At 38.0% G+C, this 288,358-nt stretch overlaps 3 protein-coding genes, 1 long non-coding RNA gene, 1 other non-coding gene and 3 pseudogenes across 12 annotated transcripts; 2 read left to right on the forward strand and 6 right to left on the reverse strand.

The window, feature by feature from the left end:
- Positions 1–59,381: 59,381 nt before the first annotated feature.
- On the reverse strand, positions 59,382–85,716 carry NXPE2 (neurexophilin and PC-esterase domain family member 2). The gene is made up of 5 exons (XM_009187331.4): positions 82,656–85,716; positions 67,626–68,359; positions 62,425–62,486; positions 60,479–60,694; positions 59,382–60,091 (listed from the first exon to the last, which is right to left on the reverse strand). The coding sequence occupies exons 1-5, from the start codon at positions 82,713–82,715 to the stop codon at positions 59,556–59,558; spliced, it is 1,608 nt and encodes a 535-aa protein (XP_009185595.1). The 5' UTR covers positions 82,716–85,716; the 3' UTR covers positions 59,382–59,555.
- Positions 85,717–95,431: 9,715 nt separating this feature from the next.
- On the forward strand, positions 95,432–199,181 carry LOC101026151 (NXPE family member 4). 6 transcript variants are annotated; one of them, XM_021926576.2, is made up of 6 exons: positions 136,354–136,685; positions 137,519–137,624; positions 186,207–186,940; positions 189,222–189,283; positions 194,031–194,243; positions 194,623–199,181. In XM_021926576.2, the coding sequence occupies exons 2-6, from the start codon at positions 137,529–137,531 to the stop codon at positions 195,156–195,158; spliced, it is 1,641 nt and encodes a 546-aa protein (XP_021782268.1). In that variant the 5' UTR covers positions 136,354–136,685; positions 137,519–137,528; the 3' UTR covers positions 195,159–199,181. The 6 variants fall into 6 exon arrangements, with proteins under 6 accessions (XP_009185592.2, XP_021782269.1, XP_021782268.1 ...); XM_003910735.5 differs by lacking the exons at positions 186,207–186,940; positions 189,222–189,283; positions 194,031–194,243; positions 194,623–199,181 and adding exons at positions 149,259–149,992; positions 150,494–150,555; positions 151,952–152,158; positions 160,754–161,634 and having other exon boundaries at positions 136,398–136,685; XM_009187328.4 differs by lacking the exons at positions 136,354–136,685; positions 137,519–137,624; positions 186,207–186,940; ... (1 more) ...; positions 194,031–194,243; positions 194,623–199,181 and adding exons at positions 95,432–95,477; positions 149,259–149,992; positions 150,494–150,555; positions 151,952–152,158; positions 160,754–161,634.
- LOC101026865 lies at positions 146,785–149,263 on the reverse strand (annotated as a pseudogene).
- On the reverse strand, positions 176,744–186,686 carry LOC110741286. 2 transcript variants are annotated; one of them, XR_002517225.2, is made up of 5 exons: positions 186,600–186,686; positions 184,482–184,593; positions 183,793–183,940; positions 182,502–182,624; positions 176,744–177,407 (listed from the first exon to the last, which is right to left on the reverse strand). It is a non-coding gene; the product is annotated as an uncharacterized LOC110741286 (long non-coding RNA). The 2 variants fall into 2 exon arrangements; XR_002517224.2 differs by lacking the exon at positions 184,482–184,593 and having other exon boundaries at positions 186,600–186,683.
- LOC116269921 lies at positions 189,888–189,991 on the reverse strand. The gene has a single exon (XR_004177730.1). It is a non-coding gene; the product is annotated as a small nucleolar RNA U13 (small nucleolar RNA).
- A 2,177-nt stretch (positions 199,182–201,358) lies between the features above and the next one.
- LOC116269815 lies at positions 201,359–205,625 on the forward strand (annotated as a pseudogene).
- A 50,529-nt stretch (positions 205,626–256,154) lies between these two features.
- LOC100997873 lies at positions 256,155–258,370 on the reverse strand (annotated as a pseudogene).
- A 2,314-nt stretch (positions 258,371–260,684) lies between these two features.
- Positions 260,685–271,832, reverse strand: REXO2 (RNA exonuclease 2). 2 transcript variants are annotated; one of them, XM_003910733.2, is made up of 7 exons: positions 271,548–271,832; positions 270,486–270,569; positions 266,642–266,719; positions 265,924–266,035; positions 264,562–264,670; positions 263,085–263,138; positions 260,685–261,125 (listed from the first exon to the last, which is right to left on the reverse strand). In XM_003910733.2, exons 1-7 carry the CDS (start codon positions 271,692–271,694, stop codon positions 260,996–260,998), a joined length of 714 nt encoding a protein of 237 aa, XP_003910782.1. In that variant the 5' UTR covers positions 271,695–271,832; the 3' UTR covers positions 260,685–260,995. The 2 variants fall into 2 exon arrangements, with proteins under 2 accessions (XP_003910782.1, XP_009185591.1); XM_009187327.1 differs by lacking the exon at positions 263,085–263,138.
- Between the last annotated feature and the right edge of the window lie 16,526 nt (positions 271,833–288,358).

The raw sequence follows: 288,358 nt of genomic DNA on the forward strand, positions 1-288,358 counted from the left end.
GGGGTTGTTTTTTTCTTTCAAATTTGTTTAAGTTCTTAGTAGATTCTGAATATTAGCCTTTTGTCAGATGGATAGATTGCAAAATTTTCTCCTGTTCTGTAGGTTGCCTGTTCACTCTGATGGTAGTTTCTTTTGCTGTGCAGAAGCTCTTTAGTTTAATTAGATCCCATTTGTCAGTTTTGGCTTTTGTGGCCATTGCTTTTGGTGTTTTAGTCATGAAGTCTTTGCCCATGCCTATGTCCTGAATGGTATTGCCTAGGTTTTCTTCTAGGGTTTTTATGGTTTTAGGTTGTATATTTAGAAAACCCCATCATCTCAGCCCCAAATTTCCTTAAGCTGATAAGCAAATTCAGCAAAGTCTCAGGATACAAAATCAATGTGCAAAAATCACAAGCATTGCTATATACCAATAATAGACAAACAGAGATCCAAATCATGAGTGAACTCCCATTCACAATTGCTACAAAGAGAATAAAATACTGAGGAATACAACTTGCAAGGGATGTGAAGAACCTCTTCAAGGAGAACTACACACCACTGCTCAAGGAAATAAGAGAGTACACAAACAAGTGGAAAAACATTCCATGCTCATGGATAAGAATAATCAATATTGTGAAAATGGCCATATTGCCCAAAGTAATTTATAGATTCAATGCTATCCCCATCAAGCTACCATTACTTTCTTCACAGAATTAGAAAAAACTACTTTAAATTTCATATGGAACCAAACAAGAGCTGTATATCCGAGACAATCCTAAACAAAAAGAACAAAGCTGGAGGCATCATGCTATCTGACTTCAAACTATACTACAAGGCTACAGTAACCAAAACAGCATGGTACTGGTACCAAAACAGAGATATAGACCAATGGGACAGAACAGAGACCTCAGAAATAACGCCACACATCTATAACCATCTGATCTTTGACAAACCTGACAAAAACAAGAAATGGGGAAAGGGTTCCCTATTTAATAAATAGTGTTGGGGAAACTGGCTAGCCATATGCGGAAAACTGAAACTGGACCCCTTCCTTACACCTTATACAAAAATTAACTCAAGATGGATTAAAGACTTAAATGTTCCATGTTCTTTGCTAGGGACTTCAAATAAATTCAGGCATTGAATTCTCACCACTCCATGATTTTTTACTATTATTATGTCCACTTTGCTGAGAACATTGACACTTAGGAGATTATTCACAGCCAGTCAGATAGCTAATAATCAGCGAAAGAAAGATGTAAACCTAAGTCTGTCTAAGCTGTAACCACTACACTAGATCATAGACATCAGTGGAATGTGTGTTTTTGAGGACACTGGAGAAGGAGATAGGTAAGGAGATTTAAGAGAAAGGAAGTTTTAGATTTTCTTACAATCATGTACAATGTACCATGGAGAGCACACCATATGTGTGGAGTCTGTGCTAAGTTCTCTATGAGGTGGACAGGACAAGTCATAATACTCTCCCTTTCATTTATTCACTGATGTCTTAATTCAGGCAGTCACTAAACATGTCACTTGCTATTAAATAAAAAATAAAATCTGGTCTCTACACTCAGTAAACTCACAGTTTTGCTATTGGATAGACATATTTGTAAATTTAGGATTGTGCTGCCATGTAATAAATTATTTGGTGAATGGAATCTGCAAGCCCAGGGGAAGGCCATGTGGATCAGAATGGACTTAAAGTGATGGAAGGAGCAAAGGGCTTTGAATCAATTTAACAAAAACAAAACTGGATTGAGTTCCTATTTGTATGATCTTGAGCCAATGGAAGTTCTCTGAGCTCCACTGTCAGTTTTGCAGGATAACAATTATACCAATGTAGTGATATTATCGGCCCTAAAAGAATTGTGCAGAGGATTAAATGAGTTAAAGTAAATGAAAGCACTATTATTTATAAAGTGCTATTATTCATAAAGTGTAAAGGCAAAGATGGAAATTAAGGGAACAGCAAGTACAAAAAGACATAAAGACAATGTAACAATTGATATAATATAAGTTAACTGTGTCATAATACAGATGTAGATATTCCAAGGGAATGGGTTGGCCTGGGACTTTAATATCACCAGCTGCTCTTTCTGGGACCAAATTTCTCCATATGGAATTAAAGAGGAAAAAATATGCATTTTTTTCAGAAATTTGAAGGTGTAATTCTTCCTAGGGTAAGAGAATAAAAAACAACTAATAATTTTCATTAGATCTTGGAGAAATCAACTAATCAACTCTGAAGTTTCTGCTGACCACAGTCATGTGCCCAGCACTGTAGTAGTTTCCATGCAGCACTTCAAAGAGATCATGAGTTAATTGGAAAGACAAGAATAATATATATTAAATAATTCATTACTAGACTGTTCGAGACTAACTCTAGTCACGGTGAGAGAAGGAAAAATTCAGCATAAACCTGAACACTGAGAGACACTTTCATGGAGAAGGTAAGAACTGAATAAGGTCTTAAAGGCTAAAGAAATGCAGGAAAAAAAGAAGAAAAGAGGATAAGAAGAAGAGTGAAGGGGAAAGAAGGAACAGAGAAGGGAGAGGGGAGAAAAACTTCAGAACAAATAATGAAGGAAAAAGGGAAGGCACGGGAATAAAGCAAGGAGAGGAATGAAGAGAAAGAAAAAAGCCAGAACAAAAGAATTAGAGCACTTCTAGAGAAAGAGGCTGGAATTAACCTAAGATGGCTTAGCTAGAAGGCTGTAGAGTCAGTGAGTAGTTGGATGAAGCCAAATTATATTCAAAGCTAGGGAGTCTAGCTATGATGCTTCTGTCAGCTGGTTCCTAATAGGGGATTGTCATGGAAGAAATTTTGATTTATAGCAGTTTGAAGGGCAGCTTGGAGGGAATCAAGAACAGGAAGCACAAAGCACGAGTCAGAGCTCTCTATGATCTCAGCTATATTCATAACAGCCTGTACCGCAAAGTGAACAAGGAGAGGGTTCATTTGAGAGAAAAATCATAGAACCTTGGAATATTAGAAATGAAAACGGGGAATGAAGAAGAATAAAATATCAAAGAATCTGATAAGATTCTATCAGTCTAGGAAACTGGAAGAAAAAATGGTGTCTTGAGGGAGAAACATGAAGTGTTTGGAAAAAGGAAGTGTGATGATTTTAAGTTCGAATGAGTTCATTGGAGGTGATGGCATGTCACTCAAATGGGAAAATCATATAAGCAGTGGTGATGATGAGGTGGAAATAGAAAGGACAAGGCCAGGGCTGGAGAGATGTACTGGAGGTGACAATCAACAAGCTCTCAGAAGAACTGGGCAGAGAGGCACAGGGAGAAGTGCCAAAGAAAAGTCCTTGGAGAATCCTCACAAGTAGGAAGGCAGGAGAGAAACGAAGCATTAAGGAAGACAGATAAAGTGTAATCTCAGAGGATAGGAGGAGAACCCCCCCAAATCGGGTATACACAGATGAAAGTAGGAAAGAATGTCAAGAGTAGGGAATTATCCATAGTGCCATACTGCAGAGATCAAGGATAATGGAGTGGAGAACTCAAATGGCTATAGGCATACCTCAGAGATATTGTGAATTTTGTTCCAGACCATCCCAATAAAACAAAAAATCACAATAAAGCAACTTACACTTTGTTTTGGTTCCCCAGTATATACAAAAGTTACGTTTATACTATACTGTAGTCTATTAAATGTGCAACAGCATTATGTCTAAGAAATGTACATACCTTAGTTGAAAAATACTTTATAGCTGAAAAATATCAACACAGAGACTTGGAGTGAGCACGTGCTGTTGGAACAGTGGCACTTGTAGACTGGCTACACACAGTATTGCCACACACTTTTATTTTGTAAAAAACACAGTATCTGCAAAGCACAATGAAGTGAAGTGCCACAAAAAAGGTATGCCTGTATTTGTTGGAACAAATGTCAGCTTGTATGAAAACCGAGATTGGGATTGTCAGAGGTGGAGACATTAGCAAAGGCCATCAGTTTAAAGAGTTCACTAGGAAATAGGAAGAGATGAAATTAGGAGTTATAATAGGATCAAAGATAGGACTTTCTGAGATACAGAGATTGGAGTATATGGAGAGAAGGAGGCTGAAGCTGTAAGAGATGGAGGAATGAGGTACACCTTGTGGAAGCAAAATCCCAGAAGGAGCAGGGGTCCAGAGTTCACGTGAAGCAGTTATCTTTAAATGAGAGAAAAGAAACCTCTTTCTTTGAAAATAATGGAAAAAAGTCCACTTCAGACACAAGGTTTTCATGAGATGAGAATGAGGTACATGAGATGTTCACAAAGATGGCTTTAATCTCCCACTGATCTGAAATGGCCACGTAGCATGAGTGAGATAGAAACTTTTGATGGTTTAAGTTACTGAGATTTTCAGATTGTTATTGCATCATAACTCAACCCATCCTGACTGAGTACAAGGAGAAAGTTGCCTCCTGAGGTTAGTACAGCAGGGAGGGATTGGGATTTTAAGGAAAGAAGAGGTTTGAAATAAAACCTGAGTAACATCGAAGTGATTCAAAAAATACTTTTCTCAACATGTTCTGAAAACTTTCCAACCTACAGAAAAGTGTAGAAACTAGTGTAATGACCACCTATAGACTCCTCACCCAGATTCACCAGTTGGTAACATTTTGCCACATTTGCTTTATCTTTCTTTTTGTAATATATATGTAATATATATGTAATATATGTAGACACCCACACACAGAAGCCACTCTTTTCCTTTTTTTTTTTTTTTAAGAAAACTATTTGAAAGTAACAGACATCACGTCAATCCACTCTGAGAATTTCAGCACGTATCTTTAAGAACAAAGACCCTTTCCTTTAGAACTATAATACCACTATCATGCCCAAGAATTTCATATTAACACAATAACTTTAGCATACAGTTCTATATTAACATTTTCCAAATTGTCCTTAAATTTACATCTAGCTATCCCCTAAGGCCCATTTATGATCTCAGCAAGGATCATATGATACATTTGATACATATATGTCAAGAAGGAAAGCAGTAAGGTAGAGGCTGGGAAGAGTTCAAGTAGCCTGACTCTAATGAGCTAGATTTGCACCACAAGGAAATAGGAGTTACCAGGTGTAAAGTGATCTGCCTGCTTGGAGAACAGTGACCTTTACCTGAGATTACTGGTACATATGACATGGTGATGATGGTGATGATGACGTTGATGAAGAAAAGCAAGGTGAATGGTGTATAGCATCAAAGGAAAAATGACACTTTTCAGATATTAATGGACCAATAAAGAAAAGAAAAATTAGAAATATGATTTGGCAACGTAAAAATTAATACTAATTAGACTCTTCATACCCTACCAAAAATGTTTAATTACCATGCATTAAATAATCAATCATTAAATCTATGTGAAATTAATTTGTTCTAAGTTCTCTACACATACATGCTCAATTTGCAAGTAGCGTGGTCAACTCCTCCCAACTTCAATTAATTAGAGCTGGCATTGGCGATGGAATATTTATTTATGGACCAGGTGCAATTAAAAAGGAATGAGCCAGGTTCACTCTAGAAATGCTGAGAGGAATTTAAGATATGAATGCTTGAGACACCTAGAATCTCAGAGCCAGATGTGACTTTCGTGGTCATTTATTTCAGTTGATCCCTTTTTATCACGGGGATCTGACTGTTATAATGTGAGGTCATGTGCTATTTTCAGTATTTCAAAATAGCAACAGAAATGTAGATTTCTTCGTGATAAGGCTGCACAGGCTAGATAAAACAGGGTGTTTTGTTTTGCTTTTGGCTGGAATTATATTAACTCCTTGTGATAACAGCAGTTATCCTCTAATCAAATACTCCAATTAGCAGTTAAATGTGTCTTCTATGAAAAAAAGAACAACAAATTAATTTTACTTTAATCAAAGAGCTTATTTGTTAGAAGAGGGATTTTTTTCAAAACAAGGGGAAAGGACAGGATGCTGAGGGAACCAATAGTAGAAGTCCTTCTAGTAAAAAGATAGAAAGGCACGATTCTTGCCCCATAGCTTCATTTTGTAGAAGATTGCCCATATGACACAGCCAAGTTTATGCAGCTACTTAATAGAAGCAACTAACAGCAATCCTAGCATATCAAGGGCTAGTTGAGGAATAAATGTAATGAACTAAAAGTAGAATGTCCCCAGTGACAACAAATTTGAAGCAGGAAAGCCAGTCAGGAGGCTGCTGTGGCATCCCAGAGCCATGATGTTGTCCTAATTTCAAGCAGTAGACATTGGAGTCACAATCAATAGGCCTCAGTGAGTGACGGACACTGGCTTGGGGGGGGTGCGGTGTGAGAATGGAGGGGAAGGGAAGGAAGCATCGCAAATGACAGTCGGGTTTCTGATTGGCAGCTTCTGAAAGTGCCATTTGTTGAGGCATAGGAGAAATATCACAGAAAACAAATATTGGGAAATGACCTCAGAAGGCCTGAGAAGGCTGAGATTCAAAGACTGGCTTCTGTTTCAAAGGTGTCCAGGGAGTCTTCCCAGCCTGCTCTCTAGTGGTGTGCCAGCAGGGAGAAGCCTCTGCGGAAGGCAGACGCCAGGGGTCAGTGCAAGCCCAACTTCCCCATCTGGAGTGCTGAAGTCCCTTTCCTTCAGCGTCTGTTCATTACCAAGAGAATTTAGGAGAACTCTAAACAGCAGATTCGTTTATGATAGCAGCATTTACAAGCAGTTGTAATTATGGTGTATGGAAAACAATTATTCCCTACTAAAATTGCTCTTTTAATTTTCTCTTATTTGTCCCACAGTGAATGTTAAATAAACCTCACTGCCTCACAGACTGCCTCGGATATGTGCACGGATGTTCTTAAATATCAGGCTGTGAAAGACACAACATGCTCTAACCTGTGCATGCACACTCCCACACTCACACACATACACTCACATCACATATTACACTGAAAAGCTCTGGCACAAGCATGCAAAGGTACCCCATGCCGCTTCCCAACCGAGGCCCATCCCTTGCAGCCTCCTCCCCAACCACCTGGAAAGCACCTGCTCATCTTCCTCAAGAGTCACCTCCTCTGTGAGCCCTTTCCCTCCAGAGCCCCCAAACAGACCTGGCTACTCCATCGTTTACGCTACCATGCCCCCTGAGCAGGTATTTCCCCCTCTGAAATGTCCATTTACTTCTTAGTTTACACGTCAGTCTTTACACATGAGATCTTAAGTACCTTGAAGGCACGGGCCTTATCTTAGGTGTTACCATTCCCCAAAGCTCAGCACACGTAAAAACCTAATAAATCAGTCTTCAGTTAAATAAGTGAATGGTTTAGCATAAAGAGGACTGGCTAGGGACAAGGAAAAGGGCAAGGATAAAAACACAAATGAAGACATTTGGCGTGCTGGAAAATCACAAGCAGGGCCTGCCTCAGACTTACTCAAGGTTCCCTAGTGAAGTCGTGGGTGTGATGCTGGGAAGCCTGTGTCAGACTGAATCATGGGGTGCCCCAGATGTCAGGCTCGGTGGACAAATACTAAAAGACCATCGTAGGTTCTTGTTCTGGTAGTTATGAAAATAACTGATTGCTTTCTCTTTCAGCTCATAGCTGAACGCACTGCTCTCCTAATAAAGGCTACAAAATTGCCTGCTTTCCCAAAATGTTGGTTTGCAAATAGCTGAGTTTTCATATTTTCCACCTCTACCTAGAAAGGCAGGAAAGGCAGTAGGTGTCAAGAGTGGAATTTGCCTGCTTTCTGAGGACTCCTGTGGTAATAAAGCACATTTGCAGAAGTGCATTCCATTTCAAAGTATCTGGGATCTTAGTGTGGATGCAAAGACACGGTGCACGGTAGGAGTCTCTAACTGTGCTTGACAAGAAAATAGGTGTCCTCAGAATCAGACCCTCAGACAGATGGGTGGGGACGAGAAACAAAACACATCTTCGCAATCAGGAGCAGTGACATTTAATAAAGTGATTAGGCAGTGACATTAAATAAGTTCTCAGGCCATCTTGGAGTGATTCATTTGGGTGGATGGAGGCCAGGATCTATTAGAGGAGGGATGTGGAAAGCTGTTCTTTTGATTAAAATGTGTGTTTGGGGGGTTGAAATTTCAGGGAAGTGTTGTTATTAATTGATTGTCCTTGGCCTTAAAATGGTCTTGATTATTAAGCAGCTCTCTTTTCACTTTGGGAGAAGGAGTGGGAAAAGTCTCTCTTTTCACATATGAGGGACAGGAGGAAGGTGCTGGTGCCAAGAGTCCTTTGTTGGAACTGAACACCTTGCTGTTCACAGGCACTTTGGACTCTTCTCTACCCACAGACTCTCCCTTGGTCTTGGCTAAATGCTTAAGGAGCTTCTGAATTCCTTTATTTGCCCTCTTAACACCAGTGGATAGAGCAGTATGGAAAATCCCTGCAGCTTCATATATAAGTTTTTGTTGTTGTTGTTGTTGTTTTACCTGTAACCCTGTGTTTTAGTCCATTCAGGCAGCTATAACAAAATATCATAGGCTAGATGCCTTACGAACAACAGAAATTTATTTCTCCCAGTCCTGGAAGCTGGGAAGTCTAACACTGGGGCACCAGCATATTCATGCCTGGTGAAGGCCTGTTCCTCGTAGACAGTGCTGCGTTTTTGTTGTGTCCTCACATGGTGAAAGAGGCCAGCAAGGTGTCTAGGGTCTCTTTGATAAGGGCACTGATCCCATTTATGAAGGTTCTACCCTCATGATGGAATCACCTCCCAACAGTGCCACATCCTAACACCATTACGTTGATGATTAGGTTTCAACATGTGAATCTGGTGGGAGACACAAACATTCAGACCATAGCACCCAATGCTAATGAGCATGGAGAAAAAAGGCCTGAGTTGTCTTTCTCCATCTGCCTTTAGAAGCTCCATGAAAAAAAAAATCAAGGGTGTTAAAGGAAGATGGGTGCAAGGTTTTGTTAAGCATAGACCCCAGTCCCCAAGTACCTTGTTGAAGCAGTGACCCTTAGAAAAATACTTTTGTCCATAGAACTTGAGAATTGAAAGGAGAATTAAAATCTTCTGGACCAGTGGTTCCTAGCATTTTGGATTTCATGAACTAATAAAAAAATTTTCTTAAGGCAAGATCTTTTTTGTACATTGGTAAATAAAGCAATTAAAGATAAATTACTATCTACCACTGACAAAATTACATAAAATATAAAAATAGAACATAATCTCTAAAGGACTAAAGGATTTCAAAATGTAATACAGTTTACTCTTTGAAAAACTTATTCTGTATTCTAATTTTCCTCATTTTATAGCTTATAATTTAATTAAACAAATACTATATAACTGGCAGAAGGTTTAAGGTAAATACAATCTCCGACACTCCAGCAGAAACTGATGAAATAAGGAGAATATTAATGACCAACACTCAATGAGCATTTACAAGGTGTTAGTTAAAAGGATATAATAAAGCTTACCATGGTTTATTTTATGTGTATTTTATGTGTTAATTCATTTCATCTTCACAACACCCTAGAGGTGAATATTATTATTATTCCCATTTTACAGAGAAGAGACTAAGGTACAAAGACATGAAACAGCTTCCCCACGGACTCACAGTAGAAGGTGGTGGAGACAGATTTCAAACCCAGATGGCCTGGATCTGAAGTATGTGCTCCTGAGCCCTAAAGGAGGCGCCGAGGACCCCCGTGGGTTAACTGGCTGTAGTGGAAACAGCCCAAGACTTCTGTGTGGGTGAAATCGAGCAATCAGCTTGAATCCTAGCTGACAATTGAAAAGGAGAGAGAGAGAGAGAAAGAGAGTATGTATGCGTGTGTGTGTGTGCATGCGTGTGCGTTCACATGTGCGTGTTTGTGCACGTGCGTGTGTGTGCGCTGTGGAGTGTGGGTGTGAGTGTAGGATGTGAGCACACACACATGTGTTCTTTGGATGATTTAAACAGAAATTGGGGTAAAATTGGGGGTAGAAAGAGCCTTCAGTCTTACTCATTGCAGTTTTTATATATATACATATAGTAAAAATATATGAAAGTATATAAATTTATATCTTTAAAATATTAAATATGTGTTATATATTTGTCTAGGTATACATAATATAATATATATAGAAAATATAAATTACATATAAAATATAAATATGTATATAAAAACATGAAAATATATTACATAAATATATATTTTACTAAACTATATGACTATGTACACACACACTGCTAGGATCCCTCTCAGAGCCTTAGAAGGAGTCTATGCAAGTGAAGGGCCCTGAATTAAGTTTTCTCCTCTGATTCTTCTCTGATTCTAGCCCAGGTCTCCAAAGCCCAAGCTCTTGACCACTCATCAGTGAGAGAATTAGGACTAGAACTTAAGTATGAAAAATGCTCTCAGCTCTTTGTGAAAAATCGCCATATATCCCAGTCTTCTCCTGTGATCAAACTAGTCTATCAACATATCTCAATGAGTTCATTCATATTTGTCAAAGAATGTATCCTTTTTGCTCAAGAAAAATGTAAACATTCCAATTTCCCAGTCCCAATGTTAAAGGAGAAGCAAATGAACATTTGAAGAGAAGCTGAGTTGCAAATCCTTCTTTAGGTAGGAAGCTGGGCCAGATAATACCCTATTGCCTTCCAAAAGGGTCATTCCGCTCCATTGTCCCTCGTTTCCATGCTTTCTAGAGGCCATGTTTCTAGCATGAAGAAACAATACTCTTGGGTCAGTGAAATTCACCTAGGAAATAGGACTGGTTAGTGGATAGAGAAGTCATAGTGCCTGTGAACAACTCCAGCATCAACCAAGAATCTGCTCACAAATATTTCAATTTATCCATAGACTTTACCCTTTCTACTCCTGTGGAGGCTGGGAAGAAAAGGCTATTAAAATAGTCAATGCCATTTAATGCCAAAGACAATCAAACAAAACTTCCTGTGAAATTTTTACCACCATTACTTGCTATTTTTAATCAAGAAAAACAGCCCTATCTTTCTTCCCCAATGAATCCTGGCCTCCATCCACTCACATTAATCACTTAAAAATGGCCTGAGAACTTATTTAATATCACTGCTCAACCACTTTATTAAATGTCACTGCTCCTGAATGTGAATATTTGTTTTTATCTCATCTCTGACACCTTCCATAGAGTTCTAGTCTAAGAACCCCAACTATTTTTCAAGATAAAATGAGTATCCCATTTGCCACTCTTCCCCATGAAGACCAAATAACACAACTGGAGATGCAACAGAAAAGCAGCTCTTTCCTGCGTATTTCCCCTTTGGTTTTACTCACTGAAATCTTATCACAGGAAGTTATTGCTATAGATCAAGGCTGGCCTTTCCAAATCTCTCACTCATAGGGGTAACAATATTGTATCCTATACATTTTTAGTTTTAATTATTCCTTATTCTGAGGAGAGAAAGAGGCATGACAATTCTGAAAACTTCAGAAATGAGAAGCCACTGAGAGAAAGAGGTAAGAAACAGGAAGAAAGAGCTTCTGTCACCAATAGAAATGTCACCAAAACAGAGTTTTTGCTCCTCTCACTAAAACCAAAATGTCACATGACCAGGGTAATGATTGTCTTGCCCACTCTCAGCAGAGAAAGTTATAAGTATCAAAGGATGGACAAATGCATAATTAGTACAGGAAGAATCTGCTCTGGAGGGAGATGCTTTTCACCTTAGTTGATATAGTCTTGGAATATAAAAGAAAATGAAATTCTACTGAGTGCTTCCTGTATGTTATGAGGATACATTTTCTGTAACAAATATTTTTATTCCAAGAATAGAAAATCGATTTATATTTGCATGCTAACACCAATTGATTGGTAATGGCTTGCTGCAACACTGTTGAGAAGAATGCTGAGACTTTATCAAGTGCAGAAGGAAAGAGGCCTGTGATAAATTAACAAGGACTACTGTGGACAGAAGAGAGAAACGTCATGACTGCCAAGTCTACTAATCCTGCAGTGACATATTGGTTAATCCATCCAATGCTGTCATGAAAACAAGAGGAACATAGGCAGCGAACAGCCACCAAGGCCCCAGCTTCATTTCATCAACCATTAAATCTCCTTCCTCACAGAAATTTGAAACTGATATTATTGGTTGCATATGTCCGAAAAGGATCTTAGAGATCCTCTGCACCTATCCCTTCACTTTATGAATATGGAAACTAGAAATAAAACAAGTAATCTACCTACTATTACTTTGAGGTATAGGTTTTTTTAATGTACATTTTTGCAGGTAGGGTTATCTCCCTGCATAAAACTGAATTCTGAGAGGGCCACAACAAAAAACATTTCAGAATGTTAGACCTTTCTAGCAACATCAATTAGATTAGTAAAGAAAGCTTTCTTCATGGAGAAAAATTCTTGGCCATTGAGGGAATTATACCTATGCATAAGGATTTAGAAATATAGGAAGAAATCACATTTTAGGATGTCAAAATTAAGTATGATACTCATAATAAAGTAGAACTATTTTACTGTAGAATGAAAACAAGGACTTTTTAAAAAGCTAATAATTTTACTTTTTTTCTTCATTTGATCCTCACAACAACCTTAATAAAATGTGTTCAATTTTGTCCCTATTTTTCAGGGAACATGTCTCATAGAGCTAATCAGTGGCAAGGCTGGGACCTGTGCCCAGGCCTGGCTTATACAATAGTTTGGGCTCTTAATCTATTGTCTCCTCCTGTGGCCTTTGGAAAAGAAGCAGTATCTCATTCTCCATGGAATAATAAAGTGAATTCAAAGGCATAACAGAGTAGGAGAAAACCACTTAACGGGCCCAGGAAGAAAGAGGTAACTATCCTTGAGAAAAAAAAAAAATGAAAGAAATATTATACAGTGGATGTGAGATATCAAGAGGGGCCTGTCTCTGATGTGCTGGAATCCAGAATGTGATGGACACTAATGAGACTTATCACTCTTTTCATCCCTACCATTTTGACTTATTCCTGAAGGAGTTGGGGAGTGGGGAGTGGCGAATGGAGGAGTACTCTAGAGAAGAATACCTTGTCATAAAAGTATAAAACTTGAGGTTCGGGTAGGTAGTGTTCTTCATTTCAACTAAGGTTGGGATTGGAGGAGAGAAATCTAATCCATAGTCAGCCAGAGTGGTTTAATCTCTTTCTAGAACAAGATCGATAAGATGGAGGTGGGGGCGGGGAGAGAGAGAGAGAGAAAGATGGGTAGAGATAGAGATAGATGGATAGATAAATAGATGGATACATTAGATAGATGATAAATACATGATAGATAGATAGATAGATAGACAGACAGACAGATAAGAGATAGATGATGGATGGACAGACAGATTAATAGATGGGTTGATAGGTAGGTAGATGGATAAATAGATATGTGGATAGATAAAGCAAGCAATCTATCTGCAAAACTGGTACTACAGAATGGTATTTGGTTTTCCAGCTATGCTTTAAGATACTAATGTCTTGGTCTCCTGGCAGAGAAAAGAGCACACATCCAGGATATGCAGGCTACATGGATGCTTATTGATTTATCAAGCAGACTTTACACTAAAAATAGAGGCAGAAAAAGAAAAACATCCAGAAATGAATCAGAATAGCATCTATAGCAAGAGAAGAAAAAATATCAGTGGAAGGGATGTCTGGTAGTTCATAGAGGAAGCAGTTCATAGTGGAAATGGAAGAAAACTTGCAAATAATAAGAGTAGCCTTAGTACATTCCACACACAGCCTATGGGTAATAAATGAAGGCATCGTCTAGTCCACAGGAGCTTTCTCATCAACATACAAACATGCTGTTAATTCGATTTTAGGAAAATCTTTTGATCCTCCAATCTCCAACCCCATTTTTCTGCTCCTCTTCATAGCAAAATACCCTGATAGAGTTGCCAATTGTCCTTGCATTTTCCCCTGAACCCTTCAGTCAGGCTCATACTTTCATCAGCTCACTGAAACATCAGTGACCTCCACACTGCAAAAATCTCATAGATCGCGACTTGCTTAAACTAACAGTAGAGCAAATATCAAGCCATATGCACTGTTGCAGCCATGCTGGTTGTTTAATATTAAAATATTTCCAAATCATTGATAAATAGACACATTTCCAAACCTCTGAGTGCCTCCACCAACCACTGCTATTCCCTGGGACCCATTTCTTACTACCCCAGGATCCAGAAATCAAAGAGTTAATCCAGGCATTGCAGAAAGCCTCCAGGTCCTTGCTCCCACACTAAGGCCAGTTTCTATTTCCATCGGTCAATAGCATATGTGCCAGTTATACCCCTTGGAGCACTCACTCCCTGGCACTGCCATACCCACCACCAGCCCAAGGGCCTGCCCACCCTCCACACACAGCCCTGAGGACCTCTGAGTGGGGCCTTCTCTGACACAGCCTTCTGGAAAGCTTCTCTGGCATCCACTGTGCTCCTGGAATGCCAGCCAGTCCGCCATAGCTCTCACGACCCAACCTTAGATCCTGGTTCTAGTAGGCTCAGACATTTGTAGAAAGTGCCCCTGATGACACCGGTATTCAAGGGAGCAGATGTCTAGGGCTCATTTAGCCTCTAAAACTGTGACCTGGTGCTTCTGGTACCCGTATGGTGTCACTTTCACATGGCTGCACAGTACCGTAGCCTCCATGGGACTTTACCTCTGAGAGGGTCTGGGAGAGGCAGAGAACACAGGTGGTAAGGAAAACAAAGGATAGGGACCTTGGGGGCAGTTTGAGGTCAGGAATGCCCAGAGTGTGGGTCACTGTTGAATTTTACCTCCATTTAACTGCACAGGATCACCCAAACCCACCAAACACTTGCCCATCACCAGAATTAGCAACAATAATTTCATTAATAAAAACGAGAACAATTATAGTATTTTCTCTATTCGGTAAATATTAATTTGTTTGAGTACCATAATCATCATTATCATTTTTATTTCTACAGATAAGACAACCGAGGCACAAAGTAGTGATTTAAAACCTAAATGGCAGAATTAACATTCAAACCCAGTCAATCCAGCACATGGACAAATGCCCTTCACTGCTACAGTACTTTGAGTCTTGTTTGGCTCAAAGGATCATATTTCACCCAATTAAGTATGATATTCCAAAATGATTTTCTTGATTTAGTTGATAATAAGAGCACTTTAATATACAAAATCTCAGCAACATCTGGCCTGAAAGATTTGGTGAGGATACAATGTTTTTAATGTGAGTGCTTTTCAATAGAAGCTGAAAGAATTTGGCACCATGATCAATACTATTTAATTTGGCACACTATGTCACCAATGACTACTAACAGGGAACTTTTTCTGTGCTTGAGTCTGTTCTCTTTATCTATGCATGGCTCAGACAGCAGCATCATTTATCTAGTGAGAGCCTCCTCAAATAAACAATTTCTAAAAATTAATAAATGATTTGGAATTTATTACAGTGATTTGATGAATAATTTATACTATGTTACATGACAGAATTATAACATATTCAGCTTAACTTTTTTAAAGGATAAAAGGGAATTTCTTTCAGGCTGTGATATATACACTTTCACATTAATATTTTACTATGCTGATTGTTAAATATTTTGAGTATCACTTCATTTTTTTTTTTTCTAAGACAAGGTCTTGCTCTGTCACCCAGGCTGGAGTGCAGTGGAGCAATCACGGCTCACTGCAGCCTAGACTTTCTGGGCTCAAGGGATCCTCCCTGGTCAGCCTTCTGAGTAGCTGGGTCTACAGGTACATGCCACCACACCCAGCTAACTTCTTGCATTTTTTGTAGAGATGGAGTTTCGCCATGTTGCCTAGGCTAGTCTCAAACTCATAGACCCAAGGGCCTCTGGAAGTGCCGGGACCGCAGGTGCTAGCCACTGCACCCAGCCCCCTTTACCTGTCACTAGCATTGGACACTCCTTCCTCCTTAAAACATGTATTCAATTGGCTTTTATGCAACACACTCTTGTTTTCTTTCTTGGTCACCATTGCGAATTCTCAGTTTCCTTTGCTAATTATTCCATATCTCCCTGATCTCCAAATCTTAGTGTGTTCAAGGCTCAGTCTTGTGACCTCTTCTCTCTTTTGTCTTCCTTGGTCTTCTTATCCAGTATCATGGCTTTAAATATCCTGGATACTTGTAAATGTGTACCTCCAGGCTTGCCTCTTTCTTGTACACCAGACTAGCATATCCAACTGGTTACCAGACGTCTCTACTTGGGTGTCCAAAAGGCATCTTAAATTTAATATATCTAAAACTCTTAAACTTTGCCAAACTCCCACAGTCCTTCCTTTCTTGGTCAATGGCAGCTCTGTCCATCTAGTTGTTCTAGCCCCAAACCTCAGTCATTCTGTATTCACATCTCATGCCCAATCCATCAGTAAGTCTCCTAGGATCTATTTTCAGAATAGATCCTTAACCTGACTGCCCTTTACCACCTCTCTTTTATCACCCTGGACCATGCTATGATCATTTTTCATATGGACTATTTATATTTGCTCAATGATCTCCCTGATTCCACCCTTGCTCTCCTACTCTCTGTTGATAGTGATAAAGGAATCACTAAGTAGTGATTACTTTTAAGTGTAAGGCAATTGATGTGGCTTTGCAATTTAAAATCCTCCAATGGCTTCCATCTAATTCAAAATGAAAACCAAATCATTGTAGTGACCTGCAGACCGCTGCATGAACTGACAGTGCACTGCCTCTAACTCATCTCCCAGAAGCCTCTTCCTCCATTTGACTTCAGCCATACTGACTTCCTTTCTGTTCCCTGTATGTGACAAACCCACTCCTGTCTCAGGGGCTTCATATTTGTTCTACCTGCCCAGGAAGTTCTTCCCTGAAATATCCACATGGTTCTTTTCCTTACCTCCCTCAGAGCTTCCTTCAAATGCTATTGTTCTTGTAACAAATTAACACAAATGTAGTGTCTTAAAACAGCACAAATTTATTATCTCACAGTCCTGTAGGCCAGAAGTCTAGAGGTCAAAATGTCAACAGGGCTATTGCCTTGTCTTTTCCATATTCTAAAGGCTGCCATATTTCTTGGCTCCAGGACCCATTCTCCATCTTCAAAGCCATTGTCATAGCATCTTCAAATCGCTTTCTTTCTCTGCTTTCATCATCACATTGCTTTCTCTGACTCTAACCCCCCTGCCATCTTGTAAAGACCCTCATGATTATGTTGGGCCCGCCTGAAAAATTTAGGATGATCTCCCCATCTCATGATCAAGTGATCAAGATTTAGTCACTGATTCAAAGTCCCTTTTGCCATGTAAGGTCACATATTTGCAGGTTCCAGGGATTAGGACATGGACATTTTGGGGAGCATTATTCAGCTTACCACAATGACTATTGTAGTAGGCTTTCCCTGCTGAAATATTAAAGCTTTTAAATCTCATCCCCCCCACCAGAAAGCCCTAGCCTCCTTTTCTGCTTTAATTTTCCCTAATGACACCTAGCAGCTAAAAATTCATCTGTCAATCCCATTAAAAATGAGGGTAGGTAGGTTTTGTCACTTTTGTGTACTGATATATCACTGAACTGATATATCTGTGTATAGATATACCCAGGGTCTAAAGGAGTACTCGGACACCATAGGAACTCAATAAATGTCTGTTGAATTAGTGTAAAAGACATCTCATAAATAATAACACGCCAGAATGAGACTCACCACTGGAATCAACCAATGAATGGTGTATTGTAGAAGATACTACAACTGTTTGCCAATATTTTGTTCTCTCCTTTTTTGGTACATAGCAGGCTGCACATTCTGCTCCTTTGCAGTTGGCTGGGACCACATAACTAATTCTGGCCACTGAAATGTGACCATAAGTAATGTATATCAAGTTTGATATGAGGCAATAGAAAGCCCATGCATGATTCTTCAGCCTCTATCCCCTGCTGAAGCAACTAGAGAGTGGTCATTTCAGATAGTGTAGACGCAGAATGGTAGGACCTTTGACAGTCTGAGTCCCTGAGTGACTATGCAAAGCAGGACCTTCACTCCACCCTACCCCCAACCAGAGTAGGACATAAAATGCCATCAAGAAATCAACATTTGTTGTGTTAAGGCACTGAAACGTTGAATCATTTGTTATCAAAACACAACTAGTCTACTCTGATTAATACACACTTCCATATCAAAAGTTGGAAGGCTTTGTAAAAAGCAACCCAAATATGCGGCACTGACTTCACAGTTAGATGGCCTTTGGCAAGACAACGAATAGAGGCTACAAAGGTTGTGATTCATGTTTTATTGTGACTAAATATTTAGTAGAACTGTCACCTATGTAACTTGGGAAGTAGATCATATTTAAGTGAACCTGGCGCTCAAGGGGAAAACATAATGTTGGAGTGTTTGTTTAGTGATGTTTGTCGTGTTTGGCTAGATACTATAAGAAATAAGCCCAGGGAAGAATTTCCCAGTTTGAAAGCTGAAATGAAAGGAAATGGGGAAATTTAAGAATTGGAACTTTGCAGGATTGAAAAGCCAATTGCTTCTGGACACCAAATAGTAAAACTTAAGAGTCAAAAAGCAATTTTAGGATAGATGCCAATAAAATCTTTCAACAAATTATATTACCTAAAGGCAAGGATCAAATTAAGGATATATTGCTCAGTAAATCTTTTTCAATTGTATAAAACTACTCATGGCAGATATTAAGGGTAAAACTTGTCCGCAGACATGTGATAGCCTGGAGGAGGAGAACTTGGGGAGCAAAAATGGAAAGAAACATACCAGATATGACAAATTTGTCTCAAAAGAAACTGAGATCTTTTACTTCTCTTTCCTTCCCTTATTGAAGAGTTTGATTCTAACACCTTTAGGTAGACAGAGCAGGATGGACCTCTGTACCTGATGCAGAGGTGGAGGGAGCCTCAGTAGTGCAGTGGAAGGCATTGAACTGAGCTAAGAGAGCACCTGTCTAGGAGGGCTGCCTGGGTCTGAGCCTGGGTGGGTGAGAAGAATGGCCTCTCGGAGGAAGGCAGGGAGCATCTTGGCGAGTGCTCAGAGCCTGAGGAGGGAGAGGAGAGAGTCCACATGGAGGGTGGGCAGGCATGGATATCAGAGGACATTCATGTGGGAGACACAGATGGGGTGGGTGGGGTATCAGGCACAGCCTGAGCAGGGTGGCAAAGCCTGAGCAGGGTGAAGAAGACATCCACGTGGAAGGAGGTTTACAGTGAGTTTCAAAGCCTGAGCAGAGTGGAAAGGGCATTCCCACAGAGGTGATGGCCAGTGTGAGTGTTAGACACAAAGAAGGTGTTCACATGAAGAAGGGATGGTAGCAATGAATGCTTGGTCATGTACTGGGGATTGATGAAATAAGGATAATGAGAGGCAGTTTTATCATTGTCAGAGAAAGGCATTACAAAAATGAAAAGGGAGAATACCAGAATAAGCCCTGTGGTGCATCTTTGTGAACTTTTGGAGATTATATGGGTACAGTTGGCCCTCCTTTTCTGTGGGTTTCACATCAGCAGATGGATACGGGAGGCCAATTGTACAAATTTTCCATCCACAATTGCTTGAATCTGCAGGTGCGGAACCTGCAGATAGAGTGCTGACCCCAATTTATATAAGGGATTTGAACACCTGTGGATTTTGGTATCTGTGGTGGGTCCTGGAATCAGTTCCGTGCTGATACAGAGGGCTGACTGTATACATTATATACATATACATGTATGTATCTATGCATAATGGATTAGATATATGTGAATGAATTTAGATGTAAATATATATACATACATACATATATTCCCTAACTCTCCCCTGATAGAGCCTAGGAACAGTAACACAAATAGCAATGCACATACCAGGTGCCTAGATCGTGACTTCCAAATACGTATGCTCTACTAAAAGGAACCAGGACTCTTTGGAGAAATGGTAGTTCCAGTGCTGAGGCAAGAAAAGTACAAGATGAATTTGGAATATCTTGTCCTAGAAAACAAGGAATAGCTCAAAGAATGATAAACGTGTGTCAAAAGGACAGAGAAGCCTAGCTGAAGAGGCCCTCACTGGTCAAATCTAGCACAATTTTATTATCAAAATAAACAATGATGGCAACAAATTATAATCCATTGAATAAAATGGAAACCATATGTATTCCTGACACAAATTAATCAATGAATAAATTGAAAGTTTGATCATGGATATATATATATGTAGTTCCAAAGTAACTTCCCACAATGCTTATTAAATACAAATGGAAAAAGAAAGACTTTGTTGTGGAGAAGCATGGCAGATACCATCTCATTCAAGTAACAAAAGTGAAAAAATCAGAATCTGTGTCATCTAATGGCATGCGACAAGAAGAACACAGGATTGCTTATGTGATATTGCTGCCAAAATGTACAACTTGAATCTAATAAAGGGGAAACATGAAAGAAATGCAAATTGAAAAACACAGTAAAAAGTAACCAGTCTGTAGTCTTCAAAAGTGTCAAGGTAATGCAAGTCAAGGAAAGACTGAGAATTGGGCCAGAGTGAGGGACTCTGGGAAGACAAGACAGTGAAAAGCAACTCATGGTTCCAAATTGGATTCTTTTGCTGTAAACAACACTTTTGAGGCATCTGGCAAAATTTGAGTGTGTCTGAAGATTAAATGATAGTGATGTATCAATGTTAATTTCTTGATTTTGCAGGTTCTGTTTTGGTTTATAGGAGAGAGTCCTTATTAGTAGGAAATGCACATACTAGGGGACAATGGAGCAACACACAGGCAATTTATTCCCAGACATCTCAGGAAAAATAAACTGCTTTGTATCATACCTGCAACTTTTCTGTAAGTTTAAAATTGTTTCAAAACAAAATAGTAATAAAAAAGAAAGAAAATGAAAAAAGAATGTAAGTATGGTACATAAAGACGAGTGGATCAAAAAGCAAGATGCTTAGTGAAATAAGCCAGGCACAGAAAGACAAATACCACATGACCTCACTCATCTGTGGCATCTAATAAAGGTGATCTCGCGAAAGTAGAGAGTAGAATGATGGTGACCAAGGGCTGGGGAGAACTGGAGCAATGTTGGTCAAAGGCCACAACATGTCAGTTAAATAGGAGGAATACAGTCAAGCAATCTATTGTACAGCGTGGCAACTGTACTTAATAATATATCATATTCTTGAAAAATGCTAAGAGAGTAGATATAAATTCTTTCCCACCACAAAAATGATGAGTATATGAGGTGATATGGTTTGGTGCTGTGTCCTCACCCAACTCTCATCTCAAATTATAATTCCCATGTGTCAAGGGAAGGACCTGGTGGCAGGTGATTGGATCATGGGAGTGGTTTCCCATGATAGTGAGTGAGTTTTTATGTGATCTGATGGTTTTAAAGTGTTTGGAAGTTCCCCCCTTGCCCTCTCTCTCTCCTGCCACTGTGTGAGACATGTCTTGCTTCCCTTTCTTCACCTTCAGCTATGATTGTAAGTTTCCTGAGGCTTCACCAGCCATGCAGAACTGTGAGTCAATTAAACCTCTTTTGATTATAAATTATGGAGCCTCAGATCATTCTTTATAGCAATGTAAAAATGGAATAATACATGAGGTAATGCATATGTGAGTTATGTAATCAAGTGACATGTATCACTTCTGTGCAGGCAGTGAAAAGTCCAAATACTCTTCTCCAGTATCTGTTTCCCTGCTGTGGTGATTGAAGAAGTCATGTATTCCAGGTGCTAAAGCTATGAGATGTCTGTAGTCCCAGCTCCTCGGGAAGTTGAGGCAAGAGAATTGCTTGAACCCGGGAGGTGGAGGTTGCAGTGAGCAAAGATCAACCCACCATACTACAGCCTGGGCGACAGAGTAAGACTCCATCTCAATAACAAACAAACAAAAACAAATGAACACACACACACACACACACACACCCCTTCCTTTTATATGGCCCTAAGCCTAAAGAAAGCAAACATTTATATGTCTTGTTGCCATGTTAGTGTGTTATTGACAGGAGAAATCCATGTACTCAATCTCTTCGGCTAATTTGTAGTAGTGTCTCTAAAATGTCACTCTTATACCTCTTCTTTGATCCTTAATCAGATACTCATGTCTTCTACCTTCCCTCTATCCAGATTCCTTTCTTTGAATTGAGTGTCTCTGTAGGACAGATTATACTACAGTAATGCACAACCACAAACTTAATGGTTTAATTTTAAAAAGGGGTTTTTTAATCTGCTTACTTAATTTTTATGTTCTATTAGGTGTCTGACTGCGTAGTAACACTCAGGACCCAGGCCGATAGAGACATTGTCTCGCTCTGTCACTCAGGCTGGAGTGCAGTGGCATGATCTCAGCTCACTGCAAGCCCTGCCTCCTGGGTTCACACCATTCTCCTGCCTCAGCCTCCTGAGTAGCTGGGACTACAGGTACCCGCCACCAAGCCCGGCTAATTTTTTGTATTTTTAGTAGAGACATGGTTTCACCATATTAGCCAGGACAGTCTTGATCTCCCGACCTCATGATCCGCCCACCTCGGCCTCCCAAAGTGCTGGGATTATGGGCATGAGTCATAATGCCCAGCCCAGGGATTCCCTTTTGATACCTAGTCCTTTAAAATGCTTGAATTCTTAGCTCCTGAAGTGGATCTCCTACTAATTCTTGGTTCTTTGGATTTAGGTTTTCTCACGCACCTCTGGTTTTATAACAATCCTTGAATAATTTATGTCTCTGGATTTGACATACTGGGTTTCTTATAATACTTGACTCCTAGGAGGTGTTTTAAAAGTCATTGTTTTGTTTTGTTTTGTTTTGTTTTCAGTGTATATGATATCCTTGACAGAAATCCTGGTTCAGCTGACAGAAATAAAATGAGTACCATGATACCCATTACCATAACTAGTTACTCTGCATAGTAGGGATGCCCCTCGATGAGGGTCAATACCTCATTACCCAGAGTACAACATGGCTGCCAAAATTATGAGACAGTTTGTACCAGAAGTTCACCAAAGATAGATTTTGGTCAAACACCAACTGCCCAAGTGTTAAAGTCAACATTCAACTAAAGCCAAGCCAAAGCTAAAAATAACCATCATAAAAGGAAGTTCTGAGACATAAAATATACTATTTTATTTATAGATATATAAAATTTATAGTTATACAAAATGTATGTTATCATAATATATTTAAATATGAGCATTATAATTTTATCACTAAACTTTTATAAATAAAATTGCAAACTTATTAACATGCAGGCATAATACATGTTTAGTAGGGTCAGATAGCTGTTCCATGGTCCCTATACAGTACATTTGTAAGATTATATAATATTAAAATTGGTAAAAGAATAAGAAATTTGGAGACACCCAATTTTTCTCTTGTTTTCTTTTTCCACTCTAGCATACTTTTTCATATCTAGGTTTTCTACCTTATTTTGGAGTTTTCCCTTCTCATGGAATTTAGAAGTCACAGTTGACATTCTGAATTCATACTTACAAGAGGTAAAAAATTCCCCAAAGAAATTTTTCTTGAAAGAACCATAGCTTACCTGGAATTACATTTAACATAAAATTTAAATATTGCTCTTGCTATGGTTTGAATATAGTTTGTTTGGCTCTGTCAAAACTCATGTTGAAGTTTGATCCCCAGTATTGGGGGTGAGCCTGGTAGGAGGTATTTGCATCATGAGGGCAGATTCTTCATGAATGCTCAATACATTTTTGCAACAGTGAATAAGTTCTCACTCTTGGTTCCTGTAAGAGCTGCCTGTTGAAAAAGAACCTGGCATCTCCTCTGCTTTCTTGCTTTTCAATACAGCCATGTGATCTGCATAAGCCAGCTCCCTTTTGCCTTTCACCATGAATGGAAGCAGTCTGAGACCCTCCCCCAAAATAGACGCTGGGCCATGCTTCTTGTACAGCCTGCAGAACCGTGAGCCAAATAAACCTCATTTCTTTATAAATTACCCAGCCTCAGGTATTCCTTTATAGCAAAACAAACAGACTAAGACAGATCTTAAAGCTTATTTTCTCTAATATACATCAAATAATTTTATAAATATTAGAACTATGGCATAATGTTTTTATTATTCTGCTTTGCATTTTTGAAATTCTCATGAATATTTATTTGCTAAGAATAACTTCCTGAAGTTACCCAGCTAACACAGTTTCTCTTAATTTTTTTATTAACTGCTAATTTATATTCTTATTTATTAACTATTTTAAAATTCTAAATTATTTTATACACAAAATGAACAGCTTTCATAGTAATTGTTCTGTTTTATAATTGTAATAGTAAATATGCCTTCATGCTTTTAATATTGTGAGAATTGTTTTTCTTTCTTTTTGCCCGAGATAGGATCTCACTTTGTCACCCAAGCTGGACTGCAGTGGTACAAACACTGCAGCCTCAACCTCCTGGGCTCAAGCGATCTTCCCAGCTCAGGCTCCTGAGTAGCAGGGATCATGGGTGCATGCCACTATGCCTGGCTAATTTTTGTATTTTTTGTAGAGACTGGATTTCACCATGCTGCCCAGGCTGGTCTCAAACTTTTGAGCTCAAGTAACCCACCTGCTGCAGCCTCCCAAAGTGCTGGAATGAAAGGCACGAGCCTCCGTGCCCAGCCAAGAATTTTCATATATAAAATACATAAAGAGATTTTTCACTCTAAGTAACATCCAGAATGCTCACTTGTTTTTAAAAGTATCAACAATAAATCTGAAGAGCATGTCATATTTGTATTCCTTATGTTGTTAAACTGGTTAGATATTACAGTACACCACAGGATGATGTTGTTATTGACTACAAGTTCAAAGGTGTCAGAGGTTATGTTTAAGGATGTCTATGCCACTCTGACCTTCAAAGGCTAAGACTGAAAAATCCACACCTGAGTAACAGATGTTGTGGCCAAATTCTCAGGATGAAGCCAAACTTTGGTGTATCTCTAATTTGTACAAAAGCCACGGTGAAGAAAAAGTCTCTGATATCTGGAATTGAGAAGAAAGTGAATACCAAAGACCACATTCACACCAGGAAGAATTTAATAAGGAAAGCCATCCTACTCTCTTGAGTAAATCAGCTCGTGTATACGGGATTGAGCTGGGTTAACAAAGGACCCCAAGAGCAATGAGAGAGCAGAATCCACAGACACAAAAGAAAGAATAGAGAAACATACCTTTTCCTAGCTTTGGTAAAAAATACACATATACACGCATATGTAAATATACACTTATATATATGTACATGTGTAAATATACATATGTGTGTATATATACACACATGTACACACATATATATACTTGTAGATACACACATGTATATATACACACATATATCTATATATATACACACACACACATATATACATAATATATATGCACTCACTAAAAGTTTATTTAAAACATTAACCATAAAGCAGAATAGAAAGGAGTGGAAAATAGATAAGGCAGAAAAGGACTGGAATCTCTTCCCACTTCTGTTATTTATTGACTGTTCCACCTTAACCAAGACACACAATGCATATAAGCCTGAGTTTTCCCATCTATAAAAAGTAGATAATAGTATCTACATTATTAAACTCAAAAAATAAATGAAAGTTTTGTAAATTCTAAAGCCATACATAAAATAAATATATTTTAAGCATTTTTCTCAAGTAAATTTATTTTAAAATCCTATTCTATTCTAACCATTTCCTTACCTCTCCAGTTTGCTTGATACTGCTTTGCTCATGCTTATGTGTCACATTATAAAAACCAATATTAATAAGTACTATCATAATTTCCATTTTACATTTAAATAAACTGAGACACAGAGCTAAGATTACATGCAACACAACATGCATAATTTACTGAGAACTTACAAAGCTGAATCGAGGCCTTGGTGTACAATTACGTTGCTAAGTTAATGTCTCTGGTGCAAAAACATCAATCCTTGCCTGGTAATTCCCTGAACTCAATATTGAATCTTTCCATTCTATTAATATAAGTTGCCAAAATTTAAAAGACAGTTTGGTTAAATAGTAGAAAATGAAGCCTGTTGCTTAAAATATTTTTATTTAAGTTGCCTGAATATTTATTGCAAAACCAGGGCTATCCCTAAGACAAAACAGATAACCCATTTGCATGCCTCAAAAGGTGCCAAAACTCAGTCTTAACAACCCCAAATAAAAGCAGCCACATTGGGTTCAAAGTGAGCTGACTTACTTGACTCAACAAAAGAAGCCTGCTGGAATTGGTCAAACCCACATAAACATCAGAGATAACTCTCACTACCCCAGAGCCATGCTTGGGACCAACTGGGAGGATGGTTACATTCAAGAATTCACTGCAGAGTGACATTAGCAAAATAGCAGAATAAGAGATTTCTACTATCATCTGCCTACAGAAACATCCATTTTGACCAATACCCATAAACAAAAATACCATCATGGAAGTTTGAGAGTCCAGTAAAGAAGTTCTAGTACAGTGTTAGGGCAAAAAAAAATCCAAGAATAAACACATTGAGGAAAGTAAGAAAAATTTCACTTTACCCGTGTCACCCCTTCTCAAGGAAGCACAGTTCAGTGCCAAAAGAGACCCCGTTGGCCCATAATTTCTCCCAAGTTAGAAAGTGAGAGTGCTATGAGTGAGCACTCAGCTTTCCCAGCCATGTGGGATGCCTCCCAAGAGGCCCACTTCTTTCTCATTTCACCCAGAATACTAATGTGATCTGTGTGGCTGAGTGCTTGGAGAAGCTGGGAACAAGGAAGAAAGGCCACAGACCTTACTAACCACTCCATGGACTCCATCAGGAAGCCTATCCATGAGCTGCTTGGGGCCAGGCTTTACCTGCAGAACAACAACAACTGGCCCAGGAGCACTACAAATGCACTGAGTCCCTCCCCAAATGCTGACTTCCTGCACAACCTCATGGACAACAACTGCTGTGGAATTGAGAGAAGGTACACAAACTTCACCGTTTCAGGGCGCCATCCTAGAGAAAACAAATGGGAGGCTTTCATCACCCAGCCTGGCTTTGCAGAATTGAGAGAAGGCATACAATCTTAGAATTCCCACCAAGAGGGAACAAGAGGTAGGAAGTGGGCACGTCCATAGAAAAAAATCTGAGAGAGTCTGAAAATCTATAGTTGGGCTGATTGTCAAAGGTCTTTCTTTTCCAAAGCCAGTCAGTAAAGACTGTAGGAAGTGACTGCTTCTGCAAAAGTGAAGACAGCAACACTGGACTTCAGGGTACACAAAAATTCAAGAAAACAGGACATCATCAATGGAACCCTAAAATATTCTAGTAAGTGACCCCAAAGAAATTATGATCTATTAATTGCCTAACAAAGAATGAAAAATAATTGCTTCAAGACATCTCGGTGAACTACAAGAGAACACAGACAACTCACCAAATTTAGGAACACAACACGTGAGCAAAACAAGAAGTTTGACAGACTTAGAAATCATAGAAAGAACCAAATAGAAATCCGGGGGCTGAAGAATATAATGAATGAAATGGAAAAATGCAATAGAGAGAGTCAATGGTAGACTTGGTCAAGCAAAAGAAAGAATCTGTGAATTTGAAGACAAATCATTTGAAATGGTCCAGTTACAGAAGAAAATAAAAAGGAGTGAAGAAAGCCTATGGGATTTATAGGACACCACCAAGAGAGCTCACATTAGCATTACAGTGCTCTCAGCAAAAGAAGAGAAAAAGGAGAAGAAAGCTAATTTAAGGTAACAATGACTGAAAACTCCACAAATCTGGAGAGGATATGGACATACAGGCATAGGAAGCTTGAAGTCTTCAAATAGTTTCAACCCAAAGAAGACTTCACAAGGACACATTGTAATCAAACTGTCAAAAATCAAAGACAGAGTACTTTGAAAGCAACAAGAGAAGAGAAGCTCATCAAATACATGAGAATTCCCCATAACTATATCAGCAGATACATCAGCAGAAACCATGTAAGCCAGGAGACAGTAGGATGACATATTTAAAGTGTTGAAAGAAAAAACAAAAAACCTGCCAACCCATAATACTGTACTCAGAAAATCTGTCCTACAGAAATGAGGAAGAGATAAAGACTTTCCCAGACAAACAAAAGCTGAAGAAGTTCATTTCTTCTTCAAGAAATGAAGGAATAAACAAGGAATAGATATATTTATATGAGACAAAATAGACTAAGTTAAAAACTATCACAAGAGACAGCATCATTATTTGATGATTAAGGAGTCATCCATCAAAAGGATATTACAATTCTAAATACATATGCACCCAATATCAGAAAGACTAAATATATCAAGCAAATATTATCAGTTCTGAAGGGAGAACTAGACAGCAATATAATTATAGCAGTGGAGCTGAATACCTTACTATTGACAACGGATAGCTCATCCAGACAGAAAATTGATAAGGAAATAGAACACTTGAACTACTCTTTAGATCAAATGGACCTAACAGGATATGCAAAACAGTTGATTCAACAGCAGCAGAATGCACATTCTTTTTAATCACACATGGAAAGATGGAAACCCTTATACATTGCTAGTGGGAAGGTAAATTGGTATAGTCATTATTTTTTAAAGAAAGTATAGAGAGTGATCAAAAAATTAAAAATAGAAATACAATACGACCCAACAATCCCACTTCTGAGTATATCTACAGAGGAAATGAAAACAGTATGTCGAAGAACTTGCACTTGCATGTCAAAGAACATGCACTTTCCTGTTCATCATATTATTATTCACAATAACCAAGATACAGAAACAACCTACATGTCTGCCAGTGGAAGGCTATATAAAGAAAATGTGATACACACACTATAGTCTCTGCTTACCCCCTCTTATTCACAGCTTTACTTTCTGGGGTTTCAGTTACCCCTAGTCATCCATGCTCTAAAAATAGATGAGTAAAGTACAATAAGATATTTATATATATAGAGAGAAAGACCACATATACCTAACTTTAATTACAGTCTATTGTTATAATTGCTCTATTTTATTCTTATTGTTCTCGATTTCTTACAGGGTCTAATTTATATATTAAACTTTATCATAGGTAATTATGTATAGAAAGAAACATACTGTGTGTGTGGTGTGTGTGTGTGTATATATATATGTATGTATGTGTGTGTGTGTGTGTATATATATATATGGTTTGGTACTATCTGTGGTTTCTGACATCCACTGGAGATCTTGGAACACATCCCCATGGATAAAAGAGGACTACTGTATATATAATGGAATATTATTCAGCCTTAACAAAAGAAAAAATCCTGCCATTTGCAACAACGTGAATGAATCTGAAGAACATTAAGCTAAGTGAAATAATCCAGACACAAAGAGACAAATACTGAATGATCTCACTCATATATGGAATCTTAAAAAACAGAATATAATAGAAACAGAGAGTAGAAGAATGGTTACCTACCAGTGGTCAAGTCGTAGAGGAAATAAGGAGCTGCTGGTCAAAGGGTACAAACCTCCAGTTGTGAGATGAGTCAGTTCTGGAGACCTAATGTACAGGATTGTGATTACAGTTAATAATAATTTTATTAAATACTAAATTTGCTAATAGAGTAAATCTTAAGTATTCTCACTACACACACATACACACAATGGTACCTATGTGAGGTAATGGTTGTGTTAATTAGCTTGATTGGGGTAATCATTTCAGAATGTGTACATACATTAAAACATTGCATTGTATACCTTAAATATATACAAATTTTAGTAGTCAATTTTACTGAAGAAGGAGGAAGGGAAGGAGGAAGGCAGGAAGAAAAGAACAAGGGAGGGAGGGAGGGAGGAAGGAAGAAAAAAAGGAAAGGAAAAGAAAGGAAAGGAAAGGAAGAAAGGAAGGAAGGAAGAAAGGAAAATAATGGCAATAAGCAGTAAAAATAATTAATAAAACAAATTCTAATATGAATTCCTCAGTCCAAGCTAATTAAGAGGTTGCAACCACCATTGGTAAATGGTTTTCCTGCGGCACCTGAGAAGCTATTCAGTGCCATCTGCTGGTGTGGCAGCATCACTGCAGGCTGAGGGCTCACTTCACACCTTTATGAAACACTTTTAATTTTTTAGTAGAGACGGGGTTTCACCATGTTGCCCAAAGTGGTGTCAAACTCCTGAGATCAGGGGATCCGCCCACTTTGGCCTCCCAGAGTGCTGGGATTACAGGTGTGAGCCACTGCGCCTGGCCTCTTCATTCTAACTTAAGTTAGCAAAAGAGCCAGTCTTTTGATCCTGAACCTTCTGACTATTTTGTTTCTCTCAGTTGGTTTAGATTCAAGGGGAGAACCCCCTCAAACCCTAGACTTGTGTCCCGGTTCACTGCTCAATAGATGTCTGTGACCATGAGTCAGTGATTCAATCCAAGTGTCTGTTTTCTCATCCACAAAATGAGGATAATAGCACAAACTACCTCTAGAATTGTTTGGCAGGAAGACATGTTATAGCCTAAGGAATGTTCTTGCTGAGTGACTGGCACACTCTAAGTACTCAAGAAATGTTGCTTATTATATTTATAACTAATATTTTAAATTTGTTTTTATACTTTATTGTTATAATTTTAATCTTTGCTGCAAAAATTGATTGCTTTGTTTCTTTTTTAAACCCATTCTTTCAGCACTGACATGGGCTAATGCCCCAAACCCATCTCTACCCCAATCTCTGTGGAAAGGGATTTGAGGCATTAGCTGATATTGGTAAAGATGGGTTTGGGTATTAGCTGATGTCAGTAGAAATGGGATTGGGGTATTACTGATATCAGTAGAGATGAGTTAGGGGCATTAGCTGATATCAGTGCTGAAAGAACTGGTTTAAAAGGAAAACACAGCACTAAAATTCTAGGGCAAAGATCGAAATTGGACTATTGTCAGAACATAGAAAATAAGAGAAATCCAATTGTATAAAGGAAGAAACAAGTTTTACAATGTGTGTGTGTGTTCTACGAGGGAGTGCAAGAGTCAGGTAAATCAATACCTCGCAAATTGCCAGCACTCAGAGGTTGGCAGGTTATCGCTTCCAGAGAGAGAGGAGAGAATGAGCAGGCTTTAGAAGTGTGCTTTCCAGGAACACCACAGACAGGCACAGATGGTGCCCATGTAGGAACGCTCGGCTACAGGTCTAGTAGACGGAGACAGATATTTGTAACAAAGACCTGTTGGATAGGGTGCCATAGCTACTTTCCTATTATAGATGATCACCCCAAATAGTTCCTGCAAGGTTAAGCTAGAAGTTTTTTACATGAAGTTGAGGAAAAGCAGTTAGCACACGTGAATGATGACGATGATTATGATATCTGACAATACCAACTAATATTTATTGATTCCTATATACTAAGCTAAACAACATACATTCCTTATCTTGTTTTATCTTCATAATGATCTTATGACATGGATACAATCTTAACTCCCCTGTTTTGCAACTGAGACAACTATACTCAGAGAGGTTAAGTGACTTGCCACATTCTCATAGCTAGTGACTTCTAGATTTGAGCTCTCAACCTGGTTTATTGGAGAGGGAGAAAAATTCTTAGATAAGATATAAGAGATTATTCTGTAAAAATACAGTGGTAGAAGGAAACCACTAATAAGTGGATTTTGAAAGGTCTCAACAACAGAGAAAAAGAGAGAAAGCTTTATACTCAGAATTACAGATTGATTTGAAGTGCTTTTGTAGATTATTTTGAACATGCTGAGAAAAGAAAACTATTCCCTGCTTTTAGAAATGCTAAGAAAAATCCCGAACACCACAGGAATAAGAGATGTCCAAGGGTTATTAATATCTCCCTACTATACTCACAGAAATGGCCATGGAGTCGCCTGGGGACATGTGCTTATTTTTCCTTGAGCATGTATCTAAGAGAAGCTGGAGAGTCTACCAAGATTACCAAACCTGCTAATTCACAACAATACAAATAACATATCCAGGAGATATATCATTGTGAAGCTAAGTAAATTAGAAGTCATGCTAATTTTCATTACTTTCTGTTGATAGCCATAGCTTTCAAGATACATGGTGTATAATAAAGCAAATTATTAGCCATACACCTGGTATAGGCAAAAAGTCTTGGTTCTCTGAACCGTAACCAACAGCAGTACAATGAATACTTTCAAAGGGATTACAAAGAAAAGTAAACCAGTATTATAAAAAGCACTGTGCTCACACACTGTAGAGAAAATAATAATAATCATCTTTCCCCTAAAAGTTGTTCATTACACACACACACACACAAATATTTGTAAAATATATTTTCTAAGACATATAGAAAATAGAGCTTTTAAATTATAAGAATTTACTATGCCAAATTTATATCAGATTAAAGTATCTAAATAAAAGGAATGGATTTTTTTTTTAAGCAAAATACAACTGATCAAAATTACCAAGATATAGAAAACCTAGAAAGACTATATTTTATGGAAGAAATGCTATCAGTAGTCAAAATTTACACCTAACTCAAGCCCAGAGGATTTTTTAAAAGATAAGTTCTATTGAAACTTAAAATAATAATTCTGGTGGTATTTAAACTATCCCAAATACTTTTTTAAGAGTTGGAGAATGAACTGAATACAAATTCCTGCTGACTCAAATTCCTGCTGACATTTACTGACTCAACCCCTTAGAAAAGATATTGTTTAAGGAATTATTTCATAAAAGACCTGGAAAGCAAAAGGGCACACTAGTGATCATGAAGAGGTCCATGAAAGAAACATAACATGGGACTGGGTTAACAGAAGAAACCACTGTCTAAAGCACGTGAGAGGACTGTTAGGAAAGGTGCCATGGCTCTGAAGGTGCTTAAAAATTAAAGGTAAGGATATAGGGGGTTAGAAAGACCCCTGGCAAAACATCTAGGTGAGTGGTTAAAGAAATATATTTTAACTGTCCACATGGGTTGACCCCATAAGATGATCACATCCCATGTTCATTTGTATCAAGAAGTAGCCAGCAGAACATCAATCTTCAGGCTAAAATTATGAATATAGGTATTGGGGGAAGCAAGGAAGGGTAATGTATTAGATAACTTACAGCACCCAAGAAGAAGAAGGAAACCCATAGCCTCCAAAATAGCTATACCTCCTTGAAGCAGATTTATGGTTTCAGGACCCCAAATCACCTGAAGCAGGATTGTTTCCCCAAAGAAAACCACATCCACTAAAAATAGAATAAGGAGAGTCTTATATAAAAATGAATGCACAAGCAAGAAACACCCAATATTGTGGAAATTCATTATAAAAAACAGCACTAATTCAACAACCAGAATACTAAAAAACTAGTTAAAAGAGCAAACTGAACAATTAATTAAAATAAATCAAAGTAATAGCCTCAGAGTGTTACGACAGAATATCATGTGAATTAAATAAGAACAGGTTATAAATGAAGAACTAAGAAAGTAGGTTATGCAATTGCTATAGAGACCCAATTGATGGGCCAGATAGTCCATCAATTTGAATCACTGGAAGAGTGAATGAATGAATTTGAAGATCTAGCTGAGGACTTCTCTCAGAATGCAGTGCAAAGGTATAATTAGAGAGTATGAAAGGAGAATTAATGGAAAGGGAAAATTAATGCAGATATTTTGAAATCCATTCAATAGGAGAAAAGAGAGAATTTTTAAAGAAAAATTTAAAGGAAATAGAGAATTAAAAAAAAAAATTTAAGTCCAAGGACTGAACAATGACAAGTCTTTTCAGATTGAATAGGCACAGTGAACACTATCAAGATAAATAAAGATACCATGCCTAGGTACCTAAAAATAAAATTGTCAAAAACCAGTGTCACAGGTTGGGTTTCCAAGGCAGCAAATTCAGAATCTGAGATGTTCAAGTAGTATGTTTTCTGGAGATTGCTCTTAGGGACACTTGTGAGAAGGCAAGGGAAGCAGGACTAAGCAGAGAGAGAAGTTGAACAGAAATGCAGTTGCAAAAGTGGCCTCAGCAGATCTCACAGGGAGCTCTGAAGGTAATAGAAGGCCCTTCAGAAATACAATTACATTTTAACAAAATTATTGGAAAGAAAAAAACTATAGTGTCAGAAAGCAGATTATTTGTTGCAAGGGAGAGAACTGACTACAAAAGAGATAATGGAACATTTTAGGGATGATGGGAATTGTCCTATATTACGATTATATATATTTGCCAAAATGTATTTAATAATATACATTAATTTAATACATTTTATTGTGTGTAAATCACACCTAAATAAAGTTTATTCTAAAAAGAAAATGAGTTCTGAAAAATAAAAATATAAGAACATTGGAGGATCAATCCGGGAGACTCATTATCCAATTAACAGGCATTTCAGAAGGACACAGAAACCCCAAGATGAGAGTTATGCAGTTGGTTTAGAGTGGGTTAGCAGATTACACCAAGATTCACATGCAGTCGTGATAAAGATAAAAAGATCCTGTGTGTTCTTTACCCAGTTTCCCCCAATGGTAACATAATATAAAACTATAGTACACTTTTACAACTAGAATACTGACATTGACATAATCCACCAATCTTAGTTTTATTTGTACTTACTTATGTGTATGTGTGTGTGCATGTGTATTTAGTTCTATAAAATTGTATTATATGTATATGCACTGATTTATGTATCTACCACCACAATCACTTGTCTGTTTTCCATTTCAATAATTTTGTCATCTCATGAGTGCTATATCAATTAAACAACATTGTATGTAAACTTTTAGGATAGGCTTTTTAAAAATCAACATCATCCTCTTGAGATTTATTCAAGTCCTGTGTATCAGCAGCTTTTTCCTTTTTATTGTTGAGTATTATTCCATAGTATGGATGTGCCATGATGTGTTTAACTCTTTATCCACTTAAGAACATCTACATTATTTCCAGTTTGGGTTATTACCAATAAAGCTGCATGAAAACTTTCATGTAGAGGTGTTTGTATAAACATAAGTTTTCATTTTTCTGAGATAATTGCCCAAGCATACAGTTGCTGGTTCATATGGTTAACTGCATGTTTTGTCTCCTAAGAAACTGCCAAACTGTTTTCCAGAGCGTACCTTTTTATATTTCCATTAGCAATGTATAAGTAATCCAATTTCTTTACATCCTCACCAGCATTTGGTGTTATTTCTATTTTTCTAATTTTAAATATTCTGATAGGTGTGTTGGACAGAATTTAAAACAAAAACCTTATGTTCATCTCAATAGATGCAGAAAAAGCTTTTGATAAAATCCAATATGCATTCATGATAAAAGCACTCATCAAATTAGGATTTGAAGAAACATACCTCAAAATAGTAAGAGCCATCTATGACAAACCCACAGCCAACAACATACTAAACAGGCAAAAGCTGACGGAAACATTCTTCTTAAGAACTGGAACAAGGCAAGGATGCCCACTCTCACCACTCTTATCAACATGGTACTGGAAGTCCTAGCCAGAGCAACCAGGCAAGAGAAATAAATAAAAATTATCCAAATAGGAAAATAGGAAGTCAACCTCTCTCTCTTTGCTGATAACATAATTCTATACCTAGAAATCACCAGAGACTCTGCAAGACGGCTCTTGAAACTGATAAATGACTTCGGTAAAGTTTCAGGATACATAATCAACGTACAAAAATCAGTAACGTTTCTATACACCAATAACATTCAAGCTGAGAGCCAAATCAAGAACGCAATTCTATTTGTAATAGCCAAAAAAATGAAATACCTAGGCATACATCTAACAAAGGAAGTGAAAGACCTCTACAAGAAGAACTACAAAACACTAATGAAAGAAATCATAGATGACACAAACAAATAGAAAAACAGTCCATGCTCACAGATTGGAAGAATCAATATTGTTAAAGTGACCGTACTGCCCAAAGCAATCTACATATTCAATGCTATTCCTATCAAGGTACCAACATCATTTCTCACAGAATTAGAAAAAACGATTCTAAATTTTGTATGGAACCAAGAAAGAGCCCAAATAGCCAAAGCAATCCTAAAGAAAAAGAACAAAGCCAGAGCATCACATTACTCGACTTCTAACTATCATATAAGCTACAGTAACCAAAACAACATGGCACTGGTACAAAAATAAACACATAAGCCAACAGAATAGAATACAGAACCCAGAAATAAAGGCATACTCCTACAGTCATGTGATCTTTGACAAAGTCAACAAAAAAAGGAACAGGGAAAAAAACTCCCTATTTAATAAATGGTGCTGGGAGCCACATGCAGAAGAATGAAGCTGGACCCATACCTTTCACCATGTACAAGAATTAAATCAACATGGATTAAGGACTTAAATGTAACACCTCAAACTATAAGAATCCTAGAAGAAAACCTACGAAGCACCATTCTAGATATTGACCTTGGGAAAGAATTTTTGACTAAGTCCTCAAAAGCAATTGCAACAAAAATAAAAACTGACAAGTGGGACCTAGTTAAACTAAATAGCTTCTGCACAGCAAAAGAAACTATCAACAGAGTACACAGATAACCTATAGAATGGCAGAAAATATTTTGCACTATAATCTGACAAAGATGCAATATTGAGAATTTGTTGGAAACTTAAACAATTTAACAAGCAAATATACATAAAACCTCATTAAAAGCTGATAAAAAACATGAACATACACTTCTGTAAAGAAGACATATGCATGGCCAACAAACATAAAAAAATGCTCAACATCACTAATAAGGAAGTGCGAATCAAAACCACAGTGAGATAGCATCTCACACCAGTCAGAGTGACTATTATTAAAAGTCAAAAAGCAACCGATGCTAGAAAGGCTGTGGAGAAAATGGAATGTTTATACACTGTTGGTGGGATTGTAAATTAGTTTAGCCACTGTGGAAAGCAGTTTGGAGATTTCTCAAAGAACTTAAAACAGAACTACCATTTGACCCAGCAATGCCATTACTGGGTATATATCTGAAAGAAAATAAATTATTCTACCAAAAAGACACATGCACTTGTATGTTCATCACAGTACTATTCCCAATAGCAAAGACATGGAATCAACCCATCAATGATAGATTGGACAAAGAAAATGTGGTACATATACACTATGGAATACTATGCAACCATAAAAAAGAATGAAATCATGTCCTTTGCAGCAACATGAATGTAACTGGAGGCCATTACCCTAAGCAACTGAACATAAGAACAGAAAACCAAATACCACATGTTCTCACTTATAAGTGGGAGCTAAACTTTGGGTACTCATGGACATAAAAATGGCAACAATAGTGGGGACTACTAGAATAGGGAGGAAGGGAGGGGGTAAGGGTTGAAAAATTATTGGGTACCATGCTCACTCTGGGTGATGGGATAAGTCATACCCCAAACCTGAGCATCACTTAGTATACCCATGTAACAAATCTGTACATGTACCCCCTGAATCTAAAATAAAAAATGAAAATATTTTAAGATTATAAAAAATTAAAAAATAAATTAGTTGGGCATATTTGTGTAAACCTATTTCTGGGTTTTTTATTGTATCTCATTGATCTATGTGTGTCTCTTTCCAACTATCTTCCTCAATTTACTGGCTTTTGTGAGTAAAGTTTTATTGGAATATAACCTGCCTATTTATTTACATATTTTCCGTGCCTGTTTTTGTATACAAAGGCGGAGTTGAGTAGTTGAGACAGAGACTACCTGTCCCATAAAGCCTGAAGTATTTAATATCTTGTCCTTTACAGAATATCCGTTGGCCTCTGGTTTAAACAACAATTGCACCAAACAGAAGCAGGAGGACAAAGGGTTTTAGGAGAGAAATCTCCAGAAAGAAAATGGACTAACAGTTTAACTGATGTGTTTTGTCATATTAAGAAGAGTTTCATGGTTAGAAGAATTTGTGCAAGTACATAAAAAATTAAGCAAATAACGAAAGTTAACTATTAACACCAACGAAAATGGTATTAGAAATGAAAAACAAATCATAGTATACCATGTGATTCATCTGTGAGAAACATTTATATGATCCTAGTGTGGAAGGCAGAATGATGCTCCTCTTCCTCCAAAGATGTCCATGCCCTAATCCCCAGAATCTGTAAATATGCTACCCTTTGTAGCAAAGGGGATTTGCAGATATAACTAAGAATCTTGAAATGAGAAACTATTCTTGATTATCCAGTTGCGGCTGATGTAATTTCAAGGGCTCTTCTAAAAGAGAGAGGCAGAAGGCTTATAGTGAGAGGTGTGCAATTAAAACAGAAGCCAAATAATCAGAGAGAGATTTGAGGATGTTACATTGCTGACTGAACATAGAAGACAGGGCCACAGCCAAGGAAAACAGAAGACATTTAGAAGTCAAAGGAAACAGATTCTCCCCTACAGTCTCCAGAAGGAACCAGCCTTGCTAACACCTTGACTTTATCCCTATGGACTAATTTTTACTTTTGACCTAAAACTATAAAATAATAAATTTGTGTTAACTGAGCCATTAATTTGTGGTAATTTGTTAATGTAAAACCCTATAATTGACCAAAATTGTGATCTTCCAAATGGAAGAGAAGGGGAAAGATGTGTGAGAGAGAGAGTGTGTGTGTGTGTGTGTGTGTGTGTGTGTGTGTGTGTATACATGGGTGGGGGATAGAGTAAGAGAAATAATCACTTATCTTCCTAAATAGTAAGCCAGTAAATAATTTATGAAATAGAAATATCAAAACAGCTAATAAGTATATCTAAAAGCAAAACTTGAGTAAGGAGAAGAAGGATGTAGGGGATTGCCAATTTTTATTATAAGTTGTGTCAGATTGACATGCCATTAATCTATGTTCCTATATTGTTTTCATTAAAAATATAAAATAAAAGTAACTTCAAAGGTTATTGTTGTAGACTGAATATTTGTGTTGCCCCCATCTTCATATCTTGAAATCCTAATCCCCAATGTGGTGATATTAGGAAGTGAGGCTTTTGAGACATGATCAGATCATGAGGACAGAGCCCTCACGAATGGAATTAATGCTCTTTTTTATAAAAATGAACCCCAGAGACTTTTGCTTTTTCTTACTTGTGAAAAATGAGAGTTCAGCAATCTGTAATGCAGAAGAGGGCTTCACCAAAACCTGACCATGCTGACCCCCTGATCTCAGACTTCTAGCCACCAAAGCAGTGACAGATAGATTTGTTGTTTATAAGCCACCCAGTATATAGCGTTTTGTTACAGCAGTCCAAATTAAGACAAAAATTGGTACCAAGAAGTGAAGGTGTTGCTGTAACAAACATCCAAAAATGTGGATGTGGCTTTGGAACTGAGTAATGAGTGGAGGCTGAAAGAGTTTTTATGTATATGCTAGAAAAAGCCTAGATTATCATGAATGGCCATTTGAAGGCAATTCTGGTGAGATCTCAGAAACCAAAGAGGAGAGCTGTAGAGAAAGCTTCTGTCTTAGACAATACAACGACCAGAATATTGGTAGAAATATGGATGGTAAAGACCATTCGGATTATCTCTCAGATGGAAATGAGGAACATGTTATTGGAAATGGGAAAAAAGGCACTTCTTGTTATAAAGTGGCAAAGAACTTGGATAAACGGTGTTTGAGTTCTAGTGTTTTATGAGAGATAGAACCTCTGAGCAATGAAATCAGATATTTAGCTAAACAGATTCCTAAGCAAAGTGTCGAAAGAGTGGCTTTGTTCCTCCTGACATCTTATAGGAAAATACAAGGGGAAATAAATTAATTGAACATGAAAGTTAAGCAAGCAAAAAGGAGCCAAAATTAAAGATTTTGAAATTCTCAGCCTGTCCATTATACAAAAAATAAGAAAGTATATTTGAGACACAACAATAAAGATGTGACAGACTGAGCACTTAGTAAGGATATCAGGCTGGGTGCAGTGGCTCATTCCTGTAATCCCAATGCTTTTGGAGGCTGAGGTGGGAAGATTATACGAGACCAGGAGTTTGAGACCAGCCTGGGCAACACAGGAAGGAGAGACACAAATTTATAAATTCAAGAACTTCATAGAACCCCAAGCAGGATAAATTTGAAGAAAATTTCCTAAGCACATTATAGTCAAACTACTGAAAACTAAAGATAAACAGAATATCTTGAAAGCAGCCAGGAAAGACTGGCATAGAACATAAAAGAGGAGCATGATTTAAATGGCAGCTGACTTCTTTTTGGAATAATGGAGGCCAGAAAACAGAAGAACAGTATCTTTCAAGTCCTTAAGGAAAATAACTGTCAACACAGAATTCTATATCCAACAAAATAAATTTCAAGAATGAGATAAAATATAGCAGTTTCTGATAAAATAAGTTAAAAGAATTTTTGTCAGTGCATTCACACTGCAAGAAATACTTTGTGATTTTTACTGTTATGGTTTTCTAATTTTGTCTTGAGATCTCTCTGTCCAGATGGGCCATACGCCAAGATAGCCACTCTCTAGGAGAATCTAACTGGGGAAGAAAGTTAGGTTCAGTTGTCTGTGTCAGGGGAGACACAATGAGGATATGAAACCAAAATGCATGAAACCGAAGAGCATTGAACTGAGATTTGATCTCCTTCCCATGAATTTGCAGTTTGAGCTCTATCAAGTAAACTTTATTATTCAGAGGACCGAGAGAGATTAGGGGTGCTGATGAGAGACTGACAAGAAGGCTATAGATATCAAGGATCTCAACCAGAGGTGGGGAGTGAGAGAGAAAGGGTGAGAGAGAACCTGTGGGGCTATGCCATTATTAAGATCCATAGGCATTATCATTTATGCTTTCCTGAGGGGGCTATGGATCGTCTTAAGGAAGGAGACTACTTCTACTCCTGCTGCCCTCCTCCCCCCACCTTGCCTAGTTCACAAGACAGAAGAAAAGAGAGAAAGCAAGAAGTTAGAAAGAAACAAAAGTAAGATAAATAGCCAGACAACCTTGGTACCACCACCCAGCCCTAGGAGTTAAATAATAATGACAACAATAACATCAACCCCTGACCTAAGCTACTTGTGTTATCTGTAAATTCCAGATATTGTATGATAAAGCATTGCAAAACTTTGTTCTGTTAGCTGATGCATGTAGCCCCCAGTCATGTTCCCCACACTTGCTCGATTTATCACTACCCTTTCATGTGGACCCCTTAAAGTTATAAGCCTTTAAAAAGGCCAAGAATTTCTTTTTCAGGGAGCTCGGCTCTTAAGATGCAAGTCTGCCAATGCTCCTGGCCGAATAAACCTCTTCCTTGATTAATCCAGTGTCTGAGGAATTTTTTCTGTGGCTCATCCTGCTACAGTCTAGTTAAAAAAAAAAAAAAAACACTCAGGAAAGGGGGAAACTTATTTATATGACTCTGGTGTTAACCATAGGTTTTATCATGGTCAGCAGCTATGGAGTGTGTTGGGCTTGGGGTCAGTGAGATGAGGAAGGAGGCGGCTATATAATAAACAACCACACAGGGAAAGGAAGCTTTAACTAGGCCAAAGGCAGTGGAGTATGACTGCTTTCAACAACTTCTATCAGGTCTAAACATGGATGTCAAGGCAGCAACTATATAAACAAATTTATGACACACTTGTCAACAAGCCTTTCATGTGATTCTGATACATGCTAATGTTAGGAAACAACTGATATAAAGAGAAATTTAGTACCATATACAACGTTAATATAGAATGTCTTCTCTGTCCTTTTTAACTTAAAGTTCTATAACTGCATGATTTAATGACATGCAAGAAGGAAGTTTGGCTGGCTGAGCTAGACTTCAGCTATTGTTAGTGTGGGAAATATACTTTTATGAACCATGGATACAAATGCTGCTGCTCCTGGGTTCAAGTGAAAAAGCACAGTATAGGGTCTCCAAAAATTCCCAGACTCTACCTAAAGCCTAGCACTATTCTGGCACCCTAAGGATTATTAGGCTTGTTATCATTAAAAAACAATCATTTCTGAAGGCAATGTTAAGTGGAGGGGAAAAAAAAGCCATGGAAGCCACAGCAATGCTCCCTCAAGTAGCTTTGCAAGAATTGCTTGTCAACCAAAGCAGAGAGGCGTGGAAGAGGCAGACACAGTGAGGTCAACAGACTGGTTCGGAGGCATACTTGAGACATCCATTTGGGGATGATTAAATCCAACAGAACCTTTTGGTGTTGGGGGGTTGGTGTGCAATGGAGGATGATTAAGTTCCTGCTTGAGCTACTAGAAAACTTTGGAGTGACTTAAAATATGGCAATAAGGGCAAAAAGTATCTTCATTTAGTGTAGCCAATTGCCATGGAGGTTTAAAAACTCTGCAAAGGACTGGTCTAGTGGTGGGAAAAATAGATGGCAAAAACAATATATAAAGGCTGACAATGTTATTTTTAAAAACAGATGTGGACACACTGGCTACTGGCTATTACATTGCTCATTATAGGACAGAAGTGAATATCATGGTTTCAACGTCAATATGTTGAAGTCCCATGTCTTTATTCATTCTTGTGGAGTACGAGGAAAGAAATTACCCTTCTGCAGTCCACTCAGGGGTGAGGGATAAGAACCTCACTGGAACGTGAGTCACTGTGATGGCAGGAGTGGCAGTTAGAACCCGGTGGAAGAATTGCACAGATCTGGAATTAAGTCTCTGATTACTGGCTCACCCTTCAGGTGACCCTGAGAAATTTACTTATCCTCTTTGGCCTTCAGTTTCCTCATCTGTCCAATGGAGACTATAACGGTCTCCACTGATAGGATATGATTGTTGCTGCTATTCTCTCCAACCAGTTTGACATTTTACTTTCTAAAAGGAAACACAAAGTTTCTTAGTCTGTGATTCTCCTCTTCTCTAGAAGACATTATTGATAAATTCTGAGGTACACAGAGATGACAGCTGGGAAGAACTTGAAGCAAAATAGGAGAGGGTTCGGTTCTGGGCACACAAAAGATTAGTGAAGAGCACCAAGGCGGCCACATTGCTTGTGATTCCATATGTCCTTCCTTCTTCTGTGCTTACCTATCACAGAATTCACACTGCAGTTTTTGTGTTTGAAGGAAAAACATACATCATTTTCAGAATCAGTGCTTGTACTAGTTGCCAGGATCATTTTTGTGACACCAACCCCACCAGGGACTTTGTAAAGCTAAGAAGTGTTTTCTCGCGCACTGCGCTAGTCAAAAGAGTGGTTTCATTTGAAAATCCACCTGTCCAGGCAGGCCAAGGTAAATCTATCTCTTTAGGAAAGTAACTTAGATTTGGGGATACAGCTAGAGCATGCTCAGGGGAATTTGTAGCTGCACACAAATATAAATCTTATCTTGAGGGTCTTTCCTTCTGAATTCCTCAGGAAATTTTGCTTTATGACTTAACCTTCAGTTTTTCTCCTTCTTCCTGCCCAAAATGGATCTTGGTGTTTTTGACATCACTTCTAACTATACTTTCCACACCTTGGATTAATAAAATGTGCTCTTTCCTCCCTTCTCTTCCTTTCATCCTTTCCTTCCTCTCTCCTTCTTTACCTCCCCCTTCTCTTCTAACTTCCTTCCTTCACTCCTTCCTTGTAATTTTGCAGTGTATTGCAAACTTTCAGTATAGTTTGCGAAAAGATGAATTGAACTTCCATGTACTGACTGCTCAGTTTAAGAAATACAATTTTACAAACAAAAATAAGCTCCCTGGTTACCGTCTCCAATCCAGTTCCTCTCCTCCTCCCTACCAGAGGCATCCACTACCCTGAATTTTGATGTTAATCATTATTATGTATGAAATTAAAATTTTATCACATATGTATGTAACCATGCACAACATAGTAATGTTTTGAAGGTTTTCAAACTTTATATGCATAGTTTCATACCGTTTAAATCCTGCAAGTTCCTCTTTTTTCTCAACATTTTGTTTTTGAGAAAGAGCTTTCATTTTTTTGTTTGCTAAATGACATTTTAAAAGCTAGAAGATGCTTCTATCATTTATAAGAAGTGGCACTTCAATACCCCAACTTAGAAATTATCTCACAACAAAGAACAATCCTTTGTTAAACTGTACACATTTATGTTTATAGAAGGTACTGTCTTGGTTTTGTTATTCTATCTAAACTTGGTGAAAATGTCATTCCAAGCCAAAAACAGTGTACAGGACAGCAATGCTCATATGCAGCACTGCTGACCTCTTTAGTGGCATCTCTGAGTCTATGCATTCTTTCAGGGATCTGTGAAGAATCCTTAGCAAGAAAACCAGGATATCTTAGGGTCCTGGCTTTGAGTTAACTTCAAAGGTAACATTTTGTCTCTGCCCACATTTTGTTACCATGTACACATGTACCAAAAACCAAGCTCCCTAACTATATAAGGAAATTAAAATTAAATAGTGTATTAGTTCATTTTCACATTGCTATAAATAAATTCCCTGAGACTGGGTATTTTAAAAAAAAAAAAGAGGTTTAATTGACTCACAGTTCCACATGGCTGGGGAGACCTCAGGATATTTACTGTCATGGTGGAAGGGGAAGCAGGCATGTATTACATGGCAGCAGCCAAGAAAGAGTGAGCAGGGGAAATGCCAGATGCTTATAAAACCATTAGATCTCATGAGAATCCCCTCACTATCATGAGAACAGCATGGGGGAAACTGCTCCCATGATCCAATCACTTCCCATCAGGTCCCTCCCTCGACATGTGGGGATTACAGTTCGAGATGAGATTTGGGTGGGGACACAGAGTCAAACCTTATCAAATAGGAATTTTCTGGTAAATATGAGAATAAGAATCTTCTAGATGTATGAAGAAAAGGTTGAGACTCCATTTTCTTTCCAATTTCCTTTTTACTGCCTCCTCTTTTTAAACTCATCTCCTTCAAGTCAAACATCACAACTTACATTTCTAGTGCACGTTTGTTTTACTCTTTTTCTATTTGTTTTTTCTTTTTGATGGGCCTTTTTCTTTTCCACTTACATTCCCCTGTTCTATCTATGGGTAGAATACAGTAACTAAAGACACGTGCTCCAGACTGAGACCCATGCTCAAATCCTCCTCCTGCCACTGGCCATTGTTATGATTTTGACAGATTATTTATCCTCTCTCTGTTCCAGTTTTTTCATCTATAAAATGGGATAATTTTACTACCTGCCTTGGGGATTACTATGAGAAGTAGATAAAATAATATAAATACTAACACACTGGGCACAGTGCCTGACCCAGAGTCAATTCCCTAAAGCTATTACAATCATCACCATCTCTTTCCTCTGTATTTTCCATTCTCTCTGATTTCTTGTCAGCTAATCCTCCACATGCCTTTATTCACCTCACCTCCTCTAACTCCTTGGATCTCAATGCAGGTGTGCTCAGGCTCCCTTTCTCTAACAGAGAGGATCCAGAAATGGAGTAGAGTCCTGACAAGAATCAGCAGCAGGTTGTATCCATATAGTTACAAACCCACCAACATGGATGATCAGGCAGAAACAGGTTTTGTGATTTGCTCAATCACTAAAGTATGCTCTTTGTCATTCCATTATGGTCCCACTCTAAAGGATCACGTATTGCTCCCTGAGGCGCAAAGAGCAGCAGAGGCTGATTTGAATATCAAAAAACAAAACAAACAAACAAACAAAAAAACGAAAGAAAGAAAACCCGAATAAGCCAAACCAGATGATCCCACATGAACTCAGACCTCAGTACACTCACAACCCTCAACCCCCAGGATGGTCCTCAGAGGGGTCGTCTCAGTCATCTCAATATCCTGCTGAAGATGAGAGAACTCCTGCGGGAAAGGAAAAGGTGTATGTGGGGGCAGGAGAAGGGGATTTACTATAGGCTAGGACTGCAGGCAGGTGCTTGAGTAAGGGTAACCAACTTAACAATGGGATCTATCTCATCAAGTTCACCTGGGTCAAGGCGTCTCTTCTGCTCATCACCCAAGGGAAAAAAGGGGTATCTGCTCTTTAGAGAATAAGAAGCCCTTTATCAGATCCTCCTAAACCATCTCTGAGAGTGACCTCAGTACAAAATCATGAGTTCAACTGTGCCTGGACCGGAATGCATTAAAAATAGAAATGTAACCCAGACAAGTAATTTGAAATTTCCTAGTAAATCTATTTTAAAGGTATAAGGAAATAAATTAAATTAATTTTGATAACATTTTATTTAACTTAATATATTCAACCTATAATCATTTCAACACATCATCAACATAAAGATTATTAATGAGATATTTTATATTCTGGTGTTTTTTGCTTTGAAATGTGGTGATCACTTTACACTTAGAGCACATCTGCACTTGCACCAGCAACATTTCAAGTGTTTAGCAGCCACACATGGCAAGTGGTTACTGAATTGGACAGCGCAGCTTTTGACCCAGAAGCTTTCTAAGGTATGAACCCGAACGTGTGGCCTGTGCTATCCCGAACCATATGAACAGCAGAAACAGCAAAATGTCTGTTGTTAATTTCAGAGGACACATTTGCTTTACAAAGAAGCAGGTCTTCAGATACATCAAGGGATACAGAAGGCTGGGGCTGGACTCAGATGAGACTCTCTCCCCTGTAGTGGGTCTTCCCCTAGCTGAGTCGCCCCTCTGTTAATATGGAGTGTGCTGCTCAGATCCAACAGCTCAGTGCCCTCCATGCCAACTGGTGAGAATATTCATAGGAAATCATTCATTTCTGCTTGCACTGCTCTGGCTTTATTTTCCTGAAGGGGTTCTTAAAAACAGAACACTATAGAAGCAGCCTCTCTAGAAACAAGTGAAACGGTTTCAAGGAGGAGATTGCATTAAATCATTAAATGTTGCTGATAGGTAAGAAAAGAACCGAAACTTGATCATTGTGGAGGTCAGAGACAACCCCAACTGTGCCCCAGCCAGTGCAGCAAACACTGTCCATATTCAGCTGCAGACTGAGGGAGAAACGTCCAAGCACTTGAGCTGGGTTTCAAAGAAGCATGACAGCATGAGAATGGGAAACAAGCAAATGTTAGGAGGCAGCAGGTCTAAGAAAGGCTGATGGAGGAGAATCAGGACAGGGTCTTCGGGGCCCTGTACACTAGCCAAAGTACCATACCCGTTCAGGCCCCACTCACCTCTCAAGGCTCCCAGCCCCCGAGCATGACCAGGAAACTACTTCAGAGGAGCCACACGACACTCACCCTGTGGCCTGACCCTCGTCACTGCAGCCTTTAGAAGCAGGCTGTGTGCCTGGTCCAGGTGAGCGCACGAGGCTGGCAACAGCTGCTTCTGCAGATTGTCCATCAGGCCTAGAGAAGCAAAGTCTGTGACTGTTATAAACTCTTTCTCTACCCATATGCATTCAATGGCTCTAATGATTACCTCTGATTCATATCAGGTGCCCCCAATGACAACCGAACAGGCAAACATCCACCAAGGACAAGGTGATGAGAAACCAAGGCACAATCAAGCAGCTCCCCTGCCCTCCTGAGCCTGTGGCACCCAATCCTCTGCCACATTAGGCTGCTGCCTCCTCATATCCCCCAGGACGAACACTGTTTTCTGACTTTCAGATTGCTCATATTTCTCATCTGGTGTTGTTACTTTCTCTTGTTTCCTAGAATGGTTATTAATTTGTTCTTTAAACATATTATTTCTGTCATTTCCTGGGTTTGGATTAGGAGGCAGGTAAAAGGAAGGAGGAAGTAGTGGAGGGGCACTATTACTTATCTCACATGTTGGCAGTAAAGAGATACCGACTACAGGACGTCTAACATGAAGTAGAGGTTTGAGGATTTACTGAAACTAATTAAAAAAAAAAACAAAAACAAACAAACAAAAAAACCCCGAAGAACTGAAACTAATAATACAAGGAACAGATCTTACAGTGGAGGAGAGAAGCTGGAAGTGATCTAAATTCCTCATCCTTCCCAATGACTCAGTGGATTTCTTCTAATGTTAGTATAATCATTAAGTAGGAGTACAAACTTAAGTTTACGATGGACTAAAACAGAAATGATTAACTCTTTGCAAGGAGAGAGTAGAGCGAGCCCCACTTCTTAATACAATTACTTTGGGGGTTCAGTTTCACCATATGAATTTTAGGGGGACACCAACATCCAGAGCATAGCAGTATGTCTACACTAGCTACCTCCATTGATGATAAATAAGGTCTCCTCCCTCTCTCTGCCTCAAACACACACACATCAAGTATAATTCAATGTGTTTTAAACGCTTACAATCATTCTTTCCTTTTTGGTGCTCAAATTGTCCCATAGTTTAACCCTGGGAGCCTCCTGGAGTTTCTTTTCAGACGCTTCAAGCGTAAGAGAACGTCAGCTTTTATCCCACAATTATTGTAAACTTTGCTCTTTTGGTTTGATGAGCACAAGAGATCAAAAGAATGTAAATATTTAGTTGCAATAAATTTGGTTTATTAAAATTAGGCATTGTGACACATTAGAGTGGTACTCATGTTGTTGCATGTTTTCTCTCCTTGAAATGATTGGATGAATAGATTAAACTAAAAGCATAATGTATAGTAGATATCAATGTGTGTTTGTTGCTAATGTTGACTTTGACGATAATGATAATAATAGTTTATATTATTGGGTACCTGCAATGTGCCAGGCTGATTTTACTAAGTACTTTAACTCCACTCTACGAGGTAGTTGCTAACAGTATTCATTTTACAAGTTAAGAAATCAAAATACAGAGAAGTTAAATAACTTGTCCAAAGATACAGATCTCATAGTAAGGGCTCATGTTGGGATTTGAATCCAGGCTGTTCAGAGCTCAGTTTCCTAATCGCTGGGATGATCATGATTCCATTAAATTATTGCTGATATATTTATTATTCATTCATTCATTCAGCAATTATATATTGAGTTGCTCTATAGACTACACAACTGAGCCTGGCATTGTAGACACAGAAAAAAATAACAGCAGAACTCAGCCCTTAAAATGGAATCAAATGGACATTCTCCCTTGACAAACATCCTCAGGACATGCTATCTAATTTATTCTTCCAAGTTTGTCCTGCTTAGTAGCAGGCCCCAGCTAACTCTCTCAGACCTCAAACTTTTCCTAGGGCCGAAACACTTCTGGTAACCCTCACTCTCCCCCAAAAGACCAACAAGGAAGATTTACTGGGCTCACATCCAGTTGTGGCTTACACAGAGAGCTGTCGAGAAGATGAGGGAGAAGGGAATGAGAAACCATCTCTTGGTCGGGGGAAGTGGGAAGGTGCGTACCAGGAACTGTGTAGTGTATTCAACAGTACGTGCTCTTACTGTTCCCAAACTCTTTTCCCTGAAAGGTATGTGGCATTATCTTAGGTTTGCAAATGTAAAACAAATTCACGAAAGTTAAATGACTTATCAAAGATCATGCAGTTCATTAAGTGGTGAAGATTGGGTTTGAATTTAGGAGTATTTAACCAGTTGCAGATGATGTTCTTTCCACATGTCAGATACTTCAAAACATTTGAGATCAGGCTATGGTGTGCTGGAGATGACTTGTATCATCTAGCAAGATCTGAATGTATGCATCTATTCCCAATTCCATGTTCAGGGGCATAATTTTGGCAGCTTAAAATCAGCCATGGAAGGGAGTATTTACACAACAGAAATTGGCAGATGCTACAAATCAGGACTTTTATGTCCAGAGAGCAGGTTCTGCACACCACTGTTTATCTGCACACCACTGGGATCTGGTAAACTGGAAGACAAATATTAGAACTAGGTCAGAAATGACTCTTAGCTGGTCTTCATGATGGAGCCAAGAAGAGTTAAATTAAGAGGGTCAGCCAGATAGTAACCAGGTACATCAGTCTAAAAGGGCTCTAACTCAGGGATCAGCAAATTTTCCTGTAAAGGGTCAGATAGTAAATAATTTAGGCATTGCAGGCCACATATTAATCTTTGTTTTATTTTTACAAATCTGTAAAAAGATTTTAAAAAAATTATTCTTAGCTCACAGGCTGCAGGCTGGATTTGGCTGGCAGCTGTTAGTTTGCTGACCCCTGCTATAAACTAGCACCAAATATATAGAAAGACAGAAACTACTCATTACAATTGTTCTCAGAGACAGTGTTCTTTGTCACTGGAAAAAAAAAATTGATAAACTGCTTAGAGTATGGGACATTAAAACAGCACCTGCCTGCCCCTTAAAAAACATAATCAAGTGGCAATGGACTGATACCAAACTACCTTCTGCGTAGGGCAGGTCTCCTGATCGCAGAGCTTTTATTTGGCTTAGTGGAACGTGCAACGTTGAGGTCACAGCTACATTGCTCAAGACATTAGGGGCATCGCTGAGCTTTCTCTGCTGTACCACCATACAGTCTTCATCTTGCCCTCTCCATACACACTGACCAAATATTTGAAAACTGGCACACAATAATTTCTCTGCCCAGGTCCCACCATGCAAGAAGGACATATAAATATCTCTGAGATCCAGGTAATTATGACAGAGGTGAGTAAAGGAGGATACAGAAAACATACCCACCTATATTCCAGAGCATTTTTATTTCATGCCTCATCACTCCTCCTGTCTTCCTGGGGTAATCAATGTACAGGAAATGGAATGATCTCCATTGAGCACCAGAATCCCCTTTTTTCATGAAATGTAGAAGAGGCAGAAAGACCTAGTTTCTTTGGATCCAGAGTAGGTGAAGGGAGAAACAAGCTGCCAGGTAATGAGGCTGCTGATGAAACTTCCATAAGGATTACGAGTTGCCTATCTTGGTAGCTGCTTCCCTGCTCTTCCAATAGCACCCTTTGGTAAAAACCCAGCCAGGTGATAGGTTTAAATGAAAACCGAGGGGGTACATGGACAGGGTGAATGGGCATGTGTAAGTTGTTTGACAGTGGGGAAATAGACTGGAAAGAGGATACTCTAGGTTGTGATTCCTAAATTGGTCGTATTCCCAGGTGCCAACATAGATGTATTAGAATTACATTAAAAGACTAAAATATACAGACTCCTGGGCACCACCCAAGAAAAGTCTGATTTGATTGGTTAGAAGCTAGATGTGGAAATGCATGTTTTTAAAAAGCTCCTTCGGCAGTTGTGGTACACGGGCATGTGGAAAAGTTGACTCTGAATATGCTCTGAGAAGCAAAAGAGCCAGTTCTCAGAGTGTGGTCTGAGGTCATCTATGGAAGGCTCAGGAGGTGTTTTGGTAGTTCTCAAAGAAAAGTATTTAAACATTTTGTTTATTTATACTTCATAAATTTAAATTGTACTTTATGATTTTTCCACAGTTCATATTTTTTATAAAAATTGCTTTCTTAAAAATTGTATATGAATCATAAAGTTTATCTGATCAGTTAATCTTGACTAATATTCAGTTAACCTGGAGTACTTTGGTCTTCATAAACATGTTTTTATTTTACATTACTATGGGTTTTTGTTTACAATTTATTGGTTTCTCTTATGTAATTTTATATCTTCACCATAAAATAAATAAATCAAAGGCTTAAGAGTGAATTGTTGAGTGTAAAAGAGTTTGAAAACATTAGTAACAGAAATGCTTCAACTCAAAATAACTTTTTAAACATACAGAGAAGAGCTTCTTTTCAAATTATCTGTGAATGTGTTGATTTTGCACAATTACGTAAAACAAAATGTGCTAAAAAGAAATAAAAGCATGAATCTCTGAAAATTGAATTTTATTGGATCATTAGTCTATTTGCCTCTTGGGTATTATTTTTGATGAAACTTTCTTAAGTAGTGTCTGCAATAGAAGAAAAATATTTTATGTGTATATTCTTTCCTTCACTTCTAGCAATAAAATCTGTCCACACGAGTGGGCATATTGTATAGGCTTGATAATCAAAATAATCTATCCTCAACCAGTGTTATTGATTTCAGCATGGGCATGTACTCCAAACTGGGACAACCAGAGTCTTCCCTATTGATTGATTGATTGATTGATTGATTGAGACAAAGTCGCCCAGGCTGGAGTGCAGTGGCATGATCTCGGCTCACTACAACCTCCGCCTCCCGGGTTCAAGTGATTCTTCTGCCTCAGCCTCCCAAGTAGCTGGGATTACAGGTGTGTGCCACCACGTCCGACTAATTTTTGTATTTTTAGTAGAGATGGGGTTTCACCATATTGGCCAGGCTGGCTTCAAACTCCTGACCTTATGATCTGCCCGCCTCGACCTCCCAAAGTGCTGGGATTCTAGGCATGAGCCACTGCGTCCAGCCTTCCCTATTATTTTTATTTCTATACAAGTGCTAGGAAAGTGTTCTATTACTGTGGGGTCACAAATCACAAGGATCATACAACTTTTCAGCTGCCACATGTGAAGAACCTGCCTGAAAATGAAGCCAATAGAAAAATGCAGAGCCAAGAGGTGGCATGGGAGACACAGAGGCATGGCCATGTCCTTTAAGAATGTGGATACAACATCCCTCAATTATTTTGCACTTTTCCTGCCTTCTCAGTCATGAGTTAATTCAGTGCTTCCCATTCCTCCTTAGGCTACTTTGAGGTAGATTTTTATTACCTGTATAAAAGTCTTAGCTACTATAGAGGACAAAAGCCATCAAAGACTTTTATATAACTGTCAGGCAAAGCACACTCACCTCTCTGCTAAGGCAATCTACTTTTCTCCAGAACAAGAATGAACAAGAACAAGACATTGGTTTCCAGTACCAACTTGATGAGTTTTGTCAATAAAGTAAACAAAAAAAAGACTAGCATTACCAAGGTATCATTTGTCATTGTACTCCTGATAGTAAAAAAGGTACAATGCAAAGCACTGGCAAGAAGCTTATAAAGCCAACCACAAGCTAATGATACATATAGTTGATGCTAAATCAGAAGTAAGTCAGCAAAATTCCTACATCAAATGATACTGTTATACAAACATACTGTCAATAGCACATAATGTGACTGAAAAAGTAGGTACCAGAACACATTTTGCTTTATAGTAGATGGAAATGATTTATATGCGGAGCAAGAATATGTTCTTGGCATCTGTGCAGCATATATAAGAGCCTGAAGCACTTGATGGCTTTTTGCATCTGGTTGTCATTGAAAACTCATGCTGTACAGGAAGAATTTTTATATAAATTATTTTGCGATCCATGGTGTAGACTGGAAAAGAACATTCGGATTATTCCTATGAGAGCAGCAGCTATTCATGCAGCAAGACTTGTACCTGAATGCCAACTCACCTGCTCCTTTATTAACAGATAACTGTTTTAATCATATGCCTCCTAACGTTGATTCAGTATCAAAGGAAATAGAGAATTCAAGTCATTAATGGATGCTGAACAGCTGAGACAACAGTTGACCCTTGAACAACAGGGGTTTGAACTGTGCTGGTCCACCTATATTTGACTTTTTTTTTTTCAATCAAATGTGAATCAAAATATTGAAATAAGTATTTGCAGGATGTTAAACTCATGTATACAGAGGGCCAACTTTTCATATACTCAGGTTCAGGGCTTGAGCATGAGTGAATTTTGATCTACATAGGTGTCCTGCAACCAATTCCCTGCATACATAGAGGGACAATTGTATTTCATTTCAGCAAGTTGGACAAAGAAATGACATACTCTTGATTACCACATTTAAGTTTATTTGCCATGAAAGGAAAAGAACATACATGAGGGTTTTAAAAAATTACTATTGCGGTAACAAAACAACATTAAATTTATCCTCTTAACCATTTTTTCAGTGTACAGTACAGTAGTGTTAAATATATTCACATGGTTGCAACAGATATCTAGAACATTTTTACCTGGGAACACTAAAACTCTATACCACTAAACACTAACTCCCTCTCCTAGCAGCCCTTGATCCCCACCTTTCTACTTTCTGTTTCTGATTTTGACTGCTATGAATACAACAAAGGAGTGGAATCCTACAGTATTTTTCCTTTTGTCACTGGCTTCTTCCATTTAGCATAATGTCCTCAAGGTTCATCCATGTGTGCATGTGACAGGATTTCCTTCCTTTCCTAAGGTTGCATGGTTTTTCACTGTATGTATATGCCACGTTTTCATTATCCATTCACCTGTTGATGGACATTGCTTCACCTCTTGGCTATTGGAAATAATCCTGTGATGAACATGGGTGTGCAAGTATCTCCTTGAATTATTTGGAAATAATTCAATTTGCTTTGTGAATATCTAGCCACAATAGGATTGTTGGATTGTATGGCAATTCTACTTTTAATTTGTGAGGAACCTCCATACTGTTTTCCAGAATGGTGGCACTATTTTACATTCCCACTAACAGTGCACAAAGGTTCCAACTTCTCCACATCCTCACAAACACTTGTTGTTTTGTGTTCTTTTGATAGTGGCCATCCTGATGGGTGTGAGGTGATACCTCACTGTAATTTTGATTTGCAGTTCCCTAATGATTAGTGACATTGAGCATCTTTTTGTGTGTTTATTGGCCATTTGTGTATCTTTTGTGAAGAAATATCTATTCAACTTCTTTGCCCATTTTTAAATCTGTTTGTTTTTTACATTCTGGATATTAACACCTTATCAGATATAATATTTGCAATTATTTCTTCCCATACTGTAGGTTGCCTTTCTATGGCTATGCAGAAGTTTTTAAGTTTGATGTAGTCCCATTTGTTTGCTTTTTAAAAATTTTTTTTGCCTGTGCATTTGGTGTCATAGCCAAAAAATTACTGTCCTAAAGCTTTTCCCTTCTATTTTCTTCTAGAAGTTTAACAGCTTTGGATCTTACATTTAGGTCTTCAGTTTATCTTAGACAAAAGGCCGAGAAGTGATACATTTAGGTTTTTAATCCTTTTTGAGTTAATTTTTGTATATGCTATAAAGTAAGAGTCCAGCTTCATTCTTTTGCATGTGAATATTCAGTTTTCCCAATACTATTTGTTAAAGAGACTGTTCTTTTTTTTTTCCTGACTGTGTAGTTTTGGCACACTTCCTGAAAATCATGTAGCCAGATATGCCAGGGTTTATTTCTGGGTTTTTTGTTCTGTTCCATTGGTCTACATAGCTATCTTTATATTGGTACCACACCATCTTAATTATTGTTGCTTTGAAGTATGTTTTAAAATCAAGGAGTGTGAGGCCTACAACTTTGTTCTTCTCTTTCAATATTATTTAGGCTACTCAACATCCCTTGAGATTCCACATGAATTTTATGATTTTCTAATTCTACAAAAAACGCCATTGGGTTTTGACAGAGATTGCACTGAAGCTGTAGATTGCTTTGGATAGTATGACATTTAAAAAATATTAGGTCTTTCAATCCACAAGCATGGGATATCTTTCCATTTATTTGTATTCTATTTCTTTTAGCAATGTTTTATATTTTTGGGTCTTTCATCTCCTTGATTAAGTATATTGCTAGCTATTTGATCTTTTCTGGTGCTATAAGAAATGGGATTGTTTTCTGAATCTCCTTTTTGAATTGGTTATTGGTATAGAAATGCAACTGATTTTTAAGTGTTGATTTTGTGTGCTGAAACTTTGCTGAATCCATTTCCTAGTTCTAACAGGTTCTGTGTAGAATCTTTAAGATTTTCTAAATATAAGATCATGTCATCTGTGAACAGAGGGAATTTACTTCTGCTTTTCCAATTGTATGTCTCTATTTCTTTTTTGTTTTGTTTTGTCTTAATTGCTCTGGCTGGAAATTTCAGGACTATGTTGAATAGCAGTGGTATGGATGGGCACCTTTACTTTGTTCCTGATCATAGAGGAAAAACAGTTGTTCCTAGTTGCATATGGTATTAACTGTGGGCTTTTCATATGTGGCTTTTATTATGTTGAGATAATTTCCCTATATTCATAGTATATTGAATGTTTTTATCATGAAAGGATGTTAAATTTTGTCAAATGCTTTTTCTGCATCAGTTGAGATGATCATGTGGTTTTTGTTCCTCATTTTGTGAATGTGGCATATTATATTGACTGATTTTCATATGTTGAGCCATCCTTGTATTCTAGGTATAATTGTCATTTGATCATGGCACATGATGCTTTTAATGTGCTATTGAATTTGGTTTGCTGGTATTCCTTCTTTTTAGGGTTTTTGCATCTATGCTTATCAGGGATATTAGCCTGTAGTTTTCTTTTCTTGTCTTTGTCTTGGTGTCAGGGTAATGCTTGCCTCAGAGAATGAGTTTGGGGAATTCCTTTCTCTTATTATTTGGGAGAGTTTGAGGATTGGTGTTAATTCTTCTTTAAATGTTTAGTAGAATTCTCCACGGAAGCCATCTGGGCCTAGGCTTTTTATTGTTGTTGTTATTATTGAAAGGTTTTTGATTACTGTTTCAATGTACTCTCAGTTATAGGTTTGTTCAAATTTCTTATTTCTTTATAAATCAGTCATTGTAGGTTGTATGCTTCTATGAATTTATCAGTTTCTTCTAGGTTATACAATTTGTTAGCATACAATTGTTCATAGCAGTCTCTCGAAATATTTTTTATTTCTGTGACATCCATTGTAATGTCTTATTGTCCATTTACAATTTTAACTATTTTATTCTTCTCTATTTTTTGTTAGTCTAGCTATGAGTTTGTTAAATTTTTGATCTTTTTGAAAAACCAACTCTTAGTTTTATTGATCTTTTCTATGGTTTATGCTTTACTTTATTTCCTTTATCTCTGTTCTAATATTTATTATTCCCTTCCTTGTGCTCACTTTGGGTTTGGTTTGTTCCTCTTTATCTAGTTCCTTGAAGGGCAGAGTTAGGCTGTTGATTTGCAAACATTTTTCTTTTTTCATGTAAGCATTTACTGCTATGAACTTCCCTGTTAGTGTCACTTTTACTGCATCCCGTATGTTTTAATGTGTTGTATCTTTGTTTTCACTTGTCTCCAGATATTTCCTAAATCCCTTTGTGTATTCTTGTTTGACCCATAGGCTGTTTAACAGTGCAATGTTTAATTTCTAAATATTTATGGATTTTCCTATTTTCTTTCTGCTTTCTTTCTTCCTTTCTTTCTTTCTTTTTTTTTTTTCTTTTTTGAGACAGAGTCTCTCTCTGTCACCCAGGCTGGAGTGAAGTGGTGTGATCTTGGCTCACTGCAACCTCTGCCTCCTGGGTTCAAGCAGTTCTCCTGCCTCAGCCTCCCTAGTAGCTGGGACTACAGGCATGTGCCACCATGCCCAGCTATTTTGTATTATTAGTAGAGACAGGGTTTCACCATGTTGGCCAAGCTGGTCTCAAACTCTTGACCTCATGATCTGCCCATCTTGGCTCCCAAAGTGCTGGAATTACAGGTGTGAGCCACTGCGCCTGGCCTCTGATATTGATTTCTAGTTTTGTTTCATTCCATTGTGCAGAAATGGGTTTTTGAAAGAGGTTTGATAATAACAATAGAGAACATTTTGATTATTTCAAATGGCTTTCCAAGTCTTGTATATTAGCAATATAGTCAATATCTGCAATAACCTGAAGCTCTCACTTTAAGGCAAAACATTATGAAATATTTAGATACCACAATTTCTTTAAAAAATAAACAAGAAGTAAATGGCTTAAAAATCAGAGACTTGACACTTACTAACATTTGGTGATTTTTTTTTTTTTTGGTTTTTTACTCACCACGAAAAATTATAAGGCATGATGGAATTTGCTTTTAAAAATATGACCAATTACAATAACAAAACATTAAAAAATACTTTCTAGAGAAGAATGCAAGCAAATATTGTGCCATCTGTACAGTACCACTACCTCCATGTGGCTATTGAACACTTGAAATGTGAATAGTGCAACTGAGGAACTAATTTTTTTCTTAATTTAATTTAAATTTAAATAGCCCTATGCAACTAATGACTGTTGTGTTGTACAGTGCAATTCTAGAACAACAGAAATAATAGACCCTCTTTTATAGGGGTTAATGGATCACATTTAAATTAAAACATTCAATTTGTTGAGGTGAGAGATGGGGGAGAAGGCACATTATAGAGTGAGTTGTAGAGTGATATAGACAAACCAGTACATGTAAAGAGAAGGTAAGAAAACTAGAAACTATCATATCAGAACTAGGTTGAAGGAATTTGAGGTGGTCGTGGTGGGAAAATGATAACTCATTTAAGCAATTAACAGTGCAATGGTTCGAAGAATAATTAAATTTACTTTCAAAGTTTCCTAAAGGAAGAATTAGAACCGATAAGTAGCTTGATACAAGGAAGGAACTTCTAACGTGAGTTCCCTTATTTAGAGGAGTCTAGTGTTAAGATGTATGACCCAGACTTTTCTTTTCTTTTCTTTTCTTTTTTTTGAGATGGAGTCTCGCTCTGTCACCCAGGCTGGAGTATAGTGGTGCGATCTTGGCTCACTGCAACCTCCACCTCCCGATGACCCAGACTTTGTACTGATGTTACAGCATTATAACTTCACTTTTCACTAAGAAACACAGTCCTAACAGGGGAAGTATCCTTGATAACAATATTCCCACTCTTGAGACCTAGAGTGTATTAATAGAAAGGGAGTGTATCTTTCTAATGAGAGGAAGATTTAGAGACAAAATTCATCATTTGAGGCCCTCTAGAGGGGATCCCAAATCATATTTTAGGATATCGAAGAATCAGGGTTTTGGGGTCTGTACATTAACATAATACTAAGTTGGTTTCTCTCAATGAGCCTGTGGGTTTTGGATGGTGACCCACGATTCTTACTGGAATCGAGAGAACAACTGGTTACTAAGTTCCAAATAATTTTCCTAAGCAAGAAAACTGCTATTATGATCCCACTGAGTTTTCCTGTATACATCATACTTTCTCTAAACTTGAATCATTTAATCTATGCATTTCTGGGCTGCACATGTCTTCAAATTATGGGTGATGATCATTTACTATTCAATCATCATGCTCAGCACTGGAGATATGCCTTTAAATTTGGTTTTCTCTTCCTAGTAAGCACTATTTACAGTAGCCAAAAGGGAAAACAACCCAAATGTTGACCAACAGATGAATGGATAAACAAAATGTGGTATATACATACAATGGAATATTATTCAGTCTTAAAAATGAAGGAAAATTCTGACAAATGCTGCAACATGGATGAACCTTAAAGGCATTATGCTAAGTGAAATGAGTCAGACAGAAAAGGACAAATGCTGCATGTTCCCACTTATATGAGCTACCTAAAATAGTCAAATTCAGAAGGACAGAAAATACAATGGCGGTTGCCATGGGCCAAGGACAGGAGCGAATGGGGAGTTATTGTTTAATAGGTACCGAGTTTCTTTTTGGAATGTTAAAAATGTGCCAGAGATGGATCATGATGATGGTTTCATAACATTGTAAATTACTTAATACCACTGAATTGTATGCTTAAAAATGGTTTATAGCCAGGAGTGGTGCTGCACGCTGGTGATCCCAGCTACGTGGGAGGCTGAGTCAGGAGAATCACTTGAACCCGGGAGGCAGAGGTTGCGGTGAGCTGACATTGTGCCACTGCACTCCAGTCTTGGTGACAGAGTGAGACTCTGTCTCAAAAAATTAAAATAATCCCGGGCATGGTGGCTCATGCCTGTAATCCCAGCAGTTTGGGAAGCCGAGGTGGGCAGATCACCTAAGGTCAGGAGTTCGAGACCAGCCTGGCCAACATAGTGAAACCCCATCTCTACTAAAAAATATAAAAATTAGCTGGGCGTGGTGGTGGGCACCTGTAACCCCAGAAACTTGGGAGGCTGAGGCAGGAGAATCACTTGAACCTTGGAGGTGGAGGTTGCAGTGAGCTGAGATCACATCATTGCACTCCAGTGTGGGCAACAAGAGCAAAACTCCATCTCAAAAATAAAATAAAATAATAAAATGGCTTAAATGGTAAATGTTATGTTACATATATTTAACTATAATAAAACTTTTTCAAATTTAGTTTCCTCAAAACTTGGATTGCATTAAACTATCCTCACTGTATGTGCGAGATCATCTATAGAAAGTGGCTAGTGCTATTTTTGTATTTTTCCTCTAACAAATGTAGTTTAAGAACATGCCAATCTGATTTTGAATCACATAATCTGGTGGATGGGCATTGTTGGTGCAATATGCAATTGTCATGTCCCAGGCATCAATAATACCCACATTAAGATCCACAAAAATATCTCTTATGATAATATTCTGAATATAGCCATGAAAGTCACTAAACATCTCTGCATTTTGATGTATCTCTCTGGTGTTTTCAGTTTTAAGTATCACCTTGGTCTCTGGGCTTCGCAAGAATAGACGTTCAATGGCCTTTTGAATATTGATGGCCCTACGGATGAAAATGTTGATGGGAAAAGGTCTGAAGTGTTGGCCGAGGGTAATGACAATGGCTGTGTTTTTGTCTCCTGCTACCCGGTCAATTTCCCGTGGGATATAGTTTTCATCTTTCACTGAGAATAACTTTTTGGTAACAAATGGATGACCATGTTTTTTCCACTGAATCAAAATATGTCTTTCAACATCCAGAAGAACGTGTGTTTTAAAGATCCCAGCTCCATGATGATCAAAATATTTTAGGGCTAATGAAAGACAAATCAATAAATCTTTTAACAAAAGGAAAATGATACAACTCTAAACTGCACACAACATGTACAAAATTCTAACCAAGATCACTTCTAACTAAGCATTGTTGCCTATGTAGGGTGGATAATTTTACCAGGTGCATTACAATCTTAACAAAACCTTGAACTTTTTATGAGAATACATGAAGAGGAAGAAAAATATTAACATTTGTGAATGAAAATATAAAATTTAACTTTTTATTAAAAGCCCAAAGCCAAAAGTTAGGCAAATTAAAAAAAATAATAATAAAATAAATATTAGAAAAGAAAAGCAAATAATTCTAATTATTATTTCAAAACCCTCAAAAGTCAAATAGAATTTCAAAATATAAATTAAATACATACTTTTCACAGCTTTTTGTAAGTAGTAAATCCACTGACGCAGTGTTGAATCTCCCATGAGATAAATAAGTTTTCTTTCCAAGCAGTCATTTATATTTTTTGTTTCATTGAACTTGATCTGCTTACAAAATGCTGTAATCCACATTTTTTTCAAAGTATAACCACTGGGGAAAGGAGTCTTCATTCCAATCTGGCAGTTCTTTTTTATGTTCTCGCTCTCTGGCAATACAAATTTCCAGACTAAGTAATTTTTATTACCACAAATTATTTTGGAAAAATGTTTCTCATTTTTGCCTTCCTTTTCCTCTTTTTCCTCCCCCTTTCTCTTCAGCTCTATTTTGCCCTCCTCTCTTCCACAAATATTTATTTAGTAAGATCATATTAAAAGGGTGAATTACATAGTTTTTCTTGAATAGTTTTTCTTGGAGTGGGGATCTGTTGGCTCTTGTGCATTTGCAATATCTCCCTGGGCTCCACCTTGTCCCCAGAGCCACTCTACTGTGGAACAGTCAGCCAGAGTCAGGAGGAAATGTGGGGCCGTGAAATAGCAGGGTGCAGTGGCCCTGCCAAATATTACACCAATGACATTGGCCTCGCTGAATTTTAAATCTCATCTTCCTCAAACTACTTATCCAGGAAAAGAAGCTTGAACGTGTTTATGAAATGAGTGTCACACATTGTTTATTTTGTGTGTCCCAGAATCATCTTCTCTGGCTAATAATTTTTCTAAAATCCTTAAATCTTAATTGTTGTGTTTAGAACTGAATGTAATATTCTCAGTGTGATCTAACATAAAAAAAAGTAGGATCATGTCCTCCCTCTTCTGAACGCTCTTCTATTAAAATAGCCTAAATTGTATTTACTGACTCCTATTGAGTTTTCCCCCAGGTAAGTGTCTGAGGTCACTTTTATATTCAACACTTAATATGCACATCTTCTTTGTCATTTACCTGCATTGTTGTGGTATGGGGTACATATTTAGCAACTTATATTTATTCGTATTGAATTACATCAGATTTGTAAGTGGCTCCAAAAATTACGGTCTGGTACTATCTTCCAAGAAACTGACTGATTTTACTAGAAATTACTGTTCAGGCAAGAGGGAAACAAAAGAGGTGTTATGAGCATTCAAGTTGCCTCAAGAATCTAAGAACTTTCTTCAGTATAAAAGCTGGGTGTGAATGATAGTTGCCCTAGCAGAGAAGGGATCTGTCTTCTTCATAGATTGTGAGCTTTACATCTGGGTTCATGATTTATTTGTATTTATGTTCTCCACAGGGTTTAGCAAAGTTCTTTGTGTATAGTAGGTCCTCAGTAAACATTTGCTAAATGCATGAAAAAGGGATAATGAGTAACTGTATACCCCGTTGATTGTTAAAATGGAAGTCCCTTGCTTTACTTTAATTTTGAAATTCACTTCATTTCCAGTATAGCACAAACATCACTTCTGTGAGGGAAATGGTTTTGTGTTGACCACTAAAGTTCATGTGATTAAACTGAGAAAAAATTCACAGAAATTTCTAGTTCATAGAACTTAAAATAAGATGGCTTGGCTAAATGAGAAATTAGAAACCACCAAAGAAATGTCCTAACTCTGAATCTGTGCAGCTCACCTGATTCATTTTTCACATGGCACCAGCACCTGATCATTGGCTCTGGAGGAATGAATCTCAAATTTAAATACAAATAGTCTGTACATTTTGAGATGGTGCCACTGAAGTTAACAGTTTCCCTAGCCTTTTATATCTGACTTGGGATGAAAATTGGTTTAAATCAATATGAAAATAATTTCCAAGAATAAAATCCCTTCTAAAACCCAAGGTGGTTGATGTAATTTGGCCCAGGAAATGAGAGATCAAATGGTTAATGTGGAATAAATATCTCTAAGTAAGCATGTCCTTTCCACAGATAAATTGTGATCATGGCAGGCAACAACACTCCAGACTTACTGTTACATGGTACGACCTCAACGGGGGTAAAGTTCTTCATCATTTCAACTCCTATGTTGGACCTGCAAGAAATGGGAAAATAAATTAGCTTAATATCTGCCAAATGCCTTTCCCCCCATTATTTTGATATATTTAAGATATCCTGGGAAAGTAAATGGGTCAGGATTCTAGAAAGCTGTTTCTCTGCTAATAGCAGGGAATCTGGAGATCCAGAAAAGTCACTCACCCTCCATATGCAATCCATCAAATCTATCTAACATCTATCTGTCTATCCTCCTTTTAATTTTACCTTCTAAATGGCTCTCTACCACAAACTACCCTCTCCACCTTTTCCATCTGTAGTAATTCAGGCCTTCATCAACCTTTTCGTAGGCCAGTGCTTCTCAAACTTGAGCTTGCATCAGAATTACCTGTAGTACCTATTACAACTCTGATTGCTAAGCCTCACATCCAGAATTTCTGTTTCAATAGTTATGGGGCAAATTTTCAAGAATTTGGATTTCTATAATAACAAGCTCTTGGGCAAACCCAAAGCCAATGGTCCAATGACATTACTTTGAGAACCCTGTCCTAAATTATTATAATACTATCTTTCTGCCCTTTTGGTTTATCCCACCGAAATACAACCTCTATGCTACCTGTTTTATTCCCCTATGTAAAATGTTCCCATGACTTTCTGTCCTCAACCTACAGGAAAAGCTCCCTAACTGGTATAAAAATCTCCTATGAGTGTCTACATTGTCAGCTTCATCTTCATCTACTCTTCATCTTTTTGAGTTCCCAGGAGTCTATTTTTCATAGTCTGTTATCTCCCTCAGATAGGAATCAAGTCAATATTACTCACTATAATATTTCCAGTGCCCAGCACAGTGAGCTTCATCTTAATGATGCTACATTAAAATTAGGATTAAAACAATGTATTAACCATGTATCAGTCCCAACGACTATGTTGACTACGTCTGGCCAAACTGAATTCACTCTATCAGAATGAAAACTCTCTGGGGGAAGGTAGGCCCTTTCAGAGCCAGAGCCACAGAAACCTTCAAGAGGGATGGAGAAAGCACTTTCTAAGATTGAGAAGAATTGCCTGAATCTCAGGAAATGAGTTTTTGGGTCAAGTGAAGATAATATCCCCTTCATCAAGAAGGCCAGAGGACTGAAGAGAGGTCAGAGTGGCTGGAGGTGATGGCTGCATGGAGTGGTGGAGTCATGGGAGACAGCACTATGGCCCATTGACTTTAGAATAAGATCGACTGGGAATCCTGTTCTGACTCTGTAATTCAACTGGATATGTGACTTTGGCCAACCTATTTAATATGCCTAAATTTCCTCATCTTTAAAATGAGCATAATAATAGTCACTCCAGAGTATATTACTGAGGATTAATGGTATGATATAAGGGAGGAATCTAACATAAAGGTTGACATATAGTAGGTGCTCAACAAGTCATTGCAATTATTATTACTGAGGATCCCATCAGACCTATTTTTGGCACAAGATTAAGATTTGTCTCTAAGAAATTTGAACCTGACCAAACCTCTATTCTCCCATACCCATCTCAGGTAAGCCTGAGGATAACAAAAGAGATCAAGACCTGGCTACCTTGTAAATTTGGTTACCAAAGAAAACTTTGATGCTACATTAAAATTAGGATTAAACCATGTATTAATGTTATAAAGGAATTCATTTTAATGCCTCCTGTTTTTGTAATTGTGTATGTGCATTAAATTTTAAAAAGGGGTCTATAATTAATTAGACCATAATATAAACTAACAGAATAGTGGACAACTGTGTTACCTATGTGATGTCTTCTCCTGTGGTAGCCCCTCATTTATTTTTTTATCACGATTATCCATAAAACTCTTAAATTAAAAAGAAAAAGACTTTTTTAATTTGAAGAAATAAATGTCCTAGGAAGTAACATTTCTGATTCTTCAGCCGGGGTTGGGAGAGAGAACCCAAGTTGGAAAATATATTTACAGTCATCTCTCAGTATATGTGGGAGATTGGTTCCAGGACCCCCACTGCATCTACAAAATTCAGCATATGCTCAAGTCCTGCATTCAGCCCCGTGGAACCCAAGCATGTGAAAAGTCAGCTTTCCTTATATGTAGGTTTTGCATCCTGTGAATGTTATATTTTTGATCCACATTTGGTTGAAAATTCTTTGAACACAGGTGGATTTGTGCAGTCCAAATCTGGGTTGTTCAAGGATTAATGGTACTATGTTACAAATGAAACAGAAACTGGCTTAGTCCCTGTGTTTGTGAGAAGGAAAGATGTCAAAGAACTGGGCTTGGGTCTAAGAAGGGGCCCTAGAGCTTAGCAATAGAATGGTCCATGAGACTTCTTGGATGTGTAATCAGCTGTTCCTTGCATATGCACTACATCACCCATAAGGAGACTGAAATCTCTATTTCCATGCAGCAGGGGAAAAAACTTAATAGCTTGAATAGAGCAGGGCATCTGGGAAGGACTTATGTCCATTTGGAAATAAAGCAGGTTACTATCATGATTACTGTCATGAGCACAGCCCCCTTGAGAAGCCTGATTAGGACCCAAAATGTGTGCCAGTCTGCCAGACTAGGGACTTCGGATTTCCTGAGATACAGCCAGCAACTGTGCAAGGATGGTACCTCCAACCCGGGCTTTCAATGAGGACTAACTCAAGAGGGATCCAGCTGTAGCCAACAGGGAATATAGAGTCAGGCACACGTAGAACATATAGAATATAGAAACTTAAGTCCACCCTTACACTTAAGACATAATTCTGAGACCTTCAAAACAGGAAGAACTTTATGTCTCCATGATCATTTTTCCTTTGCTTCATAAAAATTTATTTTAAAAATCCCAGCTTCTTTTAACTGAGCCAGAGGGGATGAAGAGATTTTTCCATACCTTGATCAGGAAAATGTAAAGAAGTGAAGGTGAAGTAGGGGTGAAAGGGAGAGCCTGAAGTGATGTAGGGTCAGTTGTACCCAACTCTTTGTGTCATCATAATGCTTAAATTGGATTCGAACTTGAATTTCCAGGATATTGTGCTATCCTGGAAATTTGCCCTTCTGAACACATATCAGAAAACTAAAGCCTTTCTATGGCAGCAGCTCCCAAACTGGGGAACCAAAGTCTCTTTAAATTATCCATAAAATAAGTGGTCTGTGACCAAATAAATTTGGGAAATGCTGTGTGCTCTATTCTTGCTTGAAGGGATCCATATTAAAGTTTCTGAGAAGTCCTGCTGCAAAGAAACCAACTTAACTTTAATTATTTCTCCAGATTGTATTATTTCACTTATTTTTTCATTCAACAAATAGTTATTCAGAACTTTCTCAGTGTCAGGCATTGTGCTGGGCGTGTGAGACAAAATACTGGCCCTGACTGACTTCCTGAGAGACACAGATAAGATGATTTCTAAGGCCCTGCCTACCTATCTCATCTTCTGTCTCCCTCACTTCCTGCATTCCAGCCTCACTGCACTCCACCCGCACCATGGTTCCTGGAACATTCCAACATGCTCTTGCCTCAGGTCCTATTCATTCTCTTGAAAAAGCTATTTCCCGAAAATTGACATGGCTTACTCCCTTACTTCACTCAGGTTGCTGCTCAAGACAAGTCTTACCTGACACCATTTTAAAATAGCATCAACCATCACGTTTGAAACCCTTACTCTTATGACCTTCATATTAAAGAGTTTTAATATTAAAAGAGCTTAAATTTCACCCTTAGAGCCGTGGGGTCATCTTAAAGCTTTTAAGGAGGAAATAGTAAAAGAAAAAACTGTTTATTTACTTTTTGTCCTTCTAGCCCACTAGAATGTTAATTCCCAACACCTAGGGCTGTGTCTGGAATACAGAAGGTGCTGACTACTTATAAACTGAAAGAATGGTCTAGGCATGATGGCTTATGCCTATAATTCCAGCACTTTGGGAAGATGAAGTGGGTGGATCACCTGAGGTGGGGAGTTCAAGACTAGCCTGGCCAACATGGTGAAACCCGGTCTCTACTAAAGATACAAAAATTAGCCAGGCGTGGTAACAGGTGCCTGTGGTCCCAGCTACTCTGGAGACTGAGGCAGGAGAATTGCTTGTACCCAGGAGGTGGAGGGTGCAGTGAGTTGAGATCGTGCCATTGCACTCCAGCCTGGGTGACAGAGCGAGACTCAGTCTAAAAAAAAAAAAAAAAAAAGAATGAATGGTGAAAAGTAGTTAACCCTTAATGCTCTGCAGAGCTTACAACTTAACAGAGGATATTAAAAATAAATTGGAAAATTAATAATGTAATAAGAATTATGTTGGGGAAGAACAAAATGCTAAGGAAGAATATAGGACTAGAACTTCACTCAAGGAGATGGAAAGTTTCCTAGAGGAAATGATGTCTAAACCAAAGCCTGTGAAATGCCAGAGGTGAGAGGACATGGTCCATTTGTGAAATAAAAGGAGTCCCACTGACCGACAGAGAGCAAGGCAGCATAAAGGTGAGACAAGAGGCTGCCAAGGGAGAAAAGTCTTTATAAACATATTAAAGAGTTTAAATTTCACCCTTAGAGTCGTGGGGTCATCTTAAAACTTTTAAGGAGGAAATAGTAAAAGATATAACTGCATTTCAAAAACATTAGTCTAGGTGCAGTGTGGAGAATAGATTGGAAGAAACAAGACTAAGGGCAGAGAAATCAGCTCTGGGGATTGTTGCATGATCTGAGGTATGATGGCAGATTATACAAGGATAGAGGCAATCGTGGTAGACAGAAATGGCTGGGTTCAGGAGATAATTGGGAGGTATAATGTATAGAACTTGATGATTCACTGGATGTAAGGGGTAAAGCTTGACTGAACAATGATATCATTCACCACTTTTTTATTGTACAGCATCTATTAATACTCTATAGGATTAGTATTCCATGGAACACATTATAGAAAATACTGGTCTATAAAAATTACTGAACCTGGAAGTACTGCAAACCATGGAGAACTATGGGTCTACATTAAGTGCTTCACTGATTATATTCCTGTCAGCAAATAGTTCTAGAGGTGACTTGTATGGATCCCTGTGAACACACTCCAAGCTGAACGGACTCTGAGGACCTAATTATAATTTAGTCAACATAATTGACATGATACAAAAGTTTGATTAGGCAAAACTACTAGGCAGAGTTTAGTCAAATACCTCATTTTGTCTATTATTGTATTTGGAAGCCTCTTTACCTGTGGAAAAGGCTCCATTCTTCCTTGCTAAGACAGGAAATATTTCTTGTCCTAGTGGTCACGTGGGTCAAGGACTCACAGGGCATATGTTGAGGCCTCACACAGTAGAAGGCTTCATGGTCTCTGTCATCCATGTACTGGCACAGTTCAGCATTTGTGTTTAGGGTCAGGCCACATTCAGTGAAGACATTGGAGGTTCTATTGGCAAACAGGCCAATGAAGATGATCTTATCACATCCTTGGTTCCTTGCCCTCCAGAGAGCTGACACCCCTTCACTGGGATGGATGAGCAGCAGAGACAGGGAGATCTGGCCCTCCCAGAACAAAGTGAAGCTGACGAGGTAGGTGCCGTTGTTGAAGTCAGTCACCTTTCCTGAAGCACCTGCCATTAGGGCTGGGGAGGACATCCTGGCCCTCAGGAAATCCCCACCATATTGCTTCCTGCGTCCCAAGTGGTCCCTCACTTCCAGAAGGATGTCCAGCTTATCCCCCCTGCAGTACGTATCTTGAGGGTTAAGGATGGTGGCTGTGCTGTGTGTGGCACTGGTGGTGGTATTCACATGGGTGAATGGTCTGGGTGGGATCTGCTGGTCTAGTTTCTCCATAATGTCCTTTATTCTAAGTTCAGTCTCTTTTGGTGAAACTGCTGGACACAGTGGTGCTTCGGAGTGTGAAGATTTTTTGAAGATGTTCCCTTGGTTCAGGGTAATATGGTTTTCCAAGCTGAACAAGAACTGAAATATTGAAAGGGAAAAGAAAATATCATCAGCAAATAATAGTGCTTGCTTTTCTATATAAATTATTATGGCTTATTTTACACCTTTCAGTGTGATAAATTAAATATCAAAAATCAATACTAACTGGTTTTCAGTTACGGAATCATCAGAATTGGTTTCCATGTAGTATGACTTCCTCTGCTGCCAGCAGATGGTTTTCTTTAGGAGTCACTGGCTTAAAAATTAACTAGATACAATCAATACATATTATTTCATGATTCAATTTTAGAGTCTTTCCTTTTGCTATCCCCCTCACTTGACTTTTCTTTTTAAAAATCATATTATCATTTTCTATATCAACAATGCAGACAACAGAGCACTATGTGGTACATGTTTCATGTACACTGGGAAAGAATGTATATTCCACTGCTGTTGGAGGAAGTGTTTTATGAAGGTCAATCAGATTTAGTTGAAGGGTTGTGTTCTCTAGTTCTTCTACATTTTTACTGACTATATTAGTTTCATTGGGCTGACATCACAAAGCATCACAAATTTAGTGACTTAAAACAACATAAATTTATTCGCTCATAGTTCTGGAGGCCAGAAGTCTGAGATCAAGGTGTCAACAGGGTTGGTTCCTCATGGAGGCTTTGCGGAGGAATATATTCCATACACCTCTCCTAACCCCTGGTGGTTTCCAGTAATCCTTGGTGTTCCTTGGCTTGTAGATAGTTTACTTCAATCTCTGCCTCCATTTTTATGTAGCCTTCCCCTCTGTGCGTGTTTTCCCCTTTTCTTCTCTTAAAAGGACATTTGTCACTGGATTAGGATCCCCCGTAATCCAGGATGATCTCATCTTGAGCCCTTTCACTTACTTACATCATCAAAGAGTGTTTTTCTAAATATAGCAGCACTTTCTTATTCATGGTTTTAGTTACCCATGGTCAACCACGGTCCAAAAATAGATGGGTATAGTACAATAAGATATTTTGAGAGAGAGAAAGAGACAGAGAGAGAGAGAAACCATATTTATGTAACTTTTATTACAGTATGTTGTTATAATTATTCTATTTTAATATTAGTTACTTTTATTAATGTCTTACTGTGCCTAATTTATAAACTAAACTTCATCATAGGCATCTATGTATAAGAAAAAGCAGCATTTACACTGTATAGGGTTTGGTGCTATCTGCAGTTTCAGGCATCCACTGGGGTCTTGGAATATATATTTAGTAGATTTAAAGAGGACTACTGTAGGTCATATTCAGGGGTTTCAAGTAGACACATTTTTAGGGGGCCATCATTCAACCTGCTCAACTGACTTTCTCTCTACATATTTCATCAATTACTAAGAACAATGTTAATGTTTTTGACTATGATTCCGAATCTTTCTTTTTCTTTTTATTGATATATGCTTTTCTTCAAATATTTTGTAGCTCTGCTATTAGATGTACACACATGTATTGCTTGTTACGTATTTGGGGTGAATTGTCACTTTTATCATTATATAGTGATCTTATTTATTCTTAGTAATTTTCCTGGTTCTGAAATCTACTTTGTCTGATATTAATAAATTCATGCAAGCATTATTTTGGTTAGGTTTTGCATGGTATATCTATTTTTGTCATTTTACTTTTAGCCTACCTATATCTTTATATTTAAAATGGATGTTAGCTTATGGTTGGTTTCTTTTCTTTTCTTTTCTTTTCTTTTTGGATATGGAGTCTCACTCTGTCATCTAGGCTGGATTGCAGTGGCATGATCACAGCTCACTGGATCTTTGATCTACCAGGCTTAGGTGATACTCTCACCTCAGCTTCCCAGGTAGTGTGAGCCACCAGCATCTGGGTAAATTTTGTATTTTTTGTACAAAGTTTTTTGTAAATTTTGTATTTTCACCACGTTGCCCAGGCTGGTCTTAAACTCTTGGGCTCAAGGAATCTGCCAGTCTCAGTCTCCCAAAGTGCTAGGATTATAGATCTGAGCCACTGAGCCCCACCTAGTGTGTATTTCTTCTTCTTCTCCTTCTCCTTCTCATTCTCCTTCTCCTTCCTCCTTCTCCTTCTCTCCTTCTCCATGTAAACCCCTACTCCTTCTCCTTCTTCTTCTTCTTCTTCTTCTTCTCCTCCTCCTCCTCACTCATATACTCCTCCTCCTCCTCTCATATCCTCTCTTCTCCTCCTCCTCCTTCTTCCTTCTTCTTCTTCTTCTTCTTCTTCTTCTTCTTCTTCTTCTTCTTCTTCCTTCTTCCTCTTCCTCTTCTCCTTCTCCTCCTCCTCCTCCTCCTCTTCCTCCTCCTCTTCCTTCTCTTCCTCTTCTTCCTCTTCCCCTTCCCCTTCTCCTTCTCCTTCTTCTTTCTTCTTCTTCTTCTTTCTCCTTCTCCTTCTCCTTCTTCTTCTTTTAAGTTGAGATGGAGTCTCACTCTGTCACCCAGGGGAGTGCAGTGGTGCAATCTCGGCTCACTGCAACCTCCACCTCCTGGGTTCAAGCAATTCTCTTGCCTCAGCCTCCTAAGTAGCTGGGATTACAGGTGTGCCGCACCACACCCGGCAATTTTTTTTTTTTTTTTTTTTGTATTTTAGTAGAGACGTTCTTTCACCATGTTAGTCAGGCTGGTCTTGAATTTCTGACCTAGTGATCCGCCTGCCTTGGCCTCCCAAACTGCTGGGATTACAGGCATGAGCCACCGTGCCTGGCCAATTTCTTCTTTTTATACATTCTGACAGTCACTGTGTTTTCACTGATGTGTTTGGACTATTTATATTTAGTGTTCTTATTGATATGCTTTGATTTAAGTCTACCATTTTAATAATTGTTTTCTCTTTGTTCTCTCTTCTTCTAATTCCAATGCCACTATTTTTAAATGTACCAGAACTCTCTGTTCTCCTTAACAAGGAGAACAAGGGGAACTAGGTTACTAGAGCCTAACCAAGTTGGGTTTTGCCAAAACCTGATCAACCTGGGGTAAGGAAAATACCCAAACCCAGCCCCCATCTGGCCTTCTTATTTCACCTAAGGATTGACGTGGGTATAGGAAAACGGGAAGCTGACAAGCACTTGTGAAGGTCACCATTTAAGGGCATAAGCTCACGAAAATACTGAGAATAAATCACAGTACTACAGAATGCTTCCCCTCCTGCACATCTTACAACCAACTCAATAGGAATTCTGTATAGAAACAGAAGATGATAGCGAAAAGCACTGCAAGTCTCAGACCCTATTTAAAAAGGGGTCCCTAGAAACACCCAAGGATGAAGTCTCTAGGAGAGACATAAAGATGGAAACTGGAGGAAATTGTAGCCTCTGAGACAATATCTACAGTAAACAGTAAACACAGTCTAACTCCTAACCACATAAACATAAAAGCTCACACTAAAGGCCTATCTCAGTTCCAGTTGACCAACTATGTCATATCCAGATTTTGATAAAAATTACAAGGCACACAAGAAGAAAACAAAAATACAGTCTAAAGGGACAATGCAAGCATCAGAACCAAACTTAGTTATAATAGAGATTTTGAAATTATCAGACCGGAAATTTAAAATAACTATGATTGAGGTATTAATACTTAGGGATCTAATAAAAAAAAAAATACACGACAAGTGGAAACAGATGGGTAATGCATGTAGAGATGTGGCAACTCTAAGAAACAATCAAAAGGAAATGCTGAAATAAAAAAAACACTGCATCAGAATAAAGAACATCTTTGATGATCTCATGGACAGACGGAATATAGTCATGTGAAAAATAAGAGAGCTTGAAGGTATGTCAACAGAAACTTCCCAAACTAAAAACAAGAGAAAAAGCATGAAGAAAGACCAGAATATCCAAGAACCGTGGGACAAACACAATAGGCATAAATACACATAATGGGAATACCAAAAGGAGAATAAAGAGAAATAAAGAGAAAGGAACAGAAGAAATATTTGAAGAAATAATGACTGAAATTTTTCCAAAACTAATAACAGAAACCAAGCCATAGATCCATTTTGAGCATTTAAAGACATTGTTTGGCCACTTGGCAGTGGTGACCACAGCAGGCATTTTGGGCTCAGGCCGGAGTTTACAGCATTTGCTCTGGAAAGGCAGAAGGGTACCCACAGTGAGAATTGAGTGGTGAATGCGGAGAGTTCCCCAGCAGTAGGCACTGGAATTAGTCTTTTTCCTGTCACAGGCCTGGAGCAGGAGGAGAGTTTCTGAAACCAGGCTTTCTCCTGGGTGGTGAGGCTTATAGCCAGGGACAGCTTTGCAATCTGGAACCAGTCTGTGTGTGTCAATCCTGGTGTTCCAGCCTGCTCCCTTGGCCATTTAGGGGATAGTGCCCATCAGCTCCAAGAAGTAGAAGGGAGGCAGACCTCACTTTCCCTGGAGATCTAACCCTCAGCACTATCTGCCCCTAAGGGAAGGGGGAGCACAGCTCACCAAAGCCCCCCTTGGGCCAAAGAAAATGCAAGCATGGTACCAGCTGCTGAAGGTGGCATCACCAAAGCCCAGGAGTGCATGTGGAGAGGAGGTCATCGCTCACCCCCACCTTTCTTCTCAGTGTACTGTTGTAGACTTAGCAGCAGCTCTTCCTATCAGGGCATGGGGAGCATGGACTGAAAGAGACAGCTTCCCCAGTGTCTCCACCACCACTGAAGGTGCATGTGTGCTAGGAGAGGGCATGTTTCACACTTCCCAATTTGTCTCTGTCACTGCCCCTAGCTTCCAGCTGTTACTCTTAAATGCCACACACTAAATTGCCACTTGAATTACACCACCAAACAAAATTACATTGCTACAAAAAGCAATATCTGAGAAAGCCACTGCAAGCTATCTGTAACCAATGAGCCCATAAAGAGCCTAGGCACCCTGAAAACACCAAGAAACAAAGCCATTTTATCATACACAACATACACCATAGCCATACCCCCAAGAAAAAAACAAAAGAAAAAATCAAGAATCCCTATCCAAATGATAGCAAATTCAAAGGAAAGAAAAGAAGTGTCAACTTTCTCAGATGAGAAGGAACCAGTGTAAGAACTCTGGCAATACAAAAAACCAGAGCATTTCATCACCTCCAAAGGATGCCATTCACTCACAAACAATGTATATTAACTAGAATGAAATATCTAAAATGACAGGTATAGAATTCAGCATGTGCACGGCAAGGAAACTAACCAAGATTCAAGAGAAATTTGAAGTTCAACACAAGGCGCCAGGAAAAATGATCCAAGATTTGGAAGATGACATAGCTGTACTAAGAAAGAACCAAACAGAACTTCTGGAATTAAAAAATTTACTAAAGGAATTTTAAAATACAGTTGGAAACCTTAACAAAAGACTAAGCAGAAGGAATTTTAGAGATCAAAGACCAGTTTTTTGAATGAACCACTCAGATAAAAATAAAAATGAAGAGACTCCGTCTCAAAAAAAAAAAATGAAAAATGAAAATAATTTTTAAAAATGAACAAAGCCTTTAAGAAATCATAATAATCATAATAATAACTGTTTAAAAACAGAAAAAGGCCTGGACTACATGGATTCACAGCTGAATTCTACCAGACGTACAAAGAAGAGTGGTACCAATCCTACTGAAACTATTCCAAAAAATCGAGGAGAAAGAACTCTTCTCTAACTCATTCTACAAAGCCAGTATCATTCTGATACCAAAATCTGGCAAAGACACAACACCAACAACAAACTTACAGGCCAATATTTCTGATGAATATAGATGCAAAACTCCTTGATAAAACACTAGCAAACTGAATTCAGCAGCACATCAAAAGTTGATTCACCACAATTAAGTGGGCTTTATTCCAGTGATGCAAGGATGGTTTAACATATGCAAATCAATAAATGTGATTCACCACGTAAACAGAATTAAAAACAAAAACTATATCATCATTTCAATAGATGTAGAAAAGGCATTCAATAAAAATGCAACATCCCTTTATGATAAAAACCTTCAACAAACTAGGCATCAAAGGAACACACCTCAGAATAATCATGGCTATCTGTGACAAACTCATAGTCAGTATCATAATGAACAGGCAAAAACTGAAAGCATTGTCCTTAAGAGCTGGAACAAGGATGTCCATTCTCACCACTCCTATTCAACATACTGGAAGTCCTAACCAGAGTAATCAGGCAGGAGAAAAACATAAAAAGCATCAAAATAGGAAAACAGGAAGTCAAATTATCTCTCTTCATTGATGATATTATTCTATACCTAGAAAACCTTAAAGATTATGCCAAAAGACTCCTAGACCTGATAAACAGGTCTTTAGCAAAGTCTCAGAATACAAAACTTACGTACAAAAATTAGTAGCATTTTTATAAACCAATAATGTTCAAGCTAAGAAAATATCAAGAATCCAATCCTATGTACAATAGCTACAAAAAATACCTAGGAATACATCTAACCAAGGAGGTGAAAGATCTCTACAAGGAGAACTACAAAACAATGATGAGAAAAATCATAGACAACACAAATGGAAAAACATCCCATGCTCATGGATTAGAAAAATCTATATCATTTAAATGTCCATACTGCCCAAAGCAATGTACAGATTCAATGCTATTCCAACATCAGTATTCGCCAAATTAGAAAAAACTATTCTAAAATTCATATGGAACCAAAAGAGAGCCCAAATAGTCAAGGCAATCCTAAATGAAAAAGAATGCAGCTAGTGGCATCACATTGTTCAACTTTATACTTCACTACAAGGCTACAGTAAACAAAACACCATGGTACTGGTACAAAAACAGGCACATAGACTAATGGAACAGAATTGAGACCCCTGGAATAAAGCCACACACCTATAACCAACTAATATTCAATATAGTCAACAAAAATAAACACTGGGGAATTCAATAAACGGTGCGGGAAAACTGGTCAACCATGTGCAGAAGAATAAAACTGGACCTCCACCTCTTACTATATAGAAAAATTAACTCAAAATGGGTTAAAGACTTAAATATAAGACCTCAAACTACAAAAATCCTAGAAGAAAACTTGGGAAATACTCTTCTAGACATTGGCCTAGGCAAAGAATTTATAGCTAAGCCCTCAAAAGCAAATGTAACAAAAACAAAAATTGATAATTGGGACAGAATTAAACTAAAGAACTTCTCCACAGCAAAACAAACTATCAACAGAGCAAACAGACAAGCTACAGAATGGTAGAAGATATTTACAAACAATGTATTCAACAAAGGACTACTGTCAAGAATCTATAAGGAGCATAAATCAACAGGAAAAACACAAATAGTCCCAGTAAAAAGTAGGTAAAGGACACAAACAGATACTTCTCAAAAGAAGACATACAGGTGGCCAACAAACATAAAAAATGCTCAACATCACTAATCATCAAAGATATGCAAATCAAAACTCCAGAGAGATACCATCTCACACCAGTCAGAATGACCACTATTAAACAGTCAAAAAATAACACATGTTGGCAGTGTTGCGGAGAAAAATAATTGCTTACACAATGTTGGTGGGACTGTAAATTAGTTCAGGTATTGTGAAAATCAGTTTGAAGATTTCTCAAATAACTAAAAATATAATTGCCATTCAACCCAGCAATCTCATTACTGGGTATGTACCCAATGGAAAAGAAATTGTTCTACCAAAAAGACATTTGTACTTGTATGTTTATTGTAGTGCTATTCACAATAGCAAAGACATAGAATCAACCCAGGTGCCCATCAATGGTGGACTGAATAAAAAAATGTGGTACATATACACCATGGAGTACTACACAGCCAAAACAAAGCACAAAATCATGTCCTTTGTAGCAATATGGATGCAGCTGGGGGCCATTATCCTAAATGAATTAACACAGAAACAGAAAACCAAATACCACATGTTCTCACTTATGAGTGAGAGCTAAACGTTGGGTATATATGGACCCAAGATGAGAACAATAAACACTGGGGATTCCAAAAGCAGGGAGGGAGGATGGTGAGGATTGAAAAACCACCTATTGAGTACTATGTTTGCTACTGGGCAATGGGAGCATTAGAAGCCTAAACCACATCATCATGCAATATAACCATATAAGAAACCTGCACATGTACTCCCTGAATCTAAAATTTTAAAAATTATAAAAGTATTTAGAAAAAAATAAATTATAGAGAAATCTCATGTGCCCTTTACTGAGTTTTTTTCAATGGTAACATCTTGCAAAACTAGTAAAATATTGCTACCAGCATATTGAAACTGATATAGTCGAGATACAGAACATTTCCTCTCCTTCATGTTGCTGTTTTTTTTACCATGCTTACTTTTCCCTCACCCTCTCCCATTCCTTAATCTCTGGCAACCATGTATCTGTTATTTATTTCTATGATTTTTGTCATGTCATGAATATTATGTAGTAGAATTATGCAACATATGAGCCACAAATATGAGCAAGGAAAAACAAAAAGTTTTGTGCTAGACCCTTAAAATTAGGCACAGAAGGAGGAAAGTCTCTTTAAAATAGTAGTAGCAGGGCCAGGATCAGCATTTAGTGCTCAATTTCATGTGAGGCCCAGTTGTTTCATTATTTAATAACCTGTTAAACACACACACACATATGCACACACTAGAATTGCCATAGACTAAATGCTTGCATCTCCCCAAAATTCATGTTGTAACCTAATCTCCAATGTTGCTATAGATAGAATATTTGTGGTTCCCCCAAATTTGTATGTTACAACTGAACTTTCAATATGATGGTATTAAGAGATGGGACTTCTGGAGAGGTGATTAGATCAGGGGATGGAGCCCTCATTAATAAAGTTAGTGACTTTACAAAAAGGACCCCAGAGAGTTCCTTTGCCCATTCTACCATTTGAGTACACATGAAAAGATACCCATCTATGAACAAGCAAGCAGGCCCTCATCAGACACCAAATATGTTGGTGCCTTGATCTTGGACTTTGCAGCTTCCAGAACTGTGAGCAGTAAATTTATATTGCTTGTAAGCCATTCCGTCAGTGGCATTCTTTTAGAACAGCTTGAATGGACTAAAACCAGGGTTTCACACACATATGCACACACATTTCAAATATATAGATATTTCAAAGATTTATATACATTAAGGGATATACATTTTTTCAGAAGACCCTAAGATATCTTGTTCTCCATGGTATGTCTGACCAACTGTCACCAATTACTACCTAATCCTCCTCTTCTCTGTCATTTTTTGACCAACTGGATTCTTTTACTCATTTACAGAAGATCATGAAGAACTTGACTCCTAGTCTTAATCACGAGAAGTCTTGACATCTTCCAGGTAGACTTCAATATCCCCGGAGGCAGTTCCTCCAATACCTAAATTTCTTTGCTCTTGAAGCTTCTTGGCTTTAGAGAACTGTAAGAGTAATCACTTAGCAATTCAACTTCCTGTCACACTGCCAAACATGTGTAATCACACTTTTTCTTTTCTACTTCCTACTTTCTTCTATTAGCCTTTTTCCATATGAATTAAAATGTATTCAAGTATCTCCCACATTACAAAAAGGAAATTTTTTTGAGCCTCTGATTCCCCCTTTAATTGCTATTCTAACCTTCATCAGTTCCTCACCTCTACCAATTAAGTTTCTCAAGGGTCCTCTTCCATCCCATGTGTACCTTCTCCACTAACACTAACTCCTCAGCCCAGTGCTTATTTTGTTTCTCAGGATTATATCACTAGCAACTTTTTCTTCTCATTTTATAACTCATCCAAGGAAATGTCACAGACTACAATGACTTCAGCTGCCATTTGTATTCTGATGTTTCTTAAATCTGTGTTTCTAAGTCAGGTCTTTCCCAGCTTCAGATCTATATTTACAACATCTCCACTTGGTTGACCTAAAATGAACCAAACCTAGACTGTTCATACCTAAATCCATCTTTTGTCGTCCAACTATTTCTCCTACTCTGGTCAATACTTCAGTGAATTATATCACCAGCCATGCAGTTGTACAAACTTGGAATGTAACTCCTGGTTAAACTTGCCTCTTTACCTCCCATAGTCAATCACTATTACTGTCAATTATAGCCCAAATTCATTGACTTTTCTCTATCCTTATTGTTAATAGCTTATTTCAGGCCACCATTACCTCTCACCCAGATAACTGAACAGTCTTTCTTTATTTTGTTATTTACTAGTTATTTATTAAGTATCTACTATGTACCAGAGACTGTTCTAGGCACTTGTGATACCAATAAACACTTATAAAAATCTTTGACTCTTGGGAGGCCAGGGCGGGTGGATCATGAGGTCAAGAGATCAAGACCATCCTGGCCAACATGGTGAAACTCCATCTGTACTAAAAATGCAAAAATTAGCTGGGCATTATGGCATGTGCCTGTAATCCCAGCTACTCAGGAGGCTGAAGCAGGAGAATCACTTGAACCCAGGAGGCAGAGGTTGCAGTGAGCCGAGGTTGCGTCACTGCACTCCAGTCTGGTGACAGAGTGAGACTCCATCTCAAAAAAAAAAAAAAAAAACTTTGACTCTATAAATGTTACTATATACTAGATAAAGATAGACAATAATCAATGAACATAATAAATGAGTAAATCATATATTATTTTAGAAAGTGAAAAGTACTACTACAAAAAATAATTCAAACAAGAAAGAATTGTATGGTAAATTTAGTCCTAGAGTAAAATGATTGGTTGTTAAAGGAAAAGGGATGTTCAGGACAAATCAGAAAGTCCAAGCATGTCATGAACAGCCTGCGTAAGTGACAATAAGAGGATTTATTTTTTAAAACTTGAAAACTTTTAAATGATCTAGTTCTCTATGATTAAAGGGAAAATATGATGGTCTTTCTATAGATCAGGTTTGATGTAAAAAAAACTCACTTATACACTAAAGAATAGAATTGATTAGAACAATGAAACTTTCTTAAGGGTTTATTCACTCTTAATAAATTATAAGATATTTTAATTTTTTAATTTTAACCCAAAGTTCAACTTTTATTGCATCTCACAGGTTTTGGTTTTCTCTCCCCTTTTAAAAGACATGAAATAGTAACACTACCCTTCAACTCATTTTCAGTTCATATAAGGTTCTATTTATTTATTTATTTATTTATTTATTTTCCTGCTCAGGTTCTGTTTCTTGTGGCCTGATGCTAGCAATGTTTTCTTAAAGGTTTAAAGGAAATGTCTTCTTCCACCATAATATTCTATGCACTACAAAAGGTCTTTTCTTTTGCCTTTGGTAACTGGACTAACAGATTTTAAGTTTTATCAAAATAATTCCTATGCCACTATTATTAAGTTTGGTTTGCTCAGGAAAAAATTGAGATCAAAAAAATTTTAATTAATGTTATTGCATCCTTGTATCTTCCTGTATGTGCTTTTAAAGTCCTTGTGACATTGAGTTACAGGGCTTTGACTTCTGGGTCTAAAAAGAACACTAAGTCCCACTAAACTTAAGCTCTGACAGCAATTAAAGCCTCATCTTCAGGCCTGGTAGAAGATGCCAATCAAAATTAACTGCATTCCTGAGACACAGGGCTAGAAATTAAAGCTATTCAACTCCTCAAGGCTCAGAGACTATCTTGGAAGAGGTGGGCATATGAGATTGTAAGGGCCAATTTTAAAAGATAAAATAAGATCAGTTTCTCTATAAATTAATCTTTAATGTCAAAGGCACACTGATGCAAGACCAGCATGTGGGTCCCTATGTCAGATTAACAAGGTTTTCTTGAAGCATTAACCTACTCCTTAATAAAGGTTATAAAGACTTATGGAAGTTATATCTTATGATCAGGATGATAATTTTATAGATTGTTTATAAAATTTTGGAAAATAAATTTAATTGGCTTTCTGCTGTTTTTATTAGGGCTTGTTGTTTGGAAAATTAAGTCTCCTCTCTCAAAGAATGAAGGTTTTGCTTTTTTAAAAAATCCTTGAGTTATCAGTTTGGTAAATGAATGATTTATTTTACAATGACCTGTGATCCTATTTTGTAATATCAAGTGTTTTAAACCTTTGATATTTGACAAACTTTCCAAATTCAAATTATAAATTATGTCTTTTTCTGACCTTATTAATCCTTTAAGATATTACTAATAGGTCCCCTAAAGTCCAAAAATGACATGTTTGTCTTATTTGGTATAAAAATTATACAGGAAGCATTGTCAAATATAAAATGGTGTTTAGTTTTCTTTGCACTGCATTTGTGTAAATATGTTATTAGTACGTATTCCAAAATTATGGGAAACTCCTATAACTCTGATATCACTTAATGTATGTTATCAGTAATAATTATAATTGCCATGTTAAAAAACATTCAGAGTAAGGGGAATGCTAAGAGGTGGGAGTGGAGATGTGTCTGGTGTTAAATCAAGAAGATGAAAAAAACTTGAAGGAAGTAAGAACTATGTGGAAGTTACATGGAAACCTGGAGAAAGGGAAGAAAAAGAAAACAGCCAGTGCAAGGATGTCTTGGACCAGGCCTAGTGAGTTTCTGTGCCCTTTATTTAAATGAGTCCAATAAAACACTGTGCCAAGGAGTTTGGGCCATACACATGCTGCATGAAGAGCCACTGAAGGTAGAGTACCATATTCAAATTTTCATTTTAGAAATAAATTTTCAGATTCTTGAACACAAAGATGATGTCCTGTATTTCTGTATCTTTAATTCCTAGACCAGTGTCTGACACACAATATACACTTAACAAATGTCTGTTGAATGAATGCTTAGAGCAGGCTGAGACTGGAGGCAGGGAAATTAATTGGAAAACTATTTCAACAATTTAGATGAGCAATGATAAAGTATTGGTCTAAAGAAAGACAATGTGGATGGAGAAAAAAAGGACAGACTTGAGAGACATTTTGGAGGTAGGATTGATAAGACTTGATGGCTGATAGCTTGTGGAGGGAGTTTTCGCTTGATTGACTACACAGGCTATGGCAACAATTATTAAGACTGGAGAGATAAAAGTAGAGAATTTGTTTCGATTTGATTTTGTATGCTTGTTTTGTTTTTATTAGGGGATGATGGTGAGACAGATTATAAATTTGGTGTGTGTGTTTTTTGTGTTGGTAGTGCTAGTGGAAGACTTAGGTGGAGATATCCAATGAATAGTATATATTCAAGAGTGGGGCTGGGAAAAGGTTTCAGCCTTGGAAGGACATAGCAGAGATTCTCAAATGTTAGCATGCTTAAGAACAAGCTGAGGAGCTTGTTAATACTTTGTAATCTTAGGCTCAAACTGAGATTACAGTAGTTCTGGAGTATGGCTCAGGAATCTGCATTTTATGCACAGGAATAAACACAGGTGTTCTGGGCAGAAGGCTCCCAGACCTCACTTTGTGAAACACTAATATTGGTAGTGGATAGGACCTGGGCAAATGAACTAAAAGGTACAAGCATAGAAGAGAAGAGGATCAGAGGAAGAAATCTAGAGAATACATATTTATAGAGAGGATCAGAGGAAGAAATCTAGAGAATACATATTTATAGAGAGGCCCCAGGAAAAGAAACCTCCTGCGCTGTGCTCTGAAGCCTTTTTTTTTTTTTTAACCAGTTCATATTACTGGCTGAATGCCCTAGACTGTGGTGCTTCTTGTTTGAAGCTTGGAGGTAAGTCTGCATTAGACAAAGGTTAGAGAGACACTTTTAAAGGTAGCTGGGTTCAAATGTAAACGGGCCTCAAATGGCTAAACAAAGGAGTTTGTTCTTTATATTGTCATTGGTGAAAGCGTTTGATCAGGACCGGGAGATGATGAAAGCAGAATTTCTGAAAGATTATGTTTGTACTAAATGGTCGGGAAGAAAAGAAACTGGAAGCATGGTGAGTTAAGAAAAACTTACAAAGGGAAGAGTCAAAAGACACTAAACTACTTAAAGAATAAGAAAACCCCTGTGAAAAAGGCAGAGGACTGAAACAGAAACTTAATTAGTTTGAAATCTCAGAGGCCAAGGGAGGAGGAGAGAATTTTGAGGCTGGATGCTTACAGTGCCAAGTAGTACAGAGATGGCACAAATCCATCTGCCATTTTCTAAAGAGAAACAATAATAATCTATACATTGCCATTTAAAATAGTAATAATAATTCTTGCCATGATAAAGTATGCATTGCCAAAGGGATTTATGCTGAACAGTGAACCCCCGATCCACGTTCTCCTGCTAAGATGATATGCCTTTAACTTTTATTTCTTGCCATGTCAGGAAGTATACATTACCAAAGTTATACTGAATAGTGAACCCCGATCCACACGTTCTCCTGCCCCTAAGATGATATACGCTAACTTTATTTCTTACCATGATAAAAGAATTATCGATAAATAAAGTCTGTGACCTTCTGTGAAATTCTTAAAAAGGAAACTTCCTACCTTTGTGTGGTCTTTTGAAGCCAAGTAAATGACCCAGAAAATTAAGATAAATATCAACATCAGCAGTAATTTTCGAGCTATGGCATTTGGAAACAAAGTGAGTATCCTATAAGAGAGGACAGGAGAAATAATCACATTAAATCAAATAAGCACGACATAGCTCCATATACTTTGGTTCCTCTTCAGTAATTTCCAGAACAAGGTGATGTTATCCTGGATTTTCCAAAAGTTCCTTTATATCTTCTATTGTCAATCAGAAACAAAGTGTTTCCCTGAGGTAGGGAACAAAAATCCCAGAAGGACTCTTGGTTTCTGATGCTCAGGTTAATTCTTTGGGTTTGGAGTCACATCACATACTGGAACCTGTTTTCTTGTTGAGGTCTCAGCATGGACAGCAAGGTTTTAGATTATTTACCAGAAAAAACAGTACCCCCACCCGCATCCTACCCCCGCCGTGTCCTCTAGTGAATCGTGGTCTCTAAATCTCTCTCTCTGATACACTCACACACACAAGCACACACGTGTTGTCTAGTGTCCTCTCTCCCTGGTCTTATCTGCTTCCAAGAGCTTCATTATAAACCTCCCATTTACTATTTTAGGCAGCTTGTTGCCACCTCAGTTATCTCCTCAAGCCAATGCAGTTGATTAACACTGCCAAAAAGAGTAAAAGTTAGTCTTTAAAAAAGCTCAGTGTTGAGTGGTTAGAATTTTAGTGTTAGCTTTTAAAACCCAGAATCCCAAAAGTATGTGGCAAAGAGCTAAGGTATGGCAATCTTTACCGAACGTTTTTGACCAGGACCCGCAGTAAAAAACCAGAACAAACAACCCCCTCTCCAAAAAAAAAAAAAAAAACACATCATACCAAATCCCAATTTAGGACACATGAATGCATACACACAAACACACACACACACACACACCCCCCGCAAAAAAACTCATAAAACAATACTTATCTACACTGCACACAATGCACTATGATTTTTTTTCTAGTTACTGTTTTATTCCATTTAATTGTATTCTATTTTAAAAGTATTTTTACGTCCAAGTAAAATGATTTTACTATCCTCTAAAGGGTTGCATCACACCATCTGAAAAACACCAAATGGTCTATAGTTCTCCCCTCCCTTCCCTGACGTTAGCTTGCCAGTAAGAGTTGGAAAGTACCACACCTATGGATGAATATTTTCTCCATCATCTTCTCATGTTCTCACACGGATTACAGTTGTCCAGAGACTCTCCTTGATTAAAGCAGTCTTTGCATTTATTTTAGGGTTGGAGTTTCCCTATGAGCTTCATTGATCAAAAGCTGAAATCCTATTTGTGGCCACAGCGTGCCAGCTGGAATCATACACCTCCCTTTTCATGATCTGTTCCTGCCCAACCCACACCACAGAGCCAGAAGAAAAATGCCATGAGGAAGCTCTGAAGTTTGTTTTTAGAGACTGGACATCTAATTGCAGCACTGGGTCACCTCTGGTTGAGGTTTTACTTATTTATAGACAGAGCGCACTTCCCTTGCTCATGCCTTCGTATGGTTTCCACGTGGGATTAGTCACCTCCAAGGTAGCAGGAAAAGTAACTGAAAAATCAGAAAGAAGAAAAACAGAAGCCCCGAGTCCACAGTTCTTGAAGGCCTGAGAATTGATTCAGCTGGGTCCTCTCAATTTTTGGAGTGCTTTCTTTGTAAACTTTCTCTTGCTCTAAACCATTGCATACATCAAGCAGTCCAACAGTGACGATTTAAGTTAAATCTCAGGCCATAAGAGGAACAGCCACAGGTCTAAATCTCACTGCAACTTGAATATGTAACAAGGTAAGAGAATCCAAAAGAGCAAATTCTGCGGATGTGGGTATGACACTGATCTTCAGTGGTCACAGTGCAACTACCGGCCAGGTGGCCCTGGTACCACCATATCACACGAGCCACACTCAGTATGCATTGCTCTGCATGAGAGTGTCTAGATATAGATCTCTATATCCAGATATAGAGAGATGATAGCTATCTAGATATAAATATGGATATATACATGTGTATATTTCATAGATATATATATATATATTTATATACACATAGCATTTGTTTGTTTGCATCTAAGCCAGTGCCTCTAGCCACCACATATCCCTCCATGTCTATATAACAGCATGGATATCAGAACTGTAATCACAGCATATTGGAGATTGGCTCAGAGATTCAGTAGATAACTTTTAAAGAAATTTATTGAAAGAAAAAAGATATAGATCCTGCCAATTATTCCTCACTCCTTATAAGGCATGTTCTTCTCTTCTGCCTTGTGCTGCAGTGCTATAACAGTTATAATAGTGCATCCACAATTTTTTTCAACTTTATTGAGGTACAGTTACAAAGAAAAAATGTATACATTTACAGTGTATAATGTGACGTTTTGATATATGCAGACATTGTGAAGTGACTACTACAATCAAGCTAATTAACATATCCATCACCTCACATACTTATTTTTATTTGTGTGGTGAGAACGCTTGAGATCTACTCTCTGCAATTTTCAAGTATGCAATAAAAAAGTATTAATTATAGACACAATGCTGTACAATAAATCTCTAGAACTTATTCATCCTGTGTAAAGTGAAACTTTGAGTCTTCTGACCAACATCCCCTATTTGCCCCTCTCCCTGACCAGCCCCTCAGCAACCATGATTCTACTCTACTTGTATGAATTTGACATTTTTGATTTCACATGTGAATGAGATAATGCAGTATTTTTCTTTCCGTGTTCTGTGACTGGCCCATTTCACCCAGCATAATGTCCTCCAGGTTCACCCATGTTGTTGCAAATGACAAGATTTCCTTATTTTCTAAGGCTGAACAACACCCAACTGTTTATGTGTATATATGACACAATTTCTTTATCAGTTCATCTGTTGATGCATACTTAACATTGTTTCCATGTCTTGGCTACTGTGAATATTGCTGCAATTAACATGGGATGCAGATATCTTCTTAAATACTGACTTCCTTTCCTTTGGATATATACCTATTAGTGGGATTGCTGGATCACACAGTATTTCCATTTCAAATTTTTTGAGGAATCTCCATACTGTTATCCAAAATGGCTGTACTAACTTACATTCCCATTAACAGTGTACAAGTATTCCCTTTCTCCCCCTCCTTACCATCACTTATCTTTTGTCTTCTTGATGATAATCATACTAACAGGTATGAGGTAAGCTCTCATTATAGTTTTAATTTGCATTTTCATGATGATTAGTGAGGCTGGACATTTTTTTTTGTATACCTCTTGGCCATTAGAATGTCTTCTTTGAGAAATATCTATTCAGCTCCTTTTCCCATTTTCTTTTTTTTTTTTTTTTTTTTTTTTGAGATGGAGTCTTACTCTGTCACCCAGGCTGGAGTGCACTGGCACAAACTCGGCTCACTGCAAGCTCCGCCTCCCGGGTTCACGCCATTCTCCTGCCTCAGCCTCCTGAGTAGTTGGGACTACAGGCGCCCACCACCACACCCGGCTAATTTTTTGTATTTTTAGTAGAGACGGGTTTTCACCGTGTTAGCCAGGATGGTGTCGATCTGGTGACCTCGTGATCTGCCTGCCTCAGCCTCCCAAAGTGCTGGGATTACAGGTGTGAGCCATCACGCCCGGGCCCCATTTCCCATTTTCTAATTGGATTATTTGTTTTCTTACTATTAACTTATTTGAGTTCTTTTAAATTTAATTTAAATATTAATTTCTTATCAGATGTATGGTTCGCAAATTTTTTTCCCATTTCATAGATTGTCTCTTTATTCTGTTGTCACCCTTGCAGTACAGAAGTTTTTAAGTTTGATGTAATCCCATTTTGTCTATTTTTTGTTTTGTTGCCTGTGCTTTTGGGGTCATATCAAGAAAAACCTCAGTGATCATACCAATATCAAAGAGATTTTTCCCTACGTTTTCTTCTAGCAGTTTTACAGTTTCAGGTCCTATGTTTAAGTCTTTAATCCATTTTCAGTTGGATTTTTTTAATATGTTGTGAGATAAGAGTCTAGTTTCATTCTTCCACATGTGGATATGCAGTTCTCTCAGCACCATTTATTGAGAAGCCTGTCTTTTCTCCATTGTGTGTTCTTGGCACCTTTGTTGAAAAATCAGTTGACTGTAAATAAGTGGATTTATTTCTGGGATCTCTATTTGGTTCCATTCTTCTATGTATCTGTTTTTATGTCCTTACCATGCTGTTTTGATTACTAGAGCTTGTAGTAGATTTTGAAATCAGGTAGTTTAATATTTCCAGCTTTGATATTATTGGTCAAGATTAGTGTGGCTATTTGGGGTCTTTTGTGATTCCATGTAAGTTTCAGAATTATTACTTTTATTTCTGCTAGAAAGCCCATTGGAATTTTGATAAAGATGACATTAAATCTGTAGAATGTTTTGGGCAGTATGGACATTTTAACAATATTAATTTTTCAAATCCATGAACACAGGATATTATTCTACAAACAGATCTTTTCCCTACTTCATGAAATTAATTCCTAAGGGTTTTTTATGCTATAGTAAATTGGATTGTTTTCTTGATTTCTTTTTCAGATAGTTTATTGTTAGCATATAGAAAATCTATGTATTTCTGTGGTTAATTTTGTATCCTGCAACTTTACTGAATTTGTTCAACAGTTCTAACAGTTTTTTGGTGGAGTCTTTAGAGTTTTCTACATATAAGCTCCTGTTGCCGGCAAACAGAAACCATTTTACGTCTTCATTTTTTATTTGGATGCCTTTTATTTCCTTCTCTTGCCCAACCATTCTGACTAGGACTTCCAGTACTATGTTGAATGCAATAGCAAGAGTGGATATCCTCTTATTCCTCGTCTTAAAGGAAAAGCCTTTAGATTTTCACCACTGAGTATGATGTTAGTTGTGGGTTTGTCATATATAGTCTTTATTGTGTTGGAGTATAATCCTTCTAATAATCCTTCTATACTCAATTTTTTAGAGACTTTTTCTTCATGAAAAGACATTGAATATTATCAAATGCTTTTTCTTTATCTCTTGAGATGATATGATTTTTGTCCTGCATTCTGTTAATGTGATGGATTACACGTATAGATTTGTGTATGTTGAACAATCCTTGCATCCTAGGGATAAATCTCACTTGATTATGGTGATTCATTCTTTCAGTGTGCTATTGAATTCAGTTTGCTAGTATGTTCTTGTGGATTTTTGCATCTATGTTCATTAGAGATGATAGTCTATAATTATCTTTTCTCCTAGTGTCCTTGTCTGGCTTTGATATTGTAGCAATGCCGGTCATCTAAAATGAATTTGAAAGTATTCCCTTTACTTCAATTGTTTGGAAGAGTTGGCATTATTTCTTCTTTAATGTTTGCTAGAATTCACGAGAGAAGCCATCAGGTGCTGGCTTTTCTTTGTTGAACAGTTTTGTTCATTGTTTTCTAACTGCTTTATAGTTACTTTGTGCCATTCTTTCTCTCTTGTTGTATTCTTTTGTGATTTGATTTTTTTGGGGGGGGTGGTATGTTTCGATTCCTCTTTATCTTTTATGTTATCTACTACAAGTTTTTTCTTTGTGGTTGCCACGAGGTTTGCATAAAACATTCTATGGCTCTAAAATCCATTTTAAAGTGATAACAACTTTGACCACATACAATAGGATTCTCTCCTAATGTGGAATCTAGTCTTTAGGTAGCTAAGTGAAATTCAACTCCATAAACACTTGATGATCAATGTGTGTCTGAGCCACATCATAATTACTGAAGCACATTTTTCCCATTGTGTTATTTTTATTTAATGATTTTTCGAGGGAAAATTAAGGTTATTTGGTTGGCAAATAATTTCAAACATTTTTGTTAGTCTAAACTTCAGCATACCATTCTAGGAAATGCAACATATGCATGAATTTTTAAAATAAAAGACTACCAAGGCATTTTAATCCCTTAGCAGGTTTTGTTTACTTGCTTGTTTGTTTCTTTGTTTGTTTTTAAGCAATGTCCACCAGCCCCTGGAGGCCCCTTCTCTACCTTTGAAATTTTTAATATCATCTAATCCCATCATCATCTTTGGGATGATTTCTAGTCTTGTCTTTATCCTGCACTTGTGAAGATAAGCTGATAAATGACATTGTCAGGGTGAGATTTAACAGAATTCTGGTTTCTGGCTAGTTTATAGGAGGGATATGTATCCTGAAGGATTTAGGAATTCACAAAGAATTTCCTCATGAGCAATTTGAGGGAGGCTATCTGGGGAGATATGTGGCTTCCTATCATTGAGGGAACCCGGTTTATGGATGAGGCTCTCACAGAGAGTTGTGAAATTATAGATCTTTGGGAACAAAAGGAAGGCAGTATTGCATGACTCAGTTCCCAAGCTTAACTTTCTCTTTGGCATAGAGAGTTAGGGGTCCCAAGATTCTATTTTCTTTCACAATAGGGATGTTTTCTCTTTTATTCCTGATTTTAGTAATTTGAGTCTTCTCTTTTATTCTGAGTTTTTCTAGCTAAAGGTTTGTCAATTTTATTGGTCTTTTGAAAGGGCTTCTTTTGGTTTCAACGATTTTTCTGTCCTGTTTTTCTATTCTCTATTTTATTAATTTCTGCTCTGATTTTTATATTTTATTCATTTTGCTTGCTTTATGCTTAGTTTGCTCTACATTTTCCAGTGTCCTTAGGTGAAATGTCAGGTTATTGATTTGAGATCTTTCTTCTTGTTTAATATGGGTGTGAACAGCCACAAATTTCCATCTCATCACTAGTTTATCTTTATCCCATAAGTTTTGGTTTGTTTATACCTTCATTTTCATTCATCTGAAAGTGTATTCTGATTTCCCTTGTGATTTCTTCTTTGACACCTTGATTATTTAGTAGTGTGTTAATTTTATATATTTGTGAATTTTCCAAATTTATTTTCATTACCGATTTCTAATTTCATTTCGTATAGTCATAGAGCATATTTTGCATGATTTCAATTATTTTATATATATATGTGTGTGTGTATATATATATATATAGAGAGAGAGAGAGAGGCTGTTTTATGGCATAGTATATGGTCTATCCCAGAGAATATTCCATGTATACTTGAGAAGAATATGTTTTCTGTTGTTGGGTAGAATGTTATATAGATATCTGTGTGGTCTACTTGGCTTATAATTTTGGAGTCTTCTGTTTTCTTATTATTATTCTGTCTAGTTGTTCTAACCATTATTGAAAGTATGATATTGAAGTCTCTAACTATTATTGTTGAATTGTCTATTCCTTTTTTCATTTCTGTAGGTTTTGGCTTATATATGTTAGGTCTATATTGTTAAATGCTTATATTTTTCTAGGTGTTGTATCTTCCTGATGTATTGACACTTTTATCGTTAGAAAATGTTCCTCATTATCTGTGGTGACGTTATGGGTTTTAAAGTCTATTTTGTCCACTTCATCTTTCTTATTATTACTGTTTGAATGGTATCTTTTATCCATCCTTTTAGTTTGAAACTGCCTGTATCATCAAATGTGAAGTATGTGTCTTGTTGGCAGCATATGCTAGTTGGATCTTGTCACATTAACCAGTCTGGCAATTTCTGCCTTTTGATTGGATTGTTTAATCCATTATTCACATTAAGTATTATCATAAAAATAGTTATTTTACCTTTTGTTTTTAATATGCATCTAGTATCTTTTTTCTCTGTTCTTCCTTTACTGATTTCTTTTGCATTAAGTGAATATTTTCTAGTGTAACATCTTAATTCCTTTAACTATTGCTGTATTTTTTGAAAAAAATTAGGGATTGTTCTAGCAATTAACTTGTACAGTAGATTCTTATTATTCATGGTTTTTATGCTCTATAGTTGCTTTTTGTGTATGATATGGTTTGGTTCTGTGTCCCCACCCAAATTTCATGTTGAATTGTAATTCCCAGTGTTGGAGGAGGAATCTGGTGGGAAGTGATTGAATCATGGGGGTGGACTTCCCCCTTGATGTTCTCATAATAGAGTTCTCATGAGATCTGGTTGTTTCAAAGTATGTAGCACCTCCTCCTTCTCTCTATGTCTTTGCCACCAGCCATGTGAAGATGTGCTTGCTTCGCCTTTGCCTTCACCATGATTGTAAGTTTTCTGAGGTCTCCTCAGAAGTAGAAGCCCATACAGCCTGCAGAAACATAAGCTGATTAAACCTCTTTTATTTATAAATTACCCAGTCTCAGGTATGTCTTTATAGCAGTGTGAGAATGGACTAATACAGTGTGTTTGTCTGTTTGTGTATTCAAATTACTGTCTGTGGTCACTTGCTTTCAAACTGAGGAATTCTCCTTGCTATTTCCTGTAAAACAGATCTGTTGGTTATGGATGCTCTCAATTTTGTTTATCTGAGAATTTCTCTTTTTCCCCTTCACTTTTAAAGACAGTTTTGCTAGATAAAATATTCTGTTGACAGGTTCATTTTATTTTTTTCTCTCAGCACTTTGAATATGTCATCCTACTGCCTTCTGGTTCCACTGTTTCTAAAGAAAAGTCAGTTGTTAATCTTATTGTGGTTACCTGGTATGTGATAAATTATTTTCCTCTTGCTGCTTTCCAAATTTCCACTTTGACTTTGATTTTCATTTTTGCTATGATGTGTCTGGGTGTGGATTTCTTTACACTATCATACTTGTACTTTATTAAGTATCTTGGATATATAGATTAACGTTCTTCATTAAATTGGAGGAATTTTCAGCCATTATTTCTTCAGTTTTTCTGCTCCTTTCTCCCTATACTCTCCTTCTAATTCCTCCATTATGTTTCTACTGCTGTGCTTAAATTTCTACCATATTTCTCTAAGGATCTATTTTTTTTTATTATTTTTCTCTCTAGACTGCATAATCTCTACTGATCTACCTTCAAGTTTGCTGATTTCTTCTTCTGACAGTTCAAATCTACTGCTAAGTATCACTAGTTAACTTTTCATATCAGTTATTATACTTTTCAACTCCAGAATTTCAATTTGATGATGATGTTTACATATATATAATTTATATATATAATTATGTTATATATAAATTATATATAATTATAATATATTATATTATATATATATTTGTCCATATATATATATATTTGTCCTTACTGACAATCTCTCCTTGATGAGATATTGTCATAATAATTTCCTTTCTTTTTTTAAGCAGGCTTTCCTTTAATTCCTTGAACATATTTACATTGACTATTTTGCAGTCTTTATCTGACTTGGTTTGACAGCTTGGCCCTCTCAGAGGCAGTTTCTGTTGCCTGCTTTTTCTCCTGTTTGTGGGTCATTCTCTCCTGTTTCTTTGCATGTCTTATAATTTTTGTTGAAAACTGAATATTTCAGATAAAATATTGTAGCAAATTTATATACTGATCTCCACTCTATGGAACTTGATATTGTTGTTTGCTTGCTTTACATTTATTTATTTATTCATTTATAGAGACAGAGTCTCACTCTGTTTCCCAGGCTAGAGTGTAGTGGTACAGTCATACCTCACTGTAACTTTGAACTCCTGGGTTCAAGTGATCCTTCTGCCTCAGCCTCCTAAGTAGCTAGGACTAGGTGTGCACCACCATGCCTGGCTAATTTTTTAATTTTTTGTAGAGATGAGGTCTTGCTATGTTTCCCAGGCTGATTTCAAACTCCTAGCTTCAAGGGATCCTACCACAAGGGCCACTTTAGTGCTACGATTACAGAATGTGAGCCACTGTGCTTCATCTGCTTGTTTGTTTAGTAATTAGGCTGGACTATTTTAGTAAAGTCTATTTCTCCAGAAGTGCATAGTCTCTGATGTTGCTCCTCAGAAAGTAAAGGCTTGGGCATGCACACAATCATCTTGGAATAACCGTGATTTTATCAAGGCTCTCTTTGACCATGTCTTATTTTGATTTATCTAAGCTCTCTCCATCTGTTGGTATCATACCTAGCTGTTAGCCTCTACTAATTCCTGGCTGATTGCTCCATTGTTTCCCACAAGGTCCTGGGGCATAAACTGCTCCATAGTCTAAATAAATTAAATATAGGCTCCTTTGAGGGGCAGTTTTTGAGACCAGTCTTTGAGGTTTGTTCTAATTTTATAGGGCTCTACCTAGCTATGTCTTTGTGCAGTTTCCTCTGGTAAATTAGTTGGTTTATGGTTTTGCTTGTTGCTCTCAAGGAGCTGCCAGCTTGCTCTTAACCCATTTATGCCTGAGGTTGCAACGTTTTGAATTTTTGCAATCAGACCTTGAGGATGACCTCAAGCAGTAGGATATAAATAACTCCCACATGCTTAGCGTTCCAATAATGGAACACTAGGCATAATTAATTGCCTACAACCAGTATCTCCATTATCTTTGGAAGAGTTTCTTTAGGACTGAAATTCCCTTCAGTCTGCTCCAAATAAAGTCAGTACCCTTGGAAAAATCTGTGGAACATTCTGTTGCTATGACTTGCCTCTCTTCCTGGGCAAAACTTCTGCCAGAACTGAAGTCAGTGACAGTGGCCCATTTCTCAGAATGACACTCTAGCTTTACACATAAGTCTTCTTGGCCTTTCTCTCCCAGCCAGTGAGCTGAAGTGAGAATGACTGGAGCTTCGTGTTCTCAGTCCGTCAAACCTAGAAAAGTGCTTCTGCTCTATAAGTAGGGGCTGGGTAGAGAAAGAGGGTCCAGGACTTCTCAGTCATTCTTGGGTAGAATAGAACCTCTGCAACACAGAATTGGAAGGAATGAGAAATGCTAGTGGACTATCCCTTCAGGTAAGATATTCTTGACTGGCAGGTCAGGTAAGATGAAGTCTTCTTGATTGCACCCGCCAGAGTAGAGCTTTGTCATGCTAACTTGTGGGCTTGGAGGGAGAGAATGGAAGGATTTGGTGGCTCAGTTTCCAGTCTTTTTCTATTCTTACTGAGATATAGATTTTATTTTAAAAATGTTTATTCATTTGCTGTATGCCCTTGGGATAATTTCCAAAGACTTTAAATCATTGTTTGTTTTATAATGTGTATCAGTTTTGATTGTTCCACTGGGGAGAGGGGTCCACAGAGCTTCTCACATTTTGGCTGGAAGTCATCTCTCGATTTCTATTGTTTTTGAAATCATTCCAGAGCATGGGAATTTTCTGTGGCGCTCTAAATCTGATCAGTCTCCTCCACTTGCAGCAGGCTACCATTCCTCACGGAAACCACTCTGTAGAGCTTGGAGTGGAATGGGAGCAGCCCCAAGTTAAAATCACAGAGATTCCATTCTTCTCATCGAAATTCAGTCATTGTTCTTAAATAAGTGTTGTCTGATTTATTGGACACCTTTGGTTCCTTTTCAGAGTTTTGCAATGATTGTTTTTGATGATTTTGTCCAGTTATTTCAGGGAGAGGATTTGCCAAGCTTCTTATTTCACCATTCCAAAAATGCTGTCCTAATACTCGGCTTCTATATTTACAATATTCACTAAAGATTAACAAGCAACTTATTAATATTTTATAAAGAAAATATAAAGATAAGTCATGGTCTCTGCCCACTCCCATTTATCTTCCTAGTTTGTTCCTTTTCCCCACTTGCTCTGCGCAGATCTTAGAATACCATGTGCCCTTACATACCTTATGGCTGTGTTTAGCTGGAGAACTCTAACTGGTACGTTAGCCTATTCACTAGCAGAAATAGGAAACAGACAAGCAGGAGCCTGTCCCTTATCTTCCTCCAGAAGTCTCCCTCTAGTGTCCCTTAATTAACATAGACCCTAATAGGAAAGCAGCTAAAGTTTGCGGAGTCCCAGCCACAGAATCACAAAACAGAGCACAGAAAAGTAGTTTGGAGTTGAGGGCCAATAGCTTAAGAGTAGGCACACTATCCATCTATCTAGAGGTATTCAGTCTTTTCCAAGAACACTTCCTGAACATCCTTTTCCCTAAGAAACGCTGAGGTTCCTTCTGTGTGTGCCTGTAGAACCTCAACCTCACTGTTATAAATAGTGCTTGTCACAATTTTTTGTTTGCTTGTTTCTATATCTTCTGTGTATTAGTTATCTACTGCTGTGTAACTTAGTAATTTAAAACGACAAACATTTATTATCTCATAGTTTGTGTAGTTGAGAATTTAGGAGTGGCTTGTTTGGGTGGTTCTGGCTCAAGACCTCTAATGAGGTCTCTGTCCATATGGCAGCTGGAGATACACTCATCATCTGAAGGCCTGGCGGAGGCTGGAAGATTTACTTCCAAGATGGCTGACTCAGATGGCTGTTGTCAGGAGGCCTCCATTCTTTGCTGTCTGTTAGCAAGGTCTCAGTTATTTGCCACTTTCCACGGACTGTTGAGTGTACTCATGATGTGGCAGCTGGTTTTCCCCAAAGCAAGTAATCCAAGAGAGAAAGCAAGGAGGAAATCACAATGCCATCTGTGACCTACTCTCACATGTCATAACTTCCACCAAATTATATTTGTTAGAAGCAAGACCAATCCATTATTACTCAAGAGGAAGGCAATTGGGTTCCACTTCTTAGAGGGTGGAGTATCCAAGAATTTATGGACCTCTTTGGTGTTGCATGTTTAATTAATGGTAACCTCCAACTGAATTAACATTTAGAAGTCTGTTACTTCAGAATTAAGCTTCAAATGGACATTTTTAGAGAAATTTGTCTAGTTATTAAATACAATTACATTTATTAAAAACACCTTTTTAAATTCACTCTGCTACTCTTTCTCAACTTCCTATTTGTAATGTGAAAAGAATAAATTTAAAAAGTTCAGAAAGATACGTTCTAAAAGAACAAAACCAGTTTTATCACTGTCTGTCAACCAGGACCTGGATCTTCATGTCAACATCTTCGTGTATACAGATAACTCACTGGACCTCATGGCCATCACAGCACAGGTAGAACAACACCTGGCACATGTAAAATGTTGTTGCATGAATGAAAGAAAAATAGAAACATACTTTAAAAGTGAGAAGGTTAGATGTTCATTAATGTTCAAACCTGTGTTTGTGTTTCTGAGGGCTATGGGTATGGATATATGTGTGTGGGTGTGTGCAGGGTTTTTTTTTTTTGTATATATGCTATAGAGAAGTGTGTATATTGTGACTGAAGGGTAATATTTGTTTTACCTTTGGTAGTTCTGTCCATTATGACTGAAATAAAAATTCAGTTCAAATGTTGCAAATACAAGGAAAAGACTAATACTCTAAGAGAGCATTCCAAGACAACCTGATATTCTAGCTTATAAAACTTCTCACGTGCATACGCTAGCAATCTGAGACCCTAATACCTCTTTAAAAATTATTTTGTGAAGCCTTGAATAATATTTCAGATCAAAAAACCAAAGTACTAAGTGCTTATATGATTTAAGGCCATATATCCTATTAAACAACAGATTTAAGATAGAACTGGTCTCTTGACTATCAATCCAGTTAATTTGTTATGCCATTTTACCATTTCTGAAAAAAGGAGAATTATCTTTTGTTTGAAAGTTCATATATAATATTTTAAGACAAATCAATACTGATGTGAGGATACACATTTTATACTTTGATAGTAATAATCAAATTGAATTACCTTTAGGGGAAAAAAATCTTTCACCCCCGAATTGGGGTAATGCTGGATGTGTGGGACTTTTACTTTACTTTAAAGGAGGCCCTGGAAGTGGCCCCAGGCTAGCAAGAAATGTTGTAAAAATGAAAATGCTGCTGTGTGTCCGGGAAGATGATGGTTTAAAGAGGAATGAATCTGCTATAGGGTAGCAAAGGTATGTAGCTTTCAAAAAAGCAAAATGGAGAAAAATGTGAGAGCCTTAGAGAGAGAAGGAGAGGGTCAGTGGGAAGGATAGCATGTCTGTCTAAAGATGTGGAGAGTCATCAGAAGTCTGGGAAAATGTGCGTTAGGGCCAAAGGAACCTGAATACTGGAAGGATTCTCATAAGATGCAGGATAGTTGGAAGTAAAGGCACTGGAATCAGAAACCTGTACATTCAACTCCTAACCCTGTCCCCTACCTCAGTCTCCTCACTTGTAAAACAAGAGTGATAATAACTACACACAGATTTGTCATGGAGACAACTGTTTCAGTGCAAGCAAAGGTCCTAGTGCATTGTAGGTGGTCAATAAATGGCACCTTTAATTAGCTTGAAGTAGTGACAGTAATGTGATAGGAAGGGACAGTTCCAAGAAGAAACTTTTAACCTGAACAGTCTTAGCCCTTCTCCAAGTCCCTGGAATCTGACCTTGACTTTATCTGTGGATGTTTGCCACCTATGCACTGTCTTTCTGACTCCAGATTACAAATTTTAACCTGCTGAACTATCTTCCACCTACATTGACTCTTAGCAGTCTGTTCTAGTTCTTGCTGTCCTGTCCTACTAATATTTGATGTTAACTACGTGGGCTTCAGAGAAGTTGTTGAAATACTTAAAAAGGTACATATCTCTTTGCATGCTTTGAGAACCTCAGGCTTTTCAAACTCCTTCCTTTTTAGAAATGATATATTAAGGACTGGCATATGGATGGTTTTCACAAAGTATGACTGAAAATGGGATTGAAATGAGGTTTGCTATGTTCATAGAATTTTAAAACTTTGGACAAGTTCAGAACATCATTGTTAATAGATCATCAAGATGTGATGGGCTTATAACCACGACATTCTAATTAGAGAGACTGTGGGGGAGAAATTAGCATTTCAAATGACTTAAAGCTGGATGAGAGAATATTTTAGAGACTAGAAAGCATTTTTTGAATTTATCTTAAATAGATATTACTTTCTGTATTTTGCTAAGATAATGGCATCATCATAAAGAAAATGGGAAAGACGTGGCAAGGCTACTTTATATATCTATAATGAAACCCTAATATACGTTTTGTTTGAGAAATGGGAATATAAGATAATAATGATGCTGTGTACAGATGCGCCCCAGCTTACATGGGGTTATGTTCCATTAAACCCATCATAAGTTGAAAATATCATAAGTTGAAGATGCATTTAATACATCTAACCTACTAAATATCATAGTTTAGTCTAGCCCACTTTAAATGTGCTCTGAACACTTACATTAGCCCACAGTTGGGCAAAATCATCTGGCAACTCAGTACTACACTGTAGAATATTGGTTGTTTACCCTTGTGATTGTGTGGTGGACTGGGAGCTGAGGCTCCCTGCTGCTGCGCTGCCTCCCAGGAGAGTATCCTACAGCATATTGCTAGGGAAAAAGATCAAAATTCAAAATTGGAAGTACGGTTTCTATTTAATGTTTATCACTTTTGCACCATTTTATGAGTCAAAAACTCATAAGTCAAACCCTCACAAGTTGGGGACTGTGTCATTAAGTGCACACAAAACATATATATGTCACTTTAAGGAATTTGTACTTTCAAGGAGCTCCTTTTCTTCTGTGTGTGCAGAACAGTCTGACAACGAGCAAATGTGGGAAATGGCACTCTGTCCAGGTTTTTGTAAAGTCAATTTATTGTGGTACAATTTACGTACAGTAAAATTCACTATTTTTTTTGTTTATAGGTGTAAGCTTCTATGATAATGTAACTACCACCACAACCAAGAGAGAGAATAATTCCCCACTACCCAAAACTTTTACTCATACACCTTTGTGTTCAGCCCTTGTCCCTAATCCCAGACCTTTACAAACTCGCCCTTAATTTATTTTCTGCCATTATGGTTTTGCCTTTTCCAGAATGTTATATAAGCCTTTTTAGTCTGTGTTCTTTTTACTTCGCATACTGCATTTGAGATTCATATTATAGTACTTGTGTATCTCGTTGCCACTGAATTACACCATTCAGCAGTATGGATGTATCCCAGCTTGTTTAATTAGTCGAAGGACATTTGAAGTATTTTCCAGTTTTTGGCAATTGTGAATAAAACCTCTCTATAAATAATCACATATAAACTTTTGTGTGAACATAAGTTTTCATTTCTCTGGTGTGGCGTTGCTGTGTGGTAAGTCTGTTTTAACGTTATAAGAAACTGTCAAACTGTTTTGAAGTGTCTGCACCATTTTTGTGCTCCATCAGCAATGTGCCAACGTTGACCTTCTAATAGGTGTGTAGTACAATCTCACTGTGATTTTATTTTTATTTCCCTAATGACAGATGATGCTGAGCATCTTTTTATATGCTCATTTACCATCTCTATATCTTTTTTGGATGAAATGTTTAAATTTTGTCCATTTTTTACTTTGGTTACTTATTATTATTGAATTTGGCAATAGGTAGGTAGATTAGATAGATAGATAGATAGATAGATAGATAGATAGATAGATAGATAGATAGATAGATGATAGATAGAGATGATAGATAGAGATAGACAGGAGATGGTGAAGGGGCCTGGTGACCTTACAGCTCCCAGTTTACAGCCCTACTGAGGGGTGGGACACTCATGCTCTTGGCTTCCATAAGACACCACCATGTCCATCTAAGGCAACCACCATTTTATTTTACATAAACCCACACCCGTTTTTTGTTACCTACAACCATTGAGTCCTAACTCATGAACAGGAAGAGGGCCCGCCAATCCAGAGATTGGCAGGCTACAAGAGCAGCCTAGGCAGAGCATTGAGGCTACAATGGATATTAATGGTTCTATTGTACTGCAGCTAAGTTGGCACTGAAACCACAAGACATAGTCCTCCCCTCTTTTCCCTTCCCCTTTCCAAAGTAAGAGGCACTTCCACCTGTGACTACCATCACAGGCCCACAGGGAGCACTGCCAGACTACCACCAATGTTCCCTTAAGGCCCAAGGGCTCTTCAGTCAGCCTTTGGTGAATGATGCCTGGCCTGGTACTGATGCTTCGGGGCAATGGGCTCCTGTCTGGTGCAGAGCAGGTCCAGAAATGCCATATAAGAGACAAGTACTGGAATCAGGGACCTCAAGAGGCTGCTTGTTGCTCTCCTCCATTGTGGCCGAGCTGGTACTTACAGACAGCAAGTCTCAGGCTCACCCAACGCCCTCAATATAGTTCCCGGATATTGCTGCTGGTTATTCAAGGCCCAAGCGCTCTACAGTTAGCAGGTGATAACTGCTGCCAGGACTGGGTTCTGCCTTCAAGGCAGCAGGTTCCCTTCTGACCCAAGATGTGTCTAGAAATGTCATTCGGGACCTAGGGCCTGGAGCGGCAGCCTCACAGCTCTGACCCATACCCTCTCCTGCTGTGGCTGAGCTGCTATCCTAAATGTAAGACAAAGTCCTCACCACTCTTCCCTCTCCTCCCCTCAAGCAAAGGAAGGGGTTTCTTTTGGAGCTGTGAGCTGTGCAGCCTGGAATTAGGGGAGGGGTGATGCCAGCACTCCCTTAGCCACCCCAGCTGGTGTCTCAGAAAGTTGCGTGCTCCCCAGTCCACCGACTCTGGGCCAAGTTCAGCACTAGTAGCAGCTCATCTAAAAGTTGCAGTCCTTGTGGCCTAGACTGTCTTGGAGTTTACTTGGAGCCCCAGAGCACTTTAGCCTGCAGTGGTGAGGCTTGTGGGAACTCAAGTTCCAATAACCCGGATGGGTAATTCCCCTCTGGCTAGGGCTGGTTTAAATGCTCTCTCTGTGGGGGGGCATCAGCTGAGTTTGGTCCAGTTTTGCTTTCTGCTATAACAGGGCAGCACTGAGTTCAATGCCTCACAGTTGCTGTGCACTCTCTCTGTCTCCCCGCAGTGCACAGAAACACTCTCCACACTATGTCACCACTGCCGGGATTTGAGGCTGGGGTTTTTCCTACCTCTTCAGTGCCTCTCTCAGTGATATGGACTTAAAACGAGGTACTGATTTTTGGTTCTTATAAAGGTGCTTTTTTTGTGTTGATAGTTGTTAAATTGGTGTCCTTGCAGGGGGTGGGTGGAGAGGGTGGTGATTGGTGGAACCTTCTATTCTGCCATCTTGCTCCACCTCCCACAGGTCCTTTTACCAGCATAATTTCTTGAAAAGACAAAATTTCTTCATTGAGTTGCCTTTGCACCTTCATCAAAAACCCATTGACCATATACATGTGGGTATATACAGAGAATCTTTATTTTTTTTCTGTCAACCTATGTGTCTGTCTTTTCACTGACACCATGCTGTCTTAATTACTACAGCTTCCCAGCAAGTCTTGAATTGAAATACTATGTGTTTGTAAGAGGACAAGTCACCAGTGGCCTTGGGCAACGCAGTTCTTCTCCCTCTTGCTTGCATTTCTTGGGAAGAATGTATCGATAATGCAAAATCATGAGATAAAGAGGAAATGTCTGTAACAATCAAGGTTTTGTCCTTGTTCCACCCAGAATGGGATGTTCTACAATGCTCGTACTCAGCAACCCAAGTGGTACGCAGGATGTAAAACTCAGAGGAGAGTACTTTTGAAGTCCATCAGCTGCAGTATGATGACAGTGCAGACAAAACAGGCGTTCCTGAGCTTGCTCACCATGGATCCTGGGCTTCTGTTTACCTTTGTTGCCTATCTGAGTAATAAAGTTGCTTTGCCTGACTTGTGGTACAAGTGTTCTGTCTCACTGGACCAGACCCAGGAACCTTTGCAGAGTCCTCCAATAGTGCTCTTCTTTTGCAAAACCAGTTGATTATTCTATTTCCCTTACCTTTCAACATAAATTTTAAAATCAAATTCTTGATTTATACAAAAAGTACCCCACTGGATTTTTATTTGAATTTTATTGAATATATAGATCAATTTTGGGAGAACTAATATCCTAATCATATTGAACCTGCCCATCCACAAACATGGCCCGTTTATTTATGTCTTCTTTGATTTCTTTCATCATGGTTTATGGTTTGCAGTATACATATCTTGTGTGTTTCATTAGATTTATACCTATTTCCTGTTTTCTGTGCTATTCTTAATCAGGCTGTGTTTTTAATTTCAATTTTAAACTGATGATTGATAGAATAACAATAAAACTTTATATTAAGGAGCAGGCCTGAAGAAAAAACTTTATATTAGCCTTGAACCTTATAGTCTTGCTGACACTAAACAGTTCTGGTAGATTTTATGTAGATTCTTTGGAATTTTCTATTTAGATAATCATATTGGCTGTGAAGATACATAGTTGTATTTTCCTTTATCCAAATTGTATGCCTTTTATTTTATTTCTTTCTAACACCTCCAGTATAGTGCTGAATAAGAACAGCAGGAGTGAACATTATTGACTTTTTTTCGTTATCTTGGGGCAAAGAAGTCTTTCACCATTGAGCATGATATCAATATAGGTTTTCCTAAATGCCTTTGAGTTAAGAAAACTCCTTTCCATTTTTAGTTTACTATAACTTTTCATTATGAAGAATGCTGAATTATGTTAAATAATTTTCCTGCTTATACTGAGATTATCATAGGGTTTTTCTTCTTTAGCCTAATGATACGGTGATTACTTTGATTGATTGATCTTCAAATGTTGAACAAGGCTTTTATTACCAAGATAAGCCTCACTTTGTCAGGATATATTATCCATCTTAAAAATTGCTAAATTCAATGTGCTAATACTTTGTTGAGGATGTTTGCCTCTGTGTTAATTATAGTTTTGAAATTAGGGTTTTGGAATATCTTTTTCTCATAAAATGAGTTGCAAAGTGTCATCAGTGCTTCTATTTTCTGAAAAAAAAAATCAGTAGAATTGTTATTATTTATTCCTTATATTTGGTCAAATTTGCAAATAAAACCATTTAGGCCTGATTTTTCATTAGGAATTATGAAAAATCCTGATGCAGATTTTTCATTAGGAATGTAGTTTCTCCCAAAGCTATAGAATTTTCAGGTTATCTATTTTTCTTAAGTGAATGTTGGTAGTTTGTGTCTCTCAAGGAATATTCTCATTTCCTTTGCGTCGTAGAATTTATAGATATAAGATTATTTTGTATTCCCTTATCAGTCTTCTAATATCTGTTATATCTGTAATAATATTCCCTCTGTCATTTCTAACATTGAAACTTTGTGCCTTCTCTCTTTTTAGTCATCCTGAGCAGTAACATTGATCTTTACAAAGAATTAGCTTTGTTTCATTCATTTACTTTATTTTGTTTCGGTTTTTTAATTTCATTGATTATTTGCTCTTATCTACATTATTATCTTCCTTTGCTTACTTTGGGTTTAATTTGTTTTTCTTTTTCCAGTTTCTTAAGACAAAAGATTAGTTTATTGATTTTAGACCTTTGTTCTTTTCTAATACATGTATTTAATGTTACAACTTATCCTTCAAACACTGCTTTACCTGCATCCCCATATGTTGATATATTGGTTTCATATTCATTTCATTAAAAATATTTTCTAGTATTCTTATGACTTCTTATTTGTCCCTTGAGTTATGCAGAAGTATATTGTTTCTTTCAAAATATTTTGGGGTTTTCCAAACATTTTTTGTTAGACCATTTGATATTATTTCACATCTCTAGGGTAATCTATACTGGTTTTTTTCTTCACTCTTTTTTTTTTAGTAGAATAATTTTCATTGACCTATCTTCATATTCACTGATTCTTTCCTCATGCTTGTCAACTCTACTGATAAGGCCATCAAAAGCATACTTCATCTTGATGACTGTTTCTGCTGATAATACCAACATTTGGTCATCTCTGAGTCTATTGATTGCCTAGCTCTTTACTATGGATTATTTTTCTTCCTTTTCTGTACATCTCATACTTTGTTTATTATTGAAAGGCATAATGTTTAAAACAATATAGATTAACATAAACAGTATTCATGCAAAGAAATGGGTACATATCTTCTCCTGAGCCATGAGGTAGAGAGGAGCATTGACTCAATCTAGTCAGTCCAGCTGTGTTCGAGGTTTTTGTTGCAAATTTTTCTGGTTACTTGGTGCTTAAGGTGGCTATTGTTTTGACAAAGAGCTTTTCTCAGTGTTCCTATTTCACCCTTAGCTTAGTCCTTCCTTGTGTGTCAATGTCCCAGAAAGAGCTTCTCTTCATGCCCTTATCCCTTCTTCCACGATAGATTGCTGTTGCTTTCTACCTGGTGCTGCCTAGCCTACTGGGAGAACAAGTGAGATTCTCTTTTGTTGGGGATCAGCCTCAATCCTAGGTAGGTCTTGTGTTCATGTTATTTTGTAGGGTTAGGGAAAGGCCTTTTCAGTGATCCTGTCCTCTTCTTCATAGTATTAGAAAAATCTCTGATAGTCTGAGCCCAGGACAGTTTCCTGTCTCTCCCCAGGATGATTTTCTGCCCTTCCTCAAGATGTTCACAGTTTATTATTTTTCCATTTTCCCAGCCACAGGGGTCTTCATATGTGTCTTGAAATCACAGAGTTTGCTGCCCTTCTGCCAGTAGCATAACATTTTAGTGTTCTTAGGGGAAGGGCATGAGGGAGCTGTATGTCTTTTCCTTTGAGGCAGCTACCCTCCCCCTCCAGGCCTGCATTAGTGAGGTCTGGTCTCCTGCCCTGACCCATCTTTCTCATGAGTGCCCAGTGGAGGTCCAAAACAAAGAGGTACGAGGTAGGAACAAATTCTCTTTATGTGCAAAGTCCCTTTATGTCTATGCTCCTGAAAGTTCAATACTCTCATACTAGCCCACATTCAGCCTTTAGAAATTCATTTTTATTTATTTATTTTATTTTTTATTATTATTATACTTTAAGAAATTCATTTTTAAAATTTAGCTGAATTCTTCTTACCCATTTATATGGCAGTTCATCCTCTTCCCCTGCTCTCTTTTCAAAAGTGAGTCAGTATTTGTGTTCTTTCTGCTCTGCCTTTCATTAGGTTTTAAGTTAGATAGTTGGCCTGTGACGTTAATTTCTGAGTTAAGTGAAAGTTATTTTGTAGATGATCCAGATTTTTCTTTTTTATGACGGGAGTGATGATGCCTCTTGCAGCTAAGTCTTCCAAGGTTTATTTATTTATTATTATTATTTTTTGAGATGGAGTCTCACTCTGTCGCCCAGGCTGGAGTGCAGTGGCCGGATCTCAGCTCACTGCAAGCTCCACCTCCCAGGTTTATGCCATTCTCCTGCCTCAGCCTCCCAAATAGCTGGGACTACAGGCACCTGCCACCTCGCCCAGCTAGTTTTTTGTATTTTTTAGTAGAGATGGGGTTTCACTGTGTTAGCCAGGATGGTCTCGATCTCCTGACCTCGTGATTCGCCCATCTCGGCCTCCCAAACTGCTGGGATAACAGGCTTGAGCCATTGCGCCCGGCCCCAAGGTTTATTTTAAAGGAAACAAAATTATGTTAGGAAGACAAGGTCCTTAGACCAGGAAATATAACTTAAAGAAAGAAATAAGTTAGTTTGTTCAATAAGCTAACTGATTGGGCATTAATAGTCTATAACTAATGGTAAATAACTGTATTCTATTCCTCTTTTGATTGAGAAGATGATGGTGTTAAATGAATCTATGAGAGATTTTGCTCAGTCTGTAAAATTGGGGATGGAAGCTGATTTGTAAGTGAAAACAGTATATTTAAGTAAATTAATGAAAAATATAATGGTAAGTGCTAAAACAGGGGTTCGTATATCCTTTTATTCTTTGTTCATGGAAGCCTTTTATGATCTATGTACTTTTTCTCAAAACAGTGTTATTAAATGCATGAATTTAAATATAAAAGATTATAAAGAAAACCAATCATATTAAATTACAGTTTTCTAAGTATTTTATTATGATATATAAATATACCTCCTTCCTATTATACAACATTAAATAGCAATATCTAGTGTGGGCCTAATTGCTATAATTTCAAAGTAGTGGTAAGAGTAAATGGCACTTTGTGATACCTGCAACAATTGTAGCATGATACGAAATATTATAATTTCCATTGATAAAAATCTTGGATATCACTAACACTGCTGAGCTTTATTGCCTACATTCAAATTAGAGAAAATGCTGAACTTCAATTAGATGTTAGTGAAAAATAAAGATGTGATCTTTTTCCCATCTAAGTTCACAGACTCCTCTAAATTCTATATTGAGATCTCTCAAGGGGACCCCTGGCTAAGAACCTCTGTGCTAAAAACAGAGAACCATCAACAGCAATCAGAGATAGAGGTAGGAAAAACAGAGAAGGCATCAGGGAAATTCCACATGGATGTCCCAGCATCTGAAAAATTGTACAACTGAGGATGAGTATAGTACAATCCGAGAACTGAAAATAATTTTTTTTGAGACATTGTCTCGCTCTGTCACTCAGGCTGGAGTGCAGTGGCATGATCTCAGCTCACTGCAAGCCCTGCCTCCTGGGTTCACGCCATTCTCCTGCCTCAGCCTCCTGAGTAGCTGGGACTACAGGCTCCCGCCACCATGCCCGGCTAAATTTTGTATTTTTAGTAGAGACAGGGTTTCACTGTGTTAGCCAGGATAGTCTCGATCTCCTGACCTTGTGATCTGCCCATCTCGGCCTCCCAAAGTGCTGGGATTACAGGCAGTAATTTGGTATTTTTAAACAGTACTACTACTAGTTACCATTTTAAGGGTATTTTATAATAAATATCAAGTACTGTATAAAGTATATTATAAATATTTTTCATACAATTAATTTCATGATTTGGCTCTCTGCTTGCCTATTTTTAGTGTAAAGGAGTGCTTGTGATTTTTACACATTGATTTTGGGTCTTGAGACTTTGCTGAAGTTGATTATTAGTACTGTATTAAGTATATTATAAATATTTCTCATGCAATTAACTTATCACAACATTTCTTTGAGGCAACATATTTGATCCCCATTTTAGAGATGAAAAACTTGGGATCTAGGGAGCATGAAGCCTCCAGCTTTGTTCTTTTTGCTTAGAATTGTCTTGGTTATACAGGATCTTCTTTGATTCCATGTGAAATTTAAAATAGTTTTTCCTAATTCTGTGAAGAATGTCAATGGTAATTTTATGGGAATGGCATTGAATCTATAAATTACTTTGGGCAGTATGGCCATTTTCTTGATATTGATTCTTCCTATCCATGAGAATGGAATGCTTTTCCATTTGTTTGTATCCTCTCTTATTTCCTTGAGTAGTGGTTTGTAGTTTCCTTGAAGAGGTCCTTTGCATCCTTTGTTAACTGTATTCCTAGGTATTTTATTCTCTTTGTAGTAATTGTGAATGGGAGTTCATTCATGATTTGGCTCTCTGCTTGCCTTTTGTTGGCGAAAAGGAATACTTATGATTTTTGTGCATTGATTTTGTATACTGAGACTTTGCTGAAGTTTATCAGTTCAAGGAGTTTTTGGGTTGAGATGATGGGGTTTCCTAAATATAAAACCATGTCGTCTGCAAAGAGAGACAATTTGACTTCCTCTCTTCCTATTTGAATACCCTTTATTTCTTTGTCTTGCCTGATTGCCCTGGCCAGAATTTCCAAAACTACGTAGAATAGAAGTGGTGAGAGAGGGCATGCTTATCTTATGCTAGTTTTCAAAGGGAATGCTTACAGCTTTTGCCCATTCAATATTGGCTGTGGATTTGTCATAAATTGCTCTTATTATTTTGAGATGTGTTCCATCAATACCTAGTTTGTTAAGAGGTTTTTCTTAACATGAAGGGATGTTGAATTTTACAAAGCTACAGTAACCAAAACAGCATGGTACTGCCACCAAAACAGATATATAGACCAATGGAGCAGAACAGAGACCTCAGAAATAATACCACACATCTACAACCATCTGATCTTCCTCAAACCTAACAAAAACCAGCAATGGGGAAAGGATCTCCTATTCAGTAAGTGGTGCTGGGAAAACTGGCTAGCCATATGTAGAAAACTAAAACTGGACCCTTTCCTTACACCTTATACAAAAATTGACTCAAGATGGATTAAAGACTTAAATGTAAAACCTCAAACCATAAATACCCTAGAAGAAAACCTGGGCAATACCCTTCAAGACATACGCATGGTCAAAGACTTCATGACTAAAACACCAAAAGCAGTGCCAAAAAAAGCCAAAATTGACAAATGGGATCTAATTAAACTAAAGAACTTCTGCACAGCAAAAGAAACTATCATCAGAGTGAACAGGCAACCTACGGAATGGGAGACAATTTTTGCAATCTAACCATCTGACAAAGGTTTAATATCCAGAATTTACAAGGAACTTAAACATATTTACAAGAAGAAAACAAACGATCTTATCAAAAAGTAGGCAAAAGATATGAACAGACACTTCTCAAAAGAAGGTATTTACGTGGCAAACAAACATATGAAAAAAAAGTTAATCACCACTGGTCATTAGAGAAATGCAAATCAAAACCACAATGAGATACCACCTCACATCACTCAGAATGGTGATTATCAAAACATTAGGAAACAATAGGTGCTGGCAAGGCTGTGGAGAAATAGGAATGCTTTTACACTGTTGGTGGGACTGTAAATTAGTTCAATCATTGTGGAAGACAGTATAGCGACTCCTCAAGCATCTAGAACCAGAAATACCATTTGACCCAGCAATCCCATTACTGGGTATAGACCCAAAGGAATATAAATCATTCTACTATAAAGACACATGCACACGTTTATTGCAGCATTGTTTACAATAGCAAAGACAGAACCAACCCAAATGTCCATCAATGATAGACTGGATATAGAAAATGTGGTACATATACACCATGGAATACTGTGCAGCCATAGAAAGGAATGAGATCATGTCTTTTGCAGGGACATGGATGAAGCTGGAAGCCATCATCCTCAGCAAACTAACACAGGAACAGAGGGCCAAACACTGCATGTTCTCACTCATAAGTAGGAGTTGAACATTGAGAACACATGGACACGGAGAGGGGAACAACACACACCGGGACCTATTGGGGGTTGCTGGGGGTGAGGGAAAGGAACGTAGAAGATGGATCAAGAGGTGCAGCAAACCACCATGGCACACATACCTATGTAATAAACTTGCACGTTTTGCATGTGTATCCCTTTTTTTCTTTTTTAAGAAATAAAAAAAAAGTTGGGATCCCAAGATTTTAAACAACTTTCCTAAGATCCGATAGCTTGAATGTGGCAGAGCATATATTTAACACAGCTCTGTTTCATTCAAAGCTCCTGAGGGGCTTTGGGTGTGTTTTTCTCTGGGTGGAAGGCAGGCATCTCACTCTGGAAATGCTCAGCGATGAAGAGACTTGAATGCCAGGCTAAGGGTTGTAGATTGGATCCTGAAAGCCAATGTGGGGTCTACTTTCCAACCTCATCTCCTGCTTCTTTGTATACACCTTCACCACTTTGTATCATTGTCATTACTTGATTTCCCTACCTTCATGCTTTGCATGTTTTCCCCTCTGCTGGTTATGCCTTCCTTCCAGGTATGCCTCCTTCCTCCTCCTCCTGGCTAACTGGAACTCATGTTTCAAGATACCATGCGAACTTCCTCTCTAGTTCACAAATGCAGATTGCTGTTCCTTGCTTAGGAAAGCCAGAATCTTGAGCTTTCCAGAGGCAGGTAAAAAGGAAAGCAGGACAAGGATAGTCCTAACAAGAAAAGGGAATGAAATACGGAGTACAAACATCCAAGGGTTAAGTATTTTCAAAGCTGCTTTCCAGAGGCAGCAAGAAAAGTAGAGTCACATGAGCAATGAAGAAAAAAAAAATAGATGGTTTATTGTCTATATAACAAAACCGTTGAACTTATAGGGACAATAAAATTAACAAGAGCAGACTGAGATGGCTGCTGCTTTCTTGAACAATATTGTCTGGGCTCAGCCCTTATAGAACGCTTTTATAATGTTTGCTTACATTTCCTTCTGCACTTCCAGTCTTACATTGTTAAATCTAGAAGAATAAATGTTTTGTTTTAAAATCCCTTTCTCCAGATACTTTTATAACTTTGAAACTTACAAAACCAGTCAGTATTGGTATAAATACTTCTTAGAAAACCCTTGTTTTGAAAATTTATACATTCAATGAGTAAAAAGGCACAAGGCACTATGGAACATATAATGATGAGTTCTACATCAGCAGAGCCATCCAGATTTTACACAGAGTTTGCAAATTTTCATCACACAGTTATCTTTTGTTTGCTCCAGATTTTTAAGAATACTAAAACTTCAGATTTTACATAATCATCTGGATTTCTGGCTTGACTTGAAAAAGTGATTGGCACCACTAGGCTTGTAGTACCAAATGGAAAATGCTGTAGCTGAATGCGTTGCCTTTTATAAACTAGACACAGGCATTTCAGTGCCCCATAGGTGCCACCATTCTGCCAACCTCAGAGTCTCAAAACATAGAGTCATTCTTGACTCTGCCGTATCACCCTTCATATTCATTCAGCAAGTCAGGTTCTCTACAATATTCTTTGCTTCAATTTCCTCTTCCTAATTCTAACTTCAAGAATGATTTCAAGACTTTATTACCTCCTGATGACAATTATAACAATAACAATTAACATATGTCGAGCAACACTCACTGTGTTAAGCATTTTACATGGACCATGTCTTTTAATCCTCACAACAGCCCTTAGAGATGAATTCTATCATAATCCTCATTCTATAGCAGAGAACTGTAAGACCCTAGAAGCTTAACACATCTGCCCAAGATCTCAAATCCTGCAAGTGTTGGAATCTCACTCTGGACACTGAATTTTTGACCGTACAAATCGCAGTCTAGGGAGTTTCAAGCTTAGGCACAGGTAGCTTTGGCTCTGGTGCTTTGAAGCCTTTCCAAAGGGGTAGAAAGGAATAGGATCCTTTAAGGGCATCATTTCCCCTTCCATATACTCAACATCCATAAATATTTTTTCATGCGCCAGATTCACCTGCTAACTCAACTGAGGTCTCAGAGCCCCTCTCAGTGTGACCCTTCTCTCCCTGCTTATCTCTCACCCATCCTGAGTCTTATTAGAGTATTTTGACCAGGGTGTGAAACACTCTAGGCAGTAGATTAAAAAAACAATTTGAAGTACTGGTGTAGGTTTTAGAAAAAGTAAATAGCTTTATCAGTTGGGTAACAAATGCTTTGGAGTTCCAATTGAGTTCCAAGTTCCACTTCAACCTGGGATGCAGCAAGCTGGGGTGCCACTGTGAACCTAACAGCACCCCAATAATTTGGTTTGTTTTGTTTATGGTTTTTGTTTTGCTATTATATATGTAATATTATATGTATTATACATTATGCTAGCTATTATATTATTACCTTCAACGTACCACAGACTTCGAATTCTTTGTTGCCTTCTGCTTAGGGTGGGGGCTGAGATGCAGGAGGGTTTTTCCTCAGTGTTCCTGCTTCCTGCTGTGCTCTCAGCCATCTCTGTTAGCCAGTATTACAAGGCTCCCCCTTCACCAGCTGCAGCCTGCTGTTTTTACTGTTGTTTCTTGGGGTAGGGCAGGAGAGAGACTCCATTTTCCTGGTCCAACATCTGTCTTTGGCAAGCACCTGCTCCTCCTTCCCATGGCAGCCACACTCTGCCTTGTATCAATGGTTGGTCTTGGGTGGGAGTTGCCTGCCCTATTCATAGTGGTAGCAGATTTCTGCTTGATATCAGCATGTATCCTGGGTCCAAGACAGCTTCCCGCCCCTAGGGGTAAAGGTCTTATTCTTCCTCCTCCTCCCTTTGCAGCAGATATTTGCTCACCTCCTGGGGAAGGAGAACAATACCTGCCCTTCCTCCATTGATGTAAGGCTCTTGCTTAAGAAGAGGGCTTTATGCCCATCCCCTAGCTGCTGCCAATTACTTCCTTCATGCCTGCACCAAATAGGAGTACCCTCTCCATCTCCTGGTCTTCTCTGAGTCCTTCTCATAAATCTCCTGGTCTTCTATGAGTCCTTCTCATAAATACCAGTGGAGGCTCATGGGTGATTGTGACCTCCTCTTTTCCGGTGGTCCCAGCTATTCTGAATTAGCACACTAGCTCACATTTGGCCTTTAACAATTCATTTTAATTCTGGCAGCATTCTTCTTTTCTTTTTCTATTGCTCTCTTCTCTTTTTCCTGTGCTCTGCCAAAGATGAAATCATTTGTGTATTTCATCTCTCCCTGAAGGGGCTTGTTCCTCTTTAGAATTCCAGCCACTTGGTCATCTTGCTACTTGAGCTCCAGGATGTATTTGAGAAAGTTACATTTTTGTATATTATCTGGATTTTTTTTTTCGTTGTTAGGGTGGAAGCAGTGTTTTTGAAGCTTATTACAATTTATGTAGAAACCGAAATCTTTATTGACCTTTTAAAATATAACTTTATGGGAGGCATATTTACATATGATATAATTCATCCATTTCAGATGTCCAATTGAAGCTTCTTACAAACTGCACGCATTCACCAACCAGCCCTAGAATCCCTGCCTTAGTGAAACATTGTAACTGAAAAGAGTGTCAGAACCCTCAGGTACATATTCCAACATGGGAAATGGTTGGTAAATATTAGCTCAGAGGCAGAAAGTCTATTCTGGAGGCTATTGTGTGAGTCAAAAAAGGCAACTGGATTCATCACCCCACCCAGCCTTGGACTCCTGTGATCATTTCCTCCTACTACCTGTTTCCCCCACCTCCAGTCTCCTTCCAGCTCAACCTACTTTATGTTTCATAGGGGTGTATTACCATCATCGTAAGTTAGAAAATTGTCATCATCCCAAGATGATTTTTACCTAGTTGCCCAGGCAACCACCGATGGGCTTTCTGTCTCTATAGCTTTGCCTTTTCTGGCTATTTCAATTAAGTGGAGTCACAACGTGTGGTCTCTTGTGTCTGGTTTCTTTCACTGAGCATAATAGTTGTGAGGTCCTTCCATATGCTAACATGTACTAGTAGCTCATTCCTTTTCATTGCTGAATATTATTTCATTGTGTTCATATGCCACATTGTGTCTATCCATTCACCAGTTAAAATACATTAGATTTTCTCTAATTTTTTGCTACTAAGAATAATGCTTCTAAGAACGTGTATGTGCAAGTCTTTGTGTGGTTCATTAGTATTACACTGCCCTATGATTAACATCAATGGAAAACTAAAATGACCCAGTTGAGGCAGGATTAATGGTCCAGACCCTTCAAAAGTAAAGGTTTGGGTCATCCCACCAGGTAAAAAAAAAAAAAAAAAACATGACAAGCTGAGGTGCTTGCTGAAGGCAAAAGGCATATGGAATGGTAGTGGAGGATAAATATGTTATAACCATGTGAGCAGTTACATAAACAAGGACTGTAATTGTCATGAGTATTTCCTTCTTATTTTTGTATAAAAATATATTTGTATTGTGTGTATAAAGCAAATATGTTTGTTTTCTTTCCTCTTATCTCCTTATCATATAACATAAGGTGCATTAACATCATATCATAGTATTTAAGTACTGTTCACTTTATATTGTATCATTTTGATTATGGTATACAATTTATAAGATATCAAGTATTCAAGTTACAGAATATGAAGAAGAAGAGTAAACATCACTCAAGGACTTTATCTCCTTTTCTGGAGAAGAGGTTAGTAAGTTTTCAGTTGTATGCAGAATTGTATCATATTTTAGGTGGAATTACGACCTTGTCATTGTCTTCATTTGGAGATTAAGTATGATTTAAGGAGATACATATGGGTGCTAACTTGACAAGGGGTAGACATGATGATTAATTTTATGTATCAACTTGACAGGGCCATGAGGTATACATATTTGATTAATCATTATTCTAGGTGTTTCTATGAGAGTGTTTTTTGGTAGATTAACATTTAAATTAGTAGACTGAGTAAAGCAAATTGTCCTCCCCAATGTAGGCGAGCCTCATCCAATCTGTGAAAGCCTGAATAGAACGAAAGGCTGACCCTCCTCTGAGTAAGAGAGAATTCTTCCGGCCTGAATGCCTTCACACTGAGATATGGGTTTTTGTCCTGTTTTCAGACTAGAACCAAAACATTGGCTCTTCCTGGACCCTCAGTCTACCAGCCTTTGAAACGAACCTACACCATTGGCTCTCCTGGTTCTCATGCCTTCAAATTCAGACTGGTGACTAGCCCCCATCTTAAGGTCATCTCAGGGCCCCTCCTTGAGTCACTTCACTAGCACAAACTCAGATGTGCTCAAAAAGGGCTCATTATAAATAGGCAAAGATACTCCTATCATCAGGAAATTCTAAGGTTTTTTGGAGCTCTGTGTCAGGAACCAGGGGCAAAGACCCATGGGTTTTATATACCACAGGGAATATTAACAAAACCAAAATCTAGTTCTTAAAAAAACGTTAAGTTGACCGGGCATGGTGGCTCACACCTGTAATCCCAGCACTTTGGGAGGCTGAGGCAGGTGGATCACAAGGTCAGGAGTTCAAGACCAGACTGGCCAAGATGGTGAAACCTCGTCTCTACTAAAATTACACAAATTAGCCATGCACGGTGGCAGGCACCTGTAATCCTAACTACTCGGGAGGCTGAGGCAGGAGAATCACTTGAACCTAGTGGGAGGAGGTAGCCGTGAGCCCAGATCATGTCACTGCACTCCAGCCTGGGTGACAGAGTGAGACTCTGTCTCAAAAAAAAAAAAAAAAAAAGGAAATCTCCCAAATGCTGATTGAGAGAAAGAGACAAAATACAGAATGAGATTAAATAACCATATATAATCCAGAAGCTGCAAGAGAGAATGTTAAGAAATTTATTAAACAGCAAATGTAAAACCTAGTAGTACTGATACATTTCCAAAAAATAGAGAATGCCAAAATTGTAGCAGAAAACTTACAGTTAGTGAGCATTAAGGAAATAAAACATGGTAAAGACTTCGCCTCCCTTTAAATAAGCACTAGATTTAAATGGTTTTACAAGTGACAGCTATCAAACTTTTACGGAAGAACTCATTCTATCTTACATAAGTTGTTCTGGAAAGTAAAGGGAACACCCAAAATTCATTTTATAAAACTTTGTACCAAGGCTGATAAACACAGTACAATAAAAGAAAATTACAGGCCCATTTAACTTAGGAACACAAACTCAAAATCTTAAGTGAGGCATTACTTACCCAAATCTACTAATGTAGAAGGTGAATAACATAATAGTGATAAATACCCATTCAGGTAATAAGAATCAGTATAATTAGTGGTTTTATTTAATATTACTATTTCAACTTATGAGGGCTCATGTTTGTTTACAAGGTTCATTCTGGATTTAGGGCACATTGCAAGCAGGTGTGTTTAGGAGATGCGACCCAATCATGGGTAACCTTTGAAGGTGTGCCGTCAGTGTCTCTTCTCCTTTCAGGACACTTGTGCTGGTTTACAGCACTGATATTCTCCACCCTCATGCTTCTTATTTGTCAACTTTTTCATGAGTATAGTATCATTTGCCTTGCTTCTATCAAGTTCCTTTGCTCTGTTTTTTGTTTTTTGGATAAACATTGAGAATCACATATGGTCCTGCTTTGTAACCATAGTCTTAAGCATAAAGTGTATACTAGTTTAAAAAGAAAATTATTTAATGAGAGAAGACAAAACTTATTATATTGTGTAATTAATAAAGAGAAACTATCTTGGCAGGTTGTGTTCTCAAAATAATTTTCAATTATTGAGGTAATTCGGTTTATTTTAATGGTATTTGGTGGTGTTATAGTAAAAATACTTGTTATTTTGATGCTAAGAATGTGTAATATATTTTCCTATTGAAATGACTAGCAACTACATTTGACTTATGATAATTCACTTTTATAATTCAGGCTTTTTAAAAAATTACATTTCTCTAATAAGGTTAAGTGATCTTAACCTCATGATGAAATGAGATTCAGCTCAAAAATGCAAGAATGTTTTCACACAGAAAATTTCTAAATGTAATTCACTGAAATACCACCTAGGGACTTACAGATAAAAATTAACACTTATTGTTTTTTAATTAAACTTTATGTTCTAGGGTACATGTGCACAACATGCAGGTTTGTTACATATGTATACATGTGCCATGTTGGTGTGCTGCACCCATTAACTCGTCATTTACATTAGATATATCTCCTAATGCTATCCCACTCCCCTACATCCACGCCATGACAGGCCCCGGTGTGTGATGTTACCCACCCTGTGTCCAAGTGTTCTCGTTGTTCAGTTCCCACCTATGAGTGAGAACATGTAGTGTTTGGTTTTCTGTTCTTGTGATAGTTTGCTGAGAATGATGGTTTCCAGCTTCATCCATGTCCCTACAAAGGACATGAACTCATCCTTTTTTTATGGCTGCGTAGTATTCCATGGTATATACGTGCCACATTTTCTTAATCCAGTCTGTCATTGATGGACATTTGGGTTGGTTCCAAGTGTTTGCTATTGTGAATAGTGCTGCACTAAATATATGTGTGCATGTGTCTTTAGCAGCATGATTTATAATCCTTTGGGTATATACCCAGTAATGGAATGGTTGGGTCAAATGGTATTTCTAGTTCTAGATCCTTGAGGAATCGCCACACTGTTTTCCACAATGGTTGAACTAGTTTACAGTCCCACCAACAGTGTAAAAGTGTTCCCATTTCTCCACATCCTCTCCAGCACCTGTTGTTTCCTGACTTTTTAATGATTGCCATTCTAACTGGTGTGAGATGGTATCTCATTGTGGTTTCGATTTGCATTTCTCTGATGGCTAGTGATGATGAGCATTTTTTCATGTGTCCATTGGTTGCATAAATGTCTTCTTTTGAGAAGTGTCTGTTCATATGCTTTGCCCACGTCTTGCTGGAGTTGTTTTTTTCTTGTAAATTTGTTTGAGTTCTTTGTAGTTTCCGGATATTAGCCCTTTGTCAGATGAGCAGATTGCAAATATTTTCTCCCATTCTGTAGGTTGCCTGTTCACTCTGATGGTAGTTTATTTTGCTGTGCAGAAGCTCTTTAGTTTAATTAGATCCCATTTGTCAATTTTGACTTTTGTTGCCATTGCTTTTGGTGTTTTAGACATGAAGTCCTTGCCCATGCCTATGTCCTGAATGGTATTGCCTAGGTTTTCTTCTAGGGATTTTATGGTTTTTGGTCTAACATTTAAGTCTCTAATTCATCTTGAATTAATTTTTGTATAAGCTGTAAGGAAGGGATCCAGTTTCAGCTTTCTATTTATGGCTAGCCAGTTTTCCCAGCACCATTTATTAAATAGGGAATCCTTTCCCCATTTCTTGTTTTTGTCAGGTTTGTCAAAGTTCAGATGGTTGTAGATATGTGGTATTATTTCTGAGGGCTCTGTTCTGTTCCATTGGTCTATATCTCTGTTTTGGTACAAGTACCATGCTGTTTTGGTTACTGTAGCCTTGTAGTATAGTTTGCAGTCAGGTAGCATGATGCCTCCAGCTTTGTTCTTTTGGCTTAGGATTGTCTTGGCAGTGCAGGCTCTTCTTTGGTTCTATATGAACTTTAAAGTAGTTTTTTCAATTCTGTGAAGAAAGCCATTGGTAGCTTCATGGGGATGGCATTGAATCTATAAATTACCTTGGGCACTATGGCCATTTTCATGATATTGATTCTTCCTATCCATGAGCATGGCATGTTCTTCCATTTGTTTGTGTCCTCCTTCATTTCATTGTTAGTTTCATTCAGTGGTTTGTAGTTCTCCTTGAAGAGGTTCTTCACATACCTTGTAAGTTGGATTCCTAGGTATCTTATTCTATTTGAAGCAATTGTGAATGGGAGTTCACTCATGATTTGGCTCTCTGTTTCTGTTCTTGGTGTATAAGAATGCTTGTGATTTTTGCACATTGATTTTGTATCCTGAGACTTTGCTGAAGTTGATTATCAGCTAAAGGAGATTTTGGGCTGAGATGATGGGGTTTTCTAAATATACAATCATGGCATCTGCAAACAGGGACAACTTGACTTCCTCTTTTCCTAATTGAACACCCTTTATTTCCTTCTCCTGCCTGATTGTCCTGGCCAGAACTTCCAACACTATGTTGAATAGGAGTGGTGAGAGAGGGCACCCCTGTCTTGTGCCAGTTTTCAAAGGGAATGCTTCCAGTTTTTGCCCATTCAGTATGATATTGGCTGTGGGTTTGTCATAAATAGCTCTTATTATTTTGAGATAAATTCCATCAATACCAAATTTATTGAGAGTTTTTAGCATGAAGGGCTGTTGAATTTTGTCAAAGGCCTTTTCTGCATCTATTGAGTAATCATGTGGTTTTTGTATTTGGTTCTGTTTATATGCTGGATTACATTTATTGATTTGCATATATTGAACCAGCCTTGCATCCCAGGGATGAAGCCCACTTGATCATGGTGGATAAGCTTATTGATGTGCTGCTGGATTCGGTTTGCCATTATTCTATTGAGGATTTTTGCATTGATGTTCATCAGGGATATTGGTCTAAAATTCTCTTTTTTTGTTGTGTCTCTGCCAGGCTTTGGTATCAGGATGATGCTGGCCTCATAAAATGAGTTAGGGAGGATTCTCTCTTTTTCTGTTGATTGGAATAGTTTCAGAAGGAATGGTACCAGCTCCTCCTTGTACCTCTGGTAGAATTCGGCTGTGAATCTGTCTGGTCTTGGACTTTTTTTGGTTGGTAGGCTATTAATTATTGCCTCAATTTCAGAGCCTGTTATTGTCTATTCAGGGATTCAACTTCTTCCTGGTTTAGTCTTGGGAGAGTGTATGTGTCCAGGAATTTATCCATTTCTTCTAGGTTTTCTAGTTTATTTGCATAGAGGTGTTTATAGTATTCTCTGATGGTAGTTTGTATTTCTGTGGGGTCGGTGGTGACACCCCCTTTATCATTTTTTATTGTGTCTATTTGATTCTTCTCTCTTTTCTTCTTTATTAGTCTTGCTAGCAGTCTATCAATATTGTTGATCTTTTCAAAAAACCAGCTCCTGGATTCATTCATTTTTTGAAGGGTTTTTTTGTGCCTCTCTCTCCTTCAGTTCTGCTCTGATCTTAGTTATTTCTTGCCTTCTGCTAGCTTTTGAATGCGTTTGCTCTTGCTTCTCTAGCTCTTTTAATTGTGACGTTAGGGTGTCAATTTTAGATCTTTCCTGCTTTCTCTTGTGGGCATTTAGTGCTATAAATTTCCCTCTACACATTGCTTTAGATGTGTCCCAGAGATTCTGGTATGTTGTATCTTTGTTCTCATGGGTTTCAAAGAACAGCTTTATTTCTGCCTTCATTTCGTTATGTACCCAGTAGTCATTCAGGAGCAGGTTGTTCAGTTTCCATGTTGTTGAGTGGCTTTGATTGAGTTTCTTAATCCTGAGTTCTAGTTTGATTACACCGTGGTCCAAGAGACAGTTTGTTATAATTTCTATTCTTTTACATTTACTGAGGAGTGCTTTACTTCCAACTATGTGGTCAATTTTTGAGTAAGTGCAATGTGGTGCTGAGAAGAATGTATATTCTGTTGATTTGGGGTGGAGAGTTCTGTAGATGTCTATTAGGTCCGCTTGGTGCAGAGCTGAGTTCAATTCCTGGATATCCTTGTTCCTTCTGTCTTGTTGATCTGTCTAATGTTGACAGTGGGGTGTTAAAGTCTCCCATTATTATTGTGTGAGAGTTTAAGTCTCTTTGCAAGTCTCTAAGGACTTGCTTTATGAATCTGGGTGCTCCTGTATTGGGTGCATATATATTTAGGATAGTTAGCTCTTCTTGTTGAATTGATCCCTTTACCACCATGTAATAGCCTTCTTTGTCTCTATTGATCTTTGTTGGTTTAAAGTCTGTTTTATCAGAGACTAGGATTGCAACCCATGCCTTTTTTTTGTTTTCCATTTGCCTGGTAGATCTTCCTCCATCCCTTTATTTTGAGCCTATGTGTGTCTCTGCATGCGAGATGGGTCTCCTGAATACAGCAAACTGATGGGTCTTGACTCTTTATCCAATTTGCCAGTCTGTGCCTTTTAATTGGAGTATTTAGCCCATTTACATTTAAGGTTAATATTGTTATGTTTGAACTTGATCCTGTCATTATGATGTTAGCTGGTTATTTTGCTTATTAGTTGATGCAGTTTCTTCCTAGCATCTATGGTCTTTACATTTTGGCATGTTTTTGCAGTGACTGGTACCAGTTGTTCTTTCCATGTTTAGTGCTTACTTCAGGAGCTCTTGTAGGGCAGGCCTGGTGGTGACAAAAATCTCTCAGCAAGTGCTTGTCTGTAAAGGATTTTATTTCTCCTTCACTTACGAAACTTAGTTTGGCTAGATATGAAAATCTGGGTTGAAAATTCTTTTCTTTAAGAATGTTGAATATTGGCCCCCACTCTCTTCTGGCTTGTAGAGTTTCTGCTGAGAGATCTGCTGTTAGTCTGATGGGCTTCCCTTTGTGGGTAACCCAACCTTTCTCTCTGGCTGCCCTTAACATTTTTTCCTTCATTTAAACTTTGGAGAATCTGACAATTATGTGTCTTGGAGTTGCTCTTCTGGAGGAGTATTTTTGTGGCGTTCTCTGCATATCCTGAATTTGAATATCAGCCTGCCTTGCTAGGTTGGGGAAGTTCTCCTGGATAATATCCTGCAGAGTGCTTTCCAACTTGGTTCCATTCTCCCCGTCACTTTCAGGTACACCAATCAGATGTAGATTTGGTCTTTTCACATAGTCCCATATTTCTTGGAGGCTTTGTTCATTTCTTTTTACTATTTTTTCTCTAAACTTCTCTTCTCGCTTCATTTCATTCATTTGATCTTCAATCACTGATACCCTTTCTTCCAGTTGATCAAATCAGTTACTGAAGCTTGTGCATTTGTCACATAGTTCTCGTGCCAAGGTTTTCAGCTCTATCAGGTCATTTAAGGACTTCTCTACATTGGTTATTCTAGTTAGCCATTTGTCAAATCTTTTTTCAAGGTTTTTAGCTTCTTTGCAATGGGTTCAAACTTCCTTCTTTAGCTCAGAGAAGTTTTATCATCTGAAGCCTTCTTGTCTCGACTCGTCAAAGTCATTCTCCATCCAGCTTTGTTCCATTGCTGGCAAGGAGCTGCATTCCTTTGGAGGGGGAGAGGTGCCCTGATTTTTAGAATTTTCAGCTTTTCTGCTCTGTTTTTTCCCCTTCTTTGTGATTTTATCTACCTTTGGTCTTTGATGATGGTGACGTACAGATGGGGTTTTGGTGTGGATGTCCTTTCTGTTTAATTAACACTTATTTTAACGTATGCAGAAAAGAACTTAAGTTATTTACATTTATTTGTAATATAAATATATGTAATATTTATGAAAAAATTCTTGAAAAACTAGAAGTAGAATGGAGCCCTCATATTTTTAAAAGGCTATCTGCTGAAATTCCATAGCAGTGATTGTACTTAACAGAGAAACTTTAGACATAGCAATTTTAAGATATAGAAATGACAAAGATACTACTATTACCTCAGGCCAGCACATAAAAATAAGAAAATATATTAAGCAATAAAAGAAGTTGAAGGGAAGTCACAAGTTGTCATTTGCAGATCATATCATATCTGCATTTAGCCTAGCAAAATCAAAAGATTTGTCTCTGAAGTACTAACCAATAGAAATAAATGCTGAGTCAAAGGCTATATACATATTTAATTTTACTAGATGTTGCCAAAATGTTCTCCCAAAATGACTCTCATACCAGAAGGGTAGAAGAGCCCCATTACACCAATTACTTACCAAGAAATTATAATTTTTATACTCTCAAATTTGGCCTATCTAATGAACATGACATCTGGCACTGTGATTTGAATTTTCACTTATTTTATAACTAGTAACATTGAACATTTTCACATATATATACTCGTCATTCAAATATCACTGTATATGAATTGTTTATTCATGTCTTTTCCTCATTTTTCTATCAGGTTTTCTTTTCCTTTACTTTGGAGGAGTTCTTTGCTAATTTTGGACACAAATACATTGTTCATTTTATTAATTGGACGTAGCTTATGTCTTGCATTTTTACTTGTTTTAGGGTATCTACTATTGTACTGAATTCAAAAATTTAATATAGTTAAATTTATCAACATTTTCTTCTATCATTCATATTTTTGTTTTTGGTTTTTGTTTGTCTTTCAGAAATCCTTTTATTCTCTAGAAAATACATCCTTTTACATTTTCTCCTGAAATTTTGAAGATCTACCTGGAATTTGCAGAGGCATGCATGACATGGTATAGGGAATCTTTTAGGGATTGGGTTTTTTATTTTTATTTATTTATTTTTGAGATGGAGTCTCACTCTGTCACCCAGGCTGGAGTGCAGTGGCATGATCTCAGCTCACTGCAGCTTCTGCCTCTCAGGTTCAAGCAATTCTCCTGCCTCAGCCTCCGTGTAGCTGGGATTATAAGTGCACGCCATCATGCCCAGCTAATTTTTGTATTTTTAGTAAAGATGGGATTTCACCATGTTGGCCAGGTTGGTTTTGAACTCCTGACCTCAAGGAATCTGCCGGCCTCATCCTCCCAAAGTGCTGGGATTACAGGCATAAAACACCATGCCCGGCCTTTTTTTTTTTTAATAGTGTGAATAATCATTTATTAAGTGTTTATGCTTTTTCATCAACATGTCATGACAATTTCTGTTATTTATCAAGCTTTTTTAATAGATTGAGTTCTGCACTTTTAATTCTATCTTAGTGGTCAATTTGTTTATAGCTGTGCAAATGCTACATTATCTTAATTACAGTTTTTTTTAAATTGATATCTGGCAGGGTGGGCTCCATTATTTTCATCCTCTGCAGATTTACATATGTATTTTTGGCCCTTTGCTCTTCCATATAATGTTTAGAATCAGCTTATAGAGCTATGATAAAATTTGGAGAAGAATTACCATCTTTATGATATTAGAAATTCCAATTCATAAACCTGACATAATATTCCATTTATTCATGCCTTCTTTCATGTCCTTCAATATTGTAATGTCCATAAAAATATTGTATATCTTATTTTAATTTCACATGTTTACATGGAGTAGCAAATAGGATATTTTTCTATTACATTTTTAATAAGTTATTATTACTGCTTAGAAAAGGAATTGATAAAATTCAACACCCTTTTATGCTAAAAACTCTCAATAAACTAGGTATTGATGGAACATATCTCAAAATAATAAGAGCAATTTATGACAAACCCACATCCAATATCATACTGAATGTGCAAAAGTTGGAAGCATTCCCTTTGAAAACCGGCACAAGACAAGAATGCTCTCTCTTACCATTTCTATTCAACATAGTATTGGAAGTTCTGGCCAGGGCAATCAGGCAAGAGAAGGAAATAAAGTGCATTTGAATAGGAAGAGAGGAAGTCAAATTGTCTCTGTTTGCAGATGCCATGATTGTATATTTAGAAAACCCCATCATCTTAGCCCCAAATCTCCTTAAGCTGATAAGCAACTTCAGCAAAGTCTCAGGATACAAAATAAGTGTGCAAAACCCACAAACATTCCTATACACCAGTAATAGAGAGCCAAAACATGAGTGAACTCCCATTCACAATAGCTACAAAGAGAATAAAATGCCTAGCAATACAACTTACAAGGGATGTAGAGGACCTCTTCAAGGAGAACTACAGATCACTGCTTAAGGAAATAAGAGAGGACACAAACAAATGGAAAAACACTCCATGCTCATGAATAGGAAGAATCAATATCATGAAAATGGCCATACTGCCCCTATAGATTCACTGCTATCCTCATCAAGCTACCACTGACTTTCTTCACATAATTATTTAAAAACTACTTTAAATTTCATATGGAACCAAAAAAAAGCCCATATAGCCAAGACAATCCTAAGCAAAAAGATCAAAGCTGGAGGCATCATGCTACCTGACTTTAAACTATACTACAAGGCTACAATAATGAAAACAGCATGGTACTGGTATCCAAAACAGATATCTAGACCAATGGAACAGAATACAGGCCTCAGAAATAATGCCACACATCTATAAGCATCTGATCTTTGACAAATCTGACAAAAACAAGCAATGGGGAAAGGATTCCCTATTTAATAAATGGTGTTGGGAAAACTGGCTAGCCATATACAGAAAACTGAAACTGGACCCCTTCCTTACACCTTATACAAAAATTAACTCAAGTTGGATTAGAGACTTAAAGGTAAGACCTAAAGCCATAAAAACCCTAGAAGAAAACCTAGGCAATATCATTCAGGACATAGGCATGGGCAAAGACTTCATGACTAAAACACCAAAAGCAATGGCAACAAAAGCCAAAAGTGACAAATGGGATCTACTTAAACTAAAGAGCTTCTGCACAGCAAAAGAAACTATCATCAGAGTGAACAGGAAACCTAAAGAATGGGAGAAAATTTTTGCAATCTATCCATCTGACAAAGGGCTAATATCCAGAATCTACAAAGAACTTAAACAAATTTACAAGAAAAAAACAACCCCATCAAAAGGTGGGCAAAGGATATGAATGGATACTTCTCAAAAGAAGACATTTATGCAGCCAACGAACATATGAAAAAATGCTCATCAACACCTGTCATTAGAGAAATGCAAATCAAAACCGCAATGAGATACCATCTCATGCCAGTTAGAATGGTGATCATTAAAAAGTCAGGAAACAACCGATGCTGGAGAGGATGCGGAGAAGTAGGAATGATTTTACACTGTTGGTGGGAGTGTAAATTAGTTCAACCATTGTGGAAGACAGTGTGAGGTTCTTCAAGGGTCTAGAATTAGAAATGCCATTTGACCCAGCAATCCCATTATTGGGTATATACCTAAAGGAATATAAATCATTCTACTATAAAGAGACATGCACACATATGTATATTGCAGTACTATTCACAATAGCAAAGTCTTGGAACCAACCCAATGTCCATCAATGATAGACTGGATAAAGAACATGTGGCACATGTACATCATGGAATACTATGCAGCCATAAAAAGGATGAGTTCATGTCCTTTGCAGGGACATAGATAAAGCTGGAAACCATCATTCTCAGCAAACTAACACAAACCAAATACCACATGTTCTCACTCATAAGTGGGAGTTGAACAATGAGAACACATGGACACAGAGAGGGGAACATCACACGCAGCGGCCTGTCAGGGCCTGCAGGGATAGGGGAGGGATAGCATTAGGAGAAATACCTACTGTAGATGACGGGATGATGAGTGTAGCAAACCACCATGGCACGTGTATATCTATGTAACAAACCTGCACGTTCTGCACATGTGGAGAACTACAAACCACTGCTCATGGTCAGGTATTTTATAAACAGTATCCCTCAACTGGGAATTATCTGGTGTTTTTTTCATTGTTAGACTGGGCTTTTTGGATTGGGGGAGAAGGACCACAGAAGTAAAGTGCCATTTTCATCACATCATATCAAGGGTACATATTACTATAATTTTCACTGCTAGTGTTGACCTTGATCATCTAGCTGAGATAGTGTTTGCCAGGCTTTTCCACTTTGGAAGTTACTCTTTCTCCTTTTCCATGCTGTATTCTTTGGAAAGAAATAACTATGCAGAGAATAATTACTTTTTTATTGGGGTTTTAAAAATTTCTCTTCTCATCAATTGTGTTGTTATATACCACAAAAATTTGTCCTCTGTGTCAAACTTTGCAAATGTGTTGGCATAAAGTTATTCTAGTGTTCTTTCATGACAACACCAATTCAGATGTGTATCCTGTTTTATTCCCCAAATAATCTTTAAAATATCTTCCTGGCGTCAGATGTGATATACCCTTTTTCACTCCCCAAATTAATTGTTTCTGTGTTTTCTTTTCCCCTTGATCAAATTTACTGGAGAGTGGCCCACTTTCAGTTTTGCTCTAAGAGTTAGCTTTTTATTCTGCTGATCATCTCTATTGTTTCTTTGTTTTACTACCTATTAGTACCTTTTCTATTTGTGATTTCCTGACTTCTACTTTTTCCAGGTTTACTTTGCTATTCTCTTCCTTTCCTTGGACATCTAGCACATTTAGTCTTAATTTTCATGGCTATTTAATAGCTTCATGTACAGTTATATATTTCTCTCTCAATATAATTTGGTGGCATTCCCTAATGTTTGATATAAAGTACTTTCATTGTCATTCATTGTCAAATATTTTGCAATTTCATTGCAATTTACATTTAAATAATGAATTTGAAAGTTGCTGAGATTTCCTTTGTGACTCAGTATGTGGTCTATTTTTGGTTTTCACATGTACTTGAAAATAACGTATTGCTTCTCTACTTTTCATTGGATTTTTTACCTTACCTTTCTGGAATTTTTAAAATATAGATAGTGATATTATTATTTCTTTCCCCCATATTTTTAAACTTGTCTTTCGTATTTTTTCAACTCTATATTCCTTCTTGATTATTTCTGGGAGAGTTCTTCAACCTAATCTTTCAGCTTACTTATGTGGTTTTGGTATACATTCTACTTGTGTACCAGACTACTATTTATTTCAGTTATTATACTTTTCAGACCAAGAATCTTCAATGGTTCTTCTTTCTGATGTCTTGTTTCTGTTTTGCATTTTCAATATTTCTACCTTATCATTCTCCAGTGATGTTGATTACACTTAATTCTAATTATTGCTCTATGTGTTCCACTGCCTTTTTCCTTTCTTATATAAGTGCCTATGCTCTTCAAATGTCTCAGTAATTTTTCTGTGAGGTCACATTCCCCTAGGATTATCTGCTACTTTTGATGGTAATGTCTCCCAAAGAAAATAAGCCAAATTTCAAGCCTTGGCTTCTGCCTTTACTGGTGATTTTAGGAAGCTAGAAGGGTTCCTTAATGCTAAGAACCTCTCTTTTAATTTGTCCTCAACCATTTCCCATTCCCTCATTCGCACATATAATGTGACACTGATCTCGGGTGACTTTTCTCTACTTTCACCCAAGCACAACTTCTCCCAGAAGCCATCACTGTATTGGGATCTAATCATCTAGAACAGAAGTTCTCAACCAAAGGTGGCATTTAGAAATGTGTGAGGAAAATTTGGGGATTGCTATAACGATCCTGGGTTACCACAGGCATTTAGTGCAAGAAAAGAGGGTTACTAAATATCCCATAGTGCATGTAAAAGTCCCACACCATGAAGTCCCAAACAAAATTACAATAGTGCCCTCATGTGTAGTAATGGGAAGGAGTTAAAGTTTTTGATTGACTAATTTGTACATGTAGGTTTCTACTATCTCTACTCAGGGTTTTGTAGTGGTCCCCGATGTTACTACACTGCCTCCAGTTGGGCTGAATGATGATGCTATTTTTCTCTCTGACTAGAGAAGGAAGGTGGCAATCAATGTGCTAACCAGGGCATTGTAAGGGACGTAAAAGAATTCAGAATGCTCACTGAGTCCTTTCCCTGTCATGGCTTCTAGTTCTTTTCTCCCTCTGGGTTGGTTTCCGCTTCTTAAACCCTCACTCCATCATATACATCAGAATCCTATCACTAGGACTTTCCAGGGATTTCTTACAGTTTTTATTATTATCTGAAATCTACCATCTCCTTCTTATTCTGTGGCATCTCCAAGATTGGATCAAACTTGGGCACTAGTATCCACTGTTAGTATTCCATCTTGCTACCTTACTAGGAACACTGATTCTTAACAGCATACAAAAAATAAAATAAAATAAATGGATAGCTAATTTTTTTTTAAAAGAGCAACAAAAGGGATTTACCCTTAGAAAGTGAGATACATATAAAGCCAAGTTTTAAAAGAAATACACAATCCAAATATTTACTGCCTTCAAGAAACCCTTGTAACTCATAAAAATTCTTATAGATCAGGCCGAGTGCAGTGACTCATGCCTGTAATCCCAGCACTTTGGGAGGCCAAGGTGGGTGGATCATGAGGTCAGGAATTCAAGACCAGCCTGGCCAATATGGTGAAACCCCGTCCCTACTAAAAAATAAAAAAAAAAAAAAATTAGCTGGGCGTGGTGGCAGGCGCCTATAATCCCAGCTACTTGGGAGGCTGGGGCAGGAGAATCGCTTGAAAACCAGAAAGCAGAGGTTGCAGTGAGCCAAGATCATGCCAGTGCACTCCAGCCTGGGCAACAACAGTGAAACTCTGTCTTAAAAAAAAAAAAAAAATCTTACAGACTCAAGGTAAAGGAGTGAAATAAAAATATTGTACACAAATGGTAACCAAACAGACTTTAAATCAACAACAGTTAAAAAAAAAAAAAAAAAAAAAAAAGCCAGAGAACGTCATTACAAAATGATAAGGGGATCAATTCAACAAGAACATACAACAATTCTAAATGTATATGCACCTAGCCCCAGAGCTCCCAGATTCATAAAACAAATATCACTAAATCTAAGAAAATAGATAGCAAATATAATAACAGCACAGAACTTCAATATTCCACTGATATCACTAGACAGATCATTAAGGCAGAAAGTCAGCAAAGAAACACTGAACTTAAACTAGACTTTAGAACAAATAGACCTAACAAACATTTATTGAACATTCTACCCCCAAAACTTCAGAATATACATTCTTCTCATTGGCACATGGAACATTTTCCAAGATAGGCCATATGATAGGGCACAAAACAAGTCTCAATAAATTTTAAAAAACAGAAATCACATCAGGTATCTTCTCAGACCACACAGCAGAATAAAACTAGAAATCCATTCCAAGAGGAACTCTCAAAACTTGTAAGTACACGGAAATTAAATAATCTGTTCCTGAATGATCTTTGAGTCAATGATAACATCAAGATAGACATCTAATTTTTTTTTTTGAAAAGAATGAAAACAGTGCCACAAGTTATCAGATGTCTGCGCCAGGAGGAAAGTTTATAGTGCTAAATATCTACATCAGAAAGACAGAAACATCAAAAATTGACAATCTAACGTCACATCTCAAGGAACTAGAAAAATAAGAACAAACCAAACTCAAATCTAGCAGAAGAAAAGAAATAGCAAAGACCAGAGCAAAACTAAATGAAATTGAAACAAAGAAAACACAAAGGATCAATGAAACAAAAAGTTGGATTTTTAAAAAGATAAACAAAATTGATAGATCACTAGCTAGATTAACCATGAGAAGAAAAGAGAAGATTCAAATATGTTCAATCAGAAGTGAAAATGGAGATATCACAACTGATGCCACAGAAATAAAAATGATCATCCAACATTACTATGAATACCTGTATGCATAAAAACTAGAAAATTTAGATAAAATGGATAAGGACTTAGAAACAACCCCCCAAGCTTGAATAAGGAAAAAATAGAAATCCTGGACAGACCAATAAGAAGTACTGAGATTTAATCAGTAATTTAAAAAACTCCCAAAAACAAAAGACAAGATCAAATGAATTCACAGCTGAATTCATCAGACATTGAAAGAAAAACTGACACCAACCTTTCTGAAAGTATTTCAAAAGATTGAGAAGGACGGAATCTGTCCTAACTTATTCTGTGAAGTCAGTATCATCCTGATACCAAAGCCAGAAAAGGACACATGCACAAAGAAAACTACAGATCAATATCCCTGATGAAGATAGATGCAAAAATTCTTAACAAAATACTAGTAAACCAAATCCAATAGCACATCACAAAATAATTTGCCACGATCAAGTGGATTTCATCTCAAGGATGCAAGGAGTCAACATATGCAAGTCAATAAATGTAAGTCATCACATAAACAGAATTAAAAATGAAAATCATATGATCACTTCAATAGATGCAGAAAAAAAGCATATGATAAAATCCAACATTGCTTCATGATAAAAGCCTTCAACAAACTAGGCATAAAAGGAAGATATCTGAAATTAATAAAAGCCATCCATGACAAACCCACAGCCAATATCATACTGAATGGAGAAAAGTTGAAAGCATTCTCCCTTAGAACTGAATCAAGAAAATAATGCTCACTTTTACCACTTCTATTCAACACAGTACTTGAAGTCCTAGCTAAAGCAATAAGGTAAGAGAAAGAAAAGAAGAGCACCTAAATTGGAAAAGAGAAAGTAAAACTATCTCTGTTGGCTGATCTTACAACTAGAAAACCCTAAAGACTCCTCTAAAAGACTCCCAGATTTGATAAATTCAGCAAAGTCTCAGGTTACAAAATCAATGTATGCAAATTAGTAGAATAGCGATACACTAATAACAGCCAAGCTGAGAGTCAAATCAAAAACTCAATCCCATTTATAATAGCTGCAAAAAATAAAATAACATACCTAGGAATGTACTTAATGAAGAAGGTGAAAGATCTCTACAAGAAGAACTATAAAACACTGACGAAAGAAATTGTAGAAGACACAAATAAATGGAAAAACATTCCATGCTCATGGATTGGAATAATCAATGTTGTAAAAATGATTATACTACCCAAAGCAATCTACAAATTCAACACAATTCTTGTCAAAACATCAACATCATTTTTCACAGAATTAGCAAAAACAATCCTAAAATAGATATGGAACCAAAAAAGAGCCCAAATAATCAAAGCAATCCTAAGCAAAAAGAACAAATCCGAAGGCATCACATTACCCAACTTCAATTATACTACAAAGCTATAGAAACAAAAACAGCATGGTACTGGTGTAAAAGACACATAGAACAATTGAACAGAATAGGGAACCCAGAAAAAAAGTTAAATACCCAGAACCAACTTATCTTCAACAAAGCAGACAAAACCATACACTTCAGTAAAGGACACTCTATTCAATAAACAGTGCTGGGAAAATTGAATAGCCACATGTAGAAGAATAAAACAGGATCCCCATCTCTCACATTATACAAAAAGTAACTCAAGATGGATTACAGACTTAAACCTAAGATGTGAAACCATAAAAATTCTAGAAGAAAGTCCTGGAATAACTCTTCTGGATATTGGCCTCAGCAAAGAATTTATGACTAAGACCCCAAAGGCAAGTGTAACAACAACAACAAAAAAGTAAATGGGACGTAATTAAACCAAAAAGCTTCTGCACAGCAAAAGAAATAACAGAGAAAATAGAAAACCTACAGAATGAGAGAAAATATTTGTAACCTACACATTTGACAAAGGACTAACATCCAGAATCTACATGAACCTCAAACAAATTAGGAAGAAAAAATAAATAGTTCCATTATAAAGTGGGAAAATTACATGGACAGACATTTTTCAAAAGAAGACATACCAATACCAACAAATGTATAAAAACTACTCAATATCACTAATCTTCAGGGAAATGGAAATTAAAAGCATAATGAGATACCACCTTACCCCAATCAGAATGGCCATTATTAAAAAGTAAAAAACCAACAGATGTTAGTGAGGATGTGGTGAAAAGGGAACACTTACACACTGTAGGTGGGAATGTAAATTAGTACAACCTCTGTGGAAAATAGTATGGAGGTTTCTCGAAGAACTAAAAGTAGATCTACCATTCAATCCAGCAATCCCACTACTTGGTGTCTACCCAAAGGAAAAGAAGTCATATCAAAAGACATCTGCACTTGAATTTATATTGCAGCACAATTCACAACTGACCAACAGATGAGTGCATAAAGAAAAAGTAGCATATATATGCTACATTTATATATATATAAATATATACAATATATAATATAAATATATATGAATTTAAAAAGAACAAAATAACGTCTTTTGCAGCAACATGGATGGAACTGGAGGGTATTATCCTAAGTGACATAACTCAGGAATGAAAAACAAAATACCACATATTCTCACTTATAAGTGGGATTTAAGCTATGAGTACCCTAAAACAGAGAGTAGTATAATGGACTTTGAAGACTCAGAAAGAGGGAGAGTGGGAAGGGACATGGGATGCAAAATTACTTATTGGGTAAAATATATGCTATTTGGGTGACAGGTACACTAAAACTCCAAACTTCACCATTATACAATTCATCCATGTAACCAAAAACCACTTGTACCCCTAAAGTTATTTAAATATAAATAAACAAATAGCAAAACAAAAAACAGCAGTGTGACATTGATAGATTAAAACTAGATTAAAGCATATATAGATGGCAACTTGAAACGTTCAAGTGGCAGCATCAATCTGTTCAAAATGATGAAAAAATTATTTGGCAAATTATTTGGTAAATGATATGAGGAAACAATCATTTCATGGAGAACTATATTATTTTTTCCCATTTGAGAAGGTTTTAAATTTTTTTACTTTTAATACATTTTTGAATTACAGAAAAGTTTCAAAGTAGTATAGAGGATGCTCATATATCCTTCAGCCAGCATCAGTAAATAACATCTTGCATAATTATCACCAAATGTTCAGAATTAAGAAATTAACATTGGTACACTAGCAACTATCAATGAAATTACAGACTTTTTTTGGATTTTACTAGTTTTTCCATTAATATCCTTTTTCTATTTCAGGACCCAATCCAGGATCTCAAAATGCATTTAGTTATCATGTCTCCTTAGTTGGGGACAGTTGCTTAGTCTTACGTGGTTTTTCATGATTGTGACACTTTAGAAAAATTAGTTATTTTGTAGAATGTCAAACCACTTGTATTTTGTAGAATGTCAATTTTTTTTCTATCCAAAATTTTCTCATAATTAGATTGAAGTTATACGTTGTTGTCAAGCATACCATAGACGTGATATGCCCTTCTCAGTATAGCATTTGTGTCTTATTATTAGAAATGATTAACTATTTGGCAGACTATTTGGTAAATGAAGGAATTAGGAAACTGAGTCATTTCATGTATAACTTTTTTTTTCAACTTGAGAAGATTTTTGATTGTTTTGACTTTTAAATGTGTTTTTGAATTATAGAAAAGTCTGGCAGATTATTGCCAACCAATATATGTCTTATTACTGGTTATGTTAACCTTCGTCACTTGGGTAAGCAGATGTTCATTGATTTTCTCCACTCCAATGTCACTATTTTTAACTTTGAAATTACAAATATATTGGTGGAAATAAACTCTTGTTTTTCTTCAAATTTTTCTTCACTGATTTTAGTATTCGTTAGCAGATAATGAGTACAGCAATTATTACTGAAGAGTTCTAATGCTCATTTTGTATTTCCTTCACTTTTGCCATATTTGTTAGTTGGAATTATTCTGTGAGGAACAGCTGTTTCTTCTACCCCATTTATTTATGCTATTATTTACTTTTATAGATATGAACTCATAGATTTTTTTTTAATTCTATGGGTTATATTCTGATATGGCTTGGATCTGTGTCCCTACCCAAATCTCATGTGGAATTGTAATCCCCAGTGTTGGAGCTGAAGCCTGGTAGCAGGTAATTGGATCATGGGGGCAGAGTTCTTATAAATGGTTTAGCACCATCCCCAGCTGGTACTGTATAGTGAGTGAGTTCTCACAAGAGCTTGTTGTTTAAAAGTGTGTAGCCCCTTCCGCAAACTCATGCTCCTACTCTGGCCATGTAAGACACCTGCTCCCACTTTGCCTTCTGCCATGAGTAAAAGCTCCCTGAGGCCTTCCCAGAAGCAGAAGCTACCATGCTCCCTGTACAGCCTGTGGAACCATAAGCCAATTAAATCTCTTTTCTTTATAAATTACCCAGTCTCAAATATTTTTATAGCAGTGTGAGAACAGACTAATACAGAAAATTGGTACTGAGGAGTGGAGCACTGCCAAAAATATACTTGAAAATGTGGAAGCAACTTTAACTGGGTAACAGGCAGAAGGTGGAGGGCCCAGAAGAAGATAAGAATATAAGAGAAACTTTGGAACTTCCTAGAGACTTGTTAAATTGTTGCCACCAAAATACTGGTAGTGATATGGGTAACGAAGTCCAGGCTGAGGAGGTTTCAGATGGAGATAAGGAACTTATTGGGAATTGGAGTAAAGGTCACTTTTATTATGCTTTAGCAAAGAACTTGGAGGCATTGTGCCCCCATCCTAGGGACCTGTGGAACTTTGAACTTCAGAGTGATGATTTAGGGTATCTGGGAGAAGAAATTTCTAAGCAGCAAAGCGTTCAAGAAGCAGCCTGGCTGCTTTAACAACTTATGCTCATATGTATGAGCAAAAAATGATGTAAAACTGGAACTTATATTAAAAAGGAAGCAAAGTATAAAAGTTTGAAAAATTCGCAGCCTGGCTATGTGGTAGAAAGAAATGGCCATTTTCAGGGGAGGAATTCAGGAAGGCTACAGAAATTTGCATAAGTAAAAAGGAGTCAAATGCTAATAGCGGAGACAATGGGGAGAAGGCCTCAAAGGCATTTCAGAAACCTTTGTGGAAGCCTCTCCCATCACAGACCTGTAAGCCTAGAAGGGAAGAATGGTTTTGTGAGCCAGGCCCAGGGCCCTATCACCCTGCACAGCCTCAAGACACTGTTCCCTGCATCCCAGCTGCTCCAGCTCCAGCCCTGGCTCAAAGAGACCCAGGTACAGCTCAAGCCATTGCTTTAGAGAGTGCAAGCCATAAGCCTTGGTGGCTTCCACAGGGTGTTAAGCCTGCAGGTGCACAGAGTGCAAGAGTTGAGGCTTGAGAGACTCTACTTAGATTTAGGAGGATGTATGGAAAAGCCTGGATGTCCAGGCAGAAGTCTGCTGCAGGAGTGGAACCCTCATAGATAACCTCTACTAGGGCAGTGTGGAGGGGAAATGTGAGGCCTGAGCCCCCATACAGAGTCCCCACTGGGGCACTGCCTAGTGGAGCTGTGAGAAAAGGTCCACTATCCTCCAGACCCCAGAATGGTAGATACACTGGCAGCTTGCACTCATCACCTGGAAAAACCAAAGGCACTCAACATCAGCCCTTGAGAGCAGCTGCAGGGATTAAACCCTGCAAAGCCACAGGGGCAGAGCTGCCCAGGTCCTTGGGAACCCACCCCTTGCATCAATGTGCCCTGGATGTGAGACATGGGTTCAAAGGAGATTATTTTGAAGCTTTGAAGTTTAATGACTGCTCTTCTGGGTTTTGAACTTGCATGAAGCCTGTAGCCCCTTTCTTTCTGCCAATTTTTCCCTTTTAGAATGTAAACATTTACCTAACACCCATAGTCCCATTGTATCTTGGAAGTAACTAACTTGAATTTGATTTTACAGGCTCATAGGTGGAAGGGACTTACCTTGTCTCAAATGAGACTTTGGACTTTGGACTTTTGAATTAATGCTGAAATTCACTAAGACTTTGAGGTACTGTTGGGAAGGCATGATTGTATTTTGAAATGTGAGAACAATGATTATATTTTGAAATGTGCGAGTAGACTAATATATATTCCAAAACAATTGTTATTTATTTTGTGGCTCAAATTGTTGCAACTTTGGTCATCAGGAACTCTTTCAGGTTAGTTTCTGGACCATTTTGTCATGTCCCTTCATTTTTTAAAAGACATTTCCTACCACCATGAGATGCTCTAGGCTCATCTCATATCCCCTGACAAAGTGATGGAATCAACCAGCCACTTCTCCAAGAAATTCTGGCTCCCTTTACTGGAGAATAAAGAAACCAAGGTCTAGGCACTAGGTGTCATTGCTTCTAGGGCTTCTCTATGGACAGAGCTTGAAAATATATGTCTGTGTGCATGAACCCATGTATACATACAAATGCATATTTATCCATCAAAAAACTCTGAATGCATACTGATAATTCTAATCCTTGTGAATATCACAAGGTTAATTTTAATATACCCATTACATTTTCTTGTTTATAGTTTCTTTCTCCTAAAATATTTTCTATCTGATTCTTTATAGAAAAAGTTTGTCCACCCCTGTTTTATATCATTCCGATTTCAGATCACTGTTCATATATTTGAATTTAAGAATATATTGACAGAAGTTTTCCATGTTCCACTTCTTTTTTTCCTTCTTTTCCTTCTATTGGGCTAATCAAACATTTTATTATTTCATCTAATCCTCATTGTTGATTTATTATATATACCACTTTTTAAAAGAAATATTTAGTGGTTATACTAGGGTTACAGTATTTTTCTTAATTAATCAGAGTCTATCTTCAAGTAATGTTATCCCAATTCACACATGGTATAAAGACTTCAAAATAGTTTTTCCAACTTCCTACTTTTCATTCTTTGTGCTTATGTTGTCATACATATACACTATAAACACACAGTGTTAGAGATCAAAATGACAGGAATCTTGGATTCAGTCCTGTTTCAAAGTTCATCAGATGACCTGCACAAATCATTCAAACTTTCTTCTGTGCTCTTGGTTCTTTAAGTCAAGCATATCTATTATGCCTACCTCATAAAAAGATCCCAGGTTAACATTAGATTTCAAAATCTATGTGACCAAACCAAATTAAAATCTATAAATCTATATGTCTCAGAGTAGACCGTGAACTTGGGTGGGTGCTGGCATCAGTCCTCTATGGAGCAGCCAAACCAAACCCACTGCAAATACTTTTTCCTTATTACAGGCTCCTCAGTGAAAAATTTGACAATCATAGACCCAGTTTTATAAGGTTAAAACAGCTTTTCCAAAGGTCATCATGTAAAGACATAAAGAAGTATTGTTAAAGCGAATTTGGTAGAACAGGATCAAAGATGTTGGAAGAATTTCAAGATCTGAAACAAGAAGACCAGTTGTGAAATTGGTCTTGATTCCATCTTTTTAAAAACATAAGACTGGAAAGATTGATGGGCATGCTTAAATAAGTTTACCCTCCTGTGTAGGGCAGCAGTAATAAACCCATGGAGGGAGCCACAGGGCCAGCAGTTACTGCTTCCTGTGGGCACTGGTGCAGCTGTCTGGGTGCCTGCTATTTCCAGCACTGTTTTCATCAGATCAAGAATACAAATCCCAGAAGGATTCAAACCCATGACTATAAGCTGTCACTCTGTTAGTCTCAGATGCGATTAATATTATTGTCTTCCCCATGTTATATTTGAGGTTCTTTTAGTTCAATTCAGCAAATTGTATTGCAACCTACTATGTATGAGATAATATGCACTTGAATCCTGCCAACTGGGTCTTGATGATAACGCTCAGATGGAAACTAGAAAGTTTGACTTTCAGTTGATGATTACTCTCCATCATTCAAACTTCTGGCTCTTTTTCTCATCAGTCATTTATTTTAACTATAATATTTATCAAATTGTATTAACTAAATACAATTATTTATCCAACACTCTTTTTCTCGTCAGTTATTTATTGTAACTAGTAGACTCATAAAACTTCAGGAATTTGAAATCATATAGCCTACTATGCAGAACACTTCATTTCTCCTTCCTGCCTCTGCTTGAGCTAATAACTACAGTTTGTGATCCAGGCCCCTCCTTAAGGTGGAGTTGACATAGCTGACGCTTCTGTCTTAGCTGAAACAAGCAAAAGGTTGTGAATCCATGCTAAAGGTAAACAAACTGTAACTTATATCTGCAGTTTATTGTGGTACAAAGGAGAGGTATGCCAGTAGCACACTGGTGGCTTCAGAAGAAATCCTCAACTCCTAGCTCGCCAGAGAGTCTATGGGATTGAACAGTCTTCAAACTAAAGGTATGAAAATATTTGTAAAATTGGGGGGGGGGGTGAGGGAAAAGTGTAACATTTATTTTTGGGTGCAGAAATGTCTAATGCCCATGTATAAACTAGGGACCTGGGGTGAAAGGTGCTTCTACAGGAGGGCAAATTTTGAGGGATGGAAAGTTTTAGAAGGGCAGCATTCAAGCAATCTGATGTTAAAGTTTAAAGTTCCAAGTTAAAAGAGAACTTGGAATTCCAGTGCAAAGAGAAATGTTAAGACAAATCATAGAAAAATACTGATAAGGCCTGAATTGTTTTTTAAGTAAGAAATGTTTTAAAATAATTCTTTTCAAGCTTCAGAGGTGCTAGAAAGCCTGCCAAAACAGAAAACGAGGACGTATTAACAGATTGGCATTAATGAAACAGAAAAACTAATTTATCTTCAACAGGCACTATAATCATGTGGTTCTCGGTGTCAATATTTGCTGGAGTATTTTGTGTCTGCCCTTGAGTTTAAGGGAATAGAACAGGGAACCTGATAGTTAGGTGACAAATAGTCTGGAGACTTCATCTAGACACAAGCAAGCTTGCATACTTCAGGCCCTTAGCTGCTCGATTTCTTAAAGTTCACAGTGGGCTCCATGAAATATTTGTTCTGTAGAATGTACAAGCAGATAGCTAAAAGAGAGCACCTGGGAGATACCAAGTACAGCTTGGAGGGTGAAGGTTTACTTCTGGGAGTTATTTATCTGAGGCTAAAGAGTAATCATGAGTCAAAAAAATTTCAAATGTTTCCAACGTTTGTTTGCTTTTCTGTTTTGTTTTGTTGTATGTTTTTGTGCTTGTTTTTGTATTGTCTCTTGTAGGATCCTAATCATGAAAATAAGTATGATAAATTATAAGTCGCTGTGGGCACTGTTGTTTATATTAGCCTCCTGGATCACTTTTACAGTTTTCCAGAACTCCACAAAGGTAGGAAATGCTTTATTTATGTGGTTTACAAAAGCTTATTTTTGCTTGTTACCTCATCTGTTCTAGGAAAGGCTAAACTACAAGACTTGTAGATCATAGGAGGGGAGTTTCAACAGCTAGATACCAAACAACATACCTGATAATCATTAAGCAATATGTGAGAGGATAAATACTGTGTGTGTGTTGATACATACACATTCTTTCTTTGTCACAAATAAATGCACTGCACTTATCTTCTTGCAATGCTTACCTCATCTTTTTACTTTCTTTAAGGGAACATCTGAAGAACAGAATATCTGTATTTTTGGTTTTTATTTGTTTGTTTTTAATTTTTAATTTTTGTGGGTACAAAGTAGGTGTATGTATTTATGAGGTAGATGAGATATTTTGATACAAGCATACAATACATAGTAATCACATCAGGGTAAATGGGTATTCATTGTCTCAAGAGTTTATCTTTTCTTTGTGCTACAAACAATACAATTATACTCTTTTCACTATTTTTTAAATGTAAAATAAATTATTGGTGATTGTAGTTACCCTGTTATACTATCAAATACTAGATCTTATTCATTCTGTCTAATCATATTTTTGTACTCATTAACTAGCCCCACTTCACCTCCATGCCCCCACTACCCTTCCCAGCCTTTGGTAGCCGTCATTCTACTCTCTATCTCCATGAGTTCAATTGTTTTAATTATTAACTTCCACAAATAAAAAAGAACATGCAAAGTTTGTCTTTTGTGCCTAGCTTATTTCACTTAACATAATGACCTCCAGTTCTATCCATGTTGCTGCAAATGACAGAATCTTGTTCTTTTTATAACAGAATACTACTCCATTATGTATGTATACCATATTTTCTTTGTGTATTTGTCTGTTGATGGACATTTAGGCTGCTTACAAATCATGGCTACTGTAATTAGTACTGTAATAAACACGGGAGTGCAAGTAGCTCTTGGATATACTGATTTCCTTTCTTTTGGGTATATACTTAGCCATGGGATTGCTGGATCATATGGTAGTTCTATTTTTAGTTTTTTAAGGAACCTTCAAACTGTTCTCTATAGTGGTGTACTAATTACTTTCCCACCAACAGTGTACAAGGGTTCCCTTTTCTCCACATCCTCACTAGCATATGTTACTACCTGTCTTTTGGATAAAAGTCATTTTAACAGGAGTGAGATTATATTACATTGTAGTTTTGATTTGTGTTTCTCTAATGATCAATGATGTTGAGCACCTTGTAATATACCTGACTGCCATTTGTATATCTTCTTCTGGTAAGTGTCTATTCAGATCTTTTGCCCATTTTTTAATTGGATTATTAGATTTTTTTTTGCTATAGAGTTGGTTGAGTTCCTTGTATATTCTGGATAGTAATCCCTTGTCAGATGGATAGTTCGCAAATATCTTCTCCCATTCTGGAGGTTAACTCTTCACTCGCTTGATTGCTTCTTTTGCTGTGAAGAAGTTTTTAGTTTTATATAATCCCATTTGTCTATCTTTGCTTTTGTTCTCGGTGCATTTGAGGTCTTATCCAAAAATCCTCTGGCTACTCCAGTGTCCTGAACAGTATTCCCTATGTTTTCTTCTAGTATTTTCATACTTTGGGTCATACACATCAGTATTTAATTCATTTTTAACTGAGTTTTGTATATGGTGAGAGAAAAGGGTCTAATATCATTATTTTGCATATAGATATTCAGTTTCTCCAGCACCATTTATTTTAAATACTTTTGTTCCCCCATTGTATGTTCTTGATGACTTTGTCAAAAATCCAGATGACTGTAAATATGTGGATTCATTTGTGTGTTCTCTATTGTGTTCCATTGGTCTATGTGACTATATTTATGCCAGTATAACACTGTTTTGTTTACTATAACTTTGTAGTATATTTTGAAGTCAGGTAATATAATGCCTTCAGCTTTGTTCTTTTTGCTCAGAAAAGCTTTGGCTATTCTGCATCTTGTTTCCATACAGATTTTAAGATTGTTTTGCTATGTTGACGAAGAATATTATTAGTATTTTGATAGGGTTTGCCTTGAATTTGTAGATTGCTTTTAGTAGTCTGAACATTTTAACATTTATTCTTCTAGCCCATGAACATGGAATATCGTTCTATTTTGTGTGTGTGTATGTGTATATGTGTGTGTGTGTGTGTGTGTGTGTGTTTTCCAGTTTCTTGCATCAATGTTTTGTAGTTTTCACTGTAGAGATCTTTCACCTCTTTAGATCAATTTATTCCTAGGATTTTTTTTTTTTTTTTTTTTTTTTTTTGTAGCTACTGTAAATGAAATTGCTTTCTTGATTTTTTTTCAGGTTGTTTGGTATTGGTGTATAGAAATGTTACTGATTTTTTTATGTTGATTTTGTATCCTGCAGCTTTACTGAGTTTTTAAAATCAGTTCTGACAGTTTTTCATTGAAGTCTATGGGGTTTTCTAAATATAAATTTATGTGGTCTGCAAACAGGGACAATTTAACTTCCTTCCTTCCAATTTGTATGCCCTTTATTTATTTCTCTGACTTAATTTTCTTCTAGTCCTAGCTCTGGCTAGGACTTCCAATACTATGTTGAATGAAACTGGTAAAAAGTGGTCAACACTATCTGTTCCAGATCGCAGAAGGCTTTCAACTTTTCCACATTGAATGTGATGTTAGCTGTGGATTTGTTATACATGGATTTTATTGTTTTGAGGTACATTTCTTCCATACCTAATTTGTTGAGATATTTTTATCTGAAGCAAAGTTGAATGTTATCAAATGCCTTTTCTATTGAGATGATTATATGATTTTTGTTAAATGAGAAGGGTCCACCTGACAAATGGACTTTCAAAAAATTAGGGACATAATATACCCTGGTCAATATCTCAGATAATCCTTGCATCAAAGGCTGTCAGTCCAAACATATCCTGTTCACCCACAGATTTGTAGGTCACTACTTTTAGCAAACATCATACAGGGGTCTGGAATTCCATGAGGAATTTATTGTTTCGAGGTACATTTGGTGAAAGATTTTAAGGACTTTCCATTGGCTGGAGGCTGGCAAGTGGAGTTTGCCATATTCTGACTGTAGTCATCCTGAGAGCTGGAAAGTAAACCCTTGAGAAATGGCCCATTCTATTTCTGCAGGGGAGTACTGAGGCTTAATTTGTTTTATGGAGCCTTTCCAGGTTAGAGGGGCTTCAAGTTGATGCCATGAGGCTTTCTTGCTGCTGACTTGGCTGCCTGATCTGCTAACTTGTTTCCTTCAGCTATTTCTTTTGTTCCCTTCTGATGTCCCTTACAATGCATCACTGCTACCTCTCTCATGGAAGGAAAACTGAGGATAATAATCTGTTAGTTTCCTGGTGGTAATTTATAGTAGATTCATTAGTGGTAAGAAAGTGTCTTTCCTTCCAAATGGTAGCATGAGCATGGAGAACTAAAAACGCATACTTGGAGTCAATGTAAATGTTAGCTACCTTTCACTTGCTTAATTCAAGTGCTCTTGTAAGAGCTATCAGTTCAGCTAGTTGAGCACTTACGCCTGGATAGAGAGGTGCACTTTCAATAATATCATTCAGAGTTGACTACTGGATATTCTGCCTTACGGGCTTCTTGCTCTACAAAGGAACTGCCATCTGTGAAGATGGTCCAGTCTGGATTTTCTAGGGCAGCTTCCCTGAGATTCTCCCTGGCTTCATACATCTGTACAACTTGCTCACAGTCATGTTCAGGTTCCCCAGTTTTCTTGGGGAGGAAAGTGGCTGGGTTTAGGCAAGAACAAGTTTTTAACTGAACTGCTGACCCTTCTAACAGCACAGCCTGATATTTAAGGAGCCAACTGTCTGTTAGCCAAAGGTTCACCATAAAAGACAGCAATCCTGCTACATTATATGGGGCATAAACAGTTAAGCCATTTTCCCAGGGATAGTTTGATGACCTCTAGTACCAGTAGGGCCAACATGGCCATTGCTCAGAGGCATGCTGGCCATCCTTCACCCACCAAATCAAGTTTCTTACTCAGGTAGCCCACTAGTTGTTAGGCTGGTCCTCAGGCCTGAATTAAAATTTCCATTCCCATTCCTTTCCTTTCTGATACATAAAGATTGAAGGTCCTCCCTACAGGATGGCTGAGGGTTGGTACCTTAAGTAAGGCCTGCTTTAGCTGGCTAAAGGCCTTTTGAGCTTTAGGTTTCCAGGTTAGGAGATGAGTTTTATCCACTTGAGTTTCTTTTATGAAGTGATATAGAGGATGACCTATCTCATCATACCCAGTTATCCATAGCCTGCAAAATCCTGTAATGCCCCAAAATCCTGTCAGTTGCTTGAGGATTTTAGGGAGGGAGAAGGAGGAAATGGGCTTAATTCTTTCTTCCCCTAATGCTCTGATCCTTTCAGAAGCACTAAACCAAGGTACTTTACCAAGGTTTTGCAAAGTTGGACCTTAGATTTTTAAATCTTATATGCTCTGTCAGCTAAGAAATTAAGAAGAGCTTTAGTGCCTTCCCAAGAGGTTTCCTCAGTTGGGGCACAGAGCGGTATATCATCCCATATTGCAAGACCCTTACCTGAGGATGGGAAAACTCAGAGAGGTCCTTTGACAATGCTGCTGTCCAAACAAATGAGGGATAATCTCAAAATCCCTGAGGCAGCACCATGCATTTTAACTGGGCAGTTTGGCCAGAGGGATTCTTCAAAGGCAAACAGGTATTGAGAGTCAGGATGTAACAGTATGCAGAAAAAGGCATCCTTTAAATCTAGGACTGTAAACCATTTAGTTCCCGCAGGTATTTGGATTAGCAAGGTATAGGGATTAGGTACTACCAGATGGATTGAGACTATGGCCTTATTAATGAACCTCCATTCTGCATTGGGTTTTTGTGCTCCTAATATTGGGGTGTTGTAGGGACTGTTACAGGGTTTAAGGAAGCCCTGCATCTTCAGGTTATTAATAACGGCTTCTAGCCCTTTCTTAGCTTCTGGCTTTAGGCGATATTGTCTCTGATTAGGAAAAAAAGTGGGATCATTAGGATAGATCCAGACTGAAATAGTGGTTACAGCTCAACCTATTCTTCCTTGAGTTGCTCAGACTTCTGGATTGATATTAGCTTCCACTGGAGGAGAAAAAGAGTTTTTCCTGGGGCTGGCCCCCATGCAAGCTAGAATGTCTCTACCTAATAAAGGAGTGGGACTTTCAGGCATGATTAAAAAGGCACATGTAAATATGTCCCCACAACTGCAACTAAGGGGTTGAGAAAGACATATCAGATTAGAGTTTTTCTGAGACACCCCTCACCTCTCATGCTATGGGAAGAGGGTAGGCCTCGATTATAGAGGGGAAAAGAGAGGCTGGCTCTGGTGTCCAGAAGGAGGTCCACCTTCCTTCCTTCAGTTTCCAGAATTACCTGGACCCCTGTGCTGTAATGGCAGTTTGAGCCACTGGAGCCAGGGCTTGAGCCCCGGGACCCATCAGTCCAGTCCTACTGGACCATCTCTGAGACTGGTTCTGAACCTGTTGACCTCCATCTCTGGGGGCAGTCTGACCACCAGTGGTCCCCGTCACAGGCTAGAGAGGGTTGAGGTGGCTTCTTCTTGCTTCCTGGGCACTCCTTTTTAAAGTGCTCTGACTTCCCACATTGATAGCAACTCGCAGATGCACCTCAGGGATCCCAGACTTTGCAAGCCTGCAAAGCAGCTACCATAGCCTCAGTCCTTCTCTTGTGTTTCCTCTCTTTTTTCTGGGCCTCTTCCTGGTCCCTACTATAAAAGACCAAGGTGGCCACCCTCAGGAGATTCTCCAAAATGGTGTCTGGCCCTATAGCCTACTTCTGTAGTTTCCTTCTAATATTGGGAGCTGCCCATGTAATAAACTTGTCATTTAGAATGAGCTGTCCCTCAAGTGAATCAGGGGACAAGGAGGTGTGTTTTATTAGTGCCTCTTTCAGCCTTTCCATAAAGGCTGTGGGATTCTTTTCTGGATTTTAGTTTACCATGGACAGTTTAGGGTACTTAAGAGGTTTGGCCCTAGTTCTTCATAGGCCCCCCAATATACACATTAAAAGGTATTTCCTTTTCTATTCATCTGTAATGTCACTGGGGTTCCAAACAAGGTGGTCAAGAGGTAGTGCCTCTCTTCCTATTGGGAATGATGCTTCCCCTATTTCTTCACTTTCCCTATTTTCTTTTTTTCCCTTTTGGCCTACTATAGGAGACATATTGTTCATCTTCGAATTTCTCTCCTGCCTGCAGAGCTGCCTGTTTTTCAGCTGCAGTTAGGGTCTGGCTTAGGAGCAGCATAACATCCCTCCATCAGAGGTTAAACACCTGAGTTAAATTTTGGAAAGCTTTTATATACCTATCAGGGTCATCAGAAAATTGGCCTAAGTCTCCCTTTATTTGCCTAAGATCCTGCAATGAGAAGGGAACCCTAGTGACATCACCTCCATTGAGCATATCCTGTAAGGGTAAGAGTGAAGCTGGGGTAGTGGGGAGTTTTGGAAATGGTGGAGCTGAAGGACCTGATGGCACAGCTGGAGGGGGCCTTAGAGAGGGAGGACAAGAAGAGCCTAGACACTCAATAGTTGCCTCAAATAGTTCCCCTGGAGGTTGCTTCTCTAGTTTTGGGGAATCATTCCCATTGGGTCCTCCTGATATGACTGCTGAAAGAGCTGAGCTGATTGTGCAATGCTTGCAAAGTTCTGGGTTGTCTCACAGGGTGAAGAAAGCCTGTACATAAGAGATCTCTGACCATTTGCCATCCCGTCTACAGAAAACATCTAATTGTTGGATAGTATTAAAACCAAGGCTCCCCTCTGTAGGCCAGGCTGGTTGAAGATGGTAAGAGGGCCACACCCTTGTGCAAAAGAAAATGAGCCACTTTTTCTTCAGAGTCTTGGGGTCAAAGGAATCTCAGTGTTTCAGAAAGCACTCCAGAGGAGTGCAGACCAAAGATAGTCTGTTATTCATCTAGAAAGAGAAGCAAGAAAAAAGATGTCCCTTTAGTCACCTTCCTTTCCTTAGGAAAGGCCTAGGGTGGAGGGGAAGACAGTGGAGGGCATCCCCCCAACTGTTTTCCCTCCTTGGCTCCCTGAGCCTTGGCATCCTTTAAAGGTGCCATCCACTGATGCAGGCATAACCCTCAGCAATGAAACCAGAGGAACCAATCAATTGGGATTAGTCATGCTCACCCATGTGATTCTAGTCCTCTGCTGGTGATTTCCCTTTGACTTCCTAGACTTGTGTGATCTGCATGACTCCCAATAAATGGATCTCGAGAGAGACTGTGTTACACTTACATTTGGGCAATGCCCTTTAACGGAGAGAGAATGCAGGTTTGAGCTGTACAATTTGCTATTATGGCCTGTACTAAAATATTTATTCTTAGGCAGTGGCTCTGGTTAACTTCCAGAATTAAATTCCCCTTACTATTTAAGTACCATTTTAAGTGGAGGCAGAATAGGTGCTTTAAAAGAACATAGGAACCAAATGGTGGTTTTCCTGCTGATGGGACCGTGTTGAGACTAAAATTTGGTTTTGGAGGACCTTTTTCTCCTCATTGTTGAAGGCAGAGTTTTCTTGTTCACAGAAGGAGCATAAAGCCTGGTATCTAGTAGAGGGGCACAAAAAGCAAGAATTGGGAAGCTAAGAGTGTTTTGGCAAATGGCCAGTAATATGCCTAATGGGATAGGGTTCCTACTTCACTAGGTGGTGCTGTTGACAATGTGCTCTCCAGACCAAGGGTAAAGAGAAAGATGTTCACAGGGGGTGTGGGGGAGGGAAGGACGCCCTCTCTGCCTAGAAAATCACAAAAACAGTAATCCCATGAGCTATATTCCCAGGTACTATAGCATTTCCTGATCTTGCCTAACAGGATTACTTTACTGAATTGTAAAAATTGTCAAAGTATTGCATATAGAGAGAGGGTAGGAGACATGGAATTTGCAGATAGGAAAGGAGAAAATTTGCAATAGAAAAGGCTTGAAGATCCTGTTGCCATCATCCACCAGGCTGTTGGAGGCTGGAATTAGTCCAGAAGCCTTCGGGTAACACCAAGGTGTCTCCCTGGCCAGGAACCTTCAGTGCCTCTTGACCTCTTCCAGCCCCACATGACAGCTAGGCTCTCTGTAAAAGGAAACCAATTAGAAGCAAAGTCAACATTCCCAGCACCCTGAGGACACGGGGAGATTAGCTAAGTTCTCCCTGGCAAGTCTGTCCCCTGAGTCTTGTAAGGCTGGTAGCCATGCTAACTTTTTAAATGGCTGATTGAGGGCCCAGTATTTGGTTTGATTTTAAAAATGGAGAGCAGACGCCCTTGAAATGAAGGAGTTAGGGTCCACTCCTACACTCACCCTTCCAATGAATCTTCCTCAGATCCCAGGTGGGCCCCCACAATGAAACGGCATTGTTCATCTGGGATAATACCCAAGGTTCGTTGTCTCACATCAAGGACATGGACATACAAGGAATGAGTTTATGAGCAGAGGTTTAATAGGCAAAACAAAGAGAAAAGCTCTCTTCTGTAGAGAGAGGGGTCTTGAGTGGGTCTTTTGGTCCACAGTGAAGTGCAGGAGATTTTATAGATGAGCTTGAGGAGGTAGTGTCTGATTTACATAGGGCAAGAAAGATTGGTCAGACCAGGTGTGCCATTTGCATAGCACGTGAAGAAGTTGGCTGTCCCACTCTAATCTTTTATTATGCAGATGGATTCTCTACCTGGCCAGCTCCATGTTGCCTGCTTTTTTACTGTACACATTGTGACAAAGAAAATGGAAGATGGGGCCTCCATGTTGAACATGCCTGGCCCTCAGTTAGCCCTTTTCTATTGACACAGCTGCCAGCATTCACCATACAAGCTTTCAGCTTGCTTATCTATGTTTGCAGCTTGATTTTCTGGGCTGCTCTTTGTTAGAAAAGAAATGACTTGGGGGCTCCTTTTTGTTAAAAAGGGAAGCCTTGCCAAGGACTCCTTTACCCTCACTGTCTACCTAAATAATTTCTTTCTAGCTCCTGTTTCATTTCCTTTATATATTTAGGTGTTCTGAATGTTAAATGTGTATATATATATATATTTATATATATATTTCTCTTGATGAATTGATCCCTTTATTATTACATAATGACCTTCTTTTTCTCTTTTTACAGTTTTTGACTTAAAGTCCAATGTATCTGATATAAATATAGTGATTCCTGCTCTCTTTTGGTTTCCATTTGCATGGAATATCTTTTTCCATTACTTCACTTTCAGTCTATATGTGTCCTTAAAGATGAAGTGAATCTCCTGCAGAAGGATAGAATTGGGTCTTGTTTTTTTATAATCTACTCAACCATTCTATGTCTTTGGGGCGGGGAGTATAGAAATATACCATTTTATTACAGTCTCACAAAGATAAAAATAGTATCTCAAAACTCCCCGAATTCTGCAGGTGGAGGAGGGCAGGACACTAGCCTACCATCCTCCACCTGCAGAACTGGGGGAAGACAGATAGCAGTCAGCGTGAGTTTTCTGGCTCACTTGAGGCCAGTGAGAAGGTATGGGAATGGAACCAAACTAAAAATGGCTGATGTTACTTTAGGAGCCTGAAAAGAACAGGGCATCCTTGAAGACCCAGCCACCCCTTTTAGAATGCGCAATAAAGGCACCTTTCCAAAGCTACTAAGCAGGCACTTGGCATTTCGGTATTTTGTCTCATGTTTGCACAAAAGTATTCCTTTCACCCAGACCTGGCACCTTTTATGCTTCGGAGTTAAGACCTGCGGAGGGATGGGTGGCAAGGCAGCTCCTAGAAGAGATCACCCAGCACAGCTGCCCTGGGCTCAGGGTCTTGATTTCTGTCTAGTCCCTGGAACTATTTATATTTAATAAATTTTATATGAATACCTGGAGAAATAGAAAACATAAAATCTGAGGGTTTGGGAGAGAAAGATTGGGGACTAGGCAGGAAGCCAGAGCTGGAGAGCTTTCCTCAGGCCAGCTTGACCTGGTCCTTGACCTCGTTGGCTCCTGGCTTCTTCTCCTTTGTTTTTCTCCGCTTCTGTGACTTCTTTCTTCATCTCTGAGTCTCTCTTTTTCATCCTGTTTTAACCCTCTTGGATTTTCTGAAGATGGGAGAGATCTTGCGGCCACCCTCTCCCTCCTCATCAGAACCGAAGAACTCTTCCTCACAGGTAATTCGTCTGTCAGAGAAACAGATGGAGATGCTTGTCAGGGTCTTCTTCATTCTCAATGCCACCCTCTTGAGGGACAGCATCCTCAGGAATCACCTGCATTTGGACTGCAGATGGATGGGGCTGCATTACTAGGTTCTCAAACAGCCATTATTTAATCTTCTCCAGGTACTCATTAGTGTTCTAGTTAGTCATATTGGAAGGACTGATGTAGGGCTTGAAATATGGTCTGAAGTATTCAAACTAGTCATTGTATGAAGGCTCATTAGAAATCTCCATATCCAGAGCCACAGCTATTTCTTATTTCCAGCACTCAGCAACGTTATAAATGGTGTAACCACCTTCTGCCATCAACAGTATAGGCAGGTTGAAGCTCTTGACAAATTCCATACACTTGGCATGCACTTTCATGGTCAGATTAAAGCAATATAACTGATCCCTAAACAAGGCATCTGAGACATGCCATAAGACCACCACACTAGACAGGAGCATCTCTATTACTTTGGACATGACCAGTTTCAAAATGGCCTCACAGGACTCATAATCAATCCCATCTAGGAGCAGACAGTTAACAGCATAATATCTGCCTTGCCAGTCCCAATATCCCATAGGTCCCCATTTCCTGGGAAGTACTCTCCATATTTATGAAAGGACACAGTCCTGACCTGGCCTGTAATATAGAAGGTCTCTTCCATGCCATCATCATGGTGAATATCAACATCAACATACAACGCCCTCTGGTGATACTTCAGCAGTTCCAGGGTGGCCCAGATTGTATCACTGATATAACAGAAGCCAGATGCCTTGAACTTCTTTGCATGGTGCAGGCCCCCAGCCCAATTCACAGCAATGTCCATCTGCTGCTTATTAAGTTTCACAGCACTTGCCACAGAGCCACCAGTAGACAACTGACAGAAGTCAAACAGGCCATCAGATACTGGACAGTCCTCACTAACATTAAATCTCCGCATCTGCTTGCTGTGCTCGGACACGTAATCTGGATAGATGGAGCACAATAATTTAACGCAGTAATCGCTGTGGTACTTGGTCATCTCCTCAGCATTGGCTTTGTGAGGGTGAGGGTTTCCATTTTTCAGTAGAACCCATAGTTGAGCAGCAAACTGTGAGTCATGCAGATTCAGTGAGGCTTCCTTGGGTGGGCTTGTCCATAATAGTAATTTCCAATATCCCTATAATAGTAGTAACAGACTTTCCTCCTGGTGCCCTGCCTTTGCGCCATCTTGTTCACCTCCTGTTCCTCTGTCCCTCCTGTCAGTCATTCTCCATTCTATGTCTTTTTATTGGATAATTTAAATAACATTGATAATAGTATGTAAATAAATATTGAAAATCATAATAAGTAAAAATGACAGGAACAGGAACTAGGAACAGGTTAATTTCATAGCATGTTACACTTCCTCTCATTTCAGCTCAGGTATGCTTTAAATTTATCCATCTCATATCACATTTGCTGTCATTTCAGATTTGGTCTGCTCTAAACTTACCCATCTCCCTCCATCACTGGAACAATTCCATAAAGTCCTTATTCCTTAAAGCACCACTGATACCATTAAAGCCACTAACAGAGACTGAACTCAGAATAAAGGAAATCATAGAGAAACTAGATCAGCAAATCCCACCCAGACCTTTCACCCACATGAACACCACTACCAGTGCCACACACAGCACAGCCACCATCCTCAACCCTCGAGATACGTACTGCAGGGGAGACCAGCTGGACATCCTGCTGGAAATGAGGGACCACTTGGGACACAGGAAGCAATATGGTGGGGATTTCCTGAGGGCCAGGATGTCCTCCCCAGCCCTGATGGCAGGTGCTTCAGGAAAGGTGACTGACTTCAACAATGGTACCTACCTGGTCAGCTTCACTCTATTCTGGGAGGGCCAGGTCTCCCTGTCTCTGCTGCTCATCCACCCCAGTGAAGGGGTGTCAGCACTCTGGAATGCAAGGAACCAAGGCTATGACAGGGTGATCTTCATTGGCCAGTTCGTCAATGGCACTTCCCAAGTCCACTCTGAATGTGGCCTGATCCTAAACACAAATGCTGAATTGTGCCAGTACCTGGACAACAGAGACCAAGAAGCCTTCTACTGTGTGAGGCCTCAACACATGCCCTGTGCTGCACTCACTCATATGCATTCTGAGAACAAGAAAGTTTCTTATCTTAGCAAACAAGAAAAGAGCCTCTTTGAAAGGTAAAAATAATTACTTCTTGAGACTATGTGTGCAAATATTGTGATTTGGCCTATATACTAATCCAAAGAAAAGTCTTGTGAGTGCATCAATTTTGGGTGTCTTTAGTAAGAACCTTTTGGGAAAGGATCTGTGAATTCATTTAGAGACAGAGCCCATTCTCTAGTAATCCACAAACTTTTTGAATATTTAATTCTTATCAATGAGATAAAAATATATACAGAATAAAAACTAAAAGAAAATGAGAAATGCACATTTGTATATGTGTGTGTGCTCTAATACATTTTTTCTGCATCTCAATAAATCCTCTTACATGCCTTCCAGGTAACTGTATCCCATAGCCTAATAGGCAAAGAAATGGAAATTTACTAAATGGCCTGAAACTGTAGGCATAATAATTGACTTATCTCTAAGAAATAACTGAGGCACTGGATAATCTAGTTTCTGTATGTTTCCTGATTTGAGGCCACCTACAGATTAATTTCTGTATTTGTGTCTTTAAGGTCAAATGTGGGTGTAGAGATTATGGAAAAATTCAATACGATTAGTGTCTCCAAATGCAACAGTAAGTACTCCTGTGTTTGGTGGGTGGTGCCTAGTTTTAGACTCATTTAAAGGGTTTCTTCTTTCTACTGGATTTGTTCACTGTTTCAGTCCTATCAGCACTCTGTTCATCTGGCTTATCTAAGGTTGGCCAAGACACCAGTTATCTAGGTGAGTGAATAATTGAATCATCGGGATATCATAAGCCTATTTTAGTAACTGTAACTCTCATCATCAGTCTATTTGTCAGTCAGTGAATTCCCTGCCCAATTTATACAATAACCTTTAAGCGTTAACTCTTTCCCAATTCTGTACCTAGTTCTTTACCTCACCACAACACCCCTCTTCATACCACTGCCATCACCTCTTCCCGCATCACCACTAGCCCATCACCATCTAGAGGTTTCCAACCTGCCATCTGGGTGTCAATTTATTATAATCCTTCCCTCTGGATCTTTGCCACCTTTCAAACAATTGTTAGCATACAAAATAGAACTTCCACACTTACATTTACTAATTACTCTCCAATTTCTTTGAGTCCAAATAGCCTAGGAAACTCCTATCTAAAATGATTCAAGGCAAGAGCTTTTATGTCTCTGCAAGTTCAGCATTAAAACCTTGCTAATCACAAAAAAAAAGAAAGAAAGCCTTGCTAATCACTAATAAACCTATCTACACTGAAGTGTAAATACGTACCTAGATGTAGAAATGTTGTTTTTCACTACACATACACGAGTACACGCATACCAGTTATTAAAATATTAAACTACTTCTCTCGGTTGATTAATAATCACTGCCCCAAATCTGCCATGGGCTCCTCACCATCATGGCTTCCTCATCATCATGCCTACCTCAACACTTGGATTCCAAGACTCTTCTAAACCCCTCCAAGACTGAGGGGTTAATCCCTGGCCCATCTTGAACCTCCAAGACACTGTCCAGCCTATAGCCATATTCATTTGGATTGGCCAGTTCCCAAGTCAAACTAGTTGTTAGTATTTTTTATATCACCTTTATTTAACTCAAAGGATTTGTATTTTGATGGTGGCATTTAAGACACTTACAGTGTGACAAACTTAGGGGTAAAGTGAGCTAAAATGATAGGATAATTGAGCTTCCATTCCTATGCAAGAATTGATGACTTAAATTTTCCCCCAGAAAGCCATTTTTTTCTAGGAGGAAACATATACTCTTATAATGAACATTAATGCACATTATTTAGGAAATTCACATCACAGAAAAATTTTTATTTAAAAAAAAAAATCTGTTCCATTAAGAGAATACTTCAATAAGACTTTTTCCACCATTTCCACCACCCTTACCCCCTCTTAGGATACTTAGAGGATAGAAGGCTCTTAATAAATACTGATGGGTAATTTGATGTCTTAGAAGATCCTATCTTACTGATTCTTTGGCAGAAGAAACAGTTGCAAAGAAAGAGAAATGCAAGGTTGGAATGACATCCACAATCCCCAGTGGGCATGTCTGGAGAAACACATGGAATCCTGTCTCCTGTAGTTTGGCTACAGTCAAAATGAAGGAATGCCTGAGAGGAAAGCTCATATATCTAATGGGAGATTCCACGATCCGCCAGTGGATGGAATACTTCAAAGCCAGTATCAACAGTATGCCTCAGTCTAAGTTATAATTCTTACCCCTTTCAAAAACTTCCTTTCCATTTCAAAGGGGAAAAGGGAATATGGGAAATGCCTCTTTATTTTTCATATTCCTCAGTCACAACACACCAAAATTTTTCACAAGGCATTGTAGGCATTGTTATCTTTCCTTTAAAAAAAAAAAGACAGCTATCTAACTGGAGGGAAACCAGCATAGAAAAAGGTTTACTATATCCCTATCTCTGCAGAATTCACACTTCAGTATGTACCCAGTAGGCTCAGAAAACTATTGATGGAGCCAAAGATAACTTAAGATATTAAATTGTCCAGCTTCTAGAACCAGCATAATGATTAAGGGTATGATTCTAAAACCAGACAGCCTGGGTTCAAAACCTGACTTCCCTACCTCCTATCTGGGTGACTTTGAACAAGTTACATAACCATTCCATCCCTCAGTTTTCTCATCTGTCAACTAAAGATGAAAAGAATTTCTATCTGGTGAAATAAGGTAATCCATACAATGCATTTAGAATATTGCTTCTCACATGGTTAAGTTCTCTTTTGTGTAAGGTATCATTACTGTCATCATTACCTAAGAGAACAGATGTCAGAAGTGAAATAGACTGCATCAGGTAGGCACAAGTAAAGTATGGGTTTGGAGTCTAACAGACCTAGGCTGTGCTATTTAGAAACAATGACTTTGGGCATGTTATTTATTTTCCCTGCCTGGTGTTTCTCATCAATCAACCAGGAATAATAATAGTGATATAGTTTAACTGATCATCCCCTCCAAATCTCATGTTCAAACATGATCTCCAACACCAGAGGTGGGACCTAGTGGGAAGTGTTTGGGTCATGGAGGTGGATCTCTCATGAATGGCTTGGTGCTCTCCCCATGGTAATGAGTGTGTTCTTGCTCCGTCAGTTCATGTGAGAACTGGTTACTTAAAAGAGCCTGGCATCTCTCTTGCTCCCTCTCTCACCATGTGACACACTGGCTCCCCTTCCCTTCTGCCATGACTGAAAGCTTCCTGGGCTCACCAGATGCTGAACAGATGCTGATGCCATGCTTGTACAACCTACAGAACCATCAGCCAAATAAGCCTCCTTTCCTTATAAACTACCCGGCCTCAGGTATTCCTTTATAGCAATGCAAACAGACTAATACAAGTTTGTATAGAAGATTAAGCGAAGTAATGGATATAAAGTATTTAACACATTGCAAGGCGTAGTGGCACATAGAAAGTGCCCAAAAAACCAATAGCCGTTGCAATTGTTATCATTACTTAATTTAAGGGTCAGGAATAGAATCCAATTGCTAAAATCCTAGTTCAGTTGCTCTATTTACTAAACCAAGAGTGCACCAGTAATAACTCCAAATTTGCTAGTAGACCTTAGCAACCTCACCTACAAAACCACTATTGGCTGTCCCTCTATGGCCCGGGATCCTGGCTCTCATCACTGAGAGAAATGCAGTAGCTGTGGCTCCATCCTGGCCTTCCCAAAATGAGGCCACTCATGATCTCAAACTTAGAAGGAAAGTTGATCCAATAAAAGTAGGAAAATTGGTAGGGCCTTAGTTCTAAGTTATAAGAAAAATTCTCAACAGAAGGTTTAAATTGTCAACTCAAAGAGCTTTAAATTGTGATCTCTGGTAAATGACTAAACTCCTAGGGAAACCTCAATTACCTCATCTACAAAATTCAGGGTCTAGTAACAGCCTTTAGCATCATATTCCATAACAGTGATTCTCTTAGGTCATATAAAGGACTGAGTTATGGAGTTACCTACCTCTTCAACTCATCTTTTAATTTGTCATAGAAAAACAACTGCTGTACATTGTGTTAAAAGTTAAATTCTATGGCCAGAGTGTGATTTGGAAAAGAAAACTGAAGTAAGTTGGAAGCAGAGTGAAGAAAATAGCTCTGCCATTTTCCTCCAACTTATCCTAGAGCATCTCTGTTTTCCAGCCTCACTGGGTTAAGTCTTCAAACGTAGCCCTTTGCTTCTAAGACAATCCCGTGTTACAAAGCATCAATAATCCTTCTCTGCACATTTTCCTCAAAAGTTCTAACTACAAAGCAGTTAGCCCTGCTGTTCTGGTAAAAGTCTAATTAATATGATGAAAATGGAAGAACTTCATTTCATTCTATTCATGTGTCAATTAAATATACATGAGGGGATCCTTGAGGTTAATGGATAGATCAGTCCAAATAAATGCTTTGCATATTGTAAAGGGTTCCACAAATGACTAGTAATACTTATTATTATAGTAAGGCACTTAATATTATCCCATGCATATGTGAAGGAAACACAGAAGTACAGAATATAATTTCAGTCTTGAGGGAATTTAAACAGTGGCTGGGGAAATAGGGTTTACATGTTTTTTTATGAAAAGACCATCAATTAGTACTGTTCTCTATCCTCAAATGAGTTTAATCTACAGTCAACAAAATGTACAAAAATAATATCTACAAAACTGACCACATTATCCTCCAAGGAAGTTACTTCACTACCTTTCCATCCCCACTCCACTAGATTCCACATGATTCTATAAGGTAGCATGAACATAATCTCTCACATTTACATACACTTTTTTAATTTTTAATTTTTTTATTTCAGTAGGTTTTTGGGGAGCCAGTGGTGTTTGGTTACATGGACAAGTTCTTTAGTGGTAATTTCTGACATAGTGATGGACCTATCACCCGACCAGTGTACACTGTGCCCAGAGTATAGTCTTTTATCCCTCATCAACCCTGAACCTTTCCTCTGAGTCCCCAAAGTCCACTGTATCATTCTTAGGTCTTTGCATCCTCATAGTTGAGTTCCCACATATGAGTGAGAACATACGATGTTTGGTTTTCCATTCCTGAGTTACTTCACTTAGAATAATAGCCTTCCATTCCATCCAGGTTGCTGCAAATGCCATTATTTCATTCCTTTTCATGGCTGACTAGTACTCCATAGTGTGTGTATGTGTGTGTATAACATTTTATATATATACAACATTTTATATATAATATATATAACATCTTATATTATATATATACAAATAAAACATTTTCTTTATCCTCTCATTGATTGATGGGCATTTGGGCTGGTTCCATATTTTTGCAATTGCAAATTCTGCTGCTATAAACATGAGTGTACAAGTATCTTTTTCGTATAATGATTTTTTTTCTTCTGGGTAGATGCCAAGAAGTCAGATTGCTGTATCAAATGGTAGATCTACTTTTAGTTCTTTAAGTAATCTCCACACTGTTTTTCATAGTGGTTGCACTAGTTTACATTCCCACCAACAGTGTAAAAGTGCTCCCTCATTACTGCATCCATGCCAACATCTATTGATTTTTTGAATATGGCTTTTTTTACAGGAGTGAGGTGGTATCACATTGTGGTTTTGATTTGCATTTCTCTGATAGTGATGTTGAGCATTTTTTCATATGTTTGTTCACCATCTGTGTATCTTCCTTTGAGAATTGTCTATTCATGTCCGTAGCCCACTTTTTGATGGGATTGTTTTTTTCTTGCTGATTTCTTTGAGTTCTTTGTAGATTCTGGATATTAGTCCTTTGTTGAATGTATAAATTGTGAAGATTTTCTCCCACTCTGTGAGTTGTCTGTTAACTCTGCTGATTATATCTTTAGCTATGCAGAAGCTTTATAGTTTAATTAAGTCCCATCCATTTATCTTTGTTTTTGTTGCATTTGCTTTTGGGTTCTTGGTCATGACGTTTTTGCCTAAGTCAATGTCTAGAATGTTTTTTCTAATGTTATCTTCCAGAATCTTTATGGCTTCAGGTCTTAGATTTAAGTCTTTGATCCATCTGGAGTTGATTTTTGTATAAGACAAGAGATGAGGATCCACTTTCATTCTTCTATATATGGCTTGTCAATTATCCCAGCACCATTTGCTGAACAGTTGAATAGGGTATCCTTCCCCAACATTATGTTTTTGTTTGCTTTGTCAAAGACCAGTTGGCTGTAAGTATTGGGCTTTATTTCTGGGTTCTGTATTCTGCTCCATTGGTCTGTGTGCCTATTTTTATGCCCGTACCATACTGTTTCAGTGACTATGGCCTTATAGTATAGTTTGAAGTCAAGGAATGTGATGCCTCCAGATTTGTTCTTTTTGCTTAGTCTTGCTTTGGCTATGAGGGCTCTTTTTTGGTTCCATATGAATTTTAGAATTGTTTTTTCTAGTTCTGTGAAGAATGATAGTGGTATTTTGATGAAAATTGCATTGAATTTGTAGATTGCTTTTGATAGTATGGTCATTTTCACAATATTGATTCTACCCATCCATGAGCATGTGATGTGTTTCCATTTATTTGTGTCATCTATAATTTCTTTCAGCAGTGTTTTGTAGTTTTCCTTGTAGAGGTCTTTCACATCCTTGGCTAGGTATATTCCTAATTATTTTATTTTATTTTATTTTATTTTATTTTATTTTATTTTATTGCAACTATTGTGAAAGGGGTCGAATTCTTGATTTGATTCTCAGCTTGGTTGCTGTTGGTGTAAAGCAGAGCTACTGATTTGTGTATATTAATTTTGTATCCTAAAACTTTGCTGAATTCATTTACCATTTCTAGGAGCTTTTGGGATAAGTCTTTACGGTTTTCTAGGTATACTGTCTTATAATCAGCGACAGGAAGTAAAAAGATTTCCTCTTTACCGATTCAGGTGTCCTTTATTTCTCCAACTGCTCCAGCTGGGACTTCCAGTACTATGTCGAAGAGAGGTGGTGAGAATGGGCATCCTTGTCTTGTTCCAGTTCTCAGAGGGAATGCTTTCAACTTTTACCCATTCAATATTATGTTGGCTAGAGGTTTATTGTAGATGGCTTTTATTACCTTAAGGTATGTCCCTTCTATGCTGATTTTGCTGAGGGTTTTAATCATAATAGATGCTGGATTTTCTCAAATGCTTTTTCTGTGTCTACTGAGATGATCATGTGATTTTTGTTTTTAATTCTGTTTATATGTTGTATCACATTTATTGACTTACGTATGTTAAACCATCCCTGCATCCCTGGTATGAAACCCACTTGATCATGGTGGATTATCTTTTTCATATGCTGTTGGATTTGGTTAGCTAGTGAGGATTTTAGCATCTATGTTCATCAGGGATATTATTGGTCTGTAGTTTCCTTTTTTTGTTGTGTCCTTCCCTGGTTGTGGTATTAGGATGATACTGGCTTTACAGAATGATTTAGGGAGGATTCCCTCTTTCTCTATCTTTTGAGATAGTGTGAATAGGATTTGTATCAATTTTTCTTTGAATGTCTGACAGAATCAGCTGTGAATCTATCCTGAACTTTTTGTATTGGCAATTTTTTTATTACCATTTCAACCTCACTGTTTGTTACTGGTCTGTTCAGAGATTCTGTATCTTCCTGATTTAATCTAGGAGGGTTGTATATTTCCAGGAATTTATCCCCTCTAGGTTTTCTAGTTTATGTGTTTAAAGGTGTTTATAGTAGCCTTGAATAGCCTTTTGTATTTCTGTGGTATCAGTTGTGACATCTCTGATTTTATTTCTAATTGAGCTTATTTGGATCTTCTCTCTTCTTAGTTAATCTTGCTAATGGTCTATCAATTTTATATATCTTTTCAAAGAACCAGCTTTTTGTTTCATTTATTTTTGTATTATTTTTGTTTCAGTTTCATTTACTTCTGCTCTGATCTTCATTATTTATTTTCTTCTGCCAGGTTTGGGTTTGGATTATTCTTGTTTCTCCAGTTCTATGAGATATGACATTAGTTTATCTATTTGTGCTCTTTCAGACTTTTTGATGCAGGCATTTAAGTCTATGAAATTTCCTCTTACCATTACTTTTGCTGTATCCCAGAAGTTTTGATAGCTTACATCACTATTATGGTTCAGTTCAAAGAATTTTTTAATTTCTATCTTGATTTTATTGTTGACTCAATGATCATTCAGGAGCAGGTTATTTAATTCCATGTATTTGCTTGGTTTTGAGGGTTCCTTTTGGAGTTTATTTCCAATTTTATCCCACTGCGGTCTGAGAGAGTACTTGATATACTTTCGATTTTCTTAAATGTACTGAGACTTGTTTTGTGGCCTATCATATGTTCTACTTTGGAGAATGTTCCATGTGCTAATGAATAGAATGTATATTCTTCAGTTGTTGGGTAGAATGTTCTGTAAATATCTGTTAAGTCCATTTGTTGTAGGGTATAGTTTAAGTCCATTATTTCTTGGTTGACTTTCTGTCTTGATGACCAGTCTAGTGCTGTCTGTGGAATGTTAAAGTTCCCCACTATTATTATGTTGCCATCTCTTTCATTTCTTTGGTCTATTAGTAATTGTTTTATAAATTTGGGAGCTCCAGTGTTAGATGCATATATATTTAGAATTGTGGTATTTTCCTGTTGAATTAGTTATTTTATCATTATATAATGTCCCTCTTTGTCTTTTTAATCTGCTGTTGCTTTAAGGTTTGTTTTGTCTGATACAAGAATAGCTGCTACTCCTTGCTTTTGGTGTCCATTTGCATGGAATATCTTTTTCCACCCCTTTACCTTAAGTTTATGTGAGTCCTTATGTGTTATTAACAGGTGACTTTCCTAAAGACAACAGAAACTTGGTTGGTGAATTCTTACCCATTCTTCCATTCCGTATGTTTTAAGTGGAGCATTCAGGCCATTTACATTCAATGTTAGTATTGAGGTATAAGATACTGTTCTATTCATTGTGCTACTTGTTGCCTGAATACCTTGATTTTTTTTTTCATTGTGTTATTGTATATAGGTCCTGCGAGAATTATGCTTTAAGGAGGTTCTATTTTGGTGCATTTTGATAACTTGTTTCAAGATTTAGAGCTCCTTTTAGTAGTTATTGTAGTGCTGGCTGATAGTGGCAAATTCGCTCAGCATTTGTCTGGAAAAGATTATCTTTTCTTAATTCATGAAGCTTAGTTTCACTGGATTCAAAATTCTTGGCTGATAATTTTTTTTGTTTAAGGAGGCTAAAAATAGAACCCCAATCCCTTCTAGCTTGTAGGGTTTCTGCTGAGAAATCGGCTGTTATTCTGATAAGTTTTCTTTTATAGGTTACCTGATGCCTTTGCCTCACAGCTATTAAGATTTTTTCCCTTCCTCTTGACTTTAGATAACCTGATTACCATGTGCCTAGGCAATGATCTTTTTGTGATGAATTTCCCAGGTGTTCTTTGAGCTTCTTGTATTTGGATGTCTAGATCTCTAGCAAGGCCAGGGAAATTTTCCTCGATTAGTCCCTCTAATATATTTTCCAGACTTTTAAATTTCTCTTCTTCCTTGGGAATACCAATTATTCTTAGGTTTGGGCATTTAGTATAGTCCCAAACTTCTTGGTGGATTTGTTCATTTTTTTAAAATCCTTTTTTGTCTTTGATGGATTAATTCAAAAGCCTTGTCTTTTAGCTCTGAAGTTCTTTTTTCTGCTTGTTCAATTATATTGCTGAGACTTTCCAGTGCATTTTGCATTTCTCCAAGTGTATCCTTGATTTCCAGAAGTTGTGATTGTTTTTTATTTATACTATTTCACTGAAGAATTTTCCTTTCATATTCTGTATCATGTTTTTAATTTAAGTTGGACTTCACCTTTCTCTGGTGCCTCTTTGATTAGCTTAATAATTGACATTCTAAATTATTTTTCTTACAATTCAGAGATTTCTTCTTGGTTTAGATCCATTGGTGGTAAACTAGTATGATCTTTTGTGGGAGTTAAAGAATCTTGTTTTGTCGTATTATGAGAATTGGTTTTTGGGTTTCTTCTCATTTGGGTAGACATGTCAGAGGGAAGATCTGGGATTCAAGGGCTGCTATTCAGATTCTTTAGTCCCACAGGGTGCTCCCTTGATGTGGTTTAATCGTCCTTCCCCTAGGAATGGGGCTTCCTGAGAGCCAAACTGTAGTGATTGTTTTTGCTCTTCTGAGTCTCACTACCCAGTGGAGCTACTGGTCTCTGGGTTGGTACTGGAGAATGTCTGCAAAGAATCCTGTGATGTGACCCATCTTCAGGTCTTGCAGCCTTGGATACCAGCACCTGCTCCAGCGGAGTTACCAGGGGGGTGAAGTGGACTCTGTGAGGGTCCTTGGTTGTGTTTTTGTTTAGTGTGCTGGTTTTGTGTTGGTTGGCCTCCAGCCAGGAGGTGGCACTTTCAAGAGCACATCAGCATCCTATAGGCAGGATGCAAACTTGTCCTAGGGACACAGTTTTTCAGCATCTCAGAGAGGCTGCAGTGGTGATCCTGTTCATTCAAAGGGTCTATGGATTCTCCTGACTTTCCTGGTATGTTCCTGTGGTAGTTACTGGAGCAAAAGTTCATGATGTGAGTCTCCACATGCTGCTCCATCTGTCCAAGTGGGAGCTGCAAGCTAGTCGTGCCTCCTATCCACCATCTTAATCCAAGAAACTACGTAACACTTTGACTGTTCAAATAATTTTCAAAAACATCCCCTCATCTAAACCTATAATAAATTAGACATGATTAGCTTATTTAATTATACCAATTAAATCTCTTCTATCTTTATATCTACTCAATCTTGGTAACTATATCCTCATTTTATTTTGGGATTGCCTATTTGTTATCAGCACTGAAGTCAGTGGATCTGCATGAATCTGGAAAATTGCAACACCAGCTTGCTGTGGATTTGGATAGGAACATCAACATCCAGTGGCAAAAACATTGTTATCCCTTGGTAGGATCAATGACCTATTCAGTCAAAGAGATGGAGTACCTCACCCGTGCCATTGACAGAACTGGAGGAGAAAAAAATACTGTCATTGTTATTTCCCTGGGCCAGCATTTCAGACCCTTTCCCATTGATGTTTTTATCCGAAGGGCCCTCAATGTCCACAAAGCCATTAAGCGTCTTCTTCTGAGAAGCCCAGACACTATGGTTATCATCAAAACAGAAAACATCAGGGAGATGTACAATGATGCAGAAAGATTTAGTGACTTTCATGGTTACATTCAGTATCTCATCATAAAGGACATTTTCCAGGATCTTAATGTGAGTATCATTGATGCCTGGGATATAACAATTGCATATGGCACAAATGATGTACACCCACCTCAACATGTAGTAGGAAATCAGATTAATATATTGCTAAACTATATTTGTTAAATAACACAAAAGTCTGAAATTCATTCACTTAAGTAAAAAAATTTATTGACTGTCTACTAGCAGGCCAGATGCTGTTTGGCTCTGAATTCCCACCTAGCAAGAGCAGAGAATCTACATTATGGCTGATCCATAAGCCACCAATTCAGCTAAATGAGATGTTTTTAATCTGGGCTTTCACTTAAAAGTAAAACTAAAAATACTCATGAAAAGAGCCTACCCTTCTTGATCAGAGCCATACTACTCTTCACCAATGGGAAGTCAAGATACCTATGGGTAAAAGTTCTCTCTGATGCATGAAAATTCAGAGTGATAAAGTAATTTTAAAATAAATATTTGGAGAAAGCAGTCCTGTTTGTTTATTTCTATCACTAAAGACAAGCTCTAGATGAATTTCCAAGTCAGAAGAGAAGTCTTGTGAGGCAATTCTCCCATAGTCATAGAGAGGATTCTAAGCAAGGACACGTGGGTCCTGAAAACCTCTAAATTTTGTCTCTCTGTAGGAACTCCTGATACTAGGCTCTAATCTGATTCTATAGTATTTTTCATCCAGGTTTATAGGATAACACAGGTAAAAGCACAGGGCATTAGAATTCAGGAAGTTTGTCTTTAGTCTTGTTGCTGTTGATCATTTGAAGACTTTGGAGGGTTGGGTGCAGTGGCTCACACCTGTAATCCTAGCACTTTGTGTTGCAAGACAATCAACACAAAGACTGGAGAGGCCAAAAAAGGTTCAGAAGAGTTTATTAAATTAAGGTGATCACCGGCTCAGCCAGACATACGTCCAGAAAGTCTGAGCCCTGACCAAAGGGCTTTTCCTACTTTTAAACACCTTCAGGCAGGAACCACGTGAGGCAGGAAGTGAGTTACAGAAGCAAGAAACAAAGGCAGCATTACAACATTTCTTACATCTTGAGAGAAACAGGTCTTTCAACCTAAACTTATCAGTCTTGTGACCCTGCAGCCATACAGGAAGGTAAGCAGGAACTCTCTGGGCCTGTAATAAACTTTGAGGAATGTGCAGTTGGGGAGTATAGATAAGGTCCACTGTCCACAGAGAGAAGACAGGCTGTTAATATTCCCTTTTAACTTGAGTGTGGGGTTGGGGGGGTCACCCTTTGCAGCAGCTTTAAGAGGATTTTAAAATTGCTAATACTACTATTATTAGGTTGTAGTTGATTCCATTAATTCCTTCTTCATTTGGAGGCTGAGGTGGAAGGGTCACTTGAGTCCAGGGGTTTGAGGCTGCAGTGACACACCCCTACACTACAGCCAGAGTGACAGCGTAAGACCCAGCCTCAAAAAACAACAACAAAAGACTGGATAAGTAACTTCAGCTCTCTGGCCTTCATGTGGTACTTTGGGTACTACCTTGAGGGGCAGGAGTCAGGAGAGGTACCCCATGGGGCAGAGTACTAGTTCCAATACTACTGCTTCAGCCAGAATATCAGTCACTCTTACCTATATGTATATGGAATCCTGGGTCAGCTTTTTGTTTGAAAAAATTCCACGGCTTAAAATATGTTTGAGAGCTGCTATTGTCTGAAAACGATTATGTAGATAATCAATAACAATGGTTCCTATAATCTACACATGTAGGTTAACATTTTAATCACTCTCATTTGCGTTTTAATAGGCCTTCCCAAGATTTGATCAAAAAAGAGGGTTGGATATAAGAATTTCAGTTGAAGAGAGCAATGTGATTATTGTCAAGCAGTTTGGTACCATATTGTTCCTTAATTTTGTACTCTTCACCGTGCCCCAGATACTACTGGGCCCCTGACTGAATAGAGAGAATGGCAAGAGTAGCTGCATCTGGAAAAAAACAATTACAATAGGGCAGCTTAAATATGTTTATCCAGGTTTTTTCAGGGGGGCAGGAGACAATACATTTTCTATTTATTTGCCAATAATCACAGTTCATAGTTCAATGCCCCATATACACTCAGATGGTCAAAATTTTTTTAAAAATCCCTACCATATGCTAGGAATTGTTCTAGTCTTTAGGTATACAGTCATCAAAAAGACAAAGATATCTCACCATCGAAGACTTTATATTCCAATAAAGGAAAAAGATAATAAACAAAAAAGACATAAAATGATTCCATAATTCATGATAAAGTCATATGAACAAAGCATATCACATCAGTGATAGTGTAATGGCATGGTGGTGATGGAGGTGACTAGATGTTTAGAAAAGTATCTCAGAAGAGAAGCATTGTAAGCAGGATAAAAAAGATAAAAAAAGGAGGCAGTCACGAGACAAAATGGAGGAAGACAGAGGCTTGAGAAGTTAGAGACATAAGCAGGAGCTAGATCTTATGTGGCCTTATTACCTATGGCAAGGAGTTTAAATTTTATCCTAATTACAATGGGTGGGTAGTTGAGGGAGGAAGGAAAGGGAGACGGAAAATAAGAAAGAGGGAATGAAAGAGAATAAGAGAGTGAAGAAAAGAGGGGGAAATAAAGGGAGGGGGAAGCAGTACCTTAACTCAAGCATCACTAGGGACTACTACAGCTGCTAAGATAAGAATGACCAAGGGTTGTGAAGCTCCAAGAATGGTAAAACAGCACCTGCTTTCTTTTATTAATACAGTGATTTTCCACTACCCCTTTCTACTTGAGGTAAGGATGGATAAAAGGCATTGAAGATCTTGCAAAAGGGGCAGAATGTTTAAAGGGAACATAGAGCACTATAAATTTAGCACAGAAACTGAAATTTGAATGTGACCCAAAGATTTTTTTTAAGAAAAGGAAAAGAAGATATATATTTGTAATATGTGAACTCTAAGAGGGAATGTAAGCTCAGATAGAAAGTTACATTCAGAATGATGATTCTCAGAAGTTAGCACTTTCTAGCAGCAATCCATAAAGGTTTGATGGTTCTTCTGAAAACCAAACCAACATACATACAGAGTTAGCTGTGGCAATGTCTGTGTGATGTTTTGTATGTTTATTTCCTGTCTGAGATGATTGGCCAGTATATATATATGGCAAGTACAAGTTGCTCTTCCAACAGAGGGAAAAAGTAAAAATGACTGACATACAGCCCTTGGAGCTGAATGGATTCTTCAATATTTTGGATAAATACTCCACAAAGAAAAAAAAAATTGTAAAAATGTCCAAGGGAAACTATTAACAAGAGGCAAGCATATTAAAGAATATACTGAAAAGAAACTGACAAGGTGAGGTATTTTTTTTCAAGAGAGGGTATTTAAGAAGATAAAAAGTATATTCTAAGTACCAGTTTGTGTTGAATTCTTGCAGTTATAATCTTTCCCATCATTGTAACTAACAGTCTGGGTCCAATGAGGAGGTAGAAACCACCCAGTGGGCCAAACAGGGGAAGTTTGATATAAAGAATTACTAAACGCTGATAAATGAGTGACTATCAGATAAAAGAAATCTCTATGTGGTATGCCTAAGGCTGAGGGACGGTGTCCAAAAGGAACTTGGAAGAAGGTCCCTCCCCAAGGCTGCGGTTCAGCCTTATTGGGAAATGTATAACAGAGAAGATCGTGGGTTTTCCCAGGCTAGAGCTGGTCTGCAGTTGCTGGACAAGCAGAAGGGAATCCTCCGTAGTCCAGGCAGGGTGCAGGCAACCAGGAACCAGGGGTGTGGACAAGTGGGTGAGGGCCCAGGACAAAGATGAGCTGTGCAGGGGGCCTGCATGGGGAATCGAGTGCCCATGCAAGCAGTAGGCCTTCACAGACAGGGAGTGCTGGGGTGCTGTAGCTAATGTGGAAGGCCAGGAAAGGTTATTGCCAGGCCAGGATAAGGCTGCAAGGTTGCCAAAAGATTGCTTATTCTGGGAACATGGCTGGGGAAGAGCCCCACTGGATGGCCCCATACCAAAAACACTAGCCTACTGCACCGCCACCAGAAACAGCAGAAGAGTTCCTTCTTTCTGCAATGCCCCTCCAAAGTCCACTGCTGAGAAAGGTTAGCAATGTGCTCACTATACAGGAGGGTGCTCAAGGGAATTCTGTCCATGATTGCAGAGAATGTATAGAAGGCCACATTTGGAGTCAAGAGGCAATAAATCATTAACTGACAGAGTCACCAACCCAATCCTTTCTACTGGGTCATTTCTTTAGGAAACAAATAGACTGCTCTCTAATAGTTTGCATCTTAGAAAAGAAAACATAAATTTAAATATATATATGTGTGTGTATAGAGAATATAAATATTCTCCATGTGTGTGCAAATATGCTATATACACAGAGATAGAGAGAGAGACAGAGAGAGAGAGAGAGAGAGAGATCCCCTGATACTGTATGTTTCTCTTGAGGTATGGCCACATATCTTCTCCCCTTTTCATAAAACCTTCTTGAAAACATGGTCTATATGTTTTTGTCCTTGCTACCTCCTATTGTCTGTTACAACACATTCCAGTTGGGCTTACGTTCTAAATCACTCCTGCCAAGGGTACTAATGGCCTTTGTGTTGTCAAATCCAATGGCTACTTCTTTGTCTTCATCTAACTCAGTCTCTCAGTAGTGTTTGACCCAATTGACTGTGCCTTCTTTATTCACTCACTCACTTTCCTCTGTTTCTGTGCCACAAATTTCTCTGTGTTTTCCTCCTGCTTCCTTGGTCACTCCTTCCCATTTTCCTTGGCCAATCCCCACTCTGCTGCTTGGCCTCTAAACTTGGAGTACCCTGGGGTTCATTCCTAGGCATCTACTTTGCTCTATCTATATGCTAATTTGCGGTGATATCCACTCCCTGGCTTAAATACCACCTCTGATTTCCGTAACTTCTAGGTATTTGTCTCCAGCTCTGATTTCTCCATTGCGCTTAAGACTTGAATATCTAATTGCCTACTTAATTTCCCATTTACCTATCTAAGAGACATCTCAAACTCAGTATGATCAACAGCAGAACTCTTGATTTATATTCCAAAATGCATTTGTCCCTAGTTTTCTCCAGTTCAGAAATGTTTCCAAGATTCATACAGGCAGTCATAAATTGTCCTTGATTCATCTACTTCTCTCATTCCTCTCAAAGTTCTGCCATTTTAGAATATATGGCACCCTTTCTCCCTTTCTCTATCACTATTGCTACCATCTTAGTTCAAACTATGCCTGCCCCTTTCCTGTACTCAGGCATAACTGACTGAATATATGTGGAGAATCTTTCTCCTCTTCTCTATCACCATTGCTGATACCATCTTAGTCTAAACTATGTCACCTCTTTCCTGTACTCAGGCAATAACTGATCGAATATATGTGGAGAATCTTTCTCCTCTTCTCTATCACCATTGCTACCATCTTAGTCTAAACTATGTCACCTCTTTCCTGTACTCAGGCAATAACTGATCTTTTGCTCATAATCTTGAAACTTCTACAACCCGTTCTTCACCCAGTAGCCAGACTGAGCTTTTTAAACTGTAAATGAGATCCATTTGACATCCCTAGATAAAATCCTGTAATGGTTTCCAAACTCCTTTCCATGATCTATAAGGATGAGTCTTTCTTGTCACTTAAATTTCAGATAAGTTTTCCTGACCACACAATCTAAAACTAGATCACTCCATCTCCCTATTATTCTTAATTACTTCACTGTTTCCTTTTCATGAGTGTATGTGTCACTATCCAAAAAATCTCATTAATCTAGTTGTATATATTATTTTTACCTGTTCTACTCACAGTAAACTCTAGGTTCTCTAACAGTAAGGACCGTGTATTTGTTCACTAGGTGCCTTGTTCACAGCACCAGGAATTATGTCTAGTATATGTTAAAGATTCAGTCTATAGCTAACAAACAAAATACAATGATTCATTTTACATTTGCCAGGGAGTAAGTGGAATGTAACAAGCACCTATTTAAACAGATGGTTTTGTGTAAAAAGGGCTTTTTTACACAAATAAAGACATGTTCTCTGCTAGGAGAATATATCCAAAATATGACAGAGAGGCCCCAAAGTTCATCAAGCCTGCAAAAGTGCCCCACAAAAAAGAATTCTCAATCACCCACCAGTTCTCTGCATGGTGTCCACTGACAATGTGTTCTCTTGTTTGGAGTTGTCGCGAGACTTCAGATTTTCTGAGGAAAGCCTATCCATAGAGTCACTTGGGGTATTTTTACACTATGACTTCAAGGACCACAGCTGTTTCAGAACTAAGGGGTTTTCCATTCCCAAGGGTCACCAGTAACCCGGAGAGAGAAGGAATCTCAAAGAATACCTGAGAAACACCCAGTTAACAAAGGCTGTGGAATTATCTAATTGTCATCTAACTGTTGCCTCTTCAAATCCACACCCCAAGATAAGCCAATTGACAAGGAAAACAGACTGATGAAAATACATGTGTTCACAGACAAGAAACAAACAAGTTTTACACAGCCACAAGAGCCAGTTAAGAACTCACAGGTACTTTTCCAGCCGCCCAGATAGGAGAGATCATTAAAACAGGTGCAAAAGCAAAACTATGGAGACTGCCCTTCTCTATCTCTAATCTTGCCAGTGATCAGTGGAGGGCAGGGAAGAAGAAAGCAAAAGAAATTAGAAAGGCTGTGTCTGCCGAGGGGTTCTCCCAAGTCAGAGAAAGAGAAGAAAAGGGAGAGAGCTCAGAAGAAAGTGTAGGAAACAAAAAAAAACCTGATAGTGAGAGCCTCTCTTAATGACAAGGATAGGCTGGTTTTGATGGTGAGACAGCATCAAGATAAAATATTTCTCTAATAACCGACCAGCAAAAGTCCCCAGTGCTCTGTGGGAAGCAAGCACGGATACAGTCACTCAACTTAACATCTAGTTGGAGAGAGGAAGAAGGACATCAAAAATACCTGTTTACAGCTGATATTTCTTTGCCTTGTTTTATGTATGACATTGTTTGGGTGGGAAATGTATGAATATGTCACAGGAATTCAAAATATGGGAGAGATCATTGTGGTCTAGAGTCACGCTGGAAAGTTTCCTGTAGAGATTGCCCCTGAGTCGGGGATTCACTGACTATAGAGTCTAGATTGGTGCAGGGGCAGGCCATCCCAGGTGGGCAGCAGGATAAGCCATAAACAAAGCTAGAAAAGCAGGAAGAATTCCTTTTTAATTTGTATCTTTGAATATGTGTGTATCCATGTATTGTGCTTTGTATGTGTATTTTTAATTTACATAAAAATGTTGTGATAAAGATTTATAATGTTTCTTTCTTTCTTCACTTAGAGCTGTTTTAACGAGCCCTTCATGTTACAGATAAATCTAGTGAGTTGCATCTATCTGCTGGATAGTGTCCCACAATACACATCCACTACTTGTTTCTTAACCATTTCATAGTAATACATATTAAAGTCTATTTAATTCCCTACAACTACACCTATATATATAATCAACTGAAGACAAACTTTGTATGTGATTCTTTATGGACCTGACTGAGAAGTCCTCTGTGATGTATCCAGATTGAATTGCTTGGACATAGGGCATAGATAAACACAAACTAACAAAAATATTGTCATTCTGCTTTCAAAATGATCATGTTAATTTGGACTCTTACATAGTACAACAGAGTTATGTATAAATATCCAATCTATATTATCACCTAGTTCAGCTGAAGTCAGTAACAGGAGGATTGTTTAGCTTTAGAAAATATACTAATGTAATGTATCATATTTAAACATAAAAGTTTAAAAATTCATATAATTACCTCAATGAATCAGAAAAGGCCTTTGTCAATAACTCAACTTCCATTAGTAATAGAAACACTTCACAAACTCTTTCTTAAAAGAGAACTTCCTCAATCTAATAAAAGGCATTAAGAAAAGCAAATATCATAAATCCAACATCATATATTTAATCACACGTAGTAAAACGTTGAAACTAGCAATGAAAACAAGGCAAACGTATTCAATATGGCCACTTCTAATCATCTTTGTTCTCTATGTGTGCCTATATAAAAGCACTATTAAAATGAAACACTTATATTTCTACATATCAGCCACAAACATTTGTTTGGAAAATGAAAAAAAATAAAAACATATAGAACGTGCATATATATGTGTGTATATACATACACACATAAACACATATACATAGATGGGTGTATAGTTTATATTTATAATTATAAATACAATTTGTGTTCCCCAAAATAGCAGACTCGCTTATAATCTCCTTTTGAGAGCAACTAGAAAAGCTAGAGAATGTTATATTTGATCTGTTAAGCATCACAGAGCAACTGGGGCAGTGAGAAGTTGAGAGATCTAGAATCTAGAGAGAAAGCAAGAGAGGAACAAAGGGCAGTTAGGGAAATAGAAGGAAAATTAGGTAACATATTCAAAGTGCTGATGCTCTTAACCACCAAAAACAAAAACAAATAAATAACACTTGTCAATCTAGAATTGTATAGCCAGCAAAAGTAACCCTCAAAATGAAAGCAAAATAAGATTTTTTAAAATGTAACCTTGAGAATTTGTCACTAGAAGATGTCTTACAGAATATTAAAGATAGTTCTTGAAGCAGGAGATAAATTCTCCCAAATGACAGTAGAGAAAGGCAAAGAAGAATGAAAAAGAAGGAAACTAAATGTACAAATCTAAATGAACAAGGATTTTATATATATATATACACACACATATATATAATAATATATAATATATTGTGGTGTTTTAAATATTCCTAGAATTAAACCAGTCAGTGGTGAGTGCCTATAGTCCCAGCTACATGGGAGGCTAAGGTAGGAGGATCACTTGAGCCCAGGAGTTCCAGTCCAACCTAGGCAACATATTTCTTTTCCATCTCTAAAAGAAATAAAATAAAATAAAATAAAATAAATAGTTCTAGAACTAAAATGCCTGACAATAGCAAGAAAATGTGAAGGAGTTAAATGTAAATGGAGTACAGTTTTCTAAGGTCCCTCATTTCCTAATGATTAGTAAAAGTACCAATTTATATTAGACTTCATTAAGTCAAAGATGCATATTGAAATTTCCAAAATAGAGTAGAAATTGTTAAAGTAGTTTGTATAACAAGCTAAATGAGAGTGGAAATAGAATAATTTTAGAATTTTTGATTAATACACAAGAAGTCAAAAAGGGGCCGGGCATGGTAGCTCACGCCTGTAATCCCAGAACTTTGGGAGGCCGAGGCACGCAGATTATTTGAGGTCAGGAGTTCGAGACGAGCCTGGCCAACATGGTGAAACCCTAGCTCTACTAAAACTACAAAAAAATTGGCCAGGTATGATGGCTCATGTCTGTAATCCCAGCTACTCAGGAGGCTGAGGCACTATAATCACTTGAACTGGGAGACAGAGGTTGCAGTGAGCCAAGATAGCGCCACTGCACTCCAACTTGGGCAACAGAGTGAGACTCTGTCTCAAAAAAAGTCAAAAAGGGAGAAAATGGAATAGAGAAGTTGGGACAAATAAAAACCAAATAGTAAGATAAAATTACATAGATATATCAATGACAATATGAAATATAAATGGACTAGGAAGTTCCAGCTGCAAAAAAATGGCAGAGTGGCTTAGATGAGACTAATATTTCTCATAGAACAGTATTAAACTCTGGAAAAAATACATTTTAAAAAATGATATGAAAGCACTAGAAAAAGGCCAACAACTGGCAGAAACTGGAGCAAATTTGACACTTAAAAGTAGCAAATTATGCTGCCTGGGAGCCAGCTTTAAGGACTCTTATCCTGACAATATACCTCAGCGTATATTGTGCAAAGCAACTTGAATTCAAGGAGAAAACTGCAGACTTGCAGCCTGGAGATGTCATAGGATGGAGTTCAAGGCAATTGACCAGGGAAATTCCAGGAGAAAGGCCTTAGAAACAGCAGCCCCCAAATCTACTCTCAAATCTTTGACTGATCCCTGAGCTCTGTGTACCCAAGGAAGACTCCACAAAGTGTAGCACAGAACAACAGATGGATGAGTGGAGATTTCATCTGTTGCTCACTGAAGGAGGAAACAGAGTTTGTAGGTTTCGAGTTCCAGTAAAAGAGAGGAGTGTGGTAAAAAGCCCAGGCTTTTCAAGACCCACCCTAAAGTACATAAAACCAAGTCTCCATAAATTCAAACCGAGAGGTATAAACTGTTTTCATGAATTGGAAAACTCAATATTGTTACTACAGCAATTCTCCCCAAATTTACCTACAGATTAAGAGCAATAAATTCCAGTAGGCTTTTTATAGAGTTGTCAAAAGTTAAACATTTACTTACTATATGGCCCTGTTATTCCACCCTTGGGTATTTACCAAAAAGAAATTAAAACATTTGTCCATATGGAGAACCATATATGAATATTCAGAGCAGCTCTGTTCACAATAGCCCCAATCTTGAAACAACCCAAATATTTATCCAATGAGGAATAGATAAAATATTATGAGATATTGCTCAATAATGAAAAGGAACAAACTACTGATTAATGCAACATCGATGAATCTTCAAAAACATAATCCTAAATCCAAGAAGCCAGATACAAAAGAGTGCATTCTACATAGTTCTATTGATGTGAAGCTCTAGAAAAACAAATCTAATCTGTAGTGTCAGAAACTAAATCCGTGATTGTCCAGGGCCAGAAACACGTTAGGCATGGGCAGAAGGGCATGCACAGGAGGAGGACAGAATTGACTAAGAAATGGAACTTTGGGGTGGTAGTAATATTCTACTTATTGATTGTGGTGGGTACACTGGTGTCTACATTTGCCAACATTCATACAACACTGCGCTTAAAACGCATGTATTCTTGGCTGGGTGCGGTGGCTCACGCCTATAATTCCAGCACTTTGGGAGGCCAAGGAGGGCAGATCACAAGGTCAGGAAATTGAGACCATCCTGGCCAACATGGTGAAATCCCGTCTCTACTAAAATACAAAAAATTAGCCGGGCATGGTGACACGTGCCTGGAGTCCCAGCTACTCAGGAGACTGAGGCAGGAGAATCACTTGAACCCGGGAGGCATAGGTTGCAGTGAGCCGAGATCTCACCACTGCACTCCAGCCTGGGCAACAGGGCAAGACTCCATCTCAAAATAATAATAATAATAATAATAATAATAATGTATTCTTATTACATGTAAATTATACCTCAGTAATGCTATAAAAACAAAGCTGAAATAATTCCCAGTTAATGCCCCAGCAATACCTATACCAGACTGCAACAGTGATGACAAAAAAAGAACCACAAATCGAAGAGATACTTAATAGATTAATAGGTAGATGTAGACAGGCTGGACTGCCATCAAAAAAAAAAAAGGACTCCCAAAATGCAATGACTTAAATAAGAAAACAAGATAGGGATTTATGTCTCATGTAACCATCTAGTTAGGGTGTGCACCTTGAAGCCAGACATCAAGCTCTGCTATCCTCTGCCAGTGGTCTTATTCTAGGGTTGGCAGGCCCACAAATGGGCCCATGGACAGAATTTAGGAGGCCTGTGAACCTGAGAGGGAAAAAAATTACATCTTTATTTTCACTAGCTTCTAAATGAAGTTTAGCAATCTCTTCAATGATGAATAGTGACAACAAATCACAGTAGTATTAGCAATGCCTGTGGCTTAGTCAAGCAAGTTGAAATCACAGATATTTTCATATCATAATACAGTTAATAAAGAATCTTGAAATATCACTCATAATTATTGCTTCGAAATTACTGTAACTATAAGACCTGGCTGCTAAATTTTGTTATTTAGTGTGTTAATAAAAAATTGCCATATGACTATATAACACATTAGGTTATTTAAAATGTTGATAATTGTACCTCAGTATAATTGGCCTTAGTTGTAACTCTATACATTTTATTTTATGCATTTGGAAAAGAGGTCATGGGACTGCAAAGGGCCCAAGTCACAAAGAATTTTTAAGAACCCCCTGTTCTGGGATATCGTCATCACCTCTGTGGTCTAAGCTAGGCTGCTGCCCCCTCTATTTTACACAAATAGGAAGAGGAAAGAGAACCTGGAGGAGGTATGACACACATGGCCTCTGCTTACGTACCAGAGAACTCAGTGTCCTGGCCACACTCAAATACAACCGCGGCCAGGAAAGGTTGTGTATCTCAGCTAACATATGCCCAGCTACAAGTTTTATTACAACTGATGAAAGAGACAACTAGCAGGCTCTGTACATGGATTCAATCCTGTCTGAGGATGACCATATAGAAGCTTAAGGAGAGGAGACACAGTGAGTCAAACACAGTGGCCAAGTTTCTGATTTGGGATACCATTCACAAAGACGGGGAGAAGAGGAAGCAGGAGACATTTGGAAGAAGAAAATTGGACAAGTTGACATTCCAATTGGACAAGTTGACTGAGATTCCTACGAGCAGGGGTATACTGACAAACCTGCTCTCCCAGAAAACAAAAACAAACATCCTGTTTACAGCCTTTGATGATTTCCATGACGCAAATGTACCCATCCTGGCCTATTTCAAGCTACCAAGATGATGTCACTGAATAAGCAGTTGGAAAGAAATGTGCATGAACAGGCTTTCATAAGCTAGCAAAGGCTGGGTTCAGCTCACCTCCACCAGTGAGGATTTCCAAGTGGAGACTTCTTAAAGACACTGGGATATGCAGAGCTCAAGCTGAGGAGTAGAATCCAAGTGAGACATTGATTTTGGAATAAATGAGATTATCTGGCCATAGGATTCTAAGAAAAATTCTGATTTGCAGTTACTTATGGCTTAGACAAATGTGATCTTGATTAAGGGTTCCAAGTAGAAAATAGATGCAAAAATAAGTATGGTATAGAGGATGGGGTTAATAAATTTCCAAAACTCTGCCATCAGTAAAATTCCTTCTGACAAAGAAGCTCTCTGGTCACTCTCAAAGGAGCCAACTCTAACCAAAGTTGGTAGTGCATCAGTGGAAATGTCAGACCAGGGATATGAACCACAGAACTGCTTGGCTGTCAGGACTGGAATCTTGTGACATATCAGCAATCCAAAGTAGGTGGATTCAACCTGAGGTGATTCTCCTCTCGAATGAGGGACTCTCTGAAGGAATCTCCTCTAGAATGTCTATCGGTCTAATGAAGGCACAGATGCATAAGGAGATACAACAGTGTAGCACATATTATTACAAAGATACGCATATGAGACTATAAGAGCACAAAGGAATAAATTATCAATGAAAACGATGGAGGAAAGAACAGTTGGCATTACTTTTTCCCTTGTAACATGTTTCTGGGTGTTAAGTCATAGTTGGAAAGTTTTTCCCGCTCAAAGATTATACAGGTATTCATCCACATTTTCTCATTTTTTTACTTGTAAAGTTACATTGTCTATAAATATCTGATCTACTTGGAATTTATCCTGTTGAATGGTATAAGATATCAATCTCATTTAACTTTTTCCATATGGCTCTCCGATTATCCTAATCCTCTTATTAAAAATTCCATCCTATATCCTCACTGATTTTTAGTGCGACCTCCATAGCATACTAAACATGTATATATAATGAGGTCTATTTCTGATTTTCAATTCTGTTACATTGTCTTTTTATTCATGCATCAATACCATCCTACTTTAATTATAAAGATTTTTACAAGTAAGTTTTAATATCTAGTAGAATTAATCCTACCCACACCCAACACTTTTGGCTTTTCTATTCCCCATACATTTTGTAACTATTCTCTCTATCCTTTCAAGTGAGCTTTCTAACTGGCCTGTCTGGCCCAAAAGATAGTTAGGACATTGTTATTGTGATTGTATTAAATGTATAAGTTAACTTTGGAAGACTAAACAAGATCCTTATGATGTTTTTTCTATCCAAGGACATGGTTTTCTTTCTATTCATTCAATTTTGTTTTCTTCAGTAGTGTTTTGTGAGTTTTCCTCATATAAATCTTGGATACTTGTGCTAAATGTACACTTAAGTATTTTATTATCATTTTGCTGCCATATATTGGATTGTCCCTTCCATTTTAGCTTCTCTCTGTTTTTTGTCTATATACACAAAAGCTATTGATTTTTTTATATATTAATTTTATTTTCCACTATTTTACTAAATTATTTTATTATTTGTAGTCATTTCTCCATTGATACTTTGGGGTTTTTCAGATAAATAATAATTGCATCTGAAATTAAAGATTATTTTATTTCCTTTTCAATTCCAGTGTCTCGAATTGCTTTCTCTTCTCTAACTGCATTAGCTAACACCTCCATCCCAATGTTCAATGTAATGACTATCTCATTACATTGGCATCCTTGTCTTGTTCCTGATTTTGGTGACAAAGCCTTTAGTGTTTCCCTTAAGTAAAATGCAAGCTTTTGAGTTAAAGTATATATTTTATGTGTAGAGGAAATCCATAAATTTCTTTTTGTTGTGTTTTTCAACATGAATTAGGACTCCCAGGCTGGAGTGCAGTAGCACTATCTCAGCTCACTGCAACCTCTGCCTCCCAGGTTCAAGTGATCCTCCTGCCTCAGCTTCCCAAGTAGCTGGGATTACAGACATGCACCAGCACACCCGGCTAATTTTTATATTTTTTGGTAGGATGGGGTTTCACCATGTTGACCAGGCTGGTCTCAAACTCCTAACCTCAAGTGATCCGCCTGCCTCAGCCTCCCGAAGTGCTGGGATTACAGGCGTGAGCCACTGCACCCAGCCAACATTACATTTCATTGTTACTTCTCTTTAGGCTTTCCTTGTTTTTGATGACATTGACAGTTTTAAGGAACAGTGGTCTGGTATTTTGTAGACTGTCCTTCCATGTTCGTTTGTCTGTTGTTTATCTCATGTTTAAAAAGAGTTCATGGGTTTAGGAAAGGAAGAGCACAGAGCTAAGTGGTCTTCCACTCATCACATCACATCAAGGATGCATGCCGTCAATATGACATCACTGATGATGTCAATCTTGATCACTTGGCTGAGCTGATGTTCGTCAGGTTTCTCCACAATAAGATTACTCTTCCTTCTGCCCCACCCTGCTCTTTACTGTACTCTTCCGAAAGAGGTCACTAGTTCAATTTCACACTTAAAGATTGGGCAGTTCTGTTCCATCTCCTTGAGTGGGGAGAATCTGCATACATTATCTGGAATTCTTCTGTACAAGAGATTTGCCTATTATCCCTCACATATTTGTTTATTCAATAATTCATTTACATCAGTGTGAATTCATAGATATTTATTTCATACTTTGGGACACAATCCAACAGTACATTATTTTGTTACTCAAACTGTTCTAGTTTGGCCATTAGCTCTTTCCATTGGTTCTTGTGTTCCTTTGTTTGTTTGCTTCTTTTGAGCATTTCTTGCTTTCCGACACTATAAGATGCTTTAGGTTCATCTTGTATATTCCCTACCCCAGCCCTAGAATTAGCCATTTATCCAAGGAGCCCTGATTCCTTTTACTGGAGAATGGTATTGGAAACAAAGATCTAAACACTGGCTTTGTTTGTTACGATTGGGGTGTCTGCTTCTAGGCCCTCTCAGAAGACAGTGCTCAGAAATACTGGCCAGGCATGGTGCCCCATGCCTATAATCCTAGCACTTTGGGGGGTTGAGATGGGAGGACTGTTTGAGACCAGGAATTCGAGATCAGTCTGGTCAACATAACAAGACCCCATCTCTAAAAAAAAGAAAAGAAAAAGAAAAAAAAGAAATATATGTATGATACTAGCCAGTAATACATGCAAATCTATAATTATACATAAAATATCTGTTTCAATCTATATTAAGCCAAACATGGGCTCATACTGATATTTCTCTCATCCATCACTACACAGTTCACACGCTAGTCTTCACCTACCACATCGATAATGAGGAATCTGGTTCCCACCATCTGTCATCTATTTATTTATTTATGTGTTCACCCCCCAGCATACACACACAATGGTTTCAGAACTGTTAACTGAGAGTACAGTGTTTATAAGCAGTTCTTTTTGTCTTTCGTCTTACAGACTCTATTAATTTCCAAAGCAGCTTAGGTCAGCAGCTTTCTCCAGCAAGGTTATGTCATACATTTGTAATACAGTTAAATTTGTAATACAGTTAAAACACTGTGTTCTACCCTTTAGTCCCTCAATCTCCTAATTGATTTTTTTATCTTGCATACATTAAGATTCACTCACCCAGGGACAGTGGCTCACGCCTGCAATCTCAGCACTTTGGGAGGCCAAGGTGGGTAGATCGCGAAGTCAAGATATCGAGACCATCCTGGTCAACATGGTGAAACTCCGTCTCTATTTTAAAAATACAAAAATTAGCTGGCGTGGTGGTGCACCCCTGTAGTCTCAGCTACTTGGGAGAGTGAGGTAGGAGAATTGCTTCAACACAGAAGGCGGAGGTTACAGTGAGCCGAGATCACGCCACTGCTCTCCAGCCTGGCGACAGAGCAAGACTCTGTCTTAAAACAAACAAACAAACAAAAAACGATCCACTCTCTCTGTTATAAGATTCAAAGAACTTCTGCAGTTTCATGTATACACAACAGTATCATACACAGTAATTTCACTGACCTAAAAAGTCCCCCTATTCAACTCTCTCCCCTCCCCAAACTTCTGGCAACCATTGATTAGTTTTTGATCTCTATAGAACCACCTTTTTCCAGAATGTCATAGTAATGCAATCATACAGTGCATAGCCTTTTCAGATGGGCTTCTTTCTCTATTATGCATTTAAGATTCACCTACATTGTTGCATGAATTGATAGCTCATTTTTCTTACTGCTAAATATTATCCCACTATATCAATGTACTACAATTTATCTATATTCACCTACTGAAGACCTCTTGGTTGCTTCCAGTTTTGGGCAACTATGATCAAAGCTGCTATAAACATTCAGGTGCAGGTATTTGTGTGGACATAAGCATTCAAATCGACTGGATACGTACACAGGGAAAAATTGCTATATTGAATGGTAAGACTATGTTTAGCTTTATAAGATATTATCAAAGTGTCTTTCAAAGTAGCTGTGCCATTTTGGATTCCCCCAGCAATGAGTGAGAATCCTACTGCTCTACATTCTCACCAGCAACTGGTATTGTCAGGTTTTTTATTTTTTAGTTTTAGCCATTCTAATTGATATGTAATAGTATTTCATTGCTGTTTTGTCTCCCTGACAAATAAAATTGAGTGTCTTTTTTATATATTTAGTTATAATTTGTGTATCTTCTTTGGTGAGGTGTCCATTCAGATCTTTTGCACATTTTAAAATTGTTTTGTCCTATTGTTGAGTTTTAAGAGTTCTTTGTATATTCTAGATGAAGTCCTTTACCAGATCAGTGCTTTCAAAATATATTCTCACCCTCTATGGCTTATCTCTGCATCCTCTTAACAGTGTCTTTCACAGGGCAGAAGCTTTAATTTTTAGTAAAAGCTAACTTACCAGTATTTCTTTCATGGATTGTGCTTTTTATATTACTTCTAAAACCTCATCAACAGCTCAAGTTCACACAGATTTTCATGCATGTTTTCTTCCAGAAATTTTAGATTTTATATTTAGGTCTGTGATCCATTTAGAGTTAACTTTTCTGTCAATTGTGAGATCTGTGTCTAGGCTCACTTGTTTAGTATGAACATCTAATTGTTCCAGCACTATTTGTTGAAAAGACTCATTTTTCCATTAAATTGCCTTTGTGCCTTTGTCAAAAATCAGTTGATAATATTTGTATATGTTTATTTATCGGCTACTATGTTCACTTGATTAATGTGTTCATTCTTTCACCAATACTGCATTGTCTTGATAACGGCAGCTTTGCAGTAAGCCTTGAAGTGGGACAATGAGATTCTTCCAATTTTGTTCTTCTTTCTCAGAATTGGGTTAGTTATTTTGCTTCCTTTACCTTTCCATATAAAATTTCAGTCAGTTTGTTGATGGCTACAAACAAATTGCTGGGATTTTTATTGAAATGGTATTGAATCAATAAATCAAGTTGGGAAGAACTGACATTTTAACAATATTTAGTCTGTCCAATCCATGAACATGGAATATCTCTCCATTTATTTAGATTTTTTAAAATGTCTTCCATTAATGTTTCATAGCTTTCTACATACAGATCCTGCATATATTTTGTTAGATTTATACTTACGTACTTCACTTTTTTGGTGCTATTGTAAATGGCTTTCTTTTTTGTAATTTCAAATTCCAATTGTTCATTGCTAGTATACAGGAAAACAATTAAATGTTATATATTGACCTTGTTTCCTGAAACCTTGCTATATTTACTTAGGAGTTCCAAGAACTTTCCGTAGATTCTTTGGGTAGATTCCATATAGACAGTCATGTAATTTGTTAATAAAAACAGCTTTACTTTTTCCTTTCCAATATATATGTCTCATTTTTCCTTCTTGTTTTATTGCACTGACTATGACTTCCACTACATTGTTGAATAGGAGTGGTGAAAGAGGACATTCTTGACTGGTCCCAATCTTGGGGAGGTGTTTAATCTCTCATTATTAAGTACCATTCTTCTTTTATGAAAAATCTTTCTGAATCTGTGTTGTAAGTCTGTCTCTTATGTAAGCCACAGTGTTGGATTTGGCTTTGTTAACCAATCTAAAAAAGACTTTTTTTTTTTTTTTTAAATAGGGTCTCACTCTGTACCCCAGGCTGGAGTGCAGTGGCATAAACATGGCTCCCTGGGCTCAAGTCATCTCCCTGCCTCAGCCTCTTAAATGGCTGGGGCTACAGGCACACACCACTACATCTGGCTAATATATAATGTATATAATTACATATAATTAAGAGTCTTGCTCTGTCGCCCAGGCTGGAGTGCATGGAATACAATGGCGCAATCTTGGCTCACTGCAACCTCCGCCTCCCAGGTTCAAGCAATTCTCCTGCCTCAGCCTCCCGAGTAGCTGGGATTACAGCTGCCCGCCATCATGCCCAACTAATTTTTGTATTTTTAGTAGAGACAGAGTTTCATCATGTTGGCCAGGATGTCCTCAAACTCCTGACCTCAAGTGATCTGCCCGCCTCAGCCTCCCAAAGCGAATTATTTATGTATTTTGTATAGACAGAGTCTTGCCATATTGCCCAGGCTAGTCTCAAACTCCTGGCCTTAAGTGATCCTCCTGCCTCAACCTCCCAAAGTGCTGGGATTATAGGCATAAGCCACTGTACCTGACCTGAAAATATACTTTAATTGGTGAGATAAGCTAATTTATATTTATTGATGTGGTAAACATGTTTGGTGTCAGTATGACATATTGTTTTACGTTATAATCATATATATTGATGTCTTTATAGGGTCTAGTTTATTTGCTTGATTTTTTACTGTTATTTAGTGAAATTTATATTTTTGTTCTAATGATTATATCTATTTTAATCCATTTATATAACCCTTCTTTACTTTTTTTCTTGGTAAATGACTATTGCTTCCCTCTAATGAGCAATATTGAAAGTAACTATAAACCTCTTTTGCCCCAACTCTCCCTTTTCCACAATATCTGATTTGAAGTAATGTCCTTTTACTTCGGTTAATAACTATAAGGCAAACAACAAGCTAATTCTACTTTTCATAGCTCTCCCCACTCCCCCACCAATTTTTTATAGTTGTACTATATCTACATTGTCAGAGCACACAACCATTGCATACTATTCTCTATTCCTTGTAAGCATAATTTAGACTTATTTCTGTAAATAAATATATGATTCATTCTTACCATAAATCCTTATATCAAACTTTTCAATTACGTTGGTTGTTTAATGTTCATGCTGTTTAGTAGATTCCTTAGGAAGGATCTGGGCAAAATAGTCCCTGAATTCTAATGTTTTCATTAGAATTTGCCTGTGGCTCTTATAATGAAAGGTCAGTTTGTCTTCTTATAAAATTTCTGGCTCATATTTTCTTTCCTTGATTTTCTTAAACATTTTACTCTACTAAATTTTGACAAAATATTGATGTTAAAAAGTAAAGAAAATAGAATTTAAGAAAAGACATAAATAAGGATAAAGTGAGATGCTACATAAGGAACAATTTACAAAGAGGATATAATAATAATAAATTGTGAATGGCCCTAGCAAAAAATCTCAACATACATAAGGGGGAACAGTCAGAATCACAAGCTAAAATTGATATAGCCACAGCTATAGTGGGAATTTTTATTAGGCCTCTTTCAGAAACTTATAAATCAAAAAGACCTTAACTTAGTAAATGGAGACAAGGTCTAAACACAATTGATAAACATAAACTTGATCTAACAGATAAACACTGAAAAGCAGGGGGACGGTTTAGCGTAGTGAATTAAGAGATATATTTTTATCTCAGATATTGTTTGTTCTTTTGTAAAATTTGTTTGGTTCTTTCTGAGGACTAAGCTCTGATTTTTTTATCTTGCTCAAATTCTTCTATTAATTCCAGGTCTTTAGACAAACTCAACCAATTGTCAATCCGAAAATGATTAAATTTACCTATAGCCTGGAAGCATCATCCCCCCGACTTCAAATTGTCCTGCCTTACTGGAACAAACCAATGTATTTTTCAAATGTATTTGATTGATGTCTCATGCCTCCCCTAAATATATATAACCAAGCTGAACCCCAACCGCCTTGGGCACATGTTCTCAGGACCTCCTGAGGGCTGTGTCACATGGTCACTCAGATTTGGCTCAGAATAAAGCTATTCAAATATTTTACAGAGTTTGACTCTTTTCATCAACATTTCTAAATATTTCTCCATCCTTGCTGAGATTTCTTATCTTCCATTCATTACAACATATTTTCTTTTACCTCATTGAGCATAGTTATAATAGCTGTTTCAAAGTCCTTATCTGATCAGGCCAACATCTATGTTTTCTCAGGGTTGGTTTCCATTAATTGCCTTATCTTTTGCGAAGGACTGCATTTTTCTGGTTCCTCCTATGCTGAGTAATTTTGAATTGTGTCCTGGACATTGTGACTGTTACGTTGTGGAGATCACGGATTCTGTTTTACTCCTCAGAATAGTGTCGATGTTTTTGTTGTGGCAGGCAATCGATTAACTTGGTTCAACTCAAACTGCAAACTGACCCAGCCTGTGGTTATAAGTAACTCACATCTCAGTTGAGTTCTGACTAGCTGCAGACTGCTTTGTGTCTACCCCATAGGTGTGCTTCAGGGGTCAGCTAGAGATCTAAGCAAAGTTCATACTCAGAAATTGGGGCATGACCTTCTCTGTCTCTCTGTGTTCTAGGATTTCCCCCTCCTTCCAGTGACTGTTGCTGCAGACTCTGCTCTCAGGTTGTTGAAGCCAAAAAAAAAAAAAAAAAGATGGCTTTCTATTTCTATTGTGTTTTAGCTACTCTCTTAGTGGACTGCCCTCAGGTTAACACATCAAAAACAGGAAACTTACCTCCTCTTAATGGCACCTTCTTCCAAGTTTCATCTTCCCACCAAAACTTGCCTGCTTTTGTTCACTGTCTTTAGCCTTCAGGTACTTGTTTTTGGCATTTCGTTCAGAGTTGAACATTGCTGTCTGAAAGAGAGCCAGAAGTTACTTGGTCATATATGAAACAGAACTCTTTTGTTACACTTAAACGAACATTATTTCCCACCCATACTCTCCTTCCTCTTTTCCCAATACGTACCTACCATTCCATACTAGTTATTTCTCAGAGTGTTTCAATTCTTATTCAATACGTGTATTTATGTATATATGTGGACTAGGATGATATATAGTTACGAGTTAGTGTTTATATTTATTTTAACTTACATAAATACTTTAATTTTTTCATTCAAAATAGCTTTTTGAAATCTAATCATGTTGCTATATGTAAATGTACTTCATGATGTCTGAGAACTGCATGTATTTCATTCTATGAATATACAAAGTTTAATTTATTCAGTCTCCTAAATAAATTGGATTAATCAGCCGGGTATGGTGGCTCACACCTGTAATCCCAGCACTTTGGGAGGCCGAGGCAGGCAGATCACTTGAGGTCAGGAGTTTGAGGCCAGCCTGGCCAACATGGTGAAACCCTGCCTCTACTAAAAATACAAAAAATTAGTCGGGCATGGTGGCTGGCGTCTGTAATCCCAGCTATTCAGGAGGCTGAGGCAAGAGAATCACTTTGGAGGTCTTATTTAAGAAATACTTGCTGATGTGAGGTCATAAGGAAATTATAAATTTCTTTATATTGAACTTTTAGTTACAATATTCCTATTTAGGCCTTTAATTCATTTGGATCTTTAGTATGTCGTGTGTGATAAGAATCTTTGGGGTTTTTTTCAATATAGTGAAACCAGTTTCTTGATACAATTTATTAAATATAATTTTCTGATTTCTGATGTTACCATTAATCTATAATAAACTTCAAGTCTGCTTCGAAGGTGTCTACTCCTTTTGATTGGTTTATTTGATTGATATTGCACTTTATAATTGTATTTTCTTTCGATAATTTACACTAGGGCTAATATTTTTTAAATAGTTACGATTTATAGACAATTATATTCCCTAAAATTTTAGAATTAATCAGATTCCATCTTCCACCTTAAGAATTTGATTAGAAATAAAGAAAATTTTTAAATTTTTTGAGAGAGAATTAACAACTTTAACAAATTAAGCCTTACTACATTTCAAAGTGCTACATCTTTTCATTCATTCAGGCATTTTAAAAATATCCTTACAAGAGTTTTCAAAATACCTCCATTAAGGACAGAGCTTCTTCAATTGTATTTTCCATAACTGAAATGCTTTTGAGTTTGTGAGTTTGTTTTGCATTCCGCTCCTTGCTGACTATCTTCATGCTAATAATTTGCTAACTCTGGTTTCTTTGTAGACAGTCACAACACCTACAAAAAACAAAGAAAAGAAGGGAAAAAAAGTCGCTTCTCCCCCATCAGTCTCATACCTTGGATTTTTGTTTGTTTGCTTTATTTTATTGTTCAGGACTTCTAACATTATGTTGAACATTAATTGAGTCAATGGTGGCTAACGTCCTTGTCTCCTTGATTTTTAAAATGTTTAAGATTTCCTATTACTGAATTTTAATGCTAAGTAAATGTTGAAATACATCAAATGCTTTTATTGCAACTGCAATCCCAATCAGATAAGCCTGAGAACAGTGAAAAATCATAAGATTTTGTCTTTAGTCTATTAATATATAAATGATACAACAAGATTTTTCACTCTAGAACCATTTTTACAACCCTGAATTCACCCATAATCAACCATGACAAATGCACACACATCTGTATATATTTATCTAATCTACCTATATACTTTTGTATGTATATACATATATGCACATACACACAGAGAGAAAGAGACAGAGAATTTAAAAATCATGTCCATGAATAAAATGGGCCTGTGTTTTTCTTGTATCATACTTACCTAGTTTTAGTATAAAATATATTCCAAGCTCATAAAATTGATTGGATTGTTTTTCCTTGTTATATAAGTTAGGGATATCTGTACTCGCCAATAAAAGCATCTCAGCCTGTGACTTGCGGAGGTGGGAAAAATGGAAAAAAGTTTATCATCATGATGATTATATTCTTATTCATACTGTTATTTATATATTACATGATTATTTTCTATTCTATTTTTAAATTGTATTTTTATCTATTTTATAATGTAAGATTTTTATATTTTCCAGAGATCTACAAAAAGGTTCTTTTGGGGGATTTCATTTATTTGCATCTCTATTTCTTGGTTGGCATTGCCAATGATTTGTCTTTTGGCTTTGCCAAGGTTTTTTTCAAAACTTCAACTTGGGTTCTGTTCATCTTTTTTAAATGATATCTCATTGTCTTGTTTCTCCTCTCCTTTGGCTTATTCTGCCACTTTGTTACTAATCACAAGGGTTTTACTGCCTGATGCAGGGGTGCAGTGCAGCCAGGCCTGAATTTTTTTCAAAGCTTTATATGTGTTCTAAAGTGTGAGAGGGGTTGACAACTACTGGTCTACAATCATTCTTCTCAAATCTATCTGATCCTAAGATTGCTTTTGAGGCTTTTGGAAAACATATACTCCTGGACAACATAATGTAGTGATTATGACTCAGTTGATCTAGACTGAAGCCTAAGAGTTTGTATTTTTTAAAAAAACTTGGCAGGTGTTTCTGACTACCAGCAAGATTTGAAAATCACTGAATTTGAGTGCCTATAAAACACTGTATAGTGCCAAAAGCATAAGTGACCTCTGAGGTTGTAGTGATTTCTAAGGTAGAAGTTAAGAGATGTTTAGGTGGTTTGGGGGAATTCGGGGGTTACTCAGCAATCCAGGAAGAGGAGAAAGTATTAGTAAAGAGCAAGAGCTGAAAAAAAGGAAGGTCAGCTCCTAAAAATAAAAGAAGTCTTATCAAGACATCAAAAGCAAGGAAGAGAGTAGCAAGAACTAGAGTTAAAAATAGGCCACAGACAAAGCCATATTACAAACGGACTTTTACCCAAGAATTACAAGAAGCCATTGAAAGGGTTTAAGCAGGGAGATGATACAAATAGAGTTTTACTTTAAAACGACTGGTTTAGCTACAGAAGAGGAAATTAAATGGAGGGAAAGCAGGACTGTCTTCCTTGAAGTCTGAAGACAGTCATCATCCTTCGGGTGGCCACTATAATCCAGGAGATAAATGACGGTGGCTTGAACTATAATACATTTGGAGAGAAAAGGACTACTAGGCATAACTAAAAGATATAGATGTTACTGGATGTAAGGCATATATGAAAACAAAGAGTAAACTTATCATCACCAGTTTATTGCTCATAATTATTCTCTGAGCTATATATTTTGGATCGAATATATCTACAACTGTTCAGACATTCTCTAAAATATTGAGGTAAAAGTGTAAATGCTTATATGTTATACAAAATTGTCACAGTTTAAATAATATTGATAATAATATATAATACTATATCATCATCATCATCATATCTCATTTCCTTGTTTCTCTTCTCTTTTGGTTTACTCTGCCACTTTGTTACCAAATATTCAATTTGGTAACAAATTGAATTCAATTATACAAATATTCACTGTAAACAAACATTCAAACTCATAATAAGTGAAAATGACTAGACAGATTAATTTCATAGTATATCACAATCCTTGTCATTTCAGCTTTGGTCTACTCTAAACTTATCCATCTCCATCCATTACTGGAACAACTCCACAAAGTCCGTATTCCCTAAAACATCACCGATACCATTAAAGTCACTAACAGAGACTGAACTCAGAATAAAGGAAATCATAGAGAAACTAGATCAGCAGATCCCACCCAGACCTTTCACCCATGTGAACACCACCACCAGCGCCACACACAGCATAGCCACCATCCTCAACCCTCAAGATATGTACTGCAGGGGGGATCAGCTGGACATCCTTCTGGAAGTGAGGGACCACCTGGGACACAGGAAGCAATATGGTGGGGATTTCCTGAGGGCCAGGATGTCCTCCCCAGCCCTGATGGCAGGTGCTTCGGGAAAGGTGACTGACTTCAACAATGGCACCTACCTGGTCAGCTTCACTCTGTTCTGGGAGGGCCAGGTCTCCCTGTCTCTGCTGCTCATCCATCCCAGTGAAGGGGCATCGGCTCTCTGGAGGGCAAGGAACCAAGGCTATAATAAAATTATTTTCAAAGGTAAATTTGTTAATGGCACCTCTCATGTCTTCACTGAATGTGGCCTGACCCTAAACTCAAGTGCTGAACTCTGTGAATATCTGGATAACAGAGACCAAGAAGCCTTCTATTGTGTGAAGCCTCAACACATGCCCTGTGAGGCTCTGACCCACATGACCACCCGGAATAGAGAGATATCTTATCTTACAGACAAGGAAAAGAGCCTTTTCCACAGGTGAGTATACTTTTCATCTATACTGAGAAGTGTTCCCTGAAAAGTGCCCCAGTCAGAGCTACATTGCCCATTGCAACATTAAGCATGACTCAGAGGCCTCCTCTACTCAAGGTAAGACATGTGGTGTCTTCATGGGGCCTCTCCTCACCACTCTACGCCAAAGTTTGCATTTTCACTATATTGTCCATTCAGTCATGTGTTTTGCTATAACTGTTCTTCTGTGTGTTCATAGATGTTCCACTGAAAAAAAGATTCCTTGATAAGTGTATGATAACATCCATGTTCCTTCACCTCCCATATCATATTTTGTTGTTTTTGCTCTTAAATATCTTTGCATTGATCCATTTTCCCCTATGCACAGTGCTGCTATGCAAGTTCAGACCATAATTATCTCATCTAGATTACCTGTACCAGCTTCCCAACTGGTCTCTCTCCCAGCAGTCATACCCTCTCTCATCCATTCTCTACCCTGAGTGATCTTTCTGAAAAGCCAGTTCCTACTGGTTTTCTCCAGTTGATCCCATGATCAGATATTCCTCAGTATATACCTCTCAGGGTGGAGAAGTCCTTCTTACTCCTTATGTTGTGACCTAGTGATTCCTGCAAACCCCTAGTTCAACAGAACACCACAAACCGGGGTGGAAGCATGTTTCTTCTATCAATCATGGCTGCAACAATGCCAAGCTTTTCTCCCCCGACTCACAAACAGATGCTCACTTCCTGGTTTCCCTGTTATCCACTAACCTGAAAACCACTTTGTTGATTAGAATGAACCATCAGGGTTGCTACATGGGCCACTTTGAGGATTTGCAAAGGGTAACTATCTGTTATTACAAATCCCAGAACTGTGAGGCAAGCCCTAAGACATCTATCGGTTCCAGAGACTTCTGCTCATTTGCTAACTTTCCATAAGTCTCACAGGCTCAGTCCATTTCTTTTTCTCTTTCAATTCTGCCAGTACCCTTTTTTTTCTCCCCTATGAAGATTTATTTCTCCTAAGCTTGGTGACAGAGTAGAATGCTAGGTTCACAGCTATCCCCTTCTAGCAGTTTTCAAAGTCAAGTTTAGAGTCTTTTTTCCATAAGCTTTCAAAAAAATATGCTAAGAGTAGGCACCCAACATGACAAAATAACATGCATTCCAGAATCTTATCTCATTATCTAAGTTTTGGCTCCTGATCTAGTCCCTGACTCCCTTCTGAAAAGTAAAAGCACAGTTAAGTTTCTGTTCCTTCCTTTTTATCTCTGATGGTACAGCTCATCAAATCTCTTCCTACCCGTCAACCATCCTTATGCCTAAATCCTACAAAGGATGAAAACATGCTGATCCTTTCCTTCTCAGGATGGCATGTGGAGAGACATCCATAGTAGGGAATCAGGTACCACTTATATCTGTTATACTTGGCACTTAGGTCCCCATTCTCCCCTTAATCCTTTTCTTCCTTCCTCCACTTACATGGCCATATACAGAGGTTTGAAACAAAGTGTGAGTAAGAGCTTTCAAGCAAGAAGAGAGTCATCTTTCATCAGTTGGAGGAAAGAAATGTAAGGTACATTTATCAACACATCAGATTCAACAATACTTTCTGCCAGTCACTTTGATAGATATTAAGGATACAGCAGTGGACCAGACACATGCATTACCTTCCTTCATAAAGCTTATGATCTTCAGAAAGCAAGTTTGTCAGAAAAGTCAAAGGTAATCATAGCAGGAAATGTGAATTAAAAATGAAGAAGAGGCCCTCCGATAGAAGGTCTACCTGCCACCCAAAAAGGCTGGATTCCTTGGGTACATGATGGGGAGACAGTAAAGGGATGTAAGCAGTAGTGCAGTTGGATTTGCAATGAGAAAGGGTGCTCTGGCAGTCGGATTGAAAAATTTAGGTGGGATAAAACTGAGACCTGCATGGCCAATTAGAGGCTCACAGTAATCCAAGGAAACTATTCTGCAAACTTGAACAGGAGATGTGGAAGCAGAAAGAGAGAAGAGAACTTGTAAATTAGATAAATATTTTGAATCTAAAATTCCAAGACACAGTGATTACATGTAGCAGATCGGTAGAGCTGCCCTGGACTTCAGGTGCTCTCAGCAGGGTAGAAAGTCTTTCAAAATCTTCACTCATTTACAATACCCAATATATCTAAAATTTACAACAATAATAATAGCCTCCAGTTATAGAAAATTAAAATTTTTCCTTCACTCACAAGGAGATGATTCACTTTGATGTTACGTGGGCATAGAGCAGGCTAATTTACTGTTCTATTTTTTTTTTTTTTTGAAGGTCCAAAGTGGGAGTTGAAATGATGAAGGATCAGAAACACATTGATGTCGCTAATTGTAACAGTAAGTTGGCTCTGTCCTGAGTTGGGTGATGCTCAGAGGAAATTTTATCAGCATTAACCTAAGTAATTGTAGTTCTCCTGGAGCACAATTCCTAGCAGATGTCTACGATGTCAATTATGCTGGACTTTAAAGGGAGAAATTAACTCAAGGAAATGATTTTCAAAATTTTTATAGGAGATGACATCTTGACATATCCAAAAGGAGAAAGCATTAGTATCCTACATTCATATTTAAACCTGAGAGTTCATCTCCTGGAGTCTAAGGCACTGTGCAAATGTCTTTGAAGGATGGATACCTACAGCTTCAGAGTAGGAACGCTTTCAGTTCTGGTTTCCTAACTCTCCGTTGGCATAACCCCCTAACATTTAGTTGATGCAATTACCAATTTTATATGGAGTTTTCATCTTATTAAATGTTTTAAAGACAAACACAAAGCCATGTTACTTATGAAAGAATATTTATACTACCTTAGCTTTAAGATAACTTTTTATAAAGTCTATCTTAGTTTACTGATAACATCCATCATGATACTTACTTCAACTTATAATAATTTATTGCCATCATTTATTCATTTATTCTGCAAATGTTTATTTATTTTTCCTCACATCATATGGATAATGTGCTGATGTCATAACAAGATTTGAGGGAGACACATCTCACACATGAGCATGAAAACTCAATCATCTTGCTTCTGAACTACTAAAGGATCAGCAAACATTTACTGAGCACTGAATAGATATCAGGCATTATGGACAAATGGAGAAAAATAAATGCTCAGTTAGCTTGCAATGTGAAAGACATTCAACCTACGAACTCTATGAAGACAGTAAAGAGGCAAAGGAGCTTATGTTAAAATTGGTATTTGACTGAGTCCTGAAGGATATGTGTAGTCAGAGAATGAAGAGAAACCTCATAAAGATCATGGGTAGTGTTGCTGGATTTAAGCAAATAATAATACAGGGAATCAAATGAATATGGGTAATTTCTAATTGCCTGTCATATATACATTGAGAAAACGGAAAAATATTGCATGGGCCATACTTACACTAAAAAATTATGACTTGTTAGAAGTCATACAAATTTAATATGGTGTCCTGTATTTTTTATCTAACTCTTTTTATCTGATAATTCCAGTCATGAACTAAGTCATCATGGACTTGTTCAATAGGCCAGTGGGGTGAGCACATTGTGGAATGTAGCAGAGGATAAGCCTAGAAAGAGAAGAAGGACCTAATCATGAAGGTTCTCAAGTGCCATGCTGAGGATTTCAGTGACTATTCAGTAAACTTGAAAGCCACAGAAACCAACTGAGGAAGAAAGTGGTATAATCCACTTTGTGCTTTAAAATGCAAATTCACAATTTAACAAAATGCATGATCTGTAGAAAGACAATTTAAAATGTCACTAAGGAATATAAAACAAAATTCGTATAAATAGAAGCAAAAAACACTGTCTCTGGATGGGATGACTTTATATTTAAAAGAATATCAGTTGTCTATATATCATTTTCTTATTGCTGCTATAATAAAGTGGCTTTTAAAAACAAAAATATATCATCTTATAGTCTGTAGTCCAGAAGACCAGTGTTGGGCTCATTGAGCTAAGCCCAAGGTAGAGCAGGAGCATGTTCCTTACTGGAGGCTCTAGGGGAGAATCTGTTCCTTTGCTTATTCCAGGTTTTTAAGGCTGCCCACATTCCTTGTACCCCTCTTCCTCTATCTTCAAAGCCACAGCAGAGGGTCAAGTTTTCCTGTCACACCTTTGACCCACTCTTCTGCCTCCCTCTTCCACTTCTGAGGACCAGTGACATTAGATTGGGCCTACCCATGTAATCCAGGATAGTCTCTCCATCTGAAAGGCCATACCCTAGTCATATCTGGAAAAGGCAACATTGTTGTAGGAATTAAGGGACAGGAGAGACCAATGGATGGAACAGGAGGATTTTATTTAGGTGACTACCTGTCCAGCAGATTAACATCCAAAGGCTGAGCCCTGAACAAAGACAGGGCTTGACTCTTATACATGTACCTGAAAGGGTATTGGCTAGCTTGAATATACACTTCACTAAATGGTGCAAAACCTACAAGGTGGCCAGCAAGTCTACAGAAGCAGAATAAAGGCAGTTTATCAAACAGTGACAGGTTTTACAACTCAAGCCAGGTGTTGCAACTCAGCCACATGTTGTGACCTTCACTGTGCTGCACAGAAGGGAAAAACAGGAACTTACAAAACTCGCAAAGGTAATTGTGAGAATAGTAAGGGGGGAAGGGGGAAGCTGAATGAGAAAAACTTGTTTTTCCCAACCTTGCTTCGGGATGGGAGGGAGAGACTCTGGAGCCCATCCCTTCTGGGACCTGGCTCTGCAGATAATGCTGCCAAAGCCTCGATAGAGCCCTGCCCTTCCCTGGGTCTTGCAGTGGGTCAGCCTAGTACAGGAAAACTTGGTTTTCTTTTTAAATCTTCTGCTTCAACATATTCACAGGTTTTAAGAATTAGGATATGGATATCTTTGGGGGACTATTAGTTTCCCTATCTAATCAAAAATATAATGGAATCTATTTCTCAGTGGGCAGGTCTGTGCAAACCTACTCCCAAAGTTTGAGGAAGCTGAGAGGCCAAAGAAGAGTCTCACACATCCAGTTTCTCAGAAAGAAACATTTAGTAGGGACTTACAAGCAGAAGCCATGTTTATGTCTCCATTGGTGAGACAAGATGGTGGATCTCCATACCATTACCCCCAGACCCAGGGCTTACAGAGCATAAGGGAAGGATGGTTCAGATGGGATGTACAGGACAACTGAAGTACAATACCACCAAGGCTGTTTGACCTAAGGGCAAGATTTACCATAAGTACCTGCTGTTGTACAAGAAACAATAGATAAACTGGGGTTAATCAGGAGCCAACATAGCAGATTAGCATCTAAAATGGAGTTGCTTTTGCTGATATACAGAATCCTGATATTATTACCCACATACTGTTCAAAATGCTCAAGCCTATTCTAAAATTATTAAGTAAAATAAACATGTAACAGTAATCATGAGTGGATTTGTTACAAGTTTGAGACATGGCAAAATGAATACCTGACATAAAGATTACACAACATAGGATTTACAACAATACACTTAAAGGCTATGTTCTCAGCAAAGTGTGCCAGTACATTATTAGGATAAAGAATACTTACTAACTATGAATCTCAAGTTTCCAGGGTCATGGTATTCAATCATCTAGGGTGCAATGCTACCAAGCCTCATAGAAACCCATCAATATCACACTGTAATTCCAACATAATTATAGGATTATACAAACTCCCTTTAGTAAGCCAAATCACCAGGACTTAAGAGCTATTCCAGGTGCACTTTCCAATTCTGCAACCAGCACCGTTTTACCACTTTGTCCATAGGTTACAAATACAACACAACCATGTAATGATGCACAATTCTGTGGACATAGGCAGCCAGAGACTGCAAGGCCTCTGAGGAACTAAGCAAGGAGGGTAAAGCAGAGACTGCCGATGGTTCTCCAGTATTCACTGCCTCCTCCTTCTTTAGTAATAGAAACCAGTTGGTGGCTAGACCCATGGCCATCCTTCCTTATATCTAGTTGTGGCCATGACTAAGTTTTTTCCAGGAGTGTGAGTGGGAAACTTCTAAGTCATGCTTTAAAAGCAAAAAAACTTGCCCTCCCTATCCATTTCTTCCCTAACTACTAGCTGAACTTTAGATATAATGTGAGAATGGCAAGAGCCAGGTTAGACCATGAGATTGAAGCCACATGGTAAGAATGGTATAGCCACAACATAGAAGAAACAAGAGTCCCTAACACCATGCAATGCCATATTAGCCCTGTCCTTCTCACTCCAGGCCTGTTATGTGAGACAGAAATAAACTTTTATTTTTAAGTCATTATTATCTTGGTCTTTCTTATAGCATTCAAACTGGTTTCCTATCTCATACAGAATGTAGTATCAGTACAGAAGTCCTGATGTAACAAGTCCTAAAATACAAGGCATTGGCTCAGTGATGGGATGGCAGCATAGATAGTGGCAAGGAAACATGACAGGAGAAATTGGATGACCTTTGTTATGCTATAACAAGACATTTGCTGCACTGCTACCTACTCGTAATGGAAGGCAGACCATGTGCAAACAGAGCCTAAAACTCTAGTGAAACTTCCTGGAATATCTCAGAATATTGGTTTGTAATGGATGTCACATGTTGCTTTTAGCAAAGTCTAGTTTTAAAAAAAAAATTGTCAAGCTAGGTGACTAATATACTATTTGAGGTTTTTATTTTTAATGTACCTATTTTAAGCCATTTTTTGAACACGGAAAAATTAAGATTATTCATTCCTTCATTAATGAAACAAAGGTAAAGGATTTTATACAACAGCACCAACTGGCAGACCACTAACATCATTCGGGTAAGAGACAAAGACAGAAGTCACCACAGAATCAGGAAGAAAGGACAGAACGTCAAAGAAAGGATAGAATGTCAAGATTTAGCTAATGACCAAATTTAAGAGAAAAGGAATTAGACAGGAGGCAAGATGACTCAAAATCTCTCAAAAGAATAAGTAGAAATGCCTGAAGCAAAGCTAATGATCAAAGAATAGGACTAGAAAGGGACAGAAAAAGGAAACAGGCATTACAGGAAGAGGAAAAGAGAGCAAGAAAACAAAGGACCAGGAAAGAAGGCTAGATGTCTAACTTACGCCAATAAAATCATTTACAAGTGTCTTTGTTACCAGAGAGTGAAAAAATAGAAGAGAAATGCCAAGTTGGAATGAAGCCTCCTGTCCCTGGTGGTTATACTTTACAAGGAAAATGGATAACAACATTTTGCAACCAGGTTCAGTTAGACACAATTAAGATAAACGGCTGTTTGAAAGGGAAACTCATTTACCTCCTGGGAGATTCTACGCTACGTCAGTGGATCTACTACTTACCCAAAGTTGTAAAAAGTAGGTAGTTACTTTATATTCTCTCAGAAATTCAGGCTGGTTTTAAAGTACTTTTAATGAGGTCTCTATTCTCTGATTTGAGCTACTTTGTTTTTTACTTCATTTAGCTTTCTGGATTTCAGCCTTTAAATTTAAAATGTATTTTATTTCCTCTTTCATAAGAAATGTTGGTCCTCTTGTAAAATTCCAATGAGAACTTTACATTTTTTATTGACATTTTTCATGTATGAACTGTGGGTACTGTACCCTATAGAGTAGAAAGACTCCAGTGAGCAATTATCTAGGTAGGGTGGGTATTTTAAATGATTGATAGGACATTCTTTTTCATGAATATTAACCATTATCTTCTAATTAAAACATCTATTTATTTTTTTATCAGCACTAAAGTTTTTTGATCTTCATGAAACTGGAATTTTTAAGAAACATTTGCTTCTGGATGCAGAAAGACACACTCAGATTCAATGGAAAAAACATAACTATCCCTTCGTCACTTTCCAGCTCTACTCTCTAATAGATCATGATTATATCCCTCGGGAAATTGACCGGCTATCAGGTGACAAAAACACAGCCATCGTCATCACCTTTGGCCAGCACTTCAGACCGTTTCCCATTGACGTTTTTATTCGCAGGGCCATTGGTGTCCGAAAGGCTATTGAAAGACTGTTCCTAAGAAGCCCAACCACTAAAGTGATTATTAAGACAGAAAACATCAGGGAGATGCACATAGACACAGAGAGGCTTGGAGACTTCCATGGTTATATTCAATATCTTATCATGAAGGATATTTTCAAAGACCTCAACGTGGGCATCATTGATGCCTGGGACATGACCATTGCATATGACACTAATACTATCCACCCACCTGATCATGTGATTGGAAATCAGATTAACATGTTCTTAAACTACATTTGCTAAGGGATACATACTATACAAAATCACTAGGAATCAATCTCGGCACGTAATCCCACATGTATTGTAAAGTCAGTTTTATTCATTTTAGGAACTAAGGAAAATAAATTTAAAAGAATCTTTTTTGGGAGGAAGGCTATGTAAGGACAATGACAACTGATATGGGATGCAAAACCAAGAGAATCAGACATGTAGAATGACTATACCATGCCTGGTTCTGATGCTTCTTTAAAATATTTAAAAAGTTTTTTAAAAGTCATGTTATTAAGCTGATTTGAAAATATTTGTACAAACTCATGATGCTTTCTATTTCCAATATAGATATTTCCTAGCTCTGTCTATTGAAAAGGCCTAGAAGCAATGATAACCCATTAGCAATAATCACTCCGAGCACCCTGACTGTGGTCTCTAAGAACCCTTCCTCAACAAAAGAAAACAGGCATCCTTGAAGGAAAGGCTGATTCCAGGACTGGAACAGAAAATATATATACCATGAGCCTGGACATCTTGTTATGCCAGAAAGCAAATAATCAAAGACAAATGGAACCATATCATGGAACAGAGGAGGTAACCCAAAGGAATCTCTTCCTTGGCCATAGCTAGATTTAGCATCAAAAAGACTAATGACTGCAGTTAATTGAAATAAGTAATATATAAAATCCATGAGCTCATAATAATACAAAAAGAGACATGCAAGAATAAAAGCAAAATCTCTCATGTGTCATAAGTGGAGTTGGGTAAACCCTTATTTTGAAAATTGGCAACAAAAGGCAAATATGTGAACATTTATCCTCTTTCCTCTTAAAGAGAAAATCAATAACCCTAATAGATAAGGGAAATTTCTTCTTTTTGGAAGAATTACAGCTAATGAATACAGAAAGAATGACAGAATTAGGAAATCACCATTTAAATACTTCTACTTAAATAAGTAAGTAAAGCAGAGATCATCAGTGAATGAACTTTTTTAAAAGTTTGATTGGAACTTTACTATGGATATAGCAGGCTGTCACTTCTGAATCTGCTGCTCAAACTTAGCTTTATTAACAGCAGAACAACCTGTATTATGTCCTACATGATTTGATGCAATGTAAAGTATACAACACCACCTATGAAGCAGTATTCTTGCAATGCTTTTTACTCTAGATCATCTCATCCAATGACTCCAAAATTTTTATTTTCAGCTTTCTAGTCTAATGCCAACTTTACATGAGACATCTCCACTTACACTTGACAGACCTCAAATACATCATGTTAATGCCAAAAGAAATATCTCCTCTCTACCAAATTTTCACCTCTTTCTGTGTTCCATTTCTTGATCAATGATAATAGTATCCACCCAGTTTTCAAAGCTGGAAAACCATATTTTGTTTAAGTAAACAATTATTGGCATCTATCCTGTGCCACATGCTATGTTAACCAATTTTGATACAAAGGAACAGGGCAAAATGACTATCATCCTCAATCTTGTGGAGAAGACCAAGCAGGTAGATTCAAAGTAATGCAGTATCACAAGAGTCAAGAAGTTATAGAAACACACCAACAAACAAAACCTGAACTCTGGGATAGAGAGATGCTATCAAGTTTTATAGAGGAAGTATTACCTGGACTCATTCATGAAGAATGAGAGAGTCAAGTTGACAAGGAAGGAAGGAGAGAGAGAAGTGGGACAAACTTGTTGAAAAAAAGGCTCATTCAGGAAATGGCAAGAATTACGAACCTTTAGTGACACAAAACAATGAGAAAAAAGTGGGGAGGCAGCACCCAAATGATGAAGGATTTATATGACATGCTAAGAAATGTGGGCTTTAATCTTAAAAGTAGTAGGGAGTGGTTAAAGAACCATAATACAGACAGGACATGATTAGATCTGCCTTTCAGAAAGAGAAATGAGGCAAGATATTTAGAACTATGGCCAATGTGGCATAACGGAAATAAGATAGAGATTGAGGTCAGACCTGGTTTTGAATTCCAGTGTCTTCATTTGTCAACTCAGCCAATTTAGGAATTTAATCTCTGAACTTCAATTTCCTCAATGTTAAATTCAAAGAATTAAATTAGATGATATATGGAAAATGTTTACCTAGTTCTAACACATGGTATTATTCAATAATTTTTCCCTCGAGGCAGCTCAATTAGAAGTTTCAATGATACCCGCAAATTGTACACAAATAACTTGAAGGAGAATCCCAACATTCACTGAAGAAAATAAAGGGGAAGGAAGGTATTGGGGAAAAGGGTAAAATGAATTTAGGTTTTAGTTAAATGAGGTGGAGGTTTCCATACAAATATCAAAATGCAATGTCCTGTAGATAGAATATGAGTCTCAATTCAGGAGCAAGGTCTATAAGAAAGATGCTCAGTTTGGAAGTCATCAGTATATATAGGTGGCTGCTAAAAATGAGGAGATGTTAATATTTTCTCACACACAAAGGGAGCTCTTGTACACTCTTGGTGGGATGTAAGCTGGTACAGCCATTATGGAAAACAGTATGGCAGTTCCTCTAAAAACAGAACTACCATATGACCCAGCAATTCCTCTGCTGAGTATCCCAAAGGAAATGAAATCAGCCCTTCATAGAGATATCTGCATTCTCATGCTCATTGCAGCAGTATTCACAATAGCCAAGATACAGAAACAATCTAAATGCCCATCAATAGATGAACAGATAAATAAATTGCAGTATATATGTACATTGGAATATCATTCAGCCTTACAAAAGGAGTTGCTGCTATATTTGCAACAACATGGGTGAACCTGGAGGACGTTACGCTAAGTAAAATAACAACATTGAAGAAAAGAAATAATACTGAAAGAAAAATATTGCTTGATCTTACTTATATATGGAACTTAAAAATTACACACAGAAACAGGGTAGAATGGTAGATATCCAGGTTGGGAGGAAGAGAAAACGGGGATATGTAGGTCAAAGGGTACAAACTTGAAGTTGTATTGGATGAATATCTAGAGAGCTAATGTACAGCATGAGGACTATAGTTAATATTGTATATGGAAAATTTGCTGAGAGACTAGATTTTAGGTATTCTACCTCAGTTAAAAAGGTAATTGTGCAGTGATGAATATGTTAATTTCTTGACTATAGTAATCATTTCCCTATGCATATGTGTATCAAAACATTACACTGTATACCTTAAATGTATGCAATAAAAAATAAAAGATACATACATAAAATTTTTTAAATGTCCGACACACAAGACAAATATGTGTCCAAATACATCAGTCTCTCAAGCCTCTGCACCACTCTACATGCTGCTCCTTCTGACTCGAATGCCCTCCTGCCCCTGCTTCCACCTGTCAAACTCCCAATCACCCTTTAAAACCCAGTTTGAATTTTATTTCTTCTGTGAAGCTTTCCCTGACACCCCCAAAAATAATAATGTTTCCACAGTGTTTTGTCGTTTACTCCATAAAAGAAACAAAAACATGTATTTTAAAAAGTATCTGTCATCTCTAATAGCTTGTACACATCTTGAGGAAAGAGACTAAGTTTTGCTTCTTTTTCCCCCAAAGAGAACTTTATTAAAACATTTACCATTTCTTTAGAAAGAGGTTTTACCATCTCTTTAGAAAGCTCCAGAATCTATAACCAGGAATAAGTGTTAATGGGATAAGAACCAATGAGAGGACAGCATATGATGCTGAAATGTACTTTCTTACTAATATGAATTCAATGGGCTCATGGAAGGAACCCTTTTATCAAACTGGGTAGAAAGCATTTTCTGTAAAGTATCTTTAGAAAAATATGTACAATTTGAAAAATGGTTATCCAAATTTAACAACTGTCATATAAAAGGCTCATAAAATGTGTGTGGCTGTGTTTCTCAAGATTGTGCGGTCAACTCTGTCACCCTGTCGGCAACCTTGGTCACATTATGCCTAGACATTGTGATTTTGTTCTTGGGGTTCTTAATAATGGTTGTGGTTTTATAAGAAAAGGAAATCTGGAAATCTTGTCCCTGTTATTAATACTCATGTCATTACTAATAAAAGTGGTTTGTTGATATGCTAAACAGGTTGTAAAAGCTGTCACTTTGCATGAAATTAACTAGAGAAATACTTCTTTATAGCATGAATATGCAAATGTTCAAAATTTCACAGTAAACTCAAGACATGAATTTCCAGTTCTCTCACCTTGTATCCAATATAAGTGCAAATTAACTTACATTTAACCTTCCTGGGCTGAGGTAAGTAAATTTGCAAACATAGAGTTAAAAGCTTCCTTTTTATTCCCCAAAAACATTTCTGTTAATTCACAGCCCTTCACTGGATCAGTCAAGATTTTTGACACTCTGAGGTGTCACCACAGAGGAAAGGACACCTCAGAGCAAAGTGATGGTCTCCCCAAATCTCAATTTCTCCTTCCATCTATTCAATTTCCAACAATAAAGATTTCAATTTCCAAATATATCCAAAAGATCTTCACACATGCAGACAAGAACCCCATTCACTAAAACAAGGTGCCCTTACATAGAGTAAAAAACATTCCCTTTTTGTCAAGGTTTATTTTTCCAGTCTTCACCTGAGGCTGGTAGCTAGCAGCGTCTTCTTTAAAGATAGGGTTTTCCTTCATTGAAATATACCATGTGGCCCTTTGGCTATCTGGGCATGTTTTACAGCCTAAAGGTGTAACACCGAGAGCACAGTGCAGTGGCTGTGGGGCTGAATGTGCTGAGCTAATCTAACGTTTTCTGTACCTCTCAGCAGATCTCGGAGAGGCAAGGCAGATATTGCTGAGCACAGTGTTTCTCGCCACTGCTCCTGGTCTCAAAGCCTGAATTGTGTTATTTGCAGCTCTTGGTATGGAAAAAGGAGTGCTGGTGTGAAGATAAGCACCAAATAGCAGAGGGCTACATTCAACCCGAAATTTATACCCAGCGTGTGGGAACACTTGGGTTCCGTCATCGCACAATACAGAGCCTGCTCCAACCTCACAGGAGGCCAAGACATCCAGGCACCTATCTACCTTGTGAACCTGCTCCCAGCATTCCTAAGGGTCACTTTAATCCATGGCATGTGCCTCCCCCTGGTACTTGTGTGGCTACAACAAAGAGGAGGACTAGCAGATGCAAAGCTGTGGGAGCAGAGCCATCAGGGGTGCAGCTGGGGCCTCCATCAGGGCATGGTTTATGAAGGCCCCTAAGTGGTCTGTGTGCCACTTTGATGTCAGCTTCCCACCACTCTTCCTTCTCCCCTTACTTCCTGACCCCCAGCCTCTGGTTTCTCTATTCTCCTCCAACTCACCAGAGTGGAGGAAGCATCCTCCATGGAGATGCACAGCTGTGATCCTAGCTCCATGCTTGGAACCATTTTATGCATCTTTAGTCCTTAGCACTGGGCCCAGCACATAGTAGCAAGCAATAAACATTTGTCAAATACGTGATGCTATATCTCTGTGTATCTAGAACATGACATAAAACAGAAGATAAATGGTAATGTACATTAAAAAGGGACACAGCACATTTCAGAAATTAATCAAAAATAAATCTTCTGTGAACTGAGGGAAGGAAGAATCAAAATAAAACAGAGCAGCACCATGATCATCTATGAACAAAGGACCGAAATGCTGTGTTTATAGTGAGGATAATCATGGAAACTTCTTTCCACCTCCTGATTTCTGGGTAAGGGAGGAGGGAAACGGAGTTGACATTATTGTGTGGGGAAGAGACAATAATCTAAGAAGCAGGAAACCTGGGTCTTCCAAAAAATTTACATACAGCCACTAATTGCCTTGTCTTCGAGTTCCCTCCTTTTTGATTATGCTAATGATACATACTGAGAACCTGAAAGATCCCAACGGAGAAGACATTGAAGCAGCTGTAAGGAAGAACAAGGTTCTGGTCTGAGAATCATTTATTCAATAAACATGTTATTTACTCATCAACTATTACATGGTAGGCCTTCAGATGGGGACACAGCGCTGAACGGGACAGGTGTGGTCCCCGTCCTCATTAACGATGGTAGAGAGAGAATACCAGTAAGTAACAGGCTATTGGAATACTGCATGATGCCTGCTATGGAAGGGTAATGGGTCACCCACCTCAGAGATGGGGGCTTGAGGAAACTGTCCCAGAGGAAGTGATATCTAAGCCAAGATTAGAAGAAGTAGTAGGGCTCAGGGAGGTGGAAGAGAAGGGACAGAGAAAATAACCCAGAGGGAAATGTGGGAAAGCATTCCAGAAGGAACAGCATGTACAAAAGGGACCATCTTTTCATGTGGCTTTGTGTCCACGTCCTCTCCGTGTGTGTGCTCTTATTTTCAGGTAAGATGATTTGTAAAATAATGTGGCACTTCTGTTAAGGCTCATTATATAGATCATTTTTACAACTGTCAGAATTCCAAAAAAGATTTTAAATAATAATAACAATAATAAGGCTTACTTTCTCCACTTACAGAATAAAATCTATCTCAGAATTCAATCTACCCCAGGTCAGACCAAAAACATACCATTAAATTGTCTGGTGATGAATTATGGACAGATAGGTTTTTTAATTGGGAAACATTTGATAATCCATCACTTTATCTATGATTTTCTAACCTGAGAGACCACGGTAAGGAAGATGGATAGAGTTAAACCTGTTTTCTCTTAACTTGAGACTCCTACTAAATTTTGAATTGCTCTTGAGCAGGCTCTTGAGTGTCCTACCCTTGCCTGAATGTCCCTACTACACCTAGTATAAGACAGAGTCCAGGACCTTTTATGTGCTCCTCAGTCTCTCCACCAACCCTAGGATTGCATTCAAATAAAATTAACAGCAACAGCGCACCCCACACCAAACACAACTGGGAGGCAGGGCTGCAGAAACGTTAGATCACAGGCTTAGCAACAGACAGCCTGGATTTGAATTTTGACTCCGGTAGTTATTAATTGTGTGGCTATAGGCAAACTACTTAACATCTTCTTGCTTAATTGCCTAATCTGTAGAAGGAACATAAGATAGGATTAACCGGCCAGGCGCCGTGGCTCACGCCTGTAATCCCAGCACTTTGGGAGGCCGAGCGGGCAGATCATGAGGTCAGGAGATCGAGACCATGGTAAAACCCCGTCTCTATTAAAAATACAAAAAATTAGCTGGGCGTGGTGGCGGGTGCCCGTAGGCCCAGCTACTCTGGAGGCTGAGGCAGGAGAATGGCGTGAACCCGGGAGACGGAGCTTGCAGTGAGCCGAGATCATGCCACTGCACTCCAGCCTGGGTAACAGAGCAAGACTCCCTCTCAAAAAAAAAAAAAAAAAAAAAAAAAAGATAGGACTAACCTCATAGCATCGATTGTTTGCCCCAAATTCACTGAATGATCAGGTATCTGGCTAAATCTTCATCTTTTCCCAGAACTCTTCCATTAGGCCCCCTCTAAGTCAATTCAAAATTGAAGCTTTATGGTGATTTTTCTTTTGAAATACCAGTACCTGCAAATCTAATGTGTTTTGACAACCCACTTCGAGGGCCACACCTTGAACCTTGTTATCACCTGAATTGCTCTACTTCAGAAAGACTGCCTTTCACACTTACTTTCTAACCACAGCCTCTTACTCTTCTTTATTTTCTATAAGCTTATTCTCATTGTACCTCCCAGAAACTCTGAATTCAGTCACAGATTCAGTAGACAAAAATAGATCGAATGCCAGGCACTGTTTCCTTGTTTCTTTCCTTTTCTTTCATCTTATCAGATCTCTTCTGGTCCCAATTTCCTTTTCTTCCCAACCAGGGCCCTACAGTTAATTATATGAACTATTTTCTCTGCTACACCCTCAAATTCACTGAACACATGTTTTTCTGTTTGAAGTCTCAGTTTCCTCTCAGTTTCAATTAATATATGCAGAGGAAAGCATATATTAATTCTTAATTTGTCTCTTGGACAGTTTCATCTTTCTGAAGGTTAAAGAAGTAATAAGCAAAAATTGTTTGTCTAGATCCTGTACATTACTGGAGGTTACAAATTAATTTGTATTCTCACCCCATACCACATATCAAATAGGTCCCAGGTTATTTATAGATTCAACTTTTTAAAAAATCCAACTATTACAACAAACTCAGGGGATATAGTTCTCATAAGCTCTTCTTTAAAAAAAATACAAAAGACTAGCTTCAGCTAAACAAGAGATAAATGATAAAGACTCTTATAAACAGAATGACAAGTACTGAATCCACTTAATTATAGTACTAACCAAAGAACAAAATAAAACAAAACTATGGAGATTATAAAGAGAAAACAATGTAAATATTATATACTATGACAATATAGAAATGTTGTAAATAAAAAACGTTGGTGAAGGACAGGTGGAGATACTTCCTTATCATTTTTAGCCTCGTGTTAAAAGATACTACTTAATATATTAACAGGATATATATAAATATAGACATAGTTTATTAAAACTTGTTTTTAAGAAAATAGATGTAAACACAAAGATAAATAAGCAACAATATAGTCATAGAGAGAAAAAATTGGAGCAGGGAAGTATAAATAAATATTTTAGTCACCGTCTATGCTAGGGAGTCAATAAACACTGCCGAATAAAGAAAAGATGAAATATTTTATGTAAATATATTATACGTATAAATTTTTATGTTATGTAAAGAAAATCACGACTGGGCATGGTGGCTCAGGCCTGTAATCCCAACACTTTGGGAGGCTGAGGTGGAAGGATCACTTCAGCCCAGGAGTTTGAGGCCAGCCTGGGCAACATAGTGAGACCTCATTCCTACAAAATATCAAAAAATTAGTTGGGTGTGATGGTGCATGCTGATGGTCCCAGCTACCTGGGAAGCTAAGGCAGGAGGATCACTTGAGCCCAGGAGATGGAGGCTGCTGTGAGCCATGATTGTGCCACTGCACTCCAGCCTGGGCATTAGAGTGGCCCTGTCTCAGAAAAGAAAGAAAGAAAGAAAATCACTAGAACAAAAACGCAAACCTTCCTATTTTTCAGAACAGGGCATGCTTTTAAACTTCAATGTAGTTATTCCATTTCCAGGGTGCAAATACAAGATTATACTTTCAATACTGTAATAGCAAAAGATTGAGAAAATCTATATGTCCAGCAATGAGAGACTGCTTAAAAAATCCATACAGTGAAATGCTGTGTATCCATCTTAATGGATGACTGAGGGAGTTCAATATGTCCTGAAATGAAAAGACATTAAAAATACATCATTACACAAAAAAGGTACAGAACAATGCATTTTATGTAAAAAAGAAAATATAAGTGATATATGCATGTACACATACATATGTACACATAGGCTCTAGAAAGGTATTTATAAGGAAGATAAGAGTGATGAATTTGGGGAGGAAAACTATGTGGCAGGAGACAGGAATGAAATAGAAATTTATTTCCACACTTCATTCCTTTTTGTGTCTTTTGAATTTTGTACCATGTTTACATGATACCCATTCAAAATTTAACAAATTTTTACAAAATGTCTTTGCATTTTACTGTTGAAAATGTTAATTTTTTCATTATGACTTTTCCTTTCATTCTATTAAGACTCAGAAATACCTCAATATTTCTTAATAATTACTTCCTTCAATTTGCTATTGTAATCATTTTTTAATCAAATAATTTTTTCTTAGCCATATATTTTTAGGTTCAATGGGTTTTTTAAATGGATTTTTAACATCCTATGGAATAAAGGTTAAAGTACAAATGGAACAACTGACTCATGTGATTTACTCAAAACTTTCAGCATTTTAATTATGGCCAATTTCTAGATTGAACACTTCAGTAGTTATATATGAATAAAGATATAAATGAATTATTAAGGTTAATGAAATAAGGACAGATTCAGCTGCATACACATGATAAGTCACATTCTTTGCCATTTCAGTTTTGGTGAGGACAAGAGATGCGTATCTTTCTTCATCACAGGGATACCTTCCTAATATTCTCTCCTACCATGAAGCACCACTGTGTCCAGAAGTTTCAGCAGCAGAGGCTAAGCTGAGAATAAAGGAAATCATGGAGAAACTAGACCAGCTGAGCCCACCCAGACCTTTCACCCACATGAACACCACCACCAGTGCTGCACACAGCACAGCCACCATCCTCAACCCTCGAGACACACACCACAGGGGGGACCAGCTGGACATCCTGCTGGAGGTGACAGACCACTTGGTGGGACATAGGAAGCAATACGGCAGGGATTTCCTGAGGGCCAGGATGTCCTCCCCAGTGCTGATGGCAGGTGCTTCAGGAAAGGTGATCAATTTCAACAATGGCACCTAACTGGTCAGCTTCACTTTGTTCTGCGGGGGCCAGATACTCCTGTCTCTGCTGCTCACCCACCCCAGTGAAGCAGCATTGGCTTTCTGGGGGACAAAACACCAAGACTGTGACAGGATCATCTTCACAGGCCAGTTTTCCAGGGGCACCTCTCAGGTCAATACTGATCGCACTCTGGTTTCAAATTCAAACGCTGGATTGTGCCAGTACCTGCATACCCAAGAAGCCTTCTACTGCTACTCAGAGGTCAGGTACCCACTTGAGCAGGCAGTCTGTCCTTTCTCAGATCTCAACCTCCGTGCTGGGAGATCCACTGCTTTCTTCAAAGCTGTCAGACAGGGACATTTACCTCTGCCAAGGTTTCTGCTGCTTTTTGTTTAGCTATGCCCTGTCCCCAGAGGTGGGGTCTACAGAGGCAGGCAGGCCTCCTTGTGCTGTGGTGGGCTCCACCCAATTCCAGCTTCCCAGTGGCTTTGTTTACCTACTTAAGCCTCAGCAATGAGGGGTGCCCCTTCCCCAGCCTCGCTGCCACCTTGCAGTTAGATCTCAGACTGCTGTGCTAGCAATGAGGGAGGCTCCGTGGGCGTGGGACCCTCTGGGCCAGCTGTGGGATATAATCTCCTGGTGTGCCCTTTGCTAAGACCCTTGGTAAAGCACAGTATTAGGGTGGGAGTTACCCAATTTTCCAGGTGTTGTGTGTCTCAATTTCCTTTGGCTAGGAAAAGGAATTCCCTTTCCCCCTTGCACTTCCCAGGTGAGGCGATGCCTCGCCCTGCTTCAGCTCTCACTGGTCAGGCTGCACCCGCGAACCAGCACCAACTGTCCAACATGCCCCAGTGAGATGAACCCGGTACCTCAGTTAAAAGTGCAGAAATCACCTGTCTTTTGTGTTGCTCAAGCTGGGAGCTGGAGGCTAGAGCTGTTCCTATTCGGCCATCATGGGCACGCCCCTTGTTGCTCTTTTGAAGGGATTTTTTGTGTGTGTGACTCAATCTCCTTCACTTCAGCTCTGATTTGGTTATTTCTTGGCTTCTGCTAGCTTTGGGATTTGTTTGCTCTTGATTCTCTAATGCTTTTAGTTGTGATGTTAGGTTGTTAATTTGAGACCTATCTAACTTTTTGATATGGGTGTTTAGTGCTATTAATTTCCCTCTTGACACTGCCTTAGCTGTGTCCCAGAGATTCTGGCATGTGGTATCTTTGGCCTCATTAGTTTCAAAGAACTTCTTGAATTCTGCCTTAATTTCATTATTTACCCAAAAGTCATTAAGGAGCACGTTATTCAATTTCCATGTAATTGTATGGTTTTGGGTGAATTTCTTAGTCTTGATTTCTAATTTGATTGTGATGTGGTCCAAGAGCCTGTCTTTCATGATTTCAGTTCTTTTGCATTTGCTGAGGAGTGTTTTACTTCCAATTATGTGATCAATTTAAAAGTATGTGCCATGTGGCAATGAAAATAATATATATTTTGTTGTTTCTGGGTGGAGAGTTTCATAAATATCTATTAGGTCTATTTGATCTGGTGCTGAGTTCAGTTCCTGAATACCTTTGTTAATTTTCTGTCTCAGTGATCTGTCTAATATTGTCAGTGGGGCATTAAAGTCTCCCACAGTTATTGTGTGAGAGTCTAAGTCTCTTTGAAGGTCTCTAAGAACTTGCTTTATGAATCTGGGTGCTCCTGTGTTGTGTGTATTGTATTTAAGTTAGCTAGATCTTTTTGTTGAATTGAACTCTTTACCATTTGAATTCTTTACCGTCTTTGTCTTTTTTATTTGTTTGTTTTATCTTTCCTGGCTTAAAGTCTGTTTTGTTAGAAACTGGGATTGCAATCCCTGCTTTTTTTCTGTTTTCCATTTGCTTGGTAGATTTTTCTCCATTCCTATATTTTGAGCCTACGTGTGTCATTGCATGTGAGATGGATCTCTTGAAGACAGCATACTAATATATCTTTGTTCTTTATCCAACTTGCCACTCTGCCTTTTAATTGGGGCATTTAGCCCATTTACATTCAAGGTTATTATTGATATGTGGGGATGGATTCTGTCATCATGATGTTGGCTGGTTATTTTGCAGACTTATGTGGTTGCTTTATAGTGTCACTGCTTTGTGTACTTCAGTGTGTTTTTGTAGTGGCTGGTAACAGTCTTTCCTTTCCATATTGCTTCCTTCAGGAGCTCTTGTAAGGGAGGTCTAGTGGTAAGAAATTCCCGCAGCATTTGCTTATCTGAAAAGGATCTCATTTCTCCTTCACTTATGAAGCTTAGTTTGGCTAGCTATGAAATTCTAGGTTGGAATTTCTTTTCTTTAAGAAATATTGAATATTGACCCTCAGTCTCTTCTCAGTTGTAGGGTTTCAGCTGAGAGGTCTGCTGTTAGTCTGATGGGCTTCCCTTTGTATGTGACCTGGCCTTTCTCTCTGGCTGCCTTTAACATTTTTTCTTTCATTTTGACCTTGGAGAATCTGATGATCATCTGTCTTGGGGATAATCTTTTTATGAAATAATTTACTGGGATTCTCTGCATTTCCTGAATTTGAATGTTGGTCTCTCTAGCTAGGTTGGGGAAGTTCTCATGGCTGATATCCTGAAATATGTTTTCCAAGTTGATTCCATTCTCCCCATTTCTTTCAGGTACACCAATCAGTTGTAGATTCAGTCTCTTTACATAATCCCATATTTCTCAGAGGTTTTGTTCATTCCTTTTTATTTTTTTGTCTCTATTCTTGTCTGCCTGTCTTATTTCAGAAAGCCAGTCTTCAAGCTCTGAGAGTCTTTTCTCTGCTTGGTCTATTCTGCTATTAATACTTGCATTTATGAAATTCTTATAGTGTGTTTTTCAGTTCTATCAGGTCAGCTACATTCTTCTCTATACTGGCTATTTTGTGTGTCAGTTCCTGCATGCTTTATTATAATTTCTAGCTTCTTTGTATTGGGTTACAACGTACTCCTGTAGTTCACTGAACTTCATACCTGTCCATATTCTGAATTCTACTTCTGACATTTCAGCCATCTCAGCTTCAGCTGGGTTTCAAACTCTCGCTGGAGAGACGATGCGATCCTTTGGAGGAAAGAAGGCACTCAGGCTTGTTGAGTTTTCAGCATTCTTTGCACTGATTCTTTCTCATCTTTGTGGGATTATCTACCTTCAATCTTTGAGGTTGCTGACCTTTGGATTTTTTTTCCTTTGTCCTATTTGATGACTTTGAGGGTCTGATTGTAGTATAAGGCAGATTAAGCCAGCTGGCTTCACTTCTGGGAGATGTTAGGGGGCCAACACTCAGCTCCCAACTCCTGGAATGCATGCTTTAACTGTGGGGGACTTGTACTGGGCCTGACTTTGTTCTCTGGGCTGGAGACTGTGTGTGCTATTGCACTAGAGGTGGTATCGGCTTGGGGTGGCACAGGTCTGGGTGCCTTCTCTGTGCCCCATAAGCAGGAGTGATCACTCAGGGTGTGGGAGGATTCCCTGTTTTCTGTACAGAATCAGTGCAAATGTGGGGCACTGGCTAGGTGGGGCTTCCTGGCTCTGTGCCGGCCAAGGATTTGTCTGCAACAGCCATCACTGGGCGTTAGTAGGGATGCATACTACACTCCTACTGGCAGGGCAAGTGAAGCAAAACCCACCCCTGCAGACACACATCAACCAAGTGATGTGGGGAGTTGCCATGGCCTCAGGGGAAGCTGCAGTATGGGGAGGAAATTTGCAGGCTGATGTGTGGCCATAGAGGCCACCTCTCTGGAGTTTCCACTGGTCAGGCACAGTCTACAGGCACAGAAGCTATGGTGTGGGCCTCCAGAGCCCCCCGAGACTGCCCTGTAAGCAGGTAAGGCCAGGCTGGGGCCCTGGGAGAGGCCAGTAGACCAAAGAGTGCTCAGGTTGGACAAGCCCTGTCTGATGTACAAGACTACCCTGCAGAGATCAGGTCTGACAGTACGGACATTTTCATTTATTGTGTTGGATACACTATGGATCTTTTCAAACTAGAGACCAGTGTTCTTAATTTCAGAAATATTGTATTATTATTTCTTTGATAATGGCCTCCCTGCCAATTTCTCTATTCTCTTCTTCTGTAATTCCCAATACTTCAATATTGTATCTCTTGGATTTATCTTCTAAGCTTCTTAATTTTTAAACTTTATACCTCTTTATTTTTTGCTATATTTTCTGCAAAATTATCTTGACATATCTTTTGGCACTTCTATTGATGGTTTTTTTTAAGTCATTAATTTTTTTCATTTTAAAAAGATCCTACTTGTTCTTTGAATATTCTTTTTCACAGAATTCAGTTGTTTCCTGGATACAACATTTTCCCTGATTTCTATGAATATATTCATTTTATTACTAATACACATTTTATTTGAAGTTTTATTTTATTCTTGAAATTGTCTCTGTCTCCTCTAGGTTCCTTTTATCTGTGTGACTATCTGGTTTCTCTTTCACACAGGAAATGTTCATCAAATACCTGAAATCCTTAGCCATCTCCTCATACCATTATGATATCCACTTAAAAAGCCACCTGGATGCTCTATGTATATGGATGGGACTGATTAATACGACAGTCTCACTGTGCAGTGATGAGGTGGCAAACAGGTCTATTCATCAGGACTTACACCCACAAATACCAGCTTCTGAAGCTTTTGTCTTGGCCTGCTCAATTTCTTATGAAAAAAAAAAAAAGTATCTAATCTCTGAGGAGTCCAGCTCCTAGCCAAAATCCTACTGTGTGATCTTTCAGGCCCAATCATAGGTGCCACAACCACTTTATCTGGGAGCCTTGAAGACACCTTTGTCTACTGTGACTCAGTATTCACTGTTTTTCCACCCCTAGCCACGTGGCTAAATAAGTAAATAAATAAGTAAGCAAGCTGGGGATAATAATTCTCCCAGGGAAACTTAAGGAAACAAATCAAACTCTTTCGGAATTCACACACAGAAGCCAAACCACATAGGTTTTTCATGTAACGTCCTACCAATCACAAGATCACAATATAGAATTACACAAGAAAACCATCTACCATAAGCAAAAATAGAAGGATTTCATGGAATTCGATCTCCAAGAAATTCATATGCGAGTCATCATTGAAGACTACAAGCATTTAAAATTACAAAATAGAATCAAATCTATGTGAAAGAAGAAACTAGGAAAAACATCACACAGGCTGGCAAAAGTACTACACAATACTTCCAGATATGAAAAATATAGTCATTAAAATAGCAAATAACAGTAACATTACAAAGTCCCATCATCTTAGAAAGTCCCTAATCTTATAATTCTGTGGATGGGTCAAACAGCATATTAGACAAAGATGAAGAGAGAAATAGTGAAACTACAGATAGACCTGAATAAATTACTCAGAATATAGTGCAAAGAAGATGGAAATATAAAATAGAAGGCTAGAGACATAAAGTATATAATGAGAAAGCCTTAAAAGAGCCTTTTTTGGGGGGAGTGGAGAGAAGAATTTGAAAAGATAATTAAGAATTTTCTATAAGAAACATGTGAATCCTTAGATTAAGATTCCCAATGAGTCCCAAGCAGCATAAAGAGAAGTAAATCTACACCTAGGCACAGTTCAGAACACCCAAGAGATATAAAATGAGTCTAAAATTTCTTGTATTCACAATAGAATGAATGCTGGTACTTTTTCCTGAGATAGAGAACAATGAAAGAAGTCCAGAGTTTGGCTGGAAAGAACATGAACTTGATATGGGATATTTTACTTTGGGAAATCTCTGGGCTATCAAGGGTAGAAGCCAAGTACTCGCTTGTGGAAAAATCTTCTTTCACATTATTTGTCTAAGACAGGGTTTCCTAACCATTGCACTATTGACATTTTGGGCTGAATAATTCTTTGTTGTGGGAAGTTGTCTTGTGCATTGTAACATGTTTAGCAGCATCTCTGGTGTCTACCCACTAAATGCCAGTTAGCACTCCTCCTAATTGTGAAAAACAAAAACTAGATATCCCCTAGAATACAAAATCACCTCTAGTTGAGAACCACTGGTCTAACAGAAGATGGTGATTTGGTATATACAGTATCTACTGAGAAGCTACAGGTTTTTGGTTTTTTTTTGTTTGTTTGTTTGTTTGTTTTTTATGTTCTCATGGATACATTGAGATACTAACTCTCTTCCAAAGCCCTTCTTACCTCCAAAGCCCTTCTCTCTGATCTTGAGCCATAATGCACTTCATTTGACAGCTCTCCTGGCCTTCTTGGAGCTTTTCTGATCCATTAGCCCTGGAATAAATAAGGCACTGACTTTCATAGTCCCAAAGATTCCTCCCTGAATCTTTAAGTCCCTATATTTGAGCAGCAGAACAGTCATTCAGAATTAAATGGTTTTTGTAACTTGTAAAATACCTTAAATATACTACAATAACCATAAATATTATATTCTCTCAAGTTAAAAGGTCATTCAAAGATAACCTGACATTCGTGGTGATTTCAATGCTTAAGGGAAAAACCGGCTAATTGTCTCTTCCCCTTTCTTGAGGGTTGATTCTGTACATTGAAATAATGCAAAGCTTTGAATCCACTGAGGGCTTGGAGAGTAACCCTAAGTCTGCTTTTTGCTGTAAGGGGTAGTGTTTAGAGCAATGGCTTCCAAATTGACTGGATGTCTCAGAATCACCTGGAAGAGCTTTCTAAAAACAGAAACTATCCAGTTTCTACACTGAAAATTAGGTCCGGGGTGGGGTTCCAAAATCTGTATTGTTTTAAAAAAACTTCCCATGCATACTGCTAGGTTTCAGAACTACTTTAAAGGATGGACATCCCTACTCAGGTGAATAACTATTCAGCTTCATCACTGACATGGCCCTTTTCTGTGTTGTAAGTTAGAGTTGTTGTTAAAGATGTCAGCATATTCCTAAATAATTCATGGTTCAAAGAGAGTATCAAATATAGAAACTTCAAACTGCAAGTATAGAAACAGAATAGAAAGTCTAGAAAAAGACCAACAAAATACACTCAACTGATTTTCAACAAAGGCACCAAAATAATTCCATAGGGAATGGACAGTCTTTTCTGCAAATGGTGTTGGAACAACTGGATATCCAAATGGGGAAAATAAAAATGAACCCTGACTTCTCCTTCATACCAATTCATACCACTTCATACCAAACATAAAAATTAATTTGGGAAGAATGATGGGATCAAGCACAAAACTATAAAGCTGTAAGAAGAAAATTAATTTACAATATTTAGATAGGTAAGGATTTCTTAAGTAAAACACAAAAAGCAAAGATCTTCTATTCTTCAAAAGACACTGTAAAAAGGATAGAAGACAAACTAGAAGAAAATATTTACAATACATAAATATGACAAACAGCTTATATCCAGAATATGTGGAGAACGCTTACAACTCAAATAACAAAGAAAACAGACAACCCAATTTTTTAATGGACAAAAGGACTGAACTAACCTTTCACCCCACAAAAGTATATGAATGGCCAATAAGCACTCAAAAAGATGTTCAATATCATTATCCATCAAGAAAATACAAATTTAAAACACATGATATGCTACTTTGTACCCAATAAAGTTACTAAAACTTAAAAGACTGACAATACCAATTATTAATATCGATGTGGAATAAGTGGAAATCTCATGCATTTCTGTATGTAATACATATGGTACAAACACTAGAAAACATTTTGGCAGTTTCTGATAAAATTAACCATACCCCTTGGCCCAGAAATTCCAGTAAATATGCACCCCCCAAAAATGAAAACATGTCCACAGAAAGATTTTTAAAGGAATTCCTATAGCAACTTTATGCATAATAGCCAAAAAACTGGAAACAACCCAAAAGTTCATCTAGAAACAGGGTAACAAATTGTGGTATAGTCATACCATGGAATGCTGCTCAGCAATTTAAGAAAAAAAAAGAACGAACTGCTGATATAAGCAACACTATGGATTAACCTCAAAATCACTTTGCTGAGGGAAAGAAGCCAGACACAAAAGAGCCCATACTATAAGATTTCATATACACAAAGCCCAATAATCAATGAAATGAATCAGTAGTGACAGAAATCAGCAGCAGTTGTCCATGAGGATTTGGAACTGACTGGAAGGTGATGGGAGAGAACATCTGGGGTAGTGAAAGTTTCTGTGTCTTGGGTGGTGTGTTGGTTACACAGACACATGTATTTGTCAAAACTCACCAAACTGTACAATTAACATATGTGCATTTCACTCTGTATACATTTTACTTCATTAAAAAACTAATCTAATTGTACCCTTAAGATATGTGTATTTTATTGCTTGTAAACTATACTTATTTGTTTAAAAAGCTTAAAAATGCAGTTACAGGCTATTAAATCTATAAATACAGCAAAATCTACAAATCAAAACTGATATGAGGACAAATACATTCAGAAGAAATTTTACAGTCTTAAATATATTCATTTTAAAAACAGAAAATCAAAATGAATTTGAAAAATGGCAAAAAAACAAGATGAGAAACCTAAGATATCAAGAGAAATTATTAGAAAATAAAAATAGATTTTATAAATACATCCAAGAGCTAATTTCTTTGCAAATATCAATAAAATGGACAAACCTCTTACATATTTAAACAACAGAAAACACATTCAAAACATTAAAAGCACGAATTAGGCTTTATTCATAGATATAGAAGTATGTTACAATGGTGTAAGAAATTTAAACACAGTAACCTAAGCTAAAAATTCTGAAAATAAGGATAAGACACGTGATTTTCTAAAAACACATAAACTTACAGAAAAGACTTGAGAAAATAGTTCATCTGGATGTCAATAATCGCGGGAGAAGTTGAAATTTTTGCCTAAGAAATAACTCCAAAAGCAGTACCATGTCCAGACAATTTTACAAGTGAGTCCTATTGAAGCTTCAAGGAAAGATAATTAACATGCAATTTAAGTTGTTCCAGAGCAGAGAAAAAGATGGCACACTTCCAATTCATTTTCCCAAACCACCAATACTCTAATACCAAAGCCCACACATAAATACAGCACAAAAAAGGAAATCACAAACTAATCTCACTATTAATATAAATAACATGCTAATCCACTAGCATGTTAAAAACACCAGTCAATTAATTAGTCACATCAATACCCCTGAAGATTAAAATTAATTATTTCAATAATTGCAAAGATTAAAAATAATTAAACTGAAAGCAATATTAAAATAAATACAAAAGCCTCCTGAAAATAGAAGAAAACTTCCTTAATCTAACAGAAAATAGTTATTGCATATTGATAGCCAATATTATGGTTAATGATAAAATATAGAGTGTAGTCTCATTAAATTCAGGAAGAAGAGCAGTGTGTTCATTACTCTTTTGCATTTTTCTGTAAGTTATAGCCAATGTAATAAAGGACAATAATTTTTTAATTGATTATTTTTTTAATTAATTATTATGGATACATAATAGTTATACACATTTATACAGTACATGTGACACACTGATACAAGCATACAATGTCTAATGATCAAATCAGGATAATTGGGATATCTATCACCTCAAGTATTTATCATTTCTTTGTGTTAGAAACATTCCAATTTCACTCGTTCAGTTATTTTAAAATGTACAATAAATTATTGTTAAATGGGGACAAATGTCTCTCTGTTTTCAAGTGATTCTTCTCTATATGGAAAAACCTGAGTAAATAAAATGAAAATGTACTAGTAGAAGTCAGTAAGATAACTAGTTTAAAAAGATACAAAAGTCAGCAACATAGATATAGATATTGACATCAGTACAGATAATAGATATAGACATAGATCTCAACGGTAATCACTTAAGAAATTTAACAGGAAAAAAGTTCCATCTTAAACAATAATCAGAAACATGCAATACATAAGAAACATCCTAACAAGAGATGCAAAACGTCTTATATAATGAAAACTACCAAACTTCACTGAGGCCCAAAAAAGACTATCTGTTTATTAGTACGTTTAATAACATAAACATAAAGCAATTTAAATGAAGATACCAATGAAATGCTTAAGAAGTAAACTCAATTATTTCAATGTTCATGTGAAAGAATAAACAAGTTATAACTGACATAAATTATTTTAAAAGATGCTTAATAGCATAATAAAATATGTGGAATATCTTTGTATTTTACCAAATACAGTTGTTCATTGCTTAATAACAAAGATATACTCTGAGAAATGCATCATTAAGCAATTTTGTTGTTGTACAAGAGTGTACTTACACAAACCTAGATGGCATAGCCTACCACACACCTAGGCTATATGATATTGCCTATTGCTCCTAGGCTACAAACCTGTACAGCATTTATACTGTTTTTATACTATATTTATACAGTATTGAATACTGTAGGCAACTGTAACACAATGATAAATATTTGTGTATTTAAACATATCGAAATATAGAAAAAGTACAGTAAAAATATAATATAAAAGATAAACAATGGTACCCCTGTATAGAATACTTACCACAAATGGAGCTTGCAGGGCTGGCAGTTGCTCTGACTGAGTCAGTGAGTGGTGAGTAAATGGGAAGGCCTAGGATATTACATGCACTATGATAGAGTTTATAAACATTTGCACTTGCTGTACAAAAACACTTTTTCTTTATATCTTTATTCTATAAGCTTTCTGCTAATTTTAAATTCTTTTTCTTTCTTAATTTTGCTAAAAATTAAGACACAAACACACACATTACTCTAGGCCTACACAGGGTCAGGATCATCAATATCACTGTCTTCCACCTTCACATCCTATCAGACGGTGAGCTGCTCAGCGGCAGTAACATGGGGGGGTCATCTCCTATACTAACAATGCCCTCTTCTGGAATACCTCCTGCAGGACCTGCCTGAGGCTGTTTTAATAAGTAGAAAAAGTACATGCTGAAATAACGATAAAAAAGTATCATATAGTAAATACATAAACCAGTAACATAATCGTTTATTATCATTATCAATAATGTACCATACATAATTACATATGTTATACTTTTATATGACTGGTAGTACAGGTTTGTTGACACCAGCATCAGCACAAAGACATAAGTAATATTACATTACAATGTTATGATGGCTACTACATCACTAGGCAATAGGAATTTTTCAGCTCCATTATAATCTTACGAGACCGCCATCATATATATGGTCCATTGATCATCAAAACATCATTATGCAGCAGCTGACTATCAAAATATACTATAAAGACACACATATTAGAGTAATTGGGTATTGTAACAGGGATAAAAAATCAAGAATCAGAACAAATTATATATAACAACTACTTCTACGATTAAAAAACAAAACAAAACAAAAAATGTCGAGGAGGTGGAACAAAATGGCCAAATGGAAGCCTCCTGTGATCCTCCCCACTGCAGGAACAACAAATTGAACAACTATCCATACAATAAAGAACCTAAAGAACCAAAAATCAGGTGAGGGATATCACAGTACCTGGTTTTGTTCGTTTATTTGTTTGTTTTTTTGAGACGGAGTCTCGCTCTGTCTCCCAGGCTGGAGTGCAGTGGCGCGATCTCAGCTCACTGCAATCTCCGCCTCCCAGATTCAGCCACTCTCCTGCCTCAGCCTCCCAAGTAGCTGGGACTACAGGCGCCTGCCACCACGCCCAGCTAATTTTTTTGTATTTTTAGTAGAGACGAGGTTTAACCATGTTGGCCAGGATGGTCTTGATCTCCTGACCTTGTGATCCACCCGCCTCGGCCTCCCAAAGTGCTGGGATTACAGGCGGGAGCCACTGCACCCCTCCCACAGTATCTGGTTTTAACATCATATTAAGGAAAGAGAAACTGAAGAGGGTAGGAAAGACAGTCTTGAATTGCCTACACCACCCTTTCCCCAGTAGCAGTGGCATGGGATGGAGAGAAAAATCTGTGCGCTTGGGGGAGGGAGAGCACAGTGATTGTGGGACATGGCATTGGAACTAAGTCCTGCCCTGTCACAGAGGAAAGCAACGTAGGACAGAACAGCTGGCACCCACAGAGGGAGCATTTAGACCAGCCCTACCAAGAGGCAAATTGTCCATACCAGAAGTAAGGACCTGAGTTCCAGCAAGACCCACCAACATGGGCTAAAAAGCTCTGGGGTGGGCTCCTAAATTAATTTGAAAGGCAGTCTAAGCCACAAGGATTGCAACTCCTGGGCAAGTCCTGGTGCTATGCCAGGCTTGGAGCCAGCTGACTTGGGTTACACATGACCAAGTGAGATACCAGCTGCTGTGCCCAGGACAGGGCTTGTGTCATCTGTCTCCCAACCCCAAGCAGTGCAGCTTGCAGCTCCAGGAGAGACTTCTTCCCTGTGCTCAAGGAGAGGAGAGGGACAAGTAAAGAGGACTTTGTCTTGCAACTTGGAAACCAGATGAACCACAGTGGGATAGGGCACCAGGCAGAATCCTACAGCCCCCATTCCAGGTCCCAGCTCCCAGACATTTGTAAACACACTCTGGGGAATAAGGGAACCCCTTGTGTTAAAGTGAAAGACCTAGTCCTGGCGAAATTCATCACCTGCTAACTAAAGAGCCCTTGGGCCCTGAATAAGCTAATAGTAGCCAGGCAGTACTCACTTCAGGCCTTGGGTAAGACTCAGAGCAATGCTGGCTGCAGGTGTGACCCAGCACATTCTCAGATGTGGTGGCTCTAGGAAGACACTGCTTCTGCTTGAGGAAAGAAGGAAGACTAAAGGGAACTCTGTCTTGCAGCTTGGGTACCAACCTGGTAACAGTGGGGCAGAGCACCAAGTGGGCTCCTGGGGTAGGGGCGGCCATGAGGAGAGACCCTTCTGCTTGAGGAAAGAGTGGAGAAAACTTTTGTCTCGTGGCTTGGGTCCAGTTCAGCCACAGTAGAATAGAGCACTAAGGTTCTCAACTATAGTCCCTGGTCCCTGAATGGCATCTCTGGACCCACCAGCAGCCAGAGAGAACTCACCGCCCTGTAAGGAAGGACATAAGCCTGGCTGGATTTCCCACCTGCTGACTGTAGAAGCTCTTGAGCCTTGAGTGAACATAGGCAGTAGCCAGGGAGTGGTCAATGCAGGCCGTGGGTGAGACCCAGTGCTGTGCTGGTTTCAGGTCTGATCCAGCACTGTCCCACTGGTGGTGGCCACAGGTGTGCTTGTGTCACTCCTTCTCCAGCTCCAGGCAACTCAGCATAAAGACAGAGATTTTTGTTTGTTTGGGGGAAAGTAAAGAAAGAGAACAAAAATGTCTGCCTGGCAATCCAGAGAATTCTACCAGATCTCACCCAAAACCACCAAGGTGGTACCTCTGAGTCTACAAGAGCCACAGCATTACTGCATTTAGGGTGTGCCCTAAAGCCAATATGGCTGCAGTGACCAAAGACATCACAACATCCAAGTTCCTCTGAGTACCTGGAAAGCCTTCCCAAGAAGGACAGGTGCACACAAGCCCAAACCGTGAAGACTACAATAAATACCTAACTCTTCAATGCCCAGACACTGAAGAACATCCACATGCATCAAGAACATTCAGGAAAACATTAACTTACTAAATAAACTAAATACACCGTAACAAATCCCAGAGAGGAAGAGATACGCGACCTTTCAGACAGAGAATTCAAAATAGCTGTTTTAAGGAAGCTCAACAAAATCCAAGATAACAGAGAAGAAAGTCAGAATCATATCAGATAAATTTAAAAAACAGATTGAAATAATTAAAAAGAATCTAGCAGAAATTCTGAAGCTGAAAAAGGCAATTGGTCTATTGAAGAATGCATCATAGTCTCTCAGTAGCAAAATGATCAACAAGAAAGAATTAGTTAAGTTTGAATACAGGCTATTTGAAAATACACAGTCGGGGAGACAAAAGAAAAAAAAAATAAAAAAGAAGAAGGTATGCCTACAAGATCTAGAGTCTCAAAAGAGCAAATCTAAGAGGTATTAACCTTAAAAAGGAGGTGGATAAAGAGATAGGGGTAGAAAGTTTATTCAAAGGGATAATTACAAAGAACTTCCCAAACCTAGGGAATATATCAATATTCAAGTACAAAAAGGTTATAGGATACCAACCAGATTTAATCCAAAGAAGACTACCTAAGGCATTTAATAATCAAACTCCCAAAGGTCAAGGATTTATAAATGATCCTAAAAGCAGCAAGAGAAAAGAAACAAATAACATATTATGGCGCTCTAATATGTCTAGCAGCAGACTTCTCAGTGGAAACCCTACAGGCCAAGAGTCAGTGGCATGACATATTCAAAGTGCTGAAGGAAAAAACTTTCACCATTGAATAGTCTATCCAGCAAAAATATCCTTCAAATATGAAGGAGAAACTAATACTTTTCCGAACAAAAGCTGAAGGATTTCATCAATATCAGATCTTTTCTATAAGAAATGATAAAGGTAGTTCTTCAGTCTGAAAAAAAGGAGGTAAATGAGCAATATGAAATCATGTGAAGGTATTCACTAATAATAGTAAAAACACACACACACAAAACAGAATATTATAACACCATAATTGTAGTGTGTAAACTATATCATGAGTAGAAAGACTAAATGGTGAACAAATAAAAAATAATAACTACAACTTTTCAAGACAGAGACAGTATAAGATATAAATAAAAACAATAAAAAGTTAAAAAGCAAGGAGATAAAGTGTAGTATTCACATTAGTTTAATCTTTGCTTGCTATTTTGTTGTTTGCACAATCAGTGTTAAGTTGTCATGGGTTCAAAATGATGGGTTATAAGATATTATTTGAAAGCCTCACAGTAACAAATCAAAAATCATACAACAGATATACAAAATAAAAAGCAAGAAGTTAAAACATACCACCTGAGAAAATCACCTTCACTAAAAGGAAGACAGAAAGAAGGAAAAGAAGGAAGAGAAGACCAGAAAGCAACCAGAAAACAAATAACAAAATGGCAGGAGTAAGCCCTTGCTTATCAATAATAACATACAACCAGAAAACAAATAACAAAATGGCAGGAGTAAGCCCTTGCTTATCAATAATAACATTGAATGTAAATGAACTAAACTCTTCAATCAAAAGTAACAGAGTGGCTGAAAGGATAAAAATAAAAAGATCAAATAATGTGTTGCCTACAAGAAACACACTTCACCATAAGACATACATAGACTGAAAATAAAGGGATGGAAAAGGACATTTCATGCTAATGAAAACCAAAAAAGTTTGTAAGTATGAATAGCTACACTTAAATCAGACAAAACAGATTTCAAGACAAAAACTATAAAAAGAGACAAAGAAGGGCATTATATAAGATGGTCAATTCAGAAAGAGGATATAACAATTGTGAATATACATGTACTCAACATTAGAGCACCCAGATATGTAAAACAAATATTATTAGAGCTAAAGAGAGAAAAACATCCCAATACAATAATAGTTGGAAAATTTAACACCCCAATTTCAGCATTGGACAGATCATCCAGACAGAAAATCAACAAAGAAACATTGGGCTTAATCTGCACTATAGATCAAATTGACCTAATAGATATTTAGAGAACATTTCATCCAATGCCTGCAGAAAACACATTCTTCTCAGCACATGGATAATTCTCAAGGATGAACCATATGTTAGGCCACAGAAAAGCCTTTAAAGATTTTTTAAAAACTGAAATTATATCAAGTATCTTTCTGAAAACAATGGAATAAAACTACAAATCGATAATGAGGGATTTTTGGAAACTATACAAATACATGAAAATTAAACAATATGCTCTTAAATAATAAAGATCAGAGCAGAAATAAAATTCAAACAAAAAATACAAAATATCAACAAAATGGAAAGTTGATGTTTTTAAAAGATAAACAAAATTGACAAACCTTTGGCTCAACTAAGAAAAGAAGAAAGCAGACCCAAATAAATAAAGAAGAAAAAGGAGACATTAAAACCAAAACTACACAAATTCAAAGGATCATTAGAGGGTACTATGAGCAACCACATGCCAACAAATTGGAAAAGCTAGAAGTAATTGATAAATTCATAGACACATAAAACCTCCCAATATTAAGCCATGAATAAATCCAAAATCTGAACAGGCCAATAACAAGTAATAACATTGAAGCCATAATAAAAAGGCTCCCAGCACAGAAAAGCCCAGGACTTCATGGCTTCATTGCTGAAGTCTCCCAAACGTTTAAAGAATGAATAGCAATCTTACTCATACTACTCCAAAAAATAAAGAAGGTGAGAACACTTCCAAACTCATTCTATGAAGGCCGTTTTACCCTGACACCAAAACCAGACAATACTATATCAAAAAAGGAAAACTAAAGGTCAATATCACTGACAAACATTGATGGAAAAATTCTCAAGAAAATACTACCAAACCAAATTCAACAACACATTAAAATGATCTTTCATCATGGCCAAGTGGGATTTATTCCAGGCATGCTAGGATGGCCCAATATATGCAAATCAATGTGATACATCATATCACATACAAAAACCATATGATCACGTCAATTAATGCTAAAAAAGCATTTGATAAAATTCAACATCCCTTCATGATAAAAACCCTTAAAAAAACTGGGTATAGAAGGAATAGACCTCAACACAATAAAAGTAACGTGCCACAGACCCATAGCTAGTATCATATTGAATGGAGAAAAATCTTAAAGCCTGTTCTCTAAGATCTGGAACAAAACAAGCATGCCCAGTTTTACAACTGTTGTCCAGCATAGGATGGGAAGCCCTAGTTAGTGCAATCAGACAAGAGAAACAAATAAAAGCCATCCAAACTGGAAAGGAAATTTTATGGCAATTAGAAAAGAAGAAGTCAAATTGTCCTTGTTTGCAGATGACATGAGCTTGTATTTGGAAAAACCTAAAGACTCCACCAAATAACTATTAGAACTGATAAGAAAATTCAGTAAACTTGCAGGATACAAAATCAACATACAAAAATCAGTAGCATCTCTATATACCAACAGTGAACAATCTGAAAAAGAAATCAAGGAAGTAATTCAATTTATAATAGTTAAAATAAAATTAAATACCTAGGAACAAATTTAACCAAAGAATTGAAAGCTCTCTATCATGAAAACTATAAAACACCGATGCAAGAAATTTTTTTCACACAAAAAGGAAAGATATTCCATATTCATTGATTGGTAAAATCAATATTGTTAAATTGTCCATACTGCCCAAAGCAATCTTCAGATTCAATGCAATTTCTATCAAAATACCAATAACATTCTTAACAGAAATAGAAAAAAAACCTAAAATGTATATAGGACCACAAAAAAGACCCAGAAGAGCCAAAGCTATCATGAGCAAAAATAACAGAAGTGGAGAAATCACATTGCCTGACTTCAAGCTATACTACAGAGCTCTTGTAAACAAGACAGCATAGTACTGGCATAACAAGAAACACACAGACCAATAGAACAGAATAGAGAACCCAGAAACAAATCCATACGTCTACAATGAACTCATTTTTGACAAAGGTACCAAGAACATACATTGGGGAAAGGACAGTCTCTTCAATAAATGATGCTGAGAAAACTGGCTATCCATATGCAGAAAAATGAAACCACCCCTATCTCTCACCATAAACAAGCATCAAATCAAAATGGATTAAACACTTAAATCTAAGACCGCGAACTATGAAACGACTAGAAGAAAACACTGGGGAAACTTTCTAGGACATTGGAGTAGTCAAGGATTTCTTGACTATAATACGTAATCACAGGCAACCAAAGCAAAAATGGACAAATGGGATCATATCAAATTATAAAGCCTCTGTACAGCAAAGGAAACAATCCACAAAGTGAAGAGATAACTCACAGAATGGGAGAAAATATTTGCAACCTACTCATCTGACAAGGGATTAGTAACCAGAAAATGTAAGGAGCTCAAACAACTCTATAAGAAAATATCTAATAATCCAATTTTAAAGTGGGCAAAAGATTTGAACAGACATCTCTACAAAGAAGACATACAAATGGCAAACAGTTATATAAAAACATGCTCAACCTTATTGATCATTAGAGAAATGCAAACCAAAACTACAATGAGATATCATCTTACCCCAGTTATAATAAAATGGCTTTTATCCAAAACACAGGCAATAACAAATGCTGGTGAGAATGTGGAGAAAAAGGAACCCTTGTACACATTGGTGGGAATGTAAATTAGTACAACCACTATGAAGAACAGTTTGGTAGTTCCTCGAAAAAACAAAAATAGAACTATCATACAATCCAGCAATTCCACTGCTAAGTATATACCCCCCAAAAAGGAAATCAGTATATTAAAGAGAAATCTGCACTCCCATGTTTATCGCAGCATAATAGCCAAAAGTTAGGATCAGCCTAAGTGTCCATCAACAGATGAATGGGTAAAGAAAATGTAGTACATATACACAATGGAGTACTATTTAGTCATAAAAAAGAATGAGGTCCTGTCATTTGCAACAACATGAATGGAACTGGAGGTCATCATGTTAAGTGAAATAAGCCAGGCACAGAAAGAAAAACTTCACATGTTCTCACTTGTGGGAGCTAAAAACTTAAAACAATTGAACTCATGGAGATAGAAAGAAGGATGGTTACCAGACACTGGGAAGGGTAGTATGTTTGGGAAGTGGGGATGATTAATGAGTATAAAAATATAGTGGATAAACAAGATTTATTATTTGATAGCACAACAGGGTGACTATAGTCAACAATAACGTATTGTACATTTAAAAATAACTAGAATGACCAGGTGTGGTGGCTCATGCCTGCAATCCCAACACTTTGGGAGGCCAAGGTGGGAGGATCACTTGAGGTCAGGAGTTCGAGACCAGCCTGGTCAACACAGTGAAGCCCCGTCTCTACTTTAAAAAAAAAAAAAAAAGACAAAAATCAGCCAGGCGTGATGGTGGGCACCTGCAATCCCAGCTATTCGGGAAGCTGAGGCAGGAGAATTGCTTGAACCTGGGAGGCGGAGGCTGCAGTGAGCCAAGATCATGCCACTACACTCCAGCCTGGGCAACAGTGTAAGACTGTCTCAAAAAATAAAAATAACTGGAAATACATAATTGAATGGTTTATAACACAAGGAAAGGATAAATGCTTGAGGTGCTGGATACCCCTTTTACCCTGACGTGTTTAATACACATCATATGTCCATATCAAAACATCTCATATACCCCATAAATATATACACCTATTATGTGACCACAAAAATTTGAAATTTTAAAAAATATCATTTTGAATCAAAACTCTCTGGGAGGAGGAGGAAGAGTTATTCCCATTTATCAAAAAAGGACACTAAGGATCAAAGTGATAAATTAACTTGCTCTAAGTCACCCAGTTAGCACCCAGCTAGAAAATATTATTAACAGTGACTATGTCTTGGAGATGGAATTATGAATTATTATTTTTCTGCTTTTTTTATCATTCTATAAAGAGAAATAAGAATATTTTTGAAATACTAAAGTGATATAAATTTCATTTCCCATATGTCATGTTATCCTGCAAGTCCCACCTACCTGATCAACAATATTCATCATTTCAGGTGGAAAGAGAAGTGTTGCTCAGTTTACATGTTCAAACCAGAATTCTAGCCCGCAGAAACAGAAAAGACGTGAAAGCTAACTTGGTTTGCTTTTTAAGGAGAATAAAGGGGGTTTCTAATATCCCTTCATATATTGTAGATCATAAATCAAGAAAGTCAAGTCTGGCCAACTTGACCAGAATCTTACAAAAAGCCAAGGAGTAGACAACAAAAAAGATATGGCATTCCCACTACCTAGAGAGGAAAAGTGGAAAGCCCTTTGGGCACTGGGAAAACAAGCCCAGAGAGGAGAAAGAAAAAGAGAGGGAGAGAGCACAGGCAGTCATCAAAGAGGTCCTCAATTCTACCCTCCACATCCAAAACTTAGGGAAAGTACAGTAAAAATACCCCAGATAGTTTAAGGCGATGCCAAAACTAAAGGGGGGACTTGAATTTCACTTTCCATTTGGAATTTCGATAACAGAATAACTTGCAGGATATATGATTCCATTAGTCAAGTGGAAAGGACGGCAGAGTTGAACAACACAAAGTGATAAGGGAGGGATATGGAAGAGGAGTGCTGCTGAGTCACATTAGGTCATCGGCATCAGTAGGAGCCCAGTGGGGGCTCAGTCATTAGTGAGACATGATGGAGAACTTTCCCAAGTTCTCCATGGAAGAGCAACCATCTTCCATTTCCCTTGACTGGAAAACAGGCCACAAGTTACAAAACCCATAAAAGCATCAATGGTAGAGGCAGAAAGAATAGCATCAGACACTCAAAGGTGAGGTAGCATGAGTTACACATCAGCCAGGGTTCCGTGGGAACCAGCAGAGGATGAGTCCTCTTGGGATGGAACTCCTACTATCACGAGGTGATGCAAGCTTCTTTCTCTGCCCAGAGACCAATCAGGGAAAGAGAAGAAGGAAGGGAGTGTGATCACAGCGGTAGGGCAGGGAGAGGAATCCTCTAAGACTTTCCATTTTACTCACAAAAGAAAAGTGGGAGTCATTGGAAAGACACCCTCTTAAACCATAAGAGACTATAGCCTGGGATGGGAAGTTTTACTTTTTCCCTAACACCATCAACAACAGGAACAATATTAAGCCAGACACAGAGAAGTTAGAAACCTATATATCTGAGTTTCAGTTGATCAATTTTAACTCTGTTATGCGTTTTTCCTAAGAACAGCGACCATGTGTTTAGTACTAAGATGTGCCAGGCACTGGGCTTAAGGCCTTGCATTTATACAACAATCTCCTAAGGCAGGTGCTATTATTAACCTTGGACAAAAGAGCAAACGGTGCTTTAGAAAACTTATGTAAATTTGATCAAGATTAGACAGCAAATAAGTGACAGAGCTAAGATTTGAACCCAACGCCAGAATCCTCTCACTCTAACCACTATGTAATACTACCTATATGTTATTATTATACTCATTTTTCAGATGTTTAAAGAGTCCAAATGAGTGACCCAAACAGCGAGTGGCAGAGCTGGGGTTTAAACCAAAGCAGTCTGGCTCAAGATATGTCAGTTGCTATTTCTTGAACAATTTAAGTATTTTCAACAAATCTATTTACTGAAATTGTAAAATCTTACTGTTGCTTTCATAACTTATGTTTATAAGGAATATACAAACTATAGATTAAGGTGTTAGTAAATGAAAAATGAAAAGCAAAGAGAATATAAAGTAAGTTTGGCAAGGTTTCCTAAGTAGAAACTTTATGAATCACAAGCTCTAGGAAGTGAAGGAGGAGTAGAATTATTAGTAGCTGGATGCTGGGAGTAGTGGGAGGAACCTAATTGTTGTAATCCAATGATGAGCAATTACAACTAATAACTGGCTGAAAAAAAATCTCTGTGGATTGTACATTCTCAGATCTCTCAAGGCAACCACACCTCCTACTGGAACAAAGCTTCTTACAGAATGACACACATACAGAGTAGAGTAGTGTTGGACAGCCAAAGTCTTAGTGTACTCAGATTCAAAATACAGTGGTGGAAGGCATGGGATTGACAGATTAGACAATGTGATAGTAGTTGACGGCATTATAGGGCTAAGGTGGCCATGCAAGACCTTAGTAGTTGCAGCTGTATTAACTAAGGCACCTTGCGCCTGCTTTCAAACAGGGATGAATAACTGAAGAAACATAATTGGCTGTTATGCAGGGAGGGAGAAAGAGGATATGTAAATGTTGAAAGTATAGTTAAAACTAATGAAAAATATGCTCTAAATCCCAAATAAAAAATCATGTTGGGATTGCTTTGTCTGTAAAGAGGAAATCGCCTAGGAATTTTTTCTGAAATTCTTTCGTAAGTACTTAGGGTAACATTGAGACTGAACAGATAGTTCTAGTTGCTTAACTCAGTTTGTTAAACTGCAGTTTTGACAAGGCCAGTGTCTTGAATATGGAGCCCAGGTCAGCCAACTGCCTTGTTTTGGAGCTCACAGCTGCATTCCTAACCTCAGCCTCAATGCTGAGGAGCCTATACACTGCTGTGTTTTGTATTTGGATTTACAATAAGCTGTGAACTACTTAAGAGCAGGAAATATATTTTTTTCATCTCTGTATCCTCTCAACCTTGCATAGCTACTGACACAGTACAGGCACTCAATAAATGTGTGCGTGCCAGCCACCACTTGTTCAGGAGCACAAAATGAGAGACTTTAATCCATCTTTTGTACATTTCAGTTGAAAGATGGATTAAAGCGTCTTTCAATTTGTGTGTGGCTATTCTTAATGGTACCTGTGCTATGTTCCTTCAATGCCGAGGTAGGAGGAAAAAATGGTTGAATCTTTCGCTACAGTTACTTGCAAGTGTATAGGAAGGGTGGTATATAAACATAGTGGTGTTGAATATTGCTTATGAGGGGTATTTATTTTACCGGAGAGTGAAAAAGTGAATGAAAAGTACACAATTGAGATGAAGTCCTCAGTTCCCTTTAGAAGGGAGATAGATTTCAAAAATTTGCCAGCAGACAGAATTAAACGCCCATCAATGACCATTTGAAAAGGAAACTGAATTACTACCTGGGAGACTTCTACACTGCACCAGTAGATTTACTACTTCCCAAAGGTTTTTAAATGACATGTCTTCTAACTTAACTTTAAAATTCAAGTTTAATTTTATGAATTTCCTTAAATGTGATCTATGTTGTTGTTCTCACCTGGTGTCATTCACCTTTTAGATCTGTATTTTTTATTTTTAAAATTTCACTTCCTTTTTCACAAAAAAACCATTAAAAATATCTGCCCTCTTCACATGTTCTAAGGAAAGTGCTATCATTGCCATTTTAATTCATCTGAGCTGGTGTACTGCTCTTTTTAGGCAACAGTGCTCTAAATTAAATTATCTTACGTGTTTTAAAACCTTACCCAAATCTGAGATGGGTTCCTTCTCTGTGCTAGGCTTACTTTGAAACCCGTTAGACAATGAGATAGAAATTTCAGGACACCAAGACACAAAAGACCAATCAAAGCTCTCTGATCATTCTTCTCAGGCAACAGTAAGTAACATTCAAATATTACATCACAGTTTTAAGCCTTCTGTCAAAAGTGGGAAACCTTCACCCCACCGCCCCACACTAAGCTAGGAACTCACCTGGTCCTGAGAGTTAAATACCCAAGTTTTGTGGACACAACAGCACAAGGGTTCTGCCTCCTTTTATTCATCCCCTGGGATAGAAATAAAGGGACTTTAACAAACCCAGTCATAACTCTGGTATCTTGTTTGAGGCACGTCCCTCTCCGTCCCATGGTTGAAACATTAGAACAGCAGTCAAGCATCATCTCTAGAGAACCTAACAAATACTGCCTTCCCTTGTTTTAATAAATATAATTTATTTTCCTGAAAAGGAGCATACTGTTCTGAAGTAATTAAAAAGTCACAAATTAATTATCCTATTTTTTATTATGGTAATTGCAGAGGGATAGGATAGTGGGCTTCGGGCCCATAAAGGGTATTTACTAAAGGTCTCCCACAACAATAAAGTGAATACTTTAACCAATGGTTGCTGTATTAATTAGGATACTTTCAGTTGCTAATGGCAAAAACTTAAGTAAGTCAATTAGCTTAGGTAAGAAAGGTCATTATCACATGACTGGTAAATAAGGGATTCAAAATGACAGCTAGACTCACCTCTTACACAGTGTCATCAGAGCTCATCTCTCTCCATTTCTCAACTTTGCTTCTGGTTGTGCGCCAGCTTCCTTCTTCAGAAAAGCTTTCACATGCAGGAGGAAAGGTGGCTGCCCATGGACCAGATTCACGTCTTTTTAGCTTAGTAACCACAATAGGAAAGAAATAATTTTCTCCCCAACATTCATTTATCTATCCCAGAAAGAAATCTGTATGGGCCATGTGGGTACCCCTGAGCCAATCACTTGGCCAAGTAGACAGACGCATGTGTCTATAATGGTGGGATTATAGATAGGGCGAAGGCTAGACAGTTCCCTGAGCACGACTATATTTATATACCACCCTACTCATATAGTTGCAAGATTTAGCAGGTATATGGCCAATACAATCACACATTTTAAAGTGAAAGATGCTTTCCTTTGCAAAAAAAAAAGCTATTGTTTATTTTTCATCAATATTAAGTTTTTAAAAAATTATTATGGAACTAGATTACTTAAAAATCATGTATCTCAAGATGCAAGAAAAACATTCACATTCAGTGGAGAAGACATGGACTCCCATTTATCACTCTGAAGAGCTTCTCACTGAAAGATGAATTTGTTTTTTCTTTTGAGACAGGGTCTCACTCTGATGCCCAAGCTGAAGTGCAGTGGCACCATCTTGGCTCAGTGCAGGCTCGACCTCCAGTGCTCAGGTGATTCTCCTACCTCAGTCTCTGGAGTAGGTGGGACTACAGGTGCACACCACCATGCCTGGCTAATTTTTGTATTTTTTGTAGAGACAGGGTTTTGCCATGTTGCCCAGGCTAATCTAAAACTCCTGAGCTCAAGCAATCCACCCACCTCAGTCTTCCAAAGTGCTGGGATTACAGGTGTGAGCCACTGCATCTGGCCTAAAAGATGAATATGAATATATCACCCAAGAAATTGACCTGGTAGCGAGAGACAACCCAGTCATTGTCATCACCCTTTCCTATCAATGTTTTCATCTACAGGTCGAAAGGCCATTGAGAGTCTGCTCCTGAGAAGTTCAGACACCAAAGTGCAATGGAAAACATGAGAGATGTCCATTTGGAAGGAGAGGGACTTGGTAGCTTTTGTGGCTGTAATAACTCTCTGATCCTAAAGAATATTTTTTAAGTGCTCAATGTAAGTGTGACTGGTCCCTGGAATAGAACCATACATATAGCACTAAGAACATCCACCCTCCAGAAAATGTGATTGGAAAGGATGCTGCAATGTTTTGAATGTGCTTCGGCTAAATTACAAATACAGAAAATCACCAGGGACCATTCTCCATAGGTATTTACATGAATACCATAATCTCCCAGTTTTCCTTGCATCTCCCTAGCTGTTCCTTTTTGGTATCTACTGCTGGCACTTCTTCCTCTTCCTTGACCAAAACATAGTCTGACATTGCTCTGGCTTCCTTCTGGATCTTCTTGCCTTCTCCATCTAGAGACTTTCTTCGGGCAGTGGTATGGTTTGGATGTGTGTCCCCCTCCAAATTTCATGTTGAAAGGTGATCCCCAGTGTTGGAGATGAGGCCTAGTGGGTAATGTTTGGGTCATGGGTGTGGACTCCTCACAAATGGCTTGGTGTGCTCCCCACAGTAAGGAGTGAGTTATCTATTAGTTCACAGGAGAGCTGGTTATTTTAAAAAGCCTGACATCTCTCTTGCTCCTTCTCTCTCCATGTGACACATCTGCTCCCTCTTCACCTTCCACCATGATCATAAGCTTCCTGAACCCTTCACCAGAAGCGGATGTCCCCCTATGCTTCTTGTACAGCCTGCAGAACTGTGAACCAAATAAACCTCTTTTCCTTATAAATTACTCAGGCTTGGGTATTCCTTTATAGCAATGCAAAACAAACTAACACCGTGGGGTCTCATCCATTACCCTCCAATTGCCATCTCCCAGCTGTCCACTTTCAAATCTACATGCAAACTCCAGCCCTCTCTCCTAAGCTTCAAACTGCTGGATCTAACTGCCTACTAAACATCTCTGCATGGCTGTCTCTGTGTCCAAAATATTAACTCTTCCTTCCAATACCTCAGCTCCAACTGCTCTTCCTCCAATGTTCACCATCTCAGGAAATGATACCACCACCCAGCCCATTACTCAAGTCTGAAACCTGGGAGTCATCCTTGATTCCTTCTTCTCCCTCAGCAACTCCTTTCACATTTAAACAATCACAAGATCCTATTTCACTCCTAAATATTTCTCAAATGCTTAGTGACATAGATGTCCCTTCTCTATATGCCCACTAGTCCAACCTACCCTCATCCTTTGCCTAATTACCACAGTAGCTCCCCAAGTCCCTTAAAACCATTCTTGCCCCATCCTTCCACCAATCCATTCAGATCCAATTATACCAATCTCTGGCTTTAAAACGTTCAAAGGGTTTACAGCCCAGAGTGTCCAAAAGAAAGTATTGGGACTAATTGCCTCAGAATCCTATAGAGGAGCTTGTTAAAAGTATGGGCTCTTGAGCTGCACCAAACCCAAAGAATCAAAAGCTGTAGGAACAGGCTCAAGGCACTGAATTTTTAATCCTAAATCTTTATTAAGGCTTGCAGGCCCTCCATAATTTGACCTCTTGCAGTTCCAGGTTAGGGCATTTCACAATATTGTCCTATAGATGGCACTTTGTGCTTTTCCATGAGTCACACTCATGGCACTGGCTCCTGCTGGTCATACCACTGGTTAAATGTCTCATGACTGCCGGAACATAAACTCCAGAGGGAACAGAAGCATGCTGTCTTGTTTACCATTTGTCCCTGGCACCCAGGACAATGGGCACAACATCTGACATTCAATATTCATCGGCATTGCCAGAATAAAAGAGAACTTAATTTGAAGGGCTTTCTCCAAAGCAGGGTTGGTTAAACGTACCTAAAAATGCCTTCCTTTGATGAGATAGTGAACAAACCAAGAAACGGCTTGGATAACAATAATTGGAGTAAGTTAATTAGTGGCCTGAAGGAGAAAGTTTACTTTTCAAAGTTAAACTACATTTGGAGATTCTTCTCTAGTCTCCAGTGAGATCAAATGAACAGAAATATACTTTGGACCACATTCAAGGAGTTTCTGATTATAAGTACTGTAAGGGGTAAACCCCAACCCAAAAACATAAAAAAAGTAAAATTCTGGTATAAAAAGGGAGAGAAAGTGAAAGAGACCTCCTCTCCCTTTTCCTAGAGCATTTGCTTTAGAAAATTTCTAATTGTAACTTCTTTGAGATGTCTAGAAATCTTTTCAAAAGCTAAACAAACCTTCTTGCCAGCTTTACAACCAAGGAATGTCTCTCTCAAGGACTGGAAACCATCTCTTTGAAATGTAACATCAAGGAAGAGAGTGCCCCTATCTCCTAGACTCCATGAGAGTTAAGTATCTGGCTCCAAATTGTAACTATCTCTCCGTCACAGAGATATGAGAAGTACTGTCATTCCTTTGGGTAAAAGCAATTACCAAACACAAATGTCCACCCTCATTACCTGGTGAATCTAGGATGAACTATGTGCATGTGACAAATGGTGTTGCTACAACCTCTTTCTTACTTGGGGTGGGGGAGGGGACAGCAGATATAGCGGGAACTCTAGTCCATAGATATTTAGGTATGTTAAAGGTTTCCATGCAACACCGAGGGATGTGAAACTGTTTTACTAGTTACCACTCTTTGTTAAGATCACTCCCATCACCAAAGGCAAAGCAATACTTTACTTATCAAGAACTTTGTCCTTTTTAGCCAAACCAACTTACCATGCTCTAAGAAAAAGACAGGGGTTCATTTCCTTTTATACATAAGTAGGTAACAAAGGTAACCCAATACTTTCATGTTCTAGAATTTTATATAAACAGAATCATGGAGTGTTTACTCCTGGTCTGGGTTCATTCACTCAGCGTAAGTATTTGAAGTTTCACCCATGTTGCTGCACATGTCAGTAGTCCATTCCTTTTTCTTTTTCTTGCAATATCTTTATTATACTATTCATACACTTCTCCTCCCACAGAACTCCATCATTTCAGGTTTACTATTGAGTATTCTTTCCTTTTTTTGTGGAGGGTGGTGTCTTTCTTTGTACCCCCACCATGTTACTAAGGTATACCTGATCTAAATTATACATATTTGCAGTGTACATGTAATGTTTTGATATATGTATACATTGTGAAATGATTAAATTAAGCTATTTAATATATCCATCACCTCACATACTTATTTTTTTGTAGTGAGGGCATTAAATATCCAATATCTTAATAATTTTCAAGTACACAAAACATCATTAACTATAGTCACCATCTGCACAATAGATCTCCAGAGCGTTCTCATCTTATCTAATTGAAATTTGTACCCTTTCACCAACATCTCCCCATTCGTTTTGCCCGAAGTCCTTGACAACCACCATTCTACTCTCTGCTTCTACGAGTTTGACTTTTTGGATTCCACATATGAGTCCATTCCTTTTCATTGCTAAATAGCACTCCATTGTATAAATATACCACAATATATTTATCTAGTCACCTGTGGAAGGACATTTTGGTTGTTTCTAGTTTAGGGCTATTACAAATAAAGCTATGATAAACTTTTATGTGCAAGTCTTTGTCCTAGAAGTAGAATGATAGAGTCATATGGTAGATGTACATTTAATTTCATAATATAACTTAACAGCTTTAGGGGGCTTCTTTTGGTTATAAGCAATTACCTCTTCCACAACCAGTTCATTCTCCCCTCAATACCCCCTACCTCCATACACACACTATTAATATGGTTTAGCTTTGTGTCCCCACCCAAATCTCATCTCAAATTGTAATCCCAGGTGTTGGGCGAGGAACCTGGTGGGAGGTGATTGGATCATGGGGCAGTTTCCTCCATGCTGTTCTCGTGATAGTGAGTTCTCAAGAGATCTGATGGTTTTATAAGGGGCTCTTCCCTTTTGCTTTCACTCTCTCTTTCTCCTGCCACCTTGCGAAGAAAGTGCTTGCTTCCCCTTCGCCTTCCACCATGACTGTAAGTTTCCTGAGGCCTAACCCAGCCATGAGGAACTGTGAGTCAATTAAACAAACCTCTTTCCTTTATAAATTACCCAGTCTCAGGTATTCTTTATAGCAGTATGAAAATGGACTAACACAACTATTATGCTTTGTTTCAACGTAAATACATAAGAGGTTTAATTTTATAACTGGAGGAAGAGGATATATTTGTGGAGAGAGGAACAAAGGTAGAAAGAAGAGGAAGAAATGTTACAATGGGTCTCCTGAAGAGCTAATTTGACTGTACATGTTTATGTGTAATTAATTTGTAACATTATAGACAGATATGTATACAACTTCAAGTCAGGTTTTGCTTAAATGTGTATATCTTTTTATCAATATTTTAAAGCTATTACTACAGGTGGTCCTCACTGTGCACAGGTTCTGTACACCATTCTAATATGCAGAAATTTCAGTTACCATAGTTTATTTAACACCAGTCCCTCAACAACATGGTTCAAATTTCAGTTACCATGTGAATTAAATATGAGTAACTGCATAAAATATAAACTTCACTGCTAGCTCCTCAGTCCGCAAATCACCATGTAAGTAATAGATGGGCATCGTGATCAGTGACCAGTCACATCATTTCTTCCCGAGTCTGTTGGTGATTGGCTACTGTGTGTGTGTGTTATTCAGTTCAGGCAGAGATGCCCAAGGGCGTAGTTGTGTTACCTCCTGGTCTCCCAGTAATAAATCCAAGTGACATTTTACAAAATTGGATAACTGAAGGAGGGAATTCACCAAAAGATGAAAGTGCAGCAAGGAAACAAAAAGTGATTTCACTGGAAATGACATTCAAACTGAACATAAATGGGGTTACAGAAGAGAGAGCTAACCATGGGAATGTTGGCACTGCCACTGTTGGAAAGGCTCTAGATATGCAGCCCGAGGGACACCGAGAAGGCAAACTTACGGACATAAATGAGGAAAGCGGCTGTGGCAAAAAGGATGAAGATGCCCTAGAGGAACTGATGCCAGCAAAAAGTTCACATTAAGGCCAGGTGTGGTGGCTCATGCCTGTAATCCCAGCACTTTGGGAGGCCAAGGTGGGCAGATCACGAGGTCAGGAGTTCAAGACCAGCCTGGCCAACATGGCAAAACCCCGTCTCTACCAAAAATACAAAACTTAGCCGGGCATGGTGACACACACCTGTGATCCCAGCGACTAGAGAGGCTGAGGCAGAAGAATCACTTGAACCCAGGAGGCGGAGGTTGTAGTGAGCAGAGATCGCACAACTGCGCTCTAGCCTGGGCTACAGAGCGAGATTCCATCTCAAAAAAAAAATTTTTTAAAGGTCACAGGACAATCATAATCCTTCCCACTGATTATGAAGATTGCTTTGCATAGTTTTTGCTTGCATGGTCCTTGCTATCATGCAAAACGAGGACTGCCTCAACTCTTTTTTCCTCATTAAATAAAATACAAGTACCTGAAACGGTATCTGTCACACAGTAAGTACTCAATATATGTCACCTATTGTTTCAAAGACATTACCATTTTTCATCTTTATTGCAAAGCTTCTTTTTTTTATGTCTATACTTGCTGCTCCTATTTTGCTCCTTCCATTCTCTCTCGAAATCATTTCAATCAGGCTTTGTCCACATTCCTTCACCAGAACTGCTCTCATCAAAGTCATCAATCACTGCTGAATGTCTAAATCCAATGATAGCTGTAAGTCTTACTTGATACACTTGACAACAGCATTTAATTCAATTAATCAAGAAAGACTGACTTCTAAACACCAACCTCCCCTGGTTTCCTCCTACCTTATAGGCTGATCCTTTTCCATTTGCTTGCTAGTCACTACTCTCTCTGACACCTAAATGCCAGACATCTAAATGTCAGAGTGCCCTGGGGCTCAACCTTTGGACCTCTTCTCTAACTACAATTACTCCCTTGTTGACCTCATCCATTCTCATGATGTCAAATGCCATTCACATATAGATAGCCCCCAAATCTTTACCTCTAGGTCTGACCTTTCTTCTGAAATCCAAGCTTGTATGTCCAACTATCTATTCTACATCTCTCCTTACGGTGGCTACTAGACAACTGAAACTTAACTGTGCAAAAGCAAATTGATGATCCTTCCCAGACCTCTTCATCTTTCTTTATTTTTTTCTACTTCATAAAGGACACTTTAATTTATTGGAAACCTTGAATATTCAACTCTCTCTCTCTCTCGCCCCCATCCTTCCTGCCCTCCACCCCACCCCAGCCTTCTCTTCCAACCCAACACTCAAACACACACTTAAATCATCAGCATATTCTGTCAACCTCTGAGCTACTCCCATTTTAGAGGTAAAGAAACTGAGCCATGAAAAAGTTATTTACTGGTCTAAGGTCACAGAATTAATTTGCAGCAGAACTGAAATTGAAAACCAGGCAGCCTTGCTTTAGAGTTTTTAAATGGCAATTTCCTCAATTCTAGTCCTCAAGGATTCCAAAATATTGAGGTCTAATTTCCAAAATGCTTTTGATAAAGACAAAACTAAACAATTTCTAACATTTCTTCCAATGAAACAATTCAATAAGTAAATGTATACCTAATACAAAACATAGCTTTGTAAACCAAAGCATAGTCTATAATGAAGTTTTTCAGTTTTATAACCTCTGTGTTTGTATATATTATTCTTGAAAATTGAGATCTTTTTCTGTTTCTTAATTTGTTTTTTAAAAATTCACAGTGTATCACAACATTTTATCCATTATAACAGAATGCCCTAGCTAAAAGTAAATTCCAATTTTTTGGAAACCTTGAGGACTAGAAGTAAGGAAATTTGTTATTTAGAAACTACAGGTAGTTTTTATTCTTCTATAGAAATAGATGATTGAAATCACCTTAACACACTGATTATTGTGGCAAAAACACTCTTTTGTGTTGCAAAGATGAGGCAAAGAACTTGTTCTCAAAAAGGAAATGTTGAAAAAATGAAAAGCAATTTTCTCAGCAAGGAGGCAAGAAAACTGGATAAGCTTGATCTAATCTAATCTGATTTAATCACTATCCCAAGACTGACTTGGGGAAAGTGGTATTTGGGGAGACCCTCAGAAAAATCCTGACAACCTTCATCATCTAATAATATTTATTTTCTCAGAGAAAGAGATGAAATGAGTAGATTGTAATTGTTGTCTGTTATTATTCAGTTATACCAATGCCTATGTGTCTCTTTCCCAGATTTTATCCTTCAACATTGAAGGATGAAAAAAAATTGCACTTGAAAATCACTTGCTCAAAAACCTCTTTGAAGACTATACTGGCATTTTTATTAGAAACACATATTTAAAACAAAACAAACCCCCACTTCATTTCCCAAACAAGGAAAGCCAGTTATGATAGGATGACATCATGAACGCATATGTTTGCCATGAGAAGACAAGAAAAGTCTTCACTTGCTTCATTTGAAACAGTTGTCTGCCATTAGGTAGAACATTCAATGATGGAGATTAGTGCTTTTATAAAAGAGACCACAGAGAGCTAGTTCTTCCTTCCACTATGTGAGGACCAGCAAGAAGTGGGCCCGTGCCAGACACCAAATCTGACAGCACCTTAATCTTGGACTTCCCAGACTCTAGAACTGTGAGGAATAAATCTCTGTTGTTTATAACCCACCCGGTCTATGCTATTTTGTTATAGCAGCCTGCACAGACTAAGATATAGTCTCATCATTCTTTAGAACAAGCTTGTCCAATCCACAGCACGTGGGCCACATGAGACTCAGGATGGCTTTGAATGGGACCCAACACAAATACATAAACTTTCTTAAAACACTGTAAGATTTTTGGCGATTTTTTTTTTAGCTCATCAGCTATATTAGTGTTAGTGTATTTTATGTGTGGCCCAAAACAATTCTTCTTCTTTGAAAGCGGCCCAGGGAAGTCAAAAGATGAGACACTCCTGCTTTAGGACAATTAAAACAGTGGGAGAGGGCTAGACCAAGCCAACAAATACAACTCTGCAGTTTGTGCTCAGTATGTGTTTCATGTATTCTGTCTTCCAAGTCTAATGTGAGATTGCTTCAGCCCAGAGGAAGGTGTGCCTCCTTGCAATTTGCACACAGACTCTGTATATGCTAGAAGTAGCCATGGGGCTAGAGGCCAAATGTTGTTTAGCATCATCTTTTATTGGGAATCAAATTTATTAAACTCTTTGGTTTATCTTGATGCCCTGAATTCTCCAAATAATAGGGGATTAAAGGGATCAAAGTAATGCTAAGACCAGAAAGTGGGAGTTACTCCTAATTTTGGCAAACCTGTAAGATAAAGTATACACTACTTCTGGTGTTTTAGGGGGATTGGTTGCTTGGTTTTTTGCTTTTTGCTTTTATTCTATTTGGTCCCTAGGAAACATAACATTTCCTCAAAGGTATCATGCCCCAGTAATTTAGCTAAGATTTTCTATAGGCTGATTATCATATACGTCATTTACCAAGGCTAGCATTAATTACTGACAAGACGTTTGGAGGAGATAACCCAAGGTTCAATACCAACCAATGGGAAATGACCATTGGCAGCAGCTGCTCTGCTGCGTTGATTAAACGGGCTTTCTTGACTATATTAGAATGAGATGAGGACACGGGGGTTTTCTGTGCTTCTTGTTGTTTACACTTAATTTCCAGTGTTATTGTGTTATGTGGCCCAAATCAAGAGTTTATATATGGCTAATAAGGTCAAGTTTTATAAATGCTCCATAGATCTTTCAAGAATCCTTAGCCTTTAAATGAGGGTATATTATTAATTCTATTATTTATACCCTTAAATGTGTTTTTGCATACTTGATCTGTAAAAATCTACTAGTGTTTTTCAACAAATGGTGCTGGAAGAACAAAATACCCATATGCAAAAAGTGAACTTCAAATACCTCACACTATATACAAAAATTAACTCAAAATAGATTATAGACCTACAGTAAAACCTAAACCTATAAAACTTGTAGAGGAATAAAAAGATGAAATCTTTATGCCTTTGGCTGGGCAATGATTTCTTGGATATGACACCAAAAACCTGATCGATTAAAGACAAAAATGATAAATTGAACTTCATGAAAATGAAGACATTCTCTTAGAAAGGCACTGTTAAGAGAATGAAAATACAACCCAGGCTAGGAGAAAAGATTTGCCAATCACAAATCTTATAAAGGACTGGAATCCAGAATATAAAAACTTCCAAAATTCAGTAAGAAAACAAACAACTTGTCATGGTTAACTTTCAAGTTTTAACTTGGCTAGGCCACTGTACTCAGTTTTTGGTCAACCAGTAGTCTAGATGTTGCTGTGAAGGTATTTTTTAGATGTAATTAACATTTAAATCAGTAGACTCTGAGTAAAGCAGATCACTCTCCATAATGTAGACAGACCTTCTCCAGTCAGGTGTTGGTCTAAAGAGGAAACAGGGAGGTTGCCCGAAGAAAAAGAAATTCTGCCTCCAGCCTTTGGACTTGAGACGGCATCATCTCTTCCCAAGGACTCCAGTGGCCAGCCTGCCCTACAGATTTTGGACTTGCCAGCCCCCACAATAATGTGAGCCAATTCCTTAAACAAGTACCTCTCTCTGTGTGTATACACACACACACACACACACACACACACACGTCAATTCTTTTTCTCTGGAGAACCCTATTACACACCCAATTTTTTAAATGAGCAAAAGATCTGAACAGATATTTCACCAAAGAAGATATACAGATGACAAATAAATACATGAAAAGATACTCAACATCATCAGTCATTTGCATTAGGGAAATGCAAATTAAAATACAATGAGACACCACTATACACCTATTTAAATGTCTAAAATCCTAATGAGTAAGCATATTAAATGTTGGCGAGGATATAGAGTAACAGAAACTCTCTCACATAGCTGGTGAGAATATAAAATTGAACAATAACTTTAGTAAACAGTTTAGCAGTTTCCTGAAATGTTAAACTCATACTCACCATATAACCCAGCCATTCCATTCGTAGGTATTCTTCCAAGAGAAGCAAAACATATGTCCATACAAAGACTTGTTCATGAATGTTCACAGCATCTTTATTCATAATAGCCAAAAATAGAAACAACCCAAATGTCCATCAAAAGGTAAACCGATAAACAAATTGTTGTATATCCATACAATGAAATGCTCCTTAGCAATAAAAAGGAATGAACTGTTGATACTTGCAAAAACTTGGATATCACAAAATATGCTGAAAGAACACATACAAAACAAAGAGTATATGCTGTATAATTTCACTTATATAAAACACCAGAAGATGCAAACTCATCTATAATGACAGAAAGAAGATCAGTGGTTGACTAAGAATTGGAGAAAGGGCAGGAAGGGGGTGGAAGGAGGGATTATAAACAGGCACAAGGAAACTTTTGGAATGGTGGAAATGTTCATTATGTTAACTATGGCATTATTTCACAGGCATAGACATATATTGAGGTGGGCAAATCACGAGGTCAGAAGTTCGAGACCAGCCTGGCCAACATGGTGAAATCCCATCTCTACTAAGAATACAAAAGATTAGCTGGGCGTGGTGGGGGATGCCTGTAATCCCAGCTACTCAGGAGGCTGAGGCAAGAGAATCACTTGAACCTGGGAGGCGGAGGTTGCAGTGAGCCTAGATTGCACCACTGCACTCCAGCCCAGGTGACAGTGCAAGACTCCATCTCAAAAAAAAAAAAAAAGTATGAAATTTTATAATTCAAATTTGTGTAGTTTATTGTATGCTGATTATATTTCAATACACCTATTCTAAAAAAAAGCTAGCACTGTATTTAAATTACTCCTTACATTCTAACAGATTTTGTTTTATATATTTCAGGGTTATACCATTTAGTGTCCAAAGTTTTATGACTATTTTCATTGTGAATTATGCCTTTTTGTTAAAAAATTATCCTCTCTGTAAATCATTTCACCTTAAATGTTATTTAGGCTAGTAGTAATGTAACCACTCTTCTCTGGAACGTTTGCATTTTTCGAACATGCATATTTCCCTTTGGCCTGGAGTCTCCATCAGATATATGACACTGGGCAAGTTACTTATCTGCCTCCATTTCCTTACCTGAAAAATGAGCAGCTTTCAAAGGGTTGCTTTGAAGATTGAATGAGTTAATATTTATTAAATATTTGAAACAGGGTTTTGTAATCTTGACACTATATTTGGGGACTGATAATCTGTTGTGGGGACTAGCCTGTGTATTTTAGAATGTTCAGTAGAATCCTTGGTCTCCAACCTACTAGATACCAGTAGCAGTCTCCTCCCAGTTGTGCCAACAAAAATATCTCCAGACATTTCCAAATGTCCCCTGGGGGGCAAAACCACCTCAAGTTAAGAAGCAATAATTGAAAACAATCTCTGGGAGGTAATAAAGGCTACATAAGCATTTGTTAAATAAGTGTTCCGTGGCAATTATTATGTGACCCTTTCTCCTTTCTGGGCCACTAGCCACTGCACCATGCAAAAACCCAGTGGTATGTCTGAAGTCCCATTGCCACAGACTACTACTTGATGTGGCCATACTTACCCTGGGGTCTCCCAGCCCACTGCTTCAGATGCTGTAGATTCTTAGCACAGAGAGCCCACTTTCTGTACCAAGCTCACCCCACCTCTAGCTCTCATCCCTCTAAATCAAACGTGTCCAACCTGTGGCCCAGAATGGCGTTGAATACAGCCCAACACAAATTTATAAACTTTCTTAAAACATAACGAAACTTTTTTGCAATTTTTTTTTTAGCTCATCAGATAACAGTAGTATTAGTGTATTTTATGTGTGGCCCAAGATAAATCTTCTTCCAGTGTGATCCAGGAAGGCCAAAAGATTGGACTTCCAGCCTTGCTGTAAATGAAGGAGTATTATTAGGTTCTCCCATAATTTCTTCTACTTATTTCTTGGGGATCTGTTTTTTTGTTTTGTTTTGTTTTGTTTTGTTTCTTGAGATAGGGTGTCTCTCTCTCACCCAGGCTGGAATGCAGTGACACAGTCTCAGCTCACTGCAACCTCTGCCTCCCAAGTTCAAGTGATCCTCTGACCTCTGCCTCCCAAGTAGTTGGGACTACAGGCGCACACCACCACACCCAGCAAAATGTTTGTATTTTTTGTAGAGATGGGGTTTCACCATGTTTCCCAGGCTGGCCTCCACCCCCTGGACTCAAGCCATCTGCCTGCCTCCACCTCCCAAAGGGCTGGGACTACAGGCATGAGCCACTGCACCCACCAAAAGTTTTGAAAAAGCAACATTGCAGGCCAGTTCCAATGTCCCCTTTCGGCGTAACTCCTCCTGTGTGACAGTAAGTAGATGAACCCTGGTACTGAGGCATACAGATAGCCTTCTTCCCTATTTCCAGGGCTCATTTAGGGTTGGTCCTATTTGGGGATCATCTTAAGTAGTTCGGGGAATGTGGGGAAGTCTGTGGAGGCTTAGCTTACGTATTTCCTAGGCCTCTATCCTTGATATTTTTAGGACTAGATCTCCTTCAAAACTGACCTTTTCTTCCCAAAAAGAAAAGATTTAGCTTTTCTCAGTCAAAAATGTGGAACAAACTGGATTTTACTAGAAAAACAATGTACTTAGGAACTCTTGGTAGGAACTAAAACATGTTTTTAAAAATCCTGCAAATATTTTACCACCACAATATAAAAATGCTAACAGTTTATAGATTTATTAATAAGTTAAATCCCTGAATCTTGGACCCTTGACAAACATCAGTGTTATGCTTTCACTACAGATAGATGTTTTCCTTTGGATTGCCTGATAAAGTATACACAATATATTGAAGTCGCTTGAGATAAAATTCTGCAAGGAGTCAGAAGGTTATAAATGCTTGACATACTTAAATTTAGGATCACTATTGTATCATAAGGGAGATTATATTTCACAGCTATCTGTTGTCTGGAAGCTGTCTAAAGAGATGTGTTATTTGTTGACTTACGGAACTGGCAAGGATCAGAGCTCACATGCTTCAGCCTCCAACTCAATTCTGCAATCGGGGCCACATCATCACTGCCAAATGACCATCTTCCCCCTGCAATAAAAGAAGACTAAACTGCTCTACATGAAATAAGAAGAAAAGGCTGGGAATATTTGCTCCTGAAGAAGAGGAAGAAAAGATGATAGGTAAAAAAAGAATAAGTTGAAATTTTAAAGCCAGTTCCAAACTGGGGAGAAGAAAACTGCAACAAGGAATGATACCATCCTAAATATATAAACTGGTTTTACAAATTAATTTTTGAAAAAAACAAAACAAAACAAAACAAAAACACTACTCTCACAATAGAAAATTAGTAAAGGACATAAATAATTCATATAGAATGAAAATTGGATTCTCTCTCTCTACATGTTAACTTCTCTCTGAAGTTAACAAGTAAAGGAATAAATGTAACAGAAAAAAATATATCAAATTGCCAAAAATTATTTTTAAACATTATCCAATGCTGCTCACCAGGGGAAAAGGAAATGGGCACACTCTTACACTGCTGGTGGTGGTATAAATTAATACTAAACACTACATATAAACACAAAATCATAGTCTATTCTGTAATAGCATTATGGTTACAATACTAAGAAGGCTTGGGTGTTCAAAAATAGAGATAGTAAAATCAAGACTGTAATAGAGAAAGGAAGAGTAGAGAGTTACAGGATTGCAATACCAAAATTATTTTCACTGCAGAATTTCAACAAATTCATCTAAGTACCTTTTCTTTTTTCAAGCTACAAATAAATTTATTCAATAACTGTCAGGAAAATTACCTTCATACAGACTACATCTTCTGAGTCTAATGTAGCACTATTATAAGACAAAGAGAGAGATCAATTGAACAATCCTATATGCCTGAAAACTAAAATAGTCTACTAAATATTACTTGTTTTAAAGCATGAGGGAAATTTGTTAAAGACTTCAAGCTAAATAAAAGCATTACCTGAAAAATTTATGGGCTGCAGCTATAACTAGATGTACAGGGAAACATTTTGATATTAATAACAAAACAATAAATAATAAACATTTATTGAGTATTTTCTATGCGCCATGCAGTTGTTAAGTTCTTCATACATTATCACATTGACAGTTTTAAATTTATTTTTTATTCATTTTTTAGGGACAGGGTCTTCCTATATTGCCCAGGCTGGCCTTGAATTCCAGCGTTCAAATGATCCTCCTGCTTCAGCTTCCCAAGTAACTGGGACTATGTAATTGTATTTTTATTGTAAAATAGATAACTATGGAAATAAAACACGTGTATTTTAAAGGATAAAGATAATAAAGAAAACACATGGGTAAACACACTTTTAGTGTGAAGGAAATATTGCCAAACCTTAGACACTTCCTGTGAAGCGCTTCTCCAATCACATAACCTTCCTCCCTGACAAAGGTAAGCCACTATCCTGATTTTGATGCCCTTCCTTCATGATCATTCCATTTATGTACACCCTAAAAATACATTGCTTAGCTTTGTCTGGTCTTTTAATTTTATTTAAATGAAATCATATAGTACTATTCTTTTGTAGCCTGCTTATTTTGCATGATTGTCTGTAAAAGTCATCCATGTTGCTGCACGTAGCTGCAGATCTTTTTATTGCAGTATCATATAAACACAATTAATTATGAATTGTACTGATGATAAATACTGGAGTTATTTTCATTTTAGGGCTGTTATGAATATCCTCACACTTGTCTTCTTGTGCATACGTGTAAGATTTTCTCTACTTTAAATATCTAGAAGTAGAACCACTGGATCTTAGGATGAACACACATTTAAATTTACTAAGTAATGTCACGTGAGTCTCCAAAGTAGTTGAACCAATTTACATTCTCACCAGTAAGTGCTTAAGACTCACATTCTTAACCCCAGGTATGATCACACTTTATATTTGCCAATGTGGTTGGAATATAACAATTTCTTATTGTAGTTTAATATTAATTTCCTGATTAATAATGAAGTGAACATTTTTTTCCTGTTTATTGGACATTCACGTTTCTCTTTTATGAAGTACTACTTGTTCTTATGCTTTCTTCATTTGTCTATTGGATTTCTTTTTTTGTTTTCTTGTAGGAAATATTTTTGTATATTGGGTATGAGTTTTTGTCAATTATATGATTTGCAATTATCTTCACCTAGTTTGTGACTTGTGTCTTTATGGTAGATTTAGAGAAAAGAAATTCTTCATATTAATGCAATTGAATTTATAGTCATTTCCATTATGCTATGTGCTCATGTGAACATGTGTGTATAGCTTTTAAAATTCATTCCTATGTATTTCATATTTTTCTATGCTATTGTAAATGGTATATTTTTAAATTTTCATTTTTAACTGATATCTGTTGGTATATTAAAATGCAACTGATTTTTGTATGCAGATTACATACAATTGAATTACAATGGGGTTATGTCCTGATAAACCTAAAGTAATATGAAAATATCATGAGTCAAAAATGCATTTAATACTACAATAAACCCATTATAATGTCAAAAAACTAAGTCAAACCATTGTAGGTTGAGGATGGTCAGTGGTGATTTTCATATCCAACTAACTTGCCAAATTCTTATTTCTAAAACATATTTTCAGTCTGGGAAACAAGGCCAGACCCCACCTCTACAAAAATTTAAAAAATTTGTCAAGCATAGTGGTATGCTTGTGGTTCCAGGTACTCTGGAGGCTGAAGCAGGAGGATCGCTTGAGCCCAAGAGATGGAGGCTGTAGTGAGGCCATGTTTGTGCCACTGCACTCCAGCCTGGGCAACAGAGCAAGACCCTGTCTGAGACAAAAAAAAAAAGAGTAAATATATGTACAGTTCTTTTGGATGTTCCACGTAGATAATCAAATCATCTATTGAGGAATTTTATTACTTGCCCCAGTCCTAATATCTTTAATTTCTTTATTGACTATGTGGGCTAGCTCCAGTATGATGAACGACAGAATTAGTAGTAGGCATCCTTGACAAGTTCCTCAGTCTTGGGAATGCTATGAACTTGCACCATTAAGAATGATGTTTGATGTCTGCAGTATTGTTGTCTGTAGATACCCCTTGCCAGGTTTAAGTAAATTGCCTTGTATTCCTAATTTGTTTGCTTTTCCCTTTAGTCATGAATGGATGGTGATATCTAACAAATGATTTCCTGCATCTATGAAGATGATCATACGATTTTTCTCCCTTAGAATGTTAAGTTAACTTGATGTTTTAATATTTATTGAGTTCAAAGTCCTTTTTTTTTTTTTTTTTTTTTTTTTGAGATGGAGTCTCACTCTGTCTCCCAGGCTGGAATGCAGTGGCCCAATCACGGCTGACTGCTACCTCCCCCTCCTGGGTTCAAGCGATTCTCCTACCTCAGCCTCCCAAGTAGCTGGGATTACAGGCACACACCGCCATACCTAGATAATTTTTGTATTTTTACTAGAGACAGGGTTTCGCCATGTTGGCCAGGCTGGTCTCAAACTCCTGACCTCAGGTGATCTGCCCGAACGCGGCCTCCCAAAGTGCTGAGATTACAGGCATGAGCCACTATGCCCGGCCTCAAAATCCTTGCTTTATAACACTCCAATCATTGGTTCATGCAAGCCATCTTTTATTTTTTTAATAATAAACACTGTGAACCCAATATAGGAACTAGAAAACTGACATTTTTATACAGCTAAGTGTTCTTCCCTCCATCCCATCCCCCACCTCCCACACTCAAAATATTTCCTGAATCTTGTAATCACTCGTGATATATCTATACGTCTCTCTATAAATAGATACGCATACAGGTATAGATATATTCCTGAAGAGTATGTGGCTGAATTTAAGTTGCACTTTGAATATTAAGCATATTTAACCTTTTGGAACTTAATTATTTCACTCAATTTTATGTAGTAGAATTTTTGAATATAGATGTTGTTCAATCATTTTGTAGCCATATAATATTCACTTGAGAATGGGCTTTATCCGTTCCCCTCTCCATGGGCATCTGGATCATTTCCAGGCTTCTGCTTTATGAAATAATGCTGCTATGAACTTTTTGTACATTTCTCCTAGCATATATTTTCAAGTTTCTCCTGAACCTAGAGGTGGACATGCTTGGCAGATGAGTATACAAATGGTTAACTATTAAGATCATGCCAAACTGAGATACCATCTCACACCAGTTAGAATGGCAATCATTAAAAAGTCAGGAAACAACAGGTGCTGGGGAGGATGTGGAGAAATGGGAACACTTTTACACTGTTGGTGGGACTGTAAACTAGTTCAACCATTGTGGAAGACAGTGTGGTGATTCCTCAAGGATCTAGAACTAGAAATACCATTTGACCCAGCCATCCCATTACTAGGTATATATCCAAAGGATTATAAATCAGGCTGCTATAAAGACACATGCACATGTATGTTTATTGTGGCACTATTCACAATAGCAAAGACTTGGAATCAACCCAAATGTCCATCAATGACAGACTGGATTAAAAAAATGTGGCATATATACACCTTGGAATACTATGCAGCCATAAAAAGGATGAGTTCATGTCCTTTGTAGGGACATGGATGCAGCTGGAAACCATCATTCTCAGCAAACTATTGAAAGAACAGAAAACCAAACACTGCATGTTCTCACTCATAGGTGGGAATTGAACAATGAGGTCGCTTGGACACAGGAAGGGGAACATCACACACCGGGGCCTGTTGTAGGGTGGGGGAAGTGGGAGGGATAGCATTAGAAGATATACCTAATGTAAATGATGAGTTAATGGGTGCAGCACACCAACACAGCACATGAATACATATGTAACAAACCTGCATGTTGTACACATGTACCCTAGAACATAAGTATAAAAAAAAAAAAAAGATCATGCCAAACTGTCTCATAAAATGGCAGCATCAATGTACATTCCCACCAACAAACTTTAAGTGATACGGCTGATTCACATCCTCTCCAACTCTTGGCACTGTCAGACCTTTGATTTTTGACATCAGAATAGGTAGGAAATGGTTGTCATACTGTAGCCTGATGTCATGTGTTGTTCACATTATTTTCTTATCTTTTCTCTGTTTGCAGCACTTGAGTCTTGCTCATTCCTGATACTGGTTATATGTCTTCTTTTTCCTTGAGCCATCTTGCCAAAAGTTTCAGTTTTATTATTCCTTTAAGTTTACTTGCTATTGAAACACTCTCTACTGAATATTCATTTTCTATTTCATTAATTTTTGCTCATAACTTTAACATTCTCTTCACTTTTATTCCTTCCTAATATAGGATTTATAGCTATAATTTTCCCTCAAAATCCTGTTTAGCTGTACCCTAAAAGTTTTTATCTGTAGCATTTCCATGATCCTTCAGTTTAAAACATTTTCTAATTTCTATTTAAATTGTTTTGTGACCTGAATTTTATTTGAAACCATATAAAATTTTTCAAATTACTCTTTAATTGTTGAGTCATAGCTTAATCACATTGTTCTTATAACATTCTCTGAATGATTCCAATTTTCTAATATTTGTAATAATTCTTTATCATGTGCCTGAAAAGAAGGTTTATCCTCAACTTGGTGGAGACAGTGCTCTATGTGTAAGCTCATTAGGACAAGTTTGTTAAACGGAAATTAATTGGTTCTCAACACACGTATCAGAAAATAGGAAAAGCTGAAAAATAACTAAGCACAACTGAAGACATAAGCAAGAGACAAAGAGAGTACACCCAACAAAATTAAAAGAAAGAAAATAATAAAAGGTAGAACCCAAGAAAAAATAATGGAATGGCATAGAAAAAAAAAAAAGGTTAATACTATCAGAAGCTTCTTCTAGAAAAAGACTATTGCTGATAACCTCAGGAAAAAACAGTTCAACAAAATAACAATAGAATGCAAGCAAACAAAATATACTTAAATAAGGGAACAAATTATAGCTATAATAAAGACTTTAAAAGCAGTTTTATTATAAAATGCCTAGAGCCAAATATTTTTTAAACCTACAATAAAAAGAATGAAAAATTATATTACCAATAAAATTAGCATAACATAAAATAGGAAACTTGAATAGACAACCATGAAAAATTGAAATAATGTTGCCCAATGATCTTACAGGGTGTCCCACTGAACTGAAACAGAGCATTTTAGCCAAAATTAGAAAAATTGTGGAAACTGCCCAATTCATTTTTCAGTTTGGCACAATCCTTAAAACTATCAGATGAGAACAGCAAAGGAAATTACAGGCCAATTTCACTAGCAAACATAGAAGGAAATCCACTCAATAAAATGTCAGCTAACAGAATCCATTCAGGTGTTTGAAAAAAATAACCCTAATAATACTTATTAGGTTTTATTCTAGAAATGCAAAGATAATTTAATATCAGAAAACCTATTAACATATTTCACCACAGGAATATATTAAAGAAAATACATGATTATCTCAATAGACTTAAGAAAGGCATCTGATAAAGTTCACATTCAATTAAGATTTTTAAAAACTTTTTAACCTTGAAGGCTAGAAAGAAAACAACTTTCTTAACTTTTTGAAGGCTATCTATCAATGCCCTATAGCAAACATCATAATTAATGGAGAAACTTTGTTGTATTTCTTTTTAAGGCCAACAAGATAAAAATGCCACCACCATAGCTACTGTTCAATATACTATATGACATTCTGGCAAATACAAGACAAGAAAAAGAAACAGGTTAAAACAATTGGAAGAAGAGAGGGTGTTCATTATTTGAAGCTGACCTGATAATCCACATAGAAAACCCAGGATAATTACCATCCAACTAAAAGGTATTACAAAAAAATTAAGACACAGTACTAAATCACAATAAGAAAAACAGTTGCATATGAGCAAAGACTAATGGAATAGAATTTAAAAGCTGAGAAAGAGACTCATTTGAAAACCTGGTGTATGATAGAGGTTGTGTCACAAGCCAGTGGACAAAGGATAAATACTTTGGAAATGGTGATAGGAACATTGGTACACTCCCTGGAAAATATTAAGTTGGATCCTTACCTCACATAATCTCCAAATGTGGACTTCAGAGGTATTAAAACCAAAAAGTGAAAAGCAAAACTAAAATAAAAAGCAAATAAAAGTTTATCTAGATTATCTTCATGATCTTGATGTAGAGAACTACAAATATTAACAATGGTCTTCTCTGTACAGAATTGTTATTTTCTAAGGTATTCGCCTGTTATTTTATAATCAGAAAAAAATGACATACAAAAAAAATACAGGAACTTGTAATATTATTCTTCATTGCGGAGCAAGGATATTTCATCCAGCATCAACTTCACCCACACAAAGAACTCCCAAAGATCTTGATCCTCTTCTAAATTTACTGAGTGGGCTTCTGGTTACTAATTCAATTTGTCAGTGCCCTCATGCTGGAAAAAGGAACACTCCCTACATCATAAATTAATATGGTATTTGGTCATTAGAAAAGAAGATCTCAATGTAAATTGATCAGCATTCTGAATTAATACATCAGTCCCTGTGTGTTTGGTTGGAATAAGTTCCTCCTCAAGGGATTAGACCACTGTTGATATACTGAAATCAAACTCTGGGCCCATAGCATGAAGCCTAAAATTTAGGCACCCAACTGAGATGCTGCTCTAGAGTCTCTGAGTTGACCAGTTGGCCCATCACCCTCAATGATATCTATCCCTGATTCCTCATTACTCTTTATGTGCAATAAGGATTGGCCAGAATTAAGACTGTAAAAATCTTTCACTCATCTATTTACTCATTCACTAAGCAAACACTTACTAGGGCCCTATTAGAGCCTAGCGTGTCCCCTTTCGTAGCTCACCATGCTTCATCCAAGTTGATTTTCTGATAGTTCCAAGAATAAACTAAGTTATTTGCTACCACAAGGCCATTGTTCTCTGTGCCTCCTACAGCCTTCTTCCCATGTTCCTGGACTACACTGTCACCTAATCAAGGCACCTGCAATAACCATCCATTTTAAAGTAGCCCTTCTCCTCCTCAGCACCGACCATCATTTGTCTTTACCACAACATCTTTTCTGTTTAATATGACAATTCTTTATTTACTTATGTATTGTCTAGCTTGCTCATTAGAACATTAACTCTATGAGGGCAGGGATACATCTAAGTCCTTGCTAGATTCCTAATGTTTACAACAATACTCAACACAAACTACAATCCTCAATAAAAATGAATTAAAACAATGAATTCTTAATCATAAATTTTCTATCAAATAAATAATATCTAATTTAATTCTGCAGAAATTTGGGTGTGTGCTATCCTATTTAAGTAGTTTAAGCTATATATTTTCAAAGAAGAAATTTCCAAAGCATGGACTATTCTCCCATATAACTTTAGAACTTTTTAAAAATCAATTGTCTACAACATCCCATTTCCAAGGGTCTTTCAGTAACTCAGTGTACAAAAGTATATGTCATGCTTTTCTCAAAAAGTGGTATTAACCACAGGAAACACGTATCTATATTATTCAAACCTAAACTAGACTTAGGATTTAATTCAAATAAAATTATTTATAAAATTTTCAGATAATATCTGAAACTCTAAAATAATTTTAAAACTCATACCTGTCCCTTCTCCCCATCCATCCTCAGAAAAGCAATGTTTGAACATCAGGCTTCATGGCTAAAGCTCACAATTAACCACTTCAGAACATCAAAAGTGGAAAACCAAAGTTCAAATAACCAGAGTCTGCAGCATTCCTAGAAAGACTGTATGAAGTCAGTAGTGAGAAACACATGAACAAGGCGTCTTCATTTAAGCTCTGATCATTAACAGACTGTATAATTTTATTAAACTGAATTCTACAAGGCTTTTTTCAACATTTCTGAAGTGCTTTAATTTAATAACTTGCAAAACAAGAATAATTTTAGTAGTATAGCATGTCATTTCTCTCCCTCTTCTGTTGCCCTAGGAGAGGGTTTCAGACGAAAGTCCCAGGCATAAATACACGACTGAGTCCCAAACTCCAACAGAGGGACTGATATATGCCCCAGATGAAGTCTGAGTGTTTTTAAATCAATTTAAAGAACATTATTGGATTGTTATGTAGAAAATACAGACATAATTGAATTTTTCACAACACTAAATGTATTCAATTTAAAGTGCCTGTCCTTTATTATGAAATTCTCTCCTTTGTGTGTTTTAAAACGTCTTTTCTTTTATGAAATGATGGTGATTGCAGCTGGTGTTTTCAACATCCTGATCTGGCAAAATAAAAGTTGGCAACTTCTAGAGAGTACCCAAATAATGCTTTAAAAAATATTTACTATTCATAGGCCGGGCACAGTGGCTCAAGTCTGTCATCCCAGCACTTTGGGAGGCCGAGGCGGGCAGATCACTAGGTCAGGAGATCGAGACCATCCTGGCTAACACGGTGAAACCCCGTCTCTACTAAAAACACAAAAAAATTAGCCGGGCGTGGTGGCGGGCACCTGTAGTCCCAGCTACTCGGGAGGCTAAGGCAGGAGAATGGCGGGAACCCGGGAAGCGGAGCTTGCAGTGAACCGAGATTGCGCCACTGCACTCCAGCCTGGGCGACGGAGCAAGACTCCGTTTCAAAAAAAAAAAAAGAAAAAAAGAAAAAAAAATGTACTATTCATAAAACCCAAAGCTGCGTAAAACATATATTGATGGCCTAAAGAAGAAACAACGTTTTCTAGGAAGTTGGCCCTGGGGCATGTAATGCCAGTCCCACATTTCTGGAAGCTTATATTTCAACAAAAATAGCTGAACAGTGGCAACCTTTGCTCCTATTCCACTTTCGTGAGGCTAAGATTTTTCTCCATAGTGTCCTTAAGATCTATGCTCTCCTTCAATTCTGAAATTGTCTGCTAGCTGTTACTTATAAACAAAACGATTGGGCTATCATGTCAACCTATTTTCACACACAAAAAAATCTGATGACAGAATAAGGTAGAATGATGTTAACAAGGTATCTTAGAGCCCATAGGATAGTAAAGATAAGAAAATGCGTAAGAAAAAGAAATGATTTGGAGAAAGACAGTATAACCAAGATGAGTGAAAATATAAAACTGCATGCAGTCTCTAATTTAACAATTCTATTGCTCAGTATGAATTGTAAGCTGTTTAAGTGGAATTCAAAATGGAAGTTTTTCCACAGAAACAAAACAGGGCTAGGTTCCAAGGCAGCCTACATGGGCCTATTAATTTAGATTATCCAAGGAGTACACCTAACTCAGAATTCAGCAGCATCTCTTTCCCCATTTCATATGACTATATGTGGAGGTAAGAAGGCAAGATGCTCCTAAAAGGTATTAACTTGTTAAATTTCCTTTATCTGTAAACCAAAACTGCAATTCCTTACACCACTTTGACACTGACATAAAAGAAATCACCTCCCTAAATTGTCCACTTCCTGTTACTCCATGATGACAAACAAAAGGAATTTACTCTTTCTAAGGGCACAAGCAAGGGTCCCAGAGTTCAGTTCCTCCAAGCTGGTCCCATTACATATTAATCCTAAAGCAGAATCATTCTGGAAATGGATCATGGAAAATTATACATCTTTGTGTGTTCACATGTATGGGTGTGTGTGTGATAAAATACATATAAATTTACCCTTTTGTCATTTTTAAGTGTACAGTGCAGTTGCATTAAGTACAGTCACACTGTTGTATAACCAAAATCATGTTTCTTATCCTGGATCCCCAAGGATTCTGCAGGTTGCTCATGGTATGCTTTCATTTGTACAATAACAGATTTTGCTCCACACTCTTGGAGCACCTGCTCCACAGACTTGTTTGCTGTAGCCTAGCCAGTGGTATAACCTGGGTGATTAAATTGCTAAACTGATTAAATTACCCTGAAGACCAAGTTGTCTCAGGTCCTGTGCATTCAACTTGACATGTCAACTGTGAAATGCTTGTGTTCTAATGGAATGAAAACTTACAATCCCCCCACGATCTTTTTTTCTTTGAAACAATGTCTCACTCTATTACCCAAGCTGGAGTGCAGCAGTGCAATGATGTCTCACTGCAGCCTTGACCTCCTGGGCTCAGGCAATCCTCTCGCCTCAGCCTCCCGGGCTCAAGTGATCCTCTCACCTCAGTCTCCTGAGTAGCTGGGACTACAGGTGCACTATGCCCAGGTAATTTTGCGGGGGATGTTTTTATAGCGATGAAGAAATTTTGAAGCCACAACCGTCCTTTACACAATAGCAAATGCTCAAGCACAGAAGCATTCTTCATTTATGTTCCCACCATGCTATCTGTACTTCTACTATGAGCCACATAAAATTAAATGCTTTGTTCAAATAATTAAAACTCAACTAATTTTCACAATAGACATACAGCATACAGTTGGCCCTCTATACCCGTGGGTTCCATATCCATGGCTTCAGCCAGTCATGGTTCAAAAATATTTTTCTAAAAAATTGTGTCCATACTGAACATGTACAGACTTTTTTCCTTGTCATTATTCCCTAAACAATACACTAACACAACTATTCACATAGCATTTACATTGTAGTTGCTCTTATATAATAAGTAATCTAGAAATGATTTAAACTATCCAGGAGGTTGTGCTTAGATTTTATGTAAATACTACACCATTTTATATCAAGGAATTAAGCATCCATGGATTTGGGTATCCACAGGAGGTCCTGGAACCAATCCCCCATGGATACCAAGGGACGACTGTATTTATCAATATATACCTAGTATAATAGCTTTTGTCCTCATCAGCAGATATAGCACATAATAGCCTTTGTCTTCATCAGCAGCTATGAAATATAACAGTTTTTGCCCTCATCAATGTGCTACATAAGGCTTATCCTTGCAACCACCAATTTTCCATTGTCGCTGCTGCTTATTAATTTTTCAAAATGTTACAGCATTTGAGTGAACCTGGGACATTCATGCACTACCACAAAGCAATCAGTATGACAAAACTGCACTTGAACATTACGACTATTATTTGTTCTTCAAGGCATACACATATAAGAACAGCAGTTCATGCAAACCAAACTATCAATTTCCCTCTAAATTTGTAAGCTGGTCTCTTAACAGAGATATATTGTTTTGTAAATGAAAAAACACAGATGTTTCAGGATTCATTCTCCTCTACTATGGATAAACTGTTAAAAAATGGAGATCTTTCTTGCCCACATACTCAGTACTATGGCTAAGGGCACTCAAAGAACACTTGACTTTAGACTATCAGGAAAGGATACATGGTCCCCAACTTACAAACAGCTTGACTTATGACTTTTCTGGTTTTTTTAGCTTTAAAAGACCATTTATTAATCTTAAGTATTTATGACTCATGGGTTAAAATATTTATCAATTTAATACCAACAGGTAATTTTGTTTGAAAGAGGCTTCAACTGTTATCCTTACCACTTTTATTTCCAATGGGAGAGAATTCTACGTTACCTTTCTTTTTACATTCTCCTTTGTAGATGGTTTTGAACCACAGTATCTGGCTATCTTAGGAAATTTAAATGACAGCCCATTAACAGGCTTTCCAGAAAGTTGCCCATCAGTGAAAAGAAGTCCCACTGACTTTCCTAGCCACTCCCATATTCAGCTTGTAAATAACCTATTGTGAGAAGCATATTCCAATAATGATGACGTTGAGTGACCTCAAGTGTACACCAATATTATTCCAATGGAAAAGCTTAGATACTAACAGTGTTTAAATAATTGAAAACTAATTGGAATCTCTTCAAGAAATACAATAATGGGGAACATGGAGGCACAGCAAAGATTATTTATAAACAATGTATGAAGGAGACATGATACTTACACCTAAATAACAAACAAAACCCCCTCCAGGCTAAATAGTTCTTTTGTACACATCTTATTAAAGCCCAAATGAAAATATTTTAAAGCTTTAAGAAAATTACCATAAATTATTCCCTATAATTTGTGCCTTGCATGGTTCTAAAATGTTCATAATGCTATAATTTGCTACTTATGTGAAATTTTAAAAAAATATCTCCATGCATATCTTGTTCACTTTTTTTTTTTTTTTTTTTGAGACAGAGTCTTGCTCTGTCGCCAGGCTGGAGTGCAGTGGTGCGATCTCGGCTCACTACAACCTCCACCTTCCAGGTTCAAGTGATTCTCCTGCCTCAGCCTCGGAGGAGCTGGGACTACAGGCGTGCACCACCACGCCCAGGTAATTTCTTGTGTTTTTAATGGAGACGGGGTTTCACCATTTTGGCCAGGATGGTCTCAATCTCTTCATCTTGTGATCCTCCGACCTTGGCCTCTCAAAGTGCTGGGATTACAGACGTGAGCCATCACACCTGGCCTTGTTGACATTTAACTCACAAATAAATACCTTAACATGCTGTCTAGAGAAATTGCTCCTACATACTTATTCTTAATTACGGGGGATTCAAGCAATTCTGAGTTTTTATAGCATCCTCAAACTGAAAAATCTTCAAAATTAGCCATTTTTTCCTTAATTATTTAGTTATGTATTTAAGAAATAGAGACAAGCTCTTGCTATGTTGCCCAGGCTGGTCTAAAACTCCTGGCCTCAAGCAGTCCTCCCGCCTCAGCCTCTCACAGTGCTGGAATTACAGGCATGAGCCACTGTGCCCAGCTAAAACAAGTCAATTTAATGCCCTTAAACAATCAAAATGTAATGCTAAGGAAAATAAAACAATACAAGCCAGAACTGGAGTGCAAAAGCAAAAACCTTTTGGCTATAGATTTGTGAACTAAAGGGATCCTTTCCCAAGGGCATGCTGGAAATACAAAAAATGAAATGACAGAAGCTTCCCGTGTTTCCCTCCTTCCTTAGGCAACGTCTTATCCTATTTCAGTTTCCTGAAACATATCTGGTTAAGACTCTTGTGATTAAAAAGACAAAAACAAGTATTTATAGAAGTCCATCAGATTCCTCATTAAAGCTGAAGTCACACACCAGAGACCAGTGGTCTGAAGGATAATTGAAGGATGGTAGCCAGTTGGGTCCAATCTGTTCTTCAATGGGCAGATCAAGAGCTGACCTTACATTTAGAGCATGTTTAGAATACCAGATGTAATCCAGGGTGTGCCTGCCCTCCCCTGGTGTTCAGATCTTCCAGGTAGTATATGGGGGTTCTGACTGCCTACCAGCACTCAAGGGCTTGTAGGCACTGCTCAGGTTGAGGCTGGAGGAAGCAAAATGTTTCTAGGCCTCTTGTGTTGGTTCTGCATTGAAGTCCCCTCAAACAACAAGGGGAATCTTGGCCCTTGAGTGACGTTTGGCAAGTTCTGAAGAAGGTCACAGCCTTGAGCTGATCAAAATTACTCCCAGACAATGCGTGCTTTTACATAGGTGACACCGATGCAGAACTGTTGGTCTGACTCCTTGCACTCTAGGAACTGTGCAATGGCCACCTGATTGGTTTTCAGTGTCATGGCCATCAGCCTAATATTGGCAGTGTTCACTAGTTTGATTTGGTTTTGGAGGAAAAATTAGGTACAGCTGTCTGGTCCATTGTTTTGTTCTATACTTAGACAAGATGATCAGGGCTTGAGGAAAAAAAAATGTGCCTTGACAGCCCAGCCTCCTGAGGAGTGGCTGGAAGGTGTCAAAATACTGTTCTACCTCTTGGAGGCACAATATATCAGGCTGGTAGAATAGGATTTCTTCTAGCATGAGATGCTTCCTTTCTTTTCACTTGAGTGCTTCCAACAGGGCATTGTACAAAGTTGTCTTTGTCTTTCCAAGAGCTTGGACGAAGTTGTTCCATTGCATGACCCTAATAGGTAGGTAGTTACTGGAGCCACAAAATCTCTCTGGAACCAAGGAGGTTAAGTATCCAGGACAGCCCTGCATTCCTCAAAAAGCTCATTAGGATCTATGGGCTCCAGATGTTCTAGGTCAGGTAATACCAAACACTCTGGGTGCAGGAGGCAGTACTGCTGTTCAGTGTCTTGGCAAGAGCACTACAGTCTGCTCATATTATTTCAATCGTACTTCGACTACCCATACAACCATTCTGCTTTTCACCTTCTCTACAGTATTAAGTTACATGATATATTCAACACTTTATTATAAAATAGGTTTTCTGTTAGATGATTTTGCCCAACTATAGGCTAATGTAAGTGATCTGAGCACATTTAAGGTAGGCTAGGCTAACATGTTTGGTAGACTAAATGTATTAAATGCATTTTTTACTTAATAATTTCAACTTACAATGGGTTTGTTGGGATGTAACCCCATTGTAAGTCAAAATGCATCTGTACCGATTCATTCACCTTGAGTTTAATAGAGGGGAAATACACCTGGACGATCCTAAGAACACAGCTTGCAGGACAATTACCGAACAGAACGAACCACCAAATGAGAGGCCCCCCAAGAGCACAAGAATGGCAAGCTCTACTAAGCAAATATACTTATCATTTTTCAAGCTGTAGTTATATTTAAACCAATTCGCACTGCAGTTCATTTCACAGAAATTACTTCATAGCTTCAGGACTCCCCTGTGAAATCCTAAATACCAGCACTACAGCACTACAAATTTAAACTTAACTTAAAAATAATGAACTAATCACTGAACCAGCATGTCTTCATATATACCTGCACTAGACTGGTTCTGTTTCACTCACAGGCTGCCACTTATTTTATTAAAATTCAACACAAGCTCCATTAAAGGACAATAGAATTAGCTACGCAATTAAGATACAGAAGACAGCATTAAAGCAGTAAGGTGCCTGTTCACGTAAGATTTAAAATGAACACCAGGAGTTGAAAATTTTTAAACTGGCTTGAACAGTTGAACTGGTGAATAAACCAGCCAGTTGTGCGGAAGAAACCTTGAGGCATTAATAGCAGTATCTGGTTCCTATGAACCTTTCTTAAGCCCAGTGTTTTCTTATCTATCATTGCATTCAAATTTAACATTCCTGAAAGACAAGTTAGGGCAAAGACCCTTTTGCCAAATTTTAGTTGGAAACACTAAACCAAGTCAAGGTCACACTATTGGTGACGTTTACAACAGTGCTCGGCACGATGCAGGCAGTCATAGGCATTAAGTGAACACTGATTTAAGATAATGCCTCCAGCCTCATAACTAATCATAGTACCCTTTATTATCAATATTCATTAGCTATCATTACAGGATGCTCACTGTGCTGCGCTCAGAACTGTATGAATAGCATTTAAATTAATTCTAACAATTCATTAAGTAAGGTTATTAACCTCATTTTACAGATATGGAAACTGAGACTTAGAAAAGCAACTTGCCAAAGTCACTCAGTATGTCAGGAGTCTGAACTTGAATTAAGAGTTTGACTCAAGAGCCCTGTTCTTAACTACAGTTGACCCTTGAACAACATGGGGGTTAGGGGTGCCAAACCCTCGTGCAGTCAAAAATCTGTGTATAATTTTTGACTCCCACAAAACTTAACTACTAATAGCCTACTACTGACCGGAAGCCTTACTGATAATATAAACAGTCAATTAACATAGATTTTGTATGTTATATGTAATAGATATCACATTTTTTATGCAAACATCAGGAACAATATATATATCATATTCTTACAATAAAGTAAGCTCTCAGAAAAGAAAATGTTAAGCAAATCTTAAGGAAGAGACAATCAATTGACTATTCATTAAGTGGAAGTGGATCATCATAAAGGTTTTCATTCTCATCATCTTTAGAGGGCTGAGAAGGAGAAAGGGGAGGGGTTGGTCTTGTGTCCCAGGAGTGGCAGAAGCAGAAGAAAATCTGCATGTAAGTAGACCTCTGCAGTTCAAACCTGTGTTGTCCAAGGGTCAACTGTCCTACCCAATCCTGCCTTCCAAGACACTGAAGTTGGTGCACGAGCTAAAACCCATGCCATTCCAGAAAGAAGTGGTCAGAAAGATCAACAGACTTATGTTTTCATAAATTCATTCTTAGTAGACTCATGAATTTCAGTCTTAATTCACTCGTTTGGAAAAAGTTACACTACAATCCCTCTCTCCACTGATACAGCTGTAGTATAGGTAACACAACTTAGTACATGTTAAAACGTTACTCAAATGAAAATATTATGGGGTTATTCTGATCTACTAGCTAGTGATCTCTCTGTAACTATCACACATCAAGATCGCGCTACTACGTTCATATCTGTAATAGAATAGACATGTAATTTGACATCACCACAGAAGTCTTCTCACCTAGTGGTTCTCAAAGAAAGGAAAGAAACCTGTGGGCCTTTCCCAATTTTGATTTGACTTCAAGGGGCATTTATCAGAATGAGGTGCACAAAGCAATGAGATGTGTTCTACAGATGATTCTATTGCACACTCTGGCTAGGAAATCACCTTTAGTACTGTGGTCTAGAATATGTAAACTTAGTTAGTATGTTCCAACCGAAATCCCTTCTCAGCTACTTACCATTAGAACTAGAGCAGCAAGCTATTTACAGTCTGTAAACCAAGCAGTCACTGCTGTGCATATAAATAAGCCCTAATTATTACTCGCAATAAACCTTAGTTATAGAATCCATCTGAATTGAATTCCCTGAATGTAGCAGAGTAGCCTAGTCCGGTGCTGTTAATTCAATAACTCTAACAATGAGCCCAAATCTGCTTCTTTAAACTTATCTATGGTTATTCTAAAGCAAAACACGTTCACTTCCTGTTTGACCTGAACTTATTAATCCATTCCTAACTGCATTACAAGGGTTTAAACATTAGCCATATCACTTCAAAAAGAAAAAGCCATCTTCTCCCGATGATTAAACTACTAAAGAATACATGGTACAGAAAGGTTTGCATTTCAATAGAACTAGCTTTATTTACTTATTTATTTATTTATTTAAACAAAAGAAATGATTTAAAAGCAAATGCATATATGTACCAAGGGATGGACATGACCTGGTACTTACAAAGGAGCTGCTGTGTCATAATGGAAACAGCATATTAGGAGAAAAATAGTATTTCGTGTGCTGTCTGCTTGAGTAATCAATCTGGAGATGCAAGTTAACCGAAGGTGCTCTGCCAAGCCATCAGTGTGAGAAAAAAAAAAAACCACCAGAAGTTGCCTCCAGATAACTATGTAGTGGCAGCGTGATAACCGGCATCAACTCACGGTCTTCTCATTTTCCCCATTTTCTATAATTTTCCTCTTCTTTTCATCTATTTTTTTCTTGAAGATGTTATTTCGGTAAAACTGAAGTTCTTTGATGCTTTCGCTAATGTCGTCAAGTGCCCTGTAAGCAAACACACCACATTGAATGAACTGTCCAAAACCGGGACATGAAAATCATTTTAAAAGTACGACTGTTACAAAATGACTTAAGAACAATGGGTGCTACTGTACATGTCACTATCTAGCATCATCAAAAGTAGAACATTTCAGAAAAGCAATTTTCTTTAAATGTTTTGTATAAACTTTTGACAAAAAAATTGGTAAAATATAAAAGATTAAACTTTCCCAAATTGTTCCCTAAGATGGTGACATGTTCCACCGGGAGAAAAAATAATTCCAGGGTCAAATAAGTTTAGGAAAAACTAGATTAAACTTTTTACTGAAGTAAAAAGTTGGAAAGCATTTCATATACTGATGTGTATTATGAACTCTCAAAAGGAAGCTGTTCTATATTTCTAATATATTTATTAATTTTCTAAAATTAATAAATTTTAGTATTTCTAAAACTTAATCGACCACATTTGCAGAATACTTATAAACAGCTCATGGAACACAGTTTGAGAAACACTGCGCAATACTTAATGGGGCCCCTGAACAAAACAGACTGACATACTTGAACAGAAGTCGTCACTCAGTCATCATAATAAACATCAATTATCAAACAGTACCTAACCATACCAGAGGATCTACCTCCTCTCATGGTGATTTGTGCTATAATCAGTGGCAGCCTGCCTCCACCTAAGAGCCTTTCTTTTCTTCCAACATGTTGTTTCCCATCTGTTGCAGTCTGAGAAATCAGGTAACCAAGATTATTAGAACAGTGTGCAAGTAAATCAATAAGCTCTGAATGATGGGCCAAGGGCCACTTCTAGAGAATACCCGGCACAAATTTTAGTGCAAGAGTTTTATGACAGTTATTTGTGTGGCTAAGGCAACCATCTGCTTTCTTCCCAGGTCTTGGATATATGTCAGAGCTGAAGCTGCCAAAATTATAGCCTCTGGCTAAATAATGGTACACAATCTCTTATCCACAAAACTGAAATCCAAAACATACCTGAAAACCCACAGTACTTTCATAACCTATTATGTAGCAAAACCTGAGCAATCTTAATGTGAGGCTATTGACAGTCATCATTAGTTATGCCATTTGGTGTGAATATACACGTTTCACTACAGAAATATCTGTGTGTTTTATTATGGGCTGCTTCTCAAACCTTGTTAGGGATGCTACAAGATAATAAGCAATACAGACATAGTGTTACCTTTCTAAAATCTGAAAAATTCTGAAATCCAAGACATACCCCAGTTGTTTCAGATAAGGTATTCTAGGCCTGTATGCCTGTGCTACAGTCAACATACACTCAATAAAATAACATGAGAATGCCCGACTTTTCAGGGATTGGTCTTTCTCTGTTTGCTTAGAACTGTGCAAGGTACATCGTAGGGGCTCAGTGAATGGTTTAACAAATGCTACCCTTAGAAGCCAGTTGCTAAACCTTCCATCAGGTTTCATGTTTCTCCTGAAAGACCACAAAATCAAAAAGAAAAGACCAGTACAGGACACATGAATATATAGGATCTTTAAACTCCTTGTCAACTTGTACCTAAGGCTACTGGCTTAAGAGAAACAATCAGAAAAACTATAACAAGTGTCAAAGTAGGCAACTATATTATACGATTGCACACAAAGTGTTCTGATTTCAAAAGGCTGCCAGTCCATATCCTCTGTGGGAAAAAAGTTAACACGGTTCATTACTAGAAAGATTACAGATTGTTTTATCATGCCTATAAACCAAGCTATCTAAGAGTTTTAAAACAGCAATAAAGGCTATATAACCCTCTCAGAATGGAACACTGGAATCTGACCAGAATTCCTAACAGGAAGAGAATGTTATGTTTATGCTAGTCGAACTTTATCTTTTCCCCAAGAAAAAAGAGTTAAGGGACATTTCAAGCAGTCAGGAATTTGGGAGTTAAGTGCGTGTCAGACTGGAAAGCGCTTGGTAGAACTCAAACTTACCTATGAGAAGCAGCCTTCTTTGGTGCAAATTCATATTCTTCTGGATACCAGCGTCTATACACAGCAGAAATGGAACTCTCAAAGGAAGCTGTCTCAAATACACTGAATAATTACCTCCTTCAAGTAATCCATTAACATTGAAAATGGCATTTGAGTCATGATTCTCAAGTTGCTTCTTTGCCAGGGCCTCTATCTTCCACCCTCTCCTCTCTTTCTTCTGTATATTTTCTATGAGCAAGCTCATCAGTGTGTAAGATTGCTAAATCTGGAAATCCAGCCCAGCCCTCCCTAGAGTTTCTGTCATGGATATGCAACTGCCCACTAGATACCTGCATCTAAAAATCTACCAGACACTTCTAATTCAACATACATCAAACCACACCCATCATCCTCAGCACCTCCCCTGCCCCATCCACCATACTCTTCCTCTTCTCTTCTTATTTGAACACTGCCATCGGCCACCAAAGCTGCTCAAACTAGAAACATCAGAATCACATTATACCTCTTCCTTTTCACACCACCTCATTTGAACACTGAGTGTCTGTCAATTGACCCTCTCACATTTTTATCATACAAGCCCCTCATTTCCATGCTCTGCCCTTTCTCCAGTTCATTCTTCTCTCCAAGATGGCGGAAAAGGCTCCTTTCTATCTCTCTACCACTTTTCTTGCCACCTTCAAATCAGAACAATCGTATCACTCACTCTTCTACCTACACTTTCTCAAAGGAACCCATTCCTTGCAAGATCACAGTGAACTTCACTGGCATGGCATGCAAGCCCTTGAGGCTCTAGACCCATCTCCCACCTTCTCCAACCTCATGCTTTGCATTCCAGCATTAATGGTTTGTGATTCATTTAACACATTTTGCCTTAGCTTCCTGCTCCCTCACATTGTTATACTTCTGTCTGCTCTCTCTGAATGCTCTCTCCTCAACAAAATGCCTGGAAGACTTCCACTCTTCTTCAAATCTCAGTTTCAAAGCGATTTCCTTCCTACATAAAGGTTTCTCTGACTCCCCATTCCTCTTGCTCCAGCACAGTTAGATGCTGCTTCCCTTGTGACCTCAGTAGTCCATATGTACATTTTCACTACAGGAGTCATGAGAGAGTATATTTTTAGGGTGTGTTTTTTACACATATGTCGATCCACTACTTTCTAAAGTACTTAAGAGCTTTTCATCTATATGTTCCCAGTCAGAAGACTTCCATATAATATTAATTAATCCAGAAAATTTATTGAGCACTTATTTTGTGCCAGGCATTGGCTTATTTACTGGGAACATGTCTGTTATTGTTTCTCCCAAATCTCACCAGTCCAGGATAAGTTAAGGTCCTATGCAAGCAAGAATGGGATGAGGAAGATATGAACCCACTTGGCAGCCTTAGTTCTATAGCTCTATCCAATTACTTTTCACAAGTTCTCAATTAAAACATGCTAAATGAGGTAATTTAATGGATCCTAAATATAGCCCTTACCTGCACAGTTCTTTAACAGTGCTCACATCAATTATTCTATAATGAAGATGTTTCATGAACTGGGGCATGTATTTGTCAAGAAACTTCTTATCTTCATGAACTGAATTTCCTAGAAAGACACGAAGCATACTGCATCTCTATATTTCTAGTAGTATACAACAGGATATCAAAATTCATAAAATGTATTTGAAATGGAGATGATTTTTTAAAATTCAAACAATTCCTAAAAGCACCTCTATATTTCTAAATCAGGTTCGGGTAAATGTGATTAGCTTACAAGTACAGATTTGCAAGTACTTAGTCAGTTTAGCTCATTATAAATTTGTAAATGACCTCTCATGAACAGAAGGACGAATCTATCATTCCACATGCTTGATGTAATGCACAAATCTATTTGTTACTTTTTAAGGTCATACCAGATATGCAAACTTTCTCCCAGTGTCACAAAATTCACACCACTAACCCTAACAATTTAACTGAATCACATAGGTAGATAAACCTTTATTTACAATCCAAGTTTTTCAATAAATGAGACCTTTAAAACACATACCAGCCACATTGGCTGGGGGAAACATTGACACAACATATGCTCTAGTACTTAATGTCAAAACTTATTTTTATAAATGTTTAGGAACAGTATTAGTTACCACATCAACTTACATATACAAAGGCACATATACCTTCAGAGAAACATTAACTTCCCTCTGGCAATGTCACCCCTTTAAAAATACTGGGAGAAGAGGCCTAGTCTCTTTAGAAAGTCAGTGTCATAGGGGAAAAATAATAGGTGGAAAGTTTTACATTAAGAGACTAAAGAAATATAACTAAATGAAATGCATGAGCCTTGACTGAATGCTGGTTCAAAAACAAGTATTCTGGGGAACGTCTAATGTGGAGTACATATATGATACTCAATAATGTTTAATTATCTTCAATTCAATGACACTGTATTACATAAGAAAATGTCTTTACTCTTGGGAGATGTTTGAAGAAGTATTTAGGAATGAAGTGTCCTGATGCCTGCAATTTCCTTTAAAATGTCGAACAAAATATAGGTAAAACAATCAAGGCACAAGGTTAACAATTACTAAATCCACTCCCCACTCCTCTGTGCATGTGAAATTTTTCCATCATAAAAACATGGGGGAAATTTTTATTAAGATTTCATGTCAGGTTTCAGGGCATTTTCCCAATACTCGTGCTATAAACTACACAAAGAAACTTGAACAGAAAAGTAAGATGTGTAACCCAAAGCAGGGTAAACGGAAGACACGGATGGGTTCGGCTGGTCTTTCTGGAACTGCAGTCTCTTGAACCACTACATATGGAAGACTATAAGATATACATAGGATTGGATTTTACCTGCAAGTGGACAGAGCCCTGGAGGAGTCTGCTGTCGTACAAAGGACAGAAATTCATACTCTGCCTGCTGCAATGTAATTGTACTCTCCTTCACTGCCTTGGTAAGGCCAGACTGCAAGAGAGAATCCCCAGCCCCCCACCAAAAACACATGTGAAGTCAGTTTTCGAAGGCATCCAGAAATGAAACTTCACTTTTAAAATGGGCAAATATAACTACAAATAGACCATTTTCAAAGCTCAAGTTCAAATTGCAACTGTCATCTTTCCACCATTTTTTTCCTTAAACAATCCAAGCCAACTCAGTTATGATCCTGACTGTTAATAGCATTTCCACAGTCAAAAAAGATGGTGTTCAAAGTCCAAGGATATTAACCTCTGGGAAGAAACAACTATTAACAGGAGGGCAGCAATCCCCCTTCTCTGAAAGTTGATGTCTAACCTTATCCAAAAGACTGACTTGAGCAATACTTGACAATCCGCAATGCGTTCGCGACAGACTGAATGTAGGAGAGAAAAAAAAGAGGACATTCAGGAGAAGATGATCTCGAGAGGTCCCGAAGATGAAAAGCAAACAAGCAAGCAGTTTCCCAGGCTTGCCAAGCAATCTTCTCTAAGCCTTTTTAAAATACCATCCAACAATGGTATCGGATTCAGGTGTGGGAGCAAAAAGCTTTTTACTGATCCCCGAAGCAGCAATCCTGTTATTTGGTAATGTTACCTTCCCATGATGCTCCTTACACCAATCTGACATGCTGTCCAGCAACTCATCTGGTTGTTTTATAATCAGGTTAGGACCCTGTGGATGGGAAACGCCATCAGTCACCAAGAACCAACAGGAATAACCTTACTTTCAGAGGGAACGTTTAAGCTGTTTTAAGGACTAAATATACATATCAGAGAAAGTAAGAGATAAGGATACTTTAAAAGTGTTCCTCCTTCATTCCAGCACTGTTTATTAAGGCAAAATAGAACACACGTACACACATACACAACTGAAAACTCAAACGCCTACAAATAGATGACACAGATATCTATCAAGGGTCAGCAAACTATGTCCCCATGCTTCAGCTATTTTTTTTTTTTTTTTTTTTTTTTTGAGACGGAGTCTCGCTCTGTCGCCCAGGCTGGAGTGCAGTGGCGCGATCTCGGCTCACTGCAAGCTCCGTCTCCCGGGTTCACGCCATTCTCCCACCTCAGCCTCCCAAGTAGCTGGGACTACAGGCACCCACCACTACGCCCGGCTAATTTTTTGTATTTTCAGTAGAGACAGGGTTTCACCATGTTAGCCAGGATGGTCTCGATCTCCTGACCTCGTGATCCGCCTGCCTCGGCCTCCCAAAGTGCCGGGATTAAAGGCGTGAGCCAACACGCCCGGCCTCAGCTATTTTTTAATAGCTAGAAAGCTAAGAATGATTTTTACATTTGTAAAAGATTGTTTAAAAAAAAAAAAAAAGATGAGAACATATGACTGTACTCAAAGCCTAAACTATTTAATACCCTGCCCTTTCCAGAAAAGTCTGTCAACCCTTGATTACGAGTTCATTTTGAAAAGTGTCTAGGCCAGGCATGGTAATAATCCCAGCACTCTGGGAGGCTGAGGTGGGAGGATCACTTGAGGCCAGTAGTTCAAGACCAGTCCAGGCAACATACCAAGACCCCATTTCCACAAAATTAAAAAAAAAAAAAAAAATTAGCTGGGCATGGTGGCATACCCCTATGGTCCTAGCTTCTCAGGAGGCTGAGGCACGAAGATCACTTGAACTCAGGAGTTCAAGGTTACAGTGAGCTATGATCATGCCACTGCACTCCAGACTGGGTGACAGGGTGAGACACTATCTCTTTAAAAAAAAAAAAAAAAAAAAAAAAAGGCCGGGCGTGGTGGCTCACACCTGTTATCCCAGCACTATGGGAGGCCAAGGCGGGCGGATCACGAGGTCAGGAGATCGAGACCATCCTGGCTAACACAGTGAAACCCTGTCTCTACTAAAAATATAAAAAATTAGCCAGGCATGGTGGCAGGCGCCTGTAGTCCCAGCTACTCGGGAGGCTGAGGCAGGAGAATGGTGTCAGCCCGGGAGGCAGAGCTTGCAGTGAGCCGAGATCGCGCCACTGTACTCCAGCCTGGGTGACAGAGCGAGACTCCATCTCAAAAAAAAAAAAAAAAAAATTTATCTATATTGCAGGTGAAAAAAGCAACTGCAGAACCATATATGCATACATATGATTTCATTTACACCTGTTTAAAAAAAACACGCATTTATATAAGCATACAAAATATCAAGACAATACGTAAACTTGGAGTAAGATGGGGCAAGAGAACAGGACAAAAATCCAATAGTTTACTATACATACACTTTGGATAGTTACACTGTTTAACAGTATTTTTATATTTAAAAAAATTTAAAGAGGCAATTGTTGATATCTGAAACACACACACACACAAAGTGGTCCTCAAATTCTCGGCTCCATTTCACAGAATATCCAAGTGTGAGTCTCTCAGATAAGTCCTGGCAGTTAACAGCAGCTGCGGCATTAAAGCAAGTCACCTTAGCTGCTCCCTCTGTAAGATAGTGATAATAATAAACTGCATCCCTTCCCTCGTAGAAATGTTAACAGGATAAAAGAAATTATAGATATGAGCTCTTTGAACTCTCCGGTAGAAAAGTATTCTATAAATCCAAGGTATTATTACTACTAAGGTGGTAAAAACAGTTTGCAATCACTTAAAGAAATGGCCAGAATTTAATTAAAATACGCCTGACATCCTACTACTAAAAAGGAGGTTTAGCCAAACAAGAAAACTGGTGTTGGCAATCTCTGCAGAGAAACAAAAAATTTTGCTTGGATAACGTACGTTTTATGATAGTCACGAAAAAAAAAATACTCATACTATTAAAAAAATACTAACAATGATGGAAAAATCAAACTACTACAGATATAATGCTAGATACCTATTCTAGATCCCAATTTAGCAAGCCACGGGACCACACCTACAGAAAAATTTTCAGAGTAGTATGCCTGCTCTTCTACCAACATAAAACATTTTTCTCAGACTCTTATAAAAGAATAAAACATACTGCAGAACTGATAGCCCCTAAGCTATTCTTTTTTTTTTTAAACATCTTTATCCTCATCTGACTTAGTCCATTTACAAATGCTGCATTCATCTGCAGCTGTGTGAATACATACCCAAATTTCCTCCAGGGTACATATCAACCTACCGGTCCATTAAACTGTCAGTATTTCACATTATATCAACAGTCTAAAGGAAACACTCTTCTTCAGCCAAGGGTAAGTTAGGATGGTAAAATAAAGACACTTCTCTTCACTATTCATCTCCAGTAAATCCCAAGTAACAGAAAAAAACAACCAAATCTAAAAATCAGGGCTTTATTTATACAAAGTTAAAAAAAGTTGTTATGATGAGAAATACAAAGTCTCATGATTCTCCTACAGCTGATATGTGGGGAGGATAAGCCTGGTACTCCACAAACACAGTCATTCATCTAGAAATACGTCCTCACCTCTTTTACCTACACAGCAAAACAAACAAAAGTGTTAACTGCAGATTTACGAAATTTATCCAGTGCCAGCAACGTTATCAATGCTACCCTCTAGGAACTTATTTTAACAAGACTCTCTTTTCCACAAACATCCCTACTTTGTTCCTATTCTGGAGTTTCTGGCTCTGAATACTGCTGACAGTCTAAAACAGAATTATTCAGGGTCAGGGATTTCACCCCCTACCAGATGGTGTCACATCCTTGTTAAATGTTTCATGAGTGGCTGAAATGCAGCAGGTGTGTTTCATTTGTTTTGCTAAATGTTTCCGTTGAAAGTAGCATGCAAAAACCTTAACCATGCCCAATCTGTCAACAAGAGAATACTTTATGGGTGTGCATTAACAGAAATTCTAAAATCTTAATATAGATCTAGAAGAATCACATGACCTAGTTGAAAAGGCAGAATTGTAAATATGGAGTCAAGTTAAAGTCAAGGTTATGATATAAAGACGCAAACACTGGCATGAGTCACCAAATCTGATGGGAGGACAGTTGGCTGTCCTACTTGCTAGGAGCACCTTACTGAGACAGCCTGAGTTAAACTATTGGCTCCCCTAATAAATAGCCACTGGGGCCTCAGACAAATTACCCAACATCTCTATGCTCAAGTGTCCTCATCTATCAAATGAGCATTACAACAAAACCTAACTTACAGTTGCTGTGAGCACTAAGAACAAAGACGTATAAAGCACTTAGAAACTGTACCTGGCATACAGTAAGCGCTCAGTAAATGACAGAATTTATGTTTCTGTAAATTTCTGGCATGGCTAATTAAAAAATAATGCTTAATTTTTAAATTTAAATTTTTAATTAATTTTTCACTAGGCTGTGAGATGGATTACTTTGGTTCTAGTACCACCCCTACCATGACCTAGCACATTACCTTAATCCATATGGACCTCAACTTTCTTATTTTTTAAATAAAGAAGCTGGAAAAAATGATGGGTATATCTCCAGTGCCCTTTAAAAAGTATGACTGTATTACATGGTATCACGTACTTCAGCCAAAATGTTGAGATCAGAGTCCGTTATCAGACAGGCCATCTCAATAATCTGGTCCTTCTCAATGTCCAATCCTGTCATCTGCAATTAAAAATAAATATATAACACACACAAAGCCATCATTCTGGCCTCTTTTACCCAAGTTTATTTAACAGAAATTCCCTCAAACATAGTCAGCTTGTAACCCATAGCCGAAACAGAAGAGAAGAATGCTCCTTGGCCAACTACTGAAGGTACTAAACACGAGTCCTCGTTTATTCAACAAACATTTACCAAGGGCCTGCTATTTGTCAAGCACTGAGATTCTACTCCGGGACAGATGCAAAGTAAGTAAAACTGAGTGCTGACATCACTCACTTTTGGAAGAGTTAGATAACTAACACCACGACGTCTCTACAGAGTTCACAAAGTTTTCACATTAATTACACCACTTGATCTTCGCAATCTAATGGAAAAACTACTGTTATTATCCTCACTTCATATAAACTGAGGCTCAACGGAGAGAGGAGCCCTTGTTTCAGGCATGGAAAGCCTGAAGGGATAGGAATTGGGTTCCGGTCCCAACTCAGACTCTCACTAACAGCACGACCTTGAATGAGTTGAATCCTTTCTGTGGGCCTCAATGTTCTCACTTATGGAATGAGGGGTAGGGCTGAGTCATCTCCGGAGTCCCGTCTGACTCTAACAACCTAGGGTCCTTTAAGGATTTAGTTGGGGGAGGCTAAGAAGAGCCGCTGCCCCCTCCCCCACTCCAGTGACCCAAGCCCAGAGACGCCAGAGCGTTAGGAAAAGTCCACATCTGGGCTGAGGGGTGGGCAGGAGAGGAAGCCACACGGAGGACTCCTCCCTTGTGGAAAGAAGCCCTACAGCCCAGCAGTGCGCCCCACGCCCGCAGGACTCCTGCCTCCGGACTTGCCCTGCGCCGCCCCTGGCCGGCGGCGCTAACCTGCCACACCTGAGACCCAGACCCCCGCCGCTCTCCCAGGACAGGCTCGGCTCCTCGGTCCCACGCGCGAAACCTCACTCGCCTTCCCCAAGCCCCCCGCCGACCTCACTCACCTCCAGGTCCACCCAGACCATCCGCTGAGCCATGCTCTCCCCTGCCGCCATGGCTGCGCCACCTTCGCGTACACCTCGCGTCCCAAACCGTCCACGACTCCCACCTACACCCCGCAACAGCCTGGAGCCCAGGGAGCCGCCTAGCATCACCCGGCACCAGCAGCCACTGCCCCAGTCTCGTAGCCGGCGCTGGCGCAGGCGCAATAGTCGCTAAACGTCGCAAACCCGCGGGGAGGCGCACGAGCTGAAACCACACGTCCCAGCGTGCGGTGCGCCGGCTCGCCCTCAACAGCCCGGCTTGGCTGCCGAAGGGAATGATGGGACTTAGAGTCTCACCTGCGGTTGCGACCGGATGCCCCACCCCCGCCACGTGTTTTTCGGGTGTTACTGGACGCGCTTGTTTTGCACTGCTAAGTTTGTTTGCTTCCAGGAGTTATTTCCTGAGTTTTGGTTAGTTGTAACCGCGCAGTTAAAAAAGAACTCTTACTTTGGTTGGTTGGAAAAGATCTGATTATCTATGTATGGTGTTTTTTTCATGTATCTCTTTCCTTTTTTGCTTTTCTTTCTTTCTTTTTTTTTTTTTAACTTACCTGCCCCTCTATTCCACAAACTGTATATTTTCCTCATTTTTTTGGGACCAAGAGGCAGTGTGCTTTTGGGGGCCAGAAGGCCATTAACATTATCATCAAATCATTTAGAAATATTTACATGAGATCTTGTCTGAGAAATCATTTAGCACGTATTAGGTGTTCAGTCAAAGTTGGTTACCTTCCTTCATTTTGTTATGGGAAAAGGGTCCTGATCCAGGCCCAAAGAGTGGGTTCTTAGACCTCCTGCAAGAAAGAGTTCAGGGCGAATCCATAAAGTGAAAGCAAGTTTATTAAAAGTAAAGAAATAAAGAATGCCTACTCCATAGGCAGAGCAGGGGCATGGGCGACTGAGTATACTTACAGTTATTTCTTGATTGTATACTAAAGGGGTGGATTATTCATAAGTTCTCCGGGAAAGGGGTGGACAATTCCGGGAACTGAGGGTTCCTCCGCTTTTAGATCAGATAGGGTAACTTCCTAAGGTTGCCGTGGCATCTGTAAACTGTCATGGCACTGGTAGGAGTGTCGTTTAGCATGCTAATGCATTATAATTCGTGTATAATGAGTAGTGAGGATGACTAGAGGTCATTTTGTCATCTTGGTTTTGGTGGGTTTTGGCCAGCTTCTTTACAACACCCTGTTTTATCAACAAGGTCTTTGTGACCTGTATCTTGTGCTGACCTCCTATCTCTTCCTGGGACTTAGAATGCCTAACCTCCTGGGAATGCAGCCCAGTAGGTCTCAGCATTATTTTACCCAGCCCCTATTCAAGATAGGATCACTCTTCAAATGCCTCTGACAATTTGGCCAAGGGTTATCCCTTATTCCTTATGAAACGTGTCTGCATGATGACAACTTGCTGTTCTATTATTAAAAGTTCTCAAAGTTAAATCTCGCCCTCTTATAACAAATCTATGCAGTAAACTAACTTAAAATGAACTGAAACAATTCCGCCTGCTCTGTCATCATCTTTGGCTTTGATCCAGGTGTCTTTAATCTCCTGCAATGATAGCTGTAATGTCCAGCATTCCTAGGAGTCCAGGTGGCCAGCATCAGGACCTTTAGCCCTGAAATGTCAAATTTTGTGAGTCTCTTAAATCTTGGCTATCCGGTAACAAATTTGTGGCAGAGTGCCACTTTGTCACAAATGTCAATCTGGGCTTTGAATTGTAATCTCTATGTATTTTTCTGAAAGCCATATTGCTACTCATTACAGAGCTTGTGGTCCATCCTACCTGGTGAGCTGGTTTTATGAGAGAGAAACTTTTGCCTAATTGGAGCTTTAAGGAAAGTGTAGGGTACTGGATTTCACCTTCTACTGATTTTCTGTACCCAACCCATGACCTGCAACGGCCCAGAGAAACTCTTTGAAGGGTCATCAAAAGGTATGCGCAGATTATACACATAAAGACTTACTGTGCACAATGCATATATATTTTACCTGCATTGCCTGATGTCACATTGTTTTGCTATAGTTTTTTACTCATTTGTAGCCTACTTTATAAAAAATGGTCTGCATTTCTTCTTTAGTTTTTTTGTTAGCTTTAAACTTGATTCATTGAAAGTAGAGTCAGTTGAGTCCGGGCGTGGTGACTCACACCCGTAATCCCAGCGCTTTGGGAGGCCGAGGTGGGCGGATCATGAGGTCAGGAGTTCGAGATCAGGCTGGCCAACATACTGAAACCCCGTCTCTACTAAAAATACAAAAATTAGCTGGGCATGGTGGCACACGCCTGTAGTCCCAGCTACTGAGGAGGCTGAGGCAGGAGAATCACTTGAACCCAGGAGGTGGAGGTTACAGTGAGCTGAGATTGCACCACTGCACTCCAGCCTGGGCAATAAAGCAAGACTCCGTCCCAAAAAAAAAAAAAAGAGTAGAGTCAGCTGAAGTACAGAAGGCTTTATCAATCAGGCTTGTTATGATCTTCTTAAAGTATTATGTATTTAAAATTTTAAAGAACACTATTTTTTTTCAACTTTACTACTGGAATAATGTTTCTAATAGGACATGGCTAAGGACACACAAACCCTTCCTTCTTTTGAGAGATAACTACTTTTTTACATATTTTTTAATTTTTATTTTTTAAATTGTGATAAAAGATAGATAATACAAAAATTTACAATTTTAGCCATTTTCCTTATAAAGTAGGCGTCCCCAACCCCTGGGCTGCAGATCGGTGCAGACGAGTAACAGTCCGTGTCATGTTAAGAACTGGGCTGCTCTGCCAGAGGTGAGGGGTGGGGGAGCGAGTATTACCAGCTGAACCCTGCCTCCAGTCAGATCAGCAGTGGCATCAGATTCTCAAAGGAGCACAAATCCTATGTTGTGAACTGTGCATGCGAGGCATCTAGGTTGCATGCTCCTTATGAGAATCTAACTAATGCTTGATGATCTGAGGTGGAACGGTTTCATCCTGAAACCATTACTCCCCCACCCCCATCCATGGAATAATTGTCTTTCATGAAACTGGTCCCTGGTGCCAAAAAGGTTGGGGACCACTGGTATAAAGCATGGTGGCATTAAGTACATTCACATTGTTGTGCAACCATCACCATCATTTATCTCCAGAACTTTTTCATCTTCCCAACGGAAACTCCATCCCATTAGACACTAACTCCCCATCTCCACCCATCCACTACTCCCAGCCCCTGGCAACCACTATTCTACTTTTTGTCTCTAAGAATTTGACTACTCTATGTACCTCTTACAAGTAGACTTATGCAGTATTTGTCTTTTCATATCTGGCTTATTTCATTTACTATCATCTCTTCAAAGTTCATCCATGTTGTCATGTCATGTTGTCATGTGTCAGAATGTTCTTCCTTTTTCAAGCTGAATAATATTTCATTGTATGTATGTATCACATTTGTATCCATTAATCCATTAATGGACACTCTTGTTGCCTCCACCCTGTGGCTACTGTGAATATTTACATGGTTTTAAATTTTAATTGTTATATTTTATTTTATTTTTGAGACAGGGTCTCACTCTGTCACCCAGGCTGGAGTTCAGTGGCGTGATCACACCTCACTGCAACCTCCATCTCCTGGGGTCAAGTGATCCTCCCACTTCAGCCTCCAAAGTAGCTGGGACTATAGGCACAGACCACCACACTGGGCTAATTTTTGTATTTTTTGTAGAGATGAGGTTTTACCATGTTGCTCTGGCTGTCTCGAACTCCTGGGCTCAAGCAATCCACCCATCTCAGCCTCCCAAAGTTCTGGGATTACAGGCATCAGTCACTGCAACCAGCCCTAATTTTATTTTTTATTGCTCCCTTCTTACCAGTGACTTTCCCAGCCCAGTTTTGTTCTTCCCAACTGTTTAACAAAGATCACTGTGATAATCAATCCACAACTGACCCCCCCACTTCCCTGGTCCCTCTTTAGAATTATCCCAAATTATATCTTTAAAAGTCCTTCTCAGCCAGGCATGGTGGCTCACACCTGTAATCCCAGAATTTTGGGAGGCTGAGGTGGGAGGATCACTTGGGACCAGGAGTTTGAGACCCACCTGAGCAGCAAAGCAAGATCTCATCTCTAAAATAAATTAATTAACTTAAAAATTTTAAAAAGTATTATCCAGATGATATAGTTTGGATCTGTGTCCCTGCCCAAATCTCATGTTACATTGTAATCCCCAGTATTGAAGGTTGTACCTGGTGGGAGGTGTTTGGATCATGGGTGTGGATTTTCTCATTAAGAGTTTAGCACCATCCCCTTGGTGCTGTCCTCATGATAGTGAGTGACTTCTCACAAGATCTGGCTGTTTAAAAGTGTGGCACTTTGCTACTCTCTCTTGCTCCTGCCCTGGCCATGTGACATGCTATTGCCTCCTTTGCCTTCTGCCATGACTGTAAGCTTCCCGAGGCCTCCCCAGAAGCAGATGCCATCATGTTTCCTGTACAGTCTGCAGAACCATGAGCCAATGAAACCTCCTTTCTTTATAAATTACCCAGTCTCCGGTATTTCTTTATAGCAGTACACAAATGGCTTAATACAAAAAATTGGTACAGAGAGTGGGCCATTGCTATAAAGGAACCTAAAAATGTGGAAGCAGCTTTGGAACTGGGTAACAGGCAAAGGTTGGAAGAGTATGGAGGGCTCAGAAAAGACAGGAAGATGAAGGAAAGTTTGGAACTTCCTAGAGACTGGTTAAATTGTTGTGACCAAAATGCTGATAGTGATATGGACAGGGAAGGCCAGGCTTAGGAGATCTCAGATGGAAAGGAGGAACTTATTGAGAACTGGAGCAAAGGTCATGCATCTTATGCCTCAGCAAAGAGCTTAGCTGGATTGTGTCCATATCCTAGGGATATGTGGAAGTTTGAACATGAGAATGATAACCTAGAGTATCTGGTGGAAGAAATTTCTAAGCAGCAAAGTGTTCAAGAGGTGACATGGCTACTTCTAACAACCTGTGCTCAGATGTGGGAGCAAAGAAATAAGTTGGAACTTATATTTAAAAGGGAAACAGCATAAAACTCAGGAAAACCTGCAGCCTGGCCATGTGGTAGAAAATAAAAGCAGCCTCGAGACACTGCTCCTTACATACAACTGCTTGGGCTCCAGTTGCCACTCTAAGGGGTGGAATGACATAGTTTGGATACATGTCCCCACCTAATCTCATGCTGAATTGTAATTCCCAATGTTGGAGGTGGGGCCTGGTGGGAGGTGATTTGAACATGGGGGTGGGTTTCTCTTGAATGGTTTATCACCATCCCCTTGATGCTGTTCTTGTGACAGTGAGTGAATTCTTGCAAGATCTGCAAGATCTCGTTGTTTAAAAATGTGTGGCACTGCCCACTCCCTTGCTCCTGCTCTGACCGTGTGATGTGCCTGCTTCTCCTTCACCTTTCGCTGTGATTGTAAGTTTCCTGAGGCTTCCCAAGAGGCCAAGGAGATACCAGCATCATGCTTCCTATACATCATTTAGAATCATGAGCCAATTAAACCTCTTTATAAATTACCCAGTTTCAGGTATTTCTTTATAGCAATACAAGAACAGCCTAATACACCTGGCATGGTGACACATGCCTTTAGTCCCAAGTACTCAAGAGGCTAAGGCAGGAGGATCATTTGAGCCCAGGAGTTAAAGGCTGCAATAAGTCATGATCATGCCACTACACTCCTGGTGACAGAGTGAGATTCTCTCTGGAGGGGAAGAAAAAGGAAAAAAGTCCTTCCCTACTTTCTCTTAGGAGAGGCCCCTGGTTCCTCATGTTAACTGTTACAGGAAGTTCATAAAGCTAACATTGTTACAATTATGTTATTTGGGAACTTTATCTGATATACTTTATCACCATTCTATTAAACTAGACTTTAATTTACAGAATATATTTATTTTATACTTTTATAGTACTAGCATAGAGCCACGTAGTAACGTTGGTAGTACTGGTTAGTGGTCACCAAAGTATTGAGACTATCTCATGCCTGTAAACTGTCCTGTGTTTTATAAAGCACTTAAAAATATGCAGTAGGTACCCAATGAATACTCACTGGTTAATAATGATATCTCTTCTCTTCCTGTTTTGTGAAACTTTATCTTGATAAATGTTGATATAAGGGTTTATTGCTGATAACTGAAAACTGCTATTTACATCCCTCCAGTGGTCTGGGAAGGAATAAAGGATGACAGATCTTTTGGCTTTACCCTCTGTCGCTGTAAAAATGCAGGATAAAAATAGTGTCCAAACTTGTAATCTTCAAAATCCACCTTGTACAAAATGGATACTCTAAAAGTTTTTATGAAATTTGAATTGCCTTTTTTCTCAGTTTCACAAAGAATTACTGAGTACTTAGTGTGTATCCAACACTATGCTAGAATACAAGAATAAAAAATACATCTGTTAAACTGATATTTATTATACTGGAGGCTATAGGTATTTAAGAATTTATGAACTTGGAGTTGTTTCTTTTACAGATAAGGAAATGCCTTTAACTTTCCCACCTGTAAAATGGGTTATATGATGATTAAATAAAAACATATAGAACACTGTATACATTATGTAGTAGGTGCTCATTTGCTTTGTTTCTTTAAGCAAATAGGAGATACAAGACAATATGAAGAAGATGGTGCCAATGTTTTAAAGAATTATAGAGTGCTATAGGAATAAAGGGAAAGGGGATTCATTTTGACTGAAGAGACACAAGAGGATGAAATTGGGTTAGCTCTTGAAAGAAGAGAACTATGACAACAATTGCTGTGGGTAACAATATCCCAGACCGACAGAATACCTTGGACGTAAGCAACTAGGATAATCGTGCCTTTAAGTGAAAGAGAAGAACAGGAAGAACAGGTAAGAGTTGATGAGTTCAGTTTTGGAAAGACTGAAGTTGTGTTTTCAGAGGGAGATCTGCAAGGGGATATCCAGCAGGCAGCTGGAAAGAGGGCAGGGATAGAGACTTGCACTTAGAAGGCAACTACATAGAGAAGATAGCTGAAGCTATGGGAGGTAAAGCAATTGCAAAGTTGTCTAAAAAGTGCAGCTATAAGCCCATCTTAACCTTGAGAATTTTATTTCTTGCAAACTAATTAGCACATAAAGCAGATCCTCAATTTAATTTGTGCATGTCGGCACATATAGAACAAATTGGTGCAGCAAGCCCGCCTAAAGTCTATTTCTTGGAAAAGTAAGGAGTGCCCTGGGAGAAAACTCGGCTAAAGGAAATATCAGCCAGAAACAAAGAGCATGGTACAGCATGAAAGCTAAGTTGGAGGTAGGGAGAGAATAATTCTGACAGCACAGCAACTATCATGTTGATTTGCCTCCTAGCCTAGTCCTTACTGGACTCATGTCTAAGGCCAATGGAGGACAGAGAGCTGCAGGTTTTCTAAACGGGCTTTTTCCATTAAAAGCACGTATAATAATGTATCACACAACACTGATTGAGTTCTGTGGTAGCGCAGTTTTTAAAACAGACAAAACTGAAGCAAGGCAGTAGCAGGAATGGGGAACAGAGAGGAATGTTTCCTCTTCGCTTCTGATATTTCCTTCCATGTGGAAGAAGTGCCTCTAGCATAACATTCCTGGCCCCTTGCACCTGACTTCTCTTATTCCCCTGTAAAAAGGTGAAGTAAACATCAAGATTTGGGACAGAAATTAAACACGGGCAATCTAGCGCCCTCTTTATTTTTCTCACCACTCCTCACTAAAGGAAAAATCCAACTACATCCTTGCTCACTTCACCAGAAGCCACACTGAAACAATGGCATTGTGAGAATTCTAGTATACTTGCCAACCAAAGCAAAGACAGTGTCCTGACAGGCAGACTTTTTAGGAATCCTAGAAATGCTTGGGCAGGAGGCTTTGGGGAGAGCAGTTATCCTGTGTTATTCAGGTGGGGGACATCAGAGAGTTATTTCTGTCAGTGTGGTATCACACACTTGCACCCACATGCTATTGAGATTTAACCACCTCCCATACTACCAACTTACCTGGTGATCTCTAGATGTCTTGATAACAAGCTTGAATTGATTAGTGATTCTCATTGCAGCCAAATTCAGACAATTCTATCATTTTGAAGAGTCCAGTTTCAATTCCATGAGAAATTGTGACATCAAACTAGAGTAATCTAAATAATTATTGGACAAAAGGAGATAGGTGTGAATAAAGATTCAGTGCGGGCCATGTATAATAATAATAAGAAAAAAAGACAATAGGCTTTGGAGACGAACAAAGCTGAATTCAAGCCCTATCTCAGCTACTTTATATCTGTATTTCCTGAAACAGGTTGACGCTTGCAAACTAATTAGCATATAAAGTAGATCCTCAATTTAATGTGTACATATTGGTGAAAAATATAGAACAAATTGGTGAAAAAGCCCGCCTAAAGTCTATTTCTTGGAAAAGAAGTGCCTGGGAGAAAACTCAGCTAAAGGGAAAAGCAGCCAGAAACAAACACTGTAATCTTTTTGAGATTCATTTTCCTCCTTTTAAAAATAGTTAAAGCACTACTTCATTTGAAGAATGATTGTAAAAGTTTGAGATAATATTTGTGATGGAAGCATGATGCCTGGCACATGATAGGTCCTTAATAAGTAGTATAAATAAATCACTTATTATTATTTAGTAAGTCCAGTCCACTGAACAATTATAAACACCGATCACTTCTCATCTTGTAGCCAACATTTGAGAAAACAGATTGTGATGGAGACTTGATAATTGCCTATCAAATACACCTCTTTCTTCGTTAATAACATATTTTTGGTGTTTATCTGGGCACTTTGACATCCTTGTGGCTGGGTATGGTCATGTGACTAAGTTCTGGCCTATGAAATTATGGGATTTCCAAAAAGTTTCTTAAAAGGAGTTGACTTAGCTGAGAAAATGTTCCCGTGGCCAGGTTCTTTTGCCTGTAATCCCAGTATTTTGGGAGGCCTAGGTGAGAGGATCACTTGAGCTCAGGTGTTTGAGACCAGCCTGGGCAACATAGCAAAACCCCATCTCTAAGAAGAAGAGAAAGTAAGCGCTCCTTTACCCTTCCTGATATCTGGAATTTTGGTTTGGCACTGATGCCCCAGTGTCTATCTTGAAACATGATGTGATTTTGAGAATGAAACTAGTGGTGAGGACAGTGGAGGACAGTGAAGCAGAAAAGAACCACCTAAATCTCCTGATGGTGGCTCAGGGGAGCTTTCATTCTAACTGGAAACTTGGGTCATATAAAAGAAAATCCCTAGTAGATTAAGCCACTGTGTTTACCACCTAACCCAATTTCTAACTTATACAGAACTCACTTTGGAGAGTGCCTATATTTAAATGGTGAGTAAGGAAAAGAACTCAGAAAAGGAAACAAATAGCTGTTGGTAAGAATGGGAGGGAGAGATTCAAGAAAATGCAGCATTACAAAATTAAAGGAAGAGGAAGTTTGAATGAAGATGTGAAGGCACTGGTATCAGACTCAGGATGAGGTCTCAAAAGATGTCATTGTATTTCTCACTAGAAGCAAAATTCTGCTGCAGCTTGAGAAACAGCAGAATTGCAAGTTGATAAAACACAGGAAATAAACGTTCTCTCTTGATATCTTAGAGAGAATGAAAGACAAGTAGTAAAGGAACAAACTTTGCTAAGAGTAAACAGTATATTGCAGCCAAAAGAAAAAGCTCAAGAAATGAAAGAGGCGGAGAGAGGAATAAAACTTAGAAAGGGATATATGCAAAAGATTCTGGAAGAACAAAACCATAGGCACAGGTGCACAGCTATTGGACAAGCCTTGGAATTATCATTTTAATAAAGGAATCTTCTTTGAATGAACTTGTTTTTTTTTTAATAATTATGTTTCACTGACAAAATTTTTTCAGATGTAAGTGCTGACAACAGTAATTTTATTTCTACCTGGTAAATTAAGTACCATCTTCAAATACTTGCTTTACATTTTAAATAAGCATAACAACACTCAATATTTAATATTGAACAGGGAAAGATTTTACAACAGAAATCTTCATATGGAAACGCAGCTGTTGGGGAAACTACATAATTAGCTTAAATGGGCCTTCTATTTTTTTACAATTGTAATTGACAAAGAATAGACTGAGAGTAAACTAATATAGCAGAAGCATGTTCAGGAAATCAAATGCTCTTCAGAGCTTATCATGTACCTCTAAATTTCAGTCCCCATTTTGTGCCACAACTGAAGTTTTTAATAATATATTTTTGTTTCATCTAATTGCATTTTGTTTTACAAAAATTATAAAGGTGATAACGCTAAACTTAGGCATTCCCAGAAATGCAGACTCTACAAACTCCTCAGTCCTATTTCATTCCAGGAATTTATTGTCCCTATTTTGCTTCCTATAAAATCAATAAGACAAATTATATGAATGTATTAATTTATTGCATCTACACCCAAAATATGTTTATCTATTATGTATACATAAAAAATAAATTTTTAAAGCAATAAGAAATATGTACTTCACTTTAGAAAACACTTTGATTACTAATCCTAAACAGGAGGACAGCTCCCATTTCCTGTCTCCTGATTCAACACTGACCTCAAAGTGGTCTATTAATAATTTTATTCCAAAGGGGAAAAATAGAGAATAAAAAATGACAGACATAAAAAAAAGTTTTGGTTTTTTTTTTTTTTTTTGCCACATATAAACAGTTGTTTCCAAAGCAAAACATTTCATGGGGGTTAGAGAGACAGAATATGTGACACCTCAGTGTGTCACTGTGGGTTTAGGAGTCAGAAAGATCTACGTTCAAATTCTGACTCTACAGATCACTGCGTGACCTTAGACTAGTAATAAAACCTATCTAAATTGCTTTTTCCTCCATTTACTTTTTTTTTTTTTAAACTATCCCCTACTTTTAGAAGTTACTGTGAAGATTACATCAGTTCATGTGTTAGCCACATCTTATGATAAATGAATGAAATTATTTATAATTATAATTAAATAATAAATGAAAACTATTTTGTTATATTTGCTTCTCTCTCAGAAATACATTTTGGCAGATATTTGAGAATTTTTTTAAATAGATACTCCTTTTTCTTCTGTTTAGATTCTTAAAATTCTCCAAGGGCATAGCAACAGAGAACAGGACATTTTGCAATTCAAAAACTGCTATGCTTCCTTCTTTTTTTTTTTTTTTTTTTTGGAATTATGTTTCTGAAAAAGTTAGTTGAGTGAGACAGGAAACAGAACAATACATATATTCAAGAACTTCTTGGCACTGGACCACTCCTAACCTGCTTAATTTTTTTTTAGGTTAGTTGTTTTTAAGAGCTGCTCAAAAACTAATCACCTATTTATTTCTGTAGGAAAGAAAATGTGAACGTTTTGTGGTAGATAACCAAGTGGTTGATTAAAATAGAATTATTTCTATTCACTGTAGTCAAAAGGTGGAAATGACCCAAAGTGTCCAGCAACAGATGAATGGATAAACAAAATGTGGTGCACGCATGCAGTGGAATGTTATTTAGTCATAAAACGAAATGAAGCTCTGATACATGTTACAATATGGATGGCCCTTGAAAATATTGTGCTAAGTGAAATAAGCAACACATAGAAAGACAAATATAATCACTGTCACTTAACAATGGGGATACATTCTGACAAATGTGTCCTTAGGCGATTTCATTATTGTTCAAACATCATAGAGTGTACAAACCTAGATGGTATAACCTACTACATGCCTGGGCTATATGGTATAGCCTATTACTCCTAGGGTACAAACCTGTACAGCAGGTGACTGTACTGAATACCGTAGGCAGTTGTAACGGAATCGTATTTGTGTATTTAAATATATCTAAACAGAAACGGTACAATAAAATATGGTATTATAATCTTATGGGACTATCATGATATATGCAGTCAGTCATTGCCTGAAATGTTATTTTGTGGTTCATGACTACATTGTATTATTTCACTCATATGAAATAACTGAAATACACAAATTCATGGAGACAGAAAGTAGATTAGAGGTTACCATACTTAGCGGGTACACAGTTTGGGGTGATGAAAAAGTTTTAGGGTGATAGTTGCACAACTTTGTAAATGCACTAAATGTTCCTAAATTGTATACCTTAACATGGTTAAAATGGCCAATTTTATGTTACATATATTTTAACCCAATGAAAAATTTTAATAGAATTATTTCATAATGAAAATGAATTAAAAATTTTAATTTAAGACTTGCAGATCATCAAATTTGGGATCACCTTCTTAATATATAAACTAGAAGATATTAAATTCACACTCAAGCTATATTGCCAGTTCTTCCTGTATTACTTTGAGGCTTCACACAATCACAGTCAAAATCATAATTGAATTTTTCTTCAAACTTGAAAAGTAGTGTCTTAATCCAATTTTGAGCTCTGAAAAATTAGATAAATAAAAGCATTTGTTTATAGTGTTGGCGAAATTGACTGGGGAAAGAATTGGTTCAACTAGAATTCATACAAATTACTAAAATAAATTTTAAATGGATTAAACAGTTAAATATAATAACAAAGTTATGAAAAATTGTGCAAACATAGGACTGAATTTTCTTGAGGGGGTAGGAAAGGAATTTATAAATTTCAAAAGAGCAGAAGGAGAAAAGGGGTGGAGCAAAATGGCCAAAAAGAAGGCTCTACCAATCATCCCCACCCCCCGTAGGAGCACCAAATGTAACAATTGTCTACACAAAAAGAGTACCTCCATAAGAACCAAAAATCAGGTCAGGACTCGAAGTACCTGCTTTTAACCTTGTATTGCTGCAAGAGGCACTAAAGATGATAGGAAAGATAGTCTCGAATTTCCAGCAGCATGCCTCCCCCATCCCCAACAACCACGTGGTGCAGAGAGAGAATCCATGGCTTGGGAGAGCCAGAGCACAGAGATTGTGAGACTTTTCACTTAACTCAGTGACGCCCAGTCACAGCAGAAAGCAAAACTGGGCTGGGCTTGGCTGACACAAGCCCATGGAGGGAGTATTTAGACAAGCCTTAGCCAGGAATCGCCCATCCCAGCAGCCCATTTCAGTGGTCAGTACTTGAGTTCTGGCAAGCCATGCCACGTGGGCTAACATGCTCTGGGCCCTTACTAAACATGAAAGGCAGTTCAGGCCACAAGGACTGCAAGTCTTAGGCAAGTCCTAGTGCTGAGCTGGGCTCAGAGTCAGTGGCCTTCAGAGTCATGCAACCTACTGAGACACAAGCCAGGGCAGGTAAGGGAGTGCTGGCACCACCCCTCCCCCAGCGCCAGGCAGCACAGATCGCAGGTCCAAAAGAGACCCCTTCCTTATGCTTGAGGAGAGAAGAGGGAAGAGAGAGGAACAGTAAAGAGAACTTTGCCTTGAATCTTGGATACCAGCTTAGTCACAGTACGGTAGGGCGCCAGTCAGAGTCACAAGGCCCCCATTCCAGGCCCTAGCTCCCAGAAGACATTTCTAAGCATACTCTAGGCCCAGAAGGAAGCTACTGCCTTGAAAGGAAGCAGGCAGTTCAGGCAGGACATATCACCTATTGACTAATGAGCCCTTGGGCCCTAAATAACCAGCAGTGACACATGGACATTACACCACGGGCCTTGGGTGACACTCTGAGACATGCTAGCTTTAGGTGACACCCAACATATTTCCAGCTGTGGTGGCTATGGCGAGAGACTTCTCCTGCTTGAGAAAAGATGAGGGAAAAGTAAAGAAGACATTGTCTTGTACCTCAGATACCAGCTCAACCACAGGGGGATAGAACACCAAGCAGGCTCTTGAGGTTCCAGATTCTAGGCCTGGCCGGGCGCGGTGGCTCAAGCCTGTAATCCCAGCACTTTGGGAGGCCGAGGCGGGTGGATCACGAGGTCAGGAGATCGAGACTATCCTGGCCAACATGGTGAAACCCCGTCTCTACTAAAAATACCAAAAACTAGCCGGGCGTGGTGGCGGGCGCCTGTAGTCTCAGCTACTTGAGAGGCTGAGGCGGGAGAATGGCGTGAACCCGGGAGGCGGAGCTTGCAGTGAGCCGAGATCACGCCACTGCACTCCAGCCTGGGAGACACAGCGAGACTCCGTCTCAAAAAAAAAAAAAAAAAAAAAAAAAAGATTCTAGGCCTTAGCTCTCGGACAGCATTTCTGGACCTACCCTGGGCCAGACAGGAGCCCACTGCCCTGAAAGGTGAATCCCACGACTGGCAGCATTCACTACAAGCTGACTGAAGAGACCTTGGGCCTTATGTGAATATTGGCGGTAGCCTGGCAGTATTCCTCATGGTTCTGTAATGGTGGTGGCAATGGGGTGAGGCTCCTGTGCCTGTGGAAAGTGGAGGCAAAGTAGGAAGGACTGTCTCATGGTTTGAGTGCCAGCCACAGGACAACAAAACACCACATACGTTTCTTTTCTAAGGTGTTTGAACAGTCCCCAGCCCCTGGATGGCATCTCTGGACCTGCCTGGAGTCTGGGGAAACTCACTGCCCTGAAGGGAAGGACACAAGCCTGGCTGGCTTTGCCATCTGCTGATTGTAAACCCTAGAACCTTGAACAAACATGGACATTAGCCTGATAGTGGCTACAGAGGGCCTTGGGCAAGATCCAGTGCTGCGCTGACTTCAGGTCTGACCAAGCATAGTCCCAATGGTGGCGGTCTCAAGGGTGCTTCTGTCACCCCATTCCCAGCTCCAGTGGCTCAGCACAGAGAGAGAGAGAGAGAGAGACCCTGTTTGGGAGAAAGTAAGGGAAGAGAACAAGTGTCTCTGCCTGGTAATCTAGAGAATTGTTTTGAATCTTATCTAAGACCACGAAGGTGGTACCTCTATGAGTCTGAAATAACTACAGTGTTACTGGGCTTGGGATGGCCCTTAATGCAGATATAGCTTAGATCACAATACCCAAGTCCTTTTGAATACTTGGAAAGCCTTCCCAAGAGAGATGGGAACAAACAAGCCCAGCCTGTGAAGACTGCAGTAAGAACTTAACTCTTCAATGCACAGACACAGACAAACATCCACAAGCATCAAAAAAATCCAGGAAACTCGATCTTACCAAATGAACTAAATAAGGCACCAGGGACCAATCATGGAAAAACAGAAATATGTGACTTTTCAGACAGAGAATTCAAAATAGCTGAGGAAATGAAAAAAAAAAAAAAATTCAAGGTAACACTGAGAAGTAATTAAGAATTCTATCAGATAAATTTTAAAAATAATTAAAAAGACTCAAAGGAAATTCTGGAGTTGAAAAATGCAACTGACATACTGAAGAATGTATCAGACAATCTTAATAGCAGAATTGATCAAACAGAAGAAAAATTATTGAGCTTGAAAACAGGCTATTTAAAAATACATAGACAGAGAAGACAAAAAATAGAAGAATTTTTTTAAAATGAAGAATGCCTACAGGTTCTAGAAAATAGCCTCAAAGGGGCAAATATAAGAGTTATTGGCCTTAAAGAGAGGATAGAGATAGAGATAGAGATAGGGATAGAAAATTTATTCAAAGGGATAATAAAAGAGGAGTTCCCAAACCTAGAGAAAGAAATTAATATCCAAGCACAAAAAGGTTATAGAACACCAAGCAGATTTAACCTGAGAAGTCTACCTCAAGATATTTAATAATCAAACTCCAAAATGTCAAGGATAAAGAAAGGATTTTAAATACAGCAAGAGAAAAGAAACAACATACAATGGAGCTCCAATATTCTGGCAGCAGACTTTTCAGTGGAAACCTTACAGGCCAAGAGAGAGTGATATGACATATTTAAAGTGTTGATGGAAAAAAAGTTCTTTACCCTAGAATAGTATATCCAGTTTATACAAAAATTTTGTATATATGGATATACACAATAGTATATCCATATCAAATATGAAGGAAAAATAACTACTTTTCTAGGCAGGCAAAAGCTGAGGGATTTCATCAACACTAGACCTTTCCTAGAAGAAATGCTAAAGGGAGTTCTTCAATCTGAAAGAAAGGGACATTAACGAGCAATAAGAAATCATCTGAAGGTGTAAAACTCACTGGTAATAGGAAGTACACAGAGAAGCACGGAATGTTATAACACTGTAACTATGGTGTGTAAACCACTCAAGTAAAAAGACTACAAGATGAACCTATCAAAAGTAATAACTACAACTTGCCAAGACCCAGACAATACAATAAGATATAAATAAAAATGACCAAAAGTCAAAAAGTGGGAGGACAAAGTTAAGGTGTAGAGTTTTTATTAGTTTTCTTTCTACTTGTTTGTTTATGCAAACAGTGTTATCAGATTAAAAAATGAGTTATAAGATGGTATTTGCAAGCCTCATGATAACCTCAAATTTAAAAACATACAACAGATACACAAAAATAAAAAGCAAGAAATTAAAGCATACCATCAGAAAAAAACACCTTCATTAAAAGAAGGTAGGAAGGAAAAAAAAATAAAGAGAAGACCACAGAGGAGCCAGGAAACAAACAACAAAATGGCAGGAGTAAGTCCTTACTTATTAATAATAACATTGAATGTAAATGGACTAAACTCGCCAATCAAAAGACAGAGTTGCTGAATGGATACAAAATAAGACCAAATGAATCTGTTGCCTACAAGACACACACTTCACCAACAAAGACACACAGACTGAAAATAAAGGGGAAAAAATGATATTTAATGCTAATGGAAACCAAAAAAGAGCAGGAGTGGCTATACTTACATCAGACAAAATAGATTTCAAGACAAAAACGAGAAGCAACAAAGAAGGTCACTATGTAATAAAAAAGAGGTTAATTCAGCAAGAATATATAACAACTATAACTATATATACA

The sequence above is a fragment of the Papio anubis genome, chromosome 12, assembly GCF_008728515.1.
Source record: "Papio anubis isolate 15944 chromosome 12, Panubis1.0, whole genome shotgun sequence".
NCBI lineage: Eukaryota > Metazoa > Chordata > Mammalia > Primates > Cercopithecidae > Papio > Papio anubis.

Coding starts and splice junctions, on each gene's coding strand:
- LOC101026151 (XM_021926576.2), top strand. CDS start 137,529: ATGAAAATAAGTATGATAAATTATAAGTCGCTGTGGGCACTGTTGTTT. Junction 137,625..186,206: donor TTTTCCAGAACTCCACAAAG/GTAGGAAATGCT, acceptor TTGTCATTTCAG/CTTTGGTCTACTCTAAACTT. Junction 194,244..194,622: donor CTTACCCAAAGTTGTAAAAA/GTAGGTAGTTAC, acceptor TTTTTTTATCAG/CACTAAAGTTTTTTGATCTT.
- REXO2 (XM_003910733.2), bottom strand. CDS start 271,694: ATGCTAGGCGGCTCCCTGGGCTCCAGGCTGTTGCGGGGTGTAGGTGGG. Junction 263,139..264,561: donor ACTGTTAAAGAACTGTGCAG/GTAAGGGCTATA, acceptor TGCTGTGTATAG/ACGCTGGTATCCAGAAGAAT. Junction 261,126..263,084: donor AAGAAGGCTGCTTCTCATAG/GTAAGTTTGAGT, acceptor GTTTGCTTACAG/GGCACTTGACGACATTAGCG.
- NXPE2 (XM_009187331.4), bottom strand. CDS start 82,715: ATGTTGATATTTATCTTAATTTTCTGGGTCATTTACTTGGCTTCAAAA. Junction 68,360..82,655: donor CTTCAAAAGACCACACAAAG/GTAGGAAGTTTC, acceptor TCAATATTTCAG/TTCTTGTTCAGCTTGGAAAA. Junction 62,487..67,625: donor GAATGGAGCCTTTTCCACAG/GTAAAGAGGCTT, acceptor CATTTCTTGCAG/GTCCAACATAGGAGTTGAAA.